A 288,358-nucleotide genomic window follows, 5' to 3' on the forward strand; every position below is an offset into this window, starting at 1 on the left:
AGAGGCGACGAGAATGTTTTATATGAAGAGTTATATGATGCTGCTAATATATGTTGTTTTATATGTTTTATATGTTTATGCAAAAATTTGTATGTTGTGGATGTTTATGTCTTACAGCCCGAGGACGTGCTGTGATTTACCAGGGGGGAATGTAGCACCCTGAGGATTCGGCTGCTACAGGGGTATTGCACCTCAAACCAGAGGTGTGATATTCCACTCCCGGGTAAGGATGGAGTGTGGGACTGAGCTCGGTAGGCTGCATGCACTACACACATCCCATTTCCGAGGAGCAGACCGACGGTACTCCCACTTGGAAATGTGCAGGTACGACCGAGTCTGTTCCTGGCTGGAGTGGGAGGGGGGTGGAACATCCCAAGTAGTGTAGGGGCAGATAGGGGGAGCAGCCTGGGTAAAGATAGGAGCTCATTGGGTGCTGGTCGCCTGAGCTCACACATAGAGGGTGTATATAAGGTGGGCACCATCAAAGAACAGGGTCAGTCTTTGCAGAGCAGTCAGTCTGCTAGCCTTTTGCAGAGAGAAGTCAGAGGAGGAAGAGGAGCAGAGAAGCCCCAGAGAGAGAGGAGAAAGAAAGAAAGACCCAGAGGGGGAAACAGAAAAGGAACTCTGAGAACCCAAAGTCCATCAGCGGGTGAAGAGTTGGCATTAGGGTACCGGATCCCAAGCTGGTGGGGGCAAAAGCACACCCTAGCCAGAGACCGGAGGCCGTGGGCAGCGTCTGCCACGGCCACCCACCACATCCACCCCGAAGGCATACCACGTGGAGGGTCAGGGAACCCAAGGCCAAGGGTCTCCCAACAGAAGGCCCGAGGGAGCTGGACCTAGGTGGATCACTAGTGGGGACGGCCAGAGGAAAGGACAGAAGGAGAGCTCAGGGTCACGCTCCGGACTTGCTTGGGGGTTGGCTGAATCCAGGACCTGGTGGACGCAGCACGGCTCGGGTGGTCACTTGAAGCTGGAGTGACCGGAACATCAGCAGTGAGTAAATACCCTAAACTGCACAACCCGACTCTGTCTTCCTTTAACATCTATGCTGCACCACCACAACCCCCATCCTCTGCACCTGACCCCCTGAGGCTATACCCCACCCGTTGGGGGTTATACCACCAAAAGCTGCACCAACACCATCAGCCTCAGCGGACCCTGCTGCAGCGGCGGCCATAGTGACCGCAATACAACGGGTGGCGTAGTCGACAATAAAGAACTTAATAACATCTGTAGGACTGCCACATACAACTGAGTTTGACACCCTGGGCACGGACCGGGTCACAGCCACTCGGAAGACTACAACTCCCATCTGATCCGGCTCCGGATATTCCCCCTAAAGAATATGGCCCAGGGGGCGCGTCACACGCATACATACATACATACATACATACATACATACATACATACACACACACACACATTCAGCTTTATATATTAGATTAGAGAATATAAATAAATGTTATACAGTATGTGAAGTACTATAACTGCATTAAAATAAATGAGATTATTGCAACATATTACTATTTAATAAACTATTTGTAATCTTTAAGAAAAAAAAGTAGCAAGGAGGGGAATTTTATATGCATTTGTTGGAAATGTGTTTTTTGAGAATAAATGGTGCAAGATAAAAGATCTTCACCCTGAGGTTTCTGCCCCCATAATCAGTGCAGAAGAGCAACTGCTATGCAAAACCATGAATCTGCAACAACAGTAGTGGATTTTCTCTGTTTCCCATTTTGCTACTATGAATAATAATGGTACATACCCTCAAAATGGTACTTACCACACTAAAGAAATAGAGGCTATATACCCTTGCATCTCACTAAATTAGAATATCATCAAAAAGTTAATTTCAGTTTTTCAATACAAAAAGTGAATCTCCTATATTACATAGAGTCATTACAAACAGAGTGATCTATTTCAAGTGTCTATTTCTGTTAATGTTGATGATTATGGCTTACAGCCAATGAAAACATAACTACCGTATATACTGTACATATACATATATATATATATATTATAAATTTTGTTTATGTATTTATTGTTTAGTATACCACATGTAGAATAGGCCATAAGTGTCAGTTTAAACAGTGTGTCTAAATCCCAGTACCCCTAATCATCAGCTATTTGAAGGGGCAGCAGTGCTTACCTGGCCCCCAGAATTTACACTTTTATTACCTATTTTGTGATAACCCTTTTTTGGTAAAATCGCTTATGAGGTTTAAGCCTGGAAGTGTAATTAAAAGGTCATTACAAAAATAACTTACTATTTAGTTTCTCCAATCTCATAATTAGAGTGGATTAGAGCTAAAAGGGCAGAGGGTTCACACATTACATTGTTGGCCATTGATTGTTATCGGGAAATAAATTCATAATGACTGCCTCCTTCTATCCAAGAAATCAGCTGCTGGATTCTTTCAAGTGGAGATTTATGATTGTGCATGATATAGAAGACTCACCAGGCATGATCTGTTATGGCATTACTTCACATATGCATGGAATTACATTAGGATGATCCCTGCTTTCATAGTCAATATAATATAACCCAGTCAGAGGGAAATGTGATAACCAATTATTATTGTTTTGGCTGCTTAACTACTTCTGGGCCACCAATAGATTTTAAACATCTAGGGCAGTCCACATTCTACTCTGCAGTGATGTTCGAAAACCGAGGTACACAACATTTTTTAGTCCAAGTGACGCAATGCCATACTGAACCAATAATCCCTAGGGCGGCAAAAAATTTAAAGGGTTATTTACATAAATACATCACTAGAACCACCATAAGTACATTCATTACATTAATACATTACCAGAACTAAGTTTTGAGTATTTGAGGAGGATTTGGAGAGATTCTGCTCAGTTTCTGTTCCAAAAAATAAGTGTGATCATAAACCAACTTACACTGAATTTTTGGAGCAGAAACTGAACGGAATCTCGTCAAATCCTCCTGATAAAATCCTTAAAATTAAGAATTTTGAGACTACGTTTTAACATAGCCATGAAGCACGTTTTGGATTGCCACATGTGTACAAGACCTGAACCACTGTTAGCACATAAATGCACCAGAACCACCATCAGTACGTGAATACACCAAGTACAAAAAGCTTAGTACAGCAATCAGTTGCAATGACAGGTCAGCCACATGTACAATTGCATTGCATGAACCTACAACTCCCAGTAAGTCTTTAACAATGGTAAGGAGATACTTGGAGTTGTTCTTAACAGTCATCATCAGACTGTGGATCATACAGGAACCACAGCACTGAAGAGAAGCAGGAATACATCCAGGTACCTTATATTTGTCATCTTCCCTGATTGAATTCATTTCCATCTCTTTTTGTCTCCATGTGGTACAGACCCCACTATGAGATTTCACATGCAGAGCTTGTCTCTGCAGATTTCCCTCTTCTCTGTCTTCAGCAGCACATCCCGACACAGTGCCCTTAAAAATAAAAGTATCATTATACTGCCCCATAAATAAAAAATATCTTCCATGCTGTGCCCATGAACAACTAATTGCTTGTGCTTCCTGCACAAAATATCCCCCACACTGCCCCTCTGCAAAATGTATCCTGCACACTGCCCCTCTGCAAATTGTTCCCCGCACACTGCCCCTCTTCATAATGTACCTCGCACACTGCCCCTCTTAAAAATGTACCTCACACACTGCCCCTCTGAAAAATGTCCCCTGCACCCTGCCCCTCTGCAAAATGTCCCCCGCACAATGACCCTCTGCAAAATATCCCATGCACACTGCCTCTCTGCAAAATACAGTGGGAACGGAAAGTATTCAGACCCCTTTAACTTTTTCACTCTTTGTTTCATTGCAGCCATTTGGTAAATTCTAAAAAGTTCATTTTTTTTATCATTAAAGTACACTCTGCACCCCATCTTGACTGAAAAAAAACAGAACTATAGAAATTTTTGCAAATTTATTAAAAAAGAAAAATTGAAATATCACATGGTCATAAGTATTCAGACCTTTTGCTCAGACACTCATATTTAAGTCACATGCTGTCCATTTCCTTGTGATCCTCCTTGAGATGGTTCTACTCCTTCATTGGAGTCCAGCTGTGTTTAATTAAACTGATAGGACTTGATTTGGAAAGGCACACATCTGTCTATATAAGACCTCACAGCTCACAGTGCATGTCAGACCAAATGAGAATCATGAGCTCAAAGGAACTGCCCAAGAAGCTCAGAGACAGAATTGTGGCAAGGCACAGATCTGGCCAAGGTTACAAAAGAATTTCTGCAGTATTCAAGCACAGTGGCCTCCATAATCCTTAAATGGAAGAAGTTTGGGACCACCAGATGTCTTCCTAGACCTGGGGGTCCAGCCAAACTGAGCAATCGTGGGAGAAGAGCCTTGGTGAGAGAGGTGAAGAAGAACCCCAAGATCACTGTGGCTGAGCTCCAGAGTTGCAGTGGGGAGATGGGAGAAAGTTCCACAAAGTCAACTATCACTGCAGCCCTTCACCAGTCAAGCCTTTATGCCAGAGTGGCCCGACGGAAGTCTCTCCTCATTGCAAGACATATGAAAGCTCGCATAGAGTTTGCTCAAAAACACATGAAGGACTCCCAGACTATGAGAAATAAGATTCTCTGGTCTGATGAGATGAGGATAGAACTTTTTGGTAATAATTCTAAGTGGTATGTGTGGAGAAAACCAAGCACTGCTCATCACCTTTCTCAATACAATCCCAACAGTGGTGGTGGCAGCATCATGCTATGGGGGTGTTTTTCAGCTGCAGGGACAGGACGACTGGTTGCACTTGAAGGAAACATGAATGCGGCCAAGTACAGAAATATCCTGGATGAAAACGTCTCCCAGAGTGCTCTGGACCTCAGACTTGGCCGAAGGTTCACCTTCCAGCAAGACAATGACCCTAAGCACACAGCTAAAATAACAAAGGAGTGGCTTGAGAACAACTCTGTGACCATTCTTGACTGGCCCAGCCAGAGCCCTGACCTTAACCCAATTGAGCATCTCTGGAGAGACCTGAAAATGGCTGTCCACCAACGTTCACCATCCAACCTGACGGAACTGGATAGGATCTGCAAGGAAGAATGGCAGAGGATCCCCAAATCCAGGTGTGATAAACTAGTTGCATCATTCCCAAGAAGACTCATGGCTGTACTAGCTCAAAAGGGTGCTTCTACTCAATACTGAGCAAAGGGTCTGAATACTTATGACCATGTGATATTTCAGGGGTTTTTTTTTTATAAATTTGCAAAAATTTCTACATTTCTGTTTTTTTTTCAGTCAAGATGGGGTGCAGAGTGTACTTTAATGAGAAAAAAAATGAACTTTTTAGAATTTACCAAATGGCTGCAATGAAACAAAGAGTGAAAAATTTAAAGGGGTCTGAATACTTTCTGTACCCACTGTATGCCCACATACTGTCCCTCTCCAAAATATTCCCCCGTACATTGCCCTACTGAATGAAGGATCCCCACACCACAATTGTGCCCCCTTTGACAATTGTCAACCTCATTATGTGCCCTCACTGTAACATTAGCCCCTTCCTTCCTCATCGACAATGATATAATTAATTTAATCTTTGGCTCCTTGACTTACTATTGGCTGTGCCATCTCTTCTCCTCTGAGGTGTTTCGGTGCCGACAATAGTGTGATGACGTCAGTAGCGTGCTGACATCATCATGCCGCTGCATGTTTGAGGCTGGGACTGACGAGTGCTGCTTTACCCTAGTCCCAATGACAGTGTTCAAATATGTTTGCGTCTGAAACATTTGAATATAAGAAGAAGGGAGCTCCATATCCTGGACGGCTACATGGGCTGCAGCAAAACTTTGGAGGGGCTGCATGCGGTACATGAGCCTTTATGTTGTGCAGGTCTGTTCTAAAACAACACTGCATTGTATAACACCTGCACCAGATTGTGCAGTTACCTTAGCCGGGAGCCTACCGGCAGTCACAGTCGGACTCCCTATAGAGAAGGTAGAGAGGATTTATTACCATCTCTGCCTTTTCAATTACTGTGATAGATGTTAGAAATGCATTGGGGAAATATTGGCCCATTTTGAAGCAAGACCTAGTCCTTTCCAAATGTACTACACCAGTCCCTTCCACCACCTATAGAAGGGCGAAGAACCTGAGAGACTTGCTGGTACATAGTTACCATAAAGATCCTGGACCAGAGAAAGCCTTCAGCTCAAAAGGCCCCAGATGGGGCTTCTATCCATGCAAGAACTGTGTGGCCTGTGCAAATCTGGTGCGTTGTACATCCTTCCCATCAAGTGATGGTCATAAGGAGTTTCAAATCACACAGCATACATCTTGCAATACAGAAGGAGTAATTTACCACGCCTTGTGTCCATGTGGCCTCATCTATGTGGGTCTTACTTTTCGCCAACTGAGAGTGCGTGTGAGGGAGCACGTGCGAGATATTAAGAATGCATCAGAATCTCTTGATGATACTGTATTGAAGCCTATCCCAAGGAATTTCAAGTTAAAACATGGGTGTGATGCTAGCCTCCTCCAAATTCGGAGCATTGACCGGGTATTAATTGACAAGCGGGGGGAAATTGGAGAAAGACCATTGCCCAGTTGGAAACTCGGTGGATTATGAAAATTGATTGCATATGCCCCAAAGGCCTCAACGAGGTCCTCAGTTTTGTCCCTTTCTTGTAATGTGCTATTGTGTTTAGGTTTTACTTATGTTTTATGCTGTTTTTAACTTCTCACTTTTGTATTTACATGCAGGGTATCCCGTATTTTTGTACACTCTACTGTGAGACAGATGCTGGATCACCACTCACTTGGAGGATCTTCTTCTCCCTTCCCTCCCTCCCTTTTTCTACCCCCCTCGGGGATGTGTACAGTACCAGCCGACCGGGTGCCTGAACGTCCTTGCGGGCCAGCGCTCCACGCGTCTCCCTTTCTATGGATATGTACTCTCCTTTGAGCAGCATCCCGCCCTGCTGCTCTCTCTTTTTTGGACCTGTCTATTCCAATTGGTATTTTCCTGGGCGGTGTGCCACTAATTGGTTCCATCTGCTATATATATTTTTTATAAAATATTTTACTCACTATTGTTATTCATCGGCTTTTACTCTTTGTTTATTGTTGCTTTAAATCTGTGATTTTGGATGCACAAAAAAGGGCACTTTAAGATGCGGTTTCTGTGTCACACTGACACATCAGTATTCCTATGATTATCCTATGCCCATTGTGGCTTTTAATTTTCTGATTTTTTTAATGCACGGGCACTTTATTGTGCATTTTCCATTATACTGATGTCAGTAGCTATGTTACTATATAACACATGTCTATGCTCACTCGTATGTGAAGGGCACACATACAATTGTATTGTGACATTAACTATCTCTTCATAGTATTGTTATTTATTATATTTATTTTACCTGTGATTGGTCTCACTAGTAGTGATGAGCGAGCGTGTTTTGTTAACCCTTTCAGCGAGCATGCTCGGGTGCTCGCCCAGTATCTTCAACGTGCTGAGGTGGTATGTTTGAGTTATTGTGTGTGCATGATTTGCGACTGTTTGACAGCTTTAATACATGTGAGGAAAGCCTAACAAACAGGCATTCCTCACTGTCAAACAGTCACAAATCATGCACACACAGTGACTCAAACATGATATTCAAGCACACTGAAGATGCTCGGAAAACACCCGAGCATGCTCATAAATCTCGAGTAACGAACATGCTCGCTCATCACTACTCACTAGTGTAACACTTTCACGTAACATATGTGGTTTTTCACGTTGCTGTGATTCTGGTTGCCATTGGATGCATCTGACATCTGAACCACATGGGCTTGGTCACGAAATAATAATAAAAAATATTCACAATATTCGTGCACTCTCTGTTTATTATTGTTTCATGTTTTCATTCACTTGTCACATCTTCATTTTTTCTTCCTTTTCCCTTTCCCTTCCCTCCCCTCTTTTTAACCACCATTAGTTTTGCACATTTATGCACTATTTATAACTTTGTTCTGTTTATACACATGGTATTCCCATATTCTCTGTACCATATTGAGTACATATTATATTATATTGTCTCATGACTCTCTCTATATATACTCCTTTATATTTAATAATGATACTTTGGGTATTACTTGGTGGACATTATACTTTATACACATATGTTGTATATAATTCTCACAATATGATGTCTATATTTTCCTGTTTGTGTGTTTTCATATATTATTTTCCCTCTTTTATCTACATCATTGTATCTTCGTGTATATATACAGCATATACATAGAAAGTCATGATTAACTTACACCAGGTATGGGCCGGTAATGTTCTCCGCAATTTCTTTCTCTCCCTCTAACTATGTCTGCATCTCTTGGGATCCTGATGATTGTGCGCATTCTGCCAGCCGGCAAGCACCTGGTTGCCAAGGATACGCGTCCCTATGACGCGGCAGTTCGGGCCCTCCTCACTGACGTGTCAGCGGGGGGCAGGTACCTTTTGCGTTGGACACTGACTCCCTGGCTTCCGGCGTTGGCTTCCGCCGCCGGAAGCGCCGCTGTGCCCCCACTACACGTGCCAATATACTTTGGATATATATACCCCCTACATGTCACCCATACACATGCCACCCATACACATGCCACCCCTGAAGAAGCAGGACTCGAAACGCGCGTCGGGGCCGCTTTCACGCCATCCACAGGTTGTAACTGGGCTGTACTCTCATTTTATATGGGACCATAACTTTCTATATGTGTCACTGTGTATTACTCTCACTAGAAGATATACTTATGTTGTGACATCTGTGTCATAGGCATGATTCTTCTCCTTATCTGGATATTAGCAACTTGTACTGTATAATTAGTTCCTGCTGTGCAATCATACTTTATATGTTTATTTGTGATCTGGACTCTGATACATTCTTTTCCAGTTGCCCTATGTCTTATCCCTGATTTAGTGTATCATTAACCTTTGTGCATGGGATGCAGTAAGTATATTAATGAATCAATTGAACGTATTTATCAATTTTTCTCTGCCTCCCTTGGGACGAATCATGCCTTAACAACACTTGTTGATTATTCCTTCTTTATAGACACTTAACCGTATGTATATATATGTATATATATATATATATATATATATATATATACTAGCTATTGAACCACCCGTTCTACGCCCGGGTGGCGAGCATTTTTATTGGTATATGGTCTCCCATGCTGGTATGTGCTGCCCCCATCCTGTCCCCACCATCCAATCCCGGTATGCGTGGCTCCCCTCATCCCCGATCCCGGTATGCGTGGCTCCCCTCATCCTCGATCCTGGTATGCGTGGCTCCCCTCATCCCCGATCCCGGTATGCGTGGCTCCCCTCATCCCTGATCCCGGTATGCGTGGCTCCCCTCATCCCCGATCCCGGTATGCGTGGCTCCCCTCATCCCCGATCCCGGTATGCGTGGCTCCCCTCATCCCCGATCCCGGTATGCGTGGCTCCCCTCATCCCCATTTCCAGTATGCGTGGTTCCCCTCATCCCCATTTCCGGTATGCGTGGCTCCCCTCATCCCCATTTCCGGTAAGCGTGGCTCCCCTCATCCCCATTTCCGGTATGCGTGGCTCCCCTCATCCCCATTTCCGGTATGCGTGGCTCCCCTCATCCCCATTTCCGGTATGCGTGGCTCCCCTCATCCCCATTTCCGGTATGCGTGGCTCCCCTCATCCCCATTTCCGGTATGCGTGGCTCCCCTCATCCCCATTTCCGGTATGCGTGGCTCCCCTCATCCCCATTTCCGGTATGCGTGGCTCCCCTCATCCCCATTTCTGGTATGCGTGGCTCCCCTCATCCCCATTTCCGGTATGCGTGGCTCCGCTCATCCCCATTTCCGGTATGCGTGGCTCCCCTCATCCCCATTTCCGGTATGCGTGGCTCCCCTCATCCCCATTTCCGGTATGCGTGGCTCCCCTCATCCCCATTTCTGGTATGCGTGGCTCCCCTCATCCCCATTTCCGGTATGCGTGGCTCACCTCATCCCCATTTCCGGTATGCGTGGCTCCCCTCATCCCCAATTCTGGTATATGTGGCACCCCTCATCCCTATCCTGGTGTGTATGGTATCCCACATCCTGGTATGCATGGCACCCTATCCCTCACTCCCAATCCTGGTATGCGTGGCACCCCTCACCCCCAATCCCAGTATGCATGGCACTCCTCACCCCCCAAATCCTGGTATGCGTGGCACCCCTCACCCCCCAATCCTGGTATGTGTGGCCTCCTCAACCCCCCAATCCTGGTATGTGTGGCCTCCTCAATCCCCCATTCCTGGTATGTGTGGCCTCCACAATCCCCCATTCCTGGTATGTGTGGCCTCCTCAATCCAAGTATCCTGGTATGTGTGGCCTCCTCAATCCCCTAATCCCTGGTATGTGTGGCCTCCACAATCCCCCATCCCTGGTATGTGTGGCCTCCTCAATCCCCCATCCCTGGTATGTGTGGCCCCCTCAATCCCCTAATCCCTGGTATGTGTGGCCTCCTCAATCCCCCATCCCTGGTATGTGTGGCCTCCTCAATCCCCCATCCCTGGTATGTGTGGCCTCCTCAATCCCCTAATCCCTGGTATGTGCTGCCTCCTCAATCCCCCATCCCTGGTATGTGTGGCCCCCTAAATCCCCTAATCCCTGGTATGTGTGGCTTCCTCATCCCCCATTCCTCATATATGTGGCCTCCTCAATCCCCCATCCCTGGTATGTGTGGCCCCCTCAATCCCCCATTCCTGGTATGTGTGGCCTCCTCAATCCCCCATTCCTGGTATGTGTGGCTTCCTCAATCCCCTAATCCCTGGTATGTGTGGCCTCCACAATCCCCCATCCCTGGTATGTGTGGCCTCCTCAATCCCCCATCCCTGGTATGTGTGGCCCCCTCAATCCCCTAATCCCTGGTATGTGTGGCCTCCTCAATCCCCCATCCCTGGTATGTGTGGCCTCCTCAATCCCCCATCACTGGTATGTGTGGCCCCCTAAATCCCCTAATCCCTGGTATGTGTGGCTTCCTCATCCCCCATTCCTCATATGTGTGGCCTCCTCAATCCCCCATCCCTGGTATGTGTGGCCCCCTCAATCCCCCATTCCTGGTATGTGTGGCCTCCTCAATCCCCCATTCCTGGTATGTGTGGCTTCCTCAATCCCCCATTCCTGGTATGTGTGGCTTCCTCATCCCCCCTATCACTGCACACATAAAACAATAAACACTTATACTCACCTTCCTTCCTCACCTCTGCTCCAGCGATGTGTCCTGTCTGCAGCAGCTGCTGCCGGCACATTCACGCTTCTCCATGTCGGGACTATGGGCGTGGAGAAGCGTGAATATGCTTTCTCTTTAGCGGCGGACACTGACAGCAGGAGCCGGGGCTCAGTGCTCCTCCGTGGCCGCTACTAAAGAGAATGAATATTCCGTCTTCTCCACGCCCATGGGAGTGGCCTCAGAGGGAATATTCATGTCGCTTTAGCAGCGTGCACACGTGGTAGTGTGCTCCGCTCCTCCACTGCCGCAACCCGCTCCTCTGCCGCTGCCACCTCCTACTCACCTATCCTCCACGTTCCCACACTGCTTGGGGCCCTCACGGGCCCCCTCCGGCCACGGGCCCGGGCCCCATAGCAGTGGCTGTCTTACCTGTAATGGCTGGATGTGGTCTTCTGTCTGGAGCCAGACTGCGCGTCATGCATGCACAGTCTATCGATGCTTCGGACAGAGACACGCTTCTGCCGTTATATTATAGATATATATATACAGGGTGGGCCATTTATATGGATACACCAAAATTAAATGGGAATGGTTGGTGATATCAACTTCCTGTTTGTGGCACATTAGTATATGGGAGGGGGAAAACTTTTCCAGGTGGGTGGTGACCATGGCGGCCATTTTGAAGTTGGCCATTTTGGAACTAACTTTATTTTTTTCAATGGGAAGAGGGTCATGTGACACATCAAACTTATTGAGAATTTCATAAGAAAAACAATGGTGTGCTTGGTTTTAACGTAATATATTCTTTCACATGTTTTTTACAAGTTTATGACCACTTATAAAATGTGTTCAAAGTGCAACCCTCTTCTCCCACTCTTGACACACTGATAGCAACACCGCAGAAAAAATGTTAGCACAGGCTTCCAGTATCCGTTGTTTCAGACGCTGCACATCTCATATCTTCACAGCATAGACAATTGCCTTCAGATAACCCCAAAGATAAAAGTGCAAGGGGGTCAGATCGGGAGACCTTGGTGGCCATTCTACTGGCTCATGACGACCAATCCACTTTCCAGGAAACCGTTCATGTAGGAATGCTCGGACCTGACACCCATAATGTGCACCATCTTGTTGGAAAAACTCAGGTAACGTGCCATCTTCAGTGCATAAAGAGGGCAACACATCATCATGTAGCAATTTCAGATATCCAGTGGCATTGAGGTTTCCATTGATGAAGAATGGCCCCACTATCTTTGTACCCCATATACCACACCATACCATCAAGATACGAGATGTGCAGCATCTGAAACAACGGATACTGGAAGCCTGTGCTGGCATTTCTTCTGCAGTGTTGCTATCAGTGTGTCAAGAGTGGGAGAAGAGGGTTGCATTGGCAATCCAACACAATGGCAGCACTTTGAACACATTTTATAAGTGGTCATAAACTTGTACAAAACTCATGAAAGAATAAAGTTACGTTAAAACCAAGTACACTATTGGTTTTCTTATGAAGTTCTCAATAAGTTTGATGTGTCACATGACCCTCTTCCCATTGAAAAAAATAAAGTTGGACCCAAAATGGCCGACTTCAAAATAGCCACTATGGTCACCACCCATCTGGAAAAGTTTTCCCCCTCCCATATACCAATGTGCCACAAACAGGAAGTTGATATCACCAACCATTTCCATTTAATTTAGGTGTATCCATATAAATGGCCCACCCTGTATATATATGTATATATACAGTTATATGAAAAAGTTTGGGCACCCCTATTAATCTTAAGCTTAATGTTTTATAAAAATTGGTGTTTTTGCAACAGCTATTTCAGTTTGATATATGTAATAACTGTTGGACACAGTAATGTTTCTGCCTTGAAATGAGGTTTATTGTACTAACAGAAAATGTGCAATCTGCATTCAAACAAAATTTGACAGGTGCATAAGTATGGGCACCCTTATCATTTTCTTGTTTTAAATACTCCTACCTACTTTTTACTGACTTACTAAAGCACTTTTTTTTGTTTTGTAACCTCATTGAGCTTTGAACTTCATAGTCAGGTGTATGCAATCATGAGAAAAGCTACTTAAAGTGGCCACTTGCAAGTTGTTCTCCTGTTTGAATCTCCTCTGAAGAGTGTCATCATGGGCTCCTCAAAATGACTGTCAAATGATCTGAAAACAAAGATTATTCAACATAGTTGTTCAGGGGAAGGATACAAAAAGCTGTCTCAGATTTAACCTGTCAGTTTCCACTGTGAGGAACATAGTAAGGAAATGGAAGAACACAGGGACAGTTCTTGTTAAGGCCAGAAGTGGCAGGCCAAGAAAAACATCAGAAAGGCAGAGAAGAAGAATGGTGAGATCAGTCAAGGACAATCCTCAGACCACCTCCAGAGAGCTGCAGCATCAACTTGCTGCAGATGGTGTCACTATACATGTGTCAACTATACAACGCACTTTGCACAAGGAGAAGCTGTATGGGAGAGTGATGCGAAAGAAGCCGTTTCTGCAAGCACCCCACAAACAGAGTCGGCTGAGGTATGCAAAAGCACATTTGGAGAAGCCAATTTCTTTTTGGAAGAAGGTCCTGTGGACTGATGAAACCAAGATTGAGTTGTTTGGTCATACAAAAAGGCGTCATGCATGGCGGCAAAAAAACACATCATTCCAAGAAAAACACTTGCTACCCACAGTAAAATTTTGTGGAGGTTCCATCATGCTTTGGGGCTGTGTGGCCAATGCCGGCACCGGGAATCTTGTTAAAGTTGAGGGACACATGGATTCCACTCAGTATCAGCAGATTCTTGACAATAATCTTCAAGAATCAGTGATAAAGTTGAAGTTACGCAGGGGATGGATCTTTCAGCAAGACAATGATCCAAAAAAACGCTCCAAATCTACTCAGGCATTCATGCAGAGGAGCAATTACAATGTTCTGGAATGGCCATCCCAGTCCCCAGACATGAATATCATTGAACATCTGGGGGATCATTTGAAGAGGGCTGTCCATGCTCGGCGACCATCAAACTTAACTGAACTGGAATTGTTTTGTAAAGAGGAATGGTCAAAAATACCTTCATCCAGGATCCAGGAACTCATTAAAAGCTACAGGAAGCGACGAGAGGCTTTTATTTTTGCAAAAGGAGGATCTACTAAATATTAATGTCACTATTCTGGTGAGGTGCCCATACTTATGCACCTGTCAAATTTTGTTTGAATGCAGATTGCACATTTTCTGTTAGTACAATAAACCTCATTTCAAGGCAGAAACATTACTGTGTCCAACAGTTATTACATATATCAAACTGAAATAGCTGTTGCAAAAACACCAATTTTTATAAAACATTAAGCTTAAGATTAATAGGGGTGCCCAAACTTTTTCATATAACTGTATTTACATATATATACATATATATAGATATATTGTCTCTTGCCCTTCATTGGTTTATTCCTGTGGCTCCGTGGCACTTTGTTGTCACCTCTTTCCCTTGGATTTTTTATCTCTTTTGATTATGTCTGATTTTACTTACATTTTTGTAATAAAAATTTTACTTTTATTGGATTTGCTCCTGTTTCCATTTTTCTCTTTTTGGGTTATATAGTTATGGAAGAGCATTTATAGGGACCGACTCTTTTCTTTTTGGATACTCCCTATAGAGAAGGTAGAGAAGATTTATTACCATCTCTGCCTTTTCAATTACTGTGTACACAGCTCTGAACAAGTGCTGTGTATTCAGTATGGTAAGCGCAGATAGTGCTTCCTGCTCCAGACCCAGAGATCATGTGATGGCCGGGTGTAGGGAAAGAGCAAGAGCTTCTGGGTCCTAGGAGACCCAATCAACCCTGCTATATAGGCAGTAGGTTGAATTTCCCCTGTAACTAGGATCAATATCCCAGCACCAGTTACAGTGGACATAAGATTTAAAAAAAAAAGTATTTAAAGAGGTTGGCCTTAACTTTAGTTTAACAGATGTGTTTGGGATAAAGGTTTATTAACAATTACTATTATATAAGTATGGCAGGTTCTCCTCCTGCACTTGTTAGTTCAGCTTTTCTCACATACTGCACAGCTCTCCAGTCCATACAATGGTCACTGATGGAGGAGCATGTAACCAGACCACTCCATCAGCCTTGTCCTATTGAAAACCTCACATGAGAAAGATGCTTTTATAGTGAAGTAGACTGACGGACAGGTCTGGTCACTGCTCCTCCACCAGCAGCCATATTATAGACTAGAGAGCTGGGCTGTCTGTAAGGAAAGCAGCAGTAACAAGAGCAGGAGGAGAATCTGACATACCTACAGGATATCATTGGAAATGCCACAAAATCATGTCCCCAACACATCTGTTAAAGTAAAGATAAAATGGTCTACCTCATCAACAAATTCTGCAGCCAGCAATAGACAGCGCAACACAAAGACTATAGAAGGCAAACGACTCCATTTTATTTTAATGAAACCATATTGCAATTTTTTTTTTATCCATTCAAGCAAGAAAAAAACAAATGTTTCAAAAGTTTCATTGAAATAAAGAGAAAAAAAAACAGGAAAAAATAAAAAAACACTGACTATCCAAATTGCTTTTACAAGCCCCATCCCTAACAAGAAAAACATGTAACTAATATATAAAAATAATTGATACTGAGAGGGGAACACATTTTAAAATGTGTTTTAGTGATTCCTTGTGGTCAGAAACAGAAATGTTAACACAGACACGTAAATCCTTTATTTACTACAGATATTACCAGGAAAAAAAAAATAATATTAAAATATTGTAAAATTTAGACTCGATGTTTCACAAAAAAATATTTAAATATCCAAAAATGACAATTTTTTACAGTTTTTTTGACCATATCTATGAAAATAAGAAAAAAATGTGCCTTGGCAAGAATGGGGAAAAATGGCCTGATCATGTAGGGGTTTAACAAAGTACTGAATATATACATATACAGTAAATAAATGGACTAGGGAACAGTTCTATAACCCTCCAGCTTCAGATCTTGCTCATGTATCACATCCTCCACCTGTCAGATTTAAAAGATGTGTAACTTGTGTAAAGTGACAACATTGCCCTGATGTGTAAATGTGGGCAGGAGAAGCTACCCTTCATGGTGCTCCCTCTGGTAAATTGATGTATAGTATTACCTGTGCCCTTGGTGGTCTTCTGTCCTTCTTCTTCTTTCTTGATTGAAGAGTTTTCTTGAGATGAGCCAAAGATTTGTCTTCTCCTCTTGGCTCCACTTCTTCTAGCTAGGACCTCCTGATGACATTCCTGTTCTTCTTTCTGGCCTTGGTGATCAATCTTCTGGGAGACGATCTCCAACTCTGAGCCATTTCTCTTCTCTCCTCTCCTATGGCTCTTCTTGATGGATGGCTTCTCATCATCCGATGAGTCCAAAACATTTCTTCTCCTTTTCTTCCCTCTCATCCTAAAGACCTCCTCTTTAATCTCCATAATGTCGCTTTGCTGAAGGCAGCTCCTCCTCATCTGCACGCAAGCCAACTGCAACTCTCCAACTGCCAACCGGCAACATTCCAATGTGCTCACTGGTCATGTGATAGGAATTGACCATAAGCAGTCATATATATGAGTTAAACAGATATTTGTGTTTTTCTATTTTATTCTTATCATATCACATACTGTAGTATTAGGCCAAGCTCACAGATAGAGGTTTATTTTAGCTTTTCTGCTGCCTTTTTTCTTATAGAAAGACTCAAATATCAAGATCTTTTTCACATTTTCAGGTTAAGACTTGAACATATTTTGAAGCAATCTGGATAGTAATATTTACACGTAATGACAACTATAGGTTTCTAAAGAATAATTTCTAGTTACTATAATTGTTTCTTAGAAAACCCCCATGTATGAGTTTGCTGTTTTGCAGAACGCTCTTTGCCACCATTTTCATTCTGACGCTGTTTTGCAGCATTTAGGGGATGTGCACACGTTTATTATTTGTAGAGGAAAAATTCTGAAAATACTAATGTTGGCGGGTAAAATGCTGCCTAAAATATGTTCGCATTTGATGTTTTTTTTTATTTGTGTAAAAAAAACTGCAAAAACGCTTAAAGAATTGACATGCAGAAGATATGAAACTTCTTCAAATCTGCAAGGAAAAAATACGCAGAATGTACATGAGATTTCATAAATCTCATTGACTTTGCTAGTACATTAAAACACTGCGTTTTTTCATGCAAAGAACGTGCGGAAATAACTTTGGAAAATACGGCAAAAATTCAACATGTGAACATGCCCTTGGCTTCTAGTCCATCAAAAATAGGTAAGTCTGAACTTGAGATGCCGCTGTGGATCCTCATTCTGGTGTTAATACTATAGGAAAGGACAAGGCAATGAACGCGCTTTTTATTAGTGTAAATAGGGAAATACAGCCCTCCTAGACCGGACACAAGGATTTTATTTGCCAATAGTAATAATATTGGTGGGTTATATTTTTTACACTATACTACATACTTTTTTCACATATAACTTTTCTTGTGATAAGTTGTATTATCTGTATATGGACTGGAGCTATTTGTAATTTAATTCCACATTTGGTGCATACAAATTGTTTTTTTCTGCTGAAACCTAGATTAGCCATTGCTAGTGTCTCGGCATATTACCATTTTTTTTGTAATTTTTTGCTAAACCCTAATGGGGATTATTTGCTTATACTTGATATTCGCTTCTCTATAGTATTCGCTTATTCACTATATTCTAGATTATACATTTTGTCTTAGATGTATATTGGAAGTTTTTCATATTTTTTTCTTATGTCACATTATTATTTTTTACAGTGAATGTTTGATAAAGATCATATTGACGCTTTTGTATTATACATTTTACTTTGACTTAAAAATAATATTTAGTACAATTTTAATGCAAACAATTTGTTTCAATAACACAGACCCTTATTAAATGACCAAGCATGCCACTTCTGGCCTGAGCTATCAATGTAGAATTCCATATTTGCTTTTTAACTAAATATCTGTAATGCATAGAATAATTGGGCTTACAGAAGGGATAGATGCTCTTCTAGTGAAGCTTCATGATGTCCATTGGTCCAGAGTAGACAACCTTCTCCATGAACACTAAATGCCTGTAAGGCACAGTGTGATTATGGGGTGGTAATGCTTTAGGACATTTCTTTAGGATACAATGACATTGGTGGCAGACTGGTATCTGGTGTCACCACTAAAGGACGGCAGAAGTAATTCAGGCGCATACTGGTGACAGTTTAGGATAATGTTACTGAAAAGAGGCAACAAGCTTACTGGTCACAGAGTCTCTGAGACGCCAACATGCTCCATAACTACAAATACTCTTAAGTAGGGTAACAGCTTCAACACACATAGATAATTGGCAAAAACATTTACGCTGGGCTTCCACTTTCCAAACTTTACACCACTTGCTGGAAGGCTCCTCCGCAGGGTCTCAAGCTGTCTCGGTGACCCTCCTCTTACAGCACAGCACTCACACTTTCAAGCAGTTATGTGACCAGGTTTCACAAAGCAAACTGTAAAAATACTATTAATCAGATCTCGGACCAGATGGGGCTGATGTACGTACTCTGAAAATTCACATCAGGATGGCTGTGCAATCCTGATGTTAAGAGGAGCATTTTATCCTTATTTTAATGTGATAAAGGAAAAGTTTCACAAAGGATTATACAGCCATCCTTATGCATATGCTGACAAGTACACCAGCCTCATCTGGGCTAACAGATTTGTATAATAATATATAATAATATAAGCAGTATGTATTGTAAAATCAGTGCTTGGATGTGGCATGAGGCATCGGAGGAGCTCAAGGACCCTGAAGGTGGCTGAATCCAGGTATCGAGACAGCTTCTCAGCAGCACTCACAAGCTCTATAGAAAACACCTTGTAAGCGCTGTCCTTCTTGTTTGGGAGATCAGTCAACTCTAACAGACAGAATGGTGGCTGACCTAGGCAACAAGCTAGTTCTAGAATTAAAAATACCTCCTCTCATGATAAATTAAGAGAATTTTTAAAAAGGGGTTATTTGCAAAGTTCCCTATTTTTACAAGCACTTTGCAATTTTACCCAATTAAGAAATTGCGTATAGCCTTTTAATAATGTAATTAATCTGACTGATGTAAAAAACTATCCTTTTATAGACAGCACTTTAAATATAAAATACAGGTGGATACAATTCTAGTACCATATACTGGGAATATAACTAGTGCCATGAACTGCCCATATGGGTAATGCCATTCAACTGTGCCATATAGTTGCCATATGTACAATATAGTAGCTATAAGAAATGTGCACTTTGAACATCTGAATTCCAGCACCATGCGGAGCCTACACATGTATCGGTATAATGTGCCATAATGACTATTGTCATACCTGGGTTTATAATATTGATAGTGAATATATTCATATGGGCTCTGTATGACATTAGTGACATGGGCAGCATTTGCCACTAATGATGGAGCACTGCATGACACTTTATGTTGGCTTTTTGTCCTATTATCTTGGGATAATCTTATTTTTCTGTTCACTGTATATTACTAATATTCTGGATACTATACTTTTGGAATCATCTTCTAGTTTTACCTCTGAAGCTTGGGATAAAAGTGACTGTAAATGTCAGATTGACATTTTATAGAATTGAAGAGCATTGTGGTAAGTATGAGAATGTACCAGGCAATAGATGTGTGTAATGCAATGCACATACCGCAGCCTCATGCTGAGCCCCTCACCGCAGATTCATGGGTGTGAATGGCCCAAAGGCCAGACCGAAATCCCATTGAGAATCTGTGGCAAGACTTTAAATTGCTGTTCACAGACGTCTCCATCCAAACTCACTGAGATAGAGCATTTACAAAGAAGAATGGGAGAAAATGTCACCTCTAGATGCAAAGCTAGTAGAGACATACCTGAAAAGACTTGCAGCAGGAATTGCAGCAAAAGGTGGTCCTACAAACTATTTACTCCGATGGGATAAATACAAATGCATGTCACCGTTATCAGATTTATATTTTCTCAATATATAGAAAAGCTTGTATAATTTACTTTACACTTCACACATACAGTGGTGTGAAAAAGTGTTTGCCCCCTTCCTGATTTCTTATTCTTTTGCATCTTTGTCACACTTAAATGTTTCAGATCACAATACAAATTGAAATATTAGACAAAGATAACACAAGTAAACACAAAATGCAGTTTTTAAATGAAGGTCTTTATTATTAAGGGAAGAAGAAATCCCAACATAGCATCCAAGCATATCGAGTGGATTCTGTGTATAATAAATGTTAGTACAGAGCGTAGAAATAAGAAATAGGAGGTAGAATGCACTAATACAATACAATATACAGTCCTGCTCATCATTATTTGCACCCATGAAGATAAAGTACATAATGTGGAATGACTCCTGAAAAAAAATGAATCAATTGAAACAGTTTTTTGTATAGAGCACTCATGTTAAATACAAAAGAGCAAATGATAAAAAATAATTGAAAACAAAAAACAATTAGGGGGGATAGAAAAACTTAAAGCTTGCTGTGTCACTGGTATTGGCACCCTTTACATTAATTTAGTATGGAAACACATTTTGACTCGCCTGTGGTAAATCACAAAAGAGATTCACCTGTGATTAATTATCCGAGCCCATGTGACATGAATTAGCCAATGAATGATGACTTCAGTGTTTGAAAAAGCCACATGGTAGGCTCTATTCCTTTGTCACAATGGTGAAGACAAAAGACCTGTCTGAGGACATCATAACTGCTATTATTAGCAAACACAAGACTTCCAAAGGGTATAAGGCCATCTCCAAAGACTTTGTTATCACAGTTTCAACAGTGAACAATGTTATTAAGAAGTTTGCCAAGCATGGAACTGTCAAGAATGTCCCTGGGTGTGGGGGAATGAGGAAATTGACAAGAGATGTCTTTGAAGGTTGGTGCGAATGGTGGAAAAACCACCACGCCAAACATCCCAAAACCAGAAGGCCAACCTGGAACAGTCTTGGGTCATTGTTTCAACAAGTACCATACACCGCACACTAAACCAACAGAGCTTTATGGGTGAAGGTCAAGAAAGAAACCATTGCTGAAGAAAAGACATAAAAAGGAATGATTGATCTTTGCCAAAGAGTACATTGACAAACCACAATCCTTCTGGGAAAATGTTCTGTGGACAGATGAAACAAAAATAGAACTTTTTGGCAATGCAAAACAACAGTTTGTTTACAGAGGGTGCAATGAAGCTTTTAAGGAAAGAACACCTTATCAACAGTTAAGCATGGTGGAGGATCCATAATGCTGTGGGGTTGCTTTGCTGCATCCGGTACTGGAGGCCTTGACCGTATCACAGAAATCATGAAATCAGAGAATTATCAAGAGATTTTAGAATGAAATGTCCAACCCAGTGTAAGAAAACTTGGTTTGAGTCAAAGATCATGGGTCCACCAGCAAGACAATGACCCAAAGCACACATCCAAAAGTACACACGAATGGTTGAAAAATAAAAATGGACTGTTTTAAAATGGCCAGCAATGAGTCCTGACCTCAATCCCATTGAAAATCTTAGGGGTGAGCTGAAATCTGCCATTGGGAAAAAGAACCCTGCAAACATTCAAGAGCTTGAACAAACTGCAAAAGAAAAGTGGGAGAAAATTCCAGCTGAGAAGTGCAAGAAGCTTACAGATGGCTACAAGAAACGTTTGGAGGCTGTCAGCAATGCCAAAGGGTGTGCAACCAAGTATTAATTAGGGGTGCCATTATTGTAGCACATTCAGTTTTTTCTTTGAAATTGCAACATGGAAGTTGAAAAACAATATTGTATTGTTGTATTACTTTGGACCACAAATACTAAGGATATAACTTTGGCACATTTCCATTTATTTCTGAAGATATTGTACAGTCTACAAAAAAATGAAGGCGTGACAAGAATGGTGAGCAGCACTGTAGTACAATAATTCATTAAAAATATAAATATATATAGAATATAAAAAATAAAAAAGGATGAAATTAAATTAATAATTACATTTTTAAAACCCCTTTTTAAAACGCTTTTTCCCTTGAAATTATATACTGTATATAGAAAGGATAGAGTTTATGTGTTCAGTAATAATGTTGTCGTGTCAATGGAAGGGTGAAAAAAATGGTAAGAGGAGGATATATAGATGGAAAATGTCCAATCACTAGCTGCCTCTATCTGTACCAGAAGCTAGGTACCACCCGACCAATTATCCATAGATCATCGCAACCCAGGGAATCATCTATTAACTTTCATAGCTGCAAATCATTATCCGGTAATCTTAAGACAAATTTACATACCAAGAAAGGGGGACATTCAACTCATTTTGGTGAAACATTATTTCTATGTCTGTTATTCCTTCCATTCATCCTACTCTGTTCAGCAGCTGTTTAGTGTGATAGTATCAATCCTTTATCTAGTAGCCATTCTTCCTTATGGGTTTTCACACAGGACCCGCTAATCTATCAGCAGCATTCAGCAATACCCACTCCCCTTTTTTCGGCGCTAGTGTTTTAAAGCCTAATTTCTTTCTAGATTCAGCTCCGGACATTTGTGATAGATTATTTTCTCCTATACTCGTATATAGATATAGCCATTTGAATTGCTGTTATGAAATATTTTGAAATTATTGAAAAGTGCATGTTTAACAAAAAAAAAATTCTATTATTATTAATTAGTGTTGAGCGAACATGCTCGACACTGCTCGGTACTCGCCCGAGCATCACGCTACTCGGGATGTTCGACGAGCACCGAGCATTTCCGGGTTACTCGGGCGGGAGCTCGGGTCTCTGCCCTGCATGTGTGGTGCTCTTTACAGAGCCAATGAACATGCAGGGATTGCCAGCCAGTCACTGTAATGCCGCAGCCATGTTGGTTGTGGGCATTACATTGATTGGCTGGCCGCACAGCGTCACCTCGAATATTTAAAACCGGGCGCCGCCATCTTGGACACAGACGGCTGGGATCAGACAGTGTAGGGACAGCGCTGCTGATTTAGGGAGAGATATATACTGCGAAATAGTTAGTGTAGGGTCTGTAAAGGCTGCCAGATCAAACAAACAGTCCTACTCAGGACTAATATCCATCTCAGATATCAGGAGGCAGGCAGGCTGTAAAGGAGACGCAGTGGTTATACCAGCAAACGCTGCATTACAGTCCTGTGTGCTCCTGTTGCTGAAATTGCTGGACTTAGCTCCAGGTCTCGGGGGCCAGAAAAAATCCTTTTTTTTTTCATCTAAATCCTCTTTTTTTTTTCCCTCCTTCACACTGTACAAATACCCATCTTATTAACCTTTTGGTGTCCCTCCCCCCCAAAAAAAAAAAAGTGTGTCTGTGACAGTTCAGACACAAATATATATTTTTAAAAGAGTTTGGTGTAGGCCAGAGAAATAGAAGAGTGGTTTTGCAGTTCCACGGTTCAAACCTCTGTATTATCCACTTTTGGGCCATTTTTACCAAAAAAAAAAACAGTTTGAGTGTGTCGCTCACTGTTCAGCGGCAAATATATCTATTTAAAAAAGTCTGGTATACACCAGTAAATTATAACTGTGGTTTTGCCATTCCACAGTAAAAAATCTCTATTATCCTGCTTTTGGCATTTTTTGCCATAAAAAAAACTCCCTGATTGTTCAGACACAAATATATTTGTTGAAAATAGTCTGGTGTAGGCCAGAGAAATAGAAGTGTGGTTTTGCAGTTCCACACTTCAAACCTCTTTTTTATCCACTTTTGGGCGATTTTTACCTAAAAAAAAACAGTTTGAGTGTGTCGCACACTGTTCAGCCGCAAATATATCTATTTAAAATTGTCTGGTGTACCCCAGTAAACAATAACTGTGGTTTTGCCATTCCACGATAAAAAATCTCTATTATTCAGCTTTTGGTATTTTTTCCGTTAAGAAAAACAGTAATAGTTTCTCCCTGATTGTTCAGATTGTTTAAAAGAGTCAGGTGTAGGCCAGAGAAATAGAACTGTGGTTTTCCTCTTCCACGGTTCTAATCTACTTTTTATTACCCTTTTTCCATTGATAGTGCGAGTGTAAGCTATCTACAAAAATGTGGAGGGCACCGTCCAATCAATAAGGGATTAACATGCAGCATACCAAATATAAGTAGACATTAACAAAAAGAGATGGGGTATGCTCTTATACAGTGATCACCCAATATAAACAATACTTCAATAAATTACAATAAATTTTATTTTTAATAAATACATACAAACAACGTCACAATCCAATTCATTAAAACACAAGTAAAAATTATTGTAGTGGAGTTACCCACTGTTAGAAAACCCACCAACTCCAAAAACCATCCCAGAGAAATACATGATCACAATAGATCAAATAGTAACAAGATAAAAAACACACTTAGGCCGTCCCTGGTGATCAATTTTACACATTGGTACATTGACTGTGGCTCACCGCCACCAATGTTAAAGGGAGTGCACTATGGCAGAAAGTGTACTATAGCATAAAGTGTAATCAAATGTTTGTCCAAAAAAATCCAAGGTACAAACCACACAAGTACAGGGCATTAGACTGGTGAGTCACATATAATCACACACCAGAGAAAGCATTTGTGTCGCATGCCTTACCAGTGTAATAATTTTGAAATAATGTAATCTAATGGTGGGAGGGAAGATGTGTGGCTTATACAATACACCCTGACGTCTGGGGTTGTGTGTGACGGTGCTATGGATGATTTTGCAGATTGACATAAAGTAAATTTGAAGATGTCCAGGGTGTGATAATACATAATTTGGCTTATGAAATATATGGTGTGACCATCCTGTATAGGGGCAGTAGACAGACAGCCTACAGCGATGGTCATTTATGGTGAGGAAAGTATCCTCTAGAACAGAGCTCTGTCCATTCCACGCAGCGCTCAGAGGCACACAGCCTGCAGCGTCATGGTTACTATGGTGAGGAAAAGGTCCTCCCAAACATACCAAGAATAGCCACCTGCGCATGTGCGATCTGGAGCACTTCCGGGTCGGAGGTTATGCTTTGCTCCAGCAACGTGTGGTCTCGGGCGGTCTCACATCAGCTGGTACACCAGTAATTAGGCTTTGTACTTTTACTATATATGACAGCGTCGCAAACCTGTGTCCTACAAACCCCTGATGAAGCCACCGTGTGTGGCGACACGCGTTGGGCACTGAATGCCCACCGACACCATCCCAGTGTAGGCTCTCCTGTATTTGGGGATTATTGATTCCAGTATTAATAGGAACAGCCGGGCACTAACAGCATGTATGCGGTGTATGGGGTGTTTACTGCGGTTTGGATATTGCTTTCTCTGGTGTGTGATTATATGTGACTCACCAGTCTAATGCCCTGTACTTGTGTGGTTTGTACCTTGGATTTTTTTGGACAAACATTTGATTACACTTTATGCTATAGTACACTTTCTGCCATAGTGCACTCCCTTTAACACTGGTGGCGGTTAGCCACAGTCAATGTGCCAATGTGTAAAATTGATCATCAGTGACAGACAGTCTAAGTGTGTATTTTATCTTGTTACTATTTGATCTATTGTGATCATGTATTTCTCTGGGATGGTTTTTGGAGTAGGTGGGTTTTCAAACAGTGGGTAACCCCACTACAATAATTTTTACTTGTGTTTTAATGAATTGGATTGTGACGTTGTTTGTATGTATTTATTAAAAATAAAATTTATTGTAATTTATTGAAGTATTGTTTATATTGGGTGATCACTGTATAAGAGCATACCCCTTCTCTTTTTGCGAGTGTAAGCTATTTTACTTCCTTTACAATGGGCAAGGCGCGTGGCAAGGGACGTGGAAATGGACGTTCTGGTGATGGTGCGTGCAGAGGACGGGGCCGTGGCCAAGGTGAAAATGTGCCACAACCAACAGCCACATCTTCTCGCTCCCACTTCTTGACCGAATTACTAGGGAAGCACAGAACAACACCAGCATTGCGAACTGATCAGTGTGAACAGGTTATTAATTTGATAGCAGATAATACTTCCAGTTACCTGGGCACCACCACCTCCGGTCTGTCTTCCACACGGTCAAATTTTAGTAGCCGTGAGTCTCGACCACATACTCCTCATCACCCTGATGCTCCTTCCTCCCACCATGCCGAGTGTCGTCAGGCAGCAACTGATCCCACACTTGGACACTCTGAACAGCTGTTCACTGGTCCATTTCCAGATTTGTGCCCCTCGCCTGCTCCGCTTGAAGTGGTGGAAGAGGAGATCCCATGTAGCGATGCCCAAATATTTGAACAGCCACGGCCACAGGAAGTCGACGCTGGCAATTTGTCACAAGAGGTGGACGATGACGAGACACAATTGCCAGGAAGTGAGGAGGAGGATCGTGATGCGCAAGTGGAAGAGGAGGAGGTGGTGCATGATCTAGTAACTGACCCAACGTGGCAGGAGGACATGCAGAGCGAGGCCAGCAGCACACAGGGGGAGGGAGACAGAGTACCCCAACAGGCAGGAAGAAGCAGTGTGGTGGCCGCACACAGAAGGCAGGCAACAGTTCCCCGTAACACCAACACGAGGGACGTTGCCAGTACAACCTGTAGGTCTTTCAGAGTCTGGAATTTTTTTAAAGACTCTGCTGATAACCCCAAAAAGGCCATTTGTACCACCTGCCATGCCAGAATCAGCAGGGGTGACAAAACTACCAGCCTGACCACCACCAGCATGATCAGGCACATGGCAGCAAAGCACCCGACTTTGTGGGGTGAACCCCAGGGTCCACGACCAGTGTCAATGGGTGTCACCACTGCTTCTTCCGCTGTTGTGCGTGCAATAGAAACCCCTGTTGTGTGTGCAAGGCAATCCCCTGTCCATACTGCATGCAAAGATGCCCCTTCCTCTCAGTCTTCACTTGTTATGGCAGATTCTCAAGAAACAGCATCAACGTCCACGTCCACATCCCACCGCAGAGTTCAAATGTCCATATCCCAGACCTTTGAACGAAAGAGAAAATTCGCAGCCAAGGCCCCACAGGCCACAGTCCTAAATTCACACATTTCACGACTGCTTGCATTGGAAATGCTGCCTTTTAGGCTGGTGGAGACGGAATCCTTCTGCAACCTTATGGCGGTGGCCGTCCCTCGGTACTCGGTCCCCAGCCGACACTATTTTGCCCTGTGTGCCGTCCCCGCACTACACAAGCACGTGTCACAAAATATCTGCCGTGCCCTCAACAACGCAGTTACTGGGAGAGTCCACCTGACAACGGACACGTGGACAAGTGCTTGTGGCCAGGAACGGTACATCTCCCTGACGGCACACTGGGTAAACATAGTGGAAGCTGGGACCCAGTCGGACCTTGGGACGGAACACATCCTCCCCACACTGAGGATTGCGGGTCCTATGTCAGTCAGAGTTGCCCCCACAGTGTACAGCTCCTGAACATCATCCTCCTCCTCCTCCTCATGTTCAGCCTCCATCTCAGATATCACCACATCAGTTACAAGCTGGAAGCACTGCAGTACTGCCTCCGCCAAGTGGCAACAGGCTGTGCTGAAACTCATAAGCTTAGGTGAGAAACCTCACACTGCTTGTGAGTTGTGGACAGCTGTGAAAGAGCAGGCATATCTGTGGCTGAGACCGCTGAACCTACATCCAGGCATGGTCGTGTGTAACAATGGCCGTAACCTGGTGGCGGCTCTGAGGCGAGACGAGATCACACATCTACCATGCCTGGCTCATGTGCTTAACCTCGTGGTTCAGCGGTTTCTTAAATCGTACCCCGAGTAGCCAGACCTTCTCGTCAAAGTATGCTGCCTGTCAGCTCATTTTCGCAAGTCGGCTACAGCTTCCGCCACCCTTGCTGTGTTGCAGCAGCATTTGCAGCTTCCGTCACACCGACTGGTGTGTGATGTCCCCACACGTTGGAACTCTACCCTCCACATGTTGCTAAGGATTTGTGAGCAGAAGAGAGCAGTTGTGGAGTACCAGCTGCAGCAAGGCCGTCGATATTCAGGTCAGACTCCACACATAAGACCTCAGGAGTGGACCTGGATATCTGACATATGTACCATCTTGACAAACTTTGAGGAGTCCACCAAGATGGTGAGTGGCGATGATGCCATCATTAGCGTCAGCATTCCACTTGTCTGTCTTTTGCAACGCTCTCTGCAGAGGATTAAAGAGGAGGCATTGCAGCCAGAGTATGATGAGATGGATCAAGAAGCCGTAGCGGTCGATTAAACACAGCCCAGCCTCATCTCATCCCAACGTGCATTGGGGGACAATGAGGGAGAGGAGGAGGAAGAACAGGAGCTTGTATCATGCGCTGTAGACGGTAGTACCTGTACAACTGTCATACCATCGGTTCAGCGTGGGTGGCCTGAGGACAGGGGGGAGGAGGAGGAGGAGGAGAGCATGGTCAGTCATCATCTTGATGAGGACACGGAAGTCTGACAAGCTGACCCTTATCAAAATAAACAAGGGCTGGATTGGGCCAGACTTCTCATCACCACCAAATGACAGCAGAGTAACATAAAGTCAAATCCACTGTGTTATTTCGGGAGTTGTATTCACATGCACCGCTTCACACCCACACATGGGTATACGCTTCCTCATTTCGGCTGTTTTATGTTCTTCTCCTTATCCTCAGCCTCCACCACCACTAGACCACCAGAGTGACCGTGGTTCGTGTTGCCATTATTGAAAGTTTCTCCAACCTTATTTTTGTCAGCTTTTGCTTGGAAGACATAAGCAAAGACTGTGGGAGACCCACTCCCCAATAATGGGAATAATATTTTTAAGATGCTGTACTGTATGGCTCTTGTAATGGGCATTAAAACCGTCTTGTTAAGCTACTGCAACCTCCACCACTTTTCCAAGGGGCATTAAAACTGTCTTGTTAAGCTACTGCGACCTCCACGTCTCTTCCGAGGGGCATTAAAAGGGTCTTGTTAAGCTACTGGGACCTCCACATCTCTTTCGAGGGGCATTAAAACCATCTTGTTAAGCTACTGCGACCTCCACGTCTCTTCCAAGGGGCATTAAAACCGTCTTGTTAAGCTACTGCGACCTCCACGTCTCTTCCGAGCGGCATTAAAACCGTTTGGTTAAGCTACTGTGACCTCCACCACTTTTCCAAGGGGCATTAAAATCGTCTTGTTAAGCTACTGCGACCTGCACGTCTCTTCCGAGGGGCATTAAAACAGTCTTGTTAAGCTACTGGGACCCCCACGTCTCTTCCGAGGGGCATTAAAAGCGTCTTGTTAAACCACTCTGAATTCCACAGCTCTTCCAAAGGGCATTGAAATGTTGCTTTTAATTAACTCTAACCTCCACGACTCTTCGAACGGGCATTGCATTTCCTCCTAATTTTTGGCAGCTTTTGCTTGGAAGGTATAAGCAAAGACTATGGGAGACCCACTCCCCAATAATGGGAATAATGTTTGTAATATGCTGTACTGCATGGCTCTTGTAAGGGGCATTGCAAGTTCCTCCATCCTAATTTTTGTCAGCTTTTGCTTGGAAGGCATAAGCAAAGACTATGGGAGACGCACTCCCCAATAATGGGAATAATGTTTGTAATATGCTGTACTGCATGGCTCTTGTAAGGGGCATTGCAAGTTTCTCCATCCTAATTTTTGGCAGCTTTTGCTTGGAAGGCATAAGCAAAGACTATGGGAGACCCACTCCCCAATTATGGGAATAATGTTTGTAATATGCTGCACTGCATGGCTCTTGTAAGGGGCATTGCAAGTTCCTCCATCCTAATTTTTGGCAGCTTTTGCTTGGAAGGTATAAGCAAAGACTATGGGAGACCCACTCCCCAATAATGGGAATAATGTTTGTAATATGCTGTACTGCATGGCTCTTGTAAGGGGCATTGCAAGTTTCTCCGTCCTAATTTTTAGCAGCTTTTGCTTGGAAGGCATAAGTATAGACTATGGAAGACTCACTCCCCAATAATGGGAATAATGTTTTTAAGATGCTGTACTGTTTGGCTATTGTAAGGGGCATTAAAACCGACTTGTTAAGCTACTGCAACCTCCACCACTTTTCCAAGGGGCATTCAAACCGTCTTGTTAAGTTACTGTGACCTCCACCACTTTTCCAAGGGGCATTAAAACCGTCTTGTTAAGCTACTGCGACCGCCACGTCTCTTCCGAGGGGCATTAAAACCGTCATGTTAAGCTACTAGGACCTCCTCGTCTCTTCCGAGGGGCATGAAAAGCGTCTTGTTAAACCACTCTGAACTCCACAGCTCTTCCAAGGGGCATTGAAATGTTGTTTTTAATTAACTCTAACCTTCACGACTCTTCGAACGGGCATTGCATTTCCTCCTAATTTTTGGCATCTTTTGTTTGGAGGGCATAAGCAAAGACTATGGGAGACCCACTCCCCAATAATGGGAATAATGTTTTTAAGATGCTGTACTGCATGGCTCTTGTAAGGGGCATTAAAACCGTCTTGTTAAGCTACTGCGACCTCCACCACTTTTCCAAGGGGCATTCAAACCGTCTTGTTAAGCTACTGTGACCTCCACCACTTTTCCAAGGGGCGTTTAAACCGTCTTGCTAAGCTACTGTGACCTCCACCACTTTTCCAAGGGGCATTAAAACCATCTTGTTAAGCTACTGCGACCTCCACGTCTCTTCCGAGGGGCATTAAAACCGTCTTGTTAAGCTACTGTGACCTCCACCACTGTTCCAAGGGGCATTCAAACCGTCTTGCTAAGCTACTGTAACCTCCACCACTTTTCCAAGGGGCATTAAAACTGTCTTGTTAAGCTACTGCGACCTCCATGAGTCTACCAAAGGGCATTGCATTTCCTCCTAATTTTAGTCAGCTTTTGCTTTTCAATGCATAGGCGAACACTAAGGGAGTCCCACTCCCCAATAATGGGTAGAAGGTTTTTAGTACTCAGTAATCCACGTCTGTTTCAAGGGGCATTGCAGTTCCTCATAATTTTTGGAAAGCCTTCCATTCACTGCTTAGGCCGACAGTGCACAGGAGACCCAGTTGCTATAATTGGAAAAAATGGTTTAGTTAAGACCCTCTGACCTCCATGTCACTTCCAAGGGGCATTGGAGTGCCTCTAAAATTTTGGTAGGCATTGCACTCACTGTATGCCCTATAACTGTGTAGCCGAACCGCTCCTTTTGGTACAGAAACATGTCCTACAAGACATGTGTGGTTGACTGGCCTGATATTGATGTGAATGGTCCCTGTTCCTCCTGCTATTTCTCCTTTGCCACCACCTCATCCATCATTTATCACCTGAAGCTTTGTTTTAACGGGAGTCATAGAACTGGGACAGTAGCAGACAAAAACATCCAGCAATCCTCGGAGGAGGTAGGATATGCGCCAAAACGCTGACCACCTCAGGCCTAGCTGCTACTACATACATGCGCTTGCATTCCAAGAAAACAAAGCAGATGCTAACATCTATCATCATCATCATGCTCCTCACCTTGGCACTCTCAACTCCCCTGATGGAGAAGCCAGGGCCCACCAGAGGAGTCTGGTTCTCTGGTGGGCTCGTCCAATGCTGCCCTAAAGCAAGCCAGGCTAAGAAAAGTGTGTGGGAAGGTGACAGGAGAAATAGGGGCGGCTGGGGACCCTTTATGGACACCGGGCCGCCCCCAGGTGGCTGGGAACCGTGTGTGGACACCCGGCCGTGGGGCAGCTGGGGACCGAGTATGGACACCCGGCCACCCCCTGGCGGCTGGGGACTGAGCGTGGACACCTTGCCGCCGGGCGGCTCGGGACTTAGTATGGATACCTCGCTGCCGAAGCAGCCATGAGGTAGTGGCCAGCTTCGACCGCCTCCAAACTAAGAGGCCCCATTTCAAGTGCAAGCTAGCAGTATGGTATTGCAGCTTGCGGGTGGGTGGGTGGTTGGCTGCTTATTTGCGCTTGCATTGCGAGGAATGGGGGAGGTACAATTGAACACTGCCCTGGGACAAGGATTTGCACGGGGATAGTTGCAAGTCTGCATCTTCTGATGCGGCAAGGATCACTTCTGATGGGCACACTTTTAGGCAGTGACCTAGGAGTCAGAGATGCTTCCAGGGGTCTTCCCCATGCTGTTCCCATATCTTTTCAGCATTGTATGCATGTGTCACACAGCACATGTCCAGATAAGGTTGTAAAATGTTAAAATGACATTTCACGGTGAATGCATTTGTCACGGTTGAAAGCAATACAACAGTGCAGTACTTGTGAACATAGCCCAAGGTGTGGAGGAGTATTTTTGTTTTTTGGTTATTTATTTTACTTTATACACAAGTCTTTACCCTGGAAAGGAAATTCCTTAACATATTTCATTGGAAAGCAGTTCCAGTTTCGTTTTTGAATGTTTTATTGTGAGCACGTAAAAGTGGCTTAATACCTCTGACCACGTTGTTGACAGCCGTGACCTGGGGGTCAGAAATGCTTCCAGGGGCGATCCCTATGCTGCCCCCATGTCTTTTGAGCACTGTCACTATCGTTTTGGGCACTTTTTAGGCTTTCTACAGAGTGCCGGGGGTGCCGCCGAAAAATGCTCGGGTCTCCCATAGACTAACATTGGGCTCATTGCTCGGGTCGAGCACCCGAGTATCACAGTGAGCTCGGCCCGAGCTTCGAGTACCCGAGCATTTTAGTGCTCGCTCAACACTAGTCGCAACCTGTACAGCCAAGCATGCATTGTGTCAGCCGATGCCCATGTCAGATTAGGTGGGAGAGCATGCATTGAAGGACAGTTTAACAAGACATGTAAACAATTGAGAAAACTGACTGAGGGGGCTTTCAAACTGTGTTCTAGCACCCGTTTGGTGGCCCTCTTGGGGCTTACGTCCGAATCCCCCGCAAAACGGTATTTAGGCCTATGTGCCGATGGGGCCATGGACTATAATGTTTCTGACAGAGTAAACATGTGCTATGTCTTGCATCATTTTCTGGCGAGTATGCCTACTGGAGACAGACACCCAGATGCAGTGTACTATGCCATATGAATGCATATGGATAGCAATACAAATAAAAAGACGTCCATTTTTTCTGGATGAAATTGGACATTTTTTTTATGGTTAAGTGAACTTAGCCTAACCGCCAGACTAGGTAGCCCTCATTGGACTCCCTTCTCACTTTTCATGCCCATTTGAATCAAATATGGCCTGAGTTACAATTTGTTCTACATCATGATACCAAGTCTGTCAGTTTCCTGGACACAAGAGTTATTAAAAAGACCAATGGTGAATTAGAGGTGGACCTTTTTGTGAAGGAAACTGATCATAACAATCTGTTACAATTTTCGAGCTGCCATTCTAAGGCTACGAAAGAATCTATTCCCATATCCCAATTTAGTCAGGTAACCAGGATAGTTTCAGACCCCCAGACTAAAACTTTACGTCTGAACGAGATGGACACTAAATTTCTTAATAGGGGATACCCACAAGCCTTATTAACTAAAATCAGATCAAAACCGAACCCTCGCAGGACACAATTGGGGAAGAAAATACCTTTTGTACGCACTTTTCACCTATTCATGTATAAGATACATAAGAGCATACGGAAATTCTGGCATATTCTACAGGACAGTTACCCACAAGTTGACGAATTCAAATTACCTTTTATGCCTTGTTTTCGGCGACCTACCAACCTTCGAGATAGATTGGTACGGGCGGACATTGGCTCTAGAAAGATACTTTCCAGACAACGGTTTCTACACACCCCGAAAAGGGGGACGTTCCCTTGTCTGCACTGCCCACAGTGCAATAACGTACAGAAGGGAGATAAATTCTTTCATCCCCATACGGGAGAAGCCATCAACTTCACAGTCTTTTATACATGTGACTCCTCATTTGTTATCTATGCCATAAAGTGCCCATGCGGTCTCGTGTATGTTGGAGAGACCACCCAGCATATACGAGACCGCATATCGCAGCACAAATCGAGTATTCGGTGTGGGAAGACTTATTTTCCCATTCCTTTCCATTTTGAACGCCACAAACATAATATATCACAGCTAAAATTTCTGGTCCTTGAACATGTACCGGCTCCAAGGAGAGGTGGAAATAGAATTAAAACATTAAAACGCCGTGAATCTTTCTGGATACACAAATTAGATACTTTAGAACCAAGGGGATTGAATAGGGATTACGAAGTTTCGAGTTTTATTTAATAACCACTCTTTTTTTGTTTTACTTTTATAACAGAGCCGCTTAAATTGAGCTCCATCTTCTAACTGCTGGGTATGTTGACGCCATAGATCGATAAGATTTTGATTTTCGTTTTTTATTTTGTTTTTTTAAATTTTTTACTCTTTTTACATTTTTTATTTTTATTTTTATTTTTCTATTTTATTTTTATCTTATTTCTATTATTTTTATTTTTATTTCTTTTTTTTTCTTTTATTTCTTGTATTTCTTAATTTTTATTTTTATTTTTTATTTTTTGTTTATTTACTTTTATTCCTTGTCTTTTTTCACTATTCTCTTTATTTCCTCTATTTCTTATCCTTTCATTATTATGTTTCCATTTGCATTTTTCCACTACAAGTTTCATTTTTATGCAAAGGAAAGAATTCTCTTATATTCCCATTTTCTACTTTTCATTTTTATTTTATATGTATATTTTCCTTTTCATATTCTGATTTGCCTTCGTATATGCCTTATTCTATGAGCTCCTTCCTAACATCCTTTATGTAGTCAATATGATCACATTTCATCCCCAGCAATATATTAATACACATCCCCCGTTATTCTGCCCGGTGCATTATCCTCATCTCTACTCCCGAGGAGGCCCCGCACTACGTATCATGTGACCCCACTCAGAGCCCACCAATATGGCGCCGTGCGGCGACACTTTTTCTTCCTTATGCGTCACTTCCGGTGACGCGCACTGTAAATTATCACGTGACCCCGCGGCGCCTGATCAGCGCCGCATCCCGGAAGTGTGGAGACAGTATATAAACATACCTTACACCTGGGGCATACAGCGCATTGCATACAGCACGGTAGTGCTTTTCTCCCCACAGCGCCTTCTACTGATACACTCTCTTTATGACCCTGGTGAGTGATGCTTAGTTGCAGAGGCTGCACATAAGTGCCATGATACGGCTGTCTACACGTGTATAGTGATTTATGCCATCTTACTCTCTCTCTTGCAGCCACTGGTTGATTCCCCTTGTACCTACTGGGCAGATCCTTGGTAACAATTGTCTTATACATTATTACTTTTGTCGCTATGTTTATTATTCTGTCCTATGTCTGGCTATCATTTCCATGGAATGTAGCCATTATCCTCTATATTAATAATGACTTTGATTAATTATTATTTTCTTTTCTACATAGTGTCTCTGTAACTATTACCTCACATTTTGATTCATGTATTAACTATTTTTCTGTATATGCTGAGCTATGGAGTTTATACTCACATGTACTTGTGTTAATTATATTCACAGTTCTGATGAAGGCCATATGAGGCCGAAACGTCAACTTAATTTTGATGAATCATGATAATAAAGAAATTATTTTTGAAATCTTCTCACTGAAATTTGGAGTGCCAGATTCTTGTTGTAGCTATAAGCGGAGTGGAACCCTATCTGAGCACCCAAAACTTTAGGAGTGAAACGTATCTCCCCCTTTTTTTTTTTTTTTTTTTTTTTTTTTTTTAGGTAGCCCTTTAGTTCCAACAACACTAGTATCTCTAGGAAGAAAGAGCCTGCTCCGCCTGAAGATTCTGGTCATAATATCTCCTCCCTTTCCTGTGCCGTCCAAAGAATGAATGACAGAAGAAGACATTGCAGGAATAGGTCCAGGTGATGCAACATAGACTGTATTCTAGAGGTAGTATATACCCTGTATCATAGATGGAGGCAGAGCAGAGTTATGCTGGCAGCTGAGGGACACTGCACTGCACATAATCAACCAGGAGTACTGGAACTACAGAAGGATGGGGTCAATGACAACTGGAGGGTAAATAGAGCTGGACGGGCATCTTTTAGGGCATGATATGTTCAAAACGGGGCAGATTTAGAAATGAATTAAATTGGCACAAATGAATAAATACACGTCTCAATATTGAAATTACAACACTAAGAAAGAAAAAGTTGTAGACTTATGAAAATCACAGGATGGATTGACATGTTACTGATATGCAAATAATGAAAAAATGGACACAACATTTTCAAAACATCTTGATTTTTTTAGTATCAAGTACAGTATGTGTGGCACCCCAGGGGTCTGGTTTTCCACAGTAATGTAATGTTATGTCTGAGAGCAGGTGGGAGGTCCTTTGGTCAGGGATCCTGTGCATGCCACACCTCCTGCCCAGTCTTGGGAGGGGAAGAACTTCCCCTGTATAAACCCTGGGCTGAGGCAGGGTTAGTCAGTCAAGGAGAGTAGAGACAAGAAACAGCAGAAGCAATACTACTACGAGTCAGGGGCTGGCAGCTGCAGAGCTCGCCCTGACTGAGAAGCTTTCTTACCGGACACGGCGTCCGAGGCTGTGGGGACTAACTCTTACCCAGCAGCAGAAGCCGACCGGCAGGGGATTTCAGGTCCTCAGGCCCAGAAACCCGAAGGCACGGTCACACGCGTGGGACCAGCACTGCCATCGTGGAGCGGAAGCCATTAGAAGGCCCCGAGTCACCGGCCATACGGGTGAGCACCACACGGTACACTCAGGGACGTGGGCTACTTATATCCGCTTCTAGCAAGGTAGCCAGAAGAGTACAGTCAGTTTGGGAGGCCTACAACTCCGCCTGGCCAGGGGAGATCCCATCTGCTCAAGGACTGACCAGGCCCCGTTCACTAGCAAGTACTCCGGGAGGGTCTATCGTTGTTACCAGTAAAGACCCTGAATTACACCGCACCGTCTCTGAGTGGTTCCTGCTACCCCCATCATCCACATCTGCTGCCCTGAGGCCATACCCCTCCCGTTGGGGGTTATACCATCTACGCTGCACCATCCATCCACCGGCCTCAGCGGACTGTCCTGCAGCGGCAGCTCCATAGCTGCATTCAACGGGTGGCGTAGTCGTCCTACATCTACCGCTGTTACATCGCCGCTCAGTTTGACTCCCTGGGCACGGACCGGGTCACCGCCACGAGACTACAACCCTCAAGAGATCCGGCTCCGGGTAAGCTCCCGCGTGCGCAACGCAGCGCGACACAGGCCCAGGGGCGCGTCAACTTTGGCGTAGTCGGCAGGATTTCGTGCCCGCAACCACCGGGTACTGCGTGCCTGAAAAAGAGACTTTTCAAACTTACCTGTGGTGAAGATTCCCGCCATCTTCAGCCTTCTTCCCGCCATCGGTGAAGTTTCCCGCCATCCGGCGCCATCTTCTGCCTTCTTCCCGCCATCCGTGGAGTTTTCCCGCCATTGGACGCCATCTTGAGGACGCCGCGCGGGAAGAAGAGGGGCGTGGACTCCGAAAGCGCGTGAGAACTGAAGCCCCGCCTCACGTCCGGATGTTGCGTAAGGTCCTGGAAGGAGCCCAGCAGACGCCGACGTCACAGGAGCGCGACGGAAGGTCCTCAACCCTGACGATCCACTGCGGAGCCGCGGCCTACGGAAGAGGATCATCGCAAGGTAGGCCACGGTCCACTAGGGGGGAGGAAGATGTCGGATACGGAGGAGAGCTTCACTGCCTCAACCCCCGCCAGCGCTACCGCTGCTGCAGTTATGCCCTTCACCATGCCCTATATCCCGGGAGCAGCTTGGCTACCCCAGTACTCAGGGGAGTCACATACCCTGCATGACTTTAGAGAAAAGCTGGATAGCCTCTTCCAGGTGTACCCCCTCACAGAAGAGCAAAAAGTGAGCATCCTGGTGGCCCAACTAACCGGGGCAGCCAAAAGGGAAGTAAAATCCTGGCCACCTGGGAGGAAGACTGTCGCAGGGATACTAACCCGGCTGAAGGACACCTTTGATACCCGCACCTCAGCCGAGATTAAGCTTAGATTCTACGGGTGCAAGCAGCGAGCGCATGAGAGTATAAGGGACTATGCACTAAACCTACAAGAGGCCCTGAGGGCCATTAAGCAGAACGACCCTGATGGAGTGGGAAACGAGGACAGGCTGTTGACCGAACAGTTTATAGAGGGACTGTATTGTAATACCCACCGAACCCAGTTGCGGGCAATGGCCTTACAGGATCCCCATCTGGGCTTTGCACAGTTCAAGGACAGAGCCATCCGGGTGCTCCGAGAACCGGCACCGGGTGGCGTTGTGACCCACAAGCACCCTGCTATCACTTACCACCAGGAGGCGGCGCCCTTGTCGGCAGGGCCTGTGGGAGCTGATGCGCAGGCTTTGGACAATGACCCGGCTCCAGACCTACACCATCAGGTCCAAGAGCTAGCTAAGAGCGTTGCTGCGCTAACCCGAACTGTGCAGTCTTTACAGGCTTCCACCCCAGGGAAGATCCAGCTGGCATCCGGACCGGAGGACATCCCGTGGCGTCGACCAAGGAGGACCCCACCGGCCAGAGGGAGACCCAGTGACCGATACAGCGACGACGGACGACCCATCTGCCGCCGCTGCAATCAACCTGGACATATGGCAAGGTACTGTTCTTTAAACGGGCACAACCTGGGGTAGAGGGCCAACCCCCAGGAAAAAGATCACCAGGCCCATCGAACTGGCGCGACAGATATGTGGGAGGACGTCCAGTCTTGCCTGTGGTACTGGATGGCATTCCCATGAGTGCCCTACTGGACACCGGGTCACAGGTCACCACCATCCCGTACGTGCTCTTTAAGCAGTACTGGAATGACTCGGATATTACCCGCTACCCTGACGACGACTTGAGTATCATCGCCAGCAATGGCCAGCCCGTGCCACAGATCGGATTTAAAGAGGTGACCATCAAAATCGGTAGAGTCGAACTGGCAGCACAGGGACTGATCATTGTAGATATTGACAAACATGAGAGTCACCCAAAAATAACTCTAGGAACTAATGTAATTGAAAATTGTCTTGCAGAGGTGATTTTCCTTTTACAGCAGGTTGCCAAGAACGCCAGCTCCGGCGAGCAGCGGGTGCTCCAGAAAGAGATCCGGGCACTGATGCGACGGAAACAGGTGGAACTCTCCGGCGGTGAGATTGGTAGCGTAAGAATGTGTGACCCTTTTCCTATTGCCATGCCCCCAAAAAGTGAAATGATGATTTGGTGCCGGGCAGCTATTGGTCTGAGAGGTAGAGATTACCAGGCAATGGTAGAACCAGTTTACTCGGACAGTAGGCCCACCATTTTGACAGCACGGGGGGTGGTTGATGTACGCCATGGGAGGGTGCCCGTTCGCATAATAAATATCGGGGAGAGGGAAGTGTACCTGCCCCGGTATGCCACGCTAGCCAAATTATATACCATTAACCAAAATTCTATACAATCTGTGGAACCCTTGCCTCCATCTCACCCGGAGGAAGGTAACGGCTCTAAGAAAAACATGGAGGACTGGTGTCAGCAACTACATCTGGGTACTGACTCCACTCCCGCCCACCAGAAACAAGGAGTCTATCGGGTGGTTCAGGAGTACGAGAGAGTGTTCAGTAAACACCCGTTAGACTTCGGGCGAGTCAAGGGGGTAGAACACCACATCCCCACGGGAGACCATCCTCCTATAAAAGAGAGGTATCGACCCGTACCCCCTGCCCACTACCAACACGCCAAGGGGATGCTTAGAGACATGAAGGAGGCTGGGGTGATCAGGGATAGCTGTAGCCCCTGGGCAGCTCCACTAGTCTTAGTCCGAAAGAAAGACAACACCATGAGGATGCGTGTAGATTACCGGAAAATCAATCGTATCACACACAAGGATGCGTACCCCTTACCAAGGATAGAGGAGTCATTGGCTGCTTTAAGATCTGCTAACTTCTTCTCTACCTTGGATCTCACTAGCGGGTACTGGCAGGTTCCTGTAGCAGAGGCGGACCGGGAGAAGACCGCATTCACCACCCCGATGGGACTTAGCGAGTTCACCTGCATGCCGTTCGGACTCTGCAACGCACCGGGAACCTTTCAACGACTAATGGAGTGTTGTCTGGGCCACAGAAACTTCGAGACGGTCCTGTTGTACCTGGACGATGTCATCGTATATTCCAAGACGTATGAGGACCACCTGAAACACCTGGCGGAAGTGTTCGAAGCTCTGGCAAGTTACGGCCTAAAGGTGAAACCCTCCAAGTGTCACCTCCTGAAACCAAAGGTGCAGTACCTGGGACACGTGGTGAGCGCTGACGGAGTGGCTCCCGACCCTGATAAGATCACCGCAATTAAGGAATGGCCAAGCCCCTCCAGCGTAAAAGAAGTGCGGCAGTTCCTCGGGTTGGTAGGCTACTACCGAAGGTTTATTCCCGGTTTCACCAAAAAGGCAGCACCTATGCAGGACCTCCTGATAGGCCAGTCCCGGAAGGCCAAGAACCAGAAGCCGCCCTTCAAATGGGAGGAGCTGGAAGAAGAGTCCTTCCGCCAGCTGAAGATGGCCCTCACGGGGGACGAAATCCTGGCGTACCCGGATTATAGCCAGCCCTTTATCCTCTACACCGACGCCAGTAACATCGGGCTAGGAGCCGTACTGTCCCAGATCCAGCAGGGGAAGGAACGAGTAATCGCCTACGCCAGCCGAAAACTGCGACCCACCGAAAGGAACCCCGAGAATTACAGCTCATTTAAGCTAGAGTTCCTGGCCGTAGTATGGGCAGTCACCGAGCGCTTTAAGCATTACCTCGCTTCTTCCCGGTTCACCGTGTACACGGATAACAACCCGTTGACACACCTGGACACGGCAAGACTCGGTGCCCTGGAGCAGAGGTGGATGGCCCGTCTGTCCAACTACGAGTTCACAATCAAATACCGGGCAGGACGCTCCAATACCAACGCGGACGCCCTGTCCAGGATGCCCAACCTGCCGGACGGAGGAGAAGATCCGGAGGGACTGGAAGAAGTTGAACTCCCTGCGTTCCACCGTCATGGGACTATCCAGTATTCCCACCGGGTAAGGAGTAAGCAGACTGCTACGTTGAACCCCTTACCCCACTACAACTGGGCGGAAACGCAAGACAGCGACCCTGCCGTCCGACTGGTGAAGGAGATGCTGACTCGGCCGGAGGCTCGCCTTGAACCAGACGCTCCGGAGGAAGCCAAACAACTATGGGCAGAGAAGAGTCGACTGTTCCTTTACAAAGGGAAGTTGTGCCGCAGAATGGTTAACTCCCGGACGCATGAATTACTCTGGCAAGTAGTGGTGCCATGAAGAGACGCAGCCATGGTGATGGAGGCATACCACGACGGAGCTGGACACTTCGGGTGGAAGAAGCTGGAGTTCCTGCTGCGCGAGCGGTTCCACTGGGTAGGCATGAGGGGAACCATCGAGAAGTGGTGCAGAGACTGTGGCCCGTGCAACCTGAGAAGGAAGGACCGTGCCAGCCAGAAGACTCCCCTGCAGTCCATCGTCACCCGGCAACCGTTGGAACTGGTAGCCTTGGATCATGTAAAACTGACCCCAAGCAGAAGTGGCTACGTCTACGCGTTAACCATCGTGGATCATTACTCCCGGTTTCTGGTTGTCGTCCCCGTCAAGGACTTAACGGCTCAAACAGCAGCTAGAGCCTTTCAGCAGCACTTTTGCCGTCCACACGGGTACCCGGACCAAGTGCTGACGGACCAGGGACCTGCCTTTGAAGCGGAGGTCTTCCAGGAATTCTGCAATCTGTATGGCTGCCGGAAGATAAGGACGACACCCTACCATCCGCAAACTAATGGACTTTGTGAGAAAATGAACCAGGTGGTAATGGATCTTCTAAAAACGTTGCCCCTGGAAGAACGCAGTCTGTGGCCTGAGAAGTTGCCCGATCTGGTGGACCTATACAACCACATCCCGGTAGGTTCCACCAACTGTACCCCGGCTTACCTAATGAGGGCAAGACCTGGTAAGTTACCTGTTGACCTGGAAATGGGAGTCCTGACACCCGAGGACACTTCACCAGAAACAGACTGGGACACAGAGAGGCAGCAGCAGTACCGGAGAGTACAGGAGAGCGTGGAGCGAAGTCTCTGTCAGGCTAGGGAAAGACAAGAGAAAACTTACAACCAGTATGCTCCCGCTGTTCCCCTGGTACCCGGAGAGCAGGTCTTGAAGAGGAAGAGACGGCTCCACAAGTTGGACGACCAGTGGGAGAAGGACCCGTACACCGTACTGCCCTCAAGCCACGAGAACCCGAAGGTTTGTACCATCAGTAAAGACGGAGGGGAAACCACAGCCATTGTATCCCGGGACCACCTGAAGAAGTGTCCCGAACAACTGAGGAACCCTGAAGAGGAACAAGAAGACCATCGACCCGTAGAGGAAAGGGAAGATATGGTTAGTACTGTGCTTGGGGACTTCCCTCGGTCTTGGACTCAAGTCAATGGTGCAGTTGTGGTACCCGTACTCACCTTCCTCCAACCAGCATCCCAAGCACCTACGGAGCAACAGGTAGAGCTGGAAGAACAGCCGGTCCAGGAGGCAGAAGACTCCACACAAGCAGAACAGGAGGATCAACCCTCTGCTTATAGTGAGCCTGCAGTACCCCTAGTGAGACAAAGAGCCGGTAGACAGCTGCCCAGTTTACCCTTGACAGCTCCTACACCCTGTAGTTCAGGGCCAGACAGTCAGCTCCGTAGGTCCACTAGGGCCACTAGAGGCCAGTTACCCGCACGCTGGAGGATTTGAAGTGTATAAATTGTTTTATTTATGTTTATCTGTGTATTGTTGCTTGTGTATAATTTTGTGTTTCCAGTTATTTTTAGGAATCCTTGGTGGATTTACCGGGAATCCTTGTACATAGTTGGAGCATAACCCAGGATGGACTAGAGACTGTTAAGGACTCGGGGTAGGACAGACCCCTACCTGGTTACGTCTCCCTGTTTTGGTGAAATGGATACCTTGCTTTCTTCAAAGACTACACCCGGTTACGGACATGCCGTGACCACCTTTATGTGTTTCTTCTTATTGTACTATTATTGTTGTTATATCTTGTTATGTTTTTTCTAAAATATGTTTAGTCCCGGAGTACTAAATTTCACTAGGGGGGAATGTGGCACCCCAGGGGTCTGGTTTTCCACAGTAATGTAATGTTATGTCTGAGAGCAGGTGGGAGGTCCTTTGGTCAGGGATCCTGTGCATGCCACACCTCCTGCCCAGTCTTGGGAGGGGAAGAACTTCCCCTGTATAAACCCTGGGCTGAGGCAGGGTTAGTCAGTCAAGGAGAGTAGAGACAAGAAACAGCAGAAGCAATACTACTACGAGTCAGGGGCTGGCAGCTGCAGAGCTCGCCCTGACTGAGAAGCTTTCTTACCGGACACGGCGTCCGAGGCTGTGGGGACTAACTCTTACCCAGCAGCAGAAGCCGACCGGCAGGGGATTTCAGGTCCTCAGGCCCAGAAACCCGAAGGCACGGTCACACGCGTGGGACCAGCACCGCCATCGTGGAGCGGAAGCCATTAGAAGGCCCCGAGTCACCGGCCATACGGGTGAGCACCACACGGTACACTCAGGGACGTGGGCTACTTATATCCGCTTCTAGCAAGGTAGCCAGAAGAGTACAGTCAGTTTGGGAGGCCTACAACTCCGCCTGGCCAGGGGAGATCCCATCTGCTCAAGGACTGACCAGGCCCCGTTCACTAGCAAGTACTCCGGGAGGGTCTATCGTTGTTACCAGTAAAGACCCTGAATTACACCGCACCGTCTCTGAGTGGTTCCTGCTACCCCCATCATCCACATCTGCTGCCCTGAGGCCATACCCCTCCCGTTGGGGGTTATACCATCTACGCTGCACCATCCATCCACCGGCCTCAGCGGACTGTCCTGCAGCGGCAGCTCCATAGCTGCATTCAACGGGTGGCGTAGTCGTCCTACATCTACCGCTGTTACATCGCCACTCAGTTTGACTCCCTGGGCACGGACCGGGTCACCGCCACGAGACTACAACCCTCAAGAGATCCGGCTCCGGGTAAGCTCCCGCGTGCGCAACGCAGCGCGACACAGGCCCAGGGGCGCGTCATATGAACGCCACAGACAGAAATACATGCACTTACACACCTTGCCATACTATCAATGAAGTTATTAATAATTGTTTGAGGAATGTTCTTCCAATCTCAGTCCATTTGCGCAGTAACATGAGCAACATAGAGCCTGGTGTGGTGTTGAAAATGGTTCCTGTGACACCGTCACGTTCCCTCGTAAAGGCCTCTTCTTGGTTTTGCTTACATGATCTTCACTCCAATCTCCGGTTATTATTGCATCTAAGACAAGAGCAGGACACATCGCTGAAAATGATAGACCTTGATTCCACCCTCCATTGCCATGTTGCTCTTCACCATGATAGTTTTGAGAGCTATGGCATGAGGTCAATGAAACAGCTGTAGCTGGACATCTTGCTCGTAGCCAATAACATGCCTAAGTCTTCTGATCGTTTGTGTAGACACTGTTAGATGCCGTAGGCTTGGCATGCAATGTCTAATTTTACTTTTAGTATAGAATGGATCAGTAGGTGCTATTTTTCAAGTCTGATGAGACCATGGAGGCAATGCCAAAAAGAGTTCTTCAAGGTAGAACTTCATACTAGTCCCATTCACATGATTATGGTTTGGGTGGCATAGTATACGGTGGCCAAACTCCTCTACTCTTCATTCTAGGTACACTCACTCGGTGTTACATTCATTTGGTTGTGGAACTAGTGGTTCAGCCATTTCTCAAAAGTGTCTCAGGAGCTGCTTTTCAACATTACAACGCTAGGTTGCATGTTGCTGCTGCTACTGTGAGCAGCCTGCGATACCATGGCCTGCAGTGTCTCAGGACTTGTCTCCTAATGAGCAACATCTAGAACGTCATTGGTTGGCAATTGGAAAAGGAAGCTGCCAACTGCGAATCTTGATGATTTGTGTGCCCAAGTGCATTCAGCATGGCAGAACATATCTCAGACAACCATTAACCCCTTCCAGAACTTAGACATACCCAGTACGTCTTGGTCGTTAGGTACTTACTGACCTATGACGTACTGGTTACATCATGTCGATTTTACGTGTAACGAAATTGTGCACGCGATCACCACCGTGTGTCAGCTGATTCTGAGAGCTGACACCAGGAACTAAGTGCCAGGAGCAGTCACTGCACCGCTACCAGCACTTTAACCTTCTAAACCCTAGCGATTGCAGCATTTAGCAGGCAGGTAGAAGAAAGAACCCCCTTCTGCTCTTGTATCGGCACCCCCGTGTGAAGTCGTGGGGGTTCGATCATTGCCATGGTGACCCAATGTCGTCATGACGACATCTGGGTCACCAGGCACTAGCTAGTTAGTCAGATCATGCGCAGTGCATGATCTAACTAACTTGAGTCAGTGCAGCAATGACAGTTATAAGGCACAGCAATGCACCTGCATTGATATGCCTTATACAGTGGTGGACAAAAGTATTGGCACCCCTGCAATTATGTCAGATAATACTCAGTTTCTTCCTGAAAATGATTGCAATCACAAATTCTTTGGTATTATTATCTTCATTTAATTTGCTTGCAAGGAAAAAACACAAAAGAGAATGAAGCAAAAATCAAATCATTGATCATTTCACACAAAACTCCAAAAATGGGCCAGACAAAAGTATTGGCACCCTCAGCCTAATACTTGGTTGCACAACCTTTAGCCAAAATAACTGCAAACAACCGCTTCCGGTAACCATCAATGAGTTTCTTACAATGCTCTGCTGGAATTGCAGACCATTCTTCTTTGGCAAACTGCTCCAGGTCCCTGATATTTGAAGGGTGCCTTCTCCAAACTGCCATTTTGAGATCTCTCCACAGGTGTTCTATGGGATTCAGGTCTGGACTCATTGCTGGCCACCTTAGAAGTCTCCAGTGCTTTCTCTCAAACCATTTTATAGTGCTTTTGGAAGTGTGTTTTGGGTCATTGTCCTGCTGGAAGACCCATGACCTCTGAGGGAGACCCAGCTTTCTCACACTAGGCCCTACATTATGCTGCAAAATTTGTTGGTAGTCTTCAGACTTCATAATGCCATGCACACGGTCAAGCAGTCCAGTGCCAGAGGCAGCAAAGCAACCCCAAAACATCAGGGAACCTCCGCCATGTTTGACTGTAGGGACCGTGTTCTTTTCTTTGAATGCCTCTTTTTTTTCCTGTACACTCTATGTTGATGCTTTTTCCCAAAAAGCTCTATTTTTGTCTCATCTGACCAGAGAACATTCTTCCAAAACGTTTTAGGCTTTCTCAGGTAAGTTTTGGCAAACTCCAGCCTGGCTTTTTATGTCTCGGGGTAAGAAGTGGGGTCTTCCTGGGTATCCTACCATACAGTCCCTTTTCATTCAGACGCCGACGGATAGTACGGGTTGACACTGTTGTACCCTCGGACTGCAGGGCAGCTTGAACTTGTTTGGATGTTAGTCGAGGTTCTTTATCCACCATCCGCACAAACTTGCGTTGAAATCTCTCGTCAATTTTTCTTTTCCGTCCACATCTAGGGAGGTTAGCCACAGTGCCATGGGCTTTAAACTTCTTGATGACACTGCGCACGGAAGACACAGGAACATTCAGGTCTTTGGAGATGGATTTGTAGCCTTGAGATTGCTCATGCTTCCTCACAATTTGGTTTCTCAAGTCCTCAGACAGTTCTTTGGTCTTCTTTCTTTTCTCCATGCTCAATGTGGTACACACAAGGACACAGGACAGAGGTTGAGTCAACTTTAATCCATGTTAACTGGCTGCAAGTGTAATTTAGTTATTGCCAACACCTGTTAGGTGCCACAGGTAAGTTACAGGTGCTGTTACTTATACGAATTAGAGAAGCATCACATGATTTTTCAAACAGTGCCAATACTTTTGTCCACCCCCTTTTTTAGGTTTGGTGTGGAATTGTATCCAATTTGGCTTTAGGACAATTCTTTTTGTGTTTTTTCATTGAAGACAAATTAAATGAAGATAATAATACCAAAGAATTTGTGATTGCAATCATTTTCAGGAAGAAACTGAGTATTATCTGACAGAATTGCAGGGGTGCCAATACTTTTGGCCACCACTGTAACTGTGATCAGAATGCTAAAAGTAAAAGTTCCGTAGTGGGACAGAGTAAAAAAAAACAAAAAACAGTAAAATTATAAAAAAAACACAAAATAATAATAATAAAAAATTAAAAATGTATTGTACCTACAAAAAAAATATTTTCCTGAAAAAAAAGTAAAAAAACAAGCCATTATACAGCTCCATCAGCGGAGAAATAAAAACGTTATAGCTCTCAGAATAAAGCGATGCAAAAATAATTATTTTTTCTGTAAAATAGGTTCTATTGTGTAAAAATGCCAAAACATGAAAAAACTATTTAAATATGGTATCATCGTAATTGTACTGATCCGAAGAATAAAGCTGCTTTATCAATTTTAGGACATGCGGAACGGCATAAAAAAAAATCCTGAATTGCTGGTTTTTGTTTATTCTGCCTTCCAAAAATCGGAATAGAAAGCGATAAAAAAAAATTCATGTCCCCGAAAATAGTACCAATAAAAAGTCAACTCGTCCGCAAATAATTAGTCCTCACATGTCTGCTGGCCGAAATATGGAAAACTTATAGTACTCAAAATATGGTGATACATTTTTGCTAAAAAAGCATTTTCTAGTGTTTGACAGCAGCGAAACATAAAAAAACTACGGTATATAAATCTGGTATCGCTGTAATCGCACTGACCCAAAGAATAAAGTTGTCTAATCACTTATACCGCACGAGAAACAGCATAAAAAATAAATAAAACCAATTCTTCACCTGATGTTGATTAGTTGATTCTGCCTTCCATGAATCACAGTAAGGCTCGGCTCACATTTATCTTGCGCTCTGCGCTGAGCGCTTACACCGGGGTTTCCATGTAAATTTCTGAAATACGTGATTCAGACAGAATCCTCTGCGGAAGATTCCCTATAATAAGGCAGATGGGGACACTGTGGACGCAGTCTGACCTGTGATCAGGCTGTGTCCATCTTTTTAGGCGTGCATAAAAATGCCGTTGGCCACAGATTTATGCACCTCTGAAAAAAAGGACAAAGCTGAACAGATTCCAGACGGAGTGCAGAGTAACTCTGCTGCCTTATTATAGTGAAGGGATCCTTCGGGGGTTGCATCTGAATCATGTCTAGAGATGAGCGTTGTTCTACTCGAACTGTTCGCCAATCTCAAATTCGAGCTGTTTTGGGCGGTGTTCGACCGTTCGGCGAACACGAACGATTTGAGAAGAATTCGGCTGTTCGAGGTTATGTTCGATAACTGTTCGTGCACCAAAATCAGAACTGGATTTTTTCTCAGTAATGATGAAAATTAATGTTAATACGCAGTTTGAGTGTACATCGGGGTGGGGGGAGGGGCAGGGGATGGATCTCCGCAGGAATAATGAAGATCTCCATTTTTTTTTCTCCTTCCCGCATTTGCAGTGGGGAGGTACAGTCTGTCAGCCTATCAGCAGCGCACACACGGAGCGAACTGCGGTTTTTCACACAAGCAAGGGCATGTGTCATTGGCAGTGTATGTCACATGTCCTTGCCCTATAAGACCAAGCCATTTTCCCCGTCGCCACCATTTTCTCACTGCTGCAGCTGCGTGTTAGACGGCACCGCTGTTGCTGTGTGCGCTATACCTTGTTAATTTCAAGCCAATTTTCGCACAAATCTACAGATAGCTTGGGAGTAGGGAATAGTTGTGATTGCAGTCCTTTTAAGGACTAGGTTACAGCATTTCCTACGACTTTTATCAGGCAGGTCTGTGCTCTTAAATAGATAGATTGTGGGAGTAAAGACTAATTGTAATTGCAGTCCTTTTCAGGACTAGGTTACATCAGTTCCTATCAGTTTTTGCCAGGCAGGTCTGTGCCAGTGCTGTGCAAGTTTTTTTCACAGCATTTGGCTGAATCTAGCAAAGCTAATCCTTTTTGGCCTATTGCAGAGTGTGTTAGTCAGTGGAGTAGCCTATCTGTGTTGCAAGATATACCACCTGTGTATAGAATACCAATTATTTTACTGCACCTAGTGAAGTAAAATCTTTTGGGCATAGCATCATTCTATTAGTCCATCTATACTGACCTCCATCAGGTTGCAAATTGAATATAATTTTTTTCTGCATCTAGCTCTGAAAAAATATTTGGGCTTCTAGCAGTGTGTGGGACTTGTTCTATTAGTCCAGCTATACTGACCTCCATCAGGTTGCAAACTGAATATAATTTTTTTCTGCATCTAGCTCTGAAAAAATATTTGGCCTTCTAGCAGTGTGTGGGACTTTCTCTATTAGTCCATCTATACTGACCTCCATCAGGTTGCAAATTAAAAATAATTTTTATCTGCATCTACCTCTGAAAAAATATTTGGGCTTCTAGCTGTGTGTGGGACTTGTTCTATTAGTCCATCTATACTGACCTCCATCAGGTTGCAAACTGAATATAATTTTTTTCTGCATCTAGCTCTGAAAAAATATTTGGCCTTCTAGCAGTGTGTGGGACTTTCTCTATTAGTCCATCTATACTGACCTCCATCAGGTTGCAAATTACAAATAATTTTTATCTGCATCTAGCTCTGAAAAAATATTTGGCCTTCTAGCAGTGTGTGGGACTTTCTCTATTAGTCCATCTATACAGACCTCCATCAGGTTGCAAATTAAAAATAATTTTTATCTGCATCTACCTCTGAAAAATTATTTGGGCTTCTAGCTGTGTGTGGGACTTGTTCTATTAGTCCATCTATACTGACCTCCATCAGGTTGCAAACTGAATATAATTTTTTCCTGCATCTAGCTCTGAAAAAATATTTGGCCTTCTAGAAGTGTGTGGGACTTTCTCTATTAGTCCATCTATACTGACCTCCATCAGGTTGCAAATTAAAAATAATTTTTATCTGCATCTACCTCTGAAAAAATATTTGGGCTTCTAGCTGTGTGTGGGACTTGTTCTATTAGTCCATCTATACTGACCTCCATCAGGTTGCAAACTGAATATAATTTTTTTCTGCATCTAGCTCTGAAAAAATATTTGGCCTTCTAGCAGTGTGTGGGACTTTCTCTATTAGTCCATCTATACTGACCTCCATCAGGTTGCAAATTAAAAATAATTTTTTTTCTGCATCTACCTCTGAAAAAATATTGGGCTTCTAGCTGTGTGTGGGACTTGTTCTATTAATCCATCTATACAGACCTCCATCAGGTTGCAAACTGAATATAATTTTTTTCTGCATCTAGCTCTGAAAAAATATTTGGCCTTCTAGCAGTGTGTGGGACTTTCTCTATTAGTCCATCTATACTGACCTCCATCAGGTTGCAAATTAAAAATAATTTTTATCTGCATCTAGCTCTGAAAAAATATTTGGCCTTCTAGAAGTGTGTGGGACTTTCTCTATTAGTCCATCTATACTGACCTCCATCAGGTTGCAAATTAAAAATAATTTTTATCTGCATCTACCTCTGAAAAAATATTTGGGCTTCTAGCTGTGTGTGGGACTTGTTCTATTAGTCCATCTATACTGACCTCCATCAGGTTGCAAACTGAATATAATTTTTTTCTGCATCTAGCTCTGAAAAAATATTTGGCCTTCTAGCAGTGTGTGGGACTTTCTCTATTAGTCCATCTATACTGACCTCCATCAGGTTGCAAATTAAAAATAATTTTTTTTCTGCATCTACCTCTGAAAAAATATTGGGCTTCTAGCTGTGTGTGGGACTTGTTCTATTAATCCATCTATACAGACCTCCATCAGGTTGCAAACTGAATATAATTTTTTTCTGCATCTAGCTCTGAAAAAATATTTGGCCTTCTAGCAGTGTGTGGGACTTTCTCTATTAGTCCATCTATACTGACCTCCATCAGGTTGCAAATTAAAAATAATTTTTATCTGCATCTAGCTCTGAAAAAATATTTGGCCTTCTAGAAGTGTGTGGGACTTTCTCTATTAGTCCATCTATACTGACCTCCATCAGGTTGCAAATTAAAAATAATTTTTATCTGCATCTACCTCTGAAAAAATATTTGGGCTTCTAGCTGTGTGTGGGACTTGTTCTATTAGTCCATCTATACTGACCTCCATCAGGTTGCAAACTGAATATAATTTTTTTCTGCATCTAGCTCTGAAAAAATATTTGGCCTTCTAGCAGTGTGTGGGACTTTCTCTATTAGTCCATCTATACTGACCTCCATCAGGTTGCAAATTAAAAATAATTTTTTTTCTACATCTACCTCTGAAAAAATATTGGGCTTCTAGCTGTGTGTGGGACTTGTTCTATTAATCCATCTATACAGACCTCCATCAGGTTGCAAACTGAATATAATTTTTTTCTGCATCTAGCTCTGAAAAAATATTTGGCCTTCTAGCAGTGTGTGGGACTTTCTCTATTAGTCCATCTATACTGACCTCCATCAGGTTGCAAATTAAAAATAATTTTTATCTGCATCTAGCTCTGAAAAAATATTTGGCCTTCTAGCAGTGTGTGGGACTTTATCTATTAGTCCATCTAAACTGACCTCCATCAGGTTGCAAATTAAAAATAATTTTTATCTGCATCTACCTCTGAAAAATTATTTGGGCTTCTAGCTGTGTGTGGGACTTGTTCTATTAGTCCATCTATTCTGACCTCCATCAGGTTGCAAACTGAATATAATTTTTTTCTGCATCTAGCTCTGAAAAAATATTTGGCCTTCTAGCAGTGTGTGGGACTTTCTCTATTAGTCCATCTATACTGACCTCCATCAGGTTGCAAATTAAAAATAATTTTTATCTGCATCTAGCTCTGAAAAAATATTTGGCCTTCTAGCAGTGTGTGGGACTTTATCTATTAGTCCATCTAAACTGACCTCCATCAGGTTGCAAATTAAAAATAATTTTTATCTGCATCTACCTCTGAAAAATTATTTGGGCTTCTAGCTGTGTGTGGGACTTGTTCTATTAGTCCATCTATACTGACCTCCATCAGGTTGCAAATTAAAAATAATTTTTATCTGCATCTAGCTCTGAAAAAATATTTGGCCTTCTAGCAGTGTGTGGGACTTTCTCTATTAGTCCATCTATACTGACCTCCATCAGGTTGCAAATTAAAAATAATTTTTATCTGCATCTACCTCTGAAAAAATATTTGGGCTTCTAGCTGTGTGTGGGACTTGTTCTATTTGTCCATCTATACTGACCTCCATCAGGTTGCAAACTGAATATAATTTTTTTCTGCATCTAGCTCTGAAAAAATATTTGGCCTTCTAGCAGTGTGTGGGACTTTCTCTATTAGTCCATCTATACTGACCTCCATCAGGTTGCAAATTAAAAATAATTTTTATCTGCATCTACCTCTGAAAAAATATTTGGGCTTCTAGCTGTGTGTGGAACTTGTTCTATTAGTCCATCTATACTGACCTCCATCAGGTTGCAAACTGAATATAATTTTTTTCTGCATCTAGCTCTGAAAAAATATTTGGCCTCTAGCAGTGTGGGACTTTCTCTATTAGTCCATTTATACTGACCTCCATCAGGTTGCAAACTGAATATATTTTTTTCCTGCATCTACCTCTGAAAAAATATTTGGGCTTCTAGCTGTGTGTGGGACTTGTTCTATTAGTCCATCTATACTGACCTCCATCAGGTTGCAAATCGAATATAATTTTTTTCTGCATCTAACCCAGCCAATAGTTTTGGCCTAATACCAGAGTTTGGCCACTCAGCTCTGCTCGGTTCCCATCCATTGTTTTTTTGTGCAAACAACTCCAGAGTTGTGAATTAGTTAACCACCAAAATGAGTGGAAAAAGGCCTGCTGCTGGTGGAAAGGGGAATAGGCGTGTTGGGAAGGGGAAAAAAGGTTGTGTCCGTGGGGTAGGTGTTAAAGCAACAGTAACATCTGCAGAAGAAAGACCATCTTCCAGCCAAACTAAAATGTCTACTTCTTTTAGCGGACAATGTGATAAGATCCCTTTCTTACGGCCACGCCAATCGCTACAAATTCCAGATGAGGCACAAAAACAGCAGGTGCTTCAACGGATATCAAGTGCTCCTTTAAGTGGGCTCTCCTCCACATCAACTTCAACATCACAAATACTCCAGTCCTCAAAGGTGTCACCCCAATCGCACTTGCTTCCTCACAGCTCCCAAATCTCCAGCTGCCCGTCTGAGTATGAGGTAGAACAGATGGTTGAGTCTGCAGAGCTGTTTACTCATACTATAGCCTGGGAATCAGAGGTAGACTCCAGCGCTTCTGTGAATCCAGACGAGGAAATGATCTGCACTGATGCCCAGAATCTTTATGAGTCGGATCCAGGACCAGACGCAGAAGGTTCTGACCATAATGTAGACCCTCATTCCCAAACTGTAACTCCTGTTGGTGGAGACAATGAGGAAGACGATGATGAGACTCAAATACCTGATTGGAGCGACAACTTTAGTTTTTTGTCAGGGCAGGAACAGGTTGGCTCTGAGGACGACGGGTGTGATAACGCACAGGGTGATGATGATGAGGTTGGAGATCCCACTTACTGTCAACCCACAGTCAGCCAAGAGATGAGGTCAGCAGAGGAGGTGGAGGAAGATTCTAGTGACGACGAGGTCAGGTTGCGCCTTCCTGGACAGAGACGTAGTACTGGAAGCACGTCAACAACTGCATCCTCAAACACAACTCTGCCTCTCACCACAAGTCGTGGTGGCTCTTCAGGTCGCATGGGTGCTAAGCCTTGCATAGCCTGGGCATTTTTTCAGATCGATAAAGATGACCCAACTCGTGTTATCTGTAACATTTGTCAGCAAAAGCTAAGTAGAGGCCAAAAAATACATAGTTTGAGTACTTCATGCATGAACCGGCACATGGACATGAAGCATAAGTTGCAGTGGGAAGCTCAGTGTGCTACAATGCGGCCTAGCCGGCCGGGCCAACCACCGTCTGCCATATCTTGTGCATCCGCGGCCTCTTCATCCTCTGTGACTGGGGGGACAGCAGTCACAGCTGTTTTGGGGCGCAGACCTGCCAACTCTTTACCCGCAACAGCCAGCGTGATTGGCAGGTCATCATTTTCTTTGGAGGTGGTAACACCAGCTGGTGTTGAGCGCTGTCTGACATCGATAGCACCACCGTTGGATCAAGGCAACCTAACATGTCCGCCTGCATCTTCCTCACAGACCGGCAGTTTGCCGGGGACACCCTTATCAACCCTGTCTAAGCACAATAGCCAGCCCTCGGTCCCTCAGATGTGGACAAGTAAAAGACCATTTCCTCCTAGCCATGAGAAAGCTAAGAGGTTGAATTTCACCATCTGCAAGCTCTTGGCTACAGAAATGCTGCCTTTCCGCCTGGTGGACACAGAGGATTTTCGAGACCTTATGTCCGTCGCAGTGCCCCAGTACCAGATGCCCAGTCGGCACTACTTCTCAAAGAAAGATGTGCCTGCGCTCCACCAGCATGTCGCACACAACATCACCGCTTCTTTGAGAAACTCTGTGTGTGACAGGGTGCATTTCACCACAGACACTTGGACGAGTAGGCATGGACAGGGGCGTTACATGTCGCTGACTGGGCACTGGGTAACTATGGTGACAGCAGGACAAGGGGCTGCTGTCCAAGTCTTGCCGTCCCCACGAGTTGTGCGTCAATCCTCTTTATGTCAAAGTTCCTCCACTGCTTCTGCCTCCTCAACCTCCTCTCGGTCTTCCACCTGCACCCAAAGCCTGTCTGGTCATGCCACAAGCTTTCTAACTGCGCAGAAGGGATCCTGCACACCTCCTTACTATGCTGGCAGTAGGGCTCAACGTCATCAGGCGGTTTTTACTTTGAAATGTCTGGGAAATGTGAGTCACACAGCTGAGGAGTTGTGGTCAGCTCTGGAGAACCAATTTCATGAATGGTTGTCTCCACTGGACCTGAAACCAGGGAAGGCCGTGTGCGACAATGCTGCAAACCTGGGTGCGGCCCTTCGCCGGGGCAATGTCACACACGTGCCTTGTATGGCTCACGTGTTGAACCTGGTTGTCCAGCAATTTTTAGCCCACTATCCCAGACTAGATGGCCTTCTGCAGAGGGCACGGTCGCTGTGTGCTCACTTCCGCCGTTCGCATCCCGCAGCTCAGCGACTTACATCTCTACAGAAGTCGTTGGGCCTGCCACTTCACCGGCTAAAATGCGATGTGCCTACCCGGTGCTAACTCTGCACATGTTGCAGCGACTGTGGCAGCACCGACAAGCCCTGGTGCAATACGTTCTGACGTATAGCCTGGGCCAACGAGATCCAGAGGTGGGGCAAATCACGCTGGAGGAGTGGTCTCAGATCAGGGACCTATGCACCCTTCTGCACAGTTTTGAAATGGCGACGAAGATGTTTAGTGCTGACGATGCCATTATCAGCATGACTATTCCGGTGATTTACATGCTGGAGCACATGTTAAACAGAATTCGGAGTCAGGTGGTGGCACAAGAGGAGGTGGAGGAAGTAGAGGAGGAGGAGTTGTATGCGGAAGGGCTAACATCTGCAAGGTCCAGACGGTCGGCAGCACCAAGGCGGCAGGCATGTGAGGGTGGGGGAGATGGTTTTACCAGGGCGCATGGTAGCAGCCAAACTAGTGAGGAAGGTGCAGGAGCCCAGGAAGAAGTGGAGGACGAACTGATGGAAGACTCATCAGATGAGGGAGACCTTGATCACATTTCTGTTGTGCGAGGTTGGGGGGAGAGGACAGAGGAAGGAAGCATGATTGTTACCTCGCCACCAACACAACAGGGACTTGGTGCTCCTGGATGTGCAACACACATGAGTGCCTTCTTGCTGCACTACCTGCAACATGACCCTCGAATTGTGAGAATTAGAAATAATCCTGACTACTGGGTTGCCACACTGTTAGATCCCCGGTACAAAAGTAAATTTGCCGAAATTATTCCTGCCATAGAAAGGGATGCACGCATGCAGGAGTATCAGCAGAGACTGTTGCAGAATCTAACATGTGCTTTTCCACAAAACACCAGTGGTGCACGTAGTGAATCTCACAGTTCCAACTTGCCAACCGTGGGACCGTCAAGTGTTCAGCACTCAAACCGTAACAGAACCACAGTATCTGCTGGTAACATCAATTTTGCGGAATCATTTCACCACTTTTTTAGCCCATCCTTTGCAAGGCCACAGGAGACAAGAAGTCTGACACATAGTCAACGCCTAGAGACGATGGTACAGGAGTATCTCCAAGTAAACATTGAAGCCATGATTGTGTCACTGGACCCTTGCTCTTTTTGGGCTTCCAATCTGGATAAATGGCCGGAGCTAGCCACTTACGCCTTGCAGATCTTGTCATGCCCCGCAGCCAGCGTTCTGTCTGAACGTGTGTTCAGCGCTGCTGGTGGTGTGCTGACAGATAAGCGCACGCGGCTCTCCACTGATAATGTAGACAGACTCACGTTCATAAAGATGAACAAATCATGGATCCGAAACGACTTTTCTACCCCTGTGTCATCCTGGGGAGAGTAAAAGCTTGATGATTGGTTAAAATCACCCTACCAACTGTTTTAAGCTTTCAAATTACTAATCATGTTTATCTGTATCTTGGCTGGAAAATAATTTGGGCTTTGTAGCAGTGTGCAGCACTGATTCTATTAGGCCATCTATAATAAGCTCCACCAGATTTAAAATTACTAATCATGTTTATCTGTATCTTGGCTGGAAAATAATTTGGGCTTTGTAGCAGTGTGCAGCACTGATCCTATTAGGCCATCTATACTAAGCTCCACCAGATTTAAAATTAATAATAATTTTTAGCTGCATCTAGCCCGGAAAATAATTTTGGGGCTCCGAGATGCGCAAGACACATAAGTGCCTTCTTGCTGCACTACCTGCAACATGACCCTCATATTGTCAGAATTCGAAGTAATCATGACTACTGGGTTGCCACACTCTTAGATCCCCCAAACTTTTCGATCAACCTTTTCATTTTAATAAAGACCAAAAAAATTGTCATTTTTGAAATTATAAGCATTAGCAGGTTATTAGAAACTGAAATCAAACAGTTTTCAACTCAAAACTTTATTCTAGGTGATGTTATATTTTCACATAGGACCCCTTGTTCGAAAGGAGCTTCTGAACTCTCTCGTCCATTGAATTTGTCAGGTTTTGGATGGTTTCTGCTTCAATTGTTTTGCATGAGGACAGAATACCCTCCCAGAGCTGTTGCTTAGATGTGAACTGCCTCCCGCCATCATAGACACTCCTTTTGATGATGCTCCAGAGGTTCTGAATGGGGTAGAGGTCAGGGGAGCATGGGGGTCACACCATAAGTTTGTCCCCTTTTATGCCCATATCAGCCAGAGATGCAGATGTTTTATGTGCAGCATGAGATGGTGCATTATCATGCCAAAAAATGATCTTGCTGTGAAATACACGGTTCTTCTTCTTGAACCATGGCAGGAAGTGCTGTTTGAGAAAATCCACATACATTATGGAGTTCATCTTTAGCACCTTCAGGGATCCTAAAGGGGCCGACAATCTCTCTCCCCATGATTCCAGACCAAAATATTACTCCACCTCCTCCTTGTTGGCGCTGTAGCCGTGTTTGCGTGGGGTGTCCATCAACCAGCCATCCTCCACTCCATCCATCTGGACCATCGAGCGCTGCACGGCACTCATCCATGAACAAAACAGTTTTGAAATCAGTCTTCATGTAATGTTTAGCCCACTGGAGCCGTTTCTGCTTGTGTGAAGTGGATAGAGGAGGTTGACAGGATGGCATATGCACAGCTGAAAACCTCTGAAGGACCCTGCATCTTGTTGCTCGGGGGATGTTGGAGGCACCAGCAGCTTCAAAAACTTGTCTGCTGCTATGACAAGGCTTTTTTGCCGCTGCTCTTTTAACCTGACGTAATTGCCTGTAGGAAAGAGTCCTCAATTTGCCCTTATCAGCACGCACACGTGTGTACTGTGAATCAGCTACACACTTCTTGATTGCCAAGACACTTCATCCTGATCATCGCACAATGTTGATTGTAGTTATGCCTTGACCTAAACACGCCACAATTTGTTGCTTCTCAGCAGCCGACACATCCTTTTTCTTTCCCATTTTGGCAGAAAATGTAGGCTGCTTAATAATGTGAGACAGCCTTCTTAAGTAGTCTTGCCTTTCATTGGACACACCTGCCAAACTAATTAGCACAGGTGTCTGCAATTGCTTACAGTGATAAAAAGAGCCCTGACACACATCACCATCAATGAGTTTAACTGACAAACAAACAAATTCTTCCCTTATCACTCCTAAACACTTTTTGCATAATAATTTGGAACACAGTGTACATGTGCTTTTCCACAAAACACCAGTGGTTCACGTAGTGAATCTTACAGTTCTAACTTGCCAACCGTGGTCTGTATGGAGTTGTTCAATAAAGGGCCCAAAATTAAGATAACATAGATGGGAGAGGTCTCTATGAATAGGAATTCCTAAGTATTTGATACCCTGTGAGGGCCAGGCAAAGGGAAAGTTGGACTGGATGGAATCCTATATGGATTTGGGGAGGGAGACATCAAGGGCCTCAGACTTCGCTGCATTGATTTTAAAATTTGACCATGTAACAAAGTGATCTATTTCAGCCATAACAGCATGGATGGATATATGTGATTGAGTGATATATACTAGGACATCATCAGCAAATAGAGCGCACTTGTACTCGGTGCCTCCCACCTCAATCCACCTAATATTGGGGTTATGGCGAATTGATGAGAGCAGGTGCTCCGTCACTAGGATGTATAAGAGAGGGGACAGAGGACATCCCTGCCTTGTCCCATTGATGATTGTGAAAGGTGATGAAAATGTTCTGACGCACCCTCTGGGCCTTGGGACACCCGGAGCCGGACCCTTTTTGGTGGATGCTGGTGGTTGTAGTCTTCGTGGCGGCGACCCGGTTCCGTGGCTCAGGGTGGTCAAACCAGTGGCGGAACTATTTATGTGGTTTTGATGTTTAAATGTCCGACTACGCCACCCGTGGATTGCGGTCAGAGTGAACCGCCGCTGCAGGGCAGACCGCTGAGGCTGGTGTTGTGGGTGCAGCAGAGCGTAGCATAACTCCCCACGGGAGGAGTATAGCCTCAGGGCAGTGTATGCGGAGGATGGGGGTGATGGTGCAGGGCAGCAGCAGTAACGACACGGAGTCAGTGATGCAGTCCAGGGCCTTTACTCACAGTTCTTATTATCCAGACCACGTCTGCAGGTAACGGCTGCCCACGTCGTACTGTGCTCACCAGGTGAGGGGCTCAGACAACTCCCAGATAACTTTGGAGCGCTTCACAGGACCCCCTTTGTGTGTCCTTTGTCTGGCCTTTCTTACCAACCCTTCTGTCCGGCTGCCTCGGGCCTCCTCTTGGTAAACTTGGCGCCAGTTTCCCTGACCCTATGTGGTGCCTTCCTAGCGGGTGTAGCGAGGGGCTGCGCCACATAAAATGTCACAGCCTCCGGTTTCTAGCTGAGGGTCGTTTCCTGCCTCCACTAGTTTCGGGGACCGGTCTCCCCCTTTGGCCTGACTCCTCCACGCAGGTGGATTCGGGCGTGCGGTGGCGACTCGCCCGTCCGCACCCCTGGGATCCTTTCATTCCTCGTTCCTGGAGCCTTCTCCGCTCCTCTTCCTTCCTTCTCCCTCTTCCAGGCCTGGGCCTCTGTTACTAGGCCCGCCTCCGGAGCAGAGCTCATGCAGAGCCCCTGCTCCCTGCCACTTCTGCTCAGACTTCTCTGCACTGAACTAAGATGGTGCCCACCTTTTATACTCCCTTCTCAATGCACCCAGGAACTGCTTCCTCCCTGCTCCTGCACTACAGGGTTCCCCTTCCTCAGTGTTCCCTCCCCCCACTCCAGCCAGGGACAGGGACTGTCGTGCCCATCTCAGAGGCATATTGGTCGCCCTGCCCCACGGCAATGTGGTGTAATGCATGCAGGTGTCGGGTCCTGATCCACACTCCATCCTTACTTGAGAGTGAGATATCACACCTCTGGGTGAGGTGCAATACCTCTGTAGCAACCGGGCCCTCAGGGTGCTACAGTTCCATTCATCTTCAGCCTAGGTGACGTATTGTGATACAGGGCCGTGATTTTGGCTATAAAAGGGTCCCCTAGACCCCTACCCCAAGCTTTTTAAGAGAATCATATATGGCGTGCCAGGAGACTCTATGGAATGCTTTCTCAGCATCCAACGAGAGTATCTAATTACAAATTTTTAACTGCATCTAGCCCAGGAAATACTTTGTGCCTAGTAGCAGTGTCTGCTAGTCAGCGGATTATCCCGGCTGTTAAGCAAGCTACACCACCTGTAGTTTGGACACTTAATTTTTTCAAAGGAAATGCTTCGGGACCACGGGATACTCGGTGAAGAGCATCAGGAGGCACCCCAAGGCATAGGGGCTGGGACTGGCAGTAGGATGCCTTGCGGTGGACAGCCGAGCTCGATCCTTATAAAAGCTTTTTAACTGCAGCAGCTTTAGTGGACGCTACTGGAGCTGGAATTACGCGGCTGCTGGCATGAGACTTGCCCTCCAATAGATCCTTGTAAATGGATTTAAAGTGTATTCATTCAAATTAGAGAGACAATTTAAATTAAAAAGCTTAGAGCTGCCTCCACCACAGGGGGGCTCGCTCGACCCACCAGCGGACAGGCACCAGTATTGGGAGAGGGGGGCTGGCCGTCAGGGTTCACCGCGGCTCTGGCACAAACCCGGCGACACGGAGGTGGCACGGGCAGGAGCGGACTGAACGTGTCGGCTTCTCACTTTTTGGATTTTAGAAGGGCATGATATGCCTATATCTGTGTCTCCCCCTCCTTTTACTCCTCCACCTCTTTTCTTGTCGCATGACTATATGTACTTGTCACTTTTCCATGTGTTAGTTGTGTCTTCTGAGCAGTTTGTCAGCTTTTGGACACCTTTGAAGGTGTTTTCTATGTGTTTCTATGTGTTTTTGTTTGCCTGCCATTGGTTTTAACGGTGTTCGAAGGTGTTCGACGAACAGTTCGACGAACAGTTCGGCGAACACACGGGTGTTCGACGAACCGAACCGAACTCGAACACTACGGGGGTGGCTCAACACTAATCATGTCACTTGGAGATTTAGATGGAAACCCCAATATAAATGCTCAGCGTAGAGCGCCGGATAAATGTGATCCAAAATGTTATTTAAAATGTAAACAAAAGCTTCAAATCAATCCACAAAAAAAGCAGGTCTCCACTCAGTTCCATCATCTGTTAATGGAAATATAGGGGCTTCCTTGTTACTAGTAGCACAAAGGCTCTGGAAAAGCGAAACGGCCATTGCCCCCAAAAGAAATTCAGCAAATTTGGCGCTTCCAAATCAAAATGCCCCCTCCCTTCTGAGCCCCAGAGTGTGCCTAAACCGCAGTTAGCGTCTACATGTTTGGCATTTCAGTAGCGATGAGAGCCCGCCTAATTTACGGGTGCATGTCTCCAGAAGCATGAGTTGGGCATAATGTACTGGTCACTACAACATACTGGTCACTACCTTGTACGAGTCCATTACAACGTTCTGGTGACTACAACGTATTGGTCAATGGCAGTTTGCAATTTTCACGCAGCAACATCCACTACTGCTTGTTTCTGGAAAACACCCATGTTATCAGATCCATCATTACACCTGTAGATAAATTGCCAAAAGGGTATAATTTCCATAATGGGGTCACTTGAGGGGGGGTTCTGCGTTTTCAGCACTTAGGGGCTCTGTATATGGAGTTCATAAACTAATGTAGGAAAATATGTGCTCCAGGTGGGAAAGAGCGCTCCGTCCCATGCAAGTGTCGCTGCATGGCTAAGCAGTACTGTACAGCCACATATGGGGCATTTCTACATTCAGTACATTCAGCAGAAATTGTGGGACAAATTTTGGTGCCATTTTTACCTATTTCCCAGTGTGAAAATGTAGAATCTAGGGCTAAAGTAAAATTTTTGTGGCAAAAATGTAATTATTTTTTTCTTAACTGCCCAATGGCAAAAAATTCTGTGACACACCTGTGGTGTCAATATTATTACTGAACCCCTAGATGAATTCATTGAGAGGTGTAGTTTGTAAAATTGGGTCTCTTACGGGGGTCCTGCTGACCTGACACCTCAGGGCACTGTCAATGTGACATGGCACCCTCAAACCAGTCCAGCAAAATCTGAACTCCAATATGGCGCTTCTTCCCTTCTGAGCTTTGCACTGTGCCTCAAAAGTAGTTTTCGACCACATATGGGGTATCGGCGAACTCAGGAGAAATTACACAACAAATTTTGGAGTCCATTTTCTCCTGCAATCCTTGTGAAAATGAAAAAATTTGGGGCTAAAACAACATTTTTTTAAGAAAAATATATTTTTTTCATTTTCACGACTCTACATTATAAACGTCTTTGAAGCACTTGGGAGTTAAAGGTGCTCACCACACATCTAGATAAGTTCCTTGAGGGCTCTAGTTTCCAAAATGGTGTCACTTGTGGGAGGTCTCCATTGTTTAGGCACATCAGGGCTCTCCAAATGTGACATGGCATCCGCTAATTTTTCCAGCAAATTTTACATTCAAAAATTCAAATGGCACTCCTTACCTTCCAAGCTCTGCTGTGCGCTTAAACAGTAGTTTTCCTCCACATATTAGGTATCAACATACTCGGGATAAATTTCACAACAAATTGTATGGTGCAATTTCTCCTGTTACCCTTATAAAGATGCAAAATTAGAGTCTAAAAAACATTTGTGTGGGAAAAATGTGATTTTTTTTATTTTCACGGCTCAACATTATAAACTTCTGTGAAGCACCTGGGGGTTCAAGGTGCTGACCTCACATCTAGATAAGTTCCTTGAGGGGTCTAGGTTTAAGAGTCGTGTCACTTGTGGTGGGTTTCTACTGTTTAGGCACATCAGGGGTTTTCTAAACGTGACATGGCGTCTGCTAATTATTCCAGCAAATTTTACATTAAAAAAGTCAAATGATGCTCCTTCCCTTCCGAGCCCTGCTGTGTGCCCAAACAGTGGTTTTCCCCATATATGGGGTATTAGTGTGTTCAGGAGAAATTGCAAAACACATTTTGGGGTCTATTTTCTCCTGTTACCCTTGTGAAAATAAAAAAATGTGTGTTTGGAGTAATTTTTTTGTGAAAAAAAGTTAAATGTTCATTTTTTCCTTCCACGTTCCATTAATTTCTGTGAAGCACCTGAAGGGTTAATAAACTTCTTGAATGTAGTTTTGAGCACTTTGAGGGATGCAGTTTTTAAAATGGTGTCACTTTGGGTATTTTCTGTAATATAGACCCCTCAAAGTCACTTCAAATATGATGTGGTCCATAAAAAAAATGGTTTTGTAAATTTTGTTGGAAAAATGAGAAGTCGCTGATCAATTTTTAACCCTTATAACTTCCTAACAAAAAAAATTAGGTTTCAAAAATTGCGCTGATGTAAAGTATACATATGGGAAATGTTATTTGCTAACTATTTTGTGTGACATATCTCTCTTATTTAAGGGCATAAAAAGTAAAAGTTTGAAAATTGCTACATTTTCAGAATTTTTGCCAAATTTCCATTTTTTTCACAAATACACGCGAGTTATATCGAACAAATGTTATCACTATCACGAATTACAATAAGTCTTGAAAAAACAATCTCAGAATTGGTGGGATCCGTTGAAGCGTTCCAGATTTATTACCTTATAAAATGACACTGGTCAGAATTGTAAAATTTGGCCCAGTCATGAAGGTGAAAACAGACTTGGGGGGGGGGAGTAAATGTGTTAATAACCTCATTAATAGTAGCCAAAGTGTGTAAGTGCGGGAATCTCTGTTCATGGAGCTCATACTCAATACTGAATAAATTGAGATGGTTTGAAATTTTTTTTTTCATTTTTTCATCATTTGCATATCAGTAACATATCTCTATCCTGTCATAATTCTACATCTTTTCCTTCTTGGTGTTTCAATTTCAAAGCTTATTCTTTGTTGTACCACATGACAAAGAAGATAATTATATGTGGTATTGTGATGATTGGCCAATAAAAGAAGAGTTCTGTTTACGGAATGAGTGAAGCAATAGTGAGTTTGGGAAACTCGATTCGTTTTTTGGAACACGGCATCCTGGGATCTGGTCCGTACACCCTCACTAATGTGCTTCAGGCAGGATCTTTTCCTGTTCTGCAAAATTTGTTTACATTTCTCAGAGTCTCGGAGGAATAATATTCTGGCTTTAATACTTTGGTTGTTTTAAACCTTTTTCATGTTCAAAGTAGAGCATGTGATGCTGTAGGTTGTTTATTTTATATGTCACATATGTTTTATACATTTAGCCCCGCATGACCTGTGCGTAAGCAGATTTCCCATCATTGCTTTCGCTTATTCTCTCTTTTTATGTATATTACAAGCACTGATAGCATGTGGTTACACAATTATTAAACTGAAAAAAAAAATAAAAAATCTATTAACCACTTCCCTTCTTTTAACATCTAGCAGATCTATGGGGGACAATTCTGCATGAAAAGCCAGCAATTTTGCAAGAGCTGAAATTCAAATATCTCTGGACATAACCCAACACCAACTGCTTTGTAAACAAAATTCGGTAATTATTGCATTAGTACTGGAAATCTTTAGAGGCAAACCAAACCAATGGCTATAGGAGAGGAGACCACCAAGGTTATGTAATGTTTGCTGATGTAATTTCAACACAGCGTCATCCTTGCAGATGCCTACATCCACTTACAATTTATGTAAGCTTCATGTCATATGTTAGGGTAAGTCCACAAGTCTTGGATCTGGCTATTTCATGTGTATTTTACAAGCGGGTATGTGGCAGAAATTTTAAGTTGACACTTAGATTTCATCCATTGATTTCCCGTGGATGAGATTTAGCACAATTGTCTTTCAATGGGTCTAACCTGTGGCCTTTCTGTGTGGGCTCTATGAGAAGAATCAACATCAACAGCTTATTCTTATCAATTTTTGTCAGAGGCATGGGTAAAAATGAGTGCAGATTTTTCCCGGAGAACTTGAATGGTATAATATACCATATTAATTTGCATTGCATGTGGAGTGTTAGCTGAGGATAAGTATTTAGGTACAGAATTGGCACATAAATCCTTTTAATGCAGAATGTGTAAACAGGGCCTCGAAGTAAAGCGACATTTGGTGGAATTTTTCGGCTGTGGATCAATATAAGGGCACAGTCAGACTGCCGTATTACTCGGGTGAGGACCGCATTGCAATCCTCGGACTGGCCGTCGGCTCTCCTAAGCGTGACGGCTGCATAGAAATACATGCTATGAATTGAAACTCCGGCACTTAAAGTCATGTGATGCAGATTTGTTTATTAAACAATAAAGTGACAAAAATTGAAAAATGGACTCCAATGATAGGAGTTTCAATTCATGGACTATTTGATATTTCACTCCAGAGCACCTTTTACATACAATGAGCACCTGCTATCTATATGATAGAAATACATGCTGTCACACTCAGGTCAGGAGAGCCGACGGCCAGTCCAAGGAATCTGATGCAATCCTCGCGCAAGTAAAACGGCCATCTGACTGCACCCTAAGGCAGTTGAAAGTCAATAGTTCATATTTGTTTTTCTCAGATAAAAAGTGGTGCTTTCTTAGCCAAATCTGTATGTAATACATGGGTATTTTGGCTGCTGTTTCACTGCAGATATCACCTCTATAAAAAAGGGGTGAAATCCATGTCGAAAATCCTCAGCATATACACATCATGAGATAACTACAGATTTGAAATCCTCAGTGTGTTTGTTTTTTCAGGAGAAAGTTTCAGCTACATGTGGATGACGTTTTCGTAACAACATCCACATGTATTGCATTGTAATTTGCTATAGATTTGTAGTTCAGAATCCACAGCACAGACCGATGTCTAAACATGGCCTAAGTGTCAAACACCTACCGTATTTTTGGGACTATAAAACGCACTTTTTACCTCCAAAATTTTGGAGGAAAGTGGGGGGTGCGTCTTATAGTCCGAATACTATATTATTGTATGGCAGTGTATGTTGGTGGGTGTGGGGGAGCGGCAGCGGGGGATCAGCGGGGCACAGGAGGCAGCAGCCGCCTGCTGCAGCCTACGATGTGCCCGCTACTAAAGAAAATTAATATTCCCTGCTCCCCACGCCCATGGGCGTGGAGAGCAATGAATATTCATTTTCCTTAATAGCCGGCACACTGTAGCCACAGCGCGGCTCCTGCTGCCGTTCTGCGGTCTGTGTGCCTGCTATTAAAGCTCATGAATATTCCCTACAACCCACTCCCATGGGTTGTAGTGAATATTCATGGTCCTAAATCAACTTAGAACATCATCGGTCAGGAAAAAAAGAGATCAAGGTTAAAGACCATGTTGTCAGATAATTTCACTGACAGATTGGACACTTTTTATAATTTCTGGAAGGATTGGACACTGAAATTCAGAAAATGATATTTGTGTTGTATATTGTGTTGTAAATTGCATGATTCCTACCAGGAGACTGACTTTGTAGTTTGTATATTGTAATCATATACTGACACCTTGTGGCGTCTGCAGAATGTACTCAACGTGCAATAAACTCTCCAAAGAAATGGAAACCGTTATAAAACAGCATGTTTATTAGAAAAAATAAAGGCTATGTCCTACAGTGTAAGTTCATTAATAAATATATTAACATAAAGTTTAGTAGTCATTAAATTAACACATTAAAAAAGCTAATATACAGTATATAAAAAACTGAAACATTCCAGAAATTCAATCAGAAAAATAATGAGAATACGATTACACTTTATCCACAGAAAATTTTGTTACATGTAAAAATGTTTAAAACTCAAAACTGCTATTTAAAGAAACGTAGCCACTGCACAGGGTGTCCCTAAAGTCTGGACACATAGGCAATAATACATATCTTCAAGAAATTAAATTTATTAACAACATTTTAGTCGATTGGAATATTAAATAACTTCTTCAACATGATTTCCATCATTTGCGACGCAAAGGTTGATGCGCTTTGCAAAATTGTATTATAGTTAATTAAATTAATTAAAATTACAGTTAATGAGAATTCCTATGTGCCCAGACTTTAGGGACATCCTGTATATCCGCTGTCATGGCCATACTAACAATGCAAAAATACATTTGATTTTTGTTTTAATCATGAGACACGACATTTTCATACTAGTAAAGCCTCATTCACACAAATATGTTACATCTACAAATAAGTTTCAAGTTGTAAAGTGCCCTAATATGGCTCCTATAAAAGTCTACTGGGCCTTACTGTACATGCATAAGTCACTGATCTCATATGGACTTGCAAGAATGATTCTTTCAGTTTCATATAGAATCTGACAGAAGAATATTGCACCATGTTTCATTGGATGCATTATTACAAATAAACTCTGTACAGCGCCATAATATGGGACTCTCGTGTGCGCGCTGATTGCTGCCCAAGAAACAACATTTTGGGCAACCATTGTTTAGGAACACACCTGATGGTGCCAATGAAAGCCACATAGTGTTCAATAAATGTTATGCCTACTATATAGTGATATCAGCGTCTAATAGGCAGGCAAACATATTTTAGAATGTAGACAATTTTGGAAATGTTTGAATTCATGTGAAAAACACAATAAACAATGCAATAATAGCTAGCGCGATCTACGACTGCATATAACGAGAAGCAGTTGTCCTCTGGAAATAACTAAAAAAATATATATTTTCATTTCTAGTTTTGAAGTTGAAAGGAAAGAATTTCAGCATGAGACAAATCTGATGAGTAGGCACGCCACTGAGATCTCAAGTCTCTAATCTAATTATCCCAACTCTATATATCCCAGAAAATGAACAAGACGTGTTCAGGTGTAAATATAACAATGTATGACATTATTGCTCGGCCATATACAATGGAAAAGAAATGGAGTGTGACAGCAGACTATATAAATTACCTTCTCCTGCTACTAGCAGGGATGAGTGGACCCATGCAAGATCGGGTTCTGCTACCACAACTTTACCCAAACTTGAACCACAATCAGAACCCCATAAAACACAATGAAGACCCAAAATTTGGATCTGGAAAAAAACTCTCTCTCTCTATGAAACGGACTTTCCCTGGAACTCTGAACATTGCAATGGACTTCAGGGAGAAGTCTGTGTTGACCATTTAGTATCAAACACTAACTGTCCGGTATGAATCCTGAACTTTTAAGTTCAAGTTCGCGCATCTCTAGCTACTAGTAGTTAGGATTTACAAATGTCCGCTTGAGCTGACTATCCTAGACCAGAAACCTATCAACAGCTTAATTCTATATTCAGATTTTTATCTGATTTCTTTATCACTTGATTCCAATTTTTAAGTTGGTAAAAAAAAAACATTAAAGGGGTTATCTGGCCTTAGGGTACAAGTCTGCAGTCATTCTATGTGACTGCAGACTTTTGAATCCTTACAGTGTGCACAGTGCGTGCTGTCAGGATTCTCCGGCACCGGCACCGGGAGTGGCGGGTGCGTGGCTGCATATATGAAATTTGCATTCATGCGATCACGTGCCTATTAGATATGCGCAGCCTTGCTCAACACAAGTGAATTGAGCGAGACAGGACAAGTCTACTCAGGATGTGGCCGGAAGTATGCAAATTGCATACTTGGGGTCACATGACTGCTTGCTCCCATTCCCAGAGAATCTTCACAGCGTGGATAGAGTGACGGCAGACTTGTATCCCAAGGCTGGGTAATCCCTTTAAAAATGCAACATAATTTTTGGTGTAACTAGACTATTCATCTAAATGTCTGATTATTATGATTCGCAACGTAACAGTCTGTTGAGGAAAAACTTTTTTTTTTTAAAGAAGTGAGAAAGAAGGAAAGAAGAAGAGTTAATGCAGCAGAGTACATAGAAGAGAGTAGGAACTGTTGCAGAGATGATGATGTTTATTATTGTGTTTCACCTTTGCATCCTTTCCATCACCCTTAGACCAACTGTTTGCTAATCATGGAGCTGCTTTAGAAAGAGAAGACCCTTCTTGAAGATTTCAAAACCCCCCACGTTATACTCTTTTTTTCTTCTGGTAATTAATCATTTTTAATGGTCGTTATTTTTCTGCTGTGCTTCCTTAGGACATGTTTTACCATAAAGCCTATGTAAAACCTCTGGAAATTTGTTTTCTAATTTTCTCAATGCATATTAAAAAGGAAAATGAAAAATAGCTTTGCAATGGATGATAGTTAAATTGTTTCTACTGTTTTATTTCTAAATTCTTTTCCGCAGACTGTGCGTCTCCTTGGTAACAGACAACAAACAGACTCTATGTAGTCTGATCCTGTTGTCACATCCCCTTCTACCTGTCCTGTATTTCTAGTTAACTTACCAAATGTTTGTTAGTAAAAAGAGACAAACTGCAGAGAATATGAGACGGCAAAACTCAAGGTTAGACTACATAGAATTGTTTGTTTTTTGTCAGTAGAAAAAAAAATAGAGACATTTTAAATACGATTTTTATAAAAGTGCCTCGTTTTCTATTTTAGATGAATTAGGACAAAGAAATAAATTGGTTTTGAAGGTACACATAGCGTATAAATAACAGAATTGTTACTTTAAGGTCCCCCGCTAGCTGACAATCAGTGGGGGGGAGGGGTTACACAGATTATCAGCACTGCCTGGCAGAAGACATCTAGTCTTGCAGTAATAATCTCCTGCTGATAAAACACTGATTGTATTCAAACTACAGCAAGCTGCTGAGCAAGTGACATATCCCTGGAATCAAGCTCTCTGTCCCCACATCATGCTGCTGATTTTATTTAAAAGGGTTGCCCAGGTAAAAAAGGGAAAAAAAAAACAACTTAAATGTGTCAGTCTCTAGGTATCTAGAAGGGTCAGGTCCATCTTCAGCTTGTGCTCCATACAGGAGAGTCAGTACATCATCAGTGCTGTGTGTGAAGAGGGCTAGATGACTACTTCATTTCAAAAGACAAGTCAATCTTTTCTCTGCTTATATATTGGCTGTGGCACAGAAGGGGCATGACTTAGCTATTGAACTATGTAAGTTAGGTGTATCAGTTGCTACTTTAGGTCTATTTAGATATATCAAAGAAAAAATCTATCTAATATTATCTAATATCTAAAATGATCTAATTCTGGACACGTCCTTCCATCCGAAGCCGGGATGGAGGGCGCCTGCGCAGTGTGGCGCCAGAGTCAGCGTGTGCGCATACTGTACTAGGATGCCATTCTATTGAAGACACTGTATAAGCGAATTCGCAGACACAGTGTCTTAAAAAAATGGCGCCGGATAGCACGCTATGCGCACACGCTGACTCCGGCCCCATTTGAAGAGTTGTACTAAAAAATTAACACAGCACTGTGCACGCCCACATCCTGTCGCCATTTTATTTCTAATACACCGTGGGCAGAGCACTACGCAAACGCCGCCCATAAGGCTACTGGAAAAAGGGAGAAAGCTACTTCAAGAATAACAAACAAAAATAAAATCCTTCCAGCAAGTCAAGGTCAAAGTTTTCGCTACTGACCACCAAGGAAACTTAAAGAAATACCACAGAGTTTGCACCAAAAATGTGGTGTACAGAGAACTTTTTGCACAATGAACATTTTTTTGGTGTCAGATAATACTTTAAGAAAATTAAAAATGTACCAATAAAAGTTCAATAGCTAGTATATATTACATATACAGTTGTGCTCAAAAGTTTACATAGCCCAGCAGAATTTTTCCTTTCTTGGCCTTGCTTCAGAGAATATGAATGATAATAAAAAAACTTTTCTCCACTCATGGTTATTGGTTGGGTGAAGCCATTTATTGTCAAACTACTGTGTTTTCTCTTTTTGAATCTTAATGACAACCAAAAACATCCAAATGACCCTGATCAGAAGTTCACATACCCTGGTGATTTTGGCTGATAACATGCACAGAATTTGACACAAATGGGTCTGAATGGCTGCTAAAGGTAACATCCTCACCTGTGACCTGTTTGCTTGTAATCAGTGTGTGTGCATAAAAGCTGAGTGAGTTTCTGGGATCCAGACAGACTCTTGCAACTTTCATCCAGCCACTTACGTTTCTGGATTGGGAAGAAAAATGGGCTGCATGGTTGAGTCGCCAGAAGAAAGCCATTACTGCGCAAATGCCACAAAGTATCTCGCCTACAACACGTTAAACAGCACAGAGACAAGCCTCAAAACCTATGGAACAAGGTAATTTGTAGTGATGAGACCAAAATTGAACTTTTTGGCCACAACCATCAACGTTACATTTGGAGAGAGGTCAACAAGGCCTATGATGAAAGGAACACTATTTCTACAGTAAAGCACGGAGGTGGATTGCTGATGTTTTGGGGACGTGTGAGCTACAAAGGCACAGGAAACTTGGTAAAAGTTGAAGGAAAGATGAATGCAGCACGTTATCAGCAAATACTGGAGGCAAATTTGTACTCATCAGCATGGAAGCTGGGCATGAGACGTACTTGGACGTTCCAACATAACAATGATCCAAAACACAAGGTCAAGTCGACCTGTCATTGGCTACAGCAGAACAAAGTGAAGGTTCTGGAGTGGACATCTCAGTCTCCTGACCTCAATATCATTGAGCCACTCTGGGAAGATCTCAAGTGCGCAGTTCATGCTAGACAGCCCAGGAATTTACAGGAACTGGAGGCTTTTTGCCAAGAAGAATGGGCAGCTTTACCATCTGAGAAAATAAAGAACCTCATCCACAACTACCACAAAAGACTTCAAGCTGTCATTGATGTTAGATGGGGCAATACATGGTATTAAGAACTGGGGTATGTGAATGTTTGATCAGGGTCATTTGGATGTTTTTGGTTGAAATTAAGATTTAAAAAGAGTAAACACAGTAGTTTGACAATAAATGGCTTCACCCAACCAATAACCATGAATGGAGAAAAAGTTTTTTTTGTTATCATTCATATTCTCTGAAACAAGGCCAAGAAACCAAAAATTCTGCCGGGGTATGTAAACTTTTGAGCACAACTGTATATATATATATATATATATATATATATATATATTCATATTTTTTTTAAAACTGGACAACCCTTTTAAATAATGTAATTACTGTATCAAGCAAGTAGGCTGGATTAACAAGGTGCAGCTATGGTGCCTTTATTGCTGCAATTTTCTAAATTTGTCAATGCTTCAGAAACTTTCAATTTTGCAATTTTGTAGTGAAAATGTGGAAAATTTGGAAAATCATGTAAAAGAAAAACAGCATGGATTATATTCTCAGCTATATGACACTTTCCTTTCACTGGGAGGGAAGAATATCTCTTCATGAATCATTCCCCTTTCTGAATTTCCCCATAATTCAGAGAAAGAATGTTGTAAAGGAAACAATGGTGGAAAGAGACATATACAAATTTAAACAAGAGTTTTTGGTCACTTTGATATGCAACAATGCTTTTTTTTTCTGCACCACATAGATTAAACAGATTGGAAGTCGGTTGATAAGAAAGTTCTGCTAATGCAATTAATCAAAGGAGTTTCTAGTGTTTCTTGTGAGAAAGGATCTTAACACAGACCAGATATCACAGTTTGTCACCCACTAGGAATTCCAGCTGACTCCTCAGAGCAGACTAGCTGCCTACTATTGGGAATGAGCAAAACGTGTGTCTTCCTGTCCTCATACAGCACCAAAATGTGCAGATTAATTCCAGTTAAATTTAATTAAATTATAACTTAGATTAAAGATTAAAATATCCAGTTCCCTTCATCCTGAGGAAGCATAGGCTAGTTACTTTGAACTATTATCGTGTACAATATTCTTAGCTAGGTGATCATCTCACCCATTAATTTAATCTAATGCTTAATTTTCCCATTGGTGGCGCTGCAGGGAAATTGACTGCTAAACTGATCACTGAGGGTCTAGGCAGGGGGACACACTTTGTGATCAGTTTATTATTAACAGACCATTCTACCAAGTAGGGATTGTTCAAAGCAAACAAACCCTTTAGGTCACAGATTTATATCTTCTTTGCCTATTAAATGCCTTAAAGGGTTCGTCCGGGCAAAAGGTGTTCTTTACCTGTGGACTGAATTCTATATAAATAACAAATCAAATCCTTTTCACTTGCTGTCAATGTCTTGGATCCAGATGGAGGCACCAGAAATGATGGCGTACCCATTCACCAAACTACAGCACCGTTGCAGCTTGTGATGTGACTTGAACCGCGCATCATTGGATGTTTCTCTGAAGTCGTCTGATCCCTGTGGCCTGACAAAAACTGCTGCAATCCTGTGGCTGATTGAATGGCGCAGATATCGCTTCCGGTACTGGCTTACAACAAAAGCGAGCCTGTGCTTACTCCAGGAGTGTGACAGCAGGTGAGTATAATTTGCTTTGTTCATTTTACAGAATCCAACCCCCCAAGAAAAGGGCACTTTTTACCCAGACAACCACTTTAATTTATGTGAAAAAGGCACAAGCACAAACATTATTCTATTAGCTCTTTGTTTAGGATGAAAGTGAATGTAATCGCCATCAATAGACAGCATACATCTACTTCTTTAATTGTTCCTGGTTCACATAAACTCCACCACACAAGAGTAAAGGTTTGGTTTACTACTATGATATTGATGACCTTTCTTTAGGGCGCAGTCAGATGGCTGCAAAAATCGGACCGAGATCGGATTGTAATGTTTGGACTGGCTGTGGCTCACCCAAATATATTTCTTTACAGCTGTTACGCTAGGGTCAGGGCAGCCATGGCCAGTCCTAGCATTGCGATCCGATATCTATGGCCGTCTGACTGTGCTCTTAGGGGTAGGTCATCAATATCAGAATGGTGGGGTACTGACACTCGGCGCCCCCATCTCCACCATACATTCCTCCTGATACCGAAGAACTCTGGATAACTCAGCAACAGCCTGAGTTTCTGGCTTTTGCCCAATTTTAGGATCTGTTCTGAAAATACCCTTCCACATAAATAATGGATGAATATTCTTAGGGAACATTTACATCTGGCAGATTTGTTATTGAATTTTCTGAAACTAGCATATTTATTTAAATGGAGTTTGTAGAAATCCATATGCTTGCTGCCAAAATAACACCATTTAGATTCAAGATTGAAGAAAATATTTAAAGTTTAATATAAAAAAAAAAAATTTAAAAGCTATAGACATGGGGATGGAAACTGTCATAATGGTTGTCACTGGCACATTTATAGAATAAAATTGGGCTGCCCAATGGCAAAACTAAAGGAAAAGTCAGGGCAAAACTAAGGGGCTTGACAGAACAGTTATGAACTAGGATAAAAAAATATTTTCTGACGTACTTGGCACCGAAACTCTGCTACAAAGTTTTTAAAATAGTTTGAAGCCAAAAAGAATGAGTGAAGTGAAATGGTAATTTTCAGAAAATGTATTATTGCTGCAGAGAAGAGAATAAAGGGTTAATTTAAGAAATGAGACTAACTTTTAGCAAGAAAATGCGTCATATCTACCATACAAGCATGGACTACTGGGATTTAGTTTGATGCAACGTTAGATTGCCTACACTGTCTCCATTATTCTTTTACAGTTTAGTTAGTAAATTTGGGATATTATGTAAATTTTGCCTCGAGTTCCTATACTTCTTGAAATAGATACAATGCACGTGTCATTATTTAGGCTGCTCGAAATAGAAAACTTATGAATCATTGGGTAGTAAACATAGATTTTTGGGATATTTATCTGTTGTGTTCTCAGTAAGTATAGTCTACTCTTAAAGGGAATCTATAAGCAGGTTTTTGTAATCTGAGAACAGCATGATGTAGGGGCTGAGACCCTATTTCTAGCAATGTGTAACTTGTTGAGCTGTGTGCTGTCATTTTGATCAAATCACTGTTTTCCTCTGCTACAGATCTAGTAATGCTCAAAATTCTGAACTCTGTATAATCCCATCCACACCACTGATTGTCAGCTTCCTGTGTACACTGTGCATTGACAGAAAGCTGCGAGTCAGTGGTGGGGGCAGGGTTAAACATATCAGGAGGACTAGGAGGCCGAAGACACCTAGCCATGTAGTGATAATCTCTTGCTGATAAAACACTGATTTTATTGAAACAGCATACATAGCCTAGTAAGTGACACATTATTGGAATCAGGCTCTCAGCCCCTACCCCATACTGCTCTCAGATTTCATATCAAAAACCTGCTGACAGATTCCCTTCAATGAAGCAGTCTAGCTTTTTATTTCAACACTGCATTCGTCTTTTATACATAGAGCACTCACTTCCCTGCAGTTCAGCCTCCTCTTTCTTCTCTTCATAAATCATCTTGATTCCCAGATTTCACTCTGAATTTTATTAAACTATCTTCTGCAGTAATTTCCATGATGCATCTTTACAGCATAACATGAGCAGCTAGAACCAGTACCATCTCTCCCTTCTGTGGTAACTATTATTATCCCTTCCTCTATATCAACATAAATAAGATACTAGACCTTAGATACACAGTCAATGCAACTGAGCTGTCAACAGGAGATGTGCAATCATCATCAGTGACTGTCATAGGAGTTTCTGTGTCCCCCTGCAAAAAACTATATATGCAATTTCAAACAGGAACCTTTGGTGACTGAGATAGTAAACCCATCTGAGAACATAAAGCCATATAATTCCAAGGAGATCACCATGACATCACATGATAACAACTACTAAATAAGGTCATACTAGCTGAATTTTACATATTGGGTTACTGGTGAGAAAATTCATCTAAAAAAAAATTCACTCGCTGAACAACTACTTTAAGTGCTTAATTTCACATATTTTTTAAGTTGCAGAAATAGAAACAACTTATCAGAATGACATCAGGAAATGTAACGTACTCTGAGGAAGTCACAATTTGTTTCCACATGTATTTTCCCTGAGTATAATACATTTAACCCATATAGACATAAATAACCAACTCAATCAAACAATATAACAAGTCTGTTTTTGGTTAATTTCTTGGAATATTGTGCAATAAAAATACCATTTGGCTTAGATAAAAAGTCATTAAGTTGCTAAGTAACATTAAATGAACTAGTATGCAAATCATTGGTTCCATATTTTCATTAAAATACAAATATGCAGAGATAATAAGAGTCTTTTTAGTGACCCTGTCACATCAGTCTTGAATGTTTGTTTCATTGCATTTCCCAGACTGTCTCCTAATTCAATAAATGGTTTGGAAATCCTGTCTTTACAAAACTATTAACTTTTTGGTTGTCTTTTTCTTTTCATTCTTTCTCATCAAAACTTTCTTAAAGGGGTTGTCCCATAATTACATCTTATTCTCTATCCACAGGATAAGTGCTAGATCTTTGATTGCTGGGATTCCCAGTGTTGAAGCCATTACTAATGGGAACAATGGTCCCCTAACTGAATAGAGTGGTGGTCTCACTGCCATAGTCAATGGGAATATAGAAATAGCTGAACAGGGCTTGGCCTCATTAGCTTTTTCAGTCCCATAGACTCTGAACACTGTGGGAATGCACATGCTTCACCACCGTTCTAGTCATAGAATTGGGGTCCCCGTTCTCATGGGTGTAGCAGTGGGACACATTTCAAGTTGTAATTGTCAGACAACACCTTTCAGATATGTTTCAATGAAGGGTACATATTCTTTAAGTACTAAAAGATGCGAGCGAGCCAACAAATTGTGTCTTCTTCAGAATCCATTAAACCGTAAGTTATGGTGATGTAATAATAAAAGTTGCTCTTTTAACAAACCCTAAAAATCATACACAGATGTACAAATGTAGAAAACGTTAAACCACCCCCGCTCCTGCTAATATTAAATATACACTTTGGCCCCGATTCATCAAAGCTTTTATGCCAGAAAATTGGGGTAAATATTTTTTTGAAAAGTCGCAAATTTTTGCACAACACGAGGCTGGGCAAAAATTGTGACACTTTTGGTGTTTTCTCACCCAGCTCCGACAAAGTGGATCGGGGCCTATGTGTGCTACATTGGGGTACACCAGTCTTTCCCTAGGGTTATGATCCACATTTATCTCCAGGTCCACATATATACAGGGGCTCCAAAAAAGTATGATTGCTCCTATTTTCCTTTCTTTAAAAAAAAAGAAAAGGCACATCAGAATCAGACTAAACTTAAGAGCATCAGAGTCTTAAAGGGGTTGTCTACTATTAGGACAACCGCTTGTCATCACCCACGCTTTGCCCCAATAATAAAAAACAAAACTCATACTCCCCTCCCATGCTGGCGCAGTGCCCACGGTGTCGGCACTCGCTCTCCCCGGGTTTCTCGTGCCGTGTTGGGACACGTAAGCCAGGCGCCCAGTCAGCGCCGGCATCACCGTCTCCGCCTTCTGTCGAACTGAACATGAAGAGGAAGTCCAGGCTGCGGCAGATCTCTGACTTCCTCTTCATGCTCAATTCGTACGAAGGAGGGAACAGTGACGCCAGCGCTGATTGGGCGCTGGGCACCACGTGTCACAACAGCAGCATGGGAGCCCCAGGGAGAGCGAGTTCCGACACCGCTGGAATGGCGCTGGCACAGGAGGTGAGTATAAGCTTTTTTATTTTATCGGGGCCAAGCTTGGGGTATGACAAGGAATTGTCCAAGTAGTGGACAACTTCTTTAAGGGAGGAAAAAGACATAGGAGACAAGGCATTTGGTGGCCAGGGCACAGGGCTAAGATAGAACCTTATCACCGGTCTACCTCTGCACCAGGGTCAGGACCGTATCGCTGGAACTTTGGTTGGAGTAACAATATTACACCAAGCATTTGTTTTCTTTCCACTCTACCTACATAACAGGCATTAATGCCCTGGCACAATAAAACATTACATAACAACCTGTAACTGATATCTGTTATCACACATAGCTACAATAATAAAGGCATGTATGTATATCATCTCACCGGGCTCATGGTAGTATGGCAATAGTGAAATCCAAGCATACAAGTCATGTAACACAATCACATTAGTACAAGGTATGTTTCGTAATGCAACAATGATCATTTTTAGAGACGCAAATTCTGCTGGATTTACATTTCCAAGATTAGTTATAAGGCCACCAGTATGTTAATATTTACGAAGATGTCCACCCATGAAAGAGGACCTGTCATGTCTGTTCTAGCATATATCGTATTTCCCATAAAATTACAATCCTGAAGCATCATTTCTCATAAGAGTGCAGTTCCTTTGTTGTTCCTTCTGAAAAATGTTTAATGCATAGACAGCTGGGTGTTACCATTCCCCTTTTAAAAAGGGTGTAATTCTTCCCAGTCTGATACTGTGAGCTATGATTGGATAGTGAAAGACTGTGCAGGGACACACCACCATCTGGTAACACCTTGTTGAAAATGTATTCATAAATTTCTAGGAGGAGCAACAGATGAAAGGTACATCAAAAGAGGCACAGCATAACATAAGCTAGAACACTTGCTGCATAATGTTCTATCATGAGATCACTGTATATACAGAATACACTTGTAGTGACAATAGGCAGACAAAATGTTATGTGCAGAGGATTTGGAGCTCTGCGGCAGAAAAAAACGCTTAATTTGGTATAAAAATATAGTAAGAAGTTTATCAACACAAACCCCCTAATAAATTTAAAAAAAAAAGAAAATAATAAATTAGTGTCAAAGTGTAGACATTACTTTAATATATGTAATAATATGGACATTTCAATCCACAATTGCATGTCTTCTGTAAATCCAAAACCAATGTACAGAATTATTGTAATATCCTCGTTATTGATAACACTGGTATACAGTGATTTTGGTGCCAACAATGCCTGAACAGTTTTATATTAAGTTTATGGTACTGATTAAGAATACGACTTTGGCTTTGCCGGATTGGCTCTAGTTTTTGAGATATTTAATTGTTAATTAATTACAGTAGAATTTTGGCTTCAAAAAGTGGCTTTTATAGCACTGTAGGCCTCCAAATTGAGGCACAATAACTAATGGGATATTTCATTACCTAAGACACTGTTAAAGAGTCAAAAGACCAAAAGCTGTTGCATTTGTTATCACACACATGTGGCATTGGGGGAATGCATTATTTTCATGGATGAATTATCTCAAAAACTAGAACCAATTCAGCAAAAGCAATGGATTTTTTAATTCAGCACCCTCAAAATACCCTAAATCCATTCAAAAAACCTTGTCAACTAAAAAAAAAAAAATTTTTGTAGACCTGTGATAATTGAAGGGGTTTTCTCATCATCAAAAATAAGTAAAATTGCAAAGTGCTAGTAAAAACAAGCAATTTTGCAATTAGCCTGCTTTTAAAAATCCTCAGTTCCAAAGAAGGGAGGGATTTTTAATTCTACAACTTATTCTCATTGCCTAGGTTGCCGGCCACCTCTATCGGAAACGGCTTGTTTCCTGGCAAGGAGTGCAGCTCATGCAAGCTCTTTGCTATAGAACTTGCAAGGGCTGCTCTGAAGCGGGCTGAAGCATGCAGTTTGGACCAACGACGAAGCCATGTTGCTGGTATGATGGTCAATTATCAGGGTCATATTCCCCCCTCCCCTCACAGACAAGCAGAAAGCTGGGAGGCAGGGAAACAGTGCGCTCCTGAAGGCAAATCATGAGAACCTTTTAAAGGGAACCGGTTTTCCTGATGATTTAGGGTAATCTGCAGGTAAATAGCTGCTCTGCACACACATGCAGCACATGTATGGTATATATGCTGCAGATTAGGCTGTCAAACTGTAACTGTTCCCTCCATGGGACATTGACTGGAAGCGAGCAGCTGCAGGGAGAATAAAACTTCATTTTCTACCTGTAGCTGCTGCTCCAGTAAGCTGGCTACATGGGATTTAAACACCATTTACCATCAGATTACCCCTATACATGCAGGTATATAGCCTTCTGGACATGGCAGGTTGCCTCTAAAACTGCCATATAATACAAAAAGTTGTTACTTTTATGGTCACTTTAAAGAGTCACTTTAAAGATGGAAGTAAAGTTATATCAAATGTATTAGAGCAGTTTTTTGTACCCTAGGACAACATTTAACTTAAATCTACATCTTTTAGTCTCTTTTAGGTTCTAATTTTTTTATTAAACGCTGTCATTTTGGATAACTATACCCCAACTTTATCTTTATTTTACATCATCGTTTTTTAGACCATTAACACACAAAATGTGCATATTATTAGTAAATTCAATAAAGGCCTATTTTTGCACCTAAAAACTATTACAGTACTTCACAACTGAATGAATGAAAGCCACCTAAATGTTTCCCTTGTAGCAGTTTAAGCACTCGAAAGTTGTTTTTTCCATGTCCACAGATGTAGCAGAACTGATTGTGTCATTGAACTTTTTTTGTGCATCAACAATATTACAAAGCTTAGAGTCCAATGACAAACTCATCTCAATGCATCTGTATTGTGACGAGGTTATAACCCTCTCTGTGGAGTGCACATACAATCTAGCTAAAGTGTAATCAGTGCTTCGTAAAAAACATACAAAAGGTAATAAAAAGAATAAAGTGCTAGATTCAAACCTTGTACCGTACAGTAGTAATGCACATGGATCTAGTAGAGCAGCTAGTAACAACTCTCTGTAGTTATGTCAGTTCCCAAATCTATAGAAGATGAGACAAAAATCATGTAGTAAAAAGGAGTCACTTCATGCCATCACTTGTAGAACGTCACTCTCTTCTTATGATTAGTCTTTTTCTAGGTAAACTAGGGCATCCGTTCCGATGGTTTCTGTGTTGGCACATGCGGAATAAACAGGCCCGGCCCATTTATATGGCATTAATATCATTCTAAAAAATGTCTAGAAAAAAGCATAAAAGTCACTGGATGCAAACGCCAGAGTGATGTGCGTCACCTAATGCACTTAAAACTTGCGCTTGAATGCTTCGTGTGCTGCCAGCCTCCCAATGTTGATATTAATGTCCTCTGGTTTTTCCCGAGTATACGTCACGGTCCTTGAGTACACATTGTGCAGGCCATTTTTATCCTGTTGAGAAAAAAATTTAATATGAGACAGCCTTCACCTATTTTTGGTCAATGTGTCCGTTTTTACCACCAGAGCAGCATTGTACATTCTTGTATGCAAAATTGAACTGGAAAGAAAAACGTCCATGTCTCTCCTACCCATTAAACACAGAAAATCAAACACGGTGACACTTGGATGACTACAGTGGGCTCTCTGTTTTGTGATGGTCCCATTGACTTGAATGGGCAACCTTACTCCGTGACTCAATCAAAAACTAACACGCCTCCATTTTTTTTTTGAGGACACTCGGTCCGCAAAAACAGACATGTGAACAACCACATGGACTATAATGGTTATGTATTCTATCCGTGAAACAAACAGATCATGTACGTAAAAAGTGAGATCTTATGGAGACTAGCAGGGAGAGATTCCAGTTGTTGGGGCATCTTACCTTCATTGATGTTGGCACCCTGTAGTCAGATGAAGAGTTCCTCCTGTTGTTACTGCATTGTAAGAAACTAACTCTGATTATAAGTATAGAAAGAAACCCAATAAGGAAGGTTGCTGTAAAGATGATGAAAAATATCTTCAGGATCCAAGGGTCTGAGAAGCATTCTGAAAAGAGAAAGTAAATGATAGGTAATGACGCTATGGAATGAAACTGAAAGGGAGAAAATACAGATTAGATATTAGAAAATAACTTTTTGACAGTGAGGGTGATCAATGAGTGGAACAGGCGGCCAAGACAGGTGGCAAGTTCTCCTTCAATGGAAGTCTTCAAACAGAGGCTGAACAGACATCTGTCTGAGATGGTTTAGTGAATCCTGCATTGAGCAGGGGGTTGGACACGATGACCCTGGAAGTCCCTTCATTCTATGGTTCTTTGACTTACTTTCATATACTGGGTAAGGATGCTGAAAGCCCACAATGACTGTCTCCATCAATGACATGATCAGACAGAACATGTATGTCCTGACCTCAGTATGAGGACAGATTATTTGAGGGAGTGGTAGGGAGACATCAGTGTATATTAATCATACAATTGCAGTATTAAGGAATAAAAGGCTGTTCATATTAAGTATAACTCTTATTATACAAATATTATGATTCCAACAAGGTAAGATTACATGATATGACAAGGAACGTCTTTTTGTGAGGGTCACATTGTCATCATGTCATTGATGGAGAGAGTAATTGTGGGCTTTCAGCATCCTAACCCAGTATATATACAGTATATAATTTGCAACCATGCTACTTTGGAAGATAAAGAGTCATTACAAACAGAGTGATCTATTTCAAGTGTTTATTTCTGTTAATGTTGATGGTTATGGCTTACAGCCAATGAAAACACAAAAGTCATTATCTCAGTAAATTAGAATACTTTATAACATCAGCTTGAAAAATGATTTAAAAATCTGAAATGTATGTTCAGTAAATGCCCTCAATACTTGGTCGGGGCTCCTTTTGCATCAATTACTACATCAATGCGGTGTGGCATGGAGGCGATCAGCCTGTGGCACTGCTGAGGTGTTATGGAAGCCCAGGTTGCTTTGATTGCAGCCTTCAGCTCGTCGGCATTGTTGGGTCTGGTGTCTCTCATCTTCCTCTTGACAATACCCCATAGATTCTCTATGGGGTTAAGGTCAGGCGAGTTTGCTGGCCAATCAAGCACAGTGATACTGTTGTTTTTAAACCAGGTATTGGTACTTTTGGCAGTGTGGACAGGTACCAAGTCCTGCTGGAGAATGAAATTTCCATCTCCAAAAAGCTTGTCGGCAGAGGGAAGCATGAAGTGCTCTAAAATTTCCTGATAGACGGCTGCGTTGACTTTGGTCTTGATAAAACACAGTGGACTTACACCAGCAGATGACATGGCTCCCCAAACCATCACTGATTATGGAAACTTCACACTAGACCTCAAGCAGCTTGGATTGTGGCCTCTCCACTCTTCCTCCAGACTCTGGGACCTTCATTTCCAAATGAAAATTGGAACTCTGTGACCTTGTAGAGCAGGGGTCCTCAAACTACGGCCCGCGGGCCACATGCGGCCCGCGGAGGATTTTTATCCGGCCCGCCGAGCTGTGGGCAGAGGAGAGTGGTGCCAGCGCCCGCCCTTCCCCCCCGCTCACTCAGGGCCCCGGCAGCCAGATACTTGCCTCTCCCCGTGCCTCCGCAGATCCGCTGTCTTCCTGGTGCGCGCTCCCTGTGACGTCTCAGGTCAGAGGGTGTGGTGACGTCTTTACACCGCGCCCTCCCCTGAGCCATCACAGGCAGCGCAGAGCGGGATGAGGCCGGCGACGCTGGAGTCCGGACCCGAGCAGCTGCAGCAGGTGAGGAGGAGGGAGGTGAGTATTGCATTTTTTTTTTTAAAAGTATGGAGGCATGGGGTGTAATATTAGGGGTGACATCCTGCATGGGGCATTATATGGGGGGGTGACATGCTGCATGGGGCATTATATGGGGGGGGGGTGACATCCTGAATGGGGCATTATAACGACAGGGGAGTGATATCCTGCATGGGGCATTATATGGGGGGGTGACATGCTGCATGGGGCATTATATGGGGGGTGACATCCTGAAAGGGGCATTATAACAACAGGGGAGTGATATCCTGCGTGGCGCATTATATGGGGGGGTGACATCCTGCATGGGGCATTATATGGGGGAGTGACATGCTGCATGGGGTATTATATGGGGGGGTGACATCCTGAAGGGGGCATTATAACGACAGGGGAGTGACATCCTGCGTGGCACATTATATGGGGGGGTGACATCCTGAATGGGGCATTATAATGACAGGGGAGTGACATCCTGCATGGGACATTATATGGGGGGGTGACATCCTTCATGGGGCATTATAAAGACAGGGGAGTGATATCTTGCATGGGGCATTATATGGTGGGAGAAAGGGACATCCTGCATGGGGCATTATATGGGGGGTGACATACTGCATGGGGCATTATAAGGGGGGAACAGCCTGCATGGGGCATTATAAGGGAGAAATAGCCTGCCTATTGAGGACCTATACTGCCTATTGGGGACATTTACCTGCCTATTGAGGACCTATACTGCCTATTGGGGACATTTACCTGCCCATTGAGGACCTATGCTGCCTATTGGGGACATTTACCTGCCTATTGGGGACATTTACCTGCCTATTGGGGACCTATGCTGCGTATTGGGGGCATTTACCTGCCTATTGGGGACATTTACCTGCCTATTGAAATACCGGTTTATCTAACTTTACTTGTTCTTTATTTTAAATATTGTATTTGTTCCTGTATTGTTTTTTTTACGTCAAAATAAGATATGTGCAGTGTGCATAGGAATTTGTTCATAGTTTAAAAAAAAAAAACTATATTCCGGCCCTCCAATGGTCTGAGGGACAGTGAACTGGCCCCGTGTTTAAAAAGTTTGAGGACCCCTGTTGTAGAGTGTGTCAATGACTGCCTTCTGGACATCTGTCAAGTCAGCAGTCTTCCCCATGATTGTGGAGACTACTGAAACAGACTAAGGGACCTTTTCAAACTCTTACAAAGCCTTTGCAGGTGTTTTTTGTTAATTACCCTAATTTACTGAGTTAATGACTTTTGTGTTTTCATTGGCTGTAAGCCATAATCATCAACATTAGCCGAAATAAACACTTGAAATAGATCACTCAGTTTTTAATGACTCTATATAATATATGAGTTTCACTTTTTGTATTGAAGAACTGAAATAAATTAACTTTTTGATGATATTCTAATTTAGTGAGATGCACCTGTATATAGAGTCCAAATAAGAAGCAAAAAACGTCATATGATATTGGTGACATATGGCAGCATAATAAACCACTACGAAAGCCATATTAGGTCTTCTTCACACCATATGGATAAGTTCCTGAACCCATAAAATGACTACAGAATCAATGTGCACATCTAGCACAGACACACAGATTTTTGTGCTTAGTTCTCAGTAAAAGTTAAAATGACCTTGAATGAACTTGAAGGATAATCTGATAATTATGAAAACAACAAGGCCATAGCTGTCTAGTTGAGAATATAATTTACTGACAAATGTGCCTTATTCATAAAGAACTGGTAAGTAAATGTGGATGTCATATTCCAGCTGTTCATTTAGCAGGGTAAGTTAGAAACTGAATATAAATGATTAGAGTGAATACTGCACTTTTCCTTTGCGCTTGTTTTCTTAAATATATGTCCCATTCCTTTATTACTGTTCCATATTTAATTCAAATGGGAAAGTTTTTTCAGTTTACTGACTCTTCTGAACCAAGCGATAATAACTTGTAACAGATGTTCTTTAAGGCGGAAATCAAACAATAGTCATGTTTTGTAATTAACATGTTATGTTTGAGTCACGCTGTGCACATGATTTGCGACAGTTTGACAGCTTTAATACATGTGAGGAATTCTTGTTTCTTAGGCATTCCTCACATGTAGTAAAGCTGTCGAACAGAAACATAATGGTCGAGCACACTGAAGATACTCGGCGTGCACCCGAGCATGCTCTCCGAAAGGGTTAACAGAACATACTCGCTCATCACTACTGTGCGGCAATAATGAACATTATTCCCTAGGTCATTGTGTTTACAGCAATAACAAAGTTTTAAAGGGAATCTGTCAGTAGGAACAACCTTCCTAAGCTATCTATATGGACATATAGGTCATAGCAAGCTGAATAAAATGATACCTTGAAATCTGTGATAGATGTCTTACTCCAGAGAAATCCACATTTTTCTTAATATGTAAATGAGCTGTTAAGATCTATGGGCCGGAGATAGATCTCCCTGAGAATCTGCCTCCTGGGCTTAATTTAAATGAAAAGGGAAAATTACCAGTGTGAGACATGTAGGTCAGGAGAGCAGACTGTCAGTCATTACATGTCTCACGCTGCTAACAATCCCTTTTCAATTAAAATAAAGCTCTGGAGGCAGATTCTCAGGGAGATCTGTGTCCGTCCCAAAGATCTTAACATCTCATTTACATCATTTAACTTCTCATCTCATTAAGAATAACGGGCATTTCTCTGGAATAAGACATCGTATCGCAGATGTCAAAGTATCATTTTATTCAACTTTCTATGACCTACATGCCCATATAGATGACCTAGCAGGGTTGATCCTACTGACAAATTCCCTTTAATACGTTTATAAAATAAAAAATATATAGAGTATTTTTCGGACTATAAGACGCACTTTTTTCCTCCAGAATTTTGGAGGAAAGTGGGGGGTGCGTCTTAGAGTCCTGATGTACCTAAGGCCTCATTCACATGTCCCTTTTTAACACCAGGCCGTCCTCCACATTGTAGGTGTGGTGCCAGTTTTCACACAAACTGGAGAAACATACACACTTAGACCTATTCAAAAGTGTCACTGAGTTCAGCGCAGTTCAGGGGCCTGCTCACTGCAGCGAGTCATTCTCTGCTCCTCAGCGTGTGCGGTCGCCTCAAGCCACCATGCACGGTGATGAAGAAATGTCGGTCAGATGGAATATGGCATGGGACACGGGATTATTTCATATTCGGACGGGTGAGGGATATTGTTCTTTTTTATTTTTGGTTTATTTACAGGGGACAATGGCTTCAGGGAATTAGGTGTAAAAGGTAAGTATAATAGGTTTCTTATTTTATTCATATTTTTACACTTGTTGGAGACAGCGGGGGCAGAATACTACTCTCAACATTCACTTGCTCGCGCTGATATCAGGGCAAGCAGAGGAAAATGATGAGACTTGCTTCCAGCACTTGGGAAGAGCGAAAACTGTACCGTGAATTCCCAAGCATCAGTAAGTGTGATTCTGATGTGGCACACATGCAGCACATGGTTGCCACACAAGAACACACAGACAGATATCTCCGGAAATATCAGGACGTGTAAAACAGGCCTTATAGTGTGGTTGTAGCTGTAGGACAGGAGCGGCAGTGGCGGAAGAGAGGGTCACAGAGGCAGGAGCTGGTGGCTGCAGCTAACACTGTGCCCGCTGTTAAAAAAAATTAATATTCACTGCTCCCCACACTCATATTCCCTCCCACCTCTATGCACTGAATCTGGCGAGAGATGGGAGGGACTATGGGTGTGTGGAGCAGTGAATATTAATTTTCTTTAATAGCAATCACACTCTTTACCGCAGCCGCCTGCAGCTGCACGGCGATCAAGTGTGTCCGCTATTAAAGCGCATGAATATTCACTGTTCCCCACGCCCATAGTCCCGTCCACCTCTATGCACTGAAGCTGGCACAGAGAGGTGGAAGTGGAGAGCAGTAAATATTCATTCTCTTTAATAGCGGGCACAAGTGATCACCCAGCCGCTGCAGGAGTCGGTGGCTGTGGATAACAGTGTGTCCGCTAATAAAGAGAATGAATATTTACTGCTCCACACGCCCATAGTTCAGGGTGTGGAGAGCAGGGTGTGGAGTCGGAGTCATGGAGTCGGTGTCCATTTTGGAGGAGTCGGTATAAAATGGACCGACTCCAACTCCTAAAATATATAATAAATTGGATACAGTAGTTCAATGCAGTTAGTGGGGAATATATTTTCATAAGAATTTGGGAAAGTTAAGAAATGTCCTATAAATGTCAGTCCTATTCCTGATCTAAGGGTCTAGACTTTTAGCAGAGATGAATCTGTGCTACAGTAAATTTATCACTTAAACAAGAGCCATGTATGAGGGAGTCGGAGTCGTGGAGTCGATGTCATGGAAATTGAGAAGTTGGAGTCGGATATTTGGCTTACCACTCCACAACCCTGGTGGAGAGCAGTGAATATTCCAGCAGCTGACCTCAGCGTGTGGGGGCACATGGAGGTGACATCATGTGCTGCTTGCACGCTGAAATTAGCTGCTGGTATCAGAACAGGGCGCAATGCTGTGAGGGAGTGGAAGGAAGGAGAGTATTATTTTTTAGATTTTTATGTGTGCCGCGTGATGAGGGCACTATATACCAGGATGAAGTGCCATGTATACCAGGATGGGAATGGGATGGAGGCCATGTATACCAGGATGGGATGGAGGTCATGTGTACCAGGATGGGGATGGCATGGAGGTCATGTATACCAGGATGGGGAAGGGATTGAGGCCATGTATACCAGAATGGGAGGCCATGTATACCAGGATGGGGGGGGCCATGTATACCAGGAAGGGAGGCCATGTATACCTGGATGGAGTCTGGGGGGCCATGTATACCCGGATGGGGGGCCATGTATACAAGGATGGGGATCATATATACCTGGATAGGAATCATATATACCAGGATGGGGGGCCATATATGCCAGGGTTATGACCACATTTTTTGCTTCAATTTTTTTCTATTTTCCTCCTCTAAAACCTAGGTGCGTCTTATGGTCCGATGCATCTTATAGTCCGAAAAATATGGTATATATATTGTAAAAAATAATTATACATTTTTGTGCATTTTATCATATTTTAGCAGCTATATCTTGTTGATCTTCATTAGATGGAGCTGTTTTTGCAGAGCGAGAGAACTGTAGTTTTTATTGACACCAATTGGGATACATCTGACTTTTTGACTACTTTTGCACATTTAATTGCTTTTTTGGGGAAGTGAAAAAAAAATCTTCTTTGGGGAAGCCCCCCCCCTCAAAAAAAAACAAAAACAAAAAAGCAATTTGCCACCAGCTTCTTTTTTTTTGAGCCAGTGTGGGGGAAATAATGCAATAATTTAATAGTTTGGACAGCTACAATGTGACAATAACAATCATGCTTTTTTATTGTTTATTTAACAAATGGGCATTTTTCTAAGTTTAAATGTTTCTCTTTATTTTTGAAAATGTTTTTACTTACTTTTACGTATTTTTGTTTTTCTTCCCACCATTAGGACTTGAACAAGCGATCTTTTGTTCACTTGCACAACATACAAGGCAATTTTTTTGTATTGCAGTGTATTGTTCTGTATCGTCTCATTCTGGAGTGCAAGCAAACATCTACTGTATCTACTATCTTTGTCTGTTTTTTTTTCTTTATTTTACTGTATTCGCTGATTTTATGAGTCATCATATGCTTGTACTCCTTTTGCAATATCTAAATACATAATATAATTGTTGAAATAAAATTAATATTGGTGAGGAAGGGTTTCTCAGCCGTATACTATACGCATGGCAGGCCTTTCACTAGGCAGAGTCATCGTTCTTAATGACTCCCACTAGAACTATTCTCTAAGAGATCCTCAAAGGCTGCAAGTCATCAGTCATCAACTTGTACGATTAGAATGACTTCTTCTAATTCCCCCGACTTCCTAAAACACAACTGAATGTTGTTAATAAAGTGAAGGAGGAACGGTCTGTGCCTGATACTACCAGACCTTTCGATAACCTTAACATATTTGAAAAAAATGACATATTGTGCTGCTGTAAGACTACAAATTACTAGACTTTCAGTTTATCGGCCGGTGTGACCTTGCCATTGGCGATGACCTTCTAAAACTTTGAAGTGTGTATGAGGGGTCTGGAATTCATCTAGACAAAATCATGGGCTGCACAACTATCTTGATATAAACGAGGTAAACACAGTCTGCTCCTTTTCTTCCTTGGCATGGGCAATGTCAGAGATGTTCTGACTGATTCCCAGCATGTTTATGTATAAGATCACTAATGTCCAGAACTCGGAAATCTTAACCAATATATTTGGCTGAATTTCTTTGAGAAAATGTAACCCTTTTCTCGACAATACATTTCTCATCTCTGGACAACCAAGTCCGTTTCATTTATTGTATGTTGCAGGGGTATTCCCAATTTAGATATTTATAATATATCCACAGAATAACCCCAAAATCTCTTGATAAATATGAATCCCACTTTGGAGACCTATGTGAAGAAAGTGAATTCTCGGACACAGTGTCAGTCTGGGGATCACCTCACCAGTCGAATCTGGGGTCCCTTGACGCCTGTTTACATAAGTGTGAGTCCCAGAGGTTTGGCTTATATTTATCAGATATTTAAGTCATTTCCAGTGGATATGCTAACATTTCAAAATTGAGATTTCACCTTTAAAGGGAATCTGTCAGCAAGTTTTAGCTACCACATCAGAGATCAGCATGATGTAAACCCTGATTCCAGCATGTTAACAGTTACTGAGCTGCTCGCTGCAGTTTTGATAAAATCCTTGTTTTATCTGCTGCAGATCTAGCAGTTCTCTGAATGCTGAGCTCTGTATAACCCCGCCCACACCACTGATTGGCAGATTTCTGCTTATCAACAGTGTACACAGAAAGCTGCCAATCACTGGTGGGGACGGGGTTATACAGAGCTCAAGAATATGGAGGACTATATTGGAGCAGGTTTACTAGTCCTCTAATGATAATTTTATCCAACCTACAGCAAGCAGCCTAGTATATGACACATCACTGGAATCGGGATCTCTGTCTCTACATTATTCTATTCTCAGATTAAGTGGCAAAAACCTGGTTTTCCCATCCTGACTCTTTAGGAGCACACCACTCCCCTGCATCCCAGCTTGATTGACAGTTGACAAGCTTTGCTTCTGCAGCATCAGAGAAGCAGTAGGTGTGGAATTGGCCAGGATCGGGAGCTAACTGCATGCTCCATTAATCAGGCCAGCTTCAGAGCAGCGCTTCTATTGGTGAGAACATGTACACACTGTGCTAGAATGCAGCGGTGGCCAGCAATTTAGCCAACAGGCAGTGAACAAAAACTTAAATATCCCTCCAGTTTTGGGAACAGATAGAAATTTTAATAACAAGTAAATTGCAAACTTGCTTGTCTTTACAATTAATTACCGCACATTATGAGAATATCCCTTCTACTGATCATTTTTTCTGCCTTTTCTCTGGCCCTGCTAGTGTTGGCACAGGAATAGAATGTGGACCTGAATCACCATCTATATAAATGTTTACACATTCAGCCACAATCTATGAATTGATGTGGATGATGACTCAAAACCACATGGGTATGATATGCCTAAACATAGCCAGAACACCTGAGGACAATGGAGGTAAAATAGCTGCTGGCTTCTATGTGTAACTTTAAATATTTAGCGACATAATTAAAATTGTTCCCACATTTTCAAGTAAACTAATAGGCCTTTTCTATGAAGCTTGTGGCATACCCACACTCAGGGTTGGACTGGCCCACCAGAGAACAGGAGAATCCTCTGGTGGGCCCTGGCTTCTCCTTCAGGAGAGTTCATAATGCAAACCATGCAGCTGTTATGGGGCTCTTGAGTGGGGGAGTAAGGTGGGCCCTAAGAATCAAATCCTCTGGTGGGCCCAATGTTCTTCAGTCTGACACTGCCCTCACTCGCTTCTAAATATCAATGTAAAGCTCGTTCACACGATCAGCAATACGGCTGACCATAAAGCACACTATCTATAAATGACTACTGTAGTATTGTAAACTTAGAACCCTTTAAAATGACGTATATTAACATTTCCAGGCAGTGTCGAGGAATCAAGGCTCAAAATGTGCAAAATATTGTGGGTTTTAAAATTCTTCTATTTTAGGACAAGAATGAGTTGATACAAAACTATTCTTACCATAAGTCTGATCGATATAGTACACCAGTGTGTTACATTTGGTCTTATAAGGATCCTTTGGATCGGCAGATCCGTTCAGCGAGCCGTGAGAGTGCTCACAGTTCCTGTGCATTGGATAAACAGAGGAGATTAGTCACATAGTTATTAAAGAGCTTTGAAATCTGTCGATTCAGAATAGGATGACTTAATGCGTGGGAGCAGGCAATAAGAAGCAAAAAAAAGCAAGCAAAAATTGTACACAAAGATCTTAAAATATATTGTAAGTCTAGTTTTTTGGCAGCATAATACTAAACATGAGATAGGTGAACATCATATTAACCAGTCGTGGCCAAGTGTTTTGAAACAGACACAAATTTTGTTTTTTACAAAGTTTTCTGCTTCAGCATTTTTTCCTTCTTTTAGTCAGGTGTTTATATGTTAACGGAAAGCACCACTCCAGCATTTTTTTTTTATTTCACCATTGGAGTGGTGCTGAACATCCTAGTGCCCTACCCCTTGTCTGATACTCACCTGTTTTTGCCGCCACTCCGGTCCGTCTCCTGCAGTTTGTGACCTGCCAGCAGCTCCAGTGTTTCATGGAGTGCACAGGAGGTCACTTTTCAATACAAGTCTATGAGAGCCTCTTTCTGGCCTCTTTCTGGCTCTCAAAGACTTGCATTGAGAGCTTGCGACGTAGCTTCTGAGTTCCGGCCAGTCACAAGATGCAGGACTGGAGCGGTGCCTAAAGAACGGTGAAGATGCTAGAGGGAGAGTATATGACCGGGGGCAGGGGGCTTACGTTTAAAGTGCCACTCCAGTGCTGAAAAAAAAAAACGCTGGAGTGGTGCTTGAAGTACAATTCTCAACATTTCATAAGTATTTAAACTTTTATTGACTAATGCATCACATTTATGCAAAAACACAATATGTACAGTGTTGACTCTGATATATTTTAAGACTTCTGCAATTCTCTCTAACATGCTGGATATCAGATTCTGGGCCAAATCATGACTGATGGCATCCTTTTCTTGCCTAATCAGTGCTTGGAGTTTACCACACTTTCTGTGATTTTGTATGTCACTTAGCTATCACTTTTGCTTTGTGACATAGTCTCCATCATGCTGGAAAAACGCAATGTTCATCACCAAATTGGATGGTTGAGAGAAGTTTCTCCTGAAAGATGTTTAGAAATGATTTGTTCCTGGAAATTCTTAGGCAAAAATTCTGAGTGAGCCCATCCCATGAATGAAAGGTCCTCCACACATGAATGGTCTTAGGATGTGAAACTATTGGTATGACACAGGACTCATGATAGCGCTCACCTTATCTTCTCTGGACAATCAATTCTTCCAAATGTCATAAGTAGTCTAAAAGAGACTTCATCAAAGAAAATAAGTTTACCCCAGTCCTCTGCAGTCCTGTACTTCCTGTAGAAAGTCCATCTGTCCTTGATGTTTTTCGTGAAGAGAAGTGGCTGTTTTGGTACCCTTTTTAACACCAGGCCGTCCTCCAAAGACTTCACCTCACTGTGCATGCTAATGCACTTACTCCTGCCTGCTGCTATTTCTCAGCAAGCTCTGCACTGGTATTGAACCGATCCCGTAGATAGATAAATCTTCTTTAGAAGATGGTCCTGGCACTTGATGTATTTTCTTGGGCACTCTGAACCTTTCTTCACAGCAATTGAACCACTGCTTAAAGTTCTTGACGATCCGATAAATGGCTGATTTACATTTGCAATTCATCTGATCACTCTTCAAATGGGTGAATTAAGACGTTTGTGTTTCACGGTCCTGATACATTAAAATTAACCTGCTACATAATTTTTCCCTCCAAAACTGCCCCCATTGCCGTACAGGTCATGTAATGCGCGTTCCTAAAAATGTCACTTTTCATATTTAGCCACCTTCTAAGTAAATCCCTGGCTTCCAGTCATGTAAGTGGTGCTGTAAATTGGCTAAGCCAAGCTCCTCCGCACAGTTGTGATGCCACCACAGTTTGACGGCCTGGACTGCCATTCTCCGAGGAAATCCTGCACCTGAGCTCTAACAACCAGCTCCTCACCAGTGGGCATTGAAGCTTCTGATCATGAGCAGATCGAAAATTAAACTGAGGACGTACACCCAGCTGGAATACGCATGCCCGGGGACCTGTTTATCTGTACGCAGGCACATGAATTCCGCAGAGAATGGTGTGACATCGGGGAAGTTCAGGCCATCAATCAACCTGCAAACTGGGCAGCACAGTGGCTCAATGCTTATCATTGCTGCTTTGCAGCGCTGGGGTCCTGAGTTCAAATCCCACCAGAGACAACATCTGTAAGGAGTTTGTGTGTTCTCCTCTTGTTTACATGGGTTTCCTCCGGGTTCTCCGGTTTCCTCCCACACTACAAAGACATACTGATAGGAAATTTAGATTGTAAGCCCCAATGGGCACAGTGATGATAATGTCTGTAAAGTGCTTCGGAATATGATGGTGCTATATAAGCAAAGCATAATAAAAAATATTTTTTAAATAAAACTGCGATTGGTGTACTGGGCTGAGGAGAATGACACGGCAGTTATCCAGCGTCACCCATGTGACTGGAAGCCAGGGATTTACATAGAAAGTGACTAAATATTAAAAGTATTTTTTTAATTATGTACTGGGACATTTATCTTTACAGAAACATGTTAGGGATGCACATTACATGACCTATATGGCAATGGGAGCAGCTTAGTAGGGCAAAATGATGTGACAGGTTCCCTTTAAATTCACATCAGAGAAATACTCCAATGGGAAGGCTACAAGTCTTGTGTTACAGATGGCGTGAGATTCACACAGCGTGCCATATGTATATGGAGGTCACATCATACTGACCTCATGGTTACCCTGTGGGGATCTGTAACTTGAGAAATATTTGGAAGACATAGATCATACCCTCCTGGCACCATGTCCTTGCCCATGTGATAGTATGAAGGTCCACTACAACAGTAAGTTAGTATTTTTGCATCCATGCTGTGACATAAACATAGTGTAGTCATGGACCTTCTCTCCACAATTCTCTTTGTTTTTCCAATAATCATAATTCTCACCGCTTATGTTCCATGTGGCCTTGTTATAAGAGTGAAAAAACTTATTGCAAGTACAGAAGGCCAGCCTTAATACATTTATATCCCAAAAAAGCTATTATTGTACCAAATAATAACAAAGATGCAACCACATGTTACCACATAAGCCACAAATGATCTGGAACATCAACATGTGGTTCACGGCAGGTCACAGAGTCTAAAAAACAACAAGCCCAATAAAATGCCCCAATGGCCAGTCCAGACTGCATAACATTATACTCTCCCGTCCATCCTTTACTCCCAGCTATTAAACAATGCGTGTTCTTCCTCGCACCTCCTGTAATTTATCGTCTTATAATGCCTTCCCCACAAGATCTCTGCTCCCGCCTGTCCATGTAAGAAAAAGGAGGCAACAAAGAAAGTCAATTCAGTAATCCTTTGTTAGGGAAGATAGTGCTTATGTAAATTGCGGATGTGTAATGAGTATCGGTATTTACTAAGACAACAGCGTAGGAGCCGAACGCTATGAAGAACGGTTTCATATTCTGTAAAGGACATGAACCGTGAAGGCTTTGCCTTAGTACTACAAAAACATTTTCTGCATGCTGAATTGAAGGGAGTAGCTGTATAAACAGATGGAGACGGTGATTTGCAGCTCGGCCACGTCTTGGTTTATAAGCAAACAGGATATGTTTCTAGAATGTTTAACTCAGAGAGTAAAACATAATAGTTACAGCCTTTAAAGGGAACCTGTCACATTGAACATGGCGTCTGATCTACAGGTGGCACGGTCCAGAGCAGGAACAACGGAGGGGATTGAGGTTTATGGGATTCAGCATCATTAGTATTTCAGTAGATATTTTTCTTTTCCTAAGCTTAGTAGTCCAGTGGGTGGTCCTAATTGATTGGCAGCTTCCCTCTTGTCAATTACCAGATAGGACTGCCCACTGGACTCCTACACAGGAGAAATTATTTGTTCTTGGCAGTGCTCTTAGGCAAAAATTGTGAGTGAGCCCATCCCATGAATGAAAGGTCCTCCACACATGAATGGTCTTAGGATGTGAAACTATTGGTATGACACAGGCCTCATGATAGCGCTCACCTTATCTTCTCTGGTCAATCAATTCTTCCAAATGTCATAAACAGTCTAAAGGGGGCTTCATCAGTGAAAATAAGTTTACACCCGGTTCCCTGCAGTCCAATCCCTGTACTTCCTGTAGAATGTCCGTCTGTCCTTGATGTTTTTCATGAAGAGAAGTGGCTGCTTTGTTGCCCTTCTTAACACCAGGCCGTCCTTCAAAAGACATCACCTCACTGTGCATGCTGATGCACTTACTCCTGCCTGTTGCCATTCCTGAGCAAGCTCTGCACTGGAATTGAACCGATCCTGTAGATAGATAAATCTTCTTTAGCACTTGATGGATTTTCTTGGGCACTCTGAAGCTTTCTTCACAGCAACTGAACCACTCTTTGAAGTTCTTGATGATCAGATGAATTTCAAATGTAAATCAGTCATTTATCGGATTTGGGTGAATTAAGACATTGGTGTATCACGGTCCTGATACATTAAAATGAACCTGTCACATTATTTTTCCCTTCAAAACTGCCCCCATTGCCAAACAGGTCATGTAATGCGCATCCCTAAAAATGTCACTTTTCATCTTTAGCTACTTTTTAAGTAAATCCCTGGCTTCCAGTCATGTAAGTGATGCTGGAAATTGGCTAAGTCAAGCTTCTCTGCACAGTTGTGATGCCACCACAGTTTGATGGCCTGGACTGCCATTCTCCGAGGAATTTATATGCGGAAGAACAAGCTGAAACTTTTCCCAAAAGCTATATATTAATCAGTTCAGCCCCTCCTGCTTTACAACTTGCTGCTCATATATAGGACTGTATGTACAATGTGACACATTTCCTGTATGCTGGATGCAGTCCTGTGGAATAAGGAGTTACTTACAAGTCATATATTACTAACAGGTCGGAGCGGACAGTGGATATACAGTGTTCCGGGGGGTGAAATACAGTATTTATAAAGCACAATTTAGCGCTGTGTATGCATGTAGGGTGCTAGTGTTTTTATACGACACATAAATATAGGTATTGCAGTCATCTAAGAGCAGAATAGGTTTTCCAGTTTATAAGTACATAACTTTTAATTCCAATATAACAAAAAAACTTAATGATCTTACGATTAAGGCTGCTAAAGTCGAAACGCATCAACAATAGAACACTGTCCTGTTTGTGACTTGATTTTAATGGAAATGTAATAAAGCTGCCAACATTTTACTAGCGACGCCGGCTTTTTTTGTTATATTGGATTTATTTGCCCATGGCCAAGGAGCTTGCTGGATCTCCGTAACCTATGCAATGGTGGATGTCTACAATGGTGAGCTTATCTAATTTTCTATCATTTTTAATTACTGAATTATGAAGAGCTACAACTTTCTATACACTTTGTGCTTTAAGTCGTCAACTTAGTGAAAATGTCGCTGATAAAAATATTCTTGTTTAGAACCTGAAATGCTACAAAGATCGAGTCCTGCTCACCGCTGAGGTTGCTACACTTCTGAATGGACACATTAAAGATAAAAAGGAAAAATTTCGGAAAATATCTGTGCAAGTTATGTGCCGTCTATATACCGAGAGGGAACCTTGTGGGAGTGTTTGTGCAGAAAATGCAAACTGCCTCTTCAGTAGAAATCTTAAAAATCAATATCGACCCATTAACGAGCATTGCCATATGACTTAGGATAGTGTAGAAAATGAAAATTGCTTTTTAAAATTTTAAGAGGAACCTGCAGTCCAGTCTGCAGGTATCATGTTATAGAGCAGGAGGAGAGGAGTAGATTAACATATAGCTTTGTGAGATAAATATTCAGTATAACCTGTGTTTTCATCATTTAATCCTCTGTTCTTTCTGGGATTTCCGGTCCAGTGGGCGGGCCTATCAGTGACTGACAGCTGTCTTTGCATAACTGTGCATACAGAGCTAGCTGTCAATCACTGATAGGACCGCCCACTGGACCAAAAATCACAGAAAGTGCAGAGGATAATATGATGAAAACACAGGTTATACTGAATCTTTTCTCACAAAATTATATATGAATCTACTCAATTCTTCCTGCTCTATAACATGGTGCCCGAAGATTGAACTTCATTTTTATGGTGACAGGTTCCCTTTAAGGTAAATTCACAAAAGAAAAAACAACATCTATTTGTAATCAATGCTTTGATGCAGCATAAGCCTCCCTGCATTAAATCAGACAGAGTCAGAGATGGAGTTAAGCTGGCCATTCATATCAGATATACAAATGCTTCTCACAAAATTAGAATATCATCAAAAAGTTAATTTCAGTTCTTCAATACAAAAAGTGAAACTCATATATTATATAGAGTCATTACAAACAGAGTGATCTATTTCATGTGTTTATTACTGCTAATGTTGATGATTATGGCTTACAGCCAATGAAAACACAAAAGTCATTAGCTCAGTAAATCAGAGTAGTTAAAAAAAACACCTGCAAAGGCTTCCGATGCGTTTAAAAAGGTCCCTTAGTCTGTTTCACTGTTTCAGTAGGCTCCACAATCATGGGGAAGACTGCTAACTTGACAGATGTCCAGAAGGCAGTCATTGACACACTCCACAAGGAGGGTAAACCACACAAGGTTATTGTTAAAAAAGCTGGCTGTTTACAGAGTGCTGTATCCAAGCATATTAATGGAAGGTTGAGTGTAAGGAAAAAGTATGGTAGGAAAAGGTGCACAAGCAACCGGGATAACCGCAGCCTTGAAAGGATTGTTAAGAAAAAAACATTCAAAAATTTTGGGGAGATTCACAAGGAGAGGACTGCTGCTGGAGTCATTGCTTCAAGAGCCACCACATACAGACGTATCCAGGACATGGGCTACAAGTGTCGCATTCCTTGTGTCAAGCCACTCATGACCAATAGACAATGCCAGAAGCGTCTTACCTTGGCCAAGGAGAAAAAGACCTGGACTGTTTGTTGCTCAGTGGTACAAGGTGTTGTTTTCAGATGAAAGCAAATTTTGCATTTCATTTGGAAATCAAGGTCCCAGAGTCTGGAGGAAGAGTGGAGAGGCCACAATCCAAGCTGCTTGAGGTCTAGTGTGAAGTTTCCACAATCAGTGATGGTTTGGGGAGCCATGTCATCTGCTGGTGTAGGTCCACTGTGTTTTATCAAGACTAAAGTCAGCACAGCCGTCTACCAGGAAATTTTAGAGCACTTCATGCTTCCCTCTGCCGACAAGCTTTTTGGAGATGGAAATTTCATTCTCCAGCAGGACTTGGCCCCTGTCCACACTGCCAAAAGTACCAATACCTGGTGTAAAAACAACAGTATCACTGTACTTGATTGGCCAGAAAACTCGCCTGACCTTAACCCCATAGGGAATCTATGGGGTATTGTCAAGAGGAAGAAAAGAGACACCAGACCCAACAATGCAGACGAGCTGAAGGCTGCTATCAAAGCAAACCTGGGCTTCCATAACACCTCAGCAGTGCCACAGGCTGATCGCCTCCATGCCACGCCGCATTGATGCAGTAATTGATGCAAAAAGAGCCCTGACCAAGTATTGAGTGCATTTACTGAACATACATTTCAGATTTGAAAACATTTTTCAAGCTGTTGTATAAAGAATTCTAATTTACTGAGATAATGACTTTTGTGTTTTCATTGGCTGTAAGCCATAATCATCAACATTAACAGAAATAAACACTTGAAATAGATCACTCTGTTTGTAATGACTCTATAGAATATATGAGTTTCACTTTTTGTATTGAAGAACTGACATAAATTAACTTTTTGATGATATTCTAATTTAGTGAGAAGCACTGGTATACTGACCAAACTCGCCAATTTCATAGGCTTCTCGATGGTAGATGCAGACTCTTCCCCGATTGCAGATGTTGAGGAAACTAAGCGTCAGGCATTTGGGTTTCGCTACCAATCTAAAACTTGCACAATTCCTATATGAGTATACATGTGAACATGTGGCGTTAGTCTGTACGTGATCCTAAATAAAGTCCATCAGCAATACTGCATAAGGGCAGCTGCTTCAAGATTGCTTATTGCGAACTTAGCTAAGAATCAGCCAGTACAACTGGACATACGTCATACATAACTACTAAAGACCAAGGAACTGAGTGGGCATAACTCATAGAAACCAAGGAGATGAACAGATCTACTAATGGGCATGATATCAAGCTCTATATTGACCTAACCGGAACAATTTAATGCACACACAATGGTAGAGTTTATGAATTTGATGGTTGCCCACATATTTCATGCCATATAGTGTACATTTAAATACAAATACTATAGAAAAAAATCTAACACACCAGTTGTCTGTGCAGGTATTGCTACATCCAGAGCAGTATTGGCACAAAGGGCCAAAGCTTTTATCATTAGTGCACTCGCATTTGCCACATGTGCAGGTTCCTCTCCCACTGCATACAAGTCCATTAGAGTCCATACAGTGTTGCTTTGATGAGGAGCATTGACAACGGTCACCTTCCCAGCCGCTGTGACATCTACAGTGCCCATTCTTACATTCACCATTACCTATCACACAAAAAAACACAAGTATTAATTGAAGTCTAGAAATAAAATAGGCCATTTAGATTGGTCTACATTTCTGTGCTTATTAACTACTTAATATATCTTCATAATAATAATAATAATAATATCTTCATTATTTCTAATACAAAGCTAAATCTGTGCATAGCCAGAGTTAAAAAAACAATAGAATTTGTTCTGCCTGGTGTCACCACTAGAGGGAGCATACTCAAAGTACAAAGCAGTAAGCTCCTGAGCTCCCTCTAGTGGCGGCCAAGCCCCAACCACTCTTGATATTTATGATGTTAAACACAAGATGATAACTTCAGGACATTTTCGGTAACATTTCATTACACTCTTTAAAGCAATGCTTTTGACTTTACTGGATAATTTACAAACTGATGTGTATTTTACAAGCCACGAGCATTCCAGGAGAAATGATCCGGTTCTAGGGGTGTCTCGGAAAAACATTCCAAATTCTAATGTAATCCAGTGCTGTTTGTAATGGCACCCCTGCAGAGGAACGTCTGCTTAACATAACAAACAGCACACATTACTTGTAATACAACATTTAGCGCTCACAGTTTATGCCTTTTCACACGCTGTGAATAACATACATGTTCACAGTGCCCATGAGCTAAAGCAGAGGGGGTCCTCCGGGCTCCAGGCAGATTTCATACTGATCAGTGAAGTATTATGCTTCATTTCCTGAGTGAGTGTGTGTTGTAAGCTGTAAACCCCGGTCACTACTAGGACCTGACCCATTACTGGATGGATACATTACACAATCATCAGCAGCACAGAATATCCCGCCATGCACATGAGTGGCCTTCGACTCTTCCCTTCCCTGTCAGCAGGCTGTGAATTGTAGTTTCAGAGCAGCTGGAGAGCTACGGGATGGAGGCCATTGACAAGTCTCAGAAAGACACAAAAAAACCTGATTCACGTTGATTTTTTTTTTCATTTCTTTAGGAGTTCCAGTGTTTTTGACAACAAGTATATAGCAGTCTGTAGAGCTATTCTTCCTGGAATCCAAATCAACCATACTGGTTACAGCTCTGTCACAACGGTTATCCCACAAAAAATGTATCACCTATCAATAGATAAATATCTGATTGATTGCTGGGTGACTGCCATGGTTAATAGGAGGAAAATCACGAGCACCTCCCATTCCTCCTCACTGCACGACCTCAGCGAGGAGGAGTATGACTGGAGCGGTGGTCACATATGTGCCCTGATGATCCATTGAGTGTTTATGGGGCTGAAGGAAGCAGATAAGTTATGAAATTGGCAATTTCTGCCCTATACACATTAAATGGAGTCGTGATGAAATCTGAATTGCATTATTGCTCTAGAAAATAGGAAAAAACAAGAATACTTAGCGCATAAATTGGACAATTCATGTGTACCCAGCAGCCGTGATGTGGCGATTCTCTTTGCTGGGACCTAACCTAATGTGATTCCTCTCCTGGGCTAACAGACTACATTTAATTGGGTAGGTAGGATCCTGCTGTGATTAAAACCGCTGTAGCCTGATGGATGGAGTGCTTAGTCAGAGAGCCTATGCATACAACTAACTAACTTTTTTCCTAATTTCTAGAGCAGTAATGCAATTCAAATTTCATATATTTCAAGTTTACGTGCTATAGCATTACAGAGTGCAACTTTATTTGTTAGTTATATATGGAGATGGCTACTCTTAGCTTGCACCAGTACACACCTGTTTTCTGTTTGGAAGTGACGGTCAATCTTTTGTTAGTTGTATGCATAGGCTCTCTGACTGACCCATCAGCCTCTGGCAGTTTTAATCACAGCAGGATCCTACCTACCCATATAAATGTAGACTATCAGCCCACGAGAGGAGTTACATTAGGTTAGATCCCAGGAAAGAGAATCACCTTAAAGCGGCTGCTAGGCACACATGAATTGGTCTATTTATAAGCTAAGTATTCTCGTTTTTACCTATTTTCTAGAGCAGTAATGCAATTAAAATTTCATATATTTCATGTTTGCATGCTATAGCGCTACAGAGTGCAACAGAGCAGGTCCGAAAGTGAGTACTTCCAGCTGGCGGCCTCTGACACCGGTTACAGCTGATCGGCAGATGGGCCGGGTGTCTGACCCTGACCGATCAGACATTGATGACCTATCTTAAGGATAAGTCATCAATGCTAAAATAGTGGACAACCTCTTTAAGGGTGAAGCCATGTACTTGGCTGTTTCTGTTGGGCCCATAGACATTGAATTGAACAGTTGATGCGCATGTGTGACCACTGATCCATATAAACTTTTCTTCACTGGGCAGCATAAGGTAAGGAGAAACGGGGTGCTTGGGGCCGCAGGTCTAGCAATCAATGGGGGTCCCATAAGTGGGTTTGTCATCAATCATACAATCAACAGCCAAGCAATGCACTCAGCGGTTTCTGTGGTCTCAATATACAAATGATAAAGCATTAGGCCGCAAGTGTGACCACTATTCGACTTAAATTCCTCCTAACTGCAGTTGCGCAGAATACACTGAAGACAAATGGGGGCCAATAACCCATCTTCAGTGGGGGCCTCAGTGATCATACATAAAACAACTATTTTGTAAATTTTTTGATCATGTATTTTTGTGAAATAACTCCTGAAGACATCTCAGAAATGTGAACACAGCTGACAGTATTTTATGGCTGAGTTACTTACCAGAACATAGTTTTCCAAGGTTGTATGGGCAAGAAAAATTGTCCATTTCACAGTATTTCCCATAAATTTTTCCCAGTTTGGTTTTAGAGCAGTAGCATTTTCCACACAGACAGGTTCCTCGTCCACCACACTCAGACTCGGATGGGGATTGCCTGCAGCTTTCAGCCTGAGGCTCCTTGTCTCCTGAGCTGCAGTTGCCATCTCTACATGGAACTCCTGGGCAGTCGGGATGGACCTCGGTAACACACTTGTCCTTATGCCTCAGTGGACTGTTACACTGACAGGTGCAACTTTTGTGAATCTTTATTTTAGCAGTTTCATTGAAACCAATAGGTTTAAGAATGATGTAGTTATGTCCTCCTTCTACATCACAAGTGTCCATAGTCACTGATACATTGAAAAGTACCTAAAGAACAAGAAAACATTGACATCATGGAATTGTACCAGCAAAGGACTAACGCACATCTCCTGCCGATTCCTCAGCTAGGCCTGGCTTATAACTCGTCTTGCTTTACATCAAAGTATTGAGAAAATTTCCCAAGTGAAATAGAAAGCTGAAAGGTTAAAACCTTTTTTTGTACAATCTATACCAGACACAAAACTAAATGCAACAATGACTTTCAGGTCAGGTCGATCCAATGAAAGTAGACTCCCTGGAAGATTGTATGATGCTGGAAGTGTAATGCAGTTAGGCCCTAGAGACAGAGGATCGGCGTAGAGGGAGAGCAGAGACTGTATTTGGGATGGGACCTCCTAAAAAAAACACCATCATGAACTGCTAACACCTTACTTGGCTATTGAAAAAGTACATACCATCCCGTGTAAGCCCTCTATTTAGCCACACTCTGTCCTCCTGGCAGAAGAGCAAAAAGAGACTTACACTTAAACCGTTCTGTTTTATTATATCTCTCTCATTCAGTTCCTTGGTCAGAGACGGAAATCAGGACACGTAATAAAACCCGCAAAATGACGTTAGTCGGCTACTAAATACAAAAACAAATCTGCATTTAAAATGACACCTGTGATCAGCCCGAAAAATATATGAATGCTTTTTAGGGAACATTACAGGTTTGTAATATCTAAATATTTCTATGCAGAGATATATCATTGCTTGAATGTATAAGCCCAAAGTGATAGGGTGAACTGTAAGGTCCTGATGAGAACAGAACCCTATTCTGAATTGTGTTAGGTACCTTGTGTAGATGCACATAACCATCTGCATCAATATCTACTTCTTGCCTGGTGTGAATACTGGCAAATACAGTGTGAACATTGACATGGATGGTGATTCGAATCCACACATACTCTCTACGACAATGAGAAACTGAGAATTGTTATCCTAGAGACTAATAAGTATTAATGTCCCCACAAGGCACAAACGCAATAAGGATAACCGAAAAAAGAGGGGAAAATAGGTGCCAGGACAGAGTGAAATAATACAAATGATCAAAAGATGGAAAAAACTTTACTGAGATATAAATATTAAAAGCAATTGGTGGGTGAGCCCCAGTGGCAAACCAAGGCAATTGGTACAGATCACAAAATGCGATATTATATGCAATACAGAAGAGTATGTATGAATAAATAATCAGTGGTACATGGTCATAAACGCATATAAAAAGTGACCATATAAAAAATGCCTATAAGTAATCAACCCACAGTAAGAATCACAAACAATGGAAGTCAATGCTCAATAACAGAGGGGCTCACCCACCAAACATCCGATGAAAATTTCACTGTTGCTTCGTCAGGGGTCTCTATTACAATTAAAACGACAAGAAAAAAAACTCCAGCACCGCAAAATTTCATAAAAGGTAGAAAATGTATTTAGATCATAGCAAATAAAATATGTCACAAATATGACATGAATAAACAAAAAATGGGAAAAAGAAGGGAACACCTTATGCGTTTCGGACAAGCATGTCCTTAGTCATAGGTATGACAAAAAAATGCCAATAAATAATCAACCGACAGTAAGAATCACAAGTAATGGAAATAAATGTCCAATAACAGATGGGCTTACCCACCAAACATCCCGATGCGAGTTTCACTGTTGCTTCATCAAGGGTTTCTATGACAATGCTACTACGCACCCTCACTAACTGATAACTAATGGGGGGGTGACTGGATCAGTGGTTGGGTGTTTCAATGGGATGGGTGGGTTTGATGGATAGGATGGGTGCATGAATGGATAAGAGGATAGATGGATCGCAGGGTGAATGGATGTAAGGATGAATGGGGAAAGAGTTATGAATCTATTCATATAATAGAGGGAATACAACAGTATGTATATACACTAGAGAGGGTATACAGCAGTGTGTGTACATGTACATGCACCCTGCAGTATACATACAAATACAAGGGAGAGCTGGGTCTGCAGGGAGAATTGTGTCTGTAGCTGCATACACAGGAACTTTGTGAGCTTTGATTCATCAAAACATTTCTGCCAAAATTCTGGGATGTAAAGCTTTCTAAAGTCGCAAAATTTTGGTGCAATGCAAAACTGTGAAAAATTTTGAGACTCATGGCATTTCCACGCCATTTTCACCCAGCTCCGACAAAATGGGGGGAGCTAGGGTCGGTTGGGGTCATGGTAAAATCATGTCAACTCATGCTCATCAAATTCAATGTAAGGTTATCCTTACACTACAAATCTTACGCCAGTGCACCGCACTTGTCAGACGCTTCTGATTAATTAAGAGGCGTGCACCCCTTAATGAATCAGGAGCATCTGATTCCAACCTGCCCCCTCATTAAGATCGGCGTGAACAACCCACACAGCAGTCACACACACCTGCCAGTCTCCAGAGAGCTATGTACGCATCAACATGCACAGGAGCAGGGTGAGCTCTGCTGAATGAAGCCCTGTCCACCCGGATAGCAAGCCACGCCCACTCGTCAGTTTCCAGAGTGCTATGTCTGGAACATGCACAGGAGCAGGGCGAGCTCTGCTGAATGAAGCCCCGTCCACCCAGACACAAGCCACGCCCACTTGTCAGTTTCCAGAGTGCTAAATCTGCAACATGCACAGGAGCAGAGTGAGCTCTGCTGAATGAAGCCCCGTCCACGCAGACACAAGCCACGCCCACTCGTCAGTTTCCAGAGTGCTATGTCTGCAACATGCACAGGAGCAGGGTGAGCTCTGCTGAATGAAGCCCCGTCCACCCAGACACAAGTCACGCCCACTCGTCAGTTCCAGAGCCTGGAAGTGAGGGAGAATCTGACCTGACATCACGGAAAGTCAGGGGATTCTCAGTTAGAGATCATGTGACCAGAGGAACTCTGGTTACAGAAGGATTTGGCAAAGCAAAGTGTTTATCTATGGCAGTTAGTTCACATAAAAGGGACTGAGAATCTGTCAGTCAGCCTGCTATCACAGTTGATATGTGACCACAGACTACATCAAAGTTGAAGGTGCATGCAAACAAAAAGCCTGTACCAGCCAAACGGTGCAAAATGTTTACTGAAGCTCAACTGCAAAAATAATTTTTAGCCCCAAATACATGAACTTTAGTAAAAAAAAAACACATCAAACATTGGCAATTTTTGGTTCCCCTAATAAAGTAGAAAAAAGGCTTTGAAGTCGTTGTGTGTATTATGTCTTATTGAAGGATTCTCATTATGACACCTACACCACTAAGCAGAGACTCAAAGAACGACCATTATAACACTTGCTGGAGCTTGGCTTGTGACACGGTCAGACATTTTGGCAACAGACTGTAATGATGAAAAAAGTAACTGAAGGTGGGAAGTGCAGATGGAATAGTTTGACACGTATAATCTACAGTTTGTGCAATCATTTCCCATAACAGATGTGTAGGTCGAACCAAGGTCAAACACACGCCATAAAGTGAGCCTTCAGTTTAGAACTCTTCCAAAGAAAAAGGCCGGGAATGGGTGAGATGTCAAATTCTGTCACCATAGCAACATGCAGAAAAATAGTTTATTTGAATCTTAATTTTGTTCGTTACTGTAACAGTAAAACATCACAATGTTATAAAATTATGTTTCTGATGTAACACAGGGCGGCAGTATCCAAAGCAAAACCACTATGAACTTAATTTAAAAGCAATGGCTTTAGTGGCAGGAAAATGTGATACAAATGTACACTAAATGTACAGTGGTGGCCAAAAGTATTGGCACCCCTGCAATTCTGTCAGATAATACTCAGGTTCTTCCTGAAAATGTTTGCAATCACAAATTCTTTGGTATTATTATCTTCATTTAATTTGTCTTCAATGAAAAAACACAAAAATAATTGTCCTAAAGCCAAATTGGATACAATTCCACACCAAACCTAAAAAAGGGGGTGGACAAAAGTATTGGCACTGTTTGAAAAATCATGTGATGCTTCTCTAATTCGTGTAATTCACAGCACCTGTAACTTACCTGTGGCCCCTAACAGGTGTTGGCAATAACTAAATTATACTTGCAGCCAGTTAACATGGATTAAAGTTGACTCAACCTCTGTCCTGTGTCCTTGTGTGTACCACATTGAGCATGGAGAAAAGAAAGAAGACCAAAGAACTGTCTGAGGACTTGAGAAACCAAATTATGAGGAAGCATGAGCAATCTCAAGGCTACAAGTCCATCTCCAAAGACCTGAATGTTCCTGTGTCTTCCGTGCGCAGTGTCATCAAGAAGTTTAAAGCCCATGGCACTGTGGCTAACCTCCCTAGATGTGGACGGAAAAGAAAATTGACGAGAGATTTCAACGCAAGATTGTACGGATGGTGGATAAAGAACCTTGACTAACATCCAAACAAGTTCAAGCTGCCCTGCAGTCCGAGGGTACAACAGTGTCAACCCGTACTATCCGTCGGCATCTGAATGAAAAGGGACTGTATGGTAGGATATCCAGGAAGGCTCCATTTCTTACCCCGAGACATAAAAAAGCAAGGCTGGAGTTTGCCAAAACTTACCCGAGAAAGCCTAAAACGTTTTGGAAGAATGTTCTCTGGTCAGATGAGACAAAAGTAGAGCTTTTTGGCAAAAAACATCAACATAGAGTGTACAGGAAAAAAAAGAGGCATTCAAAGAAAAGAACACGGTCCCTACAGTCAAACATGGCGGAGGTTCCCTGATGCTTTGGGGTTGCTTTGCTGCCTCTGGCACTGGACTGCTTGACCGTGTGCATGGCATTATGAAGTCTGAAGACTGCCAACAAATTTTGCAGCATAATGTAGGGCCCAGTGTGAGAAAGCTGGGTCTCCCTCAGAGGTCATGGGTCATGCAGTCCTTGCTTTGAAGCTACCTTATTAGTTTCTATATCCTTCTTTGACATGCACAGAAAAAAGTGGTTAATGGTGATCTTCATTTCCCTATTTATAAAAATAGCAGCTGTGTTGTTAGGCTCTGTGATCTCGTGGTGACCCTCTGGGAATCACATGACTTTATGTTCTTTGAAGGCGGTCATTATTTTAGTTGCTAGAACTACCTGTATGATGAAATTGCATGGATAGTACAACTGACGTTCTCCATAGGGGTAAATAAATAAAAACTTCTATCATAGATACTGATGATGCTTGGACAGCTCCTGTCACACAGTTCAGGCTCCCATACAGATACTAACTAACTTACAGATATCTACAGGTTTAGCTGGAAGTCTAATGTGTATGGCGGCCTCCAGACTGTCTCCCTATAGATGATGTTGGGAGAGAGAAAATGTAAGCCTCTGCCAGAGATATGTGACTGAAGCTCTCTCATAGAGAACACAGCAGAGCTTGGCCAGCTGAGCTCGCCTGTGTAAAAGCTATCTAAAGTGTATTGCAGGCTTTCAAATACAGGAGATCACAGTTTAGCCCTCCTAAATGAATACTAAAATACAGCAGCTTATTTAGGAAATTAGAGGTGAGAAGGGATGAGTGGACCTGTGGAAGTTTGGTTTCTGGTACCCTACCTGAACTTTATTCCAAAGTTCGATTGTGGTACCAGAACTTAACCCAAATTTGAACCAGAATCCAAACCCCATTGAAAACAATGGAGACCTAGTTTCTCTTTCCGAACATGGCATCGGACTGCTGGGGTAAGTCCGTATTCGGCGTTTAGCACCAAACATTTAACTTCGGGTTCACTCATCTCTAGAGGTGAGCCTAGTCACAGAGTTACCACAGCAAGCAGAGTACCGGCTCTAGCTCTCAATGCAATGTTCTGCTGAAGCAGCATGGGATTTATAGCAGAGCATAGAGGAATACAATGCAAGTTCAATACAAGAATTAAGAGAGGGTCTGAAGTGAAGTAAAGAGCAGGCTGAACTAAATGGAAGAAAGTACACCATATATAAAATAAGTGCAGCATGTGATACACCATTAGGTGGGGGTGCAGAAATGGAAATAAAAATTTGCTGGACTGCTTCTTTAAAAAGGACAGGTCACCTCCCCTAATGTGCTTGTTTTAGCAAATATTTCAATCTCCCAATTCTGGAGCATCTTTCCTTATTCATTGTGCAATTCCCATTATCCCAAGTAGAACTTTGAATAAATTGAGCACCGGATGTCACCAGTTGTGGACGTGTCCCTGCAAACTCTCGCTGTCCCATCAGTGCTGCCCGTATAGGACAATGTAGGGACACACAGATTTGACAAGAAGGATGATATCACCAAGGAGTCAATTCATGAACTTCTAATAGAAATAACAGAGGGGCATAAAAGATGCTCCAGATGAGTGATTTCATATCTGCCCTCGATCCGATCATTCATTAATGTGTACATGTTGTTCTCTTAGTGATTTAGTGATGTGCACAGAGTCTTATTTGTGCAGGTTTTTTACTTATTTCAGGCTCCCAAATGGAGATTGTGTACCGTAATTACTTTTTTAACCGGAATGACAAGGAACTGATTAAAAATGATGTTTTTGGAAGTGTTTGCTCTGCATCAGAGACCCGATTAAAACCAGGAAGATAGCATGAGGATTCTTTAGTGTTGGTTGGGTAATTGAGGTGTCTGTCCCTTTGAGGTGTACTTATATAGTACGGGGCAGCCCACCTGATTTAATAGTACTGGTGTCACTGATAGGCTGTAAGACAGACACTGCACTACACTAATCTGTGTGAATGGCGCTCTATACAAGCCTTATCCGTGTGGACTTATAACACTAGGCAGCCCCCCTCCATGATCGGTAGGCGTGAGTGGCTGTTTCATTAGTATTTTACACCTCTGCTGCGTCCGCCTTTATCATGGGGGTCTGCTGCATCCAGCACAGCATTAATATTGTTTCTTGGTGATGGTAAATATGGCTGCCTTTTTTTCTATGTGGTTACTTGAGCACATTCAGTATAGTAGGCGATGTATTTCTGCAGCTGTGGAGAATATTTAGATTGGCTGTACCTTATCATTGCTCTGTACATTACGACATCCTTCTATCCCAGAATGTCTGCTCCCATCCGGACAAATAGCAGTAATATTTACAGAAATGCCCTTCATCGGATTATCCACTTGAATCCTCATTTCTGAGAGAAGTGCCTGAAGAGAATACACACAGGTGACGTTAGATACAATTACAGCGGTGTCCATCCTTTTATTTCACAATAGATGAACCGATTCCTATGCATAAAGAACGCCCTATAAGCGCTGCTCACTGTCCTCTACGAAACATATGGCTCTACGAACAGACCAGCGCCATTTCATCATGGCAAAATTTACCAACACAGCAGATATAGGGCAGCACGGTGGTTAGCACTGCAGCCATGCAGCTCTGGGGTCCTGGGTTCAAATCCCACCAAGGACAACATCTGCAAGGAGTTTGTATGTTCTCCCCGTGTTTGTGTGGGTTTCCTCCGGCTTCCTCCCACACTACAAAGACATACTGATAGGGAATCTGGATTGTGAGCCCCAATGGGGACAGTGCCGATAATGTCTGTAAAGCGCTGTGGAATTAATGGCGCTATATAAGTGAGTAAAATGAATAAATATAGAGAGAGATTCCAGCTCCATATGAAATTGCAAAGGTATTATGTCACAAAATATGCTGGAACAAATCCCTTGAAAATACAGAACATAAATGTGGAATATTCTATTCCTTGGAATAAGTGTACCGGGTACAAACTGCATAGATAGAGTAAAATTTGCAGAAAGTTTTCAGAATCTAAATTACAAATAACTCAGTGTTTTATTCATGCACTTAATGTAATAATAAGGTATTACATACTGTAGGTACAAGATCTAAAACTAAAACATCAATCAGAATCCTATTAAAAGGATTGTCCACTACACAAGGGCATTCAAGGGCATTCATGTGCACAGTTCTGGGCTCCGGTGCTCAGGAAAGACATATTGGAGCTAGAGAGGGTACAAAGGAGGGCGACTAAGGTAATAAAGGGAATGGAGGGACTAGAATACCCAGAGAGGTTGTCAAAATTAGGCCTATTTACGTTGGAAAAGAGAAGGCTTAGGGGAGACCTCATAAACATGTATAAATACATCAGGGGGCAGTACAGAGATCTCTCCCATGACCTGTTTATACCAAGGATGGTGACAAAGACGAGGGGGCACACTATGCGTCTGGAGGAAAGGAGGTTCCTGCACCAGCATAGAAGGGGATTCTTTACGGTCAGAGCCGTGAGACTCTGGAACTCTCTGGGAGAGGAAGTGGTGAGGTCCAACTCACTTAATGAGTTCAAGAGAGGCCTGGACGCCTTTCTTGAAAACAGTAAAATTACATCTTATGCTTAGTGATAGTTAATTAATCCAGGGATTTAATCTGACTGCCAGATTGGAGTCGGGAAGTGAATTTTTCCTCAATGATGTAAATTGGCCTATACCGCGTGTTTTTTTTTTGCCTTCCCCTGGATCAACGCTGTGGAATAGCTGCAGTGCACAAGAAATAGGCTGAACTGGATGGACGCTTGTCTTTTTTCGGCCTTATAAACTATGTAACTATGTACCCGACCCCATTTCTCCCTCACTGATTCACTATTATCAGCCTTGGTAGCGACAGGTTGTCAACAGTGGACAGAGCAGACCACCACAGCTCCATACACTGCCTACTCGCTGCTGAGGACTGCAGATAAGCTCCTATTAAAGAAAGTAGGGACTGATCTGCAGTACTCAGCAGCAGCTACTACACACTGTAAGGATCAGTACACTGCTTGCATCTGGCCGCTACCACAGTTGGTCAGTGGAGGAGCTAGGTGTTCCTGACAAACCTGATGAAGGCGCAGGAGCTGTGTTGAAACGTATTGTTCATTTAATAATACTTTTCAATAAAACAAACACTGTTGATTTACTCGGATGGTCCGGTACCATCTCCTTTGGATCTAAGCAGAACCTTCAGTGTTGATCCATACCCCTGAAGCGAGGGTTGGAACTACCTCTCCCAGAGGAAGCAGCAGCTATTAACCTACTTGGACAGGTTGAATACCCAGATGAGCGTTTCAGAGTTGTGCCGACATTTGTACAATGCATCAGGTTAGTGTATGTCTATCAGACTCCTCTGACAATTTTGATCAAATCTGCTCTCGCTAGGGAGTGCATGTATCTCTTTTTTTTCACTATCCTGTATAACTTTCTTGAACGATATAAAAATTACAGGTTATGGGTACAAAATTTCTGTGAAGAAACGTTGATCCGGTGAACTAGTCTGATTAATGTATTTGGAGTTGGGAAGGAATTTGTCCCCTTAACATGGGGCAGTTAGTATCTCTTAATGGTCCAAAAGGAGATGTTCTCCAGAACCAAAGGAAAGTAGTTAAAGGGAACCTGCCAGGTCCTCCATGCTCTCCAGCCCACCATCATTTGGGAATTTATTTCTAAATCCGCTGCCTAATCAGCCGTTTATCCTGTTAGTCACCTAAAAGCATGTAGAAAAAAAGGGGCGTGATAACACTCAAAGAGGGACGACTAGTCTGGGTGAACTTAAGTCCAATTGACAAGTTAAAGGCCTAATTTGCATTAGAAAAATGGAGCTTATAAATACTTTTTTTCAACATGCGTTTAGGAGACTAACAGGATAAAGAGCTTGTTAGGCAGAGAGTAATTTATCAAAAAACACACAAATGCTGGTGGGTTGGAGGCATGGGGAACCTGACAGGTTCCCTTTAAAACTGAGCATTTAAAGGCCAAGTTTTAACTACTTTCCTTTGGTGCTGGAGAGCATCCCCTTTTGGACCAGTGAGAGTTATTTGACCTTGAAGCCTGACCAGTGCATACTCCGCGCCCCACACCCAGACCACAGACTCTCTACCCTGGAAGTCTCCCTGGATACTTATCCCTAACACATAAGTGTTGAGCTGAATTGACACTTTTTCTATTTTTGCAATTAGCATCTGCCTTGTGTTTTTTTTTCCTTCCGCTGGATGAACACATTAGGTTATCGGTTGTACTCGATGAACTCGATAATTAAATATTCCAAGTCAATGGAGCAGCATATACAGTGGGTACGGAAAGTATTCAGACCCCTTTAAATTTTTCACTCCTTGTTTCATTGCAGCCATTTGGTAAATTCTAAAAAGTTCATTTTTTTTCTCATTAAAGTACACTCTGCACCCCATCTTGACTGAAAAAAACAGAAATGTAGAAATTTTGGCAAATTTATTAAAAAAGAAAAACTGAAATATCACATGGTCATAACTATTCAGACCCTTTGCTCAGTATTGAGTAGACGCACCCTTTTGAGCTAGTACAGCCATGAGTCTTTTTGGGAATGATGCAACAAGTTTTTCACACCTGGATTTGGGGATCCTCTGCCATTCTTCCTTGCAGATCCTCTCCAGTTCCGTCAGGTTGGATGGCGAACGTTGGTGGACAGCCATTTTCAGGTCTCTCCAGAGATGCTCAATTGGGTTTAGGTCAGGGCTCTGGCTGGGCCAGTTAAGAATGGTCAGAGTTGTTCTGAAGCCACTCCTTTGTTATTTTAGCTGTGTGCTTAGGGTCATTGTCTTGTTGGAAGGTGAACCTTCGGCCAAGTTTGAGGTCCAGAGCACTTTGGAAGAGGTTTTCATCCAGGATATTTCTGTACTTGGCCGCATTCATGTTTCCTTCATTTGCAACCAGTTGTCCTGTCCCTGCAACTGAAAAACACCCCATAGCATGATGCTGCCACCACCATGTTTCACTGTTGGGATCGTATTGGGCAAGTGATGAGCAGTGCCTAGTTTTCTCCACACATACCGCTTAGAATTATCACCAAAAAGTTCTATCTTCATCTCATCAGATCAGAGAATCATATTTCTCATAGTCTGGGAGTCCTTCATGTGTTCTTGAGCAAACTCTATGCGGGCTTTCATATGTCTTGCACTGAGGAGAGGCTTCCGTCGGGCCACTCTGCCATAAAGGCCCAACTGGTGGAGGGCTGCAGTGATAGTTCATTTTGTGGAACTTTCTCCCATCTCCCTACTGCATCTCTGGAGCTCAGCCACAGTGATCTTGGGGTTCTTCTTTACCCCTCTTACCAAGGTTCTTCTCCCACGATTGCTTAGTTTGGCTGGACGGCCAAGTCTAGGAAGACTCCTGGTGGTCCCAAACTTCTTCCATTTAAGGAGTGCCCAGTGTCAGGCAGTAGCTGCGAAGGCAAATCGAGTCATGGCATGCATCAGAAGAAGAATAGGGGCATATGATGAGAACATTGTTCTTCCTCTGTATAAAGCGCTGGTAAGGCCGCACTTAGAATATTGTGCACAGTTCTGGGCTCCGGTGCTCAGGAAAGACATATTGGAGCTAGAGAGGGTACAAAGGAGGGCGACTAAGGTAATAAAGGGAATGGAGGGACTAAAATACCCAGATAGGTTGTCAAAATTATGCCTGTTTACGTTGGAAAAGAGAAGGCTTAGGGGAGACCTCATAAACAAGTATAAATACATCAGGGGGCAGTACAGAGATCTCTCCCATGACCTGTTAATACCAAGTATGGTGACAAAGACGAGGGGGCACACTATGCGTCTGGAGGAAAGGAGGTTCCTGCACCAGCATAGAAGGGGATTCTTCACGGTCAGAGCCGTGAGACTCTGGAACTCTCTGGGAGAGGAAGTGGTGATGTCCAACTCACTTAATGAGTTCAAGAGAGGCCTGGACGCCTTTCTTGAGAACAATAAAATTACATCTTATGCTTAGTTAATTAATCCAGGGATTTAATGTGACTGCCAGATTGGAGTCGGGAAGTGAATTTTTCCTCAATGATGTAAATTGGTCTATACCGCATGGGTTTTCAACGCTGTGGAATAGCTGCAGTGCACAAGAAATAGGCTGAACTGGATGGACGCTTGTCTTTTTTCGGCCTTATAAACTATGTAACTATAAACTATGTAACTATGATTATGGAGGCCACTGTGCTCTTAGGAACCTTGAGAAATGCAGAAATTCTTGTGTAACCTTGGCCAGATCTGTGCCTTGCCACAATTCTGTGTCTGAGCTCCTTGGACAGTTCCTTTGAGCTCATGATTCTCATTTGGTCTGACATGCACTGTGAGTTGTGAGGTCTTATATAGACAGGTGTGTGCCTTTCCAAATCAAGTCCTATCAGTTTAATTAAACACAGCTGTACTCCAATGAAGGAGTAGAACCATCTCAAGGAGGATCACAAGGAAATGGACAGCATGTGACTTAAATAAGAGTGTCTGAGCAAAGGGTCTGAATACTTATGACCATGAGATATTTCAGTTTTTATTTTTTAATAAATTTGCAAAAATTTCTACATTTCTGTTTTTTTTTCAGTCAAGATGGAGGGTAGAGTGTACTTTAATGAGAAAAAAAATTAACTTTTTAGAATTTACCAAATGGCTGCAATGAAACAAAGAGTGAAAAATTGAAAGGGGTCTGAATACTTTCCGTACCATTGTAAGACTGAATATCCATAAGCTCGTGTTTAGTACCACCTAAATTCTGGAGCACTAACCTGGTAAGCTTCAACCACCACATTCTTAATATTTGACGTGGTGTCATCCAGCTTCTTGGCTACTGTTCCTGGCAGTAATGGTAAAAGATCCTATAAAAATGAAAGAACAAAAGTCATTTACAACGAAAGAGAAAAAATCTTTTAAAGAACCACAATCATTATTTTTTTTTACCTTATACCAATTGAAGGCGCTTCCACGGACAGCAAATAGACCATAGACATGGTTGTCTGCTAATTTGTCCCCCAGCAAACCCAGTGATGGATACTCCTGTAAGGAAATACAATTTCATCAAGTTGGGTATGACGTCACAATGTGTGTTATCCATGTCTCATGTATTGTGTTTGATATTCCTGTTTCCTGGCATTACCTTTACATTATTTCTGTATAGAGAAACTCTCATTTTAGCAGGACACAAAGACAGGACCTTAATAAAATCAAGCAGGGGGGCATGCTGGTGTGCGGCATGTACAGCACAGCTATGAATTTCGTTCTTCGGTCCACAAGAAGAGCAGAACAACAGAATTTGAAACACACAAATCAAACAGGAATGTCAAGATCAATTTGTATTCCCGTGACATATGTTCCTAACCCACACGTGTCGAACTCTGGCCCGTGGGCCAAATCTGGCCCACAGTGTGATTATATTTGGCCCACAACACCAGAACCACCACCCCTATGTGGGGTCATTAGGCCTCTTTCACACGTCAGTGTCTCCAGTAGGTGTGGTGACAGTTTCGACATGTACTGGAGACACTGACACACATAGACCAATTAATTTGAATTGGTCTCCGCACATGTCAGTGTGTTTCCACGGACCGTGTGTCCATGTGATCCGCACGCTCACATGTCCGTTTTTGGCAGACAGCATGGATCACAAGGACCCATTCAAGTCAATGGATCCATGTAAACACGTACCGCACATGGATGCCATCCGTGTGACACGTACTGGCGCTTGGGAATCAGCGGTACAGTTAGCGCTGTTCCCAAGCGCCGGGTGCTGACCGCAGCCCTCATCATTGTCCCCTGCCAGCCCTGCGATCAGCATCAGCAGGGGATAATGATGAGAGTAGTAGTATTCTGCTCCCGGTGTCTCCACCTGTAAAAATAAGAATAAAATATAAAAATCTATAAACTCACATGTCCTAAGTGTCCACTACTGTAATCCATGTGACCGCTCAGCAGAGGAGTTGGGGAAAATGATGCACTGCAGCGAGCTAACCCCGGAGCTGCGCTCAGCGAGCAGTATCCTGTCACTCACTGAGCTCAGCGCAGCTCCGGGGGCCCACTCCGTTCTTGTGTTTAGTTTCTGCCCCCCAAACTTTTAATGGTAAGTGCACACAGGTCATATCCACTCGAAATATTGCAGATTTTAATGTGATTTTCAATGTGGATATGCTATGGATAAAATTTGCTGTGAAAATCTGCACCATACATTGACAGGTTGCAGATGTGGAACGAATATTGTCACTCAATTCACAACATAGATTTTCTGTGCAGACTTTCACTACTGGTGCCGTAATGAAGAATCCAGCCAGAAACCTGCTGTATATGCCACCGTGTCTACATACTCTAAGGCTATGTTCCCACCATGAGCTTTTGGTGCGTTCTTGATGTTGCAGATCTCTGCACCATTTCTACACCAATTATTTAAATTAAGTTACTTGTTCAGGTTTGTTCATCGCGTTTTTGTGTGACTTTTTATTTACATGCGTTTTTTTTGCGTTTTTATAGCTGCATTTTTTGTCTCTTGTTGGTGTTTCATGCTGTAAATAAAGCTGCTTTGTTTTTGATAATTCAAACTTTATTGACATGCTTGGATGCGGATTACATGTGTTTTTGATGCGTTTCTGCTGCGGAAATGCACTAAAAACGCAGAATTTCCGCACCTAATGCAAGTCTATGGGGAAATTCCACACAGAAAACTCAGCGTACTCGCAAGAGACATTGACATGCTGCGGATTTAAAACACGCACCGCGGGTCAGTTTATGCAGCGTTAAAAAGAAGCACAATGGGCATGAGATTTCTAGAAATCCCATCCACTTTGCTAGGCGCTGCGGTTTTAAAGAGGCAAAAATATGCAGCGTCAAAAACACACCTAAAGCTCATTGTGGGAATGCAGCCTGAAGATTTTGCTCATGGTCACCCTTTCATTTCCTTACTATAGGCTCTATAATTAAACCTATTACACTAAAGACTAATGACTCTTATATTTATGAGACAACCTCAATTGGAAGCAGGCAGCTGCAAACTATCGGATGTTGTGACTAAACCCACATCCCCATTAGTCCCGTGATCCCAATTTCCTACGAAGTTTACGGTTCACTTTCAAGTTATGCTTGTAGCAGAGAAAAATGCACTAAATGAAATTTCAAGACTAAACCCACAATTTATAAGCAAGCTCCTGAGTGCGGTACACAGTGTTTACACCTCCATGTGCGGAGAACAACGTGATCCCTGTAATCTCCTCCTGTGAGATATTGGTCATTTCCTCTTAAAGTGTCTTCACACGTAGTAGTAAGACAGGGTTAAAATTGGTGCTAAGAGCCACTAATCCACTCAGTCAGGGCAGCTGCCGGCTGTACTTAGCATTCAGCTGAAAAAGACACTTGGGAAGAGCGTTGTGATTTGCTGTCAATCATCTGCTTGCAGCCAATCAGCACTGTTTAGAGAGCAGATCATTGGACGCTCAGCGCCATTCTCCGCCCAAAATTCCATTTTAGTTGAATACCAACTGGGCAACTTGTTCTGGTGGTGGGCTTCAGGAAAACGGCACTGGTGGCAAAGCTAATTTAGATCATGTGCAGATTTAGATCTTGGCTCAACGACGAGTCGAGATCTCATTCTGTGCATGCTCCACCACCGGCGCCATTTTACTGAACATCGCCTAAGGTTGATCTGCGAATGCGCCATTGCACCTACACTGGCAAAATGTTCCTAAAGCCCGCCATCAGATCAATCTGCACAAGCACCGCCGACAGCTAGCATGAAATTTAAATGAGGAAGAAGATACAGACACCAGAGGGGCTGCCCAAGGTATCTATTAAATCAGTTTGATCGCGCTGTTACGCACATATCTTTAGTTTAAGGCCGGGGTCACACGAGTGTATAACACGGCCAAGTGCTATGCGATAAAACATCTCATAGCACCAGTGTTATACTATGGGCCAGCTCACATCTGCAATTATTTTCTCATGCCGATGTGGCATGAGAGAATAATCGCAGCATGCTGCGATTGGTAGTGACTAGTATGGGTGCGTGTGAAACATCAGACTGCACTCAGATGTCATCCAAGTGCAGTCCGATATACACCGAGACAAGCAATGGAGGAGATGGAGGAATTACGTTTTCCGACTTCTCCGCACCTGTGCTATGATTTTCTCATGCAAGAGGATCAGAGCAGAGTGCTGACACTCAGTTCACACTCGCAGCAGAGCAGGAGCCGAGTGTCATAAGCATATCGAAACAAATATCCAGATATAGTAACATTTACCTTAAAGAAAACCTGTCATCAGGATTATCAGTGTTAGGCCGGAGACACATTAGCATATGGCATCTAAGTACAAACATATTTAGGATAGCCTGCAATTTATTGATTTAAATCCTTGTTCACTCTGAGCTTCAGAGTCCAGTGGGAGGTCTTACCCAGTTATTGAGAGCTATTTCTGTATTCACACTCAGAGCTTAAGACTTCTCACCGGACTCCTTAGCCAACAATGAGCAGGAATTCTCATGGTCAATATCAGATCGGTGGTGGGCAATACTCCGAAACCCCCACCGATCAGCTGCTAGCAGCATCATCATTGACCAGATGTAACAGTGTGACTGAGAGAAATACCACCCTATCATCACACTATTTAGGGGTCTTTAGGACTGCAGATCAGCTCCATTCACTTCAGCAAGACCTAATCGGCAGTGTTGTTCCATTCTCCTACACTTTTTACATCGAGTCGCTGTCAAACCTGCTCGCAGCAGACTGGTGGGATTGTTGGACCTCCACTGGTCCATTATTGATGACATGTTGATAGATGTTTGATGACAGATGTTGATATTGGTGTAGTGAAAAACATATGTATGAATAAATTACAGGTTATCCTTAAGAATTTACCACACAAACACATATATCATATGTAGTGTGTATATATATTATTTTTTATATATATATATACACATATATACCTCTCCCAGCTCTTTAATATGTTGCCTGCAGATAGGATCCCTTTAAAGGGTCTTTATTGCCTACAGATCCTGCAATACTGATATGTAAAAATAGCCTATGATAATATTAGTGGAGGTAATTGTTTAATTGCATACTACTTAGTTATTTTCATTCCAAAATACTTTCAGATGCCATTATCTCCTCTCAGGTTGCTTTAAATACGTGTGAGGTACATTTAACAGAGGTTTTCATGACAAGCTGCCAGTGTATACAAAGCTAAACATGTAGCCCAATTAATGTTAAGTCTTTTGAGTATGTCAGCCACACGTGCATGCAATTCCCTCGTCCTGACAACCTTTCTGATCACTTGAATCACTTGCACTGGGAAAGAAGATTACAATAATGATCCCTTCTTACACAGACCGATTACCCCTCTTATACAGGTCCTCACCATATCTGATGCTCTGGTGTAAACGTTGTCTTTGAGATGACAGTTTCCATCATTCGGGGACACAATCCCGGCTAATTTACTGTCAAGTGCTAAATGAGAAGTTTGATCTGTCATCAATATAATTAAGCGCTTTGCTTCTTTCCGCCAGCCAATTTCTTTCTGAAACATCAAAGGAAATGCGGTAAAAATCGGATTGCCTTTAATCTAGAGATGAGTGACAGAGATCTATCTGATCCATTTATATTTACAAAGGGTCAAATCAGAACATGGAAGATGGGACAGACATGGAAGAAAGCTTTTACTATTGTCATGTGGACCCTACATCCATAGATCTGGATGAAGAAGTGACGAGTATCGGCGTCTACGTTAGAAAGGGACTTGCTGCTCATCTTGGATGTTAGACTGAGATTTGGGATAATGAAGTTAGCTCTCCATGAAGATTAAGTAAAAGAAGACATTTAAGGAAAAAAGGACATTAAAAAATAAAGTAAAAAAAAATCTGAAGATACATAATCCACTATTTCATTTTATACTTTCTGCTGCCAAAATAAACAGATTATTTTGTACAACAGAAGTGATAGGAAAGCATTTCAGATAAGTAGATAAAAAAATAAGGTGTGTCTTGTTACAGCAAACACAATGTCTACTGAGCAGACTGTGGCGTTATATGTGATAGTTCTCTCTAGTACCACGTGGAAGAAGGGGGGTATTTATAGCAGTTTCACATTTCACATATAATGGGACCATCCCAGTTTATCCCTTATTGCCTCCTTGCCAATGTGCCGGTAACTCACCTGTTTATGCTTCCAGCACTGACAATACTATGGTGGGAATGCCACCATTATATGCACAAACATGTAGTCCTTAAAGGGAATCTGTCAGCAGGTTTTTGCTACCTCATCTGAGAGCAGCATAATGTAGGCAAAGATACCCTTAATCCAACGATGTATCACTTACATTACTGGGTGCAGCAGTTGTGATACAATCAAAGCTTTTAGATTTAGAATGAAGCAGAGCTGACAAAGCTAACCCCGCCCACACCACAGCTAACCCCACCCACACTAGGCTCTGTATGTACAAACTCCACAGAAAGTGAGCTGCTTATCACAGAAGGAGGCGTTGCTGGACTAGTCTGGCAATGTTAATCTCTTAGTGATAAATCCTTCACAGTCAGTAAACAACAGCAGGCACTTTGACAAGTGACAGATCCCTGAATTCTGTGTTTTAGGCTGCGTGTCCACGATGCGTTTTTCATGCGTTTCCGCTGCGGAATTTCCGCAGCGGAAACGCATCAAAAACGCATGGTAATCCGCACCCCATGGTCCCCAATGGCATTCCGCAATGTCAATGCACATGCTGCGGATTTTTCCGCAGCGTTTCTGCAGCGTTCATAAATCCGCAGCATGTTCATTAATTTTGCGGAAGCGCAGCGGAATGGCCGCCATTGACTTGCATTGAGACGCATAGAATCCGTGTCTGTACATTTGTACAAGCGGATTATATACGTCTCTATGTGCGGATGGTACCCAGTTCTGGAGGAGAGAAGACTCTCATCCAGACCTGGGTACCATTGTACCTGTGAAAAAAAGAATAAAATAATAAATAAAGGTTATATTCACCTGTCCGGCGGCCCCTGCAGCGCTTCTCCTTCCAGGACCTGAGATGACGTCACGGTCATGTGACCGCAGGCTGTCTCGCGATGTGCCGGCAACCCGGAAGAAGCCAGGACGAGCGCTGCAGCACACGCGGCGGCATCGGAGGTAAGTATAGCTTTATTTTTTTATTTTTACGGTCACACTATATAAATCCATGCTGTTTGCATGGATTTATATAGTGTGACCTAGTTGTCAAGCACTTTCCAAGTGATGCTATTGCCTGGAAAGTGCTTGTCAGTCCGCATGCGGAAACGCATATGGAAACGCATGTGGAAACGCATGTGAATCCGCATGTATTCCGCATGTATTCTGCAGGAAAAACGCATGCACAATCTGCATGCGTTTTTTCTGCCAGGGAGATGCAGAAATGCGGCAGAAATTTTCTGCTTCATTTCTGCATCGTGGGTACATAGAGGCTAAGGCTATCTCCTGTTGTCATCAGATTACATAGCAAAAACCTGCTGACAGATTCCCTTTAATCCAGCCCACCAAAGTGCATGAAGGTTTACCAGTCTCCATATGTATTATAACTGTTTAGCATTACACTGTGTTCCCAATGCCTGTTCTCTTAAAGGGATTTGTTCACCAATCGGTACAGTTTTTCTTACTTAAATGCACGTATTTTTAGCTAAAAATCATTTTAGTAATTGGGTTACATTAAAAATGCTGCAGCGTTTGCCTTCTGTAGCCTCTGTGCTACACTGTCTATTACTGGCTGTAGAATGAGTTAACTGAAAATTTATCAGTGAGCCCACTGTGACAGTCTGACTGGGAGTCTGTAACTCTTTTATGTCTCTTTCTGAGCTCCTCTCAACTCATTTATTAACAAAAACCACATAGAAGTTGAATGTGCTGGGAAACAAAGAGCCTGCAAAAGCAAAATAGAGCAACATTTTTAAAGAAACCCAATTGAAAAAATGATTTTTAGTCCAAAATACATGCACTAATTAAATACAATGTCCCTAAGGGTGTCAAACTCCCTTTGATATTTTTTTTCCATCTGTTTCTGAGGTCTTTTGCTATTTCTGTGTCTGTGGGATCCCAGGCTAAACAATTTAAGATAGATAAGCATATAAGCATTGGAGATCCCAATACCTGGACCTCCGTCAATCATGAGAATAGAAATCCCATGTCTCCCATGAATACTAGCACTCCATAAGTCTACGAGTGTGAGAGGCAGATGAGGCTCAGCTATCTTCATCAGTCCCAAAGACAATGAATGGACCGGAAGTATGCAGGGCTCATCACCTCTCTATTTAAACCAGAAACTTAGGACCTCCAAGCCCCTGATCTATAGGATCCCCCCAGTCAAACATTTTTCTTCTATACACATGAACAATTGCTTGAATTCTCCAAAAGAGTTTAGCACAAAGATTTGCAGGATCCCATTTCAGCAGCCACGATCCATGGCGCTTAGGACCACCTCCTACCTGCCGGCAACCCAGGGCTTCTTCCGATTAGGCTCAGCCTGACATCATGAGTGTGTCACGCTGCAATGATGAAGTCACGATGGGCCTACTAATCAGAAGTGACGCTGAGGAGGTCCGCAGGGCTCTGGTTCAGTGGTCATGGTGTCACAGAATCTTTTTGCTCAACTCTATTTTGCAACAATCATCAGTTGCCTGGTTTTGGGTCCTGTTCACACTGTTACGTTCCAGCTACCTACATGATTATCAGCATTACACATCACCAGGTTTTACGTTTTAACATAATATAATCCTTTCAAATCCCAATTTCAATATACAATTAGAATAAAAAAATATGTTGGGAGCCGGACACTGAATGTCTGGGATCCTGCCTGATGACAGTATATGAACAGATATGACATAAATAATATTTAATCACACATACTCACATGGCAAACTGCTGCCTGCAGCATAGCATCAAACGCACCTTCGGGGTCGTCTAAATTCCCAGAAATTTTCTGCTTACTAACAATTTGCTTGAATTGTGTAATATTGCTTGTTAAGGAGAGCACATGAATGAATCCATGAGGCGGCATGCAGTCCTTGTTATAGACACTGGAAAGATATAATGGTCACACGGTTACTACACAAGACCAGCTGAGTCTACAAGGCTGCAAAATATTCACCAGCTGGCTAAGAAGAGATTGGGCTGGAAATGACCTTTCATAAAAACATACATTGTGGCTGAATTCCCAGAACACACAGGAAGGGTTCTCCATTTAAATGGAACCTGTCAGCAGATTTTGAAATGGAATCATGCTGTAGGGGCTGAGACCCTGATTCCTGCAATGTATCACTTACTGGACGGCTTGGTATCGTTTTGACAAAATCCCTGTTTTCTCTGCTGTTGATGTAGCAGTGCCATGAGCTGTGTATAACCCTACTCACATCCCTGATTGGCAGCTTCCTCTGTACAGTCATCAATCTAACCAATCAGTGGTGGGGGTGGGGTCAAACAGATTAGCATGACTACCTGGCAGGTGACACCTAGTCCTGCAGTGATAATTTCCTGCTGATGAAATACTGATTGTATTGAAACGACAGCAAGCTGCTGAGCAACTGACACGATCCTGATACATTGTTAGAATAAGGCTCTCTGCCCCTACATTATGCTGCTCTCAGAGTAAATAGCTGACAGATTCCCTTTAAAAGAAGCTTATTCATTTAACCCCTCCCAAAAAATAGTGATACTCAATTGACTAATACCCTGGTATCAGGATAGAATGGTCCCGATTGGGTATACCTTGTCATGGTGGGATGTTATATTTTTAATCAAAAAAGTGTTAACTAAGCACTCTGTTATTTACATGTACTATTACCATTCATTTATTTACTTACTATAGGGTACACGTTCATCTTGGTTTTTTTCTTGGGTTTTGCCTGTGAAATGAGCACAGTGTGAACGTGCTCCTACACACTGCACATACACCAACTTATACTCCAGCTCATTTCTTTGGTTTTGCTGTAGTTTTTTGTACTCTGTACAAACAGGTGAGTTGCTCTTGCTAAGCACTTCATCTATATAGCTTCCCATGGACAGGCGTCTGACCAGTCGGGCCTGGTTCCTGCTCTGCCCCATCTAACTTTAGGTCGGCTGACACAAGGTAAGGTTTTAATACTAGAGAGGGGATAGGACCGTCCAGATATACTTTGTCGCGGTGGGATGACTTACGCTTTTTTGATCAAAGTAGTGTTAACCAAGTACCCTATTTTATTTACATGTACTATTACTATTGACTTACCACAGGGTATATGCTCATTTTCTTGTTTTTTGGGGGGGGTTGATACCCTGATATGCTACATCCTGGATCCCTGCTGGTCTCTACTTCCTTGCTTCTATGAAACGACCACTTAGTAAATCACTAGTTGAGATGGGTCAAGTTCGCTGTCAGTGATTGGTCAAGTGGTCGTTTCATGATTATCAAGAGGGACCAAGAAGTAAAGACCAATGGGGACTCACAAAGCTTTGAATGAGAGCGCCTGAGATCAGTAACACCTTTTTTTTTTTAAATATCGTCTGCACAGCTCCTTTAATAGTTATGTGTTAGAAAATGTCAAAGGTTATTTGATGCTAAAGGTTATATGACAATAAAAAATGTCAAAGGTTATACGGATGCAAGACGATGGTTTTGATACTGGTGCAGCTTTGGGGCACGTAGCTAATGGAGTTCAGTATGATGATACAGTTTGTAGCTTTTTGACCATGGAGACACATAGCTTTGCATGGGAGCTTTAGGCTATCTTCACACATCATGGTTTTTTCAGCGTTTTTTGATGTGTTTTTTTTAAGCAAATTTTCAGCTGCGTTTTGCAGTACCAGCAAAGTCTATGAGATTCCAGAAATCTCATGCACACATCATGGTGTTTATTGTTCAGGATTTTGTGCTTTGCATGTTTTTTTTGCAGAATAGAGCATGTCACTTCTTGCAGCCTTTTTTTCTGCGTTTTTTCACCCACTGGAGGTAATGGGTGGTGAAAAAAACGCTGAAAAAACGAACCAAAAACGCATTTTTTTCAGCGTTTTTTTCACTGTTTTTCAAGCCAAAACCAGACTGAGATTTTTTATTTTTTCACTGAACTTTATGTACATGCATAAAAGAGAAAAAAGGACAGTGAAAAAAACGCTGAAAAATCTCTGAAAAAATGCACCAAAAAACAAGCAAAAAGCAGGAAAAATCCTGAACAAACCTACTGGAAAGAGATCAGGTTTTGCTGCAAAAAAAAAAAAAAATGCAGCAAAAACGCAATGTGTGAACATAGCCTTATACACAAAACCATAGATTTTTAATTAAGCCCAATTAAGAGTTTCTTAATTCTTCATTTTTGACGCACTGGAATGAATCACAAGACTGGCTGCAGAGCCTGTTATGGATACACTGTATCCCCGAGCTTCCTCACCTACCTGCACTGATTCTTTAACCTCTCGGGATGAACGCTAATATATGGTGATACAGGCTTGTCCACAAATGATCCAAATCCAAACCTGACGTCATGAGAGAAGTCTGCCATTTTCTGGGACAGGTCAGATCCAATGGCATTAAGTTTTTCGATGCTTGCCATCATTGAAGCAGAGACATCGACCAGATAATAAAGGTCCAGAGGATACTTTTCCAGACGTTGCAGGCTAAGCAAGAAGTTTACAGAAGCCCCTGGTCAAAGACAAAACAGTAAAAGTTAGACATATTATAAAACATGGAAGAACACCCACATAATTATTCTGCCTGTTATTGTATACCAGCAGCAATTACTGTCTTTCCTGTGGGCTGATAGACAATGAAAGTCATTTTTAGGACATTTAGGAAGCCTTCAGCCAATCAGGTGTTTGTGTGGGTTTCCTCTGGTTTTCTCCCACACTCCAGGGACCTTATTATAGGGAATTTAGATTGTGAGCCCCAATGGGACAGTGATGATGATGTCTGTCAAGCGCTGGGGAATTAAAGGGAACCCGTCACCATGAAAATACAGTCCAATCTGCAGGCACCATGTTAAAGAGCAGGGGGAGCTGAGCAGATTGATATATAGGTTTGTGGGAAAAGATTCATTCCAACCCATTTTTTCAGCATTTAATCCTCTGCTCTTTCAGGGGTTTTTAGTCCAGTGGGCCGGTCCTACCAGTGACTGTATATCTGTACACAATTCTACAAAAAAAAGCTGTCAGTCACTGACAGCCCCGTCCACTAGACTGAAAAACAGAATGGATGTATCAGGGATTTTTATCACAAGAGTTGACAAGTCCTCTTTAAGTAGCAACCGTATAATCTCGATAATTAAAAGGGGTTCTCCATTTTGGATAATCCCTAATTATTACAAGGAATCCTTCACAATAAGTTGATTATAAAGTGTCCCCCTAGTGGGACCCCCAGTGGTGTAACCTGTGGAGAAATCTAATAGCAAGTGTTCAATTTCCCTGCAGCGCCACCACAGGGGAAATTAAATATTACAAGTTGATTGTGTGGTCCTCCAGAGCGATAGACGAACTTTGTAAAAGCTCTCCACTCTGGCCAAGGGATGGGGATCCTGAACAGAGGGTCTGCCTAACTCTAAGCTGGACAACTCCCTGAAGATCATGAGAATATTGGAGTTACTTGATGGCTTCATAAACGGTCAGGTTCATTTATACAGGCTGCTGGACAAGGAAAAGTTGCTGTCACAGCAGGATTGTTATGATTACATTTAAGGGGTCATCCACTTCTGAAAACCCCTTTCAGATGTCCTGCTATGTTTGACAATCAGCTTTTCACTGTGGCATCCCTGCAGATAGGGAAACGTCTGTAAAAATAAGACTGACGTCTAATAACAAGGGACAGTGTGAAGGCTGGCAATACAGGAGGTTTAAGAAAAAATGAATTTTCTAAAGAGATTTTATGTGCGGTTAGCCACTCTGCTCTGAAACACACGTGTGTAGGGTACGAGGGGAATACCCCATACTGGCCCGGTTTGAAGGTAAACTTTTAGCGCCTAAGTCTTGTACACGCTGGAGATACTTAGGGACCTGAAGATACAAAGTACTAACAACCGGCTTCAAGAGACAATTTTTCAGCTTTTTATTTTACGGAATTGGCTCTACTTTGTTCCAAATAAAATCAATAGGGGGAAAAAGACAATGATCCTATATGAAAAACATGTTGTGGTTTAATAAACCGAAACCACAGTAATTGAACAGTAGTAAACAAAACCCTGCAAACTACATTATAATTTATAGTGTAATTGGCTTGTTGTGAAAAATGGAAGGGTAATTATAAAAATACTAGATCGAGGTGGTAATGTCACGATAGGGGCAGGCTTTGCAGCACTGAGAATCTCTCCCCCACCCCCCATGTGCTCACCCACCTATCCACTCTCTCTTTCCCCCATGTGCTGACTTCTCCCTTGTGTGCTCTCTTCTTTGACCTGTGTATCCCATGTGCTCTCCCCCTTGTCTGCTGTCTCTCTCCTTCCTGTACTGGGTTCTCCCCTCATGTACTGTCCCGTTTGAGTTGTCTCCCCCCTGTGCTCTGTCTCTCTCCCCCCCTGTGCGCTTTCTCTCTTTCCCCCATGTGCTGTCTTCTCCTCTTATGTGCTCTCTTCTTTGACCTGTGTACCCCATGTTCTCTCCCCCTTGTCTGCTCTTTCTCTCCACCCCTGTGCTCTCTTCTTCCCTCATGTGTTCTCTCATTTGAGCTGTCTCCCCCCTGTGTGTCCCCTTTCCTATGTGCACTTACCCCTCCACCTGTGTTAAAATGAATGTAAAGTAGGTAAAGGTAACATTTTATTAAAATGGAAAAATTTATGACAAAGGTGCTTTAATTTACATTGTATCCACATAAGGACAAAACGTACGTACGGTGTATACAGAGTGTTTGTGCGGTGCGTACGGCGTATACAGAGCGTGTGTGTGTGGTGCATACGGCGTATACAGAGTGTGTGTGTGGTGCATAAGGCGTATACAGAGTGTGTGTGTGGTGCATACGGCGTATACAGAGTGTGTGTGTGTGGTGCATACGGCGTATACAGAGTGTGTGTGTGTGGTGCATACGGCGTATACAGAGTGTGTGTGTGGTGCATACGGCGTATACAGAGTGTGTGTGTGGTGCATACGGCGTATACAGAGTGTGTGTGTGGTGCATAAGGCGTATACAGAGTGTGTGTGTGGTGCATACGGCGTATACAGAGTGTGTGTGTGGTGCATAAGGCGTATACAGAGTGTGTGTGTGGTGCATACGGCGTATACAGAGCGTGTGTGTGTGGTGCATACGGCGTATACAGAGTGTGTGTGTGGTGCATAAGGCGTATACAGAGTGTGTGTGTGGTGCATACTTCGTATACAGAGTGTGTGTGTGGTGCATAAGGCGTATACAGAGTGTGTGTGTGGTGCATACGGCGTATACAGAGTGTGTGTGTGTGTTGCATACGGCGTATACAGAGTGTGTGTGTGGTGCATACGGCATATACAGTGTGTGTGTGTGTAAGGTGCGTACAGCGTATACAGTGTGTGTGACAGTGTGTGTCTCGTGCGTACGGCGTATACAGTGTGTGTGTGTTGTGTATGGCGTATACAGTGTTTGTGCGGTGCGTACGGCGCATACAGTGTGTGTGTGTGGTGCGTACGGCGTATACAGAGTGTGTGTGTGGTGCATACGGCGTATACAGAGTGTGTGTGTGGTGCATACGGCGTATACAGAGTGTGTGTGTGGTGCATACGGCGTGTACAGAGTGTGTGTGTGTGGTGCATACGGCGTATACAGAGTGTGTGTGTGGTGCATACGGCGTATACAGAGTGTGTGTGTGGTGCATACGGCGTATACAGAGTGTGTGTGTGGTGCATACGGCGTATACAGTGTGTGTGTGTGTGTAAGGTGCGTACAGCGTATACAGTGTGTGTGACAGTGTGTGTCTCGTGCGTACGGCGTATACAGTGTGTGTGTGTGTGTGTTGTGTATGGCGTATACAGTGTTTGTGCGGTGCGTACGGCGTATACAGTGTGTGTGTGTGGTGCGTACGGCGTATACAGTGTGTGTGTGGTGCATACGGCGTATACAGAGTGTGTGTGTGGTGCATACGGCGTATACAGAGTGTGTGTGTGGTGCATACGGCGTATACAGTGTGTGTGTGTGTTTGGCGCGTACGGAGTATATAGTGTGTGTGGTGCATACGGCGTATACATTGTGTGTGTGTGTGGTGCGTACGGCGTATACAGTGTGTGTGTGGTGAGTACGGCATATACAGTGTGTGTGTATTTGGTGCGCACGGCGTATACAATGTGTGTGTATTTGGTGCGCACGGCGTATACAGTGTGTGTGTGTAAGGTGCGTACAGCGTATACAGTGTGTGTGACAGTATGTGTGTCGTGCGTACGGCGTATACAGTGTGTGTGTGTGTGGTGTATATGGCGTATACAGTGTTTGTGCGTTGCGTACGGCGTATACAGTGTGTGTGTGATGCGTACGGCGTATACAGTGCGTGTGGTGCATACAGCATATACAGTGCGTGTGTATTTGGTGCGCACGGCGTATACAATGTGTGTGTATTTGGTGCGCACGGCGTATACAGTGTGTGTGTATTTGGTGCGCACGGCGTATACAGTGTGTGTGTGTGTGTAAGGTGCGTACAGCGTATACAGTGTGTGTGACAGTGTGTGTGTCGTGCGTACGGCGTATACAGTGTGTGTGTGTGTGGTGTGTATGGCGTATACAGTGTTTGTGCGTTGCGTACGGCGTATACAGTGTGTGTGTGTGGTGCGTACGGCGTATACAGAGTGTGTGTGTGGTGCATACGACGTCTACAGTGTGTGTGTGTGTTTGGCGCGTACGGAGTATATAGTGTGTGTGGTGCATACGGCGTATACATTGTGTGTGTGTGTGGTGCGTACGGCGTATACAGTGTGTGTGTGGTGCGTACGGCATATACAGTGTGTGTGTATTTGGTGCGCACGGCGTATACAATGTGTGTGTATTTGGTGCGCACGGCGTATACAGTGTGTGTGTGTGTAAGGTGCGTACAGCGTATACAGTGTGTGTGACAGTGTGTGTGTCGTGCGTACGGCGTATACAGTGTGTGTGTGGTGTATATGGCGTATACAGTGTTTGTGCGTTGCGTACGGCGTATACAGTGTGTGTGGTGCGTACGGCGTATACAGTGCGTGTGGTGCATACAGCATATACAGTGCGTGTGTATTTGGTGCGCACGGCGTATACAATGTGTGTGCATTTGGTGCGCGCGGCGTATACAGTGTGTGTGTATTTGGTGCGCACGGCGTATACAGTGTGTGTAAGGTGCGTACAGCGTATACAGTGTGTGTGACAGTGTGTGTGTCATGCGTACGGCGTATACAGTGTGTGTGTGTGTGGTGTGTATGGCGTATACAGTGTTTGTGCGGTGCGTACGGCGTATACAGTGTGTGTGTGTGGTGCGTACGGCGTATACAGAGTGTGTGTGTGGTGCGTACGGCGTATACAGAGTGTGTGTGTGGTGCATACGGCGTATACAGTGTGTGTGTGTGTTTGGCGCGTACGGAGTATATAGTGTGTGTGGTGCATACGGCGTATACATTGTGTGTGTGTGTGGTGCGTACGGCGTATACAGTGTGTGTGTGGTGCGTACGGCATATACAGTGTGTGTGTATTTGGTGCGCACGGCGTATACAATGTGTGTGTATTTGGTGCGCACGGCGTATACAGTGTGTGTGTGTGTAAGGTGCGTACAGCGTATACAGTGTGTGTGACAGTGTGTGTCGTGCGTACGGCGTATACAGTGTGTGTGTGTGTGTGGTGTATATGGCGTATACAGTGTTTGTGCGTTGCGTACGGCGTATACAGTGTGTGTGGTGCGTACGGCGTATACAGTGCGTGAGGTGCATACAGCATATACAGTGCGTGTGTATTTGGTGCGCAGGGCGTATACAATGTGTGTGTGTGTGGTGTATATGGCGTATACAGTGTTTGTGCGTTGCGTACGGCGTATACAGTGCGTGTGGTGCATACAGCATATACAGTTCGTGTGTATTTGGTGCGCACGGCGTATACAATGTGTGTGCATTTGGTGCGCACGGCGTATACAGTGTGTGTGTATTTGGTGCGCACGGCGTATACAGTGTGTGTGTGTGTGTAAGGTGCGTACAGCGTATACACTGTGTGTGACAGTGTGTGTGTCGTGCGTACGGCGTATACAGTGTGTGTGTGTGTGGTGTGTATGGCGTATACAGTGTTTTTGCGGTGCGTACGGCGTATACAGTGTGTGTGTGTGGTGCGTACGGCGTATACATAGTGTGTGTGTGGTGCGTACGGCGTATACAGAGTGTGTGTATGTGGTGCATACGGCGTATACAGAGTGTGTGTGTGGTGCATACGGCGTATACAGTGTGTGTGTGTGTTTGGCGCGTACAGAGTATATAGTGTGTGTGGTGCATACAGCGTATACATTGTGTGTGTGTGTGTGTGGTGCGTACACAGTGTGTGTGTGGTGCGTACGGCATATACAGTGTGTGTGTATTTGGTGCACACGGCGTATACAATGTGTGTGTATTTGGTGCGCACGGCGTATATAGTGTGTGTGTGTGTAAGGTGCGTACAGCGTATACAGTGTGTGTGACAGTGTGTGTGTCGTGCGTACGGCGTATACAGTGTTTGTGCGTTGCGCACAGCGTATACAGTGTGTGTGGTGCGTACGGCGTATACAGTGCATGTGGTGCATACGGCATATACAGTGCGTGTGTATTTGGTGCGCACGGCGTATACAATGTGTGTGCATTTGGTGCGCACGGCGTATACAGTGTGTGTGCATTTGGTGCGCACGGCGTATACAGTGTGTGTGTGTGTGTGTAAGGTGCGTACAGCGTATACAGTGTGTGTGACAGTGTGTGTGTCGTGCGTACGGCGTATACAGTGTGTGTGTGTGTGTGGTGTGTATGGCGTATACAGTGTTTGTGCGTTGCGTACGGCGTATACAGTGTGTGTGGTGCGTACGGCGTATACAGTGCGTGTGGTGCATACGGCATATACAGTGCGTGTGTGGTGCGTACAGCGTATACAGTGTGTGTGTGGTGCATATGGCGTATACAGAGTGTGTGTGTGGTGCGTACGGCGTACACAGTGTGTATGTGTGTGGTGCGTACGGCATAAACAGTGTGTGTGGTGCGTACGGTGTATACAGTGTGTGTGCGTGTATGTGTGCGTACGACGTATACAGTGTGTTGCGTACGGCGTATACATTGTGTGTATGTATGGTGTATATGTGGCACCCCAGGGGTCTGGTTTCCACAGTAACAGCAATGTTATGTCTGAGAGCAGGTGGGAGGTCTCTTGGTCAGGAATCCTATGCATGCCACACCTCCTGCCCAGTCCTGGGAGGGGAAGGACTTCCCCTATATAAACCTGGGGCTGAGGCAGGGTTAGAGAGTTCAAAGGGAGAGTTCAGCCAGGAGGGCTGACAGGGAGCTGTGGCTCCGGCTGGGCCCAGCTCCTGGGCCATGCCAGAAGTAGAGACAGAGAAGAGAAGCAGCTATGGGAAAAGAACAACAGGAGCTCTGTGGGAGCAGTGTTACAAGGAGTCAGGGCTGGCAGCTGCAGAGCTCGCCCTGACTGAGAAGTTATCACCGGACCCGGCGTCCGAGGCTGTGGGGACTAATCTTACCCAGCAGCAGAAACCGACCGGCAGGGGATTTCAGGTCCTCTGGCCAAGAAACCCGAAGGCACGGTCACACGCGTGGGACCAGCACCGCCGTCGTGGAGCGGAAGCTACTAGAAGGCCCCGAGTCACCGGCCATACGGGTGAGCACCACACGGTACACTCAGGGACGTGGGCTACTTATACCCGCCTCTAGCAAGGTAGCCAGAAGAGTACAGTTAGTTTGGGAGGCCTACAACTCCGCCTGGCCAGGGGAGATCCCATCTGCTCAAGGACTGACCAGGCCCCAATCGCTAGCCAGTACTCCGGGAGGGTCTATCTTTGTCACCAGTAAAGACCCTGAACTACACCGTACCGTCTCCGAGTGGTTCCTGCTACCCCCATCATCCACGTCGGCTGCCCTGAGGCCATACCCCTCCCGTTGGGGGTTATACTATCACGCTGCACAATCCTACCACCGGCCTCAGCGGTCTGCCCTGCAGCAGCAGCTCCTTAGCTGTACTCAACGGGTGGCGTAGTCGTCCAACATCTACCGCTAATACAGCGCCACTTAGTCTGACTCCCTGGGCACGGACCGGGTCACCGCCACGAGACTACAACCCTCAACAGATCCGGCTCCGGGTAAGCTCCTGCGTGCGCAACGCTGCGCGACACAGGCCCAGGGGTGCGTCAACTTTTGGCGTAGTCGGCAGGATTTCGTGCCCGCAACCACCGGGTACTGCGTGCCTGAAAAAGACTGTTCAAACTTACCAGTGGTGAAGATTCCCGCCATCCGGCGCCATCTTCTGTCTTCTTCCCGCCATCCGCGAAGTTTTCCCGCCATCCGGCGCCATCTTCTGCCTTCTTCCCGCCATCCGTGGAGTTTTCCCGCCGTTGGACGCCATCTTGAAGACGCCGCACGGGAAGAAGAGGGGCGTGGACTCCGAATGCGCGCGAGAACTGAAGCCCCGCCTCACGTCCGGACGTTGCGTAAGGTCCTGGAAGGAGCCCAGCAGACGCCGACGTCACAGGAGCGCGACGGAAGGTCCTCAACCCTGACGATTCACTGCGGAGCCGCGGCCTACGGAAGAGGATCATCGCAAGGTAGGCCACGGTCCACTAGGGGGGAGAAGGATGCCAGATACGGAGGAGAGCTTCACCGCTTCAACCCCCGCCAGCGCCACCGCTGTTGCGGTCATGCCTTTCACCATGCCCTATATCCCGGGGGCAGCCTGGCTACCCCAGTACTCAGGGGAGTCACATACCCTGCATGACTTTAGAGAAAAGCTGGATAGCCTCTTCCAGGTGTACCCCCTCACAGAGGAGCAAAAAGTGAGCATCCTGGTGGCCCAATTAACCGGGGCAGCCCAAAGGGAGGTAAAGTCCTGGCCACCTGGGAGGAGGACTGTCGCAGAGATACTAACCCAGCTAACCGAGGAGGAGCTGCAGTACTACCAATACGAGGAAAGCCAAGAGGACCCGGACGGGTCTGAGGACTACCCTCAGGAGGGAGCACAAAGAGGACATAGCTACTGAAGGGAAGTAGCGTGAATAAAGAGCTGTAAATAGTTACCCGTAAGGGTACAAGGACTGCTGCTAATTAAAATATGGTCCCCGTTGGGATTAGTGAATTGTTCCCCATGTGCCCCTATCTTAAACCAGGCTGAGGACTGTGAGCAGCCATTCCTTATCCCCACTGGCCGAGGACTGAGAGCGGCCATATCCTGTAAATAATTATGTGTTTCTAGTAATTTATGGGAGTCTTTGGTGGATTTACCGGGAATCCTTTGTACATGGTTGGAGCGTAACCCAGGAATGGACTAAAGACTGTTAAGGACTCGGGGCAGGACAGACCCCTACCTGGTTACGTCTCCCTGTTTTGGTGAAATGGACACCTTACTTTTCTTCAAAGACTGCACCCGTTTGCGGACACGCCGTAACCATCTTTATGTGTTTTTCTTATTGTATTATTATTGTTTATACCTTGTTATGTTTTTCTAAAAATATGTTTAGTCCCGGAGTACTAAATTTCACTAGGGGGGAATGTGGCACCCCAGGCGTCTGGTTTCCACAGTAACAGCAATGTTATGTCTGAGAGCAGGTGGGAGGTCTCTTGGTCAGGAATCCTATGCATGCCACACCTCCTGCCCAGTCCTGGGAGGGGAAGGACTTCCCCTATATAAACCTGGGGCTGAGGCAGGGTTAGAGAGTTCAAAGGGAGAGTTCAGCCAGGAGGGCTGACAGGGAGCTGTGGCTCCGGCTGGGCCCAGCTCCTGGGCCATGCCAGAAGTAGAGACAGAGAAGAGAAGCAGCTATGGGAAAAGAACAACAGGAGCTCTGTGGGAGCAGTGTTACAAGGAGTCAGGGCTGGCAGCTGCAGAGCTCGCCCTGATTGAGAAGTTATCACCGGACCCGGCGTCCGAGGTTGTGGGGACTAATCTTACCCAGCAGCAGAAACCGACCGGCAGGGGATTTCAGGTCCTCTGGCCAAGAAACCCGAAGGCACGGTCACACGCGTGGGACCAGCACCGCCGTCGTGGAGCGGAAGCTACTAGAAGGCCCCGAGTCACCGGCCATACGGGTGAGCACCACACGGTACACTCAGGGACGTGGGCTACTTATACCCGCCTCTAGCAAGGTAGCCAGAAGAGTACAGTTAGTTTGGGAGGCCTACAACTCCGCCTGGCCAGGGGAGATCCCATCTGCTCAAGGACTGACCAGGCCCCAATCGCTAGCCAGTACTCCGGGAGGGTCTATCTTTGTCACCAGTAAAGACCCTGAACTACACCGTACCGTCTCCGAGTGGTTCCTGCTACCCCCATCATCCACGTCGGCTGCCCTGAGGCCATACCCCTCCCGTTGGGGGTTATACTATCACGCTGCACAATCCTACCACCGGCCTCAGCGGTCTGCCCTGCAGCAGCAGCTCCTTAGCTGTACTCAACGGGTGGCGTAGTCGTCCAACATCTACCGCTAATACAGCGCCACTTAGTCTGACTCCCTGGGCACGGACCGGGTCACCGCCACGAGACTACAACCCTCAACAGATCCGGCTCCGGGTAAGCTCCCGCGTGCGCAACGCTGCGCGACACAGGCCCAGGGGTGCGTCATATACAGTGTGTGTATGTGGTGCGTACAGCGTATACAGTGTGTGTGGTGCGTACCGCGTATATAGTGTGTGTGTGTGGTGCGTACGGCGTATACAGTGTGTGTGTGGTGCGTACGGAGTATACCGTGTGTATGTGGTGCGTACGGCGTATACAGTGTGTGTGTGGTGCGTACGGCGTATACAATGTGTGTGTGGGTGTGTGATGCATACGGCGTATATGTGGCAACCCAGGTCTGGTCGCCACAGTGGCAGAAATGTCATGTCTGAGAGCAGGTGGGAGGTTCCCTGGTTGGGGACAATAGCATGCAGCACCTCCTGCCTCAGTCCAGGGAGGGGAGAAATCTGCCCCTTATAAACTGGATCTGGGGCGGGGTTAGAGAGACAAGTTAGAGACCAGTTAGAGACAAGCTCCAGTGAAGTTGCAGATAGGGACAGGTCAGCAGCAGGCTGAGGAGTCCCTGTAGGCAGAGGAGGAACACGAGGCCAGGAGGGGAGCTAGCAGAGCTCATCCTGACTAGAGACTTACAGAGCCGGACACTGAAGTCCGAGGCTGTGAGGGTTATAAGCCCAGCAGCAGGGAACCACCACGCAGGGGACTTCAAGTCCTCTGGCCCAAGGAAGCCCGGAGGCTCAGCCACACGAGAGGGACCACTACTGCCCCGGAGGGGTGAGAAGTACGGAAGGCCCGAGTTGCCAGTCATACGGGTGAGAACAACACGGTACACTCAGAGACGTGGGCTACCACCACACTACAGAGGGATAGCCAAGAAAGAGTGAAGTCAGCACGGTAGGCCTACAAACTTCCCCTGACCAGCGGGATTTCCTAGTTGCTCTCAGACTGACCAGGCCTTCTTTGTTAACCTGTATTCCGGACGGGTCCCTTAATACCACTGTAGCATCGGCGTCTCTGCCCCGTTCAAGTCAGAGACGCCGTCCCTCTCACCTCCCCGCTCCTGGCGCGGCGTCCTCCAGCGCTTCTCTCCCCGCTGCTTCCGGCACGCGCTCCTTCCCCGGCAGTGTGCTTAGGGCGCGCGCGCGCGCGCTCCCCCTCTCTTAAAGGGACCGCGCGCGCCGTCCTAAGGAGTCCCCGGACAATTGCCGGAGGACCTCCCATATAAAAGGCACCTCCTCCAAAATGGAGGTGCCCGAGCAATGTTGTAGCACTGTTCACTACTCTGCTTCAGCCCTCAGGTCCCGTTGCCAGTTACCTGCCAGATACCTGCCGGATTCCTGCCAGTCTGCTGTCTAATTCCTGCCTGATATCCTGCTACCTGCCTGCTAGCCTGAGGTCCGACGGTCTGCCTTCCAACTCCTGTCAGTCTGTCTAAGGACCAGCTTGCCCGCTCACCTGGGAGCGCACATCTTCTACCTGCCTGCTTGCCTGAGGTCCGACGGTCTGTCTTCCAACTCCTGTCAGTCTGTCTAAGGACCAGCTTGCCCGCTCACCTGGGAGCGCTCATCTGCTGCCTGTCTGCTAGCCTACCAGGAGGCTCTGCCGTCACGTGCTGTGACCACCCGCCTGTCCAGAGACTCCTGCCCGCTCACCTGGGAGCGCTCATCTGCTACCTGTCTGTTGGTCTTCCTGGAGGCTCCGCCGTCACATGCTGTGACCACCCGTTTATCCAGAGACTCTCGCCTGCTCACCTGGGAGCTCACGTCTATCATCTGCCGCCACAGTTCGTACCAATCCTTTACCCAGAGACTGCCCCGGTCACTTGCTGTGACCTCCTGCCTGTTCATCCAGAGACTGCCCCGGTCACTTGCCGTGACCTCCTGCCCGTTCATCTAGAGACTGCCCCGGTCACTTGCCGTGACCTCCTGTCCGTTCATTCAGAGACTGTCCCGGTCACCTGCTGTGACTGCCTGCCCGTCTACCCTGGTCGCCACCCGCTCCCTTACAAGGACCGCCCCCTTGTATAGTAGCTCAGAGGTTCCGCCTCCCAGACCCGTTACAGTTTGCTCGGGCCATGGAACCCGGTGGCACCCAAGCTCCCTCGCTCTCGGACCGGTGTCATGAACTGTCCCGTCAGAGGTCCCAACAGGAGTCCATCCTGGGTCACCTGCGGAATGTCAATTCTCGCCTGGACACTCTGACTGCTCTGCCTGCAACCACCGCCAGTGCCATGACTCGCAATCCGGCAGCTCCACTGCCCACTAATAACATGGTATCCTACCCCGGACCCCGGCTTTCTGCACCTCCTCGTTTCGGAGGCGACTCCGCCCAGGCTCGGGGCTTCATAAATCAGTGCACCCTGCACTTTGAACTCCTGTCTCACCAGTTTAACTCCGACCGGGCCAAAATTGCCTTCATCATGTCCCATCTCACCGGGGAAGCCCTGGCCTGGCTAAATCCTCTATGGGAGAGAGGAGACCCCCTGGTGTCCGACTTGCCTGCCTTTCTCACGGCTTTCCGGAAAGTCTTCGACGAACCCGGACGGAAGACCTCATCCGCATCATCTCTGCTACGCCTCCGTCAGGGAAGTCTCACCGTGGGCCAATATGCCATACGGTTCCGTACCCTTGCCTCGGAGCTGGCATGGGATAATGACGCTCTGGTTTCCGTCTTCTGGGAGGGTCTGTCCGGCCGTATTAAAGATGAACTTGTCGGTCGGGACATTCCTACCACTCTCGATGACCTAATAACTCTTGCCACCCGGATTGACCTGCGGTTCCAGGAGCGTGCCAAAGAGGTCACCCGTGAGAGGAGGTTTCCACGTCTAGCTCCTACTTTTCAGAAACCCGTCACTCCCTCCGTCTCTCCTCAGGTACACTCTCCTGAGCCTATGCACGTCGACCAGACCAAGATGGTCGGTTCTCGCCGAGAATCTCGCCGAGCCGAGGGAAGCTGTTTCTATTGTGGCAGTATGAAGCACTTCATCCGTTCCTGCCCGGAAAAGCCAGGAAACGCCAGTGTCTAGGACCACTCGGAGAGGTCGTCCTAGACAAAAGTAAGCCCTCTCCGTCTCTGACCTTACCGGTCTCTATTGCTTGGGGAGAGAACCGTCTCTTTGAACTCGCCCATCTGGATTCTGGAGCTGCTGGAAACCTCATCTCCCAGTCTCTGGTAGAGAGATACCATATTCCCACCAAGTCCCTGGCTGAACCATTGTCAGTCGCCTCCGTGGATGGAAGACTTCTCTCGGAGACCATCCTGCTCGTCACTGAACCCATAACCCTGCAGGTGGGAATGCTGCACTCTGAGGAGATCTCATTCCATGTGCTGTCCGGACTTTCTCACTCCCTGTTGCTAGGTCTACCTTGGCTCCAGACACATGAACCCGTATTGAACTGGCGGTCCGGTGAAGTACTCCGATGGGGTCCTGACTGCCATAGGACCTGCCTGGTCCCGGTCCGTCCACTTCGCCCTCAGCCTACTCCAGCTAACTTACCTGATCTCCCGGCTCCCTACTGGCCCTATGCGGACGTCTTCGGTAAGAAGGAAGCTGAGACGTTGCCACCCCATAGGCCATACGATTGCCCGATCGACCTGGTACCTGGCACCACTCCTCCCCGTGGGCGTATCTACCCGTTGTCTGCAGCCGAGACCCGAGCCATGTCTGAGTACATTGAAGAGAATCTGGCTAGGGGATTTATCCGAAAATCTACCTCCCCGGCTGGAGCCGGATTCTTCTTTGTCAAAAAGAAAGACGGCTCGCTACGTCCCTGTATTGACTACAGAGGACTCAATCTCATCACGGTAAAAAACAAATATCCCCTGCCACTCATCTCCGAATTGTTTGACCGTCTCAAGGGCGCCAGGATCTTCTCCAAGCTGGATCTACGAGGAGCGTATAATCTGGTCCGTATCCGTCAAGGAGACGAGTGGAAGACGGCATTCAATACCCGGGACGGTCACTACGAGTACCTTGTGATGCCCTTCGGTCTCTGTATTGCTCCCGCGGTCTTTCAGGAACTAGTCAACGACATCTTCCGTGACCTCCTGTACTCCTGCGTAGTGGTATACCTGGACGATATCTTGGTCTTCTCTCCGGATCTCCCCACACACCGGAGGGATGTTCGTCAGGTCCTGCTTAGGCTTCGGCAGAACCACCTTTATGCCAAATACGAGAAGTGCCTCTTCGATCAGACCTCCCTTCCGTTCTTGGGCTATGTCATCTCCCAAACAGGTCTGCAAATGGATCCCGAGAAGCTCTCTTCCGTTCTAAAATGGCCTCGTCCTGAAGGTTTGAAGGCGATACAGCGATTCCTGGGCTTCGCTAATTACTATCGTCTTTTCATCCCACACTTCTCGTCTCGGACTGCTCCCATATCTGCACTTACCCGTAAGGGGGCTAACCCCAGGACATGGTCGCCTGAAGCCGAGGAGGCCTTCCTTTCCCTAAAGAAAGCCTTCGCCTCTGCTCCCGTCCTGCACCGTCCGGACTGTAATAAACAATTCTACCTGGAGGTTGATGCCTCCTCCTCCGGAGCCGGAGCGGTGCTCACCCAGAAGTCTTCTACCGGGAGAATGGTAACGTGCGGCTTCTTCTCCAAAATCTTCTCCTCGTCGGAGCGCAACTACTCCATAGGAGACCGTGAATTGCTAGCCATCAAATTGGCACTGGGAGAGTGGCGCTATCTGCTTGAAGGGGCTCTCTACCCGGTAATTATCTACACGGATCACAAAAACCTGGCATATCTCCAAAATGCCCAGAGACTCAATCCTCGCCAGGCCCGGTGGTCGTTGTTTTTTGCCCGCTTCGACTTCATTCTTCATTTCCGTCCGGCGGACAAGAACGTCAAAGCTGATGCCTTGTCCCGGTCCTTCCTGTCCTCCGATCAAGAGGAGGAACCTACGCACATCATCGACTCCTCCAAGGTGATGAATGTGGCCCCCTTGGATCTGACTCGTCTTCCACCCGGTAAGACGTTCGTAGCTGTGCCAGATCGGGAGAGGGTTCTTCGCTGGGGACATTCTTCTAAACTAGCTGGCCATGCTGGCCAAAAGAAGACCTTCCAACTCATTACCCGGCATTACTGGTGGCCTACCCTGCGTAAGGACGTGGTAGACTTCGTCGCGGCCTGTTAATCCTGTGCCCGTAACAAAGTTCCCCGACATCTACCTGCCGGCCATCTCCTGCCCCTTCCCGTACCTGCTGCTCCTTGGCAACACATCGCTATGGACTTTATCACCGACCTTCCAGTTTCTGCCGGTTGTACTGTCATTTGGGTTGTCGCTGACCGTTTTTCTAAGATGGCCCACTTCATTCCCCTGCCTGGTCTTCCGTCTGCACCCGAGCTGGCTAAAGACTTTATCCGCCACATCTTCCGTCTCCATGGTCTGCCCCTCCACATCGTGTCGGATCGTGGGGTTCAGTTCACCTCTCGCTTCTGGAGAGCCACATGTAAGCTGCTGGACATTACCCTGGATTTCTCCTCCGCTTACCACCCTCAGTCCAATGGTCAAGTGGAGCGGATCAATCAGATCTTGACCAGCTACCTCCGGCACTTCGTTGATGCTCACCACTCGGACTGGGTGGATCTCCTACCATGGGCCGAGTTCTCTTATAACAACCATGAGAGCGAGTCCTCTTCTAAATCCCCGTTCTTTATAGTCGGTGGCCAACATCCCCGGATTCCACTTCCTGTCTCCGTTTCTGTGGACAACCCTGCTGCGGAGTCTCTTGTCAGCGAATTTTCTACTATTTGGGAGAGCACCAGGTCCGCTCTTCTTCTCTCCTCTGAGCGGATGAAGAGATATGCTGATAAGAGACGTCTGGATCCGCCCCAATTCCGTCCGGGAGACAAGGTTTGGCTCTCATCCAAACATGTGCGGCTCAAAGTACCCTCCTACAAGTTGGGTCCTCGATTCATCGGCCCCTTCGAAGTCCTCAGGCAAATTAACCCTGTGGCCTACAAATTAAAACTCCCGGCCACCCTACGGATCCCCAGCTCCTTCCACGTATCTCTCCTCAAACCCGTTGTCTTTAACGTTTTTTCCAAAAATCCAGGTGCCCCTCCTGCTCCGGTTTCCGCTGATGACATCTTTGAGGTAGAGAGTATTCTGGCCTCCAAGAGGGTAAGAGGAAAAACCTTTTTTCTGGTAGATTGGAAGGGGTTTGGTCCTGAGGAGAAAACTTGGGAACCCAGGGAGAACATCAACGCCCCGCTTCTCCTTGAGAAATTTCTTTCTGGCCAAAAAAAGAGGGGGCCTAAAGGGGGGGGTACTGTAGCATCGGCGTCTCTGCCCCGTTCTAGGCAGAGACGCCGTCCCTCTCACCTCCCCGCTCCTGGCGCGGCGTCCTCCAGCGCTTCTCTCCCCGCTGCTTCCGGCACGCGCTCCTTCCCCGGCAGTGTGCTTAGGGCGCGCGCGCGCGCGCTCCCCCTCTCTTAAAGGGACCGCGCGTGCCGTCCTAAGGAGTCCCCGGACAATTGCCGGAGGACCTCCCATATAAAAGGCACCTCCTCCAAAATGGAGGTGCTCGAGCAATGTTGTAGCACTGTTCACTACTCTGCTTCAGCCCTCAGGTCCCGTTACCAGTTACCTGCCAGATACCTGCCAGATTCCTGCCAGTCTGCTGTCTAATTCCTGCCTGATATCCTGCTACCTGCCTGCTAGCCTGAGGTCCGACGGTCTGCCTTCAAACTCCTGTCAGTCTGTCTAAGGACCAGCTTGCCCGCTCACCTGGGAGCGCACATCTTCTACCTGCCTGCTTGCCTGAGGTCCGACGGTCTGCCTTCCAACTCCTGTCAGTCTGTCTAAGGACCAGCTTGCCCGCTCACCTGGGAGCGCTCATCTGCTGCCTGTCTGCTAGCCTACCAGGAGGCTCTGCCGTCACGTGCTGTGACCACCCGCCTGTCCAGAGACTCCTGCCCGCTCACCTGGGAGCGCTCATCTGCTACCTGTCTGTTGGTCTTCCTGGAGGCTCCGCCGTCACATGCTGTGACCACCCGTTTATCCAGAGACTCTCGCCTGCTCACCTGGGAGCTCACGTCTATCATCTGCCGCCACAGGTCGTACCAATCCTTTACCCAGAGACTGCCCCGGTCACTTGCCGTGACCTCCTGCCCGTTCATCCAGAGACTGCTCTGGTCACTTGCCGTGACCTCCTGCCCGTTCATCTAGAGACTGCCCCGGTCACTTGCCGTGACCTCCTGTCCGTTCATTCAGAGACTGTCCCGGTCACCTGCTGTGACTGCCTGCCCATCTACCCTGGTCGCCACCCGCTCCCTTACAAGGACCGCCCCCTTGTATAGTAGCTCAGAGGTTCCGCCTCCCAGACCCGTTACAACCACCAACAGTAAAGACCCTGAATTGCATGGCAGACTCCGTGTGGTTACTGCTGCTCCCGCGCACCATCACCACCAACATCCCTATTTACTGCCCTGAGGCTATACTCCTCCCGTGGGGAGTTATACTACCCTCTGCTGCACCCACAACACCAGCCTCAGCGGTCTGCCCTGCAGCGGAGGTTCACTCTGACCGCAATCCACGGGTGGCGTAGTCGGACATTCAGCATATAGACCGCCATTTGGTTTGACCGCCCTGGGCACGGACTGGGTCGCCGCCACAGAGACTACAACCCCCAGCATCCACAAAAGGTCCGGTTCCGGGTATCCCCACACACACACGGCCCAGGGGGCGCGTCATATATAGTGTGTGTGTGGTGTCTATGGCATATACAGTGTGTGTGTGGTGTGTACGGCGTATACAGTGTGTGTGTGGTGCGTACGGCGTATACAGTGTGTGCGTGTGTGTGTGTACGGCGTATACAGTGTGTGTGTGTGTTGCGCCAGTGTTCCGCTAGTGGTACTGCGCAAGAGGCTGGTACCACCAGCGGTTTCCATATTGAGACACCCATCACTTGGCGAACTTCCGCTGCTTGGAATTCTGGGATCCGGAGGCATCTGGTTGGAACAGGATGTGAAGACATTACAAGGTAAGTATATTAATAGATGCACCAAGAAGAAATAAAAATAATCTAATTGTAATTATGGTTCCCACAGTTTCCCCCGCACATTTTGATGACTCACTCAGTTTCCCCCACACATTATGATGTCTCCACAGTCCCCCATACATTATGATAGCCCTACAGTTTCCCCCAAGTGCTGACTGACAATTTAAAAGAAATTAAATAAAATAAATACTTTAGTCTACTACCATATTCAATGGTGTCTACATCTTGAGAAGCCTAGTGGCGGGACGTACGTGTGGTGCGACACTGTTTCTAGCCCTTTGACTGTCCCTGTCCACAGGCTGGATAAGAACAGTGACAGGCTGGACAAGAATACGGGCCACCCTTTGCCCAGGTCTGCCTTACAGGATGATTTCTAGGACATGGAGTATTTGCTGCTCTATACCATAGCCAGAAGCAATCCAAGTCCTGCCATATGGTGCTCTGCACAGTAAAAATCCCAATAATGCCATGGTTTTTGTTGATTAGCTAGGCACACACATTACAAGTCTAGAAGACCAAACAGATCATATTAGATCAGACCTGGACAAAGTGTGACCCGTGGGCCATACGTGCCCCTTTGGGTGTTATCGTGTTGCCCAGAGGGCTTTATGCAGTAGCTTCCTGCACCATGTAGCCGCCCTCCACCCGGCGTCTCACTTTCTCTGATATCGGCATCCTAACGATGCAGATACCAGTGAACAAGTGAACACAATGATGAAACAGGGAGCAGTCAGTTCCCTATTCCATCACTGAGCCTGTGCATTTGAAGCATGATGACGTCACTAAAGCAGGCCAGCAGTACCTCAGTACACAGCGCAAACCGGAGCTGCATGGGAACGAGGTTAGGTGAGTAGTTTTATTTTTTACATAATTTTGTGAAAGGGGAGGAGTATGTGCGTGGGGGAGAGTTGACATAATACTGTGAAAGACAGCTGTGAGGGGACATCATTCTGCATGGAAGCTGTGTGGGAACATAATAAATAATATTACGCTATTATAGTATTTGTGTGAATCTCTGTCAGCTAAGTGTCTACTGCTGTAGAGAAAGCCACATCTAAAGAAATATGTAACTCAGAGGAGTCTAAGGCATAGCTAAAATAATTGAATTAAAATTGTAGAGATCTGCTTTTTCCATTAAGAAGGTTTGCACATAGTGGAATTTTCAGCTGGGCATCTGATGGAGGCTGAAGGCGGACTGTTTTTACTGGCACGGAAAATAAAGTTATTTTAACATAATTGTTGAATTGCATCACTGAACACCTGGCGATCTTGCTTCCAATGTGCATACGGTAGTCTCATTTCAAAGGATTCCTTCGACTGGATAATATATACGATCTTGGCCTTTATAATGTCTGCAATCTTTACTTGTCACCTGCAGCACATTTTTAAAGGCGCACAAATGGGTTGGAATCTTATAATGCCAGTTCCTCTTTGCCAATGTGCCCACTCATGCGTTTCAGTAGCGCTGCTGAACGTACTTGATAATTTGGCCCCAAAATGTCTAGACTTTTCATTACCTAAAGTACACAGCGTTTTCAGCTATACGAGACTTAACAGCAATAATTTGAGTGAATATTTTCCACTATTTCATTGACATGTTATTTTAGAATTTTAATAAGTTGTTTTTATGATCTCATATTCCTTTAGGCAATTTGTAGGGTAAAGTGTAAATTGCTAATTGTGCAGTACCATAACTACTTAACTACTAGTGAGCCCAACAGAAGGACCAAAGCCTTCTGAGAAACCAGTTATAAGATAATTGCTACAGGCAAATAAGGGCTAATAAGGATTCTGTTAAAGGGGTTGTACTAAGTCTTGAAGTTATACCCTATTCACAGGATAGTGGATATTTTCCGATCACTGGGAGGTCCGACCATTGAGACCACCATTGATCCCAAGAATTGGTGCTCTGAAGAGCCTCATGTCAATGGCACAGTGGTCCGTCATATGCACCCCTGCTCCCCTCATTCTCTGTGGGACTGCCAGCAATAGCGAAGCACAGTGTTCAACTGGTCTTCATCAATTCCTTTAGAAGTGAATGGAGCAGAGGTACGGATGATCGACTACCGCTCCATTCATACAGGGATCTTCAGAGCACTGGTTCTCATTATCAGTGGGGGTAGCAATGATCGGACCCCAAGTGATTAAGAAGTTATCCCCTATCCATGGATAGGGAACAACTTCCAAACTTGGTACAAACTCTTTAAGGAATCATGCACCTGAGCGTAATAATGCTCCAAACAACCTCATACAGTAAAAAAGGTGCCATATTATGAGTCTTTTCTGCCCAAGAGCATTGCTTCTAGTGGACAATATTTTCAACCATATGGCACCATATAGGACCCCATTTGCCAATAGGCACTCTGCCCAGCTCTGCCATGTGCATAAGAGCTATTACAATAAAAATGCCAATTTCTTTACAGACTTTGGACACTTTTTCACTAAAGTTTATTTGCCTTCTTAATTCAAAATGAAGCACATTTTAAATAGTCTATATTTAGTTGTTGTAGAGTCTGAGCTTGTGTACATAGCTGGCTGTGCTGTTGATTCTGATGTAGAACCTAACCACACACTGCTCCTGCCAGCTGTTGGCGCTCTCTGCTCTCCCCTCTCAGTGCTAGAGACAGCAGCAGGAGTAGTACACAGCAAAGCAAGCTAAAGAGGAAGCAGAAGCGTTCCTCCCAACTGTCCTGGATTCAGTAAGACACTCCTATGTTTTGGGTGCTGTCAAGGAAGCCTGCTGCATGCCTCGTGTTCTTTCAATGCGATGCTTTCTTGAGAGAGCAATTGGATTGACTGAGTGAGATTGGAGTGATTCATATACATGGTAGTTGACTCGGCCTTGGCACTCCCTAGTGGAAGTTCGGCAATTGCACCTCGCTATGTCTCACTGGACAGGTAACCTAGGTAAATGCAATCTAGGCTTATAGTTTGCAGAAGATTTTAAAAGGTGCAGAGGGCACTGAGTGAGCACTAGACATCTGAGGTGATAAGTAAGCCAGGCACCGAACCATCAAATACCCGCTAACTAAAATAACACAAGGCAGCAGCAGGAGAGCGAACACCAGCATCCACAGAACAGGGTCAGAGCTGCAACCGGTCAGACTGCTCAATACAGAAAATGCAGCTGGACAGGTTGCATCTCTGACTGATCCACATGGCTCCTAGGATTAGTACAGGTGTGTATGATATTATACTCATAGTGACTGTGTATAGGTACTTGGGGTTTTATATGCTTTAAAGTAGTGAATAAAACTGTAAGGATAAAACTGTCAGGATGGAACAGGGCCTTCCCCAAACAGTCTAATGTCACCTGGATCAGTGTAGCCACCAGTAAAGTGCTGGTCACTTCCCTAGGAACTATGGGAAATCAACCATTGGTTGTTTTTTCTACTATAGGGTTAACAAATTCAGATTACCAAAGGGTAAATAGACCCTGATTTAATGAATTCATTATAGCCCCAACCCCCTGAGGAAGCACTTGTGGTGAAACTTGTTGGGGTGGCTATGTGATTGATTGAATGTTAGTTAGCACTAGGGAGACCAGTGTATGTCCTGGTAAATAGTGCTTCAGTTCAGCTAATCCTAATCCATGAACTGAAGTCATGGTGGACATAATATCAAATTGAACATGCATCAGTTTGCTCAATTAACTATATAGATCTGAATGATCAGAACTAATATAAAGATAACACTGGTACACTAGTGTGTTCTTAAATATGATATGATTATGATATGATGTTTTAATGCATTCCTAGTTTCCCTTTGGGTAATTTGGTAATAGGAACTATAGGTTCTCTGTATTTGACAAGTAGACCCTAACCAAGTTTATAAGTGAGATCACCTATTCACAATACACATAAGGAGGTGTGTACAAATAACCACAAATCCTACAAATGATGTTCCACGCTGCAAAATAGTAAAATATATATTATTTATTACAACTATTAAAAAGACATATTAGATCACATTCAAATGCCAGGAAAATACACAATATACTGTGTATAGGCGGACACATTGCATATTACAGACATTTGAATGCGATATAATATGTCTTTTTTAAAGTTCTAATAAATAATACAGATTTTCTACCATATTTTGAAGCGTGGAAAAACAAACCAAAGGTGAATTAAGGATCATGATAAATCTATATCTTCAAAAGTAAAACAAACATTGAATCCACCAAACATGGGAACTCAGCCAGAAGGACTGAGAAAATAACCATTAACACAACAAATGGTTACAAAAAGAAGTTGAAACAACCATTTGATGCAAGTCTAAAATAAATCAAAAAAATCCAAAAGCATAAATCTTCAGCTACCCTGCCATTAATTGCAGTATTATGTCAAGCCTTAGGGGATATTAAATGTTGATTTAATATTGAGTCATCTCTTTTTTAGTAATAATGGGCTTCACACAGATTTCAGCTTCAAAGACGCCTACTGATACCAAGTCTCATGTCCGTGATTTCATTATATCAATATTCTGCTGTGTAGTGAGTTAACATCTGCGCACACATATATACATATATACAGTATATACAGTATATATATATATATATATATATATATATATATATAATGTATTTGTGTGTAGAGGGATACCTGTACATTTTTCAGAGTGGAGTGCTGATGTGCATAGTATAAAAGTCACAAGCGCTCTGCTGAATCAGTGACTGCACAGTCCGAACCTCCTCCATCATTATCATCAGCACCAAAACTGTGCTCCAGAAGCTTTGTGACATGGATTTCTATGCCTTACATCACCAAACTCAATGCGAAGTGTCAGAGAGTGATGTACAGCACTAAGCCACTGGACAACCTCTTTAATGACATTGGTTGTATGCTTGGAGTTGTTGTTCTGCTGTAGAATAAATTTGGGGCCAATCAGATGCCTCCCCCATGGTATTACATGATAGATGAGTTACTACTTACATTTTTCAGGATTGATTACAATAAGAAATGACAACATGGAGGACCAAAGAAACAGTGGTTGGCTAAGAATACTTGGTGCATGTAACACTAATGCCAGAGCCCCTGCATGGTTCCCCTTCCCCTTCCATGCAGTGAGGCTGACATACTCACCACCTGTAGTGTGGTTCCCGTGGTGCCTCCCTGCCTCTGACTTTGCACTTCCTGGCGGTGGACACGCTTCCCTGTTCTTAAAATGTGGTCAGGTACTGAATTTGAACTTCTGGTCCTTGTGCAGCCAGAACCTGAACCTACTCCCCTGGTCCGTGTATGGCCAGTGCCCGAACCTGCTCCTCTGGTATATGTGTGGCTAGTATCTGAATCCTGAAACCGCATCCGGCGGTACCAGTATCTTGAAACCGCATCTGGCGGTACCTGTATACTGAAACTGCATCCGGCGGTATCCGAACTCTGAAGCCGCTATGGAGGAACCTGAACCTGTTCTCGAGACTCGTGTGTCTGAACATTTATCTATCCTAGTACTCCGAGTTGTCCGGATTGTTATACCAGTCTCGGAATCCAGCCCTCTCTGTGACTCCGTGTCAGTATCCGTCAGTCTAAACAGAGCCAGAGTCCAGTGTGTGTCTGCATATCTGACCCCTGGGGTCAGCAGCTGCAGTACTGGGGACTGCCTAGGAGTGGTACCTGGTGGCTACCTGCAGCTCAAGCCTGATTCAACCTGCTTACTTTCCTTCTAAGGATTTGCACAAATCTACAAACATAGAAGATCTGTAGTTAGTTCTCAAAGATGTTTGGAACAACCTTCCCACCAAGTTCTCTCAAAAACTGTGTGAATATATACCTAGAAGAATTGAGGCTCTTTTGAAGGCAAAGGGGGGATCACACCAAATATTGATTAAAAGTATATTCCTCTTTTGTTCATTCGCTTTGCTATTTGATAATAGTTTATTTTTTAACGCTTCTATTTTTGTAAGCAGTCTTGGCAGTAATTTTTTCTTTTCTTTTGTACAGTAGTGTATGTACACACACACATTCCACCTAATAGCAAAAAAAATGAAGCTGGAGTGCACATTCATTAGACTGAATGAAGCAACAATTTCCATGGAAGGTTGATATTTGTTATTCCATAATATCCAATTATAAGCTACGCAGTCATTATATCTCTGAGCATCTCATGACCCCGAAACTTGTAATACAATATAATCTGCTTCCAGGCATAGTTTGTAGGTGAGATCATTACTACGAGTAAGTCGGACAGTAGTAGAAGTAGGCCACGGTGCTGAGGAGCTGTGTGTAACGCAAGCAGAACTCATGTCATTGTAGGTGAGAGAGTGGGAATAAATCAGCAGTCCGGACACCCTGCGTAACATGTCACGCCTCATGTGTATGGCCGTATTACTGACCGTACTATATAGACTTACAGCACCGCTGCCATAGGCTCCTACGGGCTCACACTGGACCTTTGTGTCTTTCAGATTTTATACTTATGAGGTGGGGGCGATTTATTATGGACTTCAAGCATACCTGTCATCAAAATCTGAAATAAATATATAGAATTTAAGCCCTTCTCATTACATCCTGACTGGTTTTGGAGCAGAAACTTGGCCCATGACTGTGACATCAGCAAGGTCCTGTCAGTTTGTGTGAGTGTGCACAGGATATATAAACCCTGGTAATTTGAGACAGGTGTGTTCGGTGTGAGGCGTGAGGCCTGTGCTCCGTGTGTGTGGGACACCGTTTGTGAGAGGCCTAGTGAGCCCAAGTGAAGCCTGGCAGCCTGAAAGGCAAAGACTGGATCCTGTGCGGATGCTAGTGGCCTTGGAAGGCAGCGGCTTTGGAGTGAAGCCTGGTATCTGAAAGGTCGAGCCTGGATCCTGTGTGGATGTCAGTGGCCTTTGAGGGAGAGCCGGCTTGGTGAGGAGTCCTGAAAGGCAAAGCCTGGATCCTGTGTGGATGTCAGTGGCCTTTGAGGGAACGACAGCTGGAGACCCCTACCTGGGAAGCCACAAAGCCACAGTGGTGGCAGATTAAATGTACTGCAGCAACTAAACCCGGCAAAGGTAATACACTTTGTTACATGGACTGTGTTATGGACATTAATAATTTATTACCTTGCCGTAGGCTGTAACCTGGAGCAAGTGGGCCTGTGTGCCACTTGGCTCGTGAATATTATAGATATGTGTGTCGGCGTGCCACTGAGTTGGACCCGGTGAACTGTGGCTTATGAAGTAATAAACTGCAGCATCGTGAGAAAAATGTAAAGACATTGCACGTGTACATTGATTGTCGCAGCGAAGCGAGTATCCCCCATTATGATGACTAGCGCTGCCTTACAATGACTATGTAGGGCCATTATTCTGTATGGAGGACTATGTGGGGCCATTATATTGTATGGAGGACTATGTGGGACCATTATTCTGTATGGAGGACTATGTGGGGCCATTATTCTGTATGGAGGACTATGTAGGGCCATTATTCTGTATGGAGTACTATGTGGGACCAATATTCTGTATGGAGGACTATGTGGGGCCATTATTCCGTATGGAGGACTTTGGCTCCTGCTGTCTGGCCCGTGGTTCGGGACAGCCAAAGAACTGGAAATAGTGGCATCCCGCACCATGCAGCTGCCCCCTGCCTGACATCTCAATTTAAAGGGGTTGTCTACTACTAGCTACTACTAGCCTAATAGTAAAGGTTGTGATCAGCGCAGAGATTGAGGACAGGAGGACAGGAGAGGGACTCTGGAGAAACTGTGCATGAGAGGGAACTCCCCGGCCCTATCTGCTCTATGTACAGCAACTCACAGCTAGCAGAATCAGTGTTACATCCACATCCTGTGATCCATCAGTGTCTCTCTTATTACAGACAGATCTAACCTAGTAAAGCCTGTTTCAGACGTCCGTGTTTCCAGTACGTGTGGTGTCCATTTCCATGGGTCTGTGCACATGTCAGTGTGTTTCCACGGATTGTTCCACGAACGCTGACAAGTCCGTTTTATCTCGCAGCATGGGCCGCAAATGTGCAGAGTGATGACACACGGGTGACATCCATGTGTCTTCAGTGTGACACGTACCGGCGCCTAGGAAACAGCGGTACAGTTCGTGCTGCAGGCACCTGTCATCATTGTCAACTGCTTGCGCTGTGATCAGCGCTAGCAAGGGACAATGATGAAAGTAGTATTCAGCTCCCGCTGTGTACTGGTGTAAAAATAAGAATAAAATAAAAAAATCCTTATACTCACCTGTCCTAAGTGTCCCCTGCAGTAATCCACCTGCTCTGTGCTGAGCTTAGTGAGTGACAGGACACCACTCGGTGAGCTCAGCACAGAGTACGGGGCCCGTTCGCTGCAGTGAGTCATTCTCCCCAGCTCCTCGGTGTGAGTAGCCAGGTGGATTACAGCGGGGGACATTTTCAGACAGGCAGTATCTGCAACACAAGGAAATTACAAAATCTCACAGGAGCCCCGGAGAAATATATTGGGTGGGGGGGGTAATAAAAAGTTCTTTAAAGCAGACGTCAACTTTGGGCAATGATTTTTTTAGAAGAGTCCACAACAATGATTAATACGGGGTGAAAAACTGCTGAGACCTTGTGCACTCAGCTGTAGTGTGCAAGCACTTCTGACCATAACACCATTAGCACTGTTGGCTGTTTACTAGTGATGAATAAAAGAATTAAAGGGAACCTGTCTCCAGGTTTGTCCCATAGGAGATAAGGCCACCACCTTTCAGCCCTTATATATGGTACAGCATTATAATATGCTGTATATATGACCCCAATCCGGCCTGCAAGACAAGAAAAAGACCATTAATAATCCTCACCTATGGGACGGCACAATTTTATGGGTTTTGCTGTCTTAGTGCGGCGCCTCCCTTCTTCTTGCGATGCCGTTCTCCTTCTTGCTTTGCTACTTGCTTCAGGTCCTACACACAGTGTTTCCCGGCATCACCCTGCTGCGCAGGTGTACTTCTCTGCTCTGATTAGGGCAGAGTAAAGTACTACAGTGCACATGCGTCTAGACTCTTTGACCTTTCCCGCACTACAGTACTTTGCTCTTTCCTCAACAGGAGCGTAATGACGGGGACACTGTGTGGAAGATGCAGGACGCGTCATCCACACGAAGCAAGTAGGAGGACGGCATCGCAAGAAGAAGGGAGGCCCCAGACGTGGACAAGCAACGTCCATCAGACCAGACCGCCACATAGGTGAGTATTATAAAAGGTCTTTTTCTTGTCTTGCAGGTCAGATTGGGGGCATATACATAGCATATTAGAATGCTGTATATCAGGGCTGAAAGGTGGTGGCCGTATCTCATATAGGACAAACATGGTGACAGATTATTTTTAATATATAACAGTACAACAACCAAGAAAGAGCTGAGACACAAAATATATACAGTATGTATACAGGATGCATCACTAACCTGGTCTAAGGTGGGCAGACACCTCTGCTGGAGTGACCTGACCGTTTGCCTCCTTGCTGCTGGCGACCTGTATCTGTACTGATGGGTGCTCTATGGAGTCGGCTCTGCAGCCCTTGGATTTTAAATTAATAACAGAGTCACATCTTTCACCCTCCATCGAATCCAACATAAAATCCTGTAAGGAGACAATGAAGAAAAGTCAGAGTATTAGCAGATGAGACCTCACAGATGCAGAGAAACCTTGCCAGACAAGTGGCTACAGTAGGAAGCTTTGCATTTCTGCTTTATATCATGCGGTAGGAGGACTGTATTTATGAAGCTGATTTTCTAATTAAAGTGTTATAGAGTTATAGTCCTACGAAAATAAGCTGTGGTTACATAAGACAAGTAAATAATATTTGTTATACAAGTTATCCTATTAGTGAAGCATCATGCTCACAACCGCATTACTGATCCGGATCAGTTCCTTGTAAGGAGGGTGAACTATACAATCTTCACGTTGCAGTAAATGGACTGTATCCTTTATTACTATTTATCAGAAACCTGCCAATGAGCTAGGAGACTGGGCCGAGGATTATTTGTAGTCATTTACATTCAATCCGGTTGAATAACATGGATGATAAAAAAAATGGAACTAGGTGTCACCCGACAATAAAAAAATCGTTCGGTTACTCTAGGATGGAAGCACTCACACGGATATGGGAATGTGGCCTAAGGTCTAGAAGTGGCGACCTTCCCGGTGGGGATGCCATTATCACTGAGACGCCGGCTACTTTACAGATCAACACACAGTGAGGGGTTGAACATTTAGGCCACAAACAAGATAATGGAAACACCGCAGGCTGCACGTTGAAAATCTTCCAGATTCTACACCTGCTTCACATGTGACATGTCCGAATTATGAAATAAACAGCTGTGTAAGTAAAAACTACAGAACTAAAGTATGTGTCCTTTAATGAACTATCCCAGCCCAGCCCCCTCTGCTCCGGGGCTGCATTCTGTACATGGCTGCACTTCCATAAACCTTTCGCCAGCAGGATGCCTGAAACCACTGGAATAAGTCCCAGCTGCAAGGTGTCAAGGAGTCCTGCTCAGATTTAAAGGGACACTCGCATCATAGAGCGGGGACTTGTATTAGAAACGCGGCTTGCAGCAGCCACATGTGATTTTATTCTCCCTCATAAATCCATTTAATGGAGCTTTTCAGTCTGCTGTCTAAAAATTCAATGAGGCAAAAATAGGTCAGAAGTAAGTTTTTATAGCCTCGGCTCGCTTTAGCTCTATTAAAGTGAGTGAGTCTCAATTTTTCCAGTGTAGTCTCAGTTTTGAAGCAGGAAAGGTACACACTTACTGTAGTATAACTTTCTTTAACTCTTGGCAGTCTTGGATGTGCCATACAGCTCTTACATAATGTACCTCAATAACTGGATATGTGAAATAATAGTAGATTAATTGGCAGGGCCAGCGTCAGCACCCGGCGCACCCGGGCAAATGCCGGGGCCCTGAGCAGGCAGGAGGGCCCACTGGCGGTCGCGCACCCCGCTGGGCTATGGGCGGAGGAGAGCGGTGTCAGCGCCCGCCCTTCTCCGCCGCTTGCTCAGGGTCCCGGCAGCCGGATACTTACCTCTCCCTGTGCCTCCGCAGATCAGCTGTCTCAGGTCAGAGGGTGCGGTGACATCTTTACACCGCGCCCTCCCCTGAGCCGTCACAGGGAGCGCTGAGCGGGACAACGCCGACAACGCTGGAGTTCGGACCCGAGCAGCAGGTAGCAGGTGAGGAGAAGGGAGGTGAGTATTTGATTTTTTTTTTTTAATGTATGGAGGCATGGGGCAGTATAAAGAGAAGGGGGGACATCCTGCATGGGGCATTATAAAGAGGGGGGGTGACATCCTGCATGGGGCATTATAAAGGGGGGGGCAGCCTGCATAGTGCATTATGTGGGGGGGAACAGCCTGCATGGAGCATTATAAGGGGGGGGGGCTGTATGGGGCATTATGTGGGGGGTAACAGCCTGCATGGAGCATTATAAGGGGGAGGACAGCCTGTATGGGGCATTATGTGGGGGGTAACAGCCTGCATGCAGCATTATATGGGGGCCAGTATCCTGTATGGAGCGTTATAAGGGGACCGGTATCCTGTATGGAGCGTTATAAGGGGACCGGTATCCTGTATGGAGCGTTATAAGGGGACCGGTATCCTGTATGGAGCGTTATATGGGGGCCAGTATCCTGTATGGAGTTTTATAAGGGGACCAGTATCCTGTATGGAGCTTTATAAGGGGACCAGTATCCTGTATGGAGCCTTATATGGGGGCCAGTATTCTGTATGGAGCGTTATATGGGGGCCAGTATTCTGTATGGAGCCTTATATGGGGACCAGTATTCCGTATGGAGCCTTATATGGAGGCCAGTATTCCGTATGGAGCCTTATATGGAGGCCAGTATTCCGTATGGAGCCTTATATGGGGGCCAATATTCCTTATGGGGCCTTATATGGGGGCCAGTATTCCGTATGGGGCCTTATATGGGGGCCAGTATTCCGTATGAAGCGTTATATGGGGGTCAGTATTCCGTATGGAGCCTTATATGGGGGCCAGTATTCTGTGTGGAGCGATTCACCGGTTTCTGAGCTATTGTGAAATTTGCAATAGATATCACTCATGTAATGTAAGAAGTGAAATCTTTGCATTATATATATATATATATATCTCTGCGGTATCTCTGCATCATGAATCGTGGTATGTGTTAAAGGGGCCCACTGAGACTCTTTCGCCCAGGGCCCAGAAAAACCTGGAGCCAGCCCTGTTAATGGGGTTGTCCACTTCAGGTTACGCTCCCCCGATGAGGTTTTAATGACCACTGCTGCGAAAACTCACTAAAAACGCATATAATCCACACACGACTGTATCAGTAAAGTTTTGCCTAAGTTAAGAACCAGGAAGTACCAAAAACAAAGCAGCTTTATTTAAAACATGACACAACAAAAAGAGACAAAAATCACAGTGTCAAAAACGCGATAAAAATGCAGGGACATAAATGCAAATAATCTAACAGGCGCAGGAGTGCTACAGAAAATCTGCAACCTCAAAAACTCACCAAATAAGTCATCATGGGAAGCCTAAGGCCACGTGCACACGCTGAATATTTCGTGAGTGTTTTACCTCAGTATTTGTAAGGCAAAACCAGGAGTGGAACAATCAGAGGAAAAGTATAATAGAAACACGTCACCACTGCTGTATTTTACACCCACTCCTGGTTTAGGCTTACAAATACTGAGGTAAAATACTGACCAAATACTGAACGTGTGAATGTGGCCTCCTGATCAGACTTTGATGAAAGTGGCATCAGTTTTTCTCAGACGTGGATATAAAAAAAAAGTTTTTCTACCTTCTCCATTCTGTCAGTCCATGAAAATCGTGCGGTCCGATTTTTTTCACGGACCCATAGACTTACGTTGCCGATTTTGAGCCGACACTTGGAGTAAAAAATCGGATATGTGCACAGCCCCATAAAATATCATAGGTACGAGTGCTATCTGATAGAACTTGTCCGAGAAAATCGGTCATTGTGTGCAGATCCTAAGGCCACAGGCCCACTATCAGTATTTGGTCAGTATTTTTTCTCAGGAGTGGGAGCCAAAACCAGGTGAGGTACAATCAGAGAAAAGGTATGACAGAAACAAGTCACCAATTCTGCATTTATCACCCACTCCTGGTTTTGGCTCCCACTCCTGAGAAAAAATACTGACCGAATACTGATTGCGGGGCCATGGCCTTTGAGAAACTTTTCTTTCATCAAAAGTCCCCCATCTATTAGACCGGGGCAACATAGTGACCTTGGTCAAGTGACCCACCACGCAGCCGAAGATTGTAGTATTGCAATGTCACACAGCGACATAATGAAACTGAATGTGGTCATATTGTGATCTGCAAAACACAAATCATCAACAATCCAAACCGGTAGTAAATGTTGGACTACAACACAACCACATTCGCAATCATTATGCTGACGTGTCTGGTCGTGTTGTCAAACTTATATGAAGCCCTAGCTTTAGCTGAACACAATATCACATAATCAGCTGCTACTAAGGCATGTTTCACAAGCCCGACATTCATGGTCCAAGTAGGACCACAAGTCTCCTGACCCTGGCCGCAAGTCTCCTGACCCCACACTTAAAAGCCCCGTAGGCATATATGAGACTGCTGTGTTTGAGTAAGAAGTAGGTCGGGACATTGTGGTCCATACTTGGTTCGTGAAAGTTGAATGTGTGAAACTAGAAAAGACGGGTCCCGGCACTCAATTGACAAAAGCCCGTGAGGGGCTGAAACGTTAACTCTCCTATATGTGGAATGAGTGAACTGACTTTGTACACGTGAGGGCCTGGACCTGCCTTTTCTATCTGTGATTTATTTTCCACGTGCACCATCAAGGACGGCGGCGTGCCGACTACACTAATTCTTTAGAATGTGTGAAACTGGCCTAAAAAAAGTATCCAGATTTAAAGAAAGTCTGTCAGGATAAAATAAGTGTTCAAACCAAGCACAGGCGCTCGCTGCACCCGTGGCATGACTTCTTTTATATCTGATACTGATTTCTACTGCATCTCCGCCCTCTCTTCCTTGATTGACAGCTCTCGCTTTGCAGGAGCCATAGAAGGGTGGGGATCGAAGGAACACAAGTAGGTGAGGAGGTGCACTGAACTGCTCAGCCACGCCAAGAGTGCACTGAGAGCCTGTGCTTGGTTTGAACAGTCATTTTGTGCTGACAGACTACCTTTAAGGCCACTTTCGCACGTTCAGTATTTGGTGAGTATTTTACCTTAGTATTTGTAAGCCAAAAACCAAAATTTTACTCATTGAGGAACTTGAGACAACCCCCTTTAAAATTCATGTGAAGAAGAGCTAAGTCACTAACAACTTGACTTCTTTAGTCCAGTTTTACGAGAAGACTGCAAAGATCACAGATGTAACGTCTCTACCACCTTTCTTTATACACTGCAAATATCGTTTCCTTTTTACGCAATAGGATAAGTAACAAAAGTCAGTTTATAATAACATGAGCTCAGTAACAAAAATATTCCCCAGAAGTGGGTCTGATCCAAAACATGACATCACTGTTTTGAAAGCAAAAAAAGATAATAAGCCGAATATATCTGAAAGTAGATAATAGGATATTAATGGAGGCTTCATGTGACACACACAGAACAGTTTTTCCATGGGTGAATGGGAAAATGATATATAAATTAGGATCACTGCTTCAAAAACAGCCGCTGCGCTTGAAGAAAGAAAGCTACAAGACGTCTCTGTCCAAACTCCTAATACAGAAATGATAGTCAGGGCCTACTCCAGGGTGATAAGATACATATCTCCACTTATGTCCCCACTTCCTTCATACATGTGTTTTTTAATATTAAGAAGACTTTGTCAGCAGGTTTTTGCTCTTATATCTAAGGGACAGAGACCCTGATTCCATCGATGTGTCACTTAATGGGCTGCTTGCTGCAGTTTTGATAAATCAGTATTTTATCAGGAGGAGATTATCACTAGAGGACTGTTAAACCTACTGCCAAGTAGTCCTCCATATGCATGAGTTCAGTATAACCCCACTTATCACCACTGAGTGGAAACTTTCTGCCTATGCACAGTGCACACAGAAAGCTGTTAACTGGAACCTGTCACTTAATTTATGTTGTGCAAACCAGAGGCAGCATGAATCAGAGCCTGGCTGCACAATTGGATTTCAGAGAAAATATAGCTAGATGATCTGTCTGGGGACCATAGCTATAGACAAGACTAGTTTGGCGCTGGCCACGGATGGCTTATCCCCACATAGCTCAAGTTGACTGACAGATCTCTCCCATAAGGAGAGACCTGGAGTGGTGCTAGGAGAAGCCGGATGACTTGTCTTGCCTGTGGCTATGGTCCCCAGACAGATCTTCTAACTATATTTTATCTGAAATGCAATTGTGCTGCCAGGCTGTGAATCAAATTTTGACACACATTTTTTTTTTGTACAAAAATGTGTAACTTTTTAATTTTTAGGCTTGTAAGATTGTCTCTAAATCAACCATTTATTGGGTCATTGAGAATTTCAAAGGGAGCTCAGTTGCTATGAAAAGGCTTCAGTGTGCCCAAGAAAGTCCAACAAGTGCTAGGACCATCTCCTAAAGAGTATTCAGCTACAGGTTCAGTTTAACGCCAGTGCAGAGCTTGCTCAGGAATGGCAGCAGGCTGTAGTCAGTGCATTTGCACGCATAGTGGACAAAATCTTTTGCAAGTTGGCCTGGTGTAAAGAAAGGCAGCAAAGAGGCCACTTCCATCCAAGAAAAACATCAAAGACAGACTAACACATGAGTCCTGTGTCATGGCAACAGTAAAGCATTCTGAAACCATTCATGTGTGGGGTGGCTTTTCACCCAAGGGAGTGGGCCTACTCATAATTTTGCCTAAGAAAACTGTCATGAATAAAGAATGATTTCTAAGCATCCTTCAAGAGCAACTTTTCCCAACGATCCCAAAGCAATTTGGTGATGAAAAATGCTTTTTACCATCATGATGGACGACCATGTCACAAGACAAAAGTGATAACTAAGTGACTTGGTAAGCAAAACATTAAAATTGGGGGTCCATGGGAAGGATTCTCCCAAATTCTCAATCCGATTGAAAACCTGGGGTCAATCCTAAAACAGCAGGAGGAAAAACAAAAACCCAGGAATTGTGATATACTCCAAGCACTAATTAGGCAAGAATGGGTTGCTATCATTCATATCCACCGATCCAACTTATCTGTATAATCATGTCATGACCAGGACTGATTCTCAATCCCTGGATATAAACAATGAAGGTTCTCATTCAATTTACATATGTAGATTACAAATTAAGGCACAAAGTAGATTAGAGAAAAGTTTAGGTTTTTGGTTAATTTCATCCAATAACACAGTGACTACAAACAAAATCAACTGACCAGTCGAGAGGTCACCAACTGGTAGCACTCCAGCAGTTGTGAAACCACAGCTCCCAGCATGCTCTCACAGCCTGCAACGTCTGAGAGATGCCGGACATTGTAGCTCCACAACAGCTGGAGAGCCAGATAGTTATCCCCTGGATGAGAGCTCAAACAACCCAGTAATAGATTAAGCACACACCTCTTGAGTACACCATCCACATTCGGGGCCCAGTGCTAAGCATGTAGTGCATGTAGCTGCATTGGAAGAGGAACACTTGTTTTCAACTGAAAGAAAAAACAGAATATGCAAGAAAAGGTAAATGCACAGTCTGGGTAGCTCAGTCTCAATTACAGGCAAATTAATACATTTAAATGGAAATAGTCACAAGGTATTGAGCCACTAAACCACCATTATACTAGGGTTTACTATACATGGTCATGTCAAAAATGTAAGTCCCAGAGAGGAGTCTGGGATTCTGAAGAGCAGTGTGCGCATGTGCTTGGGTAAGAGCAGAGGTCAGCACACTTCACATGTGCGTAGCAAGGTGTTCTGCCTCCGCCTAGTCTACGGCATATCATGCGCCAAATGCTCTTGGGGAAGAGTCCCGGGTCCATCTTGGGTCCTTCATAAGCACTTTTGACATGGACATGTCTAGAACATTAAATTAAATGCCAGCTGCTCAAAAGAAAAACACAAACACTATGGTGCAGTTCTTTTTCTAATGTCCAATTCATGCTTCTTTAGAAGATCCTTTCAACTGCTGCTCAAAAAGAATCATACACAGCATTCAAACAGTCTATATATTGGACTTTCCTTGAATGAGCCTCTCTGCTCCCCACCCAGTACACATTTTGACTATACTGTATGAATATTCCCTAGCAGCAATTGATTGCATTGCAGCATGGTATTTGGAGAGAAGGAAGCAAAACAAGGTAATGAAGTTATATTCCAAAAAATCAATTTGCAATGTGTGAACCATAAAGAATGTTGCAAATAAAATTGTAAAAAATCTATGAAGCCCTCTACGGAGAGGGGACATATCACCCTCACACTGAACATATTGGATTAATTATAACTGGGGCAGTGTAAAAAGAGCTGGAATTTCTACCTCTATTGAACTAGCACCTCCTGCCGCGAACAGGTAATTACAGGAGGGTATCTGCTGACAACCAGCCACCAAGTCTAGGATTCGTATACTCAGAAGTGGAGAAGTACGCCTTCAGAGGAAGGGGCTTCCTCAGTTATGAATATTGGGGTTTCCATAGATCCGATATTTATGGGAGATATATTTTTGGAGCTGTAACGAAGTGACATAACGCATTCACTCATATCACTGTGAGGCCGGCCAACCACCTCCAAATGAATATCGGCAAGGTGGATGACAATACAGTTGAAACCAGAAGTTTACATACACTACACACGTGGTCAAAATTGTTGGTGCCCCTATTTTAATGAAAGAAAAACCAACAATGGTCATAGAAATAACTTGAATCTAACAAAAGTAATAATAAATGAAAAATCTATGAAAATGAACAAATGAAAGTCAGACATTGCTTTTCAACCCTGCTTCCACAGAATTTAAAAAAAAATTAAACTCATGAAATAGGCCTGGACAGAAATGATGGTACCCTTAACTTAATATTTTGTTGAACAACCTTTTGAGGCAATCACTATAATCAGACGATTCCTGTAACTGTCAATGACACTTCTGCACCTCTCAACAGGTATTTTGGCCCACTCCTCATGAGCAAACTGCTCCAGTTTTCTTGTGTTTGAAGGTTGCCTTTTCCAGACGGCATGTTTCAGCTCTTTCCAAAGATGCTCAATAGGATTTAGGTCAGGTCTCATAGAAGGCCACTTCAGAATAGTCCAATGTTTTCCTCTTAGCCATTCTTGGGTGTTTGTAGCTGTGTGTTTTGGGTCATTATCGTTGCAAGACCCATGACCTGCGACTGAGACCAAGCTGTCTGACACTGGGCAGCACATTTCTCTCTAGAATCCCTTGATAGTCTTGAGATTCCTTTGTACCCTGCACAGATTCAAGACACCCTGTGCCAGATGCAGCAAAGCAGCTCCAGAACATAAAAGAGCCTCCTCCATGTTTCACAGTAAGGACAGTGTTATTTTCTTGATAATGCTTCATTTTTCCGTCTGTGAATATAGAGCTGATGTGCCTTGCCAAAAACTTCCATTTTCGTCTCATCTGTCCATAGGACATTCTCCCAGAGGCTTTGTGGCTTGTCAACATGTAGTTTGGCAAATTCCAGTCTGGCTTTTTTAGGATTTTTTTTCAAAAATGGTGTTCTCCTTGGTCGTCTACTATGAAGTTAACTTTGGATCAAACAACGACGGATGGTGTGATCTGACACTGATGTTCCTTGAGCTTGAAGTTCACCTTTAATCTCTTTAGAAGTTATCCTGGGCTCTTTTGTTACCATTCGTATTATCCGTCTCATTGATTTGTCATAAATTTTCCTTCTGTGGCCACGTCCAGGGAGGTTGGCTACAGTCCCATGGATCTTACATTTCTTAATAATATGTGCAACTATAGTCACAGGAACATCAAGCTGCTTGGAGATGGTCTTATAACCTTTACCTTTAACATGCTTGTCTATAATTTTCTTTCTAATCTCCTGAGACAACTCTTTCCTTTGCTTCCTCTGGTCCATGTTGAGTGTGGTACACACCATGTCACCAAATAGCACAGTGAGTATCTGTAGCCCTATATACAGGCCCACTGACTGATTACAAGATTGTAGACACCTGTGATGCTAATTAGTTGGCACAACTTCATTTAACATGCCCCTTTTGTCACATTATTTTCAGGGGTACCTTCATTTCTGTCCAGGCCTATTTAATGAGTTTATTTTTTTTAAAAATTCTGTGGAAGCAGGGTTGAAAAGCAATGTCTGACTTTCATTTGTTCATTTTAATAGATTTTTAATTTATTATTACTTTTGTCAGATTCAAGTTATTTCTGTGACCATTGTGGGTTTTTCTTTCATTAAACGAGGGGTACCAACAATTTTGACCACGTGTGTATATAAAAAGACACATATGCATGTTTTTCTCAATATCTGACATGAAATCAGAATAAGTCTTTCCCATTTTAGGTCAATTAGGATTACCATAATTTTTAATACTTGCCAAATGACAGAATAATGAGAGAGAATGTTTTAAGGCATTTTTTATTACTTACTGCAAAGTCAAAAAGTTTACATACATTTCATTAGTATTTGGTACCATTGTCCTTAACCCCTTAATAACATTTGACGTACTAATACGCGTCTGTGCCCTGGGACTTAAGAGCCAGACCCGTATTAGTACGTCATGGCGATCGCGCGCGCACACAGGCTGTGCGGGCGCGATCGCCGCCGGGTGTCAGCTGATTGTCACAGCTGACACCCGGTACTATGTGCAGGGAGCGGTCCTGCACCGCTCCCAGCACATTAACCCCCGCTATGCTGCGATCGAAGTCGATCGAAATCGATCGCGGCATTGCGGGGGCAAGGGGAGGTGATCGCCGATACTCACCTCCTCTTCCGGCTTCCAGCGCAGACTGCAGCGGCTTCCCGGGTGTTGCCATGACGACCCGATGTCGTCATGACAACATCCGGGTCACCAGAGAGCAGGAAGATTGCTTGGACATGCGCAGTGCATCTCCAAGCAATCTTAACACTGTGCACTTCTGACAGCCTGCATGGCATAGGGATGGTGCTCCATTCCTATGCCATGCAGGCGATCAGAAAAAAAAAAGTGAAAGTCCCAGAGTGGGACAAAGTAATAAGGTGTACAAACTGTCTGAAAGTGGAAAAAAAAAAGTGCAAAAATATTATAAAAAAATAAAAAAAATAATACACCAAAAATAAAAATATAATGTACCCATCAATAAATATTATTATAAAAAAAATAAAAAAAAAAACAATAAAAGTACACATATTTGGTATCGCCGCGTCCGGAACAGCCTGACCTATAAAACTGTCCCACTAGTTAACCCCTTCAGTGAACACGGTAAAAAAAAAAAAAAAAAAACGCAGCAAAAAACAATGCTTTATCACCATACTGCCAAACAAAAAGTGGAATAACACGCGATCAAAAAGACGCATATAAATAAAAATGATACCGCTGAAAACGTCATCTCGTCCCACAAAAAACAAGCCGCCATACAGCTCCATCAGCCGAAAAATAAAAAAGTTTCAGCTCTCAGAATAAAGCGATGCTAAAAAATATTTTTTTCTATAAAATAGCTTTTATTGTGTATAAGCGCCAAAACATAGAAAAATTATACAAATGTGGTACCGCTGTAAACGTACTGACCCGAAGAATAAAGCTACCTCATCAATTTTACCACACGCGGAACAGAATAAAAAAAAAAAAAAAAAACAATTCCTGAATTGTTGGTTTTTGTTTATTCTGCCTCCCAAAAATCGGAATAGAAAGCGATCAAAAAATGTCACGTGCCTGAAAATGGCACCAATAACAACGTCAAGTTATCCCGCAAAAAACGAGCCGTCACATGACTGTCTGCCAAAATCTGGAAAAATTATAGCTCTCAAAATATGGCGATGCAAAAACTAGATTTTACAAAAAATGCGTCTTTTAGTGTGTGACAGCTGTCAGTCATAAAAACCCCATATGATTCTGGCATTGCTGTAATCACACCGACCCGAAGAATAAAGTCGTCTAATCACTTATACCGCACAAGGAACGGCGTCAAAAATAAACTCTTGGGTTAGGATTGGGCTAGGGTTAGGGCTGGGTTTGGGGCTAGGGTTGTGCTGGGGTTAGGGCTGGGTTTGGGGCTAGGGTTGTGCTGGGGCTAGGGTTGTGCTGGGGCTAGGGTTGTGCTGGGGCTAGGGTTGTGCTGGGGCTAGGGTTGTGCTGGGGCTAGGGTTGTGCTAGGGCTAGGGTTGTGCTAGGGCTAGGGTTGTGCTAGGGCTAGGGCTGGGGTTGGGATTTTTTTCAAAAGTAAGAAAAAAAGATGACGATATGGTGACTAGTGTTGAGAGCAAGTGCTCGCTACTTGAGTTTGCATCTGGTGCTCTGGTATGCATTGAGTATCGTGGGTATTTGAGTGACATGCTCGAGTCTCTGCCCCATATGCTTCGCGGCCAAAAAACTTTACGGGGATTGCCTGCCATGCACGAGCGATCCCCGCATGTTTTTTTTTGGGTGCCTAATAACCGTGAAACATGCGGAGCAGGGACTCGAGCATGTCACTCAAGCACACGCTGTACATGGTGCATACCTGAGTACCCGATGCAAACTCAAGTAGCGAGCACTTGCGCTCAAGAATAATGACAACTTATTCAATATGATGACCTAATGTAAGCAAATTCTGTGCCGTACCTCTGGGTTCAAAATGTTCACTATACACCTTAATAAAATCCTTGAGGGGTATAGTTTCCAAAATGGGGACACTTGTGGGGGAGCTCCACTGTTTAGGCACATCACGGGCTCTCCAAACGCGACATGGTGTCCGCTAACAAATTGAATGGAAAATCGGCTCAAATTGTTAGAGGACACCACATTGCGTTTGGAGAGCCCCTCTGTGCCCAAACTTTGGAGCTCCCCCACAAGTGACCCCATTTTGGAAACTAGACCCCCCAAGGCACCTATCTAGATGCATAGTAAGCACTTGGAACCCCCAGGTGCTTCACAAATTGATTCGTAAAAATGAAAAAGTGAAAAAAAAAACACTTTTTCATTTTTATGAATCAATTTGTGAAGCACCTGGGGTTCCAAGTGCTCACTATGCATCTAGAAAGGTGCCTTGGGGGGTCTAGTTTCCAAAATGGGGTCACTTGTGGGGGAGCTCCAATGTTTGGGCACACAGGGACTCTCCAAATGCAACATGATATCCGCTAACAAATTGTCGGCTCAAATTGTTAGCGAATATCATGTTGCATTTGGAGAGTCCCTGTGTGCCCAAACATTGGAGCTCCCCCACAAGTGACCCCATTTTGGAAACTAGACCCCCCAAGGCACCTATCTAGATGCATAGTGAGCACTTGGAACCCCTAGGTGCTTCACAAATTGATTCGTAAAAATGAAAAAGTGTTTTTTTTTTCACTTTTTCATTTTTACGAATCAATTTGTGAAGCACCTGGGGGTTCCAAGTGCTCACTATGCATCTAGAAAGGTGCCTTGGGGGGTCTAGTTTCCAAAATGGGGTCACTTGTGGGGGAGCTCCAAAGTTTGGGGACAGAGGGGCTCTCCAAACGCAATGTGGTGTCCGCTAACAATTTGAGCCGATTTTCCATTCAATTTGTTAGCGGATACCATGTTGCATTTAGAGAGTCCCTGTGTGCCCAAACATTGGAGCTCCCGCACAAGTGACCCCATTTTGGAAACTAGACCCCCCAAGGCACCTATCTAGATGCATAGTGAGCACTTGGAACCCCTAGGTGCTTCACAAATTGATTCGTAAAAATGAAAAAGTGTTTTTTTTTTCACTTTTTCATTTTTACGAATCAATTTGTGAAGCACCTGGGGGTTCCAAGTGCTCACTATGCATCTAGAAAGGTGCCTTGGGGGGTCTAGTTTCCAAAATGGGGTCACTTGTGGGGGAGCTCCAAAGTTTGGGCACAGAGGGGCTCTCCAAACGCAATGTGGTGTCCGCTAACAATTTGAGCCGATTTTCCATTCAATTTGTTAGCGGATACCATGTTGAATTTAGAGAGTCCCTGTGTGCCCAAACATTGGAGCTCCCGCACAAGTGACCCCATTTTGGAAACTAGACCCCCCAAGGCACCTATCTAGATGCATAGTGAGCACTTGGAACCCCTAGGTGCTTCACAAATTGATTCGTAAAAATGAAAAAGTGTTTTTTTTTTTCACTTTTTCATTTTTATGAATCAATTTGTGAAGCACCTGGGGGTTCCAAGTGCTCACTATGCATCTAGAAAGGTGCCTTGGGGGGTCTAGTTTCCAAAATGGGGTCACTTGTGGGGGAGCTCCAAAGTTTGGGCACACAGGGGCTCTCCAAACAGAACATGGTGTCCGCTAATTATTCAAGCAAATTTTACAATCAAAAAGTCAAATAGCGCTCCTTCCCTTCCGAGCCCTGCCGTGCGCCCAAACAGTGTTTCTTCCCCAAATATTGGGTATCTGCGTGCCCAGGGGAAATTGCACAACAAATTTTGGGGTCCATTTTTTCTTGTTACCCCTGTGAAAATAAAAAAAATTGGGTCTAAAGTAACATTTTTGTGAAAAAAGTTAAATGTTCATTTTTTTCTTCCACATTCAAAAAATTCCTGTGAAGCACCTGAAGGGTTAATAAAGTTCTTGAATGTGGTTTTGAGCACCTTGAGGGGTGCAGTTTTTAGAATGGTGTCACTTTTGGGTATTTTCTGTCATAAAGACCTCTCAAAGTGACTTCAAATGTGATGTGGTCCCTAAAAAAATGGTTTTATAAATTTTGTTGGAAAAATGAGAAATCGCTGGTCAACTTTTAACCCTTATAGCTCCCTAACAAAAAAAAATTTTGGTTCTAAAATTGTGCTGATGTAAAGTAGACATGTGGGAAATGTTATTTATTAACTCTTTTGTGTGACATATCGCTCTGATTTCAGGGCTTAAAAATTCAAATTTTGAAAATCGCAAAATTTTCAAAATTTTCGCCAAATTTCCGTTTTTTTCACAAATAAACGCAAGTGATATCGAAGAAATTTTTCCACAATCATGAAGTACAATATGTCACGAAAAAACAATCTCAGAATCAGGGGGATCCGTTGAAGCGTTCCAGAGTAATTACCTCATAAAGTGACAGTGGTCAGAATTGTAAAAATTGGCCCGGTCATTAACGTGCAAACCACCCGCGGGGCTTAAGGGGTTAAACTGAATGACTTGGGTCAAACGTTTGGGATATCCTTCCACAAGCTTCTCACAATAGTTGGTTAGAATTTATGTCCCTTCCTCCTGACAAAACTGGTGTAACTGATCCAGGTTTGTAGGTTGTCTTGCTCACACCTGCCTTTTCAGCTTTGCCCATACTTTTTCAATAGGATTGAGATCAGGGCTTTGTGATGGCCACTCCAAAACATTGACTCTGTTATCCTTAAGCCACTTGGTTACCATTTTGGCAGTATGCTTCGAGTCATTGTCCATTTGGAAGACCCATTTCCGCCCAAGCTTTAACTTCATGGCTGAAGTCTTGGAGATGTTGCTTCAGTATTGCCACATAATCTTTTCTCATGATGCCATCTATTTTGTTAAGTGCACCAGTCCCTCCTGTCCTCCTGCAGCAAAACAACCCCACAACATGATGCTGCCACCCCTGTGTTTCACAGTTGGGATGGTGTTCTTAGGCTTCCAAGCTTCTCCCTTTTCCCTCCAAATGTAATGATGGTCGTTATGCCTAAAAAGTAAACTTTTAGTTTCATCAGACCAAAGGACCTGTCTCGAAAAATTAAGGTCTTTGTTACTGTGTGCATTTGTAAACATTAATCTGGATTTTTTATGTTTGTTTTAGAGTAATGGCTTCTTCCTGGCAGAGTGGCCTTTCAGCCCATGTTGATACAGTACTCGTTTCACTGTGGATATTGACACAATCTTACCAGCTTCCGCCATCATCTTAACAAGGTCTTTAGCCTTTGCCCTTGGGTTGATATGCACATGTCGGACCAAAGCATGTTCATCTCTGGGACATAGAACTCGTCTCCTTCCTGAGTTGTATGATGGCTGGACATTCCCATCTTGTTTGTACTTGCGTATAATTGTACAGATGAACGAGGCACCTTCAGGTACCTTCAAATTGTACCCAAGGATGAGCCAGACTTGTGCAAGTCCACAATTCTCTTCCTGATATCTTGGCTGATTTCTTTAGACTTTCCCATGATGCTACACAAAGAAGCAGTGTGTTTCAGGTGTGCATTAAAATACATCCACAGGTGTGTCTCTAATTAACTCAGTTGTTCCCAAAAAACCTATCAGAAGCTTCCAAAACACATGACATCATCATATGGGCAGTCCAGAATAGTTTAAAGGCATAGTAATCTTAGTGTATGTAAACTTTTGACTTTGCAGTATGTAATAAAAATGCCTTAAAAGATTCTCTCTCTCTCATTATTCTGGCATTTGGCTAATATTAAAAATGATGGCAATCCTAACTGACCTAAAACGGGAAAGGTCTATTCAGATATTGAGAAAAACATGCATATATGTCTTTTTATATAGTGTATGTAATTTTAAACTTCTGGTTTCAACTGTATATATATGTATATACAGTACAGACCAAAAGTTTGGACGCACCTTCTCATTTAAAGATTTTTCTGTATTTTCATGACTTTGAAAATTGTACATTCACACTGAAGGCATCCACATGTGGAATTACAGTGCCTACAAGTAGTATTCAACCCCCTGCAGATTTAGCTGGTTGACACATACGGAATTAACTTGGCATTGTGACATTTGTACTGTAGATCAGCCTGGAAGTGGGAAATGCACTGCAGCAAATTTTGTTTTTGTTTTTTTTTTGTTTGTTTTTTTAAAACGTAAAAAGTTAATTCAGAGTGTCATTTATTATTCAACCCCTCAAACCACAAGAATTCTGTTTGGTCCCCCTAAAGTATTAAGAAGTAGTTCAGGCACCAAGAATAATGAGCTTCACATGTGTGGATTAAAGATCTCTTTTGCCAGCCTTTTCTGACTATTTAAGACCCTCCCCAAACTTGTGAACAGCACTCAGACATGGTCAACATGGGAAAGACAAAGGAGCATTCCAAGGCCATCAGAGACAAGATCGTAGAGGGTCACAAGGCTGGCAAGGGGTACAAAACCCTTTCCAAGGAGTTTGGCCTACCGGTCTCCACTGTTGGGAGCATCATCCGTAAGTGGAAGGCTTATGGAACTACTGTTAGCCTTCCACGGCCAGGACAGCCTTTGAAAGTGTCCTCCCGTGCCGAGGCCAGGCTTGTCCGAAGAGTCAAGGCTAACCCAAGGACAACAAGGAAGGAGCTCCGGGAAGATCTCATGGCAGTGGGGACATTGGTTTCAGTCAATACCATAAGTAACGTACTCCACCGCAATGGTCTCCGTTCCAGACGAGCCCGTAAGGTACCTTTACTTTCAAAGCGTCATGTCAAGGCTCGTCTACAGTTTGTTCATGATCACTTGGAGGACTCTGAGACAGACTGGTTCAAGGTTCTATGGTCTGATGAGACCAAGATCGAGATCTTTGGTGCCAACCACACACGTGACGTTTGGAGACTGGATGGCACTGCATACGACCCCAAGAATACCATCCCTACAGTCAAGCATGGTGGTGGCAGCATCATGCTGTGGGGCTGTTTCTCTGCCAAGGGGCCTGGCCATCTGGTCCGCATCCATGGGAAGATGGATAGCACGGCCTACCTGGAGATTTTGGCCAAGAACCTCCGCTCCTCCATCAAGGATCTTAAGATGGGTCGTAATTTCATCTTCCAACAAGACAACGACTCAAAGCACACAGCCAAGAAAACCAAGGCCTGGTTCAATAGGGAAAAAGTCAAGGTGTTGGAGTGGCCTAGTCAGTCTCCTGACCTTAACCCAATTGAAAACTTGTGGAAGGAGCTCAAGAATAAAGTCCACATGAGACACCCAAAGAACCTAGATAACTTGGAGAAGATCTGCATGGAGGAGTGAGCCAAGATAACTCCACAGACCTGTGCCGGCCTGATCAGGTCTTATAAAAGACGATTATTAGCTGTAATTGCAAACAAGGGTTATTCCACAAAATATTAAACATAGGGGTTGAATAATAATTGACCCACACTTTTATGTTTAAAATTTAATAAAATTCAACTGAGCAACATAACTTTTTGGTTTGTAAGATTTATGCTTCTGTTCATAAAACCTACTCTCGTTTGCAGTTTGAAGGCTCTAACTTATTTGCATCTTATCAAACCAGCTAAATCTGCAGGGGGTTGAATACTACTTGTAGGCACTGTATATACTTAACAAAAAAGTGTGAAACAACTGAAAATATGTCTTATATTCTAGGCTCTTCAAAGTAGCCACCTTTTGCTTTGATGACTGCTTTGCACACTCTTGGCATTCTCTTGATGAGCTTCAAGAGGTAGTCACCGGAAATGGTCTTCCAACAATCTTGAAGGAGTTCCCAGAGATGCTTAGCACTTATTGGCCCTTTTGCCTTCACTCTGCGGTCCAGCTCACCCCAAACCATCTCGATTGGGTTCAGGTCTGGTGACTGTGGAGGCCAGGTCATCTGGCGTAGCACCCCATCACTCTCCTTCTTGGTCAAATAGCCCTTACACAGCCTGGAGGTGTGTTTGGGGTCATTGTCCTGTTAAAAAATAAATGATGGTCCAACTAAACACAAACCGGATAGAATAGCATGCCGCTGCAAGATACTGTGCTAGCCATGCTGGCTCAGTATGCCTTCAATTTTGAATAAATCCCCAACAGTGTCACCAGCAAAGCACACCCACACCATCACACCTCCTCCTCCATGCTTCATGGTGGGAACCAGGCATGAAGAGTCCATCCGTTCACCTTTTCTGCGTCGCACAAAGACACGGTGGTTGGAACCAAACATCTCAAATTTGGACTCATCAGACCAAAGCACAGATTTCCACTGGTCTAATGTCCATTCCTTGTGTTCTTTAGCCCAAACAAGTCTCTTCTGCTTGTTGCCTGTCCTTAGCAGTGGTTTTCTAGCAGCTATTTTACCATGAAAGCCTGCTGCACAAAGTCTCCTCTTAACAGTTGTTGAAGAGATGTGTCTGCTGCTAGAACTCTGTGTGGCATTGATCTGGTCTCTAATCTGAGCTGCTGTTAACCTGCGATTTCTGAGGCTGGTGACTCGGATAAACTTATCCTCAGAAGCAGAGGTGACTCTTGGTCTTCCTTTCCTGGGGCAGTGCTCATGTGAGACAGTTTCTTTGTAGCGCTTGATGGTTTTTGCAACTGCACTTGGGGACACTTTCAAAGTTTTCCCAATTTTTCGCACTGACTGACCTTCATTTCTTAAAGTAATGATGGCCACTCGTTTTTCTTTACTTAGCTGCTTTTTTCTTGCCATAATACAAATTCTAACAGTCTATTCAGTAGGACTATCAGCTGTGTATCCACCAGACTTCTGCACAACACAACTGATGGTCCCAGCCCCATTTATAAGGCAAGAAATCCCACTTATTAAACCTGACAGGGCACACCTGTGAAGTGAAAACCATTTCCGGTGACTACCTCTTGAAGCTCATCAAGAGAATGCCAAGAGTGTGCAAAGCAGTCATCAAAGCAAAAGGTGGCTACTTTGAAGAACCTAGAATATAAGACATATTTTCAGTTGTTTCACACTTTTTTGTTAAGTATATAATTCCACATGTGGTAATTCATAGTTTTGATGCCTTCAGTGTGAATGTACAATTTTCAAAGTCATGAAAATACAGAAAAATCTTTAAATGAGAAGGTGTGTCCAAACTTTTGGTCTGTACTGTATATATATATATATATATATATATATATATATATATATATATATATATTCCATGCATTGGAATCTGATGTGCATATACTATACGCTCACTGTGAGCTCCCCAATATCTGGCCTAGTAGTGCAAGCAGCTGTGGGCTCGTCCATCAATCGTCAGTGAATTGTTTTAACGATTGGAAGCGGCGGAGTGTTAGTTCGTGATCATCTGGCAACAGCAGGGGGATATCTGTAGAATTCCCCGGCTGTTCCCTGACAAAGAATAATAATAAAAAAAAGTTTAGATACTCTTTAAGAAAACTAGATAATTAAAGTTCCGACATAGATAAAGCAATTTGAACATCATGAATAGAAAAATGGCACAATTGGATCCATTTTTGTGTTATAACCATATTGTTATACTGCGCTTTTGACATATGTAACATTTATATAAAAAACAACATATACAACTCATTGCCTACCAATTAAAAGAATTACCCACACATGACTTTTTAGAAAAGCTATGATTGATTTTAGTAAACTGCTAAATTATTGGTCTGCTATTGATGTGATTCTAAAAGTTCTTTTCTAACCTGTTAATTACACGTCGAGCTGATTTTCATTGAATTACAGTGGATCACAGTTGGTTACAAAGCTTAAAGGGGTATTCCAATCTCTCAATATGTAGTAGGTGTAATAATAATAATACTAATAATAGCAAATATCTCCAATTAGAAATGTAGTATAGTATTTTTTTATTCGATATGTTTCTTTCCTCATGTGCAGGCATCGCAGGACCTTAGGTATCCATGGTTACGTCCACTGATAAAGTGACAGTTAGCTAGTTGCTTGTGGTTGTAACCATGGATACCTAAGGTCCTGCAATGCCTGCACATGAGGAAAGAGACATAGCAAATCAAAAATACTATACTACATTTCTAATTGGAGATATTTGCTAATATTATTATTATTACACCTACTACATATTGGGAAAGGATCTTGGAGATGGGAATACCCCTATAAGGGCAAACAGTGTCCAGCCCGCGATGGCAGACACAGAACAAGAACCACTGCACTTTAAGTATATTCATAGCACTATACTTCAATAAAACAGCGCTGCCTAGTGGAGACAAAAGTTGCTACTACTATTATTGTAAGGCCATGGCCCCACTATCAGTATTTGGTCAGTATTTGGTCAGTATTTTGTTTCAGGAGTGGGAGCCAAAACCAGGTGACGAATAATCAGAGACAAGGTATAATAGAAACAAGTCACCAATTCTGCATTTATCACCCACTCCTGGTTTTGACTCCCACTCCTGAGAAAAAATACCAAATACTGATGAAATACTGATAGTGGCGCCGTGACCTTAACGATAGTTTTGCAGTTGGTGATATTTTGCAGTAAAGTCCTCCATCATGCTACCTAACAAACAAATAGCTCATCTTGACTGTAGAGACAAGGCTTTCATCCTCTAGGATACTAAGTAACAATTAATTTAATGCCCTAAAGACACTGTGTAGGTTCCATTGTTTAATAAAGTGCAGTGTTGTGAGCAGATTTATGTATCAGACAATGCTGAAGTGAATGTAGTTCAGGAGGAGATGAGACTGTGAAAACTGCCCCAACTAATCCATCAAAACTGAGATTACTTGTTTTATCAAAGGACTGATAAGTTGTGTCCTAATAAATAGAGCAAATATATAAATTGTCAATTCAGAGAATACTAAAATAATCTTGTCTTAGGGCTTGTGCACTTGACAGTATTTTCGGTCCAAGTGCGAAACACTGAATTGCACTTGGACCAATGTTATCCTATGAGGCCGTGCATGTCTGATTTGGTATAAGGAAAAAATTGCAGCATGTCCAAGTTGGATCCGATTATCGGATCACACTCGGCCATGCATGTCAATGAGTCAATGGAAAACATCGGACCGCACTCGGATGACATCTGAATGCAGTCTGATTTTCACGGACTGATAAAATGGAGAATTTTTTTTTGCCATCTTCTCATCCGAGAAAATTGTATCACAGTATGCTGACCCTCTGATCAGAGTGTGATTAGCATAATCTCGGATGGGAGAAAAGACGCTGGTGTCACTCTAGCCATACTTTGAACAACTAATATTGAAAAGTTGTGGGTGAAGTCAGAATTACATTTTTTTTTAAAGAGGATCTGTCACTTTCCATAAATATGTTTTTATTAACCAGGTGTTAATGTCGCTGTTCTTCCAAATCCAACATTGTTTATTTTTTGTTCCCACGCCTCTCTGTTCCTGAGATTTGATCACCTCTTCCCACTATATAAATCTAGTCTTGTTAGCCAACTGGGCGTGGTGTGCAAGAAGACTCCCATAAAAAAGAGTTGAGGCCCAAACTCACTTGGATAACAAGACCAGAGGGGGAAGAGGGGACGTAACTCAGGAAAAAGAGGTTCAGGATAACAGCAGCATTTATCACCAGGTAACAAAGAAAAAAATACATATTTAAGGCAAAAAAGACAGCTCTTCTTTAATACTATATAAATTATAGATAAAATGAACAGTTAACTGCATATCAACATTAACAATTTAGGCACCTTGAAAGGAACCAGTAATAATCACATGGGCGTGCAGCTCTTTGAAATGTAAATCCCTCGACACCTTTACAACTTCTATCTGTTATTGTATTCCCGAATTATAAGAATTTTAATGCATATGCAAATGAGGCGTTAAGTGCTCTGGGCAACAGAGCACCTAAAGGAGTTGTCAGGGCAAAATGGTCTGCAGCAGAGCACCATTTCTGAAGTCACCTGACCACAATAGCCAATCATAGGACCCAGTGGTCCTGTTGCCACTTTGAATGATGACTACTTCCGATCTAAATGCAAACCATGGAACGTCCGGCTCTGGGTCCCGATAGGCGAGTATAGCTTTGTTGGTTATTTTTTAACATATCAAACGACTGGTAAAACTTTAATTTTACCCAGACATCACCTTCAACAATTCTCTGCCTTCAGAGCTTGTTTCTTCACTTGTTAACCTTCTGTCAATCAAGTTAAAGAGGTTGGTGCTCGGTGGGAAAACAGCTTAGGAAGACAGAGGCTTGTTAAAGGGGCTGTCCAGTCTTTTGATCCTAATAGTGTTCACACCGCACACGGTCAGGATTCTACAGTGTTGATAGCAAGGGTGGGCGGTCATGTGACTGCAAGTATGCGATTTGCATACTTCTGGCCACACACTGCGACTAGACGTGTCTGGCCTTAATCAATTTACTTGTATTGAGCAAGTCTGAAAATGTCTAGTTGGTATGTGACCACACGTAATGCAAATCACATACTATTACTCACGGTCATGTGACTGCCCGTTCTCACTGGCAACACTGGAGAATCCTGACAGGACACGCACATAGAATGACTGAAACTTTTATCAAAAGACTGGACAAACCCTTTAAGTGCTCGTTCACGCCTATAGTACCTAACGCCTCATTTGAATACGGATGATAATACTAAACATTTGATATGCTTTGGCCCATTTTTAACATTTCACCGCAGTAAATTCTGATATCCATTTTTGGATTATGCCATATTTGGTTGCTTTTTTCGGCATCTGGATCAACACTGCAGGATGAGAGAAGGAACTAGAAGGATTTGTTACTACGAAAGATGTGTTTAAAGCTTGCAAAAGAGAAGACAGAGGAGACTTAATTGATGTCTACAAATATCTGAAGGGCTGTCAAAGTGTAGAGGGATCAGCTTTATTCTCATTTGCACATGGAAACAAGAGAAGCAATGCAATGAGACTGAAAGGGAGAAGATACATATTAGATACTAGATGGTGGCCCGATTCTAACGCATCGGGTATTCTAGAATATGCATGCGGCCGACCGGGCGCAATTAGCAGAGCGGTGTTTATATTTGGCGCCAAAAGCGCCGATTGGTCGCAGTTGCCAGCCGCGACCAATCAGCAAAGCGGTGTTTAAATTGGGCGGCAACACCGGTGATTGCTCGCGGGCGGCGGCCGCGACCAATCAGCGTACCGTGTTAGTGAGGACTGGAGAGTGTGTTTAAATTTGGCGCCAAAATCGCTGATTAGTCGCGACCGCGACCAATCAGCAAAGCGGTGTTTAAATTTTGCGCCAATATCGTTGATTGGTCACGGCCGGCGGTCGCGACTAATCAGCAGAGCGGGGTTTAAATTTGGCCCGAATAATGCTGATTGGTCGCGGCCTGCGAACGCGACCAATTAGCAGAGGGGTGTTTAAATTTGGCGCCAATATAGCTGATTGGTCCTGATTGGTTGCGGCCGGCGGTCACGACCAATCAGCAGAGCAGGGTTTAAATTTGGTACCAATAATGTTGATTGGTCGCGGCCGGCGGTCGCGACCAATCAGCAGAGTGGTGTTTAAATTTGGCGCCAATATCGCTGATTGGTCACGGCTGGCGGTCGCGACCAATTAGCAGAGCGGTGTTTCAATTTGGCGCCAATAATGCTGATTGGGCGTGACCAATGAGCAGAGCGGTGTTTAAATGTGGCGCCAATACTGCAGGTTGTTCGCGGCCCCCGACCGCGACCAATCAGCACAGTGGTGTTTAAATGTGGCGCCAAGATCGCTGATTGGTCGTGGGCAGCGTCCGCGACCAATCAGCACAGCAGTGTTTAAATGTGGCGCCAAGATCGCTGATTGGTCCCGGGCAGCGTCCGGCCGCGACCAATCAGCGAATTGTATTAGTGAGGACTGGGGAGCTGGACAGGCATCTGTCTGAGATGATTTAGTGACTTCTGCATTGAACAGGGGGGTGGACACGATGACCCTGGAGGTCCCTTCCAACTCTAACATTCTATGACTCTATATCTTAGATTAATACAAACTACTGCCTCATTTTTTTTCTTAAAGCACCATTACTCTTGACTATTGGTGTAGCTGTTATTGAGTGTGTAACGGGTCTGGGAGGCGGAACCTCTGGGCTACTATACAAGGGAGCGGTCCTTGTAAGGGAGCGGGTGGCGACCAGGCAGGCAGTCACAGCAGGTGACCGGGACAGTCTCTGGGTGTACGGGCAGGAGGTCACGGCAAGTGATCAGGGCAGTCTCTGGAAGAACGGGCTGGAGGTCACGGCAAGTGACCGGGGCAGTCTCTGGAAGAACGGGCTGGAGGTCACGGCAAGTGACCGGGGCAGTCTCTAGGTAAAGGGTAGGTACGACCTGTGATGGCTGAACCTCCAGGTAGGCTAGCAAGGCAGATGGAGGATGTGTGCTCCCAGGTGAGCAAGCGAGAGTCTCTGGAATAGCAGGTGGTCACAGCACGTGACGGCGGAGCCTCCAGGTAGGCAAGCAGGCAGGTAGCGGAGAAGCGCTCCCAGGTGAGCGGGCAAGAGTCTCTGGAATAGCTGGTGGTCCCAGCACGTGACAGCGGAACCCCCGGGCAGGCAAGCAGGCAGGTAGCGGAGAAGCGCTCCCAGGTGAGCGGGCAAGAGTCTGGAATAGCTGGTGGTCACAGCACGTGACAGCGGAGCCTCCGGGCAGGCAAGCAGGCAGGTAGCGGAGAAGCGCTCCCAGGTGAGCGGGCAAGAGTCTGGAATAGCTGGTGGTCACAGCACGTGACAGCGGAGCCTCCGGGCAGGCAAGCAGGCAGGTAGCGGAGAAGCGCTCCCAGGTGAGCGGGCAAGCTGGTCCATAGACAGACTGACCGGAGTTGTAAGGCAGACCGTCGGACCTCAGGCAAGCAGGCAGGTAGCTGATGTGCGCTCCCAGGTGAGCGGGCAAGTTGGTCCTTAGACAGACTGACCGGAGTTGTAAGGCAGACCGTCGGACCTCAGGCAGGCAGGCAGGGAACAGGAAATCAGGCAGGATTAGGACAGCAAGCTGGCAGGAATCTGGCAGGTAACTGGCAGGTAACTGGCAACGGGACCTGAGGGCTGAAGCAGAGTAGAACGGTGCAACAACATTGCTCGGGCACCTCCATTTTGGAGGAGGTGCCTTATATATGGTAAAGTCCTCCGGCCATTGGCCGGGGACTCCTTAGGACGGCGCGCGCGGCCCCTTTAAGAGGGAGGGCGCGCGCGCGCGCCCTAAGCACAGTGGCCGGGAAGGAGCGCGCGCTGCCAGCAGAGCGGGAGAGGGACACCGGGCATGGAGCAGAGCGGTGAGGGGAACAGCGTCCCTGCCTAGCAGAGGGCAGGGACGCCGGCACTACAGTACCCCCCCCCTTTAGGCCCCCCCTTTTTTAGGCCAGATAGAAATTTAGCTAGGATGAGAGGGGCATGGATGTTCTCCCGGGGCTCCCACGTTCTCTCCTCAGGACCAAACCCCTTCCAATCTACCAGAAAAAAGGTCTTTCCTCTTACCCTTTTGGTGGCAAGAATGTTCTCTACCTCAAACTCGTCCTCAGCAGAAACCGGAGTTGGCGAAGCCCAGGAACCGTTGAATAGCCTTCAACCCCTCTGGTCGGGGCCATTTCTCGATGGCAGACAGTTTCTCAGGATCCATTTGTAGGCCGGTCTGAGAGATAATGTAGCCCAGAAACGGAAGCGAGGTCTGCTCAAAGAGGCACTTCTCATATTTAGCGTAGAGATGGTTCTGCCTGAGCCTGAGCAGGACCTGACGAACATCCCTCCGGTGAGTCTGGAGATCCGGAGAGAAGACCAAGATGTCGTCCAGGTACACCACTACGCAGGAGTAGAGAAGGTCCCGGAAGATGTCATTGACCAACTCTTGAAAGACGGCAGGAGCGTTACAGAGGCCAAAGGGCATTACCAGATATTCATAGTGGCCGTCCCGGGTGTTGAATGCCGTCTTCCATTCATCCCCCTGACGGATACGAACCAGGTTGTACGCCCCACGGAGGTCCAGTTTGGTGAAGATTCTAGCCCCCCTCAGACGATCAAATAACTCCGGAATGAGCGGAAGGGGGTACTTATTCTTCACCGTGATCTGGTTAAGGCCTCTATAGTCTATACAGGGACGGAGAGAGCCGTCCTTCTTTTTGACGAAAAAGAAGCCTGCTCCCGCCGGGGAGGTAGATTTCCGGATGAATCCCCTGGCCAGATTCTCCTCAATATATTCGGACATCGACCGGGTCTCAGCAGCGGATAATGGATAAATACGCCCACGGGGAGGAGAAGTACCAGGTAACAGGTCGATAGGGCAGTCGTATGGTCTATGAGGGGGTAGTGTCTCTGCCTCCTTTTTATTAAAGACATCAGCATAAGACCAATAAGGAATCGGAAGTCCAGGTAGATTAGCTGGGGTAGGAGAAGGACGGACGGGATGAACGGGAACCAGACAGGTCTTATGGCAGCCCTGTCCCCAGCGAAGGACTTCTCCGGTCTGCCAGTCAAGAACGGGTGCATGTTTCTGGAGCCAAGGTAAGCCTAGCAAGAGGGCGTGAGAGAGTCCAGGCAGAACATGGAAGGAGATACTTTCAGAATGCAGCATTCCCACCTGCAGAGTAATGGATTCGGTGATGAGTTGGATGGGGCGTGGTAAGAGCCCCCCATCCACGGCAGCAACAGACAAGGGTACAGCCAGAGGTTTGGTGGGGATGCGGTATTTCTCTACCAGGGACTGTGAAATAAGATTCCCGGCTGCTCCAGAGTCCAGTTGGGCTAGTTCGAAATAACGGTTCTCCCCGTAGACGATTGAAACTGACAACAGCAGGGATGGAGAGGATTTATTCTTGTCTAGGTGGACCTCTCTGAGCGAACCTAGACACAGGCGTTTCCCGACCTCTCCGGGCAGGCACGGATCCGGTGCTCCTTACTGCCACAGTAGAAGCAGGTCCCCTCGGCACGGCGTAAGTCCTGACGGGTCTTGACCATCTTGGTCTGGTCGACCTGCATAGGCTCAGGAGGGTGTACCTGGTTAGAGACAGAAGGAGTGACGGGTTTCTGAAAAGTAGGAGCTAGACGTGGTAACCTCCTCTCACGGGTGACCTCTCTGGCACGCTCCTGGAACCGTAGGTCAATCCGGGTGGCAAGAGTTATTAAGTCATCGAGAGTGGTAGGAATGTCCCGACCGGCAAGTTCATCTTTAATACGGCCGGACAGACCCTCCCAGAAGACGGAAACCAGAGCGTCGTTATCCCAGGCCAGCTCCGAGGCAAGGGTACGGAACCGTATGGCATATTGGCCCACGGTGAGACTTTCCTGACGGAGGCGTAGCAACGATGATGCGGATGAGGTCTTCCGTCCGGGTTCGTCGAAGACTTTCCGGAAAGCCGTGAGAAAAGCAGGCAAGTTGGACACCAGGGGGTCTCCTCTCTCCCATAGAGGATTTAGCCAGGCCAGGGCCTCCCCGGTGAGATGGGACATGATGAATGCAATTTTGGCTCGGTCGGAGTTAAACTGGTGGGACAATAGTTCAAAGTGCAGGGTGCACTGATTTATGAAGCCCCGAGCCTGGGCTGAGTCGCCTCCGAAGCGAGGAGGTGCAGAAAGCCGAGGTCCGGGGTAGGATATCATGGTGTTAGTGGACAGCGGAGCTGCCGGATTGCGAGACATGGCACTGGCGGAGGTTGTTGGTGGAACAGTCAGAGTGTCCAGGCGAGTATTGACATTCCGCAGGTGACCCAGGATGGACTCCTGTTGGGACCTTTGACGGGACAGTTCATGACACAGGTCCGAGAGCGAGGGAGCTTGGGTGCCACCGGGTTCCATGGCCCGAGCAAACTGTAACGGGTCTGGGAGGCGGAACCTCTGGGCTACTATACAAGGGAGCGGTCCTTGTAAGGGAGCGGGTGGCGACCAGGCAGGCAGTCACAGCAGGTGACCGGGACAGTCTCTGGGTGTACGGGCAGGAGGTCACGGCAAGTGATCAGGGCAGTCTCTGGAAGAACGGGCTGGAGGTCACGGCAAGTGACCGGGGCAGTCTCTGGAAGAACGGGCTGGAGGTCACGGCAAGTGACCGGGGCAGTCTCTAGGTAAAGGGTAGGTACGACCTGTGATGGCTGAACCTCCAGGTAGGCTAGCAAGGCAGATGGAGGATGTGTGCTCCCAGGTGAGCAAGCGAGAGTCTCTGGAATAGCAGGTGGTCACAGCACGTGACGGCGGAGCCTCCAGGTAGGCAAGCAGGCAGGTAGCGGAGAAGCGCTCCCAGGTGAGCGGGCAAGAGTCTCTGGAATAGCTGGTGGTCCCAGCACGTGACAGCGGAACCCCCGGGCAGGCAAGCAGGCAGGTAGCGGAGAAGCGCTCCCAGGTGAGCGGGCAAGAGTCTGGAATAGCTGGTGGTCACAGCACGTGACAGCGGAGCCTCCGGGCAGGCAAGCAGGCAGGTAGCGGAGAAGCGCTCCCAGGTGAGCGGGCAAGAGTCTGGAATAGCTGGTGGTCACAGCACGTGACAGCGGAGCCTCCGGGCAGGCAAGCAGGCAGGTAGCGGAGAAGCGCTCCCAGGTGAGCAGGCAAGCTGGTCCATAGACAGACTGACCGGAGTTGTAAGGCAGACCGTCGGACCTCAGGCAAGCAGGCAGGTAGCTGATGTGCGCTCCCAGGTGAGCGGGCAAGTTGGTCCTTAGACAGACTGACCGGAGTTGTAAGGCAGACCGTCGGACCTCAGGCAGGCAGGCAGGGAACAGGAAATCAGGCAGGATTAGGACAGCAAGCTGGCAGGAATCTGGCAGGTAACTGGCAGGTAACTGGCAACGGGACCTGAGGGCTGAAGCAGAGTAGAACGGTGCAACAACATTGCTCGGGCACCTCCATTTTGGAGGAGGTGCCTTATATATGGTAAAGTCCTCCGGCCATTGGCCGGGGACTCCTTAGGACGGCGCGCGCGGCCCCTTTAAGAGGGAGGGAGGGCGCGCGCGCGCGCCCTAAGCACAGTGGCCGGGAAGGAGCGAGCGGTGCCAGCAAATTACTGATTTTTTTTCTGTATTTTCTGATGCTAATGACCACATTTTACACCAACATTATATCAACATGTTAATATGTGACATAATAGATGTACAATGGTAAAGTATAACATTAAAAAATGAATGCTAAGGAAATACTATGTTACACGCACGCCGCTAGGTTCAGATAGGGTGAGATGGGTTTCATGAATTCTTTGGAATCTTGGGGAAACCGTTACTCAGGGCGACCATAGGCTGCAGCTTCTCTCAAGCACACAATAGACTCAATTGCTGACCAGACACATCTGACAAGTATTTTTCAACAGTTTAACAGTGGAATTTAATCTGAAGCACTGCCAGTGCAATTCAGGGATATTACAGCAACAATCTTCATTACAGTACAGTCTGAGTTTCTTGAGCAACCGGCTCCAGTAACAATACAGTAGTTTTTTCACAAGGCACAGTATTACAGTCTCTTCAGTAGCATAATTCAGCATAGATTAGATCTCTTAGCAGCACACTTCTATGCATACACAACCACCGGCTTTTCCTTCACAAGGACACAATAGTACATAGCATTCTTTATTCTGCATGGAGATGGAGGGGGAGAGGGTTTGATGAGGGAGATGATCCCTGTGACACAATTTCTTCCAGTCCTTATCTTCCTGCCCGATAATACTCTGCACTGTTAGTTCAGGGAGTTTATCTGACCTATGTTTCTTTTCTCTCCTGATCTGAATCCTGTTCAATTGCCTTCTGTGAGATCCAGATAACACACCACCTTTCTCTTCTCTTCACCTTTCTCTTCGGCTTCAGTCACAATCCCCCTGAGGCTCTGCTAAAACACTCCCTGTCTTCTGTGACTGTGTTAACCCCTCTAGTTTCTGGATGCTTCTGAAGCACAACACTTCCTGTCTCCTGTGCTTGTGTTATTTGTAACAGTTGCTGGATGCTTTGGAAGCAACAGCACTACTTCTACATGTCACAACTATAAAACTCTAAAGCAGACTTGTCTCTTTCCTTTCACAGGAATGTGGATCTAATGCTTGTGGTATTTATTAATATTGGCACATTGACAATAAAGATTTCACTGCCAATAGTATGAATGTGGCACTAGAAAAGGCTTGTTCAGTTGTTCATTTAGGGTCCCATTGTGTTTCTATTGAAGAGCAAAATACAGAAGATGCCAACCTGAGATGAGGAAAAAGAAGCAAGGTGTGCTGGAGAATCAGGGGCATCAGACGCTGGTTTCTCTAACATGGCCATGGTTTTAAAAAGACAATAAAAAAACTATTATCAAATTTGTTACAGCCTTATCTTACTAGTGATAATAACTTCATTTCCCTGTATAATGGAAGTCTTATAATGGTGTTCACACATTAGTGTCAAGCAAATTTCCAGTGCACTGCAAAGCTAACAGTATCACACGTGTCGCTCTGAAGTTCACATCTGTTGTCGTTTCCAGCTTTTTTGCTACATCATAGAAGTAAAAAACAAAAAATAAGTGCAGAATCCATCATATAATGGGCACCAATGCACTAACAGAACACCAACGGCTGCGCAATTTTTCCCATTAAAGGAGTTGTCCACTACTTTAATATTGATGACGTATTTGTAGGATAGGATGTTAGTATAAGAGGGTCTGGCACCACAGCTCCTTTCACTGTTCAGTGGCTGTTCCCAGGTATTTCAGATTAGCTCCTTTTAAAATAGAAGCTGTTCTGCAGTACCCAGGAGTAGCAACTACACAGTGTAAGGAGTTGCGGTGCCAGACCCTCTTAGGCTATGTTCACAAATCATGGGTTTTTTTGCGTTCATTTTGTGCAGCAAAACCTGATCTCTTGCCAGGAGGTTGTTCAGGATTTTTGTTGCAGTTTTCTTGCTTTTTTGCAGGTGCGTTTTTGGTTTGTTTATTCACCGTTTTTTTTTCACTGTCCTTTTGTCTCTGTTATGCATGCACACAAAGTTCAGTGGAAAAAAAAAAAGCTCATTCTGGTTAATGCACAAAAAACGCTGAAAAAAAGTTACCTGCGTTTTTGGTGCGTTTTTTCAGCGTTTTCTTTACCACCCATTATTTCCTATGGGTGAAAAAACGCTGAAAGAAGTGACATGCTCTATTTTCCAAAAAAACATGAAAGGCACAAAATCCTGAACAAAAAAAAAACATGTTGTGTGAACTAAAAATTCTGGAATCTCATAGACTTTGCTGGTACTGCAAAAGGCAGCTGAAAATCTGCATAAAAATCTGCAGTAAAATACGCTGAAAAAAACATGATGTGTGAACATAGACTTATACTAACATCCTATTGTACGAATATGTCAATATAAAATTAGTGGACAACTCCTTTGGCTCAGTTATGTGATTACATTCGGCCGCTGCTGGAGGTGATAACAACTGATCGGTGGGGTAACTGGGTGTCAGACCCCACTGATCTTATTTTGACCCCATAAACACTGTGATGATTAAGTAACAACTCACAAGGGAAAATAGGTAAAACACTAAAAAAAACTGCACCCGACCCAGTTCTTGGGAATCTGACCTGCAGTCCCTACTCGATCCTACATGGGCTGGAATAGCCCTAACAACAGACTAAACAATGGCAGCTCGGACTTATGCTGCCTGAAAGGCCTTCGCCGGTTCATGTTCCTCCTAAAGAACTGGAGGGCAGAGCAGAGTACAATTTACCTACAGAAGGGAAGTAGTACTGAGACAGAAAGAGATCCCAGAGTGAGACCACGAAATACAAAATTAAAAGATAAGGTACGTACTGCTAGAGAGTATGCTGTCTACTTCCTAAACAAGAAACAAAACAGGTTTAAAAGCATAATCAGGAGAGATAAACCCTAGCTGGTCTTTCAGTGACTGGAATAAACAACGGCAGTATTGCTGGACATCCAAATGAGAATATCACCAGCAGGAAATACCAGCAAGGGGAAAGTATATACTGCATAGCCGCACCCAAAAAGGTGATTGGGGAGACAAATGAATGAATGAAAACACCTGTTAACCTTAAAAGATTGCAGCAAGGATAACAAACAATAAACACCTGGGGAAAAGGTGTAACTGCTGTGGCTCAGCGGATAGAAAAGCCAAGCACAAAGCACAGGCGCAAGGGTTTGAACCCAGAAGCATAATGCTAAGTGCCCACGACGCAGAAATGCTGCATATTTTTTCCGCTTCTCCCTGGCAGGAAAATTGCATGCGGATTTTACATGCGTTTTTCCTGCCAGGTAGAAGCATTTGTCAAGCGTTTTTGCATGCATTTCTGCATGCGGGTTATCAAGCGCTTTTCCAAGCGATTTTAGCATCACTTGGAAAAGTGCTTGACAACTTGGTCACACTATATAAATCCATGCAACCGGCATGGATTTATAGTAGTGTGACCAAGTTAGTTAAAAAAAAAGAATAAGAATGGTAAAAAATAAAAAATAAATTTTATACTTACCTTCCGATGTCCTCCCTGTGTTTTCTCTGCTCCGTCTAGTGTCTATTGCGGCTCGCGGTGGTGTGAAGAACCTGCGGTGACATCATTGAGTCATGTGTCAGGTCACATGACTCAATGACGTCATGGTAGGTCCTTCACAACACCGCGACCCATACAGCAGACCAGACGGAGGGGAGAAAACACCTGGAGGACATCGGAAGGTAAGTATAATCTTTATTTTTTATTTTAAATTCTTTTTTTAACAGGTTCTATGGTGCCTGGGTCTGGAGGAGAGTCTCATCTTCTCCAAACCCGGGTACCATCCGCACATAGAAACGCATAATATCCGTGTATACAAATGTACTGACACGGATATTATGTGTTTCAATGCAAGTCAATGGCAGCAATTACGCTGCGTGTCTGCAAAATTAATGGACATGCTGCGTATTTTTCCGCAATGATAATCCGCAGCAGAAATTTCCGCAGCATGTGCACAGCACATGTGGATTATCATTGGGGGCCATGGGGCACGTATTACCAAGCGTTTTTTAAGCGTTTTCGCTGCGGAAATTCCGCGGCAAAAACGCTTGAAAAACGCATAGTGGGCACGCAGCCTGAGACACACATTCAGAATGAGGGAGCTGAAAAATATAGACAGAAAGGACCCAACTTTTCCGGAGTAAGATGGAATAAAATAATAATACAGCCCTGTCTTCATATAATGAAGAAATTCGAGAGTAATGCAGAAACCACCAAAATACAAGCATCAGCAAAGTCTGGTGTATACAGCAGCAGGACTTTGGGAGCACAGTATATACCGTACTAAAGATAGACTATGAGCAAGGGAAGGAACAACTTTGAGAACTTGTACACAGCTGGGTCGCCAGAACGCTCCAATAGCTGATATAGTTGCAATCTCGAAAGAAGCTCTGGAGGAAAAACTGCTGCTTGAACACATAAATATTCTGCAGACTACCGATGTGATAATAGGTATTACATTTCATGAGTTGGACAGGGGCAGACCTGCATAGTCTGTGTAAAGCAGCCCATAACTCCGAAGTACAGCACAAGTATGGATACTCGGGACACCTCTCTATGAGCCAAAGCTGCTAACAGGTAGACTAGCATCTTAGATGGAACAAATCATTGTCCATGAGGACTAGATATCCACAGTTGCTTGTCCCTATAGATATGCATAAGCCTGATGTCTGCCAGATGCCTATACACTATACTTACCTTATTTGCTCAAGAACCGAGAATTTCATAAAATAGCCAAGAGCACATTTCTGTCAAAACATGCCATCTGTCTAATATCAAACTCCTGTGCACCGGCAGGAAAGTTTTCTTATTTATCCCATTTATAAATTTACTACAAAGCAGGATCCTGTTGGCTTTCGATCAGTCATCTGTGATATGTTTGCTACCTGTAAGGGAATGTGAAGGTTATTTTCTAGCTGGATTATGGAGCGTCTATCTGCATAATGTAACCTTCCCTAATAAATGTTTGATGTGGAAAAACAAGCGGAAAGCAGTCACCATATAATTTTTGGAATGTGGGAAATCACACCTACTTTGCTGTATGAAATACTGCTTTCCTGAAACCATTTTCCACTTTCCCAAACACAATGATAAATACTTCAGAAATATGGAAACTTTTCACTGAACCCAACCAAGCCGTCTATAGAGTTTAATGCAGGACTCTCCAAGACACTATGGGAATGACATGGGCTTTCAGCACAGATTGCCCAAATGTATCCTAAATCTGATGAGATACAGAAGCTGCGTATCACAAGTAATGGCAGCCTACTGTATATAGACAAGTAATAGCACTAACCAGCTCTGAATACATTACAGGCCAGGTGATTCCACTTCAACTGGACTATTACTGACAGCGTTCAGTCCCTTCAGCTGCACATGAGACTTCAGAAGAAAGAGCAAAGGCCAACATCACTTTCAGTATTTTGGCAACGTTTCTCCTTGCGGAGAGTGACATGTCAAGACTGATATGCCAAGGTGAGGAGACTATTAAGCCTTGCAATGCTCCTCTGGGAAATTAAATATGAAAATTGTCTCTTCAACGATAGGTGGCACTAGAGTTCTAGTCCTCTTCCTCTCTGAAGAGACAATTTGCATATTTAATTTCCCAGAGGAGCATTGCAAGGCTTAAAAGTCTCCTCACCTTGGCATGTCAGGCTTAACATGCAGGGCTGTGGAGTCGGTAAGTCAAACCTTCGACTCCGACTCCTTCATTTCCATGACACCGACTCCGAATCCACGACTCCGACTCCCTCATACATGGCTCATGTTTAAGTGATAAATTTACAGTAGGACACATTTTTCTCAGCTAAAAGTCTAGACCCTTAGCTCAGGAATAGGACAGACATTTATAGGACATTTCATAACTTTCCCAAATTCTTATGAAAAAAATATTCCCCACAAACTGCATTGAACTACTGTACCCAATTTATTATATATTTTAGGAGTCGGAATCGGTCCATTTTATATCGACTCCAACTCCGACTCCACGACTCCGACAGCCCTATTGGAATCGGTGTCTCCACAAAGAGAAACGTTACCCCTTGGATCCTGGTCCCACCCAGCCAAACCAGATCTCACACTTTGCACTGGTGAGGGGCAGTACCCTGAAACACAAAGTCTGAAAATTGAGATTCTAGTTTGGCTTTTATCCTAAGTCATGTGGCAAGGCTCAATCTAGACTTTTAGGATTGCAACTTCCAATAGGTGGCACTAGAGTTCTAGTCCTCTGAAGAGACAATTTTGAGTATTTAGGCATGAATTTGTAACTACAACATTGCAAAAGGATTAAAGTGAATCTGTCGGTAGGGACAACCTTCCTAAGCCGTCTATATGGGCATGCTGGTCATAGGAAGCCAAATAAAATGATACCTTGGTATCTACTAAATTATAACATCAGTAGAATAACATTAGATTAATTTAGTTATTCACATGATTGACACTACACAAAGGGTGATAACATCTAAGTACTTCTATTACAGGAACTCAGAAGCAAGGGGGGGTTTCCCTGAAACTACAATGGGTGTCACTCCTGACACCTCAGCCTGAGCTTCAGAGCTTGGGCAGATGGACCCTTGTGGCCAGGCTGGACATTTCTTATTTACTATAGGGGGGGGAGTAAAGAAACAAGGTATTATTTAATATGCAATGTGCTCACTCTTAATTAGCCCATGGTCCAGTTACAGACCTGCGATTTCAATAATATAAACTAGGCTGTTCTAGAAACTTGAGCCCCGTACCAGGCATATAAGAGATGGGTCACACAATGGAAAGTTGTTTGCATGTGGAGAGCAGCCTGAGCTGAATGTGATCCATAAACCCTTTCTCCTACCCTCAAGGGAGCAGAAGAATAACTTTAGATGGAAATGTTTAGGTACTTCTGTTATTTCTCCATTTTTGTTTTTATAATCGTTTTGCTTATTTGTGTGCCGCTCTATTTTTATCTTTTGATACCTTTTCTTGTAAACACTGTATTTGTTATATTAAAGCTTAAAACTTTAATAAGTTTAGTCCTTGTATGTTCTAAAGAATCCTTAGCCTTTCAGAAAGTGCCTTTTGACTGTTGGACAGTAATATGTATTTCCAGGACTCATTGCCCCGTGTGTTTGATGAGTGGTGGCAGCATGTTGTGTGGACTGTGTTGGGATGTGATTTTTGCTCTCTATGCACAATATAACAGAGCTTGAGTGCAAGATTGAGCGAAAGAAGATACAGTGCCTACAAGTAGTATTCAACCCCCTGCAGATTTAGCTGGTTTGATAAGATGCAAATAAGTTAGAGCCTTCAAACTGCAAACGAGAGTAGGTTTTATGAACAGAAGCATAAATCTTATAAACCAAAAAGTTATGTTGCTCAGTTGAATTTTATTAAATTTTAAACATAAAAGTGTGGGTCAATTATTATTCAACCCCTATGTTTAATATTTTGTGGAATAACCCTTGTTTGCAATTACAGCTAATAATCGTCTTTTATAAGACCTGATCAGACCGGCACAGGTCTGTGGAGTTATCTTGGCCCACTCCTCCATGCAGATCTTCTCCAAGTTATCTAGGTTCTTTGGGTGTCTCATGTGGACTTTATTCTTGAGCTCCTTCCACAAGTTTTCAATTGGGTTAAGGTCAGGAGACTGACTAAGCCACTCCAACACCTTGACTTTTTCCCTATTGAACCAGGCCTTGGTTTTCTTGGCTGTGTGCTTTGGGTCGTTGTCTTGTTGGAAGATGAAATTACGACCCATCTTAAGATCCTTGATGGAGGAGAGGAGGTTCTTGGCCAAAATCTCCAGGTAGGCCGTGCTATCCATCTTCCCATGGATGCGGACCAGATGGCCAGGCCCCTTGGCCTTGGCAGAGAAACAGCCCCACAGCATGATGCTGCCACCACCATGCTTGACTGTAGGGATGGTATTCTTGGGGTCGTATGCAGTGCCATCCAGTCTCCAAACGTCACGTGTGTGGTTGGCACCAAAGATCTCGATCTTGGTCTCATCAGATCATAGAACCTTGAACCAGTCAGTCTCAGAGTCCTCCAAGTGATCATGAGCAAACTGTAGACGAGCCTTGACATGACGCTTTGAAAGTAAAGGTACCTTACGGGCTCGTCTGGAACGGAGACCATTGCGGTGGAGTACGTTACTTATGGTATTGACTGAAACCAATGTCCCCACTGCCATGAGATCTTCCCGGAGCTCCTTCCTTGTTGTCCTTGGGTTAGCCTTGACTCTTCGGACAAGCCTGGCCTCGGCACGGGAGGACACTTTCAAAGGCTGTCCTGGCCGCGGAAGGCTAACAGTAGTTCCATAAGCCTTCCACTTACGGATGATGCTCCCAACAGTGGAGACAGGTAGGCCCAACTCCTTGGAAAGGGTTTTGTACCCCTTGCCAGCCTTGTGACCCTCCACGATCTTGTCTCTGATGGCCTTGGAATGCTCCTTTGTCTTTCCCATGTTGACCATGTCTGAGTGCTGTTCACAAGTTTGGGGAGGGTCTTAAATAGTCAGAAAAGGCTGGCAAAAGAGATCTTTAATCCACACATGTGAAGCTCATTATTCTTGGTGCCTGAACTACTTCTTAATACTTTAGGGAGACCAAACTGAATTCTTGTGGTTTGAGGGGTTGAATAATAAATGACACTCTGAATTAACTTTTTACGTTTAAAAAAAACAAAAAAACAAAAAAAAACAAAAACAAAATTTGCTGCAGTGCATTTCCCACTTCCAGGCTGATCTACAGTACAAATGTCACAATGCCATGTTAATTCCGCATGTGTCAACCAGCTAAATCTGCAGGGGGTTGAATACTACTTGTAGGCACTGTAAAGTAACCCTTGTAGTCACACCCCGCGTCACATGCTGAGAAGTGTGTACATGACATTTATGTCTTATTCCAGAGAAATTCACGTTTTTCTTAATATGTCCATGAGCTGTTAAGATCTATGGTCCAAACATACAGTAGATCTCTCTGAGATTATTTTAAATGAAAAGGGCATTACCAGAGTTAGACATGTAATGACTAACAGTCTGCTCTCCTAATCTCACTGCAGAGTTGTGTGTGATTATAACTAACACAGTACAGCAGAGCTGAAGTTTGTCTGGTTGCAAACACATCTGCAGCTGTAGCTCTCCTCTCACAGCTCTGCTGCAGAGTTGTGCATGATTGCAACTAACTCTTCTTTAGCTGCTTGACACCCTGCCACACAACAACGGACCCATGGTCCTACACTTTTTATGTGCATTTATCTGGCAGTAGCTGGTTCCTCTCAAAACTGAAATGAAAATATTCAACCATTCCACATGTCGATATTTACGAGGGTCCAGGGAAAAAGAAATTCGTATAAAATCCATTGTAATATGTGAATGGTCAGCATTATGGATGTCAGAACCAGGGGTCCCTTAGCTATTGTGCTGAGGACTTTGGTGTAACATTATATCACCCATGACCTCAGTTTGTGTCAGTTTTTCAACTGAAGCCCCCAAAAACTGCATTGAAAATGACATTTATGCAGCACACTAGATATAAGTTTAATAGTGGTTTGTCTAAACTACAACTGTGAAATGTGAAGATCCAAAAAGCTGTTAATTTACCTGAATACAAAATAAAAAAGTAAATCTGTACCTATAAAATAAATCATTTTAATAGTTAACACTAAAACAATAGCCATTACAAAGATACTAGATAGGAAGAGAATAGTTTCCAGCTTAGGCAGATCTGTATTATATCATGCAAAACAAACAGACTATTAATTTGCAAGGAAAAAAAAAAATGTAATTTCCCACATAATGCCATTATTGATTCAGCACTGAAGATCCGCCAGCAAATTCCAGAACTAAATGTTTGGCAGCCGTCTGCTCCATCTTCCGCATGCCATACTGTGTAGACAAACTATCAACGTGTCCCATCAACGTAACACAGGATCTGCTAGACAATGACTAGGAGGCACGCACTATTTAGTGTCCAGTGCATCTGTGTTCATGCCTTCTATACCTGGCCTATATAACTGCAAATCACTGACACTTTGTCCATCAGGTAAGTTGTGTACTTATCCACAGCAGTAAATTGCTAAGATACTGCTACTATGATCCACAAATCTAGCAGATCACAACCTGACATTCACCATCAAAGAGCAAACCGAGAGGAAAGCATCTCACATAGGGCAGCAACATAAATCGTTAGTAAGACTACAATAGGATTTGCAGTATTATAAATGGCAATTTGTAGTTGAGGGGCTCTGTGACATGTTTTACAAAAGGGCTCTGATGCTTCAACATGTTCCCCTGATGTCATGATTGATTAAATGTTTGCTTTTTCATGAACTTTGATCATATATTGTATTGACTAGTGCAAAACGTAATGTCATTATTAAAGGAGTTATCAGGGATTTTTTTTTTCTATGGGGCTAACCACTTATTGGCAGGTATTTTCCAACTACCTACCTGTTCTGCACTGTTAGGCTATGTTCCCACGCGTTGTGTTTTGCTGCGTATTTTGCAGCAGATTTTTTATGCAAATTTTCAGCTGCGTCTTTGCAGTACCAGTGTATGAGAAACCAGAATTCTCTGTTCACACACGTTTCTTTTTGTTTGCTGCGTATTTTGTGCCTTGGTTGTGTTTTTTGGAAAATAGAGCATGTCACTTCTTTCAGCATTTCTGCAGCAGAAAACACACCTGCGTTATTGCTGCGTTTTTTTTCACACATAGGAAGTAATGGGTGGTCAAAAAACGATTACACGTCGACAGAGCAGTTCCTTCTCTTCATCTGTGCTCTGTCGACGAAGCGTCACTACCGACATTATGTTGATTGACAGCCATCTCAGCCTAATGCAGCGGGGAGCGGGTAGTCAATCAACATGACACCGGCAGTGACAGATTGACAGAGCAGAGCAGAAGAGAAGGAACTGCTCTGATGGCATGATATTATAGGAAGTGGCGCAATCGGCACTAGTTGTGGCCTGTGACTGCACTGTGCCGGGAAAGATCGTCGCAGGGCAGAACAGACACAGCAATTGCCTGTCGATAAGCTTTTCTCCCTATGGGGCTAAGCACTTAAGTCCTGGATAACCCCTTTAAGTATTTATTTATTTTTGATATTTGATTGCAAACATAATAAAAGATCCCAGACTCATGTCCACTTACAACATCAATGTTTTTCAAACTCATAGTTCTTATTCACATCATGACCAAGACCGATATAATCAAAACGCGTTGGTGTAAGCAGACACGAGTCTGGAGCCTTTTATAATGTTTTACTATCAATATAGAAAGAAATACTTTTTAATTATTTGAGCTGGACATTCTGTTTTCCATTTCCAAATTGGTGCAAGCTGATAGCGTCTGTGCACTGGGACATATTCTCAGTCTATGTGCCCATTTCTCTAATTTCGGAAAGCACATACTTCTTCTGTTGGCACATATTGACTAGATATGCCTAGACTGATTGGTTATGGCCTGACCACTTGTTACCCTGTTGTCAGCACACATTTATTTTAACTATATATACTGTTACAAGTTACTATCCGTCGTCCTGCAAAAAAAAATCTATATGGTAAAATATGCTATTTTTCTTTTAATACTAATCGAAGGTCAATATATTGTTTGCCGATACAGAGCATATGTCAGAGGTGACTGTCAAAGATGCAAACACAGTGTGAACACAGCTTTAGACTGTCATGTAATACGCCCCCACTCTAGTTACAGCATCTCTATAAAAAAGGGAAGGTACAATACATATAACCTAAAAATTAAGCCCCATGTCTTGTGAAAAATTGCAAAACTTATTTGAATATGCTAATGATTTTTTTTAGAGCAGTTAAAAGCACAAGTAAGATAATGCGCCTGGTCAGAAACAGGGAAAAATCCCCAGATCCTGTGACTGGTTAAAGGGAATCTGCCATGTAATCCAAGAGAAGAATGACATAGGGGCTTAGACCCTCATTACAGCGATGTATCACTTACTGGGCTGTGTTTTGCTATTTCAATAAAATCAGTGTTTTATTAGCAAAAGATTATTACTATAGGACAAGGTGTCTTGTGCCTCCTGGTCAACTTGTTCTGTGTAACCATGTCCCCACCAGAGATTAGCAGCTTTCGATCAATATACCGTGTACATAGAAAGCGGCCAATCAGTGATGTGGGCGGGGTTCTACAAGGCTCAGCATTCCAAGCTCTGCTAGATCTGCAATAGAGAAAACTGTGATTCTCTCACAACTGCTGCACCCATTAAACTAAGTGACCCATCACCAGGACCAGAGTCTCTGTCCCTACATCATGCTGCTGTCAGATTACGTAGCAAAAACCTGGTGACAAATTCTATTTAAAGCTCCACAAAAGCATGACTCTTGTTTATATTTCTTGGTGTATTTTATAATTTAGCAAGAAATGTTTTTTTTCCCAGTCATAATACTAACATGTTTCATTATTAGTACTTGTAGCTATTATTATTACCATTCCTAAGAGCTCGGAACAGTTCTTTACAGCTATTACTCAATGTATCAGATGTGCCGTGCAGTAATAGCACTACTTATCTCATGGTATTTTATTGGTAAAAGAACTTTTCAAATATATGAAAGCTCAAGCTGCTTTGAGGAGATGTAACTTTTACAGATCGCATTTACTGTCCATGGTACTGATAGAAGTAGCATCTACTTTTATTTTATTACTGTAATATTATTCCTCTTTACAGCAAATCTCCAGAAAAACCCATTAATGAGGCCCTTTTGCTACAATATACATATAACACTTTTTCTCACTGCTAGTTAGGTTACTTGTACCTTATAATCATTATCTCTTTGTATAATGTCCAATACATTGACTTGTGCTGATAGAAAGTAAAGAATCTTGATAAGCAGAGCTGCAGTGTAAAGCATAGGGCAGCTTAAAGTGAATCTGGGGGACGCAAAGCAATCCCGGCCTATCTGCTTATTATTCCCCTAAATCCTCGCCTCTCTGATTAATTACCATATTCCCCCTCCCCTGCACATCAGAGGGCCCTGTAATGTGCACGGTGCTCCCTGACTTCCGTGCATGTGCAAAGTGCCGCTCACATACAGCGCGCTTTGCTTCCTTCCGGCCCCGTCTCTCTGTGCTCTGCACCGCAGGTTTCTATTGCGCAGGCGCTGTGGAGTCACTGTCACTTCACGGCACCTGCACAATAGAAACCTGCAGCGCAGTGCACAGGCAGACTGGGCTGGGATAAAGCAAAGCGCGCTCTATGTGAGCTCTATGTGAGCGGCGCTGTACGCATGCCCGGAAGTCAGGGAGCACAGTGCACGTCACAGGACCCTGTGACGTACAGGGGAGGGGGGAATATGATAATTAATCAGAGAGGCGGGGATTTAGGGGACTAATAAGCAGATAGGCCAGGATTGCTTGGCGTCCCCCGGACGCCAAGCCTGTGGAAAAAAGAATTGATTAAAGTGCTTTTCTCTGCAATCAGACCTCTACTATGGCCATACAGGTATGTATAGATTTATTTTTCTATACCCTGTATGGCCATAGTAGAGGTCTAATATCGCCCAGGGGGTGACACCTTCCCTTTAAGCTAAGAGTTCCTGCGTGACTTTCAGCCTAAATGTAGATAAAGTTAGCTGTAACTTAAGGGGTAAAACTAACAAGAGGACAGACTTGCCCCAGTGACTTAATAGATAAATTACTCCTGATGATGCTACAATGTTATCGTTCCCGCTCCTTGTGAACACAGCCGTATGCTTCAGCTGGTTGGAGCTCAGTTTCCATAATACAGAGCCCCAAACCTCTTGTAGAGATATAAAACCAACAATAAAATGTCATCTGCTAGTAGGTATCAGTGGTCCATACACTCAGGCTTTGAGAATGAGAGCTGTTTGCGCTCGAAACGCGTCGCCGTGTGTTTCCCTGCTCCCCACTGTTTGTATATGGATTTTCCATCATTTTGGAATAAAGGAATTTTTTATGGAATTTTTCCTACCAGAAGCTGGACTCCTTTTCTAATTCACAGGATAGTAATGCGTTTTAAAGATGTCACTCTCTGAAATGTCCTTTGTGACATAAAAAAACAAACGAATAAAGTAGCACATGCTAACTGTGACGAGTCGTGTAAGTGATCCGGACCCATAAGAAGTCATTTCCCATGCCCCAATGTACAGTCTTACAAGCCAGCTCCAGTGGTATCCGGCACATACAAGCCATGAGTAGCAGCTTAGGACCTATCTGCGCATGCGCCAGATACTGCTGTTGCAGCCCTGTAATGGTGTTCCCCGGCCTGCAGGACAAATTCCTCACAAGTGCCGCTGTCCCGGACCTCCCAGTGCAAAATCTGAACGGTGTGTATATTACATACTGTTAGAATTCAGCAGCCGGCACTACTACTTGCCAAAAATGTACTTGGGGGTACAACCCCTTTAATGATCAGTATGATGGCATTATTCTGTCACTACGTGGTGGTATTATAAAGTCATAGCAGTATTATTGGAAATATTGGTCTTGCAGTAAATGTCAATTCCCTCCAACTTCAAGCAGGGTAATATTTGTAATAGACCCCGACCTGTGGAATTGGGGGATAAAGCATAGGCGTGTGTGCTTTCAAATCCCAGGGCTGAATTTAAGTCCCAGTCCAGCCCTGCCACTGACTATTCTATATCACTCGGATGACACAAGGATAGAAAAGAATATTTAAAAAAAAAATAAAAATACCCCCAGCTGACACTACAACGCTGACATCCGCCCCCAAAAATATTACCCCTATTTGCCTCCGCACCAGGGCAATCGGGAAGAGCCGGGCAAAGTGCTAAAATTGGCGCATCTTATGTGATACACCAATTCTGAGGCGGCAGCGGGCTTGTATTTTTAAGCTAGGAAACACCAAATAACAATGGGCATTCAAAGCCTGATAATATAAGCCCGCAGCTGTCTGCTTTACCTGGACTGGTAATCAAAAATAAAGGGGACAGCACGTCATTTTTTTTACAAATTATTTATTATATAGATGCATTGTTTGGGTACAACACATGTCCTTTTCTTTAACTGCAGATTTTCCGCATCTAATGCAAGTTTATGGGGAAATTAGGCACAGAAGACTCAGTGTCTCCACAAGAGAAACTGACAAGCTGGGCTCGGAAACCCGCACCGCAGGTGGGATAACACAGCGTAAAAAAGAAGCACAGTGGGCATGAGATGAGATTTCTATTAATCCCATCCACTGTGCTTGTACTGTACAACGCAGCGTTTTGGACGCAGCTAAAATACGCTGTATCCAGAATGCTAGTATTCCAGATCGTATTCCTTACATACTGTATATAAACCACAGACATATGAATGAGGCCTAGCAGATATATACTGTAAGTGAAGACAAAACCTGATATTTTACTTTTTTTTTCCTGTCTCAACACTTTTACCTACAGTTCCCATACAGTGTCTCAGCACTTCCATGAACATTTCTTAGTAGTTTTGGAAGAGTCAACTATTAAAAAAAAACTCCCAAAGAACGGAGCTCTGTACTAATAAGTCCGTGCTACAGATCCCCCGCTATTCATCATAGTATCCAGTTTAGGAACGTGTCTCATGAAATATTAATGCTTGGTAGCTATGACATCATCTACTCTCTAAATAGACGTGTGAATTAAGAGCACTTAATAGGACAAGGGTTTCTGCCTTAGTAAGTGTCAGTATCATTTGTACAGCCATTTGACATGACTCCGGGGCCCAGACTTGACCTCCAGCTGGCACTTTCTTATCTGAAGAATCGTTGCCATTTGTTTGTTCGGAGCGGGGTTATCTTTGCGATCACTTGGAATAGAAGTGGATTTATTTATTGGGACAAGAATCTGAGACCTGAACACGACATTGGGAATGTGACAGCTATCAACAAGCAGAGCAGAAAACAACAGCTACATGTCTATGTATTGTACCAGTTCGGTTAGCGCTGAAACTATTTCTCACTTTTTCTATTACATGGAACACAGTGGTGTAGCGTGGCGTGGTTGGGGGCACTACAGCTGATGGGGGCACAAAATTCCACATACCATTGCACCAGCCCACACTGATAAATTATTGGCATCTGCAAATGCCGCTTCTTCTTGGACCACCGCAGTAAGGCCCCCTTTGGCACTGCTTTTGCAATGTGCAGCAGCTAAAGTAAGACAGCGATTGGCTGCTGCGCTCTGCATAGGCAGCAACTGAGATTTCTGTGTAATGAAATGAGCTTTGTCATCGTGGTTGCTGCTTATGCAGAGCACAACTGCCTATGACCAACTCATCTACACTGCTGTGCTCTGCATAAGAGGCAATGAGATAACTGAAGATAAGCAGCTAGCGACCGAAGATAATGTTCATTCATGTGCAGTGTATATGATTCAATATTGTCTATATTTATTACCAAGATCTACTTAGTAATAAGGTTTTTGTACCTTTTCCAACCATATCTAGGATTAGAGCTAGAGTTACGTTTAAGGCCAGGATTAGGATTAGGACTAGGGTAAGCCTTAGGGGACATGTATGCAGTATTGTGCAAAGGTTTTAGGCAGGTGTAGAAAAAATGCTGCAAAATAAGAATGCTTTAAAAAAATAGAAGAGTTAATAGTTTATTATGCAAAGTGATTAAACGAAACAGAAATGTAATCAATATTTGCTGTGACCACCTTTTGCCTTCAAAACGGCACACTTGCACAAAGGGATTTGATAGAATTAAAGTCAGGTTGCAGGAGTTACCGATTATACTAAACGTGATAATGATCAACATTTTTCTATTTAAGATGAAAAACAGTCATTAACTGAAATACAAACAGCTGTGTAGGAGGCTCAAAACTGGGTGAGAAACAGCCAAACTCTGCTACAAAGGTGAGGTTGTGGAAGACAGTTTCAAGTCACAGGTCATACACCATGGCAAGACTGAGCACAGCACCAAAACAAAAGAAATTTATACTGCATCAGCAAACTCTCTCCCAGGCAAATATTTCAAAGCAGACTAGGGTTTTATGATATGCTGTTCAAGCTCTTTTGAAGCAGCAAAAAACGGGAAACATTGATGTCTATAGATGTAGTGGTCAGTTATGGAAACGTAGTGCAGCAGATTAAAAACACATCATGCTTACTTCCCCTTGAAATCTGAAGATGGTCAGCAATGCCATCAGCTGAGAACTGGCAACAATGAGAAGGAGCCAACTACACCCATTTACTGTTCAGAGACGTCTGGCAAGAAGTGCTGCTAAAATGCCATACCTTTGACACGGGAACAGGGCCAAGCATTAATTAGGCATAAAAACACAGGAACTGGGCTGCAAAATTATGGCAGCAGGTGCTTTGGACTGATGAGACAAAATTTGGAATATATGTAACACAAGGCAGTTTGCTTAAGGGCTGGAAAGCAGTACAATTAATGTCTGCAAGCAACAGTGAAGCATGGTGGAAATTGCTTGCAAGTTTATGGCTGCATTTCATTAGTTGGGAATATGGTTAGAAATTGAAATTGTAGAAGAATTGATGTTGTTTTAAAGACAAAGGGTGGTCACGCCACATATTGATTTGATGTACATTTCTTTTTTGATCAATCACTTTGCATGTTGTTAGTTGATAAGAATCAAACATTATCACTTCTATTTTTCAAAGGAATTTGTCACCAAGTTTTTTCTACCCCATCTGAGAGCAGCATATTGTATGGGCAGAGACAAAGATTCCAGCAATGTGTCACTGTGGCGCCCCTGAGCGTTCAGTCGCCACAGAGGTACTGCACCTCACCCAGAGGTGTGCTGTCTCCTTCTCTCAGGTAAGTAGGGAGTGCTGCCCGGAACCCCAACACCCACATTCAACACTACACTACTCCAGGCCGGCTGGAAGGGCAAGATGCATGTGCGCAGCTGCTGAGCCCTGTCCCTGGCTGGAGTGGGGGGAACTCAAAGGTAGGGGGAACCAGTAGTGGGTGTGGGTGGAGGAAGCAGTTTAGGGGAGCACCAGAGTAGTAGGTATAAAAAGGGAGTCCATCTTAGAGTGGCAGGAGAGGTCAGTCAGTGAGTGAGAGAAGTCAGTCTGGGAGCAGAGTCTCTTTAGGAGCTCTGCTCCACAAGTTGAGGCCTAGTGCTATAGGCCCAGGAGGGGAGCAGAGGAGTAGGCTCCATTCTAGTAAAGGGATCCCAGGGGGTACGGCGAGTGCGGGACGGCACCCGTACACCCCGAATCGGCCCCTGGACCAGTTGTGTAACTCCAAGTCTCGGCTGGAAAAACCGGAGGCTTCTGGCTTATATAGCCAGTTGCCAAAAGCCTCATTCTAATTTCCGCGAGGGTCAAGCAGGTCTGGGAACTCCAGTAAGACAGGAGGGACTTCAGAGCACCCGAGCGGGATTGAGAGTGGGGAAGCGCAGGGCAGGAGGGAGAAGACCCAGCGTGAAGACGGTCTAGCAAGGAACACAGGAAAGCGAGGTTCCATCAGGTGCTCCTAACCTGCCTGAGGAAGAGCTGAACCCCTGCCTGGTGAACACAGCGCGACGTGGGGAGGATGGCACCCGTACAGTGCACCAGTGGAACTGTCATAAGAACTGTGAGTAATGACTCGGATGACTGCACCGTACTGCCTCCGTCCATTCTTTCATCTGCGCCATCTTTCCCCCTGCACTACAATGCCCAACGCAACCATTACCTATACTGCCCTGGAGCTAGCTCTTCCTGTGGAGAGCCACACCATCCCTGCTGCAGTAACACCAGCTCCAGAGGACTGTTCCGCAGAGGTGGCTCCCTTTAGCCGCATTCCACAGGTGGCGTCACGAACTTTACAAATCCCCTATAAATAATTCCCCTTTTTGTTGACCGCCTTGGGCCACAGACCGGGCCAGCCACCGTGATATCCCCCACCGGCATCCATAGGCCCGGCTGCCGAGTACCCCACGGCTCTGGGGGCGCGTCATCACCTTCTGAGCTGAGATTTAATCAATATCTCACTGAGCCCAAGCACAATTTTCCAAAATTTTGACAAGACTGAGTGTCATACATGTTTTAACTTTTTTTTAAGCCACAACATGAAAGTAAGGTTCATAATATAACTTTCATTACAAAACCTCCAGTTTTATTCAAATTAGATGATGCAGAAATGAATACACACCACATCAAAAACTGGTATTTTGTATGACTTACATGATTTTTAACCCCTTTAAAGCCCATGACGTATTAATATGCGTCTGTGCCCTGGGCTTTAAGAGCCTGACCCGTATTAATACGTCATTGCGATCGCGCGCATAAAAAAAATGCAACAGATGTGTGATTTTGGATCATTGTCATGTTGGAAAAGTACACGTCTACCAAGGGCATGGAGTGATGATAGCATCTTCCCTTTCAATATAGAGCAGTAAATCTGTGAATTCATGATACATACCATCAATGAAATGTAGTTCACCGAAACCCAGAGCACTCATGCATTGCCATGTAAGGACATAGCCACCAACATGTTTCACTGTAGGCACTATGCATTTAGAAAACTGAATTTAGAAAACTGTATGGTGCCTATAGTGTTGCATGGTGGTGACGAAAACTCAGTCTTTTCCAAATTTTGGAAATTGTTCTTGTATTCAATGACATATTGATTAAAATCTAACTTTTCAAAGGGGGTGTATTATTTTATGCTGAGTAATATAAGTCTCTTTCAGTTACAGTGTTACACAGTGTTTTACCATTCAAAGCACCACTCCAGCGTTTTGTTTTTTTTATTACAGAGCTGGATTGATGCTACTAATCTAAGTTACCTGACCCTAATTTATACTTACCAGCCGCAGTCTTCATATGTTCCTGGCACCACTCAGGCAGTTTCTGACCTGCTGGATCGCTCCAGTGTTTGCTGGAGCGACCCGGAAGTCACAACTCAAAGTAAGTCTATGAGAGCCAGAACGAGGCTCTCATAGACTTACAATGAGAGCTTGTGACCGTTACTTGAAGCATCTAAAGAATATGTGCAAAAGACACTGTGAAAGAAGAAGGAGGTGCAGGCTGAGCTATGACCCCACCTATTGTGATCCTGAATTATCAGTTGTGTACAGAGGTGTTATTGTAATCCTGCCTCTGATGATAAAGAGACTTGCTGAAAACTCTTCTTGAAAGGAAAATGAATCTAAAAAAGCCCTGGTGGCCGCTGTGAAAATGCAAGATTACTCATTTTCCTTTTCAATCAAAGATTGTGATATGACAAAAAGAAACAAACAACCAAAAAATTAAATTTTTTAGATTCATGAAATACAAAAAGTTGATTTTTTTTCTATAGCTAAAACAGTTATTGTACAATGTTTTACTGGCTTTATAGGAAGGAATTAAAATGGCCCATTTAGCAATGAGAGGCGCCATGTTGTATAGTGTAGTGACATAGTAGCAGTTCCTTGAAACCTGATGTAATCATAGCCTATTTAATACGCCGTGGAAAGCCTGGGATACAATAGATAAGCCTATATTTTGGAAATATAACACTATTTTAACAATGCATTGGGGTTAGGCTTGTATATATGTGCACTGCATGTTATTCATAAAAATAAGAGCAGGGTTTGTCCTGTGCCTCTATATCTTACATATCCCAGGCAGAATAAAATCCCAGCCACACGCCATTGATATTTTTTGCTTTTTAGCAAGTGAGTAATGTAGCGCAAAATTTTATTTAGAAATAAAAGTGAGATCATGGCATGCTTTCCCAAGACTTCAAACAAGTCATCTCCTGTAGCTACAATTTCAGGCATCCAAATCTACCAGACTCCAAGCGCCAGATATATACTAGGCAAAGTTTGTTTGGAAAAAATAGTTTACGTACTTCAACCACAAAGATCCAAGCACAACGCTCACTCAACCTCAGAACAAGGCTGCATTACACCTCTCTCCTTTTTATCTGGTATCAGGTGTGATTTTCATATTGCCCACACCTGTTGCTTGCCACAGGAGAGTTTGAGCGGGCATCACATGCTGGAAACAAAGTTGTTTAGCCACAACTTTGGCCCATTTTTGGGGTATTGCGTGAAATTATGTCCAATTTGACTATTTTTCTATGCTTTTTTTGTGCTGTTCCAACCCACACAAAGGAAATAAACATGTGTATAGCAAAACATGTGTAATTGCAATCATTTTCTGGGAGAAACACTCTATTTTCTGGAACAATTTCAAGACTTTCGGCCATGACTGTGTATGATTGAATTAATCAGCATGGCATTTTACAATGCAATAAGCATTTGGCACATTTATTGGAGCTCTCAGTAAGAAGTGCAGCTCGTTTTGAGTTCGGCTACGGGGCCCCTTTGATTTTTCGCCATAAACTCTAATGCAATCTCGTCACTTCTAGCGATATCACATCACATAACAGCAGCAGCGACATTTCTATTTTAATTGCATTTTAAAAAAAATCTTTAAGACTTGCCTAAATCTAAATACATACATGTGGCTCAAAATAATAATAAAAAAATTCTTGCTATATTAGTAAATGAAGATAAGGTATTAACATTAATAATTGCAGAATACCTTCAGCTTATATTTATATGGGGGTATCCAATTCACCAGAGTTCTGTCTGAAAGCCGCCTCACACGTGCACGGTGAGAAAGAACAGACATTGTAGTCTTTCTTTGAAAGAGAAAAAAAATGAAAGTGATTGAAAATGTGTATGTAAATAGATAGAGCCATATTTTCCATAAATGTCATTTTAGAAAAACAGGGAAGTGCATTGAACAGTGGGTGTAGACCCAGCGAGAGATACTACAGGGAGTTAGTGGGTGGCTGATTAGTATCTGATATGGCATATGTAAAACAAATCAGTACAAACAGAGCCCTCCGCTCGCACCATAAGCCCTCTCCCTAAATAGCACATTCTTCAGGAACAATGCCGCGTCTGTATTAGGCTGGAGAACGAGCAGCACTGCAGACTCCACAAAAGTGGCAAATACCCTCAAACTACTGGAAATACTTGCAGTTGTCTCAGACATTTCACAGCCATTAACTTTGTGAGCTCTCGATGACTGACGTTCTGTGTTTAGGGTCCTACTTCTCATAGCGGATGTAAAATATTGATACAGTCGTACAGAAATAATGTTTTATATCTTCTGATAAAATATCACCATGTATATAGTGACACAGACACATAATTTTCTATCTATCTACCTAGGGAGTTGCATGATCTGCCCTCGCCCCCTATACACATCATATGGTCAGAGGGCCCGGTGACTGTAAAGGGAATCTGTCAGCAGGATTTCACCCCTATTTATATGGGCATGTAGCTCATTCAAAGAGAAGTCCACTTATACTTTTACATAACCACTTAGTTCTTCCATTACTGAGAAATCAGCATTTGAACTTATATGCAAATGACGCTGAAGGGCTATATGTAAATCTGAAGCCTCTGTCACTCCAGCTCTATTCCCATATGACCTGACAGATTTCCTAGAACATCGGCCAAACCCACTGACCATCTGATGTGTGTGGCGGGAGAGGGCAGATCATTCAATTACAAGACTTCAATAGTTTAGATGTAAAATCCTTATGGCAGATTCCCTTTAAGGTGCATGGAGGTCTTAACTTTGTAAGTATATTGCTTTACATATCTTACACCTTTCCTGGATTACATATTGTGCTCCATTTCTGACTTCATAGATGAGGGCTGGCCGAGAGTGTGTAGGCAGAGGATCTGGTCTGGGATCTGTATACAAGAAGAGATTGGTCTGGGATCTGCATGTAGGGGCGTCTAACCTAGGGTTTGCCTTTAGCGGATCTGGTCTGGGATCTGTATACGAGATTGGTCTGGGATCTGCATGTAGGGACGTCTGGCCTAGAGTGTGTAGGCAGAGGATTTGGTCTGGGATCTGAATACGAGATTGGTCTGGGATCTTCATGTAGGGGCATCTTGGCCTAGAGTGTGTAGGCAGAGGATCTGGTCTGAGATCTGTATACAAGGAGAGATTGGTCTGGGATGTGCATGTCGGGGAGTCTAGCCTAAGGTTTGTATACAGCGGATCTGGTCTGGGGTCAGAGAGGATCTCATTGTGGGTATATAGAGGGTGGTGCTCTGGAGTCTATAAGAAGGGTGTCTGATCTGACGTCTGTGCACAAGAAGAGTCAGGGGTCTGCAGATTGATAGGGGGCTTGGTCTAAGGTCTATAATTATATTTAGGTGGTCTGTTGTGTGATCGTTATTGATTTGGGGGTATGCTAAAGTAGTTCAGATTTACTATTTGTGATTACAATGCTGTAGGTAGTGAACATTTCATGTATAAATGGGCAGAGGATACGAACAAAAATGAAGTCTTATTTGCAATATAATCTTTGCTATCAATGCACACGCGGGATAGATCAAACAGTTTAAGTTAAAGGTGTTGCCCAGTACCCCTTTTGAATCCCTGTGTTTCCCCTCCGGTATTCTGGTTGGAAGAAGTCATCACCTATCCTCGACTTCTGCTCCATCGTTCTCCACTGGACTGCCATAGCCCTGTGCTCGGTTCTCTCTGGCAGCCCCATAGAGAATGAATGGAGCGGCGGTCCAGCCTGTGCACTGCATTCTAACTGGGACGTAAGTGCCCCGTTCTGACGATCAGCTGAACCTCCACTGATTTAGAAGTAGTCAATCCCATGAATGGGTGATAAATTCTTAGAAAATGGAATACCCCTTTAATGTTTGGACACAAATATTTCTATCTTCATAGTCTTCATTTAATGATAAAAACTCCTCTGGATACTGAGCTACAGCACAAAAGAGCAGTTCTTGGGACGGCGGCTATGCAGGCAGCATAATTCTATCCAGTAATGAGGAGGCAATTCATCAAAGTGTTTTTGCCTGAAAACTGGATACAACACTCTGAAAGATATGACTTTTGGCATTTCTATGCCAGTTTGAAGCAGCTCTGCCAAATGGGCGTAGCTGGGTAGGAACTAGGCCGGGTTGGGGTGTGGCTACATCTGCCCATCAAATTAATCTAAAGTGACGGCGTTTTGTACTCCAGAAATGTTGCTCCGTTTCTGGCAAGGCGGAAACCACTGAGATGATGTGCCGAGTGCTTCTTAATTCAGCACATCATACTCCAGTGACTTCTTCATTAAGAATAGCGCAAGCAAAGTCAGTCTTAAAGTTGTCCACTACTTGGACAACTCCTTGTCATACCCCAAGCTTGGCCCCGATAAAATAAAAAAGCTTAGACTCACCTCCCGTACCGGCGCCGTTCCAGTGGCAGTGACGCCATCACTGATTGGACACCTGGCTCACGTGTCACAATAACCGTATGGGAGCCCTGGGATCGCGAGTGCCGACACCGCTGGAATGGTGCTGGCTCGGGAGGGGAGTATAAGCTTTTTATTTTATCGGGGCCAAACATTTAGATCAAGAAGGGGTTGTCCTAGTAGTGGACAACCCATTTAATGGATCGAGGCCATTGGCTTCATTGTGGACCGGCCTCATCTGTAGATCTGTATAATGACAATACTTATAGCTACATACGTGACTTTTCTACATAGAGGACAGATCCCATTAGCTGTAGTTTTGCACCTGCCAGCAGTGTAGCTTTACTACTGTTTTGCCTGTAGCGTCACTGCTGCTGATGCAATGTGTTTTTCGGGCAGGTTTTTCCTTCTGTTTGATATTACAGCACCTGTTTGTTTTTATACAAAGTAAACCAGTCATTCTCCATCTGCATAGAAGGAATTCCCCATCTGATGCAATGACTGCTTACCTATCAGAAGGTGATCATCAGATTTTCCATTTTAGTTTCGAAGCCTTAATGACTTCACAGACTGTAAACAGAGGTAATTTCAGACCTGGCAATACCCCGGCTTTATTGTACATGTCACCTGATGATGATTAGAAGATCTCGAGCCAAGTGTGCTCGAGGGTAAATCCATAAAATGTACACGTTCTGCATTTCACCAAGACATGATGTAAAAGTAGAACAGCCGGGGATAAGATCAGCCTGAAGAAACCGTGTTCACATACTGTAGTATTCCGGAGATCCGCTCTCATATACTAAAAGCTGGGGCCACATGGTGACTATGGCCTCGAAACAATTCACTTACACCACGCTGCAATGTAACAGCAGCATACAGACACCAAAGGGCTGGTGCAGACGCACAGATTTTCCGTCCGAGTGCAATCCGACGGACCAATGTTAGTCTATGGAGCTGTGCACATGTCTGATTTTTTCCTTAGACTGAGCCGGACGGAGGAAAAAGAATCAAAGCATGTCCGAATTTATTCCGATCATTGGAACGCACTCGGCCATGCAAGTCAATGAGTGCGTGGAAATCATTGGACTGCACTCGGATGACATTTGTCGCATTTCCGAACACAGATACAATGGAGAAGATGGAGACATTTTATTCTCCATCTCCGCCTCATCAGAATCAGATCACACCTGGATCAGAATTTGATCAGTGTCATTTGCATAATCGACCCGATTCTCTTAGATGAGACCATGCGTCTGCACGAGCCCAAAGTCAGCGTAATATATAACAATGGATGGAAAACGTATGTGTAAAAGGCCCAATTCAGACATTTGTTTTTCAAGGAAGAAGTTCTACCAGTGCTTTTCAAGGACAGAGCGTCTACCCGTTATAATCTATGAGCCATCCACATATCCATGGTTTTTTCGCCGACCAAGTATCCACAAAAAAAAAAGAGTCATGTCCATTATTGATCCCAGTCAAAGATCAAACTTGTCATTGAAGTCTTTGCATCTGAGAAAAACTTGGCCAAGACATTATGGCAACCTAGTGGCATCACAGTGCTGTCCAATTTTCACTTTTTGTTTGCAAAAGTTTTTAAACTTTTATCAGTTTTGGATTTTTTTACATATGAGAAATGTTGATAAAAACCTACACAATGCCCAAATAGATGAAAATCTGATCCAAAATACTAAAAGAAGCCTAACACTAAAGGACTGGGTATTCCTACAGCCGCTTTTGACCTCTAACCCATAATAGACCTTTCACCAGGATAAATAAATGAATAAACAGCCGTCCATGTATCCATAATGCGCTTTATTGACTTTCCCATAAATCTCCACTGTCGTTTTTAGACAATTTGTCACTGAAGGTTACAGAGGACTCGTGTCTCCAGACTTATCTCATTAGTAAATACTTACATTTCTCATTAAAAAACCCTGCCTTTAGTATTTTATTAAAACCATGATATTAGTTATTTACTCGTGGAAGTGTATGGAAAAAACTGATAACTGGATATTTTTATTGGCCTACAGGTATGTTCACACTGCGTCTTCCACTGGTGGTCAAAATGTTTTGTTTTTCTTTCAAAGTAGTAAATGCTTTTTTAAGTGATTTTTGGTCGTTTTTTGATCGTATTTTCAACTTCTTTTTCCAGAGGGCATTTTTTTTTTAGGTTTTTAAATGTTTTTCGAGTGTTTTTTTTTACAGGTGTTTTATAAAGACATTAAAAAAAAAAGAAAAACACTAACGTTCTTTGAAGCAAAAATGCTGACAAAACACGAAGAAAAAGAAAAAAACACCTGGACGTCTTCATGTACATTGACTCTACTGTAAAGCTCTGAGCATCTTCCTAGCGGAAAGCGCCAAAAATTGGACATTTTATTTATTTTTAATACTTGGCATCTTTGGAAGCCAAAAGCGTTTAAAAGACATTCAAAACCCTGGAGATATGAAGGCGTTTTCCCATACAAATTGATAGAATCATAATTTTGATCATTTTGTCGGCACTTTTCTGCCATTTTGTTGAGCAGAATGGCTCAAAAATCAGGGGAAAAAGTGTAACCACACCCTGGCACGTGGCACTCGGCATGCGAGGGATGCAAATGCCAGGAACAAGTGTCAGCGGCTTCATAAGGGTCATGGATGGTTTTCATTACATCATTATGTCATAGCCGTGAAGCACGGCAAAATCTGCCAAAAGTACCTTTAGTGAATATGAACACCTTCGGGGGCAATTGTTTTCACTTAAATATATATATTTTGGGCTAAGAATATTTTTTGTAATTGGTTACATGACTTGGGCGATCTCCCTAACACTATTATCTATCATTTTCAGTTGATTTATGACCATATCAAAGCTTAACTCAACTCATGTGGTCTGTGGCCACCCGGATTTCAATGCAAATTTTGTTAATATGGAGGCATATTTTATTGTCGTGGATTTAAAATACATGGACCCCTTTGGGTGTACTTAAGTGCAATTTTGTTTTCTTACATGTATATATTTTGGGCTAAACATCATTTTTTGCCATTGAGTTTCTGCACTATTTGGTTTTTACAAGCTTTTTTTTTTCCCTGCTCATTGTTTGCTACAGAATGAGTCAACGGAGAACCTATCAGTGAGCTCATTGTGACTGAAGCATGTAACCCTTTCTTTGAGCTGATTTATGATTCCAGAGTTCAGCCCCACTATATTGTGATTACTAAAAGAGAAGCTCAGAAAGAGAGTTAGAGACTCACCCATCAGAACGTGCTCACTGAGAGAGTCCTAGATAACTCGTTCTGCAGCTGATGAGAAAGTGTTCCACGGAGACCATAAAAAGTTAACAGTTGAAGCTGTTTAAACAAACCAAACGTTAAAAATGATTTTTAGCCCAAAATACATGTAGTTGAGTAAAAAAGATGTCCCCAAAAACTGTCCACCTTCTTTAAAAATAGCTTCAATAAGTGACATGTTTCCGGCACAGACATCTGGAAATCATGGCAGGGCCACGGCAATTCTCATGCAGACCTGTGACAGTTCGAATTGCAAATTTCCACTAGATATCTGAGTTTCAGCCTCGGTTTTCTTGCGCAGATTCCTTTGAAAATACATGACATATATTTTTGACTTAAAAAAAACTTTAAGCCCGAAGCTGCCGGAAGGGATAAAGTTAATTTCCTCCTGGCAGCGGGGCTCTCAGTGCCAGCGCCGGGCAGCTTCAGAACGCTACTGCCCTGCAGATTAACCCCATATCTACAGGTTAATAGCTTTTTTACATGAGAGGCTCCCTTTAACTGTGGAATTTCCTCATCTAATTCAGGACAATGGGGAAAATCTGCAAATAAAGCGCAAGAGAAATTGACACGCTGAAGACTTCAAGATCACATCGCAGTTCAGTTTCTGCAGAGTAAAAAAAAAAAAATCACAATAGGAAGGAGATTTATATACGTAGATCCTATATGATTTGCTGGAACTAGCTGCTTTTTTTGTGCACGAAAATACACAGAGGGAAGAAACGAAGAAACGCACCAAATATTCATCATGGGAACTCATTCTTAGGGTGCAGTCAGATGTCAGTATTTCACAGGTGACCACAGGACTGGCTGGCGTCTCGGGTCAGGAGAGCAGGCGATCATCGGACTGGCCAACGGCTCGGGTCAGGAGAGCCGCCGGCCAGTCCGTGCACTGCAATGCAATCGTAGTCTGTGGCCGTCTCACTGCGCCCTTAGGGTTTGTTCAGACGAACGTATTAATCGTCCATGTGCTGTATGCAATACAGATAACACAAGGACCAAAAAGAGGAAATTGTATGTGTCATTTATTATTTATTAAATTGTGCACCCACGATATGGATGCCATACGGATGGACAAAATGGACACACGGGTTGCATACTGACGTGAAAAATGGATGCAGGAATGACAAACAGTCAGCTATTTCAGGACATAAAATGGATGATTTTGCATATGTTTATGTGAACACGGCTTTAAAGAACCAAAAATTAGCTGCACCTTGGGGAGAGAGAGGTCTGGCCCAGTATTTCTCAACTCCAGTCGTCAAGTTATCCCCAACAGGTCATGATATGAGGATATCCCATAAAACAGTGTAAGGTCCCTCAGCAAGGTAGTCGTGGGCGAGCTGTAGCCCCCTCTCACTCTAGCACCATACAAACAATTTGTGTCCTCCCTCTGATGTGTGGCTGTGTACGTGGGGCTCTCCACTTACTTCAAACCATCCGATCGCGGCTGTCTCCAGGCATTTCTCTTCTGAGACCAGGGCAGCAATAAATTCAGAGGACACGAGGTTCTTAACCATAACTTGGACTTTACTTGGGGAAGAGGAATATGTACAGTATTTACAGGCAGATATAATGGATAAGGCCCGACAGGTTATTATCTCCCTCACAAGCGCTGGTAACATCTTCAGCCCTGGTTCCCTCTTTAAGTGAAGCATCTCTATGACTCTAATCTCTAGCCCAAGAGACTCTTCTGCATTACCAACAGTGTTCCGGATCCAATATCTCCCCCACATCTTAGCCTGGAGTCCTATTTATCTTCCTCTGCTTCCTGCAGACTAGAGTGCCCCGGGTCCTCAATACCTCTGTTGAGTTTCTCTGGCTGGCTAACAGGACTCTTGCGTAGGGAGACTTTTACACTGGTGATCCCACTGTCTGAGGGTATGGAGCTCCCGTGTACCCTAGCAGCCACCATATAGTCAGGCTGCCCGTACAGTTCACTGTCCTATCTCTTACTACTCATCACTTCCTGCTTCTGGAAACTAAGCAGAGATTTTCCTAATGTGCCCACCCTCTGTGGGCTGTCATCACACAGCATTAACCCCATCACTGTCTGTAACACTGGTGTTAGACTCAACCTGACATCTGCACCCGGGACAGTGGCATCTTGTGGCTGGTTACAAGTATTGCAGCCCACAAGGAATTATGTCAGGAACAAGCTCTATAAACACTCGAGGCTTGATCAGGGCACTAAGTTCCCCCTCTACTCTGCTGGCTGGACCACTGCAGCTAACCCCTTAGCTTGGCCTAACAACAGTTCAGAGAGGTCTAACTCCGGGAACAATTTCTTTAACTACTTCAGTGCCAAAGGAAGGTTACATCCTTCCTCACTATTACAACAGCACCAACCTACGGCTCTCAGGCCCATTTTGTGTGGCTCCTGGCTCTCTGCCAACTTGATGCATTTGCACCACATCTAACAAATAGCTATAAAGGGACGGTCTGCAGTTGGTAACTTTTCTGAGCGGCTCTGCACAGAAGAGCAGAACCGGATACACATATACTGGCAGTGGGGAGATATAAAGGGTAATCTGGGGGTAGGATAATACTGCCAGTTAGGGTTCGTGCAGACAACCGTGTTATCGGTCCGAGTGCGATCCGACAAAACATCAGATCGCACCGAGACCAATGTTAATCTATGGGGCTGGACACATGTCAGATTTTTCCTTGGACCAAGCCAGTCCAAGGAAGGAAAAATCGCAGCATGCTCGAGTTTGATCAGATATTGGGATCGCACTTGGTCTTGCAAGTCAATGGGTCCATGGAAAACGTCAGACTCCACTCAGGTGCCATCTGAGTGCAGTCCGATTTCCACGGACTGACAGAATGTAGAAGATGGAGACATTTTTTTTCTCCATCTCCTCATTCGAGAAAATCGGAGCACACTATGATCACGCTTTGATCAAACTCTGATCAGACTGCGATTAGCATAATTGATCCGATTTTCTCATATGACAAAACATACGCTGGCCTGCCCCTGCCCTTATTCTGACATACTAGAGATCGATCCACATAAATGCACATGAAAAGTGAATCATTATTACTAGCAACCAATCAGCTTCTTGCCATCATTTATCTAAAGGCCTCGAAAAAATGAGAGCTGATGGATTGCTACGCCCAAGTGCCCCATTTTTCATTAGCGTTGGCTTTAATCAATCTCTGATCCTGTGTCCTCTGAGTCTCACTGATCGGTGATAGTTTCCAATTTTTAGCACTAGCATGGAGAATGGCCTGTAATAAAATTTCCATATAATCATATCCATATAAAACCAGCGTGCTGTCATCACACTCCAGATACACAACCTGTATAGATGGGATACTGGCCCTCAGGACTGAGGCATGCTACCACAACCTTGTATGGATATCTGTCACCGGCTTATAGCATACAACTGTCACAAATAAGACGTATTTTCCACCTCTGAACCCTGAAAAAATAACTGAGATCTTAGATTAAGTCTCTGAAGGCAGAAGGGTGGAAAAATCTAACCTTTCTATGGATCAACTGTGGAATTCTGCAGGGAAAAATGCATGTGACCTTTGTCAGAGAACATGGCCATAAATTGGTAATACCGCAGTATGCTAGTGTCTACCTGGTGTTCTCACAGACACATGACATTATATACAGGTGCATCTCACTAAATTAGAATATCATCAAAAAGTTAATTTATTTCAGTTCTTCAATACAAAAAGTGAAACTCACATATTATATAGAGTCATTACAAACAGAGTGATCTATTTCAAGTGTCTATTTCTGTTAATGTTGATGATTATGGCTTACAGCCAATGAAAACACAAAAGTCATTATCTCAGTAAATTAGAATTCTTTATAACAACAGCTTGAAAAATGTTTTCAAATCTGAAATGTATGTTCAGTAAATGCCCTCAATACTTGGTCGGGGCTCTTTTTGCATCAATTACTGCATCAAAGTGGCATGGAGGCGATCAGCCTGTGGCACTGCTGAGGTGTTATGGAAGCCCAGGTTGCTTTGATAGCCTTCAGCTCGTCTGCATTGTTGAGTCTGGTGTCTCTCATCTTCCTCTTGACAATACCCCATAGATTCTCTATGGGGTTAAGGTCAGGCGAGTTTTCTGGCCAATCAAGCACAGTGATACTGTTGTTTTTACACCAGGTATTGGTACTTTTAGCAGTGTGGACAGGTGCCAAGTCCTGCTGGAGAATGAAATTTCCATCTCCAAAAAGCTTGTCGGCAGAGGGAAGCATGAAGTGCTCTAAAATTTCCTGGTAGATGGCTGCGCTGACTTTAGTCTTGATAAAACACAGTGGACCTACACCAGCAGATGACATGGCTCCCCAAACCATCACTGATTGTGGAAACTTCACACTAGACCTCAAGCAGCTTGGATTGTGGCCTCTCCACTCTTCCTCCAGGCTCTGGGACCTTGATTTCCAAATGAAAATTGGAACTCTGGGACTTTGTGGAGTGTGTCAATGACTGCCTTCTGGACATCTGTCAGGTCAGCAGTCTTCCCCATGATTGTGGAGCCTACTGAAGCAGACTAAGGGACCTTTTTAAACGTTTAGGAAGCCTTTGCATGTTTTTTTTGTTAATTATTTTAATTTACTGACATAATGACTTTTGCGTTTTCATTGGCTGTAAGCCATAATCATCAACATTAATAGAAATAAACACTTGAAATAGATCACTCTGTTTGTAATGACTCTACATAATATATGAGTTTCACTTTTTGTATTGAAGAACTGAAATCTATTAACTTTTTGATGATATTCTAATTTAGTGAGATGCACCTGTATATACATGGATTGATCATTAGACTCACACACAATGTGGTGACACGTGTTCTTAAAGGGGTTTTACCACACAAAAATGCATCCTATCTTAAAGATTTTGGAAAAATAATAGACTTCTCAAATATCACTCAATTACTGTGATAATGCACCCTTCTCCTCCATCACTTTCGCCTATGTAGCCTGGTCTGATTAGCTGCACACCGAATAGTCCATCCACCAGGAGTCTTCTCCTGCTGTGGCCGATCATGCGCAGAAGATGTGTAGTATTCAGAGGAGATCGTACACAGTTGTACGCAGTGCTCAGGACTATACACCAGCTAGCCTTGTCTAAAAATCCCAATTTCTTGAAAAAAAAAAAAAAAATTCAATAGTCTCACGACATGCCTGCAGAATCTTCAACAGTCTGCAATTCATATCACAACCACTGGGTGGCCACACGCAGACATATATAGCATAGACATCCCCTCGTAATAAATTTGAAGATTTCTTGCCTCTTTGTTCTCCAGAGATTGAAATCTGAGCAGATGTAGATTTGTGCGATTATTTATGCCAATTTGTGGTGTCATTTTCGTAACGGAAAAACAGCTATTTTGTACCAAAAAATGAGTGCACGAACATGTGTGACTGTATTCTGGCAGAAACCTGGCATAAAGCCTCTGACACATTTTTCCCTTAAACATACAGGACGGACTTTCCTTAGTAGGCTGTAATGGACAGTAGTGACCTGCCGAAACTGTATCCAAAGACGTTACCTTCTAGCCAGAAAGATCCTCAACCCAAAAGAGGATTATTAAACGTCCCTACTCCTGCGATAGAGAAGAAGCAGAAGCCGAGCCCCTATGACAGCTCCACTGGATTGTGGACATCCACTGCAGCCTGTCCAGGAGGGGGACGTTTCAACACCGGAAGGCTCAATAAGACGCCCCCCTTGTAAATGGAGCACGTATAACAGGGCAGGGGTCTACAGACAGTTCCCCTTTAAACCACTCTTTTGGAATGACGTTTGCCATTAATGATAGATGCTCGTTTATTATTTCTAGGTGACCCTGCCCGACCTCTCAGGGCCATTTCTTCAGAAAGAAGCACAGACTGTAGAAATCAGCTTTGTACATGAGCACTGACTGCTATATTTAGTTGTACCTGTGTTTTATTAGCTTTATAGTCTCATCTGAGCACGTACCGCATACAGTATATTGGTTGCACACATATAGTAGGTGTATTACATCATTTTTACAGAGAGACTACTAGAGTCATTTACATTGAAGGCCTTTAACTGGACCCATATTTAGGCAGACGACCATTCATAAGCGCACTGGTAAGCAGACATGCCCGCCGCTCACACGACTGATGGGCAGGCGCTTGTCTGCTGCCTGATCTCATCTTTTACGTACACATTAACGTTATTGCCCCTGATTTATCAGGACCGGCGTGCTGGAGTCAGACGCTCCGGATTCATTAAGAGGCGCACATCACTTAATGACTCCGGCACGTCTGGCAAGAGACTGGAGTAAAATTAAGTAAGTAACACCCCCTGGTCGTCATTAATGTGAGGAGCCCGTACCGCCCCGGCTCTACCCACTGTGTCAGAGCTGGGCAGAAATGGCGTGAGCCCTCTCCAAAAGACGCACAATTTTTGCCCGGCCTCACATTGCGCCCAAAACATTTGGGGGACTTTTCAAAGATTTTTACAACAGAATTGTGGTGTAAAATCTTTGATGGACTGGGTATTGCATTGCCCTGTATGAACAGTGATGTGCTAATTAAAGGGATTGTCCACTACTTAGACAACCCCTTCTAGAACTAAATGTTTGGCCCCAGTAAAATAAAAAAGCCTATACTCGCCTCCCGTGCGGGCGCTGTTCCAGCGGTGTCGGCACCCGCTTAGCTCAGGGCTCCCGTGCGGTTGTTGTGACAAGTGACCCCGACACCCATTCAGCGCTGGTGTCACTGACAAATCAAACATGAAGAAGTCCAGGCTGCAACTGATCACTGACCTCCTCTTCATGTTCAATTCGACAGGAGGCAGGGACAGTGACGTCAGCGCTGATTGGGCGCCACGTGTCACAACAACAGCACGAGAGGCCCAGGGAGAGCGAATACCGACACCTCGGGAACGGCGCCACCATGGGAGGTGAGTATAAGCTTTATTATTTTATCAGGGCTAAGTGTGGAGGATGACAAGGAGTTGTCCAAGTAGTGGATAACTTCTTTAATCCTTTCACTTAATACATTTAAAGAAGTTACACTGAAAAATGGTGAAAATTTAGGAAATGTTTATAAATAACAAAATAATCATCACTTACATACTGCAGCCTCTGCAGCTCCGGCACTGACTCCCTGCTGGTCTTTCTTTTTAGAGTCGCAGTGGTGACATCCTATTTACAGCTCGAGACTGCTGCTGCCAATCACTGAGCTCAGCAGTGGTGTAGAGCAAGATGGCTCAAGACAGCTGAGCCCAGTGAATGGCTGCAGCGGTCTCATGTTGTAAACAGGATGTCACCACAGCAGTTTTGTAAACTATAACTGGTGAACAGCAGGAAAGTGAGGCAGGAGTAGGGAGTAGAAGGGATTACAAAAAGTACATGATGCTTACTTTGTTACTTTTAGGCTATGTGCCCACGTTGCAGAAATGAAGCAGAAAATTTCTGCTTCATTTCTGCAAGTCCTCTCCCGGAAAAACGCCTGCGGAATTCCGCATGCGTTTATTGCACGTTTTTCGTGCGTTTATCGCGCGTTTTCCACATGCGGAATTGCCTTGCATTTTTAATGCATTGCACAAGGCAATTCCGCTTGCGGAAACGCAAAATTAATGGACATGCTGCGGATTTTTGAACGCAGCATAAACGCTGCGGAAAAATCCGCAGCATCTGCATAGAACTTGCGGAATCCCCTTGGGGACCATGGGGAGCGGATTACCTAGCGTTTCACATGCGTTTACGCTGCGGAAATTCCGCAGCATATATGCATGAAAAACGCTACGTGGGCACATAGCCTTAAGCATTACTTGCTTGTCTCAGTCCTTCTGAATATTCACACTGGATATGTCACACTGTCTTAGGCGTCATGCACACTGTGCTGTTGTGTGGAGTAAAAGAAGTCAGCTCGTATAAGCATGCCACATTTGTATTGTGTCACACTTAGATGTCACATTTCCCTACATGTGATATTGGACGCATAGAGGCTGAGCTCAATGTCACATCGTGGATCAGTACAACCTGCAGCTTCTACAGTCACACTCTGTTCACATGATTGGGATTTAGGTGCAGATTCTGAGTCCAAATCCTCATCATAGATGAAACATACTTCCTTTAAAGCAGGTGAATAGCACATTTCAGATCCCATTTACAAGAAGTGGAAAAATATCTGTGCAGAATAGGATTTCATAATCTGCAACATTATATGTGCGGATACCACAAGTAAGGCCACGTTCACATGTTCAGTGTTTTACATCAGTATTTATAAGCCAAAACCAGAGGAGGAACAATCAGAGGAAACGTATAATAGAAACACGTCACCACTTCTGTATTTATCACCCTCTCCTGGTTCTGGCTTACAAATACTGATGTAAAATACTGACCGAATACTGAACACATGAACATGGCTTCAAGAAGATGTCCACTACTTTTACATTGATGCCCCATCTGTAAGATAGGGCATCAATGTCTGATCGGCCGTGGTCCTGGACCCGACACCTCGCCGATCAGCTGTTATCAGTGTCGGCAGCGCCGGCCGGAAGTGCTTACTTGCGGAGCTTGGCCGTCAAGTTGTAGTGATTGCTGCAGGGTACTGCACATCCGCCTCCTATTCAATTCAATGAGAAGCGTATGTGCAGTACCCTGCAGCGGCCACTACAACCAGACGGCCAAGCTCCACAAGTAAGCACTTCCGGCCGCCGGCACAGGTAACAGCTGTTCGGCGAGGTGCGGGACCCTGGCCGATTAGACATTGATGCCCTATCCTACAAATAGGGCATCAATGTATAAGTAGAGGACAACTTCTTTAAGAGTTACAGATCACCCTACTGAGAAACAATAGGGCACACCACAGATAGAGGCAACTGGAGATGAAGAAAAATACAGCGCAGCATGTCTCATTATTTTGGCCAGTGAATGTGGTGCCGAGTGCCGCTGATGCCCGTCTTGTGATGGCTCCAATAATCCCAGTTATTGTGGAAAAGAATGGAATTAAGAAATGCAGATGTGAACAGTCTTATCCTTATACTGTTTTTTTTTAAAGCGGAAAGAGTGACTTTATTTAAGTTCTATATTAAATTTAAGGAAATGTTGTATTACCAAGACGTTTGCACAGATTTTATATTAAAAAGTTAGGTTTCAGTAAAAACAAAGTAGGCAATGGTAAGGATTCAGCATTTGCAGGGTTTTTTAAGTCACTTTTTCTTTTGGTATTCGCTGATGTTTTGTTGCCCCAAATTCATCAAAATGGCAAAAATTTTGAGCAGAGTCAAAATCGGGCTCTTTTCCTGCCATTTACAGTTTTTGTGTCTTTTTCAGCGAAAAGTAACATCTTTTTCAAAATTTTGGTAAAAAACATGGGACCTTTTGCTTGACAAGGGTTGGACTGAAGCGGAGTTTCGCCAAATTTTGCGACTTTTTAAAAAGTCGCAAATAAACAATCAGCGGAAAACATCTGGAAACGCTAAACTGCGCCCACAAAGTGGAAAACAATCAAAACAGGCGAGGACGTATAAAATACACTTCAAAAAAGGCACAAATAGAATGAATTGGGTGCAAACAAAAAGGAGGCGCAAAACACATAAAACTAGAACAGAAATGGAAGCGAAAGCAATGATGAATCGGGGCCATAATGCCAAGTGACCAGCGGCAGGTACAGCTGTATCAGATGACTTCTGTCCAGACATCAGGGGGGACCCCACTATTGGCTATGAGATGTCATTTTCCCTCTAATTTGACATATGGTAACAAGGAAAGTGCAGGCAAAGGAGAAGAAATCCCAGAGTCCGGGCTCCTCTGTGGATGATCACTTTGTGCCCTTATTTAATATGCCAGCATGACAGAAGTGAAGCACGTGAATGTCATTTTGCCAACTGTCCCCATGCACCGCCATCAAAGAGCTTTCTTCTTCCTAGTAAACGGCACATGACGCTGCGCGCTCTTCTGTGGCCGAGAGCTGAGTGCCGACATCAGGACTGTGACTAATGTTATTATGATGAGAAGCCATAGTAGTCTGACTGGGCACCACATCAAATGTCCTGCAAAGTGCTGGGAAGCTCGTCTGATCCTTGTTACCCAATACATCTCCTTTGTACCAGCTCCACCAGCCGCAGTTTATTTATACACAGGCAGCTATTATACCATCATCTATAGGATTAAAGGGTCCGTAAGGAATTACCCAGAAATCTGGAGAAAATAACCGAGCCCTGACTTCAGGAGACAGCCTGCCTCAGTCCTCAGAGCTGATCTCAGAGACAGCCGTGTCCTGACACCTCTATGTCCACAGGGACATCTATATACATGTAGTATCCATCCATAGGTGATCCCAAAGTATGTATACGTTCACATCTACAGAGACCTGCAGCCGGTCATCCACATACCTCTATCTATAACAACGTATGTAATACAGCATATATACTGCTATATACACTCTATATATACTGTGCACACGGATCTAAGGTCACAGACAGTATACATAGCCACATCAATGAAACACAGCAACCACATATACTGGAACACCAGCAATATTCCCATATAGGAGGTGTTTCATGGATCATATAGGTACACCAAGATCTACATAAGAAAGTATTCACTAATATATATATATATATATATAGTTGGACAGTTTTCTGTGTTTCAAAAGTTGAGGCATTTCAATCTTGGTAATACAGCAACTCTATAATATATATATATATATATATATATATATATATATATATATATATATATATATATATATATATATATACAGGGTGGTCCAAAAGTAGGTGGCTAGAAAATAATAACATTCATTTTGATTTATATATAAAATTATATTTACTAACACAAGCATAACATTGACAATTAAATTTTATTCTGAACAATAATACAAAAGCCCTTAAATTTTATCAGCGCAGGTGCTCAAACTGTTTTCCATTACAATTTGCACAGCTTTGAAGTCTGCCTCTTACGCTTCAACAAACTTTTTTGCACAAGTCTCTTTGGGTATTAATTTCTTGAAATGCATCTCTTATGTAATTTTTCAAATCACTGACACTTTTTGGTTTTTGACTATAAACTTTGTGAGGAATGAAAAGTGGAATCTGATTGGTTGCTAAGGGCAACTGAGCCAGTGTCACTTTACACCATGTTTGATAAATCTCCCCCTTCATAACCTTATTACACTTTCTGTCCACCTACTTTTGGACAACCCTGTATACATATATATACATATATATATATATATATATATATATATATATACACACACACACACGAGAAAACCATAAATAAGTAAAAAATATATATTTATATTTAGTAGCTAAACCTAATATAAATATATATATCATTATTGCATAGGGAAAATTAATTTAAAAGTGTACAGTATATATCTATTTATTAGGTAGGCAGTGTTTTATATATAATGTTATATACAGCGTGTATTATATGTATACACATACAAAATATATAAAGAATACAACATATAATATATATATCTAAATATGTAACAAAGGTATAGATTACACACCTGATATACATTACACACACCTGATACAAACACACCTGATAAATATTACACACCTGATATATACACATAGATGATATAAACACACACCTGATATATACACTATACACACCTGACACACACACCTGATATACATTACACACCTGATATATATATATACACACATAGATGATATATACACACACCTGATATATATATACACATAGATGATATATACACACACCTGATATATATATACACATAGATGATATATACACACACCTGATGCACACACAAACCTGATATATACACCATACACACCTGATATATACACACACCTGACACACACCCCCCAGCTATCGCTGTATGGCGGGGCACACGCCGAGCACCACGCCACCTGCCGCCCGCGGTGCCACCTCCACCCCCGTCCATCACTCACCTGCCTGGCAGAGTCCCAGCAGCAGGGAGAATACGCCGACCACCAGCAGGCTGCTTCCCCCGGGGGCTCTGCTCTCCAGGTGGCAGCGGGCAGGGCGCAGCACGGGGCACATGGCACAGCAGGGTCTGGAGCTCGGGGCGGGTAGCGGGGTGTCGGGGGGCTTCGCCTCCACACTGACGGCTTTGTGGGCACAGGCTGCCGCGCATATCGCCTTGTGCAGATGGCCGGGCTTCTCTAGCTCCAGCATTGGCTTCGCACACACCGGGGCATTGGGAGCTACAGGCAGTGCCAGGCTGCTGTCCCCGGCTGTGCCGCCATCTCCCCCGGTGCTGCTGTCACTGTGTCCCGTGTCGCCGCCGCTCTCCCGCAGGTTCAGCACTCAGGTGGGTTATAAGGAGGCAGCGCCGCGCTCAGCGCATGTCCGCGCACAACTAACTTCAGCTCATTAGCATGTCGCCCAGCCAAGGTGATGGCAGCCAATAGGGCAGACTGCAGACGATCGTCACTATCGCAGCAATCATCCGCTCGTGACATTCCACGCTCCTGTCGTCCTATTGTGTCGGGCTCAGAGTGCGGAGTTGCTAGGAGACCAGGATCCCGCACTCTGAGAATCCTCAGCACTGCGGCTCCGGTCTGAGGAGTGTGGGCGGGAGAGCATTGGTGGAGCATGATGTCACCGAATCGCGCTCCCACTTTTCTTTGTTTTCTCCTGGCTCCTTCTCACTGGCTGCCTTGTTCTGGGACCCTTCATTAGTGCAGTACTGGGAAGAGAAGGGAGCAGCAGCACCAGGAGAGCTCAGGACCGGAGAAGGGAAGAAGCACCAGGAGAGCTCAGGACCGGAGAAGGGAAGAAGCACCAGGAGAGCTCAGGACCGGAGAAGGGGAGAAGCACCAGGAGAGCTCAGGACCGGAGAAGGGGAGAAGCACCAGGAGAGCTCAGGACCGGAGAAGGGGAGAAGCACCAGGAGAGCTCAGGACCGGAGAAGGGGCGAAGCACCAGGAGAGCTCAGGACCGGAGAAGGGGCGAAGCACCAGGAGAGCTCAGGACCGGAGAAGGGGAGAAGCACCAGGAGAGCTCAGGACCGGAGAAGGGGAGCAGCACCAGGAGAGCTCAGGACCAGAGAAGGGGAGCACAGGCACCAGGAGAGCTCAGGACCGGAGAAGTGGAGAAGCAGTAGGAGAGCTCAGGACCAGAGAAGGGGAGAAGCAGCAGGAGAGCTCAGGACCGGAGAAGGGGAGCAGCACCAGGAGAGCTCAGGACCGGAGAAGGGGAGAAGCACCAGGAGAGCTCAGGACCGAAGAAGGGGAGCAGCACCAGGAGAGCTCAGGACCGGAGAAGGGGAGAAGCACCAGGAGAGCTCAGGACCGGAGAAGGGGAGCAGCACCAGGAGAGCTCAGGACCGGAGAAGGGGAGAAGCACCAGGAGAGCTCAGGACCGGAGAAGAGGAGCGCAGGCACCAGGAGAGCTCAGTACATAAGGGGAGCAGCAGCAGGAGAGCTCAGTATAGAAGGGGAGCAGCACCAGGAGAGCTCAGGACCGGAGAAGGGGAGAAGCACCAGGAGAGCTCAGGACCGGAGAAGGGGAGAAGCACCAGGAGAGCTCAGGACCGGAGAAGGGGCGAAGCACCAGGAGAGCTCAGGACCGGAGAAGGGGAGAAGCACCAGGAGAGCTCAGGACCGGAGAAGGGGAGCAGCACCAGGAGAGCTCAGGACCAGAGAAGGGGAGCACAGGCACCAGGAGAGCTCAGGACCGGAGAAGTGGAGAAGCAGCAGGAGAGCTCAGGACCAGAGAAGGGGAGCACAGGCACCAGGAGAGCTCAGTACATAAGGGGAGCAGCAGCAGGAGAGCTCAGTACATAAGTGGAGCAGCACCAGGAGAGCTCAGGACCGGAGAAGGGGAGAAGCACCAGGAGAGCTCAGGACCGGAGAAGAGGAGCAGCCCCAGGAGAGCTCAGGACCGGAGACGGGGAGAAGCACCAGGAGAGCTCAGGACCGGAGAAGGGGAGCAGCACCAGGAGAGCTCAGGACCAGAGAAGGGGAGCACAGGCTCCAGGAGAGCTCAGAACAGAAGGGGAGCAGCAGCAGAAGAGCTCAGTACAGGAGAAGGATCAGAGAAACTATTGTATAGTCAACACAATTACAATATATCTACAAGTAACTATACAACACAGTAATGTACAATTAAAATGATAGTTTATTGATTCACAAATTAAAATAAAAGCAAGGATGAAAATAACAGGTGGAAAAGCATGGCAGGTGGACAGATAAATATATGCCACAGTGCTGATTGCGGTCAAAAACTGTTGCATACTCATATATGTGCAAGTACTACTCCAAAAATTAAATAATTAAATATGCCACCACAGCCTAGTAAATGCCCTGCATTCACATAGCCCTTAGGTTTACTATTTTTTAGTGTCCTAACAGTGACTGGTAAGTATACATAATATGGGGTCTAATATCACTACACATCAAATGGTCCATAGGGGGCAAGATGTATAAAAACAGGTGCTATTAGCACTGTTAAAGTGACAGTGCATAGAGAAAAGAGAGACCAGGATAGTTGATAAAAAAAAAAATATATATATATATATATATATATATATATATATATATATATATATATATACACAGTACAGACCAAAAGTTTGAACACACCTCATTTAAAGATGTTTCTGTATTTTCATGACTATGAAAATTGTACATTCACACTGAAGGCATCAAAACTATGAATTAACACATGTGGAGTTATATACTTTACAAAAAAGTGTGAAACAACTGAAAATATGTCTTATATTCTAGGTTCTTCAAAGTAGCCACCTTTTGCTTTGATGACTGCTTTGCACACTCTTGGAGAGCTTCAAGAGGTAGTCACCGGAAATGGTCTTCCAACTATCTTGAAGGAGTTCCCAGAGATGCTTAGCACTTGTTGGCCCTTTTGCCTTCACTCTGCGGTCCAGCTGACCCCAAACCATCTCGATTGGGTTCAGGTCTGGTGACTGTGGAGGCCAGGTCATCTGGCGTAGCACCCCATCACTCTCCTTCTTGGTCAAATAGCCCTTACACAGCCTGGAGGTGTGTTTGGGGTCATTGTCCTGTTGAAAAATAAATGATGTTCCAGCTAAACGCAAACCAGATGGAATAGCATGCCGCTGCATGATGCTGTGGTAGCCATGCTGGTTCAGTATGCCTTCAGTTTTGAATAAATCCCCAACAGTGTCACCAGCAAAGCACCCCCACACCATCACACCTCCTCCTCCATGCTTCACGGTGGGAACCAGGCATGTAGAGTCCATCCGTTCACCTTTTCTGCGTCGCACAAAAAAACTGTGGTTGGAACCAAAGATCTCAAATTTGGACTCATCAGACCAAAGCACAGATTTCCACTGGTCTAATGTCCATTCCTTGTGTTCTTTAGCCCAAACAAGTCTCTTCTGCTTGTTGCCTGTCCTTAGCAGTGGTTTCCTAGCAGCTATTTTACCATGAAGGCCTGCTGCACAAAGTCTCCTCTTAACAGTTGTTGTAGAGATGTGTCTGCTGCTAGAACTCTGTGTGGCATTGACCTGGTCTCTAATCTGAGCTGCTGTTAACCTGCGATTTCTGAGGCTGGTGACTCGGATAAACTGATCCTCAGAAGCAGAGGTGACTCTTGGTCTTCCTTTCCTGGGGCGGTCCTCATGTGAGCCAGTTTCTTTGTAGCGCTTGATGGTTTTTGAAACTCCACTTGGGGACACTTTCAAAGTTTTCCCAATTTTTCGCACTGACTGACCTTGATTTCTTAAAGTAATGATGGCCACTCGTTTTTCTTTACTTAGCTGCTTTTTTCTTGCCATAATACAAATTCTAACAGTCTATTCAGTAGGACTATCAGCTGTGTATCCACCAGACTTTTGCACAACACAACTGATGGTCCCAACCCAATTTATAAGGCAAGAAATCCCACTTATTAAACCTGACAGAGCACACCTGTGAAGTGAAAACCATTTCCTGTGACTACCTCTTGAAGCTCATCAAGAGAATGCCAAGAGTGTGCAAAGCAGTCATCAAAGCAAAAGGTGGCTACTTTGAAGAACCTAGAATATAAGACATATTTTCAGTTGTTTCACACTTTTTTGTTAAGTATATAATTCCACATGTGTTAATTCATAGTTTTGATGCCTTCAGTGTGAATGTACAATTTTCATAGTCATGAAAATACAGAAAAATCTTTAAATGAGAAGGTGTGTCCAAACTTTTGGTCTGTACTGTATATAAATATATAGTAAAGTGGCAATGTGCTATTGGAGTGGCAATGCAGGTTGCAAGAAAAAAAAGATAAAGTGATGTCACAGTATCAAACACATAAAGTATATGAGCTAAAGGGCCAAGAAACTGCTAAAGTGACCGTGCATGTTAGCAGCAGCAGAGTGTAAGATATACGGTAATAAATAAGGTAACTATGTATTAAAGTGACAATGCATAATGGCACCGTAGTATGGAAGAAGGAGTGAAGTACATACCGCAACAGGCAAATACAGTTGTGTCTACACAGCCTAGGTCCCAACGCTCATTTCGCCAGAAGAGAGGCTTTAACGAGGGATCAAACGATCAACAAGGGATCCCTTGTTATTTAATTTTTGGAGTAGTACTTACACGTGTATGAGTATGCAACAGTTTTTGACCGCAATCAGCACTGTGGCATATATTTATCTGTCCACCTGCCGTGCTTTTCTACCTGTTATTTTTATCCTTGCTTTTATTTTCATTTGATAATCAATAAACTATAATTTTAATTGTACATTACTGTGTTGTATAGTTACTTGTAGGTATATTATTTAGTGAACATGGTAAAAAAAACAAAACAACAACAACAGTGGAATTGCACTTTTTTATATGGTAAAACCAATGGTGTCGTTCAAAAGTACAACTCGTCCCACTAAAAAACAAACCCTCACATGGCCATATTGACGGAAAAATAAAAAAGTTATGGCTCCGAGAAGAAGGGGAGCAAAAAAAGAAAGCGCAAAAACGGAAGATGGCCGTGGCGTAAAGGAGTTAAAGGGGCTTTCTGTTTTCCAAAAACACCTCTTCCCTGGCTGCAGTTTGTTTAAAGAAAAATTGCTTTTCTCACCCTCCCTGGGTCCACCACGGAGGCTTCTCTGCTGCTCCCAGTGTCTGTTATAGTCTGCAGGAATGACGTCACATTGACAGCACTGCAGCTAATAACAGCTCATTGGCTCTGCTCGAGTTGACAGCACGAGCTGCTGAGAGCCGCTGAGCTTACTGATTGGCTGCAGTGCTGTCAGTATGTCTTAATTGCTACAGACATCTAAGCAGAGTCAGAGACTCAACGCTGGACCTAGGTAGGGTAAGTAAAGCTCAGTATGTTTTTAAAAAGAGACTGCAGCTGGGGGTTATAGGTTTTCCAAAACCGGGAAACCTCTCTAAGGCTATATTCACACAGCTCACCAACCGAGTTTTCTCAGGCGAAGACACAAGCAAAACCTTGGTGGTTTTAGGGTGAATAAAAAAAGATAAAATCCTATGATCCAAATGTATTATTATTGCTCTCTAAATCACATCTAGAATATGGGATCCAGGTTTGAGCTTTACATTTCAAAAAGGATATTCGGAAGTTAGAGTCAGTTCAAAGGCGGCAACTAGATTATTACATTGAGCTTGTTTAGCTTAAAAAAGTCAACTGAGAGGCGATTTCATTTATATGTGTGGTCAATATAAAGGACTGGTATATGACTTATTTCTTCCAAAGACCTTACAGAGCACCAGGGGGCACTCATTACGGGTGGAAGAAAGGCGATTCCGGTACCTGAACAGGAAAGGGTTCTTTACAGTCAGAGCAGCCATCGCTGGCTTTCACAGGAGAATTTCCATGACAAACACAGAGGTCTTCAGCAGACCCTCGGCTGTCATGGCAATCCATCGGCAACCTGTGGTCACGCCTCAGGCACACCAATGGGTGCGTGGAATGACGCACTCCCTGCCGGGCCGTGTTAAATGCCAATGTCATAGATTGACAGCAGCATTTAACATGTTAACAGCTACAGGCGGAGCTCCGCTCCACTCACATCTGTTAAAGGCACATGATGGCGGATTAAATCAGCCATCATCTGCTGAGAAAGATGCGGGCTCGGTGTGCGAGCACGCATTAAAGGCAGAGACATGACTTTTGACGTACATGTATATCAAAGGTAGTGAAGAGGTTAAATTTCAGCTTGATTCTTTGTATACTGGGCAGTTCTATCAGTGACTGACAGCTTTCTTTGTATAAGTTTGCATACTGAGATGGATGTCAGTCACTGATAGGACCGCCCACTGGACCAAGAATAAATTGACATGTGAAAATTTGCATTTTTCAGTGAGTTGTCCAATAATTCTGCACACATAGATATGTCTTAAGAAAAAGAAAACCTCACTTTTACTTTCTTAAATATTCAGGTTTATTAACCTTTTGGACTGACCGACAGCACTTTAGTTGTTAAATAATTAAATTAGTCATCAGAAATACCAATTGCCTAATAATTCTCTGATAATACACAGTTCATCTGGCCCCTGCAGCCAATGACATACAGAAGGCACAGGTATCACTCCTAGAGCCAAATATAAGTGTACCTATATTTTTTATTCATTCATACTTAAAAACAATAATATTAGAATACACCTATAATCCAAAATTGACTTGGTTCTTATTAAGTCAATGGCATGTTAGAAGATGTGTTATGTAGAAAGAGATTACAAAGAATTGGCACATAAATGAATCATTCCAAAATCTGTATAAGAGCATGAGAGTAGATGCAGTCCACAAATAGAGGTTGATCCAACACGTCCAATAAAATACAACATTTTTATTTCTAAGGTTATATGTAAGAAGTATCACTTCGAAACGCGTCAACCTAGACTATAATTCTCTCTGGGATTTTTCCTCAATTTTCCGATGATGTCAACTTTTTGATATATGTTTTTAAAATGAAGGAATAAAAGTTTTGTATTTTATTGGAAGTGCTGGATCAATCTTTATTTGTGGACTGCTTCTCCTTTGGAATTGGGATCCCTTGCACTCGTCGATAGTTGAGCTGTTCTCATTCTAAATTTTTTCATCAGGAGTAGATGCAAATCGATTTGCATGTCCCTGTACGTTGGCCAAGACCGGAGCTACACCGAAAAAAGGTGAAGATGGCAGCAGGTAAATATACGAGTAGAGTCAGGGAGTTAGAAGCACCTCTTCAGCGCTGAAAAAAAGAACAAAGCACTGGAGTGGTGCTTTAACTTTCTTTAGATCAAGGAGCCAGGCCACAAAAACTTGATGGAGGCATCATTTTTCAAATTGTGTAAGTATAACAGTGAACTTTCACATTCAGGTACTGTTCACATTAGCATTATTCATGTTCCGTCAGGCACTCTAATTTTTTTTAGGATAGAAATAGTGTAGTCTGCCACACTACTTTTACCATCTAGAGTAATTCTGAGATGGACTCATGGGAATGGTTCCACTACAGTGCTGTAGAATATGTGGGAAATGGAAATGAACAGTCCAACAATACTATTAAAATATAACACTATGGCCAAATATTCCTCTTTCTTTACTGCAAAATATTACGGTGTCATTTACATTCAGCTTTTCTACTGAATTCAGATGACACCAGTTTATTTCCTCAAGATCATCTTCTGCCTGTTACACCTGAATCTATTCAGTATCCTTCTAAATTAGGAATTAGGGCTGTTTCGGATGTCCGTTATAATCGGTCTGATGTTGAACCGTAATGCATGGACTGGCCGCACATCTCCTGACCCGAGTGTGACAGCTTCATACATTTCTATCAGGCTGTCATGCTCAGGTCAGTAGATGCGTGGCCAGTCCATGCATTGCGGTCCAACATCAGACCGATTATAACGGACATCTGAAACAGCCATTAGAATGAGAAATTCTATGAGTGGAGTCGTACGTACAGATTGCAATACGACCGAGATGGGGCAGTGACTGCGACGACTTCTGTGATATTAAATTATTGTTTTTTTTTTCAAGTTTATTTGAAAACTACCCAGGCATGTAAACCAGCATGATTTTAAGCTTGTGCAATGTCACAACCGCATTTTGGCCTAATTGTAAACGTGCCCGGGCAGTAGCCTTGGGCAAGAGACTCCGTTTCCGTGCCACAGCACACCACAGAAAAATGGGGGTCGACTCCGGTGTGTGTGTGTGATGCTGTTATTATTGTGGACACTTCACCACTCCTCTGGTCCTCCACGAATTGCATGGCCGTGTTTCCCTGTGACCCCACGAACAGCAGAAAACAGGAATTTTTGCCATTGTTCTTTAAGCGATATAACAGTGGCATGCCTCCAGCCTTCATTTTCAGCGGCACAGTTGGTGGAACTTTTCACAAACAGAGTTAGTGACTTCCAGTCTTCCTAGCTAGAAGTGACACTCTAGCTGTACCTTCCTGTGTTCTCTATCTCAAGGAACCACACAAATGAAGTGCCTGTGGCTACCTCTTTTACTGTATGTGCCCCCAGCCTCGCTGACTTGTCTCTTCTCAGACCCACAGCTCTCAAGACTTGGCTGACACTTCCCATTCCCGGAGGCCTGAAGGGACTCTCACAAAAAGTTGCTGATCAAATGTTCCCTTTGCCAACTCGCCTGTTCACAGTATTCCGCTAACAACAATGACGTTCTTTCGGCTGTTACTTTTTCTTCCACTGTTGTCTCTGCTGTTTTCTTCTCTCACACAAATACACTCTGGCAGTTTACTTGGACCAGAAGGCTTCTTCACTTTTTTCCTTGTCTCAACTCCTTTTAACTAACTGAACTTCTTACAACATCTAACTACCCAGAGATTCTCAATCCTCCTCCTCACTATGGGTCGACCTTACAGTTAACCCTGACACTGTCCCTGCTGTCTGTCACTGGGCAAACTTAACCTTTCACCTAGTTCTGTACAAGAGCAAAGAAAAAGACAGTGACATCTTGTGACTGTTGGTTAGTACTGCGGCCCACTGGAAGATAACCATTAACTACATTGCAAGACAATTACAATACAATACCTGTAAATACATTTTCTTACATATAACCACCAGGAAGCTGTCAGAGGAGTGGAATACCATCCTCACCACCCTCACATAATGATGGCCTCTGTGTGGGACACTCCTCTTTATCTTTCTATTTACTGGAGTTTCACTTTAATTAATCCTATCATTTACAATTAATAGACTGACAACTTAATAGAAAGTGAAATAAGGTAAACGGTGAGGCACAAAGTAAACATAAACTAGATCTCTGAAGGGAAAAATTTGTGAATTACTGTTTTATTTAAAAACTCAAATACCCTGAAGAGTAAATAAGAGTAAACATGTCATGTTGATGAGCAGCTGATGATGGGTAACTTTCAGTCAGTTTATTAAACCAAGCAGCAAACTATTATTTTTATATGATAAAAGGGCCTACCTTATACCAGGTAGATATACAGGAGTACATCTGATTCTTATGACCTTCCCCAGTTTACTATATCCTGGCATTTTGAAAATGCAAGTATGGTACAGCTAATAACAATGTGATAATTGAGCTTTCCTTCACCAAGGGCTGTGACAAGGTTTTTATTGAAGCCACCCCTGGTCCTCCCTTGGAGTATACCCTGCAAAACCACCACCCCAGCAACAATAACAAAAGATTTATATAAAAACGATTTTCATAAAAATATGTATGAAACATACACTGAGGCATTTTTAGACTGATTTTTATGCATTTTTAACTGCTGTTTTTGCTGCAATTTTTGCTGTTTTTGCTGGTGTTCGGCACTCTAGTTAAAAATGAATGGAGCAGAGGCCCCTGTTCTTTACATTGATGGGAGTCCCAGGGGTCAGCCTTCCAGGGATTGGGAAGTTACCCCCTATCATTCAAATAAGGGATAACTTTTAAACTTGTTACAGCACATTTAAGGACAACCCTATTTTTAGTTGTTTTTTTTTTTTGCTTTTGTTTTTTTCATCCCCACCTTCACCCCCGCCAAGTGTCATAACTTTTTTTTATTTTTCCATCAACATAGCTTTATGAGGTCATGACTTTTGCAGATCGAGTTATATTTTTCTACGATTCCATTTATCTTACCACATGATGTATTCAAGACTACGAAAAAAAAAATTTCAGGGTAAAATAGAAATAAACAGCAATCCTACCATGGTTTTTCAGGTTTCGTTTGATGGCACTTAATAGGAGGTAAAAAATATCAGTTTGGTGGGCACTGTTTTTTTCAAGACATATTTCAAGACATAGTTAGGGTGCATACAACTTTTTAATTCTTTATTCATTTATTGGAAAAAGGAATTAAAAGGAGGCAAGATTACAAAAAATAGCTCCACTGGAATTTTTTTTTTGCACATTTTTTGTTTTCACAACAAGGCATAAAGGACTTAATTCATCAAAGTGTTAACACCAGAAAACTAGTGTAAAACACTTTAAAAGTGAAAAAAATGCAGCTTTTAGTTTTCACACCAGTTTGAGGCAGCTTGGTATAGCTGGAAGGAGCCAAGATTGTGCTTGGCCATACCCTCTAGTTAAATTCTTTAAAAGTGGCAGCATTTCCTACTCTACAAATGTTATTCCATTCTCTAATTGGAGTGACATCTCTGGTGAGGCGTGCACCAATAATTGAGTGCACAAAATTCATTAAGTGGAACATGCGTACCAGTCCTAATGAATCTACACAGTTATATTTAAATTGTTGGGATGCAGCGATACTCATTATGAATAAATAGGTGTGGATAAATATAAACTTTTTTTTACAAACATATATACAGTACAGACCAAAAGTTTGGACACACCTTCTCATTTAAAGATTTTTCTGTATTTTCATGGCTTTGAAAATTGTACATTCACACTGAAGGCATCAAAACTATGAATTAACTCATGTGGAATTATATACTTAGCAAAAAAAGTGTGAAACAACTGAAAATATGTCTTATATTCTAGGTTCTTCAAAGTAGCCACCTATTGCTTTGATGACTGCTTTGCACACTCTTGGCATTCTCTTGATGAGCTTCAAGAGGTAGTCACCAGAAATGGTTTTCACTTCACAGGTGTGCCCTGTCAGGTTTAATAAGTGGGATTTCTTGCCTTATAAATGGCTTTGGGACCATCAGTTGTGTTGTGCAGAAGTCTGGTGGATACACAGCTGATAGTCCTACTGAATAGACTGTTAGAATTTGTATTATGGCAAGAAAAAAGCAGCTAAGTAAAGAAAAACGAGTGGCCATCATTACTTTAAGAAATGAAGGTCAGTCATTCCGAAAAATTGGGTAAAATTTGAAAGTGTCCCCAAGTGCAGTTGCAAAAACCGTCAAGCGCTGAAAAGAAACTGGCTCACATGAGGACCGCCCCAGGAAAGGAAGACCAAGAGTCACCTCTGCTTCTGAGGATAAGTTTATCCGAGTCACCAGCCTCAGAAATCGCAGGTTAACAGCAGCACAGATTAGAGACCAGGTCAATGCCACACAGAGTTCTAGCAGCAGACACATCTCTACAACAACTGTTAAGAGGAGACTTTGTGCAGCAGGCCTTCATGGTAAAATAGCTGCTAGGATACCACTGCTAAGGACAGGCAACAAGAAGAAGAGACTTGATTGGGTTAAAGAGCACAAGGACTGGACTTTAGACCAGTGGAAATCTGTGCTTTGGTCTGATGAGTCCAAATTTGAGATCTTTGGTTCCAACCACCGTGTCTTTTTGTGACGCACAAAAGGTGAACGGATGGACTCTACATGCCTGGTTCCCACCGTGAAGCATGGAGGAGGAGGTGTGATGGTGTGGGGGTGCTTTGCTGGTGACACTGTTGGGGATTTATTCAAAATTGAAGGCATACTGAACCAGCATGGCTACCACAGCATCTTGCAGCGGCATGCTATTCCATCCGGTTTGCGTTTAGTTGGACCATCATTTATTTTTCAACAGGACAATGACCGCAAACACACCACCAGGCTGTGTAAGAGCTATGTGACCAAGAAGGAAAGTGATGGGGTGCTACGCCAGATGACCTGGCCTCCACAGTCACCAGACCTGAACCCAATCGAGATGGTTTGGGGTGAGCTGGACCACAAAGTGAAGGCAAAACGACCAACAAGTGTTAAGCATCTCTGGGAACTCCTTCAAGATTGTTGGAAGACCATTTCCGGTAACTATCTCTTGAAGCTCATCAAGAGAATGCCAAGAGTGTGCAAAGCAGTCATCAAAGCAAAAGGTGGCTACTTAGAAGAACCTAGAATATAAGACATATTTTCAGTTGTTTCACACTTTTTTGTTAAGTATATAATTCAACGTGTTAATTCATAGTTTTGATGCCTTCAGTGTGAATGGACAATTTTCAATGGCCTGAAAATACAGAAAAATCTTTAAATGAGAAGGTGTGTCCAAACTTTTGGTCTGTACTGTGTATATATATATATATATATATATATATATATATATATATATATATATATATATACACACAGTGTTCATAAGTGAGTATGACTCGCCCCCTGGGCCTTGCGGTACCCGGAACCGGGCTTCTGTACGATGCTGGGGGTAGTAGTGGCAACCCGATCCCGTGGCTCAGGGTGGTCAGATCTAATTGTGGCAGTCTATTTATCAGTGTTTTGAATGTCCGACTACGCCACCCGTGGATTGCGTTCAGGGATGACCGCCGCTGCAAGGCAGACCGCTGAGGCTGGTGTTGGTGTGCAGCAAAGGGATAGGATAACTCCCCATGGAAAGAGTGTAGCCTCAGGGCAATGTAGGTGGATGCTGGGGGTGATGGTGCAGGCGCAGCATAAATCACACAGAGTCCAATGGTGCAGTTCAGGCCGTTTACTCACAGTTGATATCCAAGTCACTTCTGTCAGCAATGACTGCCCAAGCCGTGCTGCGTCCACCAGGAGAGGGGCTCGGTCAACCCCCAGCCAACTCAGGAGTGTGGCACAGGACCCCCTTCTATCCTTTCTCTGGCGTCTCGTGCCCCACCAGTGACCACGCTTCTGTCCGGCTGCCTCAGGCCTTCTCTGGTAAAACTTGGCGCCAGTTTCCCTGACCCTATGTGGTGCCTTCTTAGCGGGTGTAGCAAGGGGTCGCACCAATAAATGATCACGACCTCTGGTTCTTGGCTGAGGGATGATTTACCTCCACCAACTTGGGAATAGGGTACCCTTCCACGGCCTGACCCTTCACCCGATATAACGCGGGCTTGCAACGGTTGCTGTCCTTTTCTGCTCTTTTAGGGTCCCTTCTGCCTTCTTGTTTCTGGAGCCTTTCTACTCCTCTGTCTCTCCTCTTTCCTTCCTTCTCCTTCTCCTCTTCTCCTCTCTGGACCCGGCCTTCTCTCTATGCCTGCCTCGTGGAGCTGACCTCAGGCTGAGCCTCGGCTCCCTGTCAGCTCTCTACTCCTTCACTCTGCTCTGCTTCTTCCCTTTCTCCCTGACTTAAGATGGCTCTCACCTTTTATCTGCCTCTCTGTGTCTGAGCTCAGGTGACCTGCACCCAATGAGCTCCTACCTATGCTCCAGAAACCGTCCCCTCTGCTCCTACATCACTGGGTTCTCTCCCCCCTCCCCACTCCAGCCAGGAACATGGTCAGTTGTGCCTGCATAAATGGGAGCACCGTCGAGCTGTCCGAGGACATAGTCAGTCGTGCCTGCATAAATGGGAGCACCGTCGAGCTGTCCCCCGGAAATGGGGTGAGTGTGTGTATGCAGCTAACTGAGCCCTGGTCCACACTCCTTCCTTACCTGGGAGTGGAATATCACACCTCTGGTTCAGGTGCAATACCCCTGTGGCAACCGAACCCTCGGGGCGCTACATTCCCCCCTGGTAAACCACAGCACGTCCTCGGGCTGGAACAAAGCAAAAGACCATTCAGAAACATGCAAGTTTTTTTAGAATGCATTCACATATAAGACAATAAACCATTATAACTCATCCCTTTATGGGAGGCATTTTTTTTTTTTCTTTTAACATTACTGGCACATTTTCTCTTTCAGCAGTTATTATAAGACTTTCTTCACATATATAAAACATTATAAAACTCTTCACTTTTATAACCACATTTGTCACATATAAAACATTTTTCTTGTAAACATTCTTCATGTAAAACTTTGGTTAACTGGTCACAGTGTACGTTGCAACCAGGTGTCCATCTTTCTATTAAGTGCAAACACATAAACAAAAACACGAGGGACCCGTTTGTAAACCCTCAACGAAGGCCCTAGGGTGGCTGCAGGGCGTAGCTGATTCAGCTGCTGGACCTCGTCTTCAGCCACCTCTAACGGGTTTTTGTTCTGAGGTCAGTTGTTGTTGTGGTCTCTTATAAAACCAGTAGGGGGCACTTTAAGAAGTGCAATTATGTACAAGACTGACCGCTCCCAGTCCACGACCGGATAGTTCAATAAGTTGGCTGCTCCCAGTCCTCAGCCAGTTTTAACTGACCCGATACCGGGCAACTCTCTGCAACAATTCCTTCACCCTGACGGGCAACTATGTACATTGGTACGCTGCCATTCCTTAGTAGCGGTGTCCTCCCTGCGCACCTTCTTCCTCCTCGCCATATTCTTCAGACCCGTCCGGGTCCTCTGGGCAACAATACTCCTGGTACTGCTCCTCCTCCACCCTCTGGACATTGAGGGCATACCACCCCCGCAGACCTCTGTGTCTGGTGTAGAACACTCGATCTCCCGGGAATAAATCCCGCTTCAGGTGTCCTTCTGGCAGGTGACTCTCTACGTCCCTCTGGGTGACAAACACATCCGTGTCCGTCGTCGGGTCCTTGATGAAACCCCACCCCTCTTCTTGGTGGAATTTCACCACAGTCCCTATGATTCTGGGACTGCGTGCGGTTTGGGGGTCTCGTCGGGTGCGCATTTTCGGTTCCGCGCTCCGGGCCTGCAGCTGCTCATACCTCTGGCGCCGCACCCGTCTTTCCTTCTCCAACTGCGCCACCTGTCGGTGACAGAACTCCCGCCTGCGGGCTGCGGCCGCCCGCGTCTCCTGCGAGAACCCTATGATATCCTCACCGGCCTGGTCCCACTCGTACTGGACCTCTTCGAGCAGGAGCTGGGGGACATCAACGGGCTGTGGAGCAGGTTGGAGCGGACAAGGCAAGGCTCCGTCCTCTGCGGACAGGCCCACCCGAAGACAAGGGTGGACCCACCCCTCCGGTACGGGGACCGGCTCTCCATCAGGTCCGGCGAGCTGGCTGTACAGGTCAGTCCCAAGGGGGGGTGGTTTCGGGACCGGGGGCGCACGTGGCTGGGAGGCGCCTGTGGTGGTTAGGCCTTGCGACCGGGCCTGGAGCAGACCGCTTCCTACCGCGCCCGGGGTCAGGGGGCACGACGTGGGGCGTGGTTCAGCGGTGGTTTTGCGGCTTGGGGCCTACGTACCGGCGGCGGGAGCGTGGAAGCTGCAGCGGCTCCCGGGACTTCTGGCTCCGCGGCGGGATCCAGGGGTAAGGCTACGGCATCAGGACCCGGGGCAGGGGCGTCCGCCTTACCTGCCTCCACGGCATCGCTGTTCTCAGCCTCCGGTCTCCTCTCTCTGTCCTCGGAGGCAGGCGCACTGCCGGGTGCTGGCAGCGTTTCTTGCTGCCGGGTCGCGACCCGCCGGGCCATCTCCTCCCTCCATCCGGCGATGACTTCCCTCTGCGCCCGACCCATCCTCCGGTCCAACTCCTCCAGCGCAGTCCGCAGGAACTCAGGGTCTTCTGCGGGGAGCTGAGCCATCAGCTCTGTGAGGCTGTACGGGGTCGCCTCGGCCTGCAGCAGGCCGCTTGCCAGGGTGCTGGAGCTGGTGCTGCTCTCCATCTCCGGGTGTGGTCTGGCGAGACTGATCCAAACCACACCATGCCCCTCGGTTTTCTTCTCTTTCCGCCCCTGTTGGAGGTGGTCCTGGGGCAATCTGCTGACAATCACTCACAGGGGCAGCCCACCCACCTTAATGGACATCTCTACAGCCAAACTCATGGCTGTTGGGGGTGGGTTCCTTCTTTGGCGCCATTCTGGGACCTGGCCCACGATAGGAGGTGGCTTCCTGTTGTCTTTTGACGCGCACATTATGGGGTCAGTTCAGCCGGGGCGGGCGCCATTTTCAATACAGTGAAACAGTCTCTTTTCAGGCACGCAATACCCGTTTGTGGCGGGTTGGTCACAATCCTGCCAACTACGCCAAAGCTGACTCACCCCCTGGGCCGTGGGGTACCCGGAACCGGGCTTCTGTACGATGCTGGGGGTAGTAGTGGCAACCCGATCCCGTGGCTCAGGGTGGTCAGACCAAATTGTGGCAGTCTATTTATCAGTGCTTTGAATGTCCGACTATGCCACCCGTGAATTGCGGTCAGGGATGACCGCCGCTGCTAGGCAGTCCGCTGAGGCTAGTGTTGGTGTGCAGCAAAGGGATAGGATAACTCCCCACGGGAAGAGTGTAGCCTCAGGGCAATGTAGGTGGATGCTGGGGGTGATGGTGCAGGCGCAGCATAAATCACACAGAGTCCAATGGTGCAGTTCAGGCCTTTTACTCACAGTTGATATCCAAGTCACTTCTGTCAGCAATGACTGCTCAAGCCATGCTGCGTCCACCAGGTGAGGGGCTCGGTCAACCCCCAGGCAACTCAGGAGTGTGGCACAAGACCCCCTTCTATCCTTTCTCTGGCCTCTCGTGCCCCACCAGTGACCACGCTTCTGTCCGGCTGCCTCAGGCCTTCTCTGGTAAAACTTGGCGCCAGTTTCCCTGACCCTATGTGGTGCCTTCCTAGTGGGTGTAGCAAGGGGTCGCACCAATAAATGATCACGACCTCTGGTTCTTGGCTGAGGGATGATTTACCTCCACCAACTTGGGAATCCGGTACCCTTTCACGGCCTGACCCATCACCCGATATAACACGGGCTTGCAACGGTTGCTGTCCGTTCTGCTCTCTTAGGTCCCTTCTGCCTTCTTGTTTCTGGAGTCTTTCTACTCCTCTGTCTCTCCTCTTTCCTTCCTTCTCCTCTTCTCCTCTCTGGCCCCGGCCTTCTCTTTAGGCCTGCCTTGTGGAGCTGAGCTCAGGCTGAGCCTCGGCTCCCTGTCAGCTCTCTACTCCTTCACTCTGCTCTGCTTCTTCCCTTTCTCCCTGACTTAAGATGGCTCCCACCTTTTGTCTGTCTCTCTGTGTCAGAGCTCAGGTGACCTGCACCCAATGAGCTCCTTCCTATGCTCCAGAAACCGTCCCCTCTGCTCCTACATCACTGGGTTCTCTCCCCCCTCCCCACTCCAGCCAGGGACATGGTCAGTCGTGCCTGCATAAATGGGAGCACTGTCGAGCTGTCCCCCGGAAATGGGGTGAGTGTGTGTATGCAGCTAACTGAGCCCTGGTCCACACTCCATCCTTACCTGGGAGTGGAATATCACACCTCTGGTTGAGGTGCAATACCCCTGTGGCAACCGGACCCTCGGGGCGCCACAAGTACACCCCCTTTGAAAAATAAGATTTTAATCAATATCTCACGGAACACAAGAAAAATTTCCAAATTTTGACAAGACTGTGTTTCATAGAACATTTTTTTAACCCATAACATGAAAGTGAAGTTAATAATATAAATTTCATTACAAAATCTTCAATCTTGCTTAAATTAGTTGATGCCAAAATAGATACACCCCACATCAAAAACAATTGCCTTATTTTGCGGATTATAAGACGCACCCCAAATTTTGGGGAGGAAAAAAATGTTTTTTAATAAACCGGTGCGTGTTGTAATCAGTTTACCTGGGGGGCAGCGGTGTTGGTGGAGCCGGGTCCTAGCTGGCAGGGTCGCTGTTGGTGGAGGCAGGAGATGCTGCGGAGGCAGGACGGGGTGTTCGGTCGGAGGCAGGAGTTGGGAGATGGCTGTGGACCGCATACTGATAGGATGAGGTGTTCGGTGGTGCTGGTGCCGACATTTTGTGAAAACCGGAGCCCCGCAACTTCTATACTTTTTAATGCAATGGACCCAGGGAAGATGGCGGCACACGCTCACATTGAGATCTCTGTACTGAGATCTCGTCTCCCAAGATCTCGGCTCCTAATCTCACTCTGAGCATGCGTCGCCGCCGCGGCCATTTTCCCGGAGTCCACCGCATAGAAGAGTATGGAAGATGTGGGGCTCCAGCTTTCACAAAATGTCGGCGGAGCCCCTGCACCACCGAACACATCCTACCAGCATGGGACCTGCAGCCATCTCCCGACTCTGGCCTCTGCCAGAAGCTTTGGGCAGCAGAGACCCTGGGATCCCGCTCCACAGCAGCTGGTAAGCTCCACCGCTCAATTCGGATTATAAAATGCACCCCCATTTTCCCCCAAAATTTTGGGGGAAAAAAGTGCATCTTACAATCCGAAAAATACAGTTTATTTAGTACTTTGTATGACCTTTATGATTTTTAAGGACAGCACATATACCAAGGGCATGGAATGATGGTAGAATCTTCTCTCTCAATATAGAGCAGTACTTCTGTTAATTCATGACAAAATCAATGAAATGTAGCTCCCTGACACCATCAGCATTCATGCAGCCCTAAATAAGGACACTGCCACCAACATGTTTCTCTGTAGGCACCATGCATTTTTCTTTTCTACTCCTCACATTTGCGACACAATACAGCACTGAAGTCATCAGTTTCCAAAATATTTATCTTGGTCTCATCACTCCAGAGTTTAGAGTCCAAGTAGTCTTCATATTTTTCAACATGGGCCCTGGCAAATTGTAGGTGGGCTTTTTTGTGCACGAGCTTTAGAAGAGGCTTCCTTAGTGAATGACCCTTGCATACCATTACTCTAAAGTGTACGCCATATTGTGTCATGGGAAACCCTCACCCTGATTCAACTTTTTCTTTAGCTAATTTCTGTGAACTTGCATGTTGATTTTCTTCAACCCTTCTCATCAGAAGATGCTCCTGTTTAGGTGTTAACTTCCGTGGTCGGCCTGGACATCTCTGTGAGATGGTTGCAGTTCCATCTTTGTTACATTTTTGTATTACTTTTGCTACATTATTCTGACTGATAAATAAAGCTTTGCTAATCTTCTTGTAGCCTTCACCTTCCTTGTGTAAAAAAATTATTTCTTTCTCAGGTCTTGTGACATTTCTCTTCCATGTGGTGCCATTGCTGACAGCATGAAATGGGAATTGGTTTTATTATTATTATTTATTATTATAGCGCCATTTATTCCATGGCGCTTTACATGTGAAAAAGGGGTATGATACAAGAACAATTACAATAATCTTGAACACAATGTGACAGCGACTGGTACAGGAGGAGCGAGGACCCTGCCCGCGAGGGCTCACAATCTACAAGGGATATTATTGTTAAGTAATGCCCTTTCATATTCAACTGTCTGCTGGAGACCTGTTTAATGATAATTAAACTTACCTGTGGTTGAATTCATGTTAATTCAGAATTTTGTAATCTAAATTTTAGCTTTGCTCCTAAGAATTTCATTGCAGTGTACTCATATTTGCTACACAGTCTTCAATGAATTTGTTAGAAAAATTACTTTTTTAGGTGTGCAAAATAATAAATCTTGTTTGCAATCAATGGCCCACATTTTTTTTTTTTGGGGGGGGGGGTATTTTGTAGTATTTCTTTGCACAGAAAATGTTGATTCTGAAAGGAAGCAAAAAGTTCTGACAAATCTTTTGGGGTGTACTTATTTATCCTTAGCCATGTATATTTTCTTTCAGAAAGTAAGTGCAACGTCAACTGATCCTCACCATACTATTGAAGGAATAGAAGAATCCACACTATCTATAAACAGAGAGATAGTGAGGGAACACTTAGCTAACATAAATGAACTCAAGTCTCCAGGTCCACATGAATTACATCCTAAGGTACTGAAGGAGATCGCAGAGGAAATTATTGAACCACTCTCCATAATCTTTGAAAATTCTTGGAAAACAGGAGAAATCCCAGAAGACTGGAGAAGAGTGAATGTTGTCCCTATCTTCAAAAAGGGGAAGAAGATGGACCTAGGGAACTATAGGCCTGTTAGTCTTACTTCTATACCAGGAAAGATCTTTAAACAAATTATTAACCAACATATATGCAAGTACCTTTATGAGAATAAAGTGATTAACCAGAGCCAGCATGGGTTGCAACTAATAAGTCATGTCAGACTAACTTAATTTCCTTCTATTACAGAATCACTGACTTGGTGCATCAGGGTAATTCACTAGATATACAATATATATTGACTTCAGCAAAGCATTTGACAAAGAATCTCATACCATCCTTATTGAAAAAATTACCAACTATGGAATGGACAAAGCAACTGTTAGGTGGATTCATAACTGGCGTGATCTCAGGGTGTGTCAGGTGACCAGTCTACAAACAATGTCCTATGAGGAATGGTTAGAGGATTTGGGAATGTTTAGCTTGCAAAAGAGAAGACTGAGAGGAGACTTAATAGCTGTCTACAAATATCTCAAGGGCTGTCACACTGTACAGGGATCAGCTTTATTCTCATTTGCACATGGAAACATGAGAAGCAATGGGATGAAACTAAAAGGGAGAAGATATAGATTAGATATTAGAAAAAACTTTTTGACAGTGAGGGTGATCAATGAGTGGAACAGGCTGCCACGAGAGGTGGTGAGTTCTCCTTCAATTGAAGTCTTCAAACAGAGGCTGGACAGACATCTGTCTGAGATGATTTAGTGAGTCCTGTATTGAGCCGGGGGTTGGACACGATGACCCTTCCAACTCTAACATGTTATAATTCTATCATTCTATGTTATACATTTAAGCTTCTTTTTACATTTTTTAAGTCCCAATAGGGGGCTTAAACCTGTGTTCTCTTGGCAACTGCAATACTCCTGGAAGAAAACTGCAATACTCCTGGAAGACACTGCTTATGGCTGGGAGTAATGGGAGTGTTAGCATGGCAGACATGGGGGACTTCATGAAAGCTCTTAGCTGCCATGTTAACCAATGGCAGCCTATAATCACGTCACATGAGAAAAAGGGGTGATGGAGTGGCTAAGTGGTCTCCTTTTTTATTTACCCACTTCAATGTTATGGTTTTGCTTCAATTACAGAAACTGTGGTAAAAAAAATCTCTCCATGGCTGCAAATCTGAGAACCTAGCCTATTTCCAGGCAACTGGTAAAATGATTACTGCTGCGTTATCTCAGGTGTTTGCTACAGGTAAGCATGCAGTGGTCCAGGTGTCATGTCCTAGGAAACTAGGTAGGTTGTGATGGGGCTCAAACAACAAAAAAGGATGTGCAATGATCCGTAGCATCAAAGGATATGTATTCTTTTGAGATAGATAGAGATAGCCCAGCGAAGACAGAAAGACATTTTGTTTGGTCTCAGATGACGTGAGGAGAGAAGAGATGATGACAGAGGAACAATTAACACGTATATAGATAAGAAAATTGAGAAGGTGTAATGAAAAGAAAGCATTCCAAGTAAACATTGTAAAGCGAGATGGTGAAACATTGAGAAGGAAAGGCTGTGAGTCTTTTACAGAAATGAAGAAACTGATCAACTACATGTACAGTTTAGCGTCGGAGGACTTTGGTGATTTATTGACATTGTGAAGTTGAATTGTATTAATATTTTCTTCTTTACAATTATTACTCCGTTACCATTTTCAAAAGCAAATTCCATGCTTGGTGCCATAAGGAAAAAAAAAAAGAAATTTTAGGAATATCATAGTTAAAGTCAGATGGTAAATAGAGATGAGCGGTGTTCGACTTGAACTGTTCGCCAATCTCAAATTCGAGCTGTTTTGGGCGGTGTTCGAGTTGTTCGACGAACCCGAACGATTTGCAAAAAATTCGGCTGTTCGAGGTTATGTTCGATAACTGTTCGTGCACCAAAAGCGTGTCCTGCATGTCTGGCGCTATTTAGAGCACCAATCATGCAGGGATTGTCTGCCACTCACTGTAATGCCACAGCCATGGTGGTTGTGGCATTACAGTGATTGCCCAAATCGATGGGAACAGTGCCAACAGTGAAACATGAAAAGCCGGCAATTCAGCAGCGGCATACACCTGTACCCGACAAATTAGAACCGAAAGAATAGAGCTTCACACATAGATTAGATAGATATAAACATGTCAGCCACATATATACGAAGTACAGTGAAAGTGCTGCTTACTGTACTTGTCATTTAGTGTAAAGGATTTATCAAAAAAAATAATAGTGTTTTCATGCACCGTCTCTTTAAAAAAGCCGGCCGGCAATTCAGCAGCGGTACCCGACAATTTATAACAGACAGAATAGAGCTTCACACATAGATTAGATAGATAGAAACATGTCAGTCACATATATATGAAGTACAGTGATAGTGTTGGTTACTGTACTTGTCATTTAGTATTAAAATAAAGGATTTATTATTAAAAAAATTGGCGTGGGGATCCCCGTAATTTTAGGCTCTAGCGGAGGTTAAGCAGACGGCTGGGGCAGATGTTTGAAGCCTGGGAAGGGGGTAATACCCACGGAGCTTCCCAGGCTACTAATATCAGCCCCCAGCTGAATACATAGCCTTTACTAGCTATTAAAATGGGGGACCCCCCCAAAAAAATGACGTGGGGTCCCCCCTAATTTAATAGCTAGCAAAGGCTAGGCTGGGGGCTGATATTAATAGCCCAGGAAGGGAGCCATGAATATTGGCCCCCTCCCAGGCTAGAAACACCAGCCGTCAGCCGCCCCAGAAATGGCGCATTCATAGGATGCGCCAATTCTGGCACTTAGCCTCGCTCTTCCACGCTGCCCTGGTGCGGTGGCAGGGGGTAATAGGGTTGGGGTTGATGTCAGCTTATAATGCCAGCTGACATCAAGCCCAGGTTAGTAATGGAGAGGCGTCTATAAGACACCCCCATTACTAACCCCATAGTCAAAGTTAAAAAAAACACAAACACCCAGAATAAAGTCCTTTAATTGAAATAAAGACACAATCCTTTATTGTTCTAAATTAAACCATACTTACCGTCACGCCCATTCCAGCTGAAGCCAACGATCTCCTGCAATAAAAGAAAAATAATAAACCAACCTCATCCTTACCTTTCCATGGTTCCCACGACAGCTTCAGCTCTGCTACATCGAGATGACTGGCTGGACCGCAGCAGAACGCTGCCATCCAGTCTGTCATCCCGCAGACACTGAGAAGCGCAGGCATGCTTGCGCTCCTCACTGTCTCGCTGTGACGGCATCCAGATGAGCCGAGGTCATGTCCAATGAACTCGGCTCACCTCATGCACGTCACTGACAGCGTGGGAAAATTCTCACGCTGAAGTGCTGAGTGCAGGAGAATTCTCCCACGCTGTCAGTGATGTGCATGAGGTGAGCTCATGTCCAATGAACTCAGCTCACCTCCTGCACGTCACTGACAGCGTGGGAGAATTCTCCTGCACTCAGCGCTTCAGTGTGAGAATTTTCCCACGCTGTCAGTGACGTGCATGAGGTGAGCCGAGTTCATTGGACATGAACTCGGCTCATCTGGATGTCGTCACAGAGAGACGCTGAGCAGCGCAAGCAAGCCTGCGCTTCTCAGTGTCTGCGGGATGACAGGCTGGATGGCAGCGTTCTGCTGCGGTCCAGCCTGTCATCTCGATGTAGCAGAGCTGAAGCTGTCGTGGGAACCATGGAAAGGTAAGGATGAGGTTGCTTTATTATTTTTCTTTTATTGCAGGAGATCGTTGGCTTCAGCTGGAATGGGCGTGATGGTAAGTATGGTTTAATTTAGAACAATAAAGGATTGTGTCTTTATTTCAATTAAAGGACTTTATTCTGGGTGTTTGTGTTTTTTTTAACTTTGACTATGGGGTTAGTAATGGGGGTGTCTTATAGACGCCTCTCCATTACTAACCTGGGCTTGATGTCAGCTGGCATTATAAGCTGACATCAACCCCAACCCTATTACCCCCTGCCACCGCACCAGGGCAGCGTGGAAGAGCGAGGCTAAGTGCCAGAATTGGCGCATCCTATGAATGCGCCATTTCTGGGGCGGCTGACGGCTGGTGTTTCTAGCCTGGGAGGGGGCCAATATTCATGGCTCCCTTCCTGGGCTATTAATATCAGCCCCCAGCTGTCTGCCTAGCCTTTGCTAGCTATTAAATTAGGGGGGACCCCACGTCATTTTTTTTGGGGGGTCCCCCATTTTAATAGCTAGTAAAGGCTATGTATTCAGCTGGGGGCTGATATTAGTAGCCTGGGAAGCTCCGTGGGTATTACCCCCTTCCCAGGCTTCAAACATCTGCCCCAGCCGTCTGCTTAACCTCCGCTAGAGCCTAAAATTAAGGGGAACCCCACGCCAATTTTTTTAATAATAAATCCTTTATTTTAATACTAAATGACAAGTACAGTAACCAACACTATCACTGTACTTCATATATATGTGACTGACATGTTTCTATCTATCTAATCTATGTGTGATGCTCTATCTTTCTGTTCTAAATTGTCGGGTACCGCTGCTGAATTGCCGGCCGGCTTTTTTAAAGAGACAGTGCATGAAAACACTATTATTTTTTTAAATAAATCCTTTACACTAAATGACAAGTACAGTAAGCAACACTATCACTGTACTTATTTTATATGTGACTGACATGTTTCTATCTATCTAATCTATGTGTGAAGCTCTATTCTTTCTGTTCTAAATTGTCGGGTACAGATGCTGAATTGCCGGCCGGCTTTTTTAAAGAGACGGTGCATGAAAACACTAATATTTTTTTTAATAAATCCTTTACACTAAATGACAAGTGCAGTAACCAACACTGTCACTGTGCTTCTTATATGTGTGACTGACATGTTTCTATCTATCTAATCTATGTGTGATGCTCTATTCCTTCTTGTCTAAATTGTCGGGTACCGGTGTATGCCGCTGCTGAATTTGCCGGCCGGTTTTTTTAAAGAGAGTGTCTTCTGAGCAGTTTGTCAGCTTTTGGACACCTTTGCAGGTGTTTTCTATGTGTTTCTATGTGTTTTTGTTTGCCTGCCATTGGTTTTAACGGTGTTCGACGGTGTTCTAAGGTGTTCGACGAACAGTTCGACGAACAGTTCCTCGAACATCCCGGTGTTCGACGAACCGAACCGAACCCGAACACTACGGGGGTGGCTCAACACTAATGGTAAATACACTGGTCAAAAAATAAAGTAAACAGTTAAATCACACATCAGATCTCAATGAGCAAAAAGATTCAAGTTATAAATCTTTAGTGATATAAGTTGTGTAATTTGCTGAGAACAAAATGACTAGAGATGATCAAAAAGAATTGCAGGACCTTTGGCCAGCGGCTGACACAAACAGAAGAGGACCCCTGTGCAAGAATAATATGTGGGCTCTTTTCAGTCCAATAGCTCATCATAATGCACAATTACACCTACTTTGGAGGTGGAAATGTGCCCCCTTACATCTTAAGCCCCTGTATGGCTGCACAGGTGCACCAATGGTATGTCCACCCTGGCCAGCAGGTATGTCATTAGTCTGAGGTCCTTTTCTGATTCATAGCCACCTCCAACCTGGAGAAAGCTCTGGGGCTTCTTTGGATTCATAAGCCCAGCATGATGTCATCATCATGTGACGACAAGCTTGGCATACTAATCAGAAAAAGCGCCAGAAATTCTGATGGTTATGAGGAGGTTTGCCGAACTCTCAACTACTAATGTGGCCGCTGGACCAGGGTCCTGTAAAAAAAAAAAATCATTATCTCTAAGAAAGTCATATCCACAATCAATAGGAACTAATATCATCAACCAATTGAGATTGGAAATCACAAGCAGATCCAATCCACGTGAATTTAATCATGACTACTCAGTGGTAGTGACAGTTCTGTTCTTGCAATGGCATGTGCAGACGTACCATCCCAGAGGAACTGGACAACCTTTGCAACCTGAAAGGGCTGCAGATAGCCTCTTATGCTACCAGTGCTAATGCACTGCTATGTATAGTACAAGTGATCAGACGTTCGCAGCTTCAAGCCCCCTAAGTACAGTAAAAAGTAAAAAAAAAAAGGTTGTTAAAAATATGAAAAATTTCAAATCACCCCCTTTTGCCCCATTAAAACTAAAATAATTAAAAAAAAAAATAAAGATACTCATATTTGGTATTGCTGAGTTATTAAAAATCCGATCTAGCAAAATATAAAGTAAATTAATCCAATCAGTAAACGGTGTAAAGAAAAAAATCAAAACGCAAGAATTACATTTTTTTGACCGCCACATTGCAATAAAATCCAATAAGAGACAATCAAAACATTGTATCCACCCTAAAATGGTATCAGTAAAAACGTCCGCTCAGGGCAGAACAAATGAGCCATTACACTGCACTATATCTCCAAAATTGAAAGCGCTATGGGTCTCCGAAAATGGCGTTAAGCAAAGTTGTTGTTTTTTTTCACAAATTTCCAGATTTTTTTCATAGCTTAAATTAAAAAAAATACACATATTTGGCATCTATCTAATCGTACTGACCCGGAGAATCATATTGCCAGGTCAGTTTTAACATATAGTGAACATGGTATATAAAAAACACAAAAAACAATTGTGAAATTGCACTTTTTTTGCAATTTCAACGCACTTGGATTTTTTTCCCCACTTTCCAGTGCATCACATGATAAAATGAATGGTGCCATTCAAAAGTACAACTCGTCCAGCAAAGAAATAAGCCCTCATATGGCTATGTGTAGGGCAAAATAAAAAACTTGTGGCTCTTCTAAAAAAGAGGAGGGAAAAACGAAAAAGAAAAAACAGAAAATCTCCCTGGAGTGAATGGATTAATGTCACGGCTGGTCTGCGCTAAACAAATATCGTAGCACCTATAGAAGCAAATAGAGAAAGGCACACACGTCTCTCCATTAACGGCGAGATAGGTGTTGGTGGCGACACCTGCTTTCAAAATAGCTGCGTTTCCCATTTTTCAGATATTTATGGCATATTGTGTGGTCTGAGATGAGACTATAACGTCAATGTACATTATATTATATTTTCATACAGTCAGAGCATTTAGATCCAATTTCCGTGATGGCAAGAATACAATGATTTTAAATGATAAAGAAAAATACTATTATAAGGTGACTTGTAAAAGAGGAGGTTCCTGGACATCTGATTAACTATGCCCAGTCATTTTCTATATCAAACGTATAATCTATATTTAGTACTGCAATCCTTTAAGCCAACTATGCCTATAAGTCCTGCTGCCGCGGGGTTTACTAATTTGGGATTTTTTCTTTATCTGAGTCCTGATACTGGTCACACAGATGACAAAGACGGACTTGTCAGCAAACTTTCTATTTAACAGTGAATAAGTGACTGAATATTGCTGTGCTGGAAAGCACCACCGCCCTCAGATTGGTTGTGATATCTCCAGGGAAAGTCCTTTATATTTGATGGGCATGAAAATGAAGCCCATAAAAACCAACAATGTTGCAAAACCCTGAATTGAAAGTGAAATTGCGATACTATTTCCAAGGTCATGGTGGGATATTTATTGCTACTAACACAAAACCCAAAGAATAAATCTATTGAGCCCAATGTAAAACAGAAAGTGGTACAAATGTGTTTTCTAATTCCTGTTAATCTAAAATATTTGAAGGTCTCAGGGATTCTATGATTCTATGAGGAAAGTGATAATGTTGCACTGTAAGAGAAGAGGAATGTAAATAATTAGCAATCCTTTTTAGCATCATCCTTTCTACACCTTGTTTTTCTCTAAGAAACGACTGTTTTGAAAAATAAAAATTACTAAAAAAAAGACCAAAAATCATTCGACAGTCTTATGATTTTGATGGAACCTAAACTTACTCCCCCAAATTGTACTACAAAGTTCATTGTTGTTTATTCCTCCCCTTTTTCCAAGAGCCATAACTTTTTTATTTTTCCGTCAATAGAGCCATAGGAGGGCTTATTTGTTGAGGGACAAGTTGTACTTTTGATCAATTCCATTCATTTTACCTTATACTGGAGAAAGGGGAAAAAATTCCAAGTGGTTTAAATTGCATTAAAAAGTGCAATTTCACAATTGTTTATTATTTTTTTTATTTACCATGCTCACTGTATGATAAAACTGACCTGGCAATATGATTCTCCAGGCCAGGATGAGTATGCAGGTACCAAACATGTATAGTCTTTTTTTTTATTTAGGTGATGAAAAAAAAATCAGATATTTGTAAAAAAAATGTTTTTGTCATCATTCTCTGAGATCCGTAACATTTCCATTTTTTGGGATCTGGGGCTTTGAGAGGGCTTATTTTTTGTGCCCTGAGATGACATTTTTATTGATATAATTTGGGGTAGATACAATGCTTTGATCGCCTCTTATTGCATTTCATTGCAAAGTTGCGGTGGGCAAAAAAACGTAATTCTGGAGTTTTGATTTTTTTTCTCCTTACACTATTTACCTATTCGATTAATTTATTTTATAATTTGATACATCGGACATTTCTGGACGCATTGATACCAAATCTGTGTATTTATTTTGATTGTTTTATTTTTAATGTAGTAAAAGAGGGGTGATTTGAGCTTTTGTGGGTTTTTCTTTAGCTTTTTTTTTACTTTTTACTGACTTCAATAGACCCCTTAGGAGACTTGAAGCAGTGATCGGAACATCGCTTGTGCTATACAAAGCAGTGGTTTGGCGCTGCTATGTATAGCAGAATAACGATCTCCTATGAACGCCGGCCACGAGCCGGCATTCACAGGAGTATCATAATGACAGTCACAACAACACATCAATGCTCACAGGGGACACGGGAGCCGATGGGTTCGGGGAATGTCGCGGGAAGCGCTGAACTAAGTTAGACCTGCGTGGGTACTTTTTTATATAATTTGGTGAACGAGGAACAGTGTCTTGTTTTTATTTCTCTCTTTTTATGTTTTTCAGGTTACCATTTGTGGACTACGTTGGATGCTCTGCATTGCAATGCAGCTGCATGGGATTTTTTTTTTTTTAATAAATTGTTGAACCAGGGAAAAAGTCGTGGAGTTGTTTTTTAACCCCTTCACGACTTTGAACATACCCATACGTCTTGGCTGGGAAGTAGTTCCAGACCTAGGACGTATGGATATGTCCTGGCTGTGGTGCAGGCACAGAAGCTGTGTACACGTGATCGCCACCTGGAATTCAGCTAACATGATAGCTGACACCCGGCTCTCACTGTCAGAAGTGGTGCACGCACCGCCCCGGGCAATCTAACCCCCTGAATGACGCGATCAATATCGATTGCAGCATTTAGAAGGCATGAAGACAAAATTGTCCCCCTCTCCCTTCCGATTGGCACCCATGCGACGTCATCACGAGGGTCCGATCTTTGCCAATGGGACAATATCCGGGTCACCAGGCTACAGAAAGCCTGTTAGACCATGCTCAAAGCTGTAAATGACATCTTGTCTAAAAAAAAACAAGCCGCCATACAGCTCCATCAGCAGAAACATAAAAAAAGCTATACAGTGGCTTGTGAAAGTATTCACCCCCATTGGATTTTTACCTATTTTGTTACATTGCAACCTGTGTTTAAACATTTTTGTAATTCAATTTATGAATGATGCATCAGCACTAAATAGTCTAAGTTGGTGATGAGAAGTGAGAAAAATATAGGCATAAATTAATTTATTTGATCAAATAACTAAAAATGTACATTTGCATATGTATTCACCCCCTTTGCGATGAAGCCCCACAATTACCTTCATAAGTCACATGCTTAGTGAAAGGAAGTCCACCTGTGTTCAATCTAAGTGTCACATGGTCTGTCAGTATATACATACCTTTTCTGAAAGGCCACAGAGGCTGCAACACCAGTAAGTAAGAGGCACCACTAACCAAACACCACCATGAATACTAAGGAGATTTTCAAACAAGTCAGGGACAAAGTTGTTGAGAAGTACAAGTCAGGAATGAGTTATAAAAAAATATCCCAATATCTGATGATCCCCCAGAGCACAATCAAATCCATTATCATCAAAAGGAAAGAAGGTGCCACAACAAGCCTGCCAAGAGAGGGCCTATCATCAAAACTCTCAGTCTGGGCATTAATCATAGAGGCATCACAGAGACCAAAGATAACCCTGAAGGAGCTTCAGAGTTCCCAAGCAGAGACTGGAGTATCTGTCCATCCGACCACTATAAACTGTACACTCCATCGAGGTGGCCTTTATGGAAAAGTAAGCAGAAAAAAGCCTTTACTTACACACAAAAATTGTAAGACTCGTTTTGAGTTTGCCAAAAGACATGTGGGAGACTCCCCAAATGTATGGAGGAAGGAGCTGTGGTCAGATGAGATCAAAATTTAACTTTTTGGCCACCAAGGTAAACGCTATGTCTGGCACAAAACCAACACAGCTCATCACGCCAAGAACACCATCCCCACAGTGAAACACAGTGGTGGCAGCATCATGTTGTGGAGATGTTTTTCAGCAGCAGGGATAGGGAAAATTCTCTGAGTCAAGGGGAATATCGATGGTGCAAAGTACAGGGATATTGTTGAGCAAAACCTGTTTCAGTCTGTTAGTGATTTGAGACTGGGACAGAGGTTCACGTTCCAACAAGACAATGACCCAAAGCATACTGCTAAAGCAACACTCGAGGGTTTTAAGGGGAAACATGTAAATGTTTTGGAGTGGTCTAGACAAAGCCCAGACCTTAATCTAATTGAGAATCTGTGGTCAGACTTGAAGATTGCTGTTCATCAGGGAAAACCATCTAACTTGAAGGAGCTGGAGCAGTTTTGCCTTGAGGAATGGGCAAAACTCCCAGTGGCAAGAAGAGGAAAGCTCATAGAGACTGATCCAAAGTGACTTGCAGCTATACTTGCTGCAAAAGGAGGTTCTACAAAGTACTGACTTTAGGGGTGTAAATAGTTATGCACACTGAAGTTTACAGTTATTTTGTCCTATTTGTTGTTTGCTTCATAATAAAAAAAAGCCAAATGTTTACAGTTTTAGGCATGTTCTTTATATGAACTGAAGCAAACCCTCAAAAAAAACAGGAAAATTTCAGGTTGTGAAGTAGCAAAACGCAAAAAATGCCAAAGGGGTGGGGGTGAATACTTTTGCAAGCCACTGTAGCTTTCAGAATAAAGCGATGCAAAAATAATTATTTTTTTTATAAAATAGTTTATTTTGTGTAAAAGCACCAAAACATAAAAACATGATATAAACGTGGTATCGCTGTAATCATACAGACTCGAAGGATAAAGCTGCCTTATCAGTTTTACAACACACGTAGAACGGTTTAAAAAAAATCCAAAAAAAACAATTCTTGAATTGCTGTTTTTTGTTCATTCTGTCTCCCAAAAATTGGAACAGCAAGTGATCAAAAAATGATATATGACCGAAAATGGTACCAATAAAAATGGCAACTCATCTCGCAAAAAACTAGCCCTCAAATAACTCTATCAGCAGAAATATAGAAAAATTATAGCTCTCAAATATGGCAATGCAAAAACTTTTTTTTGGAAATAAAAGTAATCTTTAAGTGTGTGATAGCAGCCAAACATAAAAAAAGATATAAATCTGGTATTGCTGTAATCGCACCGATCTGAAGAATAAAATCGTCTAATCACTTATACTGCATAAGAAAAGGTGTAAAAAAATAAATAATCGTCTAATCACTTATACTGCATAATAAAGGTGTAAAAAAGGTGTAAAAAAATAAACAAATAAAACCAATTATTCACCTGCTATTGATTTGTTCATTCTACCTTACAAAAATCGCAGTAAGATTCTGCTCACATTTATCCTGTGTTCTGTGCTGAGCGCTTACACCGGGTTTTCCATGTAAATCTCTGAAATACGTGATTCAGACGGCACCCCTGGTGGAAGATTCCCTATAATGAGGCAGATGGAGGCACTGTGGACACCATCTGGCCTATGATCTGGCGGTGTCCATCTTTTGAAGCATGCAGTTTTGTGTACTTCTGAAAAGAAGGACAATACCGAACAGAGGCCAGACGAAGTTCAGAGTAACTCTGCTGTCTCATTATAGTGAATGGATCCCTCTGGGTTTCATCAGAATCACGTCACTCGGAGGTTTAGATGGAAACCCAAATGTAATTGCTCAGCATAGAGCAGAGGATAAACATGATCCAAAAAGTTATGTAAAATGTTCCCAACAAAAATTTCACATCAATCTACAAAAAAAGCAAGTCCCCACTCAGGTCCGTCATCTATTAATTTAAATATAGGGGGCTACCACGTTACTGGTAGTACAAAGGCGCTGAAAAAGCAAAATGGCTCCTTGGCCCCCAAAATACATTCAGCAAATTCTGGACTCCCAAATCCAAGTGTCCCCTCCCTTCTGAGCCCCACAGTGTACCTAAACAACATTTAGCGTCCACATGTTTAACATATCTGTAGCGATGAGGGCTCGCCTAATTTACAGCTGCATGTCTCCAGAAGTACAAGCTGGGCATAATGTACTGGGCACTACAATGTACGGGCACTACAATGTATGGGCACTACAATGGACTGGGCACTACAATGTACTGGGTACTACAACAGCAGATTTGCAATTTTCACTCAGCAAAATCCACTTCTGCTTGTTTCTGGAAAACACCCATGGAGTCAAATCATCACTACACCTGTATATAAATTCCCAAAGGGGTAAAATTTCCAAAAGTAGGTCACTTGAGGGGGGTATTCTGCTCTTCTAGCACTTCTAGGGCTCTGTATATGGAGTATGCAAACTATTCTAGGAATTTCTGTGCTATAGCAGGCAAATAGCTCTATGTCCCTTCCAAGTCTCGCCGTGTGGCTAAGCTGTAATGTACAGCCACATATGGGGTATTTTTGATGCCATTTTACCCATTGCCCTGTGTGAAAATGTAAAATCTGGTGCTGAAACAAAATTTTTGTGGTAAAAATATAATTATTTTTTCTTCCCTGCACAGTGGTATGAAATTCTGTGTCAAACTTGTGGTGTCAATTTGATCACTTCACCCCTAGATTAATTCATTGAGAGGTGTAGTTTGTAAAATGGGGTCACTTATGGGGAGTTCTGCTGTTCTGGCACCTCAGGAGCTCTTCCAGTGGGTTATGGCAACCGCAAACCATAACAGTAAAATCTGCACTATAATATGGCATTCCTTCCCTTTTGAGCTTTACACTGTGCCTGAAAAGTAGTTCCCAAAAACATGAAGGGTATTGGCACACTTAGGATAAATTGCACAACAAACCGAGAGGTCCATTTTTTCCTGTTAGCACTAATAACAATTAAAAACTTGGGGCTAAAACAACATTTTAGTAGTAGAAATGTTATTCTTTCTTCATCGCCCAATGGTATAAATTTCTGTGAGGCACATGTGGTGTCAGCATGCTCACTGCACCCTTAGATGAATGTATTGGGGGGTGTAGTTTTTAAAATTAGGTCACTTATGGGGGGTTTCTACTGTTCTGACACCTCAGGGGCTCTGTCAATGTGACATGGCACCCTTAAACCATACCAGAAAAATCTGAACTCCAAAATGGTGCTTCTTCCCTTCTGAGCTTTGCATTGTGTTTCAAAAGTAGTTTTTGACCACATATGGGGTATCGGCGTACTCAGGAGAAATTGCACACCAAATTTTGGGGACTATTTTCTCCTCCTATTATTATGAAAATGAAATTGTGGCTAAAACAACATTTTTGTGGTAAACCTACAATTTTTTAATTTTCACAGTTCATAGTTACATAGTTACATAGTTACATAGTTACATAGTTTATAAGGCTGAAAAAAGACAAGCGTCCATCCAGTTCAGCCTATTTCTTGTGCACTGCAGCTATTCCGCAGCGTTGATCCAGGGGAAGGCAACAAAAAACCATGCGGTATAGGCCAATTTACATCATTGAGGAAAAATTCACTTCCCGACTCTAATCTGGCAGTCAGATTAAATCCCTGGATTAATTAACTAAGCATAAGATGTAATTTTATTGTTCTCAAGAAAGGTGTCCAGGCCTCTCTTGAACTCTTTAAGTGAGTTGGACATCACCACTTCCTCTCCCAGAGAGTTCCAGAGTCTCACGGCTCTGACCGTAAAGAATCCCCTTCTATGCTGGTGCAGGAACCTCCTTTCCTCCAGACGCATAGTGTGCCCCCTCGTCTTTGTCACCATCCTTCGTATAAACAGGTCATGGGAGAGATCTCTGTACTGCCCCCTGATGTTCAACGTTGTAAAATTCTTTGAAGCACCTGTGGGTTCAAGGTGGTCACCAGACTTCTAGATAAATTCCTTGAGGGGTCCAACATGGGGTCACTTTGGGGGAATTTCCACTGTTTAGGTATATCAGACACTCTCCAATGGCGACATGATGCCAGCAGACCATTTTATCAAAGTCTGCGTTCCAAAATATCACTCCTTTCTTTCCGAGCACTGCCGTACGTCCAAACAGTAGTTGTTCCCCACATATGGGGTATCTACGTACTCAGGAAAAATGGCACAACAAATTTTGGGGTCCCTTTTCCCCTGTTACTCTTGTGAAAATAAAAAAATCAGGGATAAACAACATATTTTTGGGAAAAATGTGATTTTTTATTTTCATGGCTCAACGTTATAAACTTCTTTGAAGCACCTGAAGGTTCATGGTGCTGATATCTAGATAAATTCCTTGAGGGGTTTAGTTTCCAAAATGGGGCCACTTGTGGGGGATTTCTACTGGTTAGGCACATTAGGGCTCTTCAAACACGACATGGTGTTCACTCTCGATTCCAGCCAATTTTGCGTTCAAAAAGTAGCTTTCACTGGTACTATAAAAAGCGGCATTTAATTTGCATAAAAATGCTGCAAAAATGCTGCATGTGAACATAGATTTAGGCTATGTACCCACAATGAGCTTTTGGTGAGTTTTTGACACTGCGTAATTTCTGCACCTATCATTTAATTTAAGCTACTTGCATTTTTTTATTGTTTTTTTTTTGTGTGCATTTTATAGCGTTTTTGACGCTGCATTTTTCGTCTCTTTTTGGTGTGTCATGCTTTAAATAAAGCTGCTTTACTTTTGGTACTTCCAGATGTTTGGTTTTGACAAAACTTTATTGATATACTTAGGTGCGGATTACATGCGTTTTTGTTGCATTACCTCCTCGGAAACACACTAAAACACACGTGCGTTTTTTACCTGTGGATTTTCCACATCTAAGTTAAGTCTATGCGGAAAATCTGAACAGAAAACTCAGCATACTTGTAACATGGCATGGGGCGGTAGCCGTGGACGAGACACTCGATTCCAGTGCCCTGGCATGTAACATGAAAGGGGAGGTCCTTGCTGGGTGTGTGAAACAGTTCAATGAGAGAGACCACCATTCAAAAATAAGCTCTTTACTGAATGTCAGCTTGACATAGCTCATATACAAGGGATAGCGGGTACACAGTCTTATGGATGTTTCCTTTTCAGTATGAACATTTTTCCACGCAGTATCTTTCCTCTGTAGTCTACTCCAGGGCTTTCTATATCCACTGCTTCTCCCTACTTCGCCACAACCCAGCTTTAACACTACAGTCCTGATTCACAAGTCTCCTTTACTTGTTCAGTGGTTCCGCTTCCTATTTTTTCCAATACTGGAACTCCCACTCTGGACACTTCACTAGTCCCAGTCTCTCAGTCTTGTTTAGTCCCATTGTCTTCTGTGTTACAAGCCCAAGGTCTCGTGGCTAGGCGTCCTCTCTTAGGACCCATCTCACTCTGCCACTCTGTCTCTCTGTCACTTTTACTCAGGATCTCACAATTCCTTCTCTGCAGTCACCTCTCATTCAGGGTAACCCTCCACTGCTCACTATGGACCTTTTAGTCTTCTCACTTTGCACACAAGACCTTATTTAACTTTCTAGCAGGAAGCAGTCACTTGCACTCGCCCCTCCCATTGTGGGCTAGTCCCAGCTATAATCCCTTAACTTACTCTATAGCCAAATATCTACATCACATCATAACTCACATGGCACAATGTTTACCCTTATTACATTATACATAACATCTCACATTACATCACATAACACATTTCAATACAATTCACATTAGGCCACATTCACACATTGAGTATTTTGTCAGAATTTTACATCAGTATTTGTAAGCCAAAATCAGGAGTGGAACATTCAGAAGTAAAGTAAGTTAGAAATGCGTCACCACTTCTGCATTTTTCACCCACTCCTGGTTTTAGCTTACAAATACTGATGTAAAATACTGACTAGTGTTGAGCGAACATGCTCGACACTGCTCGGTACTCGCCCGAGCATCACGCTACTCGGGATGTTCGGCGAGCACCGAGCATTTCCGGGTTACTTGGGCGGGAGCTCGGGTCTCCGCCCTGCATGTTTGGTGCTCTTTACAGAGCCAATGAACATGCAGGGATTGCCAGCCATTCACTGTAATGCCGCAGCCATGTTGTTTGTGGGCATTACAGTGATTGGCTGGCCGCACAGCGTCACCTCGAGTATTTAAAACCGGGCACCGCCATCTTGGACACAGACGGCTGGGATCAGACAGTGTAGGGACAGCGCTGCTGATTTAGGGAGAGATATATACTGCAAACTAGTTAGTGTAGGGTCTGTAAAGGCTGCCAGATCAAACAAACAGTCCTTCTCAGGACTAATATCCATCCCAGATATCAGGCAGGCAGGCAGGAAGGCTGTATAGGAGAGGCAGTGGTTATACCAGCAAACGCTGCATTACAGTCCTGTGTGCTCTTGTTGCTGAAATTGCTGGACTTAGCTCCAGGTCTCGGGGGCCAGGAAAAAACCTCCTCTGTCACACTGTACAAATACCGATCTTATTAACCTTTTGGTGTCCGTCCCCCCCCACCCCCCAAAAAAAAAAAGTGTGTCTGTCACAGTTCAGACACAAATATTTTTTTTTAAAAGAGTCTGGTGTAGGCCAGAGAAATAGAAGTGTGGTTTTACAGTTCCAAGGTTCAAACCCCTGTATTATCCACTTTTGGGCCATTTTTACCTAAAAAAAAACAGTTTGAGTGTGTCGCTCACTGTTCAGCGGCAAATATATCAATATAAAAAAGTCTGGTATACACCAGTAAATTATAACTGTGGTTTTGCCGTTCCACGGTAAAAAATCTCTAATATCCTGCTTTTGGCATTTTTTGCCGTAAAAAAAAACTGTAATAGTGTCTCCCTGATTGTTCAGACACAAATATATTTGTTGAAAATAGTCTGGTGTAGGCCAGAGAAATAGAAGTGTAGTTTTGCAGTTCCACGGTTCAAACCTCTGTATTATCCACTTTTGGGCTATTTTTACCTAAAAAAAACAGTTTGAGTGTGTCGCTCACCGTTCAGCGGCAAATATATCTATTTTAAAAAGTCTGGTATACACCAGTAAATTATAACTTTGGTTTTGCAATTCCACGGTAAAAAATCTCTATTATCCAGCTTATGGTATTTTTTCCGTAAAGAAAAACAGTAATAGTGTCTCCTGATTGTTCAGACACCAATATATCTGTTTAAAAGAGTCTGGTATACACCAGTAAATTTTAACTGTGGTTTTGCCGTTCCACAGTGAAAAATCTCTATTATCCTGCGTTTGGCATTTTTTGCCGTAAAGAAAAACAGTAATAATGTCTCCTGATTGTTCAGACACAAATATATCTGTTTAAAAGAGTCTGGTATACACCAGTAAATTATAACTGTGGCTTTGCCGTCCCACGGTAAAAAATCTCTATTATCCAGCTTTTGATATTTTTTCCATAAAGAAAAACAGTAATAGTGTCTCCTGATTGTTCAGACACAAATATATCTGTTTAAAAGAGTCTGGTATACACCAGTTAATTATAACTGTGGTTTTGCCGTTCCACGGTGAAAAATCTCTATTATCCTGCTTTTGGCATTTTTTGCCGTAAAGAAAAACAGTAATAGTGTCTCCTGATTGTTCAGACACCAATATATCTGTTGAAAATAGTCTGGTGTAGGCCCGAGAAATAGAACTGTGGTTTTGCAGTTCCACGGGTCAAATCTCTGTATTATCCTGCTTTTGGCATTTTTTGCCATAAAGAGGAACAGTAATAGTGTCTCCTGATTGTTCAGACACCAATATATTTGTTTAAATTAGTCTGGTGTAGGCCCGAGAAGTAGAACTGTGGTTTGGCAGTTCCACGGGTCAAATCTCTGTATTATCCTGCTTTTGGTATTTTTTGCCGTAAAGAAAAACAGTAACAGTGTCTCCTGATTGTTCAGACTCAAATATATCTGTTGAAAATAGTCTGGTGTAGGCCCGAGAAATAGAACTGTGGTTTTGCAGTTCCACGGGTCAAATCTCTGTATTATCCTGCTTTTGGCATTTTTTGCCGTAAAGAAAAACAGTAATAGTGTCTCCTGATTGTTCACACACAAATATATCTGTTTAAAAGAGTCTGGTATACACCAGTAAATTATAACTGTGGTTTTGCCGTCCCACGGTAAAAAAATCTCTATTATCCAGCTTTTGGTATTTTTTCCTTAAAGAAAAACAGTAATAGTGTCTTCTGATTGTTCAGACACAAATATTTCTGTTGAAAATAGTCTGGTGTAGGCCCGAGAAATAGAACTGTGGTTTTGCAGTTCCACGGGTCAAATCTCTGTATTATCCTGCTTTTGGCATTTTTTGCCGTAAAGAAAAACAGTAATAGTGTCTCCTGATTGATCACACACAAATATATCTGTTTAAAAGAGTCTGGTATACACCAGTAAATTATAACTGTGGTTTTGCCGTCCCACGGTAAAAAAATCTCTATTATCCAGCTTTTGGTATTTTTTCCTTAAAGAAAAACAGTAATAGTGTCTCCTGATTGTTCAGACACAAATATATCTGTTGAAAATAGTCTGGTGTAGGCCAGAGAAATAGAACTGTGGTTTTGCAGTTCCACGGGTCAAATCTCTGTATTATCCTGCTTTTGGCATTTTTTGCCGTAAAGAAGAACAGTAATAGTGTCTCCTGATTGTTCAGACCCAATATATTTGTTTAAATTAGTCTGGTGTAGGCCCGAGAAGTAGAACTGTGGTTTGGCAGTTCCACGGGTCAAATCTCTGTATTATCCTGCTTTTGGTATTTTTTGCCGTAAAGAAAAACAGTAATAGCGTCTCCTGATTGTTCAGACACAAATATATCTGTTGAAAATAGTCTGGTGTAGGCCCAAGAAATAGAACTGTGGTTTTGCAGTTCCACGGGTCAAATGTCTGTATTATCCTGCTTTTGGCATTTTTTGTCGTAAAGAAAAACAGTAATAGTGTCTTCTGATTGTTCAGACACAAATATATCTGTTGAAAATAGTCTGGTGTAGGCTCGAGAAATAGAACTGTGGTTTTGCAGTTCCACGGGTCAAATCTCTGTATTATCCTGCTTTTGGCATTTTTTGCCGTAAAGAAAAGCAGTAATAATGTCTCCTGATTGTTCACACACAAATATATCTGTTAAAAAGAGTCTGGTATACACCAGTAAATTATAACTGCGGTTTTGCCGTCCCACGGTAAAAAAATCTCTATTATCCAGCTTTTGGTATTTTTTCCTTAAAGAAAAACAGTAATAGTGTCTCCGGATTGTTCAGACACCAATATATCTGTTTAAAAGAGTCTGGTATACACCAGTAAATTATAACTGTGGTTTTGCCGTTCGACGGTAAAAAATCTCTATTATCCTGCTTTTGGCATTTTTTGCCGTAAGAAAAAAAATGTAATAGTGTCTTCCTGATTGCTCAGACACAAATATATTTGTTGAAAATATTCTGGTGTAGGCCAGAGAAATAGAAGTGTGGTTTTGCAGTTCCACGGTTCAAACCTCTGTATTATCCACTTTTGGGCCATTTTTACCTAAAAAAAAACAGTTTGAGTGTATCGCTCACTGTTCAGCCGCAAATGTATCTATTTAAAATTATCTGGTATACCCCAGTAAACAATAACTGTGATTTTGCCATTCCACGGTAAAATATCTCTATTATTCAGCTTTTGGTATTTTTTCCGTAAAGAAAAACAGTAATAGTTTCTCCCTGATTGTTCAGATTGTTTAAAAGAGTCAGGTGTAGACCAGAGAAATAGAACTGTGGTTTTCCTCTTCCACGGTTCTAATCTACTTTTTATTACCCTTTTTCCATTGATAGTGCAAGTGTAAGCTATTTTACTTCCTTTACAATGGGCAAGGCGCGTGGCAAGGGACGTGGAACTGGACGTTCTGGTGATGGTGCGTGCAGAGGACAGGGCCGTGGCCAAGGTAAAAATGTGCCACAACCAACAGCCACATCTTCTCGCTCCCACTTCTTGACCGAATTACTAGGGAAGCACAGAACAACACCAGTATTGCGAACTGATCAGTGTGAACAGGTTATTAATTGGATAGCAGATAATACTTCCAGTTCCCGGGCACCACCACCTCCCGTCTGTCTTCCACACGGTCAAATCTTAGTAGCTGTGAGTCTCGACCGCATACTCCTCCTCACCCTGATGCTCCTTCTTCCCACCATGTCGAGTGTCGTCAGACAGCAACTGATCCCACACTTGGACACTCTGAAGAGCTGTTCACTGGTCCATTTCCAGATTTGTGCCCCTCGCCTGCTCCGCTTGAAGTGGTGGAAGAGGAGATCTCATGCAGCGATGCCCAAATATTTGAACAGCCACGGCCACAGGAAGTCAACGCTGGCAATTTGTCACAAGAGGTGGACGATGATGAGACACCAATGCAAGGAAGTGAGGAGGAGGATCGTGGTGCGCAAGTGGAAGAGGAGGAGGTGGTGGATGATCTAGTAACTGATCCAACGTGGCAGGAGGACATGCAGAGCGAGGCCAGCAGCACACAGGGTGAGGGTGGCAGAGTACCCCAACAGGCAGGAAGAAGCAGTGTGGTGGCCGCACACAGAAGGCAGGCAACAGTTCCCCGTAACACCAACATGAGGGACGTTGCCAGTCTGGAATTTTTTTAAAGACTCTGCTGATAACCCCAAAAAGGCCATTTGTACCACCTGCCATGCCAGCATCAGCAGTGGTGACAAAACTACCAGCCTGACCACCACCAGCATGAACCCCAGGGTCCACGACCAGTGTCAGCAGGTGTCACCACTGCTTCTTCCGCTGTTGTGCATGCAATAGAACCCCCTGTTGTGTGTGCAAGGCAATCACCTGTCCATAATGCATGCAAAGATGGCCCCTCCTCTCAGTCTTATGGCAGTTTCTCAAGAAACAGCATCAACGTCCACGTCCCACCGCAGCGTTCAATTGTCCATATCCCAGACCTTTGAACGAAAGCGGAAATTCGCAACCAATGCCCCACAGGCCACAGTCCTAAATTTGCACATTTCACGACTGCTTGCGTTGGAAATGCTGCCTTTTAGGCTGGTGGAGACGGAATCCTTCCGCAACCTTATGGCGGTGGCCGTCCCTCGATACTCGGTCCCCAGCCGACACTATTTTGCCCTGTGTGCCATCCCCGCACTACACAAGCACGTGTCCCAAAACATCTGCCGTGCCCCCAACAATGCAGTTACTGGGAGAGTCCACCTGACAACGGACACGTGGACAACTGCTTGTGGCCAGGGACGGTACATCTCCCTGACGGCAGACTGGGTGAACATAGTGGAAGCCGGGACCCAATTGGACCTTGGGACTGAACACATCCTCCCCACACCGAGGATTGCGGGCCCTATGTCAGTCAGAGTTGCCCCCACAGTGTACAGCTCCTGCGCATCCTCCTCCTCCTCCTCCTCATGTTCAGCCTCCATCTCAGATATCACCACATCAGTTACAAGCTGGAAGCACTGCAGTACTGCCTCCGCCAAGCGGCAACAGGCTGTGCTGAAACTCATAAGCTTAGGTGAGAAACCTCACACTGCTTGTGAGTTGTGGACAGCTAAGAAATAGCAGGCAGATCTGTGGCTGAGACCGCTGAACCTACATCCAGGCATGGTCGTGTGTGACAATGGCCGTAACCTAGTGGCGGCTCTGAGGCGAGGCGAGATCACACACGTACCATGCCTGGCTCATGTGCTTAACCTCGTGGTTCAGCGGTTTCTTAAATCATACCCTGAGTTGCCAGATCTGCTCGTCAAAGTACTCCGCCTGTCCGCTCATTTTCGCAAGTCGGCTACAGCTTCCTCTGCCCTTGCTGTGTTGCAGCAGCGTTTGCAGCTTCCGTCACACCGACTGGTGTGTGATGTCCCCACACGTTGGAACTCTACCCTCCACATGTTGCAAAGGATTTGTGAGCAGAAGAGAGCGGTTGTTGAGTTCCAGCTGCAACAAGGCCGTCGATATTCAGGTCAGACTTCACACATAAGACCTCAGGAGTGGACCTGGATGTCTGACATATGTACTGTACCATCTTGACAAACTTTGAGGAGTCCACCAAGATGATGAGTGGCGATGACAGCATCATTAGCGTCAGCATTACACTTGTCTGTCTTTTGCAATACTCTCTGCAGAGAATTAAAGAGCAGGCATTGCAGCCAGAGTATGTTGAGATGGATCAAGAAGCCATAGTGGTCGATGAGATTACCCAGCCTCATCTCATTCCAACGTGCATTGGGGGACAATGAGGGAGAGGAGGAGTAGGAAGAACAGGAGCTGCTATCATGCGCTGTAGACGGTAGTACCTGTACAACTGTCATACCGTCGGTTCAGCGTGGGTGGCCTGAGGACAGGTGGGAGGAGGAGGAGAGCATGGTCAGTCGTCATCTTGGTGAGGACACGGAAGTCTTGCCCGTTACCAGTCTGGCACGCATGACTGACTTTATGTTACGCTGCCTTAACCGTGACCCTCGCGTTGTCAAAATGTTGGGTGACAGTCATTACTGGTTGGTGACACTTTTAGACCCCCGCTACAAGGAGAACTTTCACTCTCTTATTCCTGAGGTGGAGAGGTCTACAAAAATGGGGCAGTACCAGAAGGCCCTTGCTGCAGATCTGTTAAAAAAATTCCCATCTGAACACGCTAGCGGCAGAGGTCACAGTTCATTGCCCAACCAAGGCGTACATGCGAGAGAGACGCAACTCCAATCCAGCAGAGGCAGGGGAACACTGTCAACGTTCTGGGACAGTTTTCTCAGACCCTCCCTTCGGACAGACCCTGAGGCGCGGGGTACTCTCACAAGGAGTGGAAAGTTTCAAAAGATGGTGAGGGAGTACCTTGCCGACCATACCAGCATCCTCCGTGATTCCTCTGTGCCTTTTAATTATTGGGTATCCAAGCTGGACACTTGGAATGAACTTGCTCTGTATGCCTTGGAGGTCCTGGCCTGCCCTGCCGCTAGCGTGTTATCGGAGTGTGTTTTTAGTGCTGCTGGGGGAATTATAACTGATAAGCGCACTCGCCTGTCAACTGACAATGCTGACAAGCTGACCCTTATCAAAATGAGCAAGGGCTAGATTGGGCCAGACTTCTCATCACCACCAAATGACAGCAGAGTAACATAAAGTCAAATCCATTGTGTTATTTCGGGAGGTGTATTCACATGCACCGCTTCACACCAACACATGGGTATTCGCTTCCTCATTTCGGCTGTTTTATGTTCTTCTCCTTCTCCTCAGCCTCCACCACCACTATACCACCAGGGTGACCGTGGTCCTTGTTGCTTGGAAGGCATAAGCAAAGACTGTGGGAGACCCAATCCCCAATAATGGGAATAATGTTTGTAATATGCTGTACTGCATGGCTCTTGTAAGGGGCATTGGAAGTTCCGCCGTCCTAATTTTTGGCAGCTTTTGCTTGAAAGGCATAAGCAAAGACTATGGGAGACCCACTCCCCAATAATGGGAATAATATTTGTAATATGCTGTACTGCATGGCTCTTGTAAGGGGCATTGCAAGTTCCTCCGTCCTAATTTTTGGCAACTTTTGCTTGGAAGGCATAAGCAAAGACTATGGGAGACCCACTGCCCAATAATGGGAATAATGTTTGTAATATGCTGTACTGCATGGCTCTTGTAAGGGGCATTGCAAGTTTCTCCATCCTAATTTTTGGCAACTTTTGCTTGGAAGGCATAAGCAAAGACTATGGGAGACCCACTCCCCAATAATGGGAATAATGTTTGTAATATGCTGTACTGCATGGCTCTTGTAAGGGGCATTGCAAGTTTCTCCGTCCTAATTTTTGGCAGCTTTTGCTTGGAAGGCATAAGCAAAGACTATGGGAGACCCACTCCCCAATAATGGGAAAAATGTTTTTAAGATGCTGTACTGTATGGCTCTTGTAAGGGGCATTAAAACCGTCTTGTTAAGCTACTGTGACCCCACCACTTTTCCAAGGGGCATTCAAACCGTCTTGTTAAGCTACTGCGACCTCCACCACTTTTCCAAGGGGCCTTAAAACCATCTTGTTAAGCTACTGTGACCTCCACCACTTTTCCAAGGGGCATTAAAACCATCTATTTAAGCTACTGCGACCTCCACGTCTCTTCCGAGAGGCATTAAAACCATCTTGTTAAGCTACTGTGACCTCCACCACTTTTCCAAGGGGCATTCAAATCGTCTTGTTAAGCTATTGTGACCTCTACCACTTTTCCAAGGGGCATTAAAACCGTCTTGTTAAGCTATTGCGACCTCCACCACTCTTCCAACGGGTATTGCATTTCCTCCTAATTTTAGTCAGCTTTTGCTTTTCAATGCATAGGCGAACACTAAGGGAGACCCACTCCCCAATAATGGGAATAATGTTTTTAAGATGCTGTACTGTATGGCTCTTGTAAGGAGCATTAAAACCATCTTGTTAAGCTACTGCGACCTCCACCACTCTTCGAAGGGGCATTCAAACTGTCTTGTTAAGCTACTGTGACCTCCACCACTTTTCCAAGGGGCATTAAAACCATCTTGTTAAGCTACTGTGGCCTCCACCACTTTTCCAAGGGGCATTAAAACCGTCTTGTTAAGCTACTGCGACCTCCACGTCTCTTCCGAGGGGCATTAAAACCGTCTTGTTAAGCTACTGTGACCTCCACCACTTTTCCAAGGGGCATTCAAACTGTCTTGCTAAGCTACTGTGACCTCCACCACTTTTCCAAGTGGTATTAAAACCATCTTGTTAAGCTACTGCGACCTCCATGACTCTTCCAAAGGGCATTGCATTTCCTCCTAATTTTAGTCAGCTTTTGCTTTTAAATGCATAGGCAAACACTAAGGGAGACCCACTCCCCAATAGTGGGTAGAAGGTTTTTAGTATGCTGTAATCCACGTCTGTTTCAAGGGGCATTGCAGTTCTTCATAATTTTTGGAAAGCCTTCCATTCACTTCTTAGGCCAACAGTGCACAGGAGACCCAGTTGCTATAAATGGAAAAAATGGTTTAGTTAAGGCCCTCTGACCTCCATGTAATTTCCAAGGGGCATTGGAGTGCCTCTAAATTTTTGATAGGCATTGCACTCACTGTATGCCCTATAATTGTGTAGCCGAACCACTCCTTTTGGTACAGAAACATATCCTACAAGACATGTGTGGTTGACTTGCCTGATATTGATTTGAATGGTCCCTGTTCCTCCTGCTCTTTCTCCTTTGCCACCACCTCATCCATCATTTATCACCTGAAGCTTTGTTTTAATAGGAGTCATAGAACTGGGATAGTAGCAGGAAAACATCCAGCAATCCTCGGAGGAGGTAGGATATGCGCCAAAACGCTGACCACCTCAGGCCTAGCCGCTACTACATACATGCGCTTGCATTCCAAGAAAACAAAGCAGATGCTAACTTCTATCATCATCATCATGCTCCTCACCTAGTTACATAGTTACATAGTTTATAAGGCCGAAAAAAGACAAGCGTCCATCGAGTTCAGCCTATTTCTTGTGCACTGCAGGTATTCCGCAGCGTTGATCCAGGGGAAGGCAAAAAAAAACCCCATGCGGTATAGGCCAATTTACATCATTGAGGAAAAATTCACTTCCCGACTCCAATCTGGCAGTCAGATTAAATCCCTGGATTAATTAACTATCACTAAGCATAAGATGTAATTTTATTGTTCTCAAGAAAGGCGTCCAGGCCTCTCTTGAACTCATTAAGTGAGTTGGACATCACCACTTCCTCTCCCAGAGAGTTCCAGAGTCTCACGGCTCTGACCGTAAAGAATCCCCTTCTATGCTGGTGCAGGAACCTCCTTTCCTCCAGGCGCATAGTGTGCTCCCTCGTCTTTGTCACCATCCTTGGTATAAACAGGTCATGGGAGAGATCTCTGTACTGCCCCCTGATGTATTTATACATGTTTATGAGGTCTCCCCTAAGCCTTCTCTTTTCCAACGTAAATAGGCCTAATTTTGACAACCTCTCTGGGTATTCTAGTCCCTCCATTCCCTTTATTACCTTAGTCGCCCTCCTTTGTACCCTCTCTAGCTCCAATATGTCTTTCCTGAGCACCGGAGCCCAGAACTGTGCACAATATTCTAAGTGCGGCCTTACCAGCGCTTTATACAGAGGAAGAACAATGTTCTTATCATATGCCCCTATTCCTCTTCTGATGCATGCCATGACTCTATTTGCCTTCGCAGCTGCTGCCTGACACTGGGCACTCCAATTTAATTTGCTATTAACCAAGACGCCCAGGTCCTTCTCCATGTCAGATTTCCCCAACGGTTTCCCATTTAATATGTATGGGTGACTGCTGTTTTTCTTTCCCATGTGCATGACCTTACATTTATCGGCATTGAACCCCATTTGCCATTTTTTGTCCCAACTCCCCAATTTATCTAAATCCTCCTGTAGCTGTGCCCTATCCTCATCTGTATTAACTACTTTACAAAGTTTAGTATCATCTGCAAATATTGCTATTTTACTATACAACCCTTCCACTAGATCATTAATAAATATATTAAATAATATAGGGCCCAAGACAGACCCTTGAGGCACCCCGCTAGTAACCCTGACACACCCTGAGCTTACACCATTGATAACCACCCTCTGCTTTCTATCACTCAGCCAGCTATTTACCCACTTGCACACATTATCCCCCAGACCAAGCATTCTCATTTTATATACCAACCTTTTGTGTGGCACGGTATCAAACGCTTTGGAGAAGTCAAGGTATACAACATCCACTGACTCTCCCCGGTCCAGCTGTAAGCTCACCTCCTCGTAGAAGGCCATCAGGTTTGTTTGGCAGGAGCGATCCCTCATGAATCCATGTTGATATGGAGTTAGACAGTCATTATCATTAAGATATTCTACAATAGCATCTCTAAGAAATCCTTCAAACTATTTACCCACAACAGACGTTAAGCTGACTGGTCTATCGTTCCCAGGGTCACTTTTAGACCCCTTTTTGAATATTGGTACCACATTTGCTTGGTGCCAGTCAAGTGGGACAGTCCCTGTCCATAAAGAGTGCTTGAATATAAGATAAAGCGGTCTGTCTATCACATTACTTAATTCTTTTAGTACCCGGGGGTGTATGTCATCTGGGCCTGGTAACTTGTCTATTTTGATATTATTTAGGCGTTTCTGAACTTCCTCCTGGGTTAGGTGGGTGATATTTAGCGGAGGGTTTACTTTATCACTCTGCATTTCCTCCGATAAATTGTATTCTTTTGTGAAAACAGTGGAGAAGAAGCTATTGGGTAGGTTTGCTTTACCCTCATCGCCCTCTATGATTTTACCCAGGTTATTTTTCAATGGGCCAACTCCATCAGTTTTAATCCTTTTACTGTTTATATAGTTAAAGAACAGTTTGGGATTCGTTTTACTTTCCTTGGCAATTAGTCTCTCTGTCTCCTCTTTTGCTATTCTTATTTGTTTCTTACAGATTTTGTTTTTTTCCCTATAAGATATTAGCGCTTCCTCGCTGCCTTCTTGTTTAAGTTTACCGAAAGCCCTTTTTTTGGTTTTCATTGCCCTCTTGACTTCCTTATTTAGCCACATTGGCTTCCTCCTATTCCTAGCCCTTTTAATCCCATAAGGTATGTACCTTCTACAGTGACTATGTAGGACTGTTTTGAAAATTTCCCATTTTCTATCCGTGCTCCTATTACTAAAGATACTATCCCAGTCTATAAGGTGAAGGGCATCTCTTAGCTGATCAAACTTTGCCCTCCTGAAGTTCAGTGTTTTTGTGACTCCCTTGCTGGGCACCCTACTGAAGCACATGTGGAATTGTATAATGTTGTGGTCACTATTAGTGTTGAGCCACCCCCGTAGTGTTCGAGTTCGGTTCGGTTCGTCGAACACCCGTGTGTTCGCCGAACTGTTCGTCGAACTGTTCGTCGAACACCTTCGAACACCGTTAAAACCAATGGCAGGCAAACAAAAACACATAGAAACACATAGAAAACACCTTCAAAGGTGTCCAAAAGCTGACAAACTGCTCAGAAGACACAACTAACACATGGAAAAGTGACAAGTACATATAGTCATGCGAAAATAAAAGAGGTGGAGGAGTAAAAGGAGGGGGAGACACAGATATACGCATGTCATGCCCTTCTAAAATCCAAAAAGTGAGAAGCCGACATGGCCAGTCCGCTCCTGCCCGTGCCACCTCCGTGTCGCCGGGTTTGTGCCAGAGCCGCGGTGAACCCTGATGGCCAGCCCCCCTCTCCCAATACTGGTGCCTGTCCGCTGGTGGGTCGAGCGAGCCCCCCTGTGGTGGAGGCAGCTCTAAGCTTTTTAATTTAAATTGTCTCTCTAATTTGAATGAATACACTTTAAATCCATTTACAAGGATCTATTGGAGGGCAAGTCTCATGCCAGCAGCCGCGTAATTCCAGCTCCAGTAGCGTCCACTAAAGCTGCTGCAGTTAAAAAGCTTTTATAAGGATCGAGCTCGGCTGTCCACCGCAAGGCATCCTACTGCCAGTCCCAGCCCCTATGCCTTGGGGTGCCTCCTGATGCTCTTCACTGAGTATCCCATGGTCCCGAAGCATTTCCTTTGAAAAAATTAAGTGTCTAAACTACAGGTGGTGTAGCTTGCTTAACAGCCGGGATAATCCGCTGACTAGCAGACACTGCTACTAGGCACAAAGTATTTCCTGGGCTAGATGCAGTTAAAAATTTGTAATTAGATACTCTCGTTGGATGCTGAGAAAGCATTCCATAGAGTCTCCTGGCACGCCATATATGATTCTCTTAAAAAGCTTGGGGTAGGGGTCTAGGGGACCCTTTTATAGCCAAAATCACGGCCCTGTATCGCAATACGTCACCTAGGCTGAAGATAAATGGAACTGTAGCACCCTGAGGGCTCGGTTGCTACAGACGTATTGCACCTCAACCAGAGGTGTGATATCTCACTCTCAGGTAAGGATGGAGTGTGGATCAGGACCCGACACCTGCATGCATTACACCACATTGCCGTGGGGCAGGGCGACCAATATGCCCCTGAGATGGGCACGACAGTCCCTGTCCCTGGCTGGAGTGGGGGGAGGGAACACTGAGGAAGGGGAACCCTGTAGTGCAGGAGCAGGGAGGAAGCAGTTCCTGGGTGCATTGAGAAGGGAGTATAAAAGGTGGGCACCATCTTAGTTCAGTGCAGAGAAGTCTGAGCAGAAGTGGCAGGGAGCAGGGGCTCTGCATGAGCTCTGCTCCGGAGGCGGGCCTAGTAACAGAGGCCCAGGCCTGGAAGAGGGAGAAGGAAGGAAGAGGAGCGGAGAAGGCTCCAGGAACGAGGAATGAAGGGATCCCAGGGGTGCGGACGGGCGAGTCGCCACCGCACGCCCGAATCCACCTGCGTGGAGGGGTCAGGCCAAAGGGGGAGACCGGTCCCCGAACTAGTGGAGGCAGGAAACGACCCTCAGCTAGAAACCGGAGGCTCTGACATTTTATGTGGCGCAGCCCCTCGCTACACCCGCTAGGAAGGCACCACATAGGGTCAGGGAAACTGGCGCCAAGTTTACCAAGAGGAGGCCCGAGGCAGCCGGACAGAAGTGTTGGTAAGAAAGGCCAGACAAAGGACACACAAAGGGGGTCCTGTGAAGTGCTCCAAAGTTATCTGGGAGTTGTCTGAGCCCCTCACCTGGTGAGCACAGTACGACGTGGGCAGCCGTTACCTGCAGACGTGGTCTGGATAATAAGAACTGTGAGTAAAGGCCCTGGACTGCATCACTGACTCCGTGTCGTTACTGCTGCTGCCCTGCACCATCACCCCCATCCTCCGCATACACTGCCCTGAGGCTATACTCCTCCCGTGGGGAGTTATGCTACGCTCTGCTGCACCCACAACACCAGCCTCAGCGGTCTGCCCTGTAGCGGCGGTTCACTCTGACCGCAATCCACGGGTGGCGTAGTCGGACATTTAAACATCAAAACCACATAAATAGTTCCGCCACTGGTTTGACCGCCCTGAGCCACGGAACCGGGTCGCCGCCACGAAGACTACAACCACCAGCATCCACCAAAAAGGGTCCGGCTCCGGGTGTCCCAAGGCCCAGGGGGTGCGTCAGAACATTTTCATCACCTTTCACAATCACCAATGGGACAAGGCAGGGATGTCCTCTGTCCCCTCTCTTATACATCCTAGTGACGGAGCACCTGCTCTCATCAATTCGCCATAACCCCAATATTAGGTGGATTGAGGTGGGAGGCACCGAGTACAAGTGCTCTCTATTTGCTGATGATGTCCTAGTATATATCACTCAATCACATATATCCATCCATGCTGTTATGGCTGAAATAGATCACTTTGTTACATGATAAAATTTTAAAATCAATGCAGCGAAGTCTGAGGCCCTCGATGTCTCCCTCCCCAAATCCATATAGGATTCCATCCAGTCCAACTTTCCCTTTGCCTGGCCCTCACAGGGTATCAAATATTTAGGAATTCCTATTCATAGAGACCTCTCCCATCTATGTTATCTTAATTTTGGGCCCTTTATTGAACAATTCCATACAGACCACGGTTGGCAAGTTAGAACTGTAAGATTCACTACGTGAACCGCTGGTGTTTTGTGGAAAAGCACATGTACACCGCGTTCCAAATTATTATGCAAAAAGTGTTTAGGAGTGATAAGGGAAGAATTTGTTTGTTTGTCAGTTAAACTCATTGATGGTGATGTGTGTCAGGGCTCTTTATATCACTGTAAGCAATTGCAGACACCTGTGCTAATTAGTTTGGCAGGTGTGTCCAATGAAAGGCAAGACTACTTAAGAAGGCTCTCTCACATTATTAAGCAGCCTACATTTTCTGCCAAAATGGGAAAGAAAAAGGATGTGTCGGCTGCTGAGAAGCAACAAATTGTGGAGTGTTTAGGTCAAGGCATGACTACAATCAACATTGTGCGATGATCAGGATGAAGTGTCTTGGCAATCAAGAAGTATGTAGCTGATTCACAGTACACACGTGTGCGTGCTGATAAGGGCAAATTGAGGACTCTTTCCTACAGGCAATTACGTCAGGTTGAAAGAGCAGCGGCAAAAAAGCCTTGTCATAGCAGCAGACAAGTTTTTGAAGCTGCTTGTGCCTCCAACGTCCCCCGAACAACAAGATGCAGGGTCCTTCAGAGGTTTGCAGCTGTGCATACGCCATCCTGTCGACCTCCTCTATCCACTTCACACAAGCAGAAACGGCTCCAGTGGGCCAAACATTACATGAAGACTGATTTCAAAACTGTTTTGTTCACGGATGAGTGCCGTGCAGCGCTCGATGGTCCAGATGGATGGAGTGGAGGATGGCTGGTTGATGGACACCCCACGCAAACATGGCTACAGCGCCAACAAGGAGGAGGTGGAGTAATGTTTTGGGCTGGAATCATGGGGAGAGAGATTGTTGGCCCCTTTAGGATCCCTGAAGGCGCTAAAGATGAACTCCATAATGTATGTGGATTTTCTCAAACAGCACTTCCTGCCATGGTTCAAGAAGAAGAACCGTGTATTTCACAGCAAGATCATTTTTCTGCATGATAATGCACCATCTCATGCTGCACATAAAACATCTTCATCTCTGGCTGATATGGGCATAAAAGGGGACAAACTTATGGTGTGACCCCCATGCTCCCCTGACCTCTACCCCATTCAGAACCTTTGGAGCATCATTAAAAGGAGTGTCTATGATGGCGGGAGGCAGTTCACATCTAAGCAACAGCTCTGGGAGGGTATTCTGTCCTCATGCAAAACAATTGAAGCAGAAACCATCCAAAACCTGACAAATTCAATGGACGAGAGAGTTCAGAAGCTCCTTTCGAACAAGGGGTCCTATGTGAAAATGTAACATCACCTAGAATAAAGTTTTGAGTTGAAAACTGTTTGATTTCAGTTTCTAACAACCTGCTAATGCTTATAATTTCAAAAATGACCATTTTTTTGGTCTTTATTAAAATGAAAGGGTTGATCGAAAAGTTTGGGGGATCTAAGAGTGTGGCAACCCAGTAGTCATGATTACTTCGAATTCTGACAATATGAGGGTCATGTTGCAGGTAGTGCAGCAAGAAGGCACTTATGTGTCTTGCGCATCTCGGAGCCCCAAAATTATTTTCCGGGCTAGATGCAGCTAAAAATTATTTTTCATTTTAAATCTGGTGGAGCTTATTATAGATGGCCTAATAGGATCAGTGCTGCACACTGCTACAAAGCCCAAATTATTTTCCAGTCAAGATACAGATAAACATGATTAGTAATTTGAAAGCTTAAAACGTTTGGTAGGGTGATTTTAACCAATCATCAAGCTTTTACTCTCCCCAGGATGACACAGGGGTAGAAAAGTCGTTTCGGATCCATGATTTGTTCATCTTTATGAACGTGAGTCTGTCTACATTATCAGTGGAGAGCCGCGTGCGCTTATCTGTCAGCACACCACCAGCAGCGCTGAACACACGTTCAGACAGAACGCTGGCTGCGGGGCATGACAAGATCTCCAAGGCGTAAGTGGCTAGCTCCGGCCATTTATCCAGATTGGAAGCCCAAAAAGAGCAAGGGTCCAGTGACACAGTCGTGGCTTCAATGTTTACTTGGAGATACTCCTGTACCATCGTCTCTAGGCGTTGACTATGTGTCAGACTTCTTGTCTCCTGTGGCCTTGCAAAGGATGGGCTAAAAAAGTGGTGAAATGATTCCGCAAAATTGATGTTACCAGCAGATACTGTGGTTCTGTTACGGTTTGAGTGCTGAACACTTGACGGTCCCACGGTTGGCAAGTTGGAACTGTGAGATTCACTACGTGCACCACTGGTATTTTGTGGAAAAGCACATGTAAGATTCTGCAACAGTCTCTGCTGATACTCCTGCATGCGTGCATCCCTTTCTATGGCAGGAATAATTTCTGCAAATTTACTTTTGTACCGGGGATCTAACAGTGTGGCAACCCAGTAGTCAGGATTATTTCTAATTCTCACAATTCGAGGGTCATGTTGCAGGTAGTGCAGCAAGAAGGCACTCATGTGTGTTGCGCATCCAGGAGCACCAAGTCCCTGTTGTGTTGGTGGCGAGGTAACAATCATGCTTCCTTCCTCTGTCCTCTCCCCCCAACCTCGCACAACAGAAATGTGATCAAGGTCTCCCTTATCTGATGAGTCTTCCATCAGTTCGTCCTCCACTTCTTCCTGGGCTCCTGCACCTTCCTCACTAGTTTGGCTGCTACCATGCGCCCTGGTAAAACCATCTCCCCCACCCTCACATGCCTGCCGCCTTGGTGCTGCCGACCTTCTGGACCTTGCAGATGTTAGCCCTTCCGCATACAACTCCTCCTCCTCTACTTCCTCCACCTCCTCTTGTGCCACCACCTGACTCCGAATTCTGTTTAACATGTGCTCCAGCATGTAAATCACCGGAATAGTCATGCTGATAATGGCATCGTCAGCACTAAACATCTTCGTCGCCATTTCAAAACTGTGCAGAAGGGTGCATAGGTCCCTGATCTGAGACCACTCCTCCAGCGTGATTTGCCCCACCTCTGAATCTCGTTGGCCCAGGCTATACGTCAGAACGTATTGCACCAGGGCTTGTCGGTGCTGCCACAGTCGCTGCAACATGTGCAGAGTTGAATTCCACCGGGTAGGCACATCGCATTTTAGCCGGTGAAGTGGCAGGCCCAACGACTTCTGTAGAGATGTAAGTCACTGAGCTGCGGGATGCGAACGGCGGAAGTGAGCACACAGCGACCGTGCCCTCTGCAGAAGGCCATCTAGTCTGGGATAGTGGGCTAAAAATTGCTGGACAACCAGGTTCAACACGTGAGCCATACAAGGCACGTGTGTGACATTGCCCCGGCGAAGGGCCGCACCCAGGTTTGCAGCATTGTCGCACACAGCCTTCCCTGGTTTCAGGTCCAGTGGAGACAACCATTCATGAAATTGGTTCTCCAGAGCTGACCACAACTCCTCAGCTGTGTGACTCACATTTCCCAGACATTTCAATGTAAAAACCGCCTGATGACGTTGAGCCCTACTGCCAGCATAGTAAGGAGGTGTGCAGGATCCCTTCTGCGCAGTTAGAAAGCTTGTGGCATGACCAGACAGGCTTTGGGTGCAGGTGGAAGACCGAGAGGAGGTTGAGGAGGCAGAAGCAGTGGAGGAACTTTGACATAAAGAGGATTGACGCACAACTCGTGGGGACGGCAAGACTTGGACAGCAGCCCCTTGTCCTGCTGTCACCATAGTTACCCAGTGCCCAGTCAGCGACTTGTAACGCCCCTGTCCATGCCTACTCGTCCAAGTGTCTGTGGTGAAATGCACCCTGTCACACACAGAGTTTCTCAAAGAAGCGGTGATGTTGTGTGCGACATGCTGGTGGAGCGCAGGCACACCTTTCTTTGAGAAGTAGTGCCGACTGGGCATCTGGTACTGGGGCAATGCGACGGACATAAGGTCTCGAAAATCCTCTGTGTCCACCAGGCGGAAAGGCAGCATTTCTGTAGCCAAGAGCTTGCAGATGGTGAAATTCAACCTCTTAGCTTTCTCATGGCTAGGAGGAAATGGTCTTTTACTTGTCCACATCTGAGGGACCGAGGGCTGGCTATTGTGCTTAGACGGGGTTGATAAGGGTGTCCCCGGCAAACTGCCGGTCTGTGAGGAAGATGCAGGCGGACATGTTAGGTTGCCTTCATCCAAAGGTGGTGCTATCGATGTCGGACAGCGCTCAACACCAGCTGGTGTTACCACCTCCAAAGAAAATGATGACCTGCCAATCACGCTGGCTGTTGCGGGTAAAGAGGTGGCAGGTCTGCGCCCCAAAACAGGTGTGACTGCTGTCCCCCCAGTCACAGAGGATGAAGAGGCCGTGGATGCACAAGATATGGCAGACGGTGGTTGGCCCGGCCGGCTAGGCCGCATTGTAGCACACTGAGCTTCCCACTGCAACTTATGCTTCATGTCCATGTGCCGGTTCATGCATGAAGTACTCAAACTATGTATTTTTTGGCCTCTACTTAGCTTTTGCTGACAAATGTTACAGATAACACGAGTTGGGTCATCTTTATCGATCTGAAAAAATGCCCAGGCTATGCAAGGCTTAGCACCCATGCGACCTGAAGAGCCACCACGACTTGTGGTGAGAGGCAGAGTTGTGTTTGAGGATGCAGTTGTTGACGTGCTTCCAGTACTACGTCTCTGTCCAGGAAGGCGCAACCTGACCTCGTCGTCACTAGCATCTTCCTCCACCTCCTCTGCTGACCTCATCTCTTGGCTGACTGTGGGTTGACAGTAAGTGGGATCTCCGACCTCATCATCATCACCCTGTGCGTTATCACACCCGTCGTCCTCAGAGCCAACCTGTTCCTGCCCTGACAAAAAACTAAAGTTGTCGCTCCAATCAGGTATTTGAGTCTTATCATCGTCTTCCTCATTGTCTCCACCAACAGGAGTTACAGTTTGGGAATGAGGGTCTACATTATGGTCAGAACCTTCTGCGTCTGGTCCTGGATCCGACTCATAAAGATTCTGGGCATCAGTGCAGATCATTTCCTCGTCTGGATTCACAGAAGCGCTGGAGTCGACCTCTGATTCCCAGGCTATAGTATGAGTAAACAGCTCTGCAGACTCAACCATCTGTTCTACCTCATACTCAGACGGGCAGCTGGAGATTTGGGAGCTGTGAGGAAGCAAGTGCGATTTGGGTGACACCTTTGAGGACTGGAGTATTTGTGATGTTGAAGTTGATGTGGAGGAGAGCCCACTTAAAGGAGCACTTGATATCCGTTGAAGCACCTGCTGTTTTTGTGCCTCATCTGGAATTTGTAGCGATTGGCGTGGCCGTAAGAAAGGGATCTTATCACATAGTCCGCTAAAAGAAGTAGACATTTTAGTTTGGCTGGAAGATGGTCTTTCTTCTGCAGATGTTACTGTTGCTTTAACACCTACCCCACGGACACAACCTTTTTTCCCCTTCCCAACACGCCTATTCCCCTTTCCACCAGCAGCAGGCCCTTTTCCACTCATTTTGGTGGTTAACTAATTCACAACTCTGGAGTTGTTTGCACAAAAAAACAATGGATGGTAACCGAGCAGAGCTGAGTGGCCAAACTGTGGTATTAGGCCAAAACTATTGGCTGGGTTAGATGCAGAAAAAAATTATTTTGAATTTGCAACCTGATGGAGGTCAGTATAGATGGACTAATACAACAAGTCCCACACACAGCTAGAAGCCCAAATATTTTTTCAGAGGTACTGTAGATGCAGATAAAAATTAGTTTTAATTTGCAACCTGATGGAGGTCAGTATAGATGGACTAATAGAGAAAGTCCGACACACTACTAGAAGGCCAAATATTTTTTTCAGAGGTAGATGCAGAAAAAAATATATTCAGTTTGCAACCTGATGGAGGTCAGTATAGATGGATTAATAGAACAAGACCCACACACAGCTAGAAGCCCAATATTTTTTCAGAGGTAGATGCAGAAAAAAATATATTCAGTTTGCAACCTGATGGAGGTCAGTATACATGGACTAATAGAGAAAGTCCAACACACTACTAGAAGGCCAAATATTTTTTCAGAGGTAGATGCAGAAAAAAATATATTCAGTTTGCAACCTGATGGAGGTCAGTATAGATGGATTAATAGAACAAGACCCACACACAGCTAGAAGCCCAATATTTTTTCAGAGGTAGATGCAGAAAAAAATATATTCAGTTTGCAACCTGATGGAGGTCAGTATACATGGACTAATAGAGAAAGTCCGACACACTACTAGAAGGCCAAATATTTTTTCAGAGGTAGATGCAGAAAAAAATATATTCAGTTTGCAACCTGATGGAGGTCAGTATAGATGGATTAATAGAACAAGACCCACACACAGCTAGAAGCCCAATATTTTTTCAGAGGTAGATGCAGAAAAAAATATATTCAGTTTGCAACCTGATGGAGGTCAGTATAGATGGACTAATAGAACAAGTCCCACACACTGCTAGAAGCCCAAATATTTTTTCAGAGGTACTGTAGATGCAGATAAAAATTAGTTTTAATTTGCAACCTGATGGAGGTCAGTATAGATGGACTAATAGAGAAAGTCCGACACACTACTAGAAGGCCAAATATTTTTTCAGAGCTAGATGCAGAAAATAATTATATTCAGTTTGCAACCTGATGGAGGTCAGTATAGATGGACTAATAGAGAAAGTCCGACACACTACTAGAAGGCCAAATATTTTTTCAGAGGTAGATGCAGAAAAAAATATATTCAGTTTGCAACCGGATGGAGGTCAGTATAGATGGACTAATACAACAAGTCCCGCACACAGCTAGAAGCCCAAATATTTTTTCAGAGGTACTGTAGATGCAGATAAAAATTATTTTTAATTTGCAACCTGATGGAGGTCAGTATAGATGGACTAATAGAGAAAGTCCGACACACTACTAGAAGGCCAAATATTTTTTCAGAGCTAGATGCAGAAAAAAATTATATTCAGTTTGCAACCTGATGGAGGTCAGTATAGATGGACTAATAGAGAAAGTCCGACACACTACTAGAAGGCCAAATATTTTTTCAGAGGTAGATGCAGAAAAAAATATATTCAGTTTGCAACCTGATGGAGGTCAGTATAGATGGACTAATACAACAAGTCCCGCACACAGCTAGAAGCCCAAATATTTTTTCAGAGGTACTGTAGATGCAGATAAAAATTATTTTTAATTTGCAACCTGATGGAGGTCAGTATAGATGGACTAATAGAGAAAGTCCGACACACTACTAGAAGGCCAAATATTTTTTCAGAGCTAAATGCAGAAAAAAATTATATTCAGTTTGCAACCTGATGGAGGTCAGTATAGATGGATTAATAGAACAAGACCCACACACAGCTAGAAGCCCAATATTTTTTCAGAGGTAGATGCAGAAAAAAATATATTCAGTTTGCAACCTGATGGAGGTCAGTATAGATGGACTAATAGAACAAGTCCCACACACTGCTAGAAGCCCAAATATTTTTTCAGAGGTACTGTAGATGCAGATAAAAATTAGTTTTAATTTGCAACCTGATGGAGGTCAGTATAGATGGACTAATAGAATGATGCTATGCCCAAAAGATTTTACTTCACTAGGTGCAGTAAAAAAATTGGTATTCTATACACAGGTGGTATATCTTGCAACACAGATAGGCTACTCCACTGACTAACACACTCTGCAATAGGCCAAAAAGGATTAGCTTTGCTAGATTCAGCCAAATGCTGTGAAAAAAACTTGCACAGCACTGGCACAGACCTGCCTGGCAAAAACTGATAGGAACTCATGTAACCTAGTCCTGAAAAGGACTCCAATTACAATTAGTCTTTACTCCCACAACCTATCTATTTAAGAGCACAGACCTCCCTGATAAAAGTCGTAGGAAATGCTGTAACCTAGTCCTTAAAAGGACTGCAATCACAACTATTCCCTACTCCCAAGCTATCTGTATATTTGTGCGAAAATTGGCTTGAAATTAACAAGGTATAGCGCACACAGCAACAGCGGTGCCGTCTAACACGCAGCTGCAGCAGTGAGAAAATGGTGGCGACGGGGAAAATGGCTTGGTCTTATAGGGCAAGGACATGTGACATACACTGCCAATGACACATGCCCTTGCTTGTGTGAAAAAAAGCACTTCGCTCCGTGTGTGCGCTGCTGATAGGCTGACAGATTGCACCTCCCCACTGTAAATGCGGGAAAGAGGAAAAAAAATGGAGATCTTCATTGTTCCTGCAGAGATCCATCCCCTGCCCCTCCCCCCACCCCGCTGTACACTCAAACTGCGTATTAACATTAATTTTCATCATTACTGAGAAAAAATCCAGTTATGATTTTGGTGCACGAACAGTTATCGAACATAACCTCGAACAGCCGAATTTTTCTCAAATTGTTCGTGTTCGCCGAACGGCTCGAACACCGCCCAAAACAGCTCGAATTTGAGATTGGCGAACAGTTCGAGTAGAACAACGCTCATCTCTAGTCACTATTTCCCAGGTGCCCCCCAACCTGCACCTCAGTTATTCTGTCTGGCCTGTTAGTTAATATTAAGTCTAAAAGGGCCGTCCGTCTAGTTGGTTCCTGCACAAGTTGTGACAAATAATTGTCTTTGATAATTGACAGAAACCTGTTTCCTTTCTGAGATCTACAGCTTTCGGTTTCCCAGTCTATATCGGGGTAGTTGAAGTCCCCTATAATAATCACCTCGTTATTTTTTGCTACTTCGTCTATTTGTCTCATTAATAGACTTTCCGTGGCTTCTGCTATATTTGGTGGTTTATAACAGACTCCTATGATAATTTTATTATTGTTTTTTGCCCCATGTATCTCCACCCATAAGGACTCGACCTCCTCATGTCCCTCCCATACATCCTCCCGTATTGTAGGCTTTAGACACGTCTTTACATATAGACAGACTCCACCCCCTTTCCGACTTCTTCGATCCCTTCTAAACAGACTGTAACCCTGTAAGTTAACTGCCCAGTCATAGCTTTCATCTAACCATGTCTCGGTTATTCCCACTATGTCATAGTTACCTGTAGATATTTCTGCTTCCAGTGCATCCATCTTGTTTGTCAGGCTCCTGGCATTTGCTAGCACGCAGTTTACACGATTTTGTTTTGTTCCAATCTTCTCCCTGTGGATTCTATTTGAAATTTTCTTACCTCCCTTCCAAGTATCTTGTCTTGGACCTTCTTTGTCGCACTTCTTATCTTTCATTAGTATGTTCTCTGGTTGCATGTTCGTGTCCGGCGTTTTTCTTCCCATCCCCTCTTCTTCTAGTTTAATGCCCTCCTGATGAGTGTTGCGAGTCTCCTGGCGAATGTGTGTTTCCCGGGTTTGTTGAGGCAAGGAGTCCGTCATAGAGGTAATTCACACCGTGGTCCAGGAATCCAAATCCTTGTTGTCTGCACCATCGTCTCAGCCAGTTGTTCACATCAAGGATCCTGTTCCATCTCCTGACGCCATGCCCGTCTACTGGAAGGATAGAAGAAAAAACTACATCCAGTTCTTTTACTTTCTTCGCCAATGCTTCAAAATCCTTGCAGATTGTCGGTAGGTCCTTCTTTGCCGTGTCATTGGTGCCAACATGTATCAGAAGAAATGGGTGGACATCCTTGGAACTGATGAGCTTCGGTATCCTATCGGTAACATCCTTGATCTTCGCCCCTGGGAGGCAGCATACTACTCTTGCGGTTATGTCCGGTCTGCAGATAGCTGCTTCTGTTCCTCTCAGTAGTGAGTCTCCCACCACCACCACTCTTCTTCCCTTCTTGGCTGTCCTTTTTCTTGTCGCTTCTGGGTGTTTCTGGGTACTCTTTTCTTTTTTGCTTGCTGGTAGTTCCTCATCCTTAGGTGTGCCATCTTCGTCCTCCACAAGTCCTTGGAATCTGTTTCTCAGTTGTGTGGTTGGTGGTGTCTCCATGGTCTTCTTGCTTCTTTTGGTGACTTGCCTCCACTTGTCTGCCTCTGGAGGTTCTCTGACGCTTCCTTCACTTTCCGTGACCAGTAGTGAGGCTTCTGTTCTGTCCAGGAAGTCTTCATTTTCCTTGATGAGTTTTAATGTCGCAATTCTTTCTTCCAGTCCCCGCACCATTTCTTCTAAAAGAGCCAGTAGTCTACACTTCTGGCAGGTGAAGTTGGTTTCAGCTTCTGGTCGATCTGTGAACATGTAGCACATGTTGCAGCTCACCATGTAGGTTGTCACATCTGCCATGCTGCTCCTTGTCCCTGCTGACTTGATGTCTGTCTTCTTTCTTGTGATACCCTAGGATAAACAAATGTAAAAAATTCGCGCGCCACAAGGCGCGCGGTTTGGCGATGCTTTCCAAGCAGCTGGTCCCGGCTGTACCCAACGATCTTCTAGCTGAAGGAGACTCTTCGCTTTTCCCAGAAGGCACCTGGAATATGCAAATTGTCCTCTTCAAGCTTCAATCCCTGGTTTGGCGATGCTTTCCAAGCAGCTGGTCCCAGCTGTACCCAACGATCTTCTAGCTGAAGGAGACTCTTCGCTTTTCCCAGAAGGCACCTGGAATATGCAAATTGTCCTCTTCAAGCTTCAATCCCTGGTTTGGCGATGCTTTCCAAGCAGCTGGTCCCGGCTGTACCCAACGATCTTCTAGCTGAAGGAGACTCTTCGCTTTTCCCAGAAGGCACCTGGAATATGCAAATTGTCCTCTTCAAGCTTCAATCCCTGGTTTGGCGATGCTTTCCAAGCAGCTGGTCCCGGCTGTACCCAACGATCTTCCAGCTGAAGGAGACTCTTCGCTTTTCCCAGAAGGCACCTGGAATATGCAAATTGTCCTCTTCAAGCTTCAATCCCTGGTTTGGCGATGCTTTCCAAGCAGCTGGTCCCAGCTGTACCCAACGATCTTCTAGCTGAAGGAGACTCTTCGCTTTTCCCAGAAGGCACCTGGAATATGCAAATTGTCCTCTTCAAGCTTCAATCCCTCTTCAAGCTTCAATACCTTGGCACTCTCAACTCCCCAGATGGAGAAGCCAGGGCCCACCGGAAGAGTCTGGTTCTCTGGTGGGCTCGTCCAATGCTGCCCTAAAGCAGGCCAGACTAAGAAAAGTGTGTGGGAAGGTGACAGGAGAAATAGGGGCGGCTGGAGCCCATTTATGGACACCAGGCTGTCCCCAGGTGGCTGGGGACCGTGTGTGGACACCTGGCCGCGGGGCGGCTGGGGACCGAGTATGGACACCTGGCGCCCCCTGGCGGCTGGGGACCGAGTGTGGACACCCGGCCGCCGGGCGGCTGCTGACTGAGTATGGATACCAGGCCGCCAAAGCAGCCATGAGGTAGTGGCCAGCTTCGGCCTACTCCAAACTAAAAGGCCCCATTTCAAGTGCAAGCTAGCAGTATGGCATTGCAGCCTGGGGGTGGGTGGGTGGCTGGCTGCACACTTACGCTTGCATTAAAAGAAAACAAATCAGATGCTAACTTCTATCATCATCATCATGCTCCTCACCTTGGCACTCTCAACTCCCCTGATGGAGAAGCCAAGGCCCACTGGAGGAGTCTGGTTCTCTGGTGGGCTCGTCCAATGCTGCCCTAAAGCAGGCCAGGCTAAGAAATGTGTGGGGGAAGGTGACAGGAGAAATAGGGACGGCTGGGGACCGTTTATGGACACCCGGCCGCCCCCAGGCGGCTGGGGAGCGTGTGTGGACACCCCGCCGCGGGGCGGCTGGGGACTGAGTATGGATACCTCGCTGACGAAGCAGCCATGAGGTAGTGGCCACCTTCGACCTCCTCCAAACTAAAAGGCCCCATTTCAAGTGAAAGCTAGCAGTGTGGTATTGCAACCTGCGGGTGGGTGGGTGGTTGGCTGCATATTTGCGTTTACATTGCAAGGAATGGGGAAGGTACAATTGAACACTGCCCTGGGACAAGGACTTGTGACGCGCCCCCTGAGCCGTGTGTGCACGTGTGTGGGTTACCCGGAGCTGGGTCTCTGGGGGTTGTAGTCTCCGTGGCGGCGACCCGGTCCCGTGGCTCAGGGTGGTCAAACCAGTGGCAGTCTTTATAGGGTTTTTGTGGTTTAATGTCCGACTATGCCACCCGTGGATTGCGGTCAGGGTGTACCGCCGCTGCGAGGCAGACCGCTGAGGCTGGTGTGGTGTGCGCAGCAAAGGATGGGATAACTCCCCACGGGAAGAGTATAGCCTCAGGGCAGGGAATGTGGATGATGGGAGTGATGGTGCACGGGCACAGCAGGAACGACTCAGAGTCTTTGCAGTGCAGTTCAGGGTCTTTACTGGTGATAATAAGGCAGACCCTCCTGGGAGTACTGGCTAGCATAAGGGGCCTGGTCAGTCTGTGAGCAAACAGGAGTTCCCCTGGCCAGGTGGAGTTGTAGGCCTCCCCGTCTGTCTGCACTCTTCCTGGCTACCTTGCTGTAAGCGAGTGGAAGTAGCCCACGTCCCTGAGTGTACTGTGTAGTGCTCACCCGTATGGCTGGTGACTTGGGGCCTTCTGATAGCCTCCACTCCTCGATGGCGGTGCTGGTCCCTTGCTCGTGACTGAGCTTCCGGGCTTCTATGGCCAGAGGACCTGAAATCCCCTGCCGGCTGGTTTCTGCTGTTGGACTTAAAGATCCTTGCAGCCTCCGTCTCCGGTGTCCGGTTCTTAGATTCTTCTGCCAGGGCGAGCTCTGCTTAGCTCCAGCCCCTGGTCTTCAGCTCCTGCTCCTACAGAGCTCCTCGCTGTTACTTTCCCTGTGTCTGGAACAAACTCCAGGCTCTGACTGACTAACCCCGCCCCAGATCCAGTTTATATAGGGCAGGTTCCTCCCCTATCTGGTCTGGGACAGGAGGTGTTGCATGTTTAAGGGCTCCTGACCAGGAAACCTCCCACTTGCTCTCAGACGTAATATTTCTATTACTGTGGCAACCAGACCCCTGGGGTGCCACACTTGCACGGGGATAGTTGCAAGTCTGCATCTTCTGATGGGCACACTTTTAGGCAGTGACCTGGGAGTCAGAGATGCTTCCAGGGTTCTTCCCCATGCTGTTCCCATGTCTTTTCAGCATTGTATGCATGTGTCACACAGCACATTGGCAGATAAGGTTGTAAAATGTTAAAATGACATTTCCCGGTGAATACATTTGTCACAGTTGAAAGCAATACAAAAGTGCAAAAACGCATGAAAAATGCTACTTGTGAACATAGCCCAAGGTGTGGAGGAGTATTTTTGTTTTTGGTTATTTATTTTACCTTATACACAAGTCTTTACCATGGAAAGGAAATTCCTTAACATATTTCACAGGAAAAACGTTTCAGTTTCGTTTTTGAACGTTTTATTGTGAGCCCGTAAAAGTGGCTTAATACCTCTGACCACGTTGTTGACAGCAGTGACCTGGGGGTCAGAAATGCTTCCAGGGGCGATACCCATGCTGCCCCCATGTCTTTTGAGCACTGTCACTATCGTTTTGGGCACTTTTTAGGCTTTCTACAGACTGCCGGGGGTGCCTCCGCAAAAATGCTCGGGTCTCCCATAAACTAACATTGGGCTTGTTGCTCGAGTCGAGCACCCGAGTATCACGGTGAGCTCGTCCCGAGCTTCAAGCACCCGAGCATTTTAGTTCTCGCTCAACACTAATACTCACCAAATAATGAATGTGTGAACATGACCTTACATCATATTTTCAAAAGACGCAGGATGCAATTCACATAACATAATACACAATACAAATTGTTTTTTTCAAGCGGTAAACGTGGTCAGCCTGTCCATACCATTACATACGCACAAGAGAAATTCACATGCTGCGGATTTGAAACACACACCACAGGTCAGTGTACACTGAGTAAAAAAAGTCACAGTGGGCAGGTAATTTCTATAAATCGCATCCACTTTTCTAGAACTGTAAGACGCTGCATTTTTGACACAGCAAAAATACGCAGCATCAAAAACACACCAAAAGCTCATCGTGGTAACGTAGCCTTAACCACTTTCTGACGCGTGACCTAATAGTACGTCATGGTGACCTGGGCCGATTGGACCAATGATGTATTATTAGGTCATATTACAATCGCGCCCGCACACAAGCAGGGCGGGTCGATCGCCGCCGGGTGTCAGCTGATAGTCACAGCTGATACCCGGTGCTATGTGCAGGGAGTGGTCCCGCACCGCTCCTTGCACATTAACTTCCTCAATGCTGCGATCGAAGTCGATCGCAGCATTGCGGGGGCAAGGGGAGGTGATCGCAATACTCACCTCCTCTTCCGGCCTCCGGCGCTGTCTGCCACGGCTTCCCGGATGTTGCCATGACGTCCCGATGCCGTCATGACAACATCCGGGTCACAAGACAGCAGGAAGATATTTTGTTCATGCGCAGTGCATGACCAAAATATCCTCTGCATCTGCAGCACTGACAGCCTGTATAGCACAGGGATGGTGCTCCATCCCTATGCTATACAGGCAATCAGAATAAAAAGAGTGAAAGTCCCATAGTGGGACACAGAATAAAGGTCCAAAAAGTGTTAAAAAATGGAAAAAAAAAATTTGTAAAAATATAAAAAAAAAAAAAATCCAACAAAAATAAAAATATAATGTACTCATCAATAAATATTATTATGAAAAAAAAACAAACAAAACAATAAAAGTGCACATATTTGGTATCATCGCGTCCGGAACAACCTGACCTATAAAACTGTCCCACTAGTTAACCCCTTTAGTGAACACGGTAAAAAAAAACAAAAAAACAAAGCAAAAAACAATGCTTTATCATCATACCGCCAAACAAAAAATGGAATAACACGCGATCAAAAAGACGAATATAAATAAAAATAGTATCTCTGAAAACATCATCTTGTCCTGCAAAAAACAAGCCACAATGCCGCTCCATCAGCCGAAAAATAAAAAAGTTATAGCTCTCAGAATAAAGCGATGCAAAAAATATTTTTTTCTATAAAATAGATTTTAATGTGTAAAAGTGCCAAAACAGAGAAAAACCATATAAGTGTGGTACCGCTGTAAACGTACTGACCCGAAGAATAAAGCTACCATAACAATTTTACCACACGTGAAATAGCATAAAAAAAAACCCTAAAAACAATTCCGTAATTGCTGGTTTTTGTTTATTCTTCCTCCCAAAATCGGAACAGAAAGCGATCAAAAAATGTCAAGTGTCTGAAAATGGTACCAATAAAAACGTCAACTCATCCCGCAAAAAGCAAGCCGTCACTTGACTCTGTCGGCCAAAACATGGAAAAAGTATAGCTCTCAAAATATGGCAATGCAAAAACTAGAATTTACAAAAAAATGCGTCTTTTAGTGTGTGACAGCTGTCAATCATAAAAACCCGATATGATTCTGGTATCGCTGTAATCGCACCGACCCAAAGAATAAAGACGTCTAATCACTTAAATCACACGAGGAACGGCGTAAAAAGTAAACTAGGGTTAGGGTTGGGCTAGGGTTAGGGTTGAGGTTGGGGTTAGGGTTGGGCTAGGGTTAGGGTTGGGCTAGGGTTAGGAATGGGCTAGGGTTAGGGTTGGGGT

General features: G+C 44.2%; 1 protein-coding gene across 1 annotated transcript; it reads right to left on the reverse strand.

Annotated features, from left to right (window-relative positions):
* Nucleotides 1-75,376: 75,376 nt before the first annotated feature.
* ITGB8 (integrin subunit beta 8) lies at nt 75,377-222,845 on the reverse strand. Its single transcript, XM_073677835.1, has 14 exons — nt 222,208-222,845; nt 160,957-161,042; nt 153,814-153,988; nt 126,275-126,521; nt 123,762-123,927; nt 120,252-120,410; nt 115,815-115,910; nt 115,643-115,732; nt 110,143-110,277; nt 102,818-103,223; nt 99,916-100,138; nt 91,528-91,631; nt 81,472-81,635; nt 75,377-81,041 (listed from the first exon to the last, which is right to left on the reverse strand). Exons 1-14 carry the CDS (start codon nt 222,452-222,454, stop codon nt 80,919-80,921), a joined length of 2,421 nt encoding a protein of 806 aa, XP_073533936.1. The 5' UTR covers nt 222,455-222,845; the 3' UTR covers nt 75,377-80,918.
* Nucleotides 222,846-288,358: the final 65,513 nt, after the last annotated feature.

This window comes from Phyllobates terribilis, unplaced genomic scaffold, assembly GCF_046119375.1.
Source record: "Phyllobates terribilis strain yellow unplaced genomic scaffold, ASM4611937v1 Scaffold_4__5_contigs__length_816908805, whole genome shotgun sequence".
NCBI lineage: Eukaryota > Metazoa > Chordata > Amphibia > Anura > Dendrobatidae > Phyllobates > Phyllobates terribilis.

Coding starts and splice junctions, on each gene's coding strand:
- ITGB8 (XM_073677835.1), bottom strand. CDS start 222,454: ATGCTGGAGCTAGAGAAGCCCGGCCATCTGCACAAGGCGATATGCGCG. Junction 153,989..160,956: donor GTGGATGGTGTACTCAAGAG/GTGTGTGCTTAA, acceptor GTCTCCTTACAG/GATTTTATGTTGGATTCGAT. Junction 81,042..81,471: donor GGGTGCCAACATCAATGAAG/GTAAGATGCCCC, acceptor TTTTCTCAACAG/GATAAAAATGGCCTGCACAA.